We start from the raw sequence: 254,262 nt of genomic DNA, 5'->3' as shown, positions 1-254,262 counted from the left end.
CTGGTCTCTGAGCCTCACCCAGTGGCCCTTCGGGAGACAGGAGTTCAATGCCCAGCCAGAGCCGTCCTGATTCCCTGGCAGAAGGGCAGCTTCTCCTGCTTCTGGGAGATCCTCTCTGGACTCCTCAGCTGCCCAATAGGATGCAGTGGCCCAAGAGTGGGGAGACCCCTGACGGATGGGAAAGATGTCCCCCATATTACAGAAAGTCTTCAACTTACAACCACAATTGACCCTAAAATTTATTGAGTTTTACCCCATTTTACGACCATTTTTGCCACAGTTGTTAAGTTAATAATACAGTTATCGAGTCTGGCTTCCCCATTGACTTTGTTTGTCAAAAGGGGACCACATGACCCTGGGACTCTGCAACCGTCATAAATATGAGGCAGTTGCCAAGCGTCCGAATGTAAGTCACGTGAGCCATGAAGATGCTGAAACGGTCATAAGTGTGAACAATGGTCATATCTCCTTTTTTCAATACCGTAAGTTTGAAAGGTCAATAAATGAACTGTTGTAAGTTGAGGACTACCTTATAGTGGATGCTTTCTGGAAGAGGAGTGAAAAGGGGGGGTCTTTCACCCTAATTCCTTCTGGGCTCCTCAGATGCCCTCAAGAGCTCCCATCTTTGACAGCCTAAAAAGGGGAGAGTTTCCACCTGCAACACAAGAGTCGCATTCAGCCTTGGGTAGTTAATAATGTAGCCCACAAAACTTTTAATGTTATAATAAACAATGTAAAAAAACAATAGAAGGGTTTACTGACTATATTCTATAATTTATCTGCAGTCCATGACAATCCCTTTTCACTCAGTGCTGCCCAGGGAAGCCAGAAGGTTGGAGACGGCTGCTTTAAAGCATTTGGTGAGAATTCAATCCCTATTTGAGCATATCAGTTCAAAGGTTTTAGAAACGTTCCCCTTACTTCTAGGTTGCATCTCTCTTTAAGAAGCTTCCACCCATTTATTTTCTTTTCTCCTGCCCTCTGCAGCTTTGGAGAAGAAGCCGATCCCCTCTTCTTTGTGGCAGCCCCCCCAAGTACTGGAAGGCAGTTATCATGGCCCCCCCCCCCCGATTCTTCTCTGCCAGAGGCTCGAGATCCCTCCCTCCCTCCCTCAGTCTCTTCCCCATATAAGATTTGGCCTCAGGATCCTTTATGATCTTTTGTTGCTCTTCTCTGCACACTTTCTAGGGTCTCAGCGTCTGTTTTGTATCGTGGTCCCCAGAGTTGTACCCAGCATTCCAAGGGTGGCTTCACTTGTGCAATATAAACCGACATTATGGCTTCTCCTGATCTTGATCTTCTCCCTCTGTTGATGCAGCCCAAGATGGCCTTGGCTTTTTTGGCAGCTCCCCCTGATCCCTGGCTGGGAGGGGCTGTGCGTAGTCTCCCCTCCCCCTTGCCTGCGCCCCTCCCCCCAGGCCCAGAAACACCTCCCACTTTTCCCAGCCCCACAGTTCCACCCCTCCCCCAAGAGGCAGAATCCCTGGAAGGGGATTTCCTGATGGAACTTTCCTTTTCTTCTCCACGCCTCTCTCTCGCCGGTTGCGCCTGGACCTCTGCCTAGCAACAATGACGAACATGGGGTTATTTTTTTTTCTACTGGTTGAGTTCGCCCAATCGCCAGCGGGCTCTGGATTGTTGCGCTGTTGACCACCCGGAGCCCCTCTCGGTTTCCTTGAGACTTCAGGAGAGCAGAGCGCAGGTTGAGGATCGCGGCCAGGATGGCTCTGCGCTCTGCGCCCTTCCTGCTCCTGGTGTTGGTGGCGGTCGCCCTACGAGAGAGCTGCTTCGGTGAGTCCCTTTGGGGGCCTTGGGGGGTTTCTCCCTTTTTATCTGCCAGGGAATCTCTCTCTCCTCCCCTCCCCTCCCAAAAAGTTTATTCCCAAAAGTGGAATCCTCTGGGATTAGGCTCCGACATTGCCCCCCCTCCAGGAGAGCCCCTTTGGGAACAGGACAAGGGTGGACCCTCCAGATGTCACTCAAGTCTACCTGGGCGCCCCGAAGCTCAATTTTTTCCCTCCCTTCCAAAATGAAGATTGTTGGAAAGCGGCGTTTGCACGTGATCAGGTCAGTTCACAAACTTCCTGGCTGCCTCCGCCCAACTCCCTCCGCCTGGATCCTCTTTCCTGCCTTTGGCGGTGATCTGTGGCTCTTTGTGGCTTCTGGTGCTGGGAGGACCCGCTTGATTCTCGGTTCCCTGCATTGGCAGAGGCGGAGACTGGTGCAAAGGAGCGACCGGGATAAGGCTGCCCTGTGAATGCAGCAGGATGAGAGTCTGGAGAGAGAAAGTCTCCTTCAATAACCTTCCCCAAGATTCATCCTCTTTCTTTCTTTCTTTCTTTCTTTCTTTCTTTCTTTCTTTCTTTCTTTCTTTCTTTCTTTCTTTCTTTCTTTCTTTCTTTCTTTCTTTCTTTCTTTCTTTCTTTCTTTCTTTCTTTCTCTCTCTCTCTCTCTTTCTTTCTTTCTCTCTTTCTTTCTTTCTTTCTTAAATAAATTTTATTAATTTTTTCAGATTAAAATCGACACAAGACAAAGACATTATTTATACATAAAAACAAAAACCATACATTCCCCTCCCTCCCTCCCCCATTCATAACACTAAACAGAAATACAAACACGTCTATCCCAGCAGGTCCTATTCCTGCCCTCATTGGTAAATAATTATGCCCACAACACAGAATAAGCTAAGCAATCCCCAAATGTGATTTTCATACAATTATCTTTCAATCTAAATAAGTATATCTCTCCTCATATTAACATAGACCTTCACTTCGTCTCAATTCTTTTATTCAACCACCGATACCAACAGTCCCAGCTTTGAAAAAATTCAGAATCCTCTTTTTCTTTCAACATATACGTCATTCTATCCGTCTCAGCACATATACTTTGTTTATAATTTGGGCACCAGCTGGTATCTCTTTTTCTTTCCACTGCTGGGCGAACACTATTCTCCTGGAACCTCCCCCTCCCACCGCATCCTAAACCCCAAGACCCCCAAAATTTTCTTTTCTGGGACAGGCAGGGATTTGCCTCCTCAGGTGTTCCTTCTTCCTTTCCAGAAGCCACCAAAGTGGGAAAATTTGCGGAATTAAAAATATTTCAAATGTAATATTATGATATATATTATATTTATTTATTTATTTATTTATTTATTTATTTATTTATTTATTTATTTATTTATTCATTCATTCATTCATTCATTCATTCATTCATTCATTCATTCATTGGTTCGATTTATATATGCCACCCTTCTCCGAAGACTCAGGGCGGCTTACAATGCATTAAGCAATAGCCTTCATACTTTTGTATATACCTGCTTAGTAGGGCTTTCGCCCCCCCCTCCCCAAGCGGTGTTCTTTTTATACAAAGTCAGCTTATTGCCCCCACAATCCGCGTCCTCATTTTACCTACCTCGGAACGATGGAAGGCTGAGTCAACCTTGAGCCTGGTGAGATTTGAACTCACAGTAATTGCAGGCAGCTGGCAGCTAAGTGCTACTTTAACAGCACTTAGTCCACTGCACCACCAGACTCTTAGTAGTCCGGAAGGGGCCTTCGGAAGTTCCTAGCTGATTGCTGAGAGAAACTAGCACTGAAGGCAGAAAGAAAAACCGTCAGGATCTTAACCATTAAATAGGCTGGGTTGGAGGCAGAAGAAGAGAAGCAACTCTGGATGCTGACCATGAAATGAACGGCTTGCTTGGACACAGACAGTCCTGACTTGAGGAGGATTCATGACTGTGAGGACACCCAACCTGTGTTACATTCACACATTTCTCCTCTCAGGCAGACTTCAGACTTCCTCATTGCTCAGCCCCAGAAGGGAAAGAAGCGGATTCTGGATCATGGAGAGTCCGATCCCCCCCCTCCTTCTGTTGGAGAAAAGCTTTGATCCCTTTGGATTCTGAAATCTCCCAAGAGCAGGAAGTGGATCTGGGGCTCCCTCTCCCCAAAAGCTCTGAGAAGCCCCTGGGATTGTGGGGAGGAGCAGGAAGAAGGAGGCCCAGGCCTTTGCCTTGGACTGGGAAGGACTGGGAGACCATACTGGAGGGAATGGGCAGTAGGACCACAGGTAGTCCTCGACTTACAACAGTTCATTTAGTGACCATTCAAAGTTGCAATGTCATTGAAAAAAGTGACAGTATGACCATTTTTGACACTTATGACCATTTTACCATCCTCATGGTTACGTGACCGAGATTTGGATGCTTGGCAAGTGATTCCTATTTATGACGGTTGCAGTGTCCCCGTATCACCTGATCCCCTTTTGCAACTTTCTGACAAGCAAAGTCAATGGAGAAGCCAGTTTCAGTTAACAACCCAGTTATTAACTTAACAACTGCAACCATTCATTTAACAACTGTGGCAATAAAATTTGTAAAATGGAATAAAACTCACTTCATGAATGTCTCACTTAGCAACAAAAAATGTGGGCTCAATTATGGTCATAAGTCGAGGACTACCTGTACTTATTTCTCTGGGCTTTGGAGGTTCTGCCCTTTTGTATGCAGACCCAGGTTCTGCCCAAATAAGTCCCATGAACGATCCTGAAAATGATCGTCAAAATCTTTGGCGCCCTGAAATAATTTCTGATCTGAAGAGCTTTCAGAATGGACACCAGAAAGGGGTCATGGAGATTTTTCAGCTTAATCGATTTCCCAGCAGCATTTTATTCATTTTATTTTCTTTTGATTCTTTTATCCTGCTTAGAAACGGTTGTTTTTCTGTTCATTGGGCAGCCTTAGAGTCTCTTCTGTGTTTGTATTTTGACGATAAAAACTAAACAGTGACTTAATGTGATTATTTGTTCATTGTTAGTAAAGTTTAGCATAGTTTTCTGTCTCGTGAATTGAGCCTGTCCTCCAAAGAAGGGCTGAAAAAACTTTGATGCTCCTCATTCAGGAGTTTGCATGATAGAAACTGACATAATTTTGTATCTTTATCTTGGATTCCCCAGAGGGGCTTTAAAGATGACAGGACCCTCCAGACAGAGACTGAATTTAGGGAGAGGATCCCAGCTGAGCCCCCCACCCCAAATATGGGCGATGGCAGCAGAAGCTCCCACCATCCTCCTTGGGGGCAGGGGGTGGGGCCAGGGTGGAGGGGCCAATGGTTTTCTGGGGGTGAGGAGAATTCTGGGGGTTGAAGTCCAAGTGTCGGAGTCTGAGAAACTCTTAATTTAGGCCTTTACGTTGAGAGTCACTGATCATGTGAAGAGTTGGGTAGCCAGGATCTCAATCCCCTCCAAGGTGGCTGAGGGGCATTTCTGCCTTTCTTTGTGCTGACCAAGTGCAGGATCAGCCCCAGAGGAGGAGAAGAGTCAGAGCAGCTTCTGGGGAAAGTGAAGGGGGAGATTCAGAGGGAATCTGGTGCATTGCAAAGGTCCTTGAAGGAGAGTTTGAGGGCCCTAATTGGGTTGCTGAAAGGAAGAAATCTTGGTTTAATCAGACTGAGATTTTCTGTGGAAGGAGGAGGAGCCCCTCTGAGTCCTGGGTTCAAAATCCGATTCTTGCTCAGATGGCTGAACTCTGGGAGGGGAGGGGGGATTTTCCAGCCAGGAAGGGGGGGGGACAGGGATGAGGAGGAAGATCTGGGGGGCTAAGTCACTTCATTGCTCCTTCCTTCCCTCCCCCGTTTGCCCTTCCCCCTTTGGGTTTCCCCCTAAGGATCCCATGGCCTCTGGTCTCACCCGGATTCCCCCTCCCCCATTTTATAAAATCCCTCCCCAAATCTGCACCTATTAACAGTCCAGGTTGGCCTTCAGTGAAGTCAGGATGGGGTTTTTTTTCCCCTGTGAATGGAAAGGAGGGGGGACCAGGGGGGGGTTTCCTGCTGCTTTTGAGCTTCTGGGAGGGTGGAATCCCCCCTTTTACCTGTGCAGCCATTGCAGCTTCCTTGGGGCAGAGGCTGAGCAACCCAGAAGGGGGTTTGAGGGAGGCCTTGCTGGAAGGGGGGAGGGCACAATTGGGGCAGGTAAAGTTTGGGGGACCCTCCCCTCCCCTCCTCTCTCACCCCCCACCTTCCCTTCCCTCCAACCCTTCAGTCCCTCCAGAAGCTCCTTTTTTCCCCTTTCAATCACTCCCTCATTTCCATCTCCTGCCTCTTCTTCCACCATCTCCCCCTTCCTTCCTTCCTTCCCCCCTTCCTCCTCTGCCCCCCAACTCTCCTCTTCCTTCCTCCTCCCCAGAGCCTCAGATGGGAGCCTCCATGGGATCAGGGTCCTTGGCTGAAGCCCCCTAACTTTTCCCCTCTGCCTCCCTTCCAGGCGCCTCCTCCCACTCCCTGAAGTATTTCTACACCGGCATCTCGGAGCCCACTCAGGGGCAGCCCCACTTTGTCACTGTGGGGTACGTGGACGATCAACTCTTCAGTTACTACGACAGCAAAAGCCGCAGGGAGCAACCTCGAGTCTCCTGGATGGAGAAGGTGGGGAAGGAGGAACCCCAATACTGGGACAGAAACACCCAGATATCACGTGACTCTGAGGAGGTGTCCAGAAGAGACCTGGAGATTCTGAGGACTCTCTACTGTAGGAAGTTAGCACCCACCCCTTTCCTGGAAGAGTGAAATATTTTAGGAAATATGAAAAAGGCAGAATATTATATTTCCCTGGGAGAAGCATATTTTACAGACAAAGCAGCTCCCACCTTCCTGCCCCCCACCCTTTGTCAATGGGCCATTAAGGCCTGGGCCAGTCTATTCTACATAACAAAGATCTGCCTCCTTCAGGCAGAGCCATAGTAGGAATTGCCAAAGATGGGATTAGCCCTCTACACAATAGCAGCAGAAACTCACCACATGTGACCTGGGAAGCACATGTGACCATCAGCCAGCAAGGCCCCCACCCCCTGGGAGTCTGACAACCAATCAGGATACTCTTTTGGGGCCCCAAGAAATGCAGAGCCAGAGAGAGCATAAAAACCCGAGGATTTACTGTATCTGCCCCTTTTCTGTTCAGGAACTCAAGCCATGTGATCCTGTCCACCATTAAACCATCTTTCCAAGCAGTCTCCATGTTTCCAGTGTCTGTTTCCCCACTTGGAGCAGAACCTAGAAGGATGTTTCTTCCAACAATTGGCGACCACGAAGGGACTCCAAGCTAACCTAACCAATGGACCAGGCCCGGGTAAGCCTCCCTTGCTAGCAGCAGACCCATTGAGTCTGTGGGTATGTTTTCCTGGACCTTGGCCATTTGGAACTAGGTTTTAAAGGGGTTTTGAGTTTGAGCTCAAAGGCTGCTTGGAAAGAAGGTGAGTACCTCTAAATTTTAATTTTAAAGTATGGAAAAGCATGGGAAATTTGTGTATGCCTGCATGTGTGTGAGTGAAGGCCCTTCTCCCAATCACAGTTGGATCTTGCTTCCTCTGTGCATTTCCTAGCCGCAGAAAGACTAACAGTCTGGAGAGCATGGGGGTTTTGCCAGAGCACAGGACCTTCTGTAAGGGAAGGAGGAAGTGTGTGTGTGGGATTCCACCTGGAAAACAGTCTGATTTCACCTCTTTGAGCGACCTCTAGCCGCACCTCTGCCTACTGCTAGCTCCACTGAGCCATGACCGGTAGGATAGAGAAAGCAAGGGGGGGTCGCCAAATGTGGAACTTTGTGTTTAAAAGGAATGGAAGCTGAGCGAAAGCCAAGCGTGTGAAAAAGGGGGGGTTAATAAATTGTGAAAGGGAAACCCGGTTTTGTCCAGCCCAGACACGGGGCGAGCGTGTGTGTGTGAGAGGAGGTGCCAGTACCACCTGCTGGGGTCAGCAGGTCCTCCCGGATCCCCTTTTTGGATCCGAAAAACTACGGCGATTCCCTAAGAGGAAGGGGCCCATACTTCGTAAGGGAATCGAAGTCCTTCCCAGAGCTTTTTCTCTGAAAACTGACGGCGTGCCACCCGGCTAAGTCGAAGTGATCCTTCTGGAGAAAAGGAAAGGGTCATGGGTAGCAATAGTTCGCGGGTGGCGGGGACCCCTGTGGAAGAAGTGCTCGCGGCCTGGGACGCCAGGCGGGTGCCCATATTGAGGGGCATGGATAAAAGGAAATTAGGAAAATTGTGTCAAAAATGGGCTTTGCTAAGAGATAACACCGGGAAGACAAATTTGGCTAAATAAAGGTACTTAAAAGAAAAGGGAAATATATAAATAGGAATGTTGGGTTTTTGTTTGTTTGTTTTGTTTGTTTGTTTTGTTTGTTTGTTTGTCTCTCTGTCTTCTGTGCAACCACGTGGTATGTTTAAGATTTGTGCCTTCCCTAATTTAACTGAGATTTATGTGGGAATGATCAGTGTGTGTGAAATCTCAGAGTTCTGTTTTCTTCTCTTCATCTTCTTTGTTTTATGTGTGTGTGTCTTTGGGCGCCCTCGAGGTAATTGTAACTGTAAAATGTATCTGATCTCTAGAGACAAGAATTTTAAATTGTTAGAAAAGAAAAGAAAAAAAGGTTGAAACAATGAAAAATGGGAGAGAGAGAAAAAAGAAAGAAAGAAAGAGCCTTTGCCCTGTGTTTGTCTGGCCAACAAACACAGATTAAAGAGAGCATTTCATTTCATTTCTGGTTTTTTTTTCTCCTTCCCTCTCTGTATCTTAAAGTAACAACTCAAGTTTATGAGGAAACGTTTTAAGTTTGTTTACAAGGAAAAAAATCAGTCTTGCATTTACTGTATGTGTTTAAATGGGTTTACCTGTTCATCTCTTTCCTGAAGCATGTGAATCCAGTTTTTTTCTTATCTGTTGTGTCTCCATTTTGTTGAAACTGCATTATCTGTTTAGTAACTGCAATACTGTTGTGTTGTTTCTTTTCAAACTCTGCCTGCAAGCTATCTAAACCCCCCCATCTCTAATCCTGTTACAATGCCTTTCCTGTGAAGATTACCCACAAAGGGGGGAGGGGACCCTGTTCTCATGTCTTTCAGCCCTGCACAGATGACTCTGCAACTGTGGAAGCAGAGCACATGGATCCAGATGCTGCCTCCAGAGGAGACCTTCCATCTGATTGAACCAGAAATTGGGTTTGAATCCAGTCTCCACTGAAAGTCATCACAGCAACCAGAGTGGAGCAGACCTTCCCAAACCTGACTGACCAGCCTTACCACCAAGCATGCCACCCAGCAGACATGAAAGAAATGACTTTGAGATGTATAAGTAAAGACCAAAAGACTCTTTTCAATTCCCAGAAGACAGCTGCAAAGACTATGGGGAGGGTGGAAATTCATTGTAAGGTTTTCTTTCTTGTTCTCATTTATATTGTAATCAGTTTATTGTAAGAATTGTATTTGGGAGTGATTGCCACAGCAAGTTATGTACACTCTAGATTTCTGTCTGGTGGAGAGGAGAAATATGTCCAAAATGTTTGTATTGCCTGTATTGTAAAAGTAGCTGCATACACATGCACACACAGAGAGACACACACTATTCAGAATTAGATTGAAACTATTTCCTTCACTTACCTCCACACAAAGCTTCTCCTAGGTTGATTTTTGCTCTGTGGCACTAAAAGCCCAAGGAGTCATATCTCCCTGCTAATTCCATGGGGAGGGGGCAATCCCCCTCAGGCAATTCCCTCACTTGAAGAGATAGCAGAAAAGTGATCTCCAAAACCCAAGCCCTGACTGTGACTTACAAATGATGCTGCCCAGTTGCCCAGTAAAGGAAGATATATTGCACTGGTGGTCTCATGAGTAGAAATCCCAGGGCTCATTATGTGTAACACCAAAAAAAAAAAAAGAAAAAAAAAAGGAATGGATATTGTACACTGGCTAACCTCAATTTGGACTCACAAATCCTGGATGCACTAAACTAAGAGCTAGGACAGGTTCAGTAACCAACCCTTGGAAATGGGCAGCCTGCAATTTAAAGGAAAATTATGGCTGTGAAAAATTTTGGGACATGTGTTTGCTTGAAACCTGACTGGAAGCTCACAGAAAGTAATATCTGAAGTCTGAAATTAATTGGCATGGAAAATTGGATACTGTAAAATTCTTACCAGAAATTTTTTCCTGGCTGCTAGACCTTCATGGTTGAAAGCTTTTGGAAGCCACTGAAGGAATCCTTTTCTGTTGCCTCTATCAATGCCTCCCCTTTGCATTAGAAAATTAAAAGCACCCATTAAGGCTCCCTGATATGATCAATTTTAATCTTTTGCCAAGAACTTGTTTCAAAACTCACGTTTTGAAAAAAAAAAGAGTAGGGATTGTAGGAAGTTAGCACCCACCCCTTTCCTGGAAGAGTGAAATATTTTAGGAAATATGAAAAAGGCAGAATATTATATTTCCCTGGGAGAAGCATATTTTACAGACAAAGCAGCTCCCACCTTCCTGCCCCCCACCCTTTGTCAATGGGCCATTAAGGCCTGGGCCAGTCTATTCTACATAACAAAGATCTGCCTCCTTCAGGCAGAGCCATAGTAGGAATTGCCAAAGATGGGATTAGCCCTCTACACAATAGCAGCAGAAACTCACCACATGTGACCTGGGAAGCACATGTGACCATCAGCCAGCAAGGCCCCCACCCCCTGGGAGTCTGACAACCAATCAGGATACTCTTTTGGGGCCCCAAGAAATGCAGAGCCAGAGAGAGCATAAAAACCCGAGGATTTACTGTATCTGCCCCTTTTCTGTTCAGGAACTCAAGCCATGTGATCCTGTCCACCATTAAACCATCTTTCCAAGCAGTCTCCATGTTTCCAGTGTCTGTTTCCCCACTTGGAGCAGAACCTAGAAGGATGTTTCTTCCAACACTACAATCAGAGCGAAGGTGAGTGATGGGTCTGTTGGCTCCTCCGGCCCCATAATCCCCTCCCCAGGAACCAGAGGGGGGAGAAAGAAATGGGTCCCTTCAAAGGGAAAGGCTGCCTCCACACCTTTTAAAAAGTCTTTTTTTATATGTTTATTCTTTTTTTAAAATCAATATAAGCTTCTCCTTCCCTCCATAGCTGACATTTTCTGCCAATTGCAGTTAATAAAAAGATGTTTAAATTTATCCTTCTGTCTTTCTGAATGTTGATATGGATATTGATATAAACTGAGGTAAAAAGAGACCGAAATCTCCCCTCCCCCCATGAAAGATGGAGGTTCTGGCCTTAATGGATCCCCTGCTGTGGGGGAGGAAGGGAATCACAGATCCCCCCCCCAAAAAAAAAAAAACAGGCAGGTGGATCCTAATTAGATCCTGGGGGAAGCAGGTCCTCGTCCTTCTGTCTGTTTCCACCCCAGAGAAATGAGGGATCGAGTGCAGATCCACCTGGGGAGACTAGATCCCTTTCCTTCTCCCCCTTTTTGGAGGGGTGAGTGGGGCCCAAATGCCAGGAGCTTCTTCTCACCCTCCAGTTGGAAGGAGAGGCCGGGAGGACCAAATGGGGGGCTGTGGGGCTTTTGTGGGGGGGGGGGATCTCAGGGCCAGGATCCTCCCAATCTTCATGGGGAAGAGACGGAAAAGAAAGAAACCTCCATTTGGGGCCCTTCCAGAGTCTCTCAGAGCCTTCATGGCTTCCCATCCTTGGTCCCTCAGGCTGAACTCCTGCACGGCCCTCTTGGTGGGGCTGCCCTGGAGGGAGGGAGACTCTTTCTTCTGCAGCCCCCCCCTTCTGCCATCTTTGGGGGACAAGATTCACCTTCAAGGAACCTTATTTGGGGAGGGTCTGCAAGGAAATGTGTGTGTAAAGAGAGGCTGCTTTTGGCTGAAGAAAAGCTTCTCCACAAACAGGAGCCATTTTCCCTCCTTTCATCCCAAGGAGCTGCAGCCCCCCCAATTCTTCCACCCTTTCCTTGCCCCTCCCCCTCTACAGGTGACCCCCAGAGCTCTGCCAGTTCTGCCCCTGATCCCTGAGGGTCTCCCCAGATCCCTCTAGGCCCCCTGCTGGCCTCTCAGGGGAGCAGAGCTGGACCCAGAGGGCTCCCCCTGGTGGAGGAAGGAGGAAGGAGACCGGCCAGAGTGGAGGGGAGCCTCCTTTCCAGGCTCAACAGCCCCAAATGTCCCAACCTTTCCTCAAAGGGAGGCTGCTTCCACCCTCCCATCACCTCAGTCGCCTCCTCTGGACCTTCCCCGGCTTCCTCCTCTCCTTTTGGAGGTCTTTGACCAGAAACTGCACACAATATTCCAGATGTGGCTGCAGCCTTGATTTTTTTTTTTTTTAATTTGATTTATATGCCGCCCTTCTCCGGAGACTCAGGGCGGCTTACAATGCGTTAAGCAATAGCCTTCATACTTTTGTATATTTATACAAAGTCAGCTTATTGCCCCCACAAACTGGGTCCTCAATTTAACTACCTTAGAAAGGATGGAAGGCTGAGTCAACCTTGAGCCTGGTGAGATTCGAACTTACAGTAATTGCAGACAGCTGGTGTTAATCACAATGCTATCAGTCTGCTGAGCCACCAGGCCCGTTTGCTCTAAGGCTTTGTGATATTAGCCTGTGTTTTCAATACCATTTTAATGATCGCTGACATCCTGTGGGTCTTTTTAATTTTTTAATATCATTTGTATTAAACCTTTTAAACAGAAGATAAAAACTAATAGAAGGTAACATAAAGAAAAGGTGATTAAGAAATCAAAGAAAAATAAAAAAAGTACAAGAAAAGAAAACAATTGAAGAAAATAAAGAAAAAAGACATAAAGAAGTGGCTTCTGATATTCTTCACAGCGGTTCTAAATATTACTACCTTTTAGCCCCTCTAAAGCAGCTTTTCTTAATCTTTTGGCCCTGAAGGAATCCTTGAACTATTTTTCAGATCTCAGGAAACCCCTGAAGATCCAGGCTCAGAGATAGGCTGAAATTGTTTCATGCATAGACCTTTGAGGTGCATTAATAGTGTTCTTACACTAACAATAAAAAAATGAAACTTGCCTTTTCAACATGATCCCTGTGCTTTCTTTTTACTGCACAAATATTCAGTTCTGTGCCAAACTTGAAATAAGAACACATTTCATCTTCAAGTGAAATAAGACAATTTCTGTCTTAGCTTTTGATGCTTCTGAAGTACGACAGAGCTTGTTCTCAAAAGTTGAAAACTGCTGCCACATGTTCAGGGCCTTCCTGTGAATGGCAGGAGATTAATCTTGGGCAGAAATCCACAACTATTTTTCCCACAGGGAGATCAGGGAATCTCCTCTCGAGGGCAGGATCAGATTGCAGCTCATGAGGTTCTTCCTCTTCCTCCAAAGGGAAGTTTTCTGGCTGAGCAGAAGATGCAGAGAAAGGATCCTTCACCCGTCATTCCTGGGTGTGGAAAGGGAGGGAAAGGACTGGTCAGTTTAGTTCAACTCTACTTACAGGAGGTTTTCCATTAGATTTGAGAATTCCTGGCATCCTTCCTCCCTCTCAAGCCCAGACAGGAGTAGAAACATTTCAGGATTTCCTTTTGTTTTTTTCAAACATTCCGTTTTCGTTTAAATCCAAGAATCTGTTCACTTGAAGTTGAAATATCTTCTCCAGGGCCTTGTAGAGACTCTGAACTTCAAACTTCATTTCAAAGGTCAATAACCCTTTGGGTCTCCAGATCAGACTGGGCCACTTGCTGCTGTTGCTAAGGAAAATATTCCTTTGTGGCCCTTTGAGGCTTCATTCCCACATTGCACTAAACCATGGTTTGTTTCTGGTTAGCCCAAAGTGGGAACCAGCCTTTGTGACTTGGTGCTATTTCTGAATATAGACCAAGATTTATGGTCACAGGGATCCCTGCAAGCTTTTGTGTAGATCAACCAGATCCTCTTTGAGGCCATGAGATTCTCAGTCCCTCTTTGCAGCCGCAGATTCAGGCAATTGTTCCCTCTCTGGGATCCCTTCCTCCGCCCCCCCCCCCCCCGAGTCTCCCCAACAGAGAAATGCTAGAAGGAAAGATGGAAGGGATTTCCGTCCCTCCGTTTCTTCTGTGACTCCTCCTTCTCTCGGTCTCCCTTGGGATCCTCTGCTGGCTTTTCCAGCTTTGCTTTTTCCTGGGGAGTTTCCAGGGCTCCATCCTGGGAGGGAAAATGTAGGGAGGCGGGTTGAGGGAGGGGAGAAGGGCGGTTAGTGATGGGGGCTTTCTTTCCCTTGATTGTTAGGGAGGAAATGGGGGAATCAGTGCCTCCCTCCAGTGTCAAAAGTCCCTGCAGGGAGGGGGATCTCTCTTTATCTTGAGGACTCCCCAAACCATCATCTTGTCCCTATTTCAGGACTTCACATAATACAGGTGATGTATGGCTGTGAGCTCCGGAGAGACGGGAGCAAAGGAGGGTTTATGCAGTTTGGCTATGAAGGGAGGACCTTCCTCACCTTTGACAAGGAGATCCCCACCTGGGTGGCTCCCGATCCCCTGGCCCAGATCACCCAGAGGAAATGGGATGCTATTCCAGGAGAGAATCAGGGACGGAAGACCTACCTGGAGGAAATCTGCATTGAGTGGCTGGAGAAGTACTTGTCCTATGGGAATGAGACGCTGCTGAGGAGAGGTGAGCATCTGAATGCAGACTGGACTTTCCTCCTTTATGGCCGGATCTCTTGTGCACATTCAGCCCCTTTGGGTCCCTGGTCTGGAGCTTGTTTGCCCTGGTGGGAATCCTCCCCCTTTCAGCCTCTCTCCAAGACATGGGAAGCCCTGTTTGGTTCTCATTGCCAGGCAGCCATTCAATGGACCAGGAAATGCAGCCTCTGCCTGGCAGTTGTCTGGGTGGATCAGGCAGGACAATCTCTTAGTGGTGTCCTGTTCACTGCCCACAATAAGGCAACCATTTGGGGCTATTCAGTGAAACCTCCACTAGCCAAACTGTAGTCAAGTGTGGTGGGCACCTTTAATTTCCCCCCATTAACTCTGCTTCTCCCCACATCCCCATAGGGGGTTCCCTCCCTGCCTTGTACCTGATGGTGCATCTCCCACCCCCACCGCTAGAGGGCTCCACTTCTACCATTAATAAGACATTATCAGTGCCCCCACTTGGGCAAAGAAGGCCATGGATGAGGGGTTCTTTTCTTTCCTTTCCAGGACGGTGAGGGGAACAAAGTTTCTGTCAAACCTCACATTATAATCGTTTCCTAGAATTTTTTATTAGTTTACCATATAGACCCATGATGGCGAACCTATGGCACGCGTGTCACAGGTGGCACGCAGAGCCCTTTCTGCGGGCATGCCAGTCGTCGCCCCAGCCCAGCTCCAAAGCACATGCGTGCACCTCCCACCTGCCAGTTGGTCTCTGCCACGTATGTGCACGGGGGCGGGCCTTCCCCGATTTCTGCAGGTTCCCCCCTCTGCAGGTGCCTCTCCGTGGCAGGAAGGCAGGAGAAAGCTAGGACGCGATGGGGGGAGAAACTGCAAAGATTGGAGGAGGCACGGAAGGCAGAAGGCAGCTAGGATTCGATGGGGGAGAAACTGCAAAGGTTGGAGAAGGCAGGAAGGCAGGAGAAAGCTAGGATTTGATCTCCATGTCAACTTGCAAAGCTTTCAAGTTGCCATGAGCAGGAGGGAGGGGGAACTGAAGTGAATTCCATACATTTTTCTGACCGCAATCAGAAGGAGGGTGTTAGGTTTCACAGCCAGGCAAAGTGGTTAATTGGAGAATGTGATAATGACATGGCCAGGGGGGAGGGGAGAGACAGGGTCATAGGGGAACATAAATCGACGTGGGATCAGTCCTGACTGCATCCGAGTATTGCCTGAATGGTGCTCCCAATAAATCACTATATTGCCTTTGAAGTTTGGATCATGGCTCATGAATTAATTAGGGCATCTTTCAGAAACTTGACACTCCACAGTTTCTCCCTCATCGAGTCCTAGTTGCCTCCCCCCCACACCCCATTTTGGGCCTGAAAAGCCTCCTGCACCAACCTGGAAGTCAAAACGGGGCCCAGGGCGCATGCGCAGGGAGCACTCACATTGCATTTTGGGGGTCTGTCACAGGGGCACCAAAAAGGTTAACCATCACTGATATAGACCATTCCTCTCCCCTAGGTCTACCGATTCCCCCCTGGGGTCCTTAATCCCTCCAGGATCAGTTGGATGAAATTAGGATCAATGGGGGAATCCATCCCCCCCCCCCCCCGATGATTGCCAGCAGCCCATCCCAACCAGGGGAGGACCTTCTCTCTCTTCCACTGGCATCAATCTCTCTCTGCCCCCCCCCCTTTCAGAGACAAAATCTCTTTTCCAAACTGAAACTTCTATGTTGTTGTCGTCTTTAAAGGGAACTTAAAAGAGCATCTGTGCTATCTGTTAAGTTGGGTGAATGAGGACACAGCAAGCCAGAGTAGTTAGTGACAACAGCTCTTTATTCTATAGTGAGACTCCAGCAACTGACCCAGGGAGCCAGCTCCCTTTATATACCTTGCAGCTGTGGTGGTCAGCCAATCAGCTGAGGGTCAGTTAATTCGAACTTCCCGCCAAACAAACCTATTTACATAACACTCCTCCCCTCCCAGAAGTCACTTGGGGTGTTATTTACATACAATGTCTCTCAGGTGACTAGGGCGTGTGCGAGTCCTGGTTGACCTGCGCAGTTCAGTCGGAGGGGCGGCGTCGAGCAGGTCGGAGGGACTTTCTGTTTCTCCCTGCTCCGCCAATGAGGCCTCCGGGACCTCCTCGTGGGCGGTGACTTCTCCGGCTGTTTGGACTACCTCGATGGGGCGGCGCTGGATACCAGAATCCTCAGCTAAGTCCTCCGCTCCACTCGGGCTTGTATTTTGTGTTTCTGGTTGGTAGTCGTGGTCAGAGATGGGGTCGTCTAATTTGTCGTCGGTGTCTGCGGTTACTCGTTTTCTTAGTTGGTCAATATGTCTGCGCCAAACTCTCCCGTCCCCCATGTCTACCCTGTATGATTTGGGCCCCGTGATTTCTGTGATTGTCCCGGCCTCCCAGAGTGGGCCCTGTCCATAGTTCCTAGCATGTACCGGTGTTCCTATGGTGAACTCTCTAAGCTTCCTCTCCCCCCCCCTTGAAGACCTCTGGGGAGTAATTGGGGTTGAGCCTATCTAGTATTCCTCGGAGTTTCCGCCCCATTAATAGTTCTGCTGGACTTCGGCCTGTGGCTGTACAGGGTGTGGAGTGCTGAGCTATTAGAAACCTGTCTATCCTTTCCTGCCAGTCTCTGGGGCTTAAGCGTGAAAGGGCCTCCTTTGCTGACCTCACAAATCTCTCAGCCTGCCCGTTACTAGCCGGATGAAACGGGGCCGAAAGGACATGTCTGATCCCAAGTCCTGCTAAGTAACCCTCGAACTGTGTTGCGGTGAATTGTGGCCCGTTATCTGACACTAGGATGTCCGGTAACCCATGGGTGGCGAATAACTGTCTTAGCTCCCTGATGGTTGTGTCGGTGGTAGTGGCCTTCATTAGCTTGATCTCCAACCATTTGGTTGGACGACCATGAAGGTCTGTCCGTGAAATGGGCCTGCAAAGTCAATGTGTATCCTGGACCAGGGTCCCTGGGGCCTTTCCCACTCCCTCACGGGTGCCGTTGGTGGATCTGATCTGGACTCTTGGCAGGGCTGGCATCTCCCCACCCACTCGGTGATGTCTCTATCCATGCTGGGCCACCAGACGTAGCTCCTGGCTAGCCCCTTCATTCTTACAATCCCAGGGTGCCCCTCATGCAACAATGTTAAGACTTTTTCCCGTAAACGTAAAGGAATAACAACCCGATCGCCCCATAGCAAACAACCCCCTTGCATTGTCAATTCGTCCCGTTTTCCCGCGAACGGTTTAAATTCCCCGCTCCCAATCTTTTCCGGCCACCCCCTCATGACCCAACTTGCGACTGTCCGGATCACGTGGTCTTTGGTTGAGGCTCTTGCAACCTCGGCTGATGTTATGGGCCCAGAGTCCAAAACGTCTATCAGCAGGATGGGGATGCCGGGTGTGGGGTCTTCTAGGCTGTCGGGTAGTGGGCATCGGCTGAGTGCGTCCGCGTTGCCCATGTCCGCCCTGGTCGATGTACCAGGCGATAGGAGTATGCTGCGAGGAAAATGGCCCAGCGTGGCATCCTGGGCGATAGTGCTGCCGGGGTTAGTCGATCTCCCGCGAGGAGACCCAGGAGCGGTCGATGGTCGGTGATTAGTTCAAAATCCCTCCCGAACAAGTACTCGTGGAATTTCTTTACTCCCGAAACGGCGGCGAGGGCCTCCTTGTCGAGCTGGCTATAATTTCGCTCGGCGCTTGATAGAGTTCAGGAGTAGTATGCGATGGGCGCTTCTAGGCCATTCGGGAGTCTATGGCTCAGGACGGCTCCCACCCCGAACGGGGACGCGTCACATGCTAGCACAAGGGGAAGCGTTGCGTTGTACTGTATTAAAAAACTTTCAGCTGATAGCAGTTTTTTAATGCCGGCGAATGCCCTGTCTTCAGCCTTCCCCCATTTCCAAATGGCTTTCTTGGTTAACAGTCTATGTAGGGGTTCTGCCACTGTTGCCTTGTCTTTAAGGAAAATGGCGTAAAAGTTTAATAGCCCCAGGAAAGCCTGTAGTTCTGCCTTGTCTTTGGGGGTGGGTGCTTCTTTGATTGTCCTGATCTTGCTCTCTGTGGGGTGTATGCCAGTGCCATCTACCCTGTATCCTAGGAATTCGACTGAGGGGACTGCGATCATACATTTGTTTCGTTTTAGTCTGAGTCCTGCGTCCCTGAATTTCCTTAGGACCTCCCTCAGCCTCTCTCTTAGCTGCTGCTCATTGTCGGCGGTAATGAGCACGTCATAAAATAGGGCACCACCCCGGGGATTCCCTGCAGTAGCCGCTCCATGGTACTTTGGAAAAGTCCGGGGGCTACACTTACTCCGAATTGCGAGCAGGTGCACTTGAAGGCCCCTCTGTGGGTTACGATAGTCTGTGCCTCTGCGGTAGCGCCATCTACCGGCAGTTGCTGGTACGCCTGCGCAAGATCGAGTTTTGCGAAGATCTTGCCGGGGCCCAGGGAATGCAACAAATGGTGAACGATGGGCACTGGATAGGCGCTCTGCTGCAGGGCCTTATTAATTGTGCATTTATAATCAGCGCATATGCGCACTGATCCGTCCGGCTTTACCGGTGTCACAATTGGGGTCTCCCATTTGGCGTGGTCGACTGGAACGAGCACCCTTTGTTTGATTAATTTGTCCAGTTCAATGTCAATTTTGGGCTTCAGGGTGAACGGTACCCGCCTAGGCTTTAAACGGATGGGTGCAATATTGGGGTTGAGATTAAACGAAATCAGGGTTCCCACACATTTGCCAAGCCTTTCGTCGAACACGTCCTGGAACTCTTGCATCAGGTCCTCTTTCAGGGTGCTTCGAACGTTCCTTACTCCGGTGAATCCCATGCCTAGGGCTCTAAACCAGTCCATGCCCAGGAGGCTTGGGAGGTTGTCGCTGACGATGGTGAGGGGCAGTTTCTCGGTAAACTCCCCGTACTGTACTTGGAACTCGCCTCTTCCTTCGACGGGTATGCGGTTCCCCTGGTAGTCCTTCAGTCTGCGTTGCTGTGGCTGGAGCTGTCGCTTGTGTGCGCTGGGGATGACTTTCTTTAGGTTCTCCCAAGACATGATGGATATCGGCGATCCCGTGTCGATCTCCATCTGGCACTCCCGTCCCTCGATCTCGACCGTGGTGTAGGTCTTTTCTCCGGGCGAGGTGCAGGTCTGTGCGATGTGTATGGTGTAGGCCCCAGCGTCTTCAAATTTCGCACCCTTCCGGTTTCCGCCATTTCTGTTGGGCCTTCGGTGTGGCGCCGGCTCGGATTGGAAGGTTTGGCCACGTGGTTTGTAGCTCTGGTGTGTCTTGGATCTGCAAACCCGAGCGATGTGGCCCCTCTTCTCACAGGAACGGCAAACGGCGTCCCTGAACTTACAGTTTTGCCTCCGCAGCTGGCGCATCCGTCTCTGGGCTCCCTCCGGGCAGTGCGGGACTGCTCGGTGCGGTAGACCTCTTCTTCAGACTCCCCCTCGCTCGCGGTGCTTACGGCCTCTCGGTGCCCTGGCGCCGTCTTCTGCGTTGTTTTGGTTAGATGGGAGCTCTTTAGTTTCTCTGCAGCCTTTACTGACGACTCTTGTGCTCGTGCCTCGTCCAGGGCGATGTGAAGGGTCAGGTTTGACCTCGCGAGCAGTCTTCTCTGGAGCCGGCTATCTCTCACTCCGCAAATTAGTTGCTCTAGGAGCATCTCATCCAGGTCTCAGTACTCACATTGGGTTGCGGCCTTACGCAGGGCAGCGACGTACTCGCTGATCGATTCGCCCTCCTGCTGGAGCCGTTGCCGGAAATCGTAGCGCTGGACGTACTTCGATGGCGTTGGTGCATAGTGGTCTTTCAGCAGGGTCTGTAGCGTCGACCAGGAAATGTTGTGGACCGAATTCGGCTCCGACAATGCCTCGGCTGTGTCGAAGACCCTTGGCCCGCAGTGACTCAGGAACAGGGCTTTCTTCTGAACGTCCGGTAGCCCTTGCCTGTCGTTTGCCACCATGAAGCACTCGAACCGAGACATGTAGGATCCCCACTTCTCTTCCTTGGGGTCAAAAGGCGCTGGCGGGGTGTAGGCAGACATCGTTTCAGGATTCTCCTGTGCTCCGCTCGCTCGCCTGGCTGGATTCGGATGCGGTCTCCGGTCCCCTTCTCCGAACATGGCTTCAGCTCTTTTTCTCGAGTGTGGCTTCAGCTCTCCTCTGCTTCTGGCCTCAAAATCCCACCTTCGTCGCCAATGTTAAGTTGGGTGAATGAGGACACAGCAAGCCAGAGTAGTTAGTGACAACAGCTCTTTATTCTATAGTGAGACTCCAGCAACTGACCCAGGGAGCCAGCTCCCTTTATATACCTTGCAGCTGTGGTGGTCAGCCAATCAGCTGAGGGTCAGTTAATTCGAACTTCCCGCCAAACAAACCTATTTACATAACACTATCTCTCCCCTGAAGGGAGCAGCCCAAGATCAGTCAGAGTTCAAAGCAATCAGAGAGGAACTTTCTTGGACCTTCAATTTGCTTCTGGAGGTTTTTCAGGTTGAGTCCCTGGGAACAGTGGTGGGTTTCAAAAATTTTTACTACCAGTTCTGTGGGTGTGGCTTGGTGGGTGTGGCAGGGGAAGGATACTGTAAAATCTCCATTCCCATCCCATTCCAGGGGAAGGATACTGTAAAATCTCCATTCCCACCCCACTCCAGGGGAAGGTTACTGCAAAATCCCCATTTCCTCCCAATCAGCTGGGACTTGGCAACAATTGTAATTGAGTAAAATATATTTGAATTTAATTAATTGTATAAGACAAGAAACGACCAATACTCTGTTCAAAAAAGATGTGGGGAAATGGGGGGGGGGACCAATAAAACTTGTAAATGTGCAAGTTTCTCATCCACTTTCCAGGCTCTGGAGGGGCTCAGAGTTAATTCTGGGGGTGCCGTTTCTGCAGAGACCCCTAAGGTGACGGTGAGCAGCAGGACAGAGGTGGAGGATGGGATGGAGACGCACATCTGCCAGGTCCACGGCTTCTACCCCAGGGAGATCGATGCCTCCTGGACGAGGGACGGGGAGGTCTGGGAGGAGGACACCCTCCGTGAGTCTGTGGCCCCCAATGCTGATGGGACCTACCACTACTGGCTCAGTGTCAAGATCGATCCCAAAGAGAGAGACCGCTATCAATGCCACGTGGATCATGACAGCCTGCAGGAGCCTCTGGACTTGGAACTGAAGGGTGAGAGGCTGCAGGGAGGGGAAGGCTGGGCTCTTTGGCAGGCTGGAGGGTTGTGGGAGAGAAATCTGACCCCAATTGTGTCCAGGTGTGAACATACCTGAGCTTTAATCCATTGGTTTTTCCAGTGTTTGAGGTTGGTGAAGCTGCAGGGACCAGACCATAGAACTGACTTCAGGTGATGGAAACTACAGAATCCCATCACAATACTTGGCCGATCCTGATGAAATGCCCTTAGATCCTCTCTGAGGCCTTCCCTGTTTCTTGCCCACAGCAGAAAAGCAGCAGTTATGCTGAGCACCAGAAAGAGATTTCCTTTTGTTTACAATTCCTAAAGTAGAAGAATCAGGAGGAGTCTGGCAGCCCCTTTTCTGAAGGCAAATTCTGATTAAACCGGATGAACTGCAGCTGAGTTCGGGAAATGCAGAGAGTAGCTGGACTGAGGCTTCAGGAGTCAGAAAAGAAAGTACCAAAGTCTGAGTTTTTTTCCCATTAGAGACTAACAGGCTCAGCATAAAACCCAAGGAAAAGATCCCTCTCTCATAAGCGTCCCTAATGTTTTTTACATTGGATGTCCAAATTTGCAAAATTCAAATTCTAATTTTTTTATTGATGCTTGTCACCACGATACAAGAAAATTCAAATGTAATTGTTATGCTGATATCCCAGGGAAAATAAAATATTTGTTTTATTTTTCTGGTTGTTTATAGCAAGCATCAATTCACAAGTGGCATGATTGCTATTCAATGGGAATTCTGAATTTTGTGCAAGAGAAATTTAAATTTGAAGTTCCCTCCTCAAACCTGCCCCCCACTCCCCCAAGCAATACCAATTTATGATGCTTTGCTAAGACCATACTTGGAATTCTTCATCCAGTTTTGGTCGCCACAATATAGAAAAGATGTGGAGACTCTGGAAAGAGTGCAGAGAAGAGCAAGAAAGAGGATTAGGAGCCTGGAGGCTAAAATATATGAAGAGCAGTTGCAGGAATTGGGCATTTCTAGTTTAATGAAAAGAAGGACTAGGGGAGACATGATACGTTCCAATATCTCAGGGGCTGCCCCAAAGAAGAGGGAGTCAAGCTATTCTCCAAAGCACCTGAGGGCAGGACAAGAAGCAATGGGTGGAAACTAAACAAGGAGAGAAGCAACCTAGAACTGAGGAGAAATTTCCTGACAGGGAGAACAATTCATCAGTGGAATGGCTTTCCTTCAGAAGTTGTGGCTGCTCCATCACCTGAAACGTTTCAGAAGAGACTGGAGAGCCACTTGTCTGGAAGGGTATAGGGCCTCTGGAATGAGCAGGGGGTTGGACTGGAAGACCTCCAAGGTCCCTTCCAACTCTGTGACTCCGTTATTCTATTTCTGCCATTTGTGGGACCATCCAGAAGCTGCTTATAACCATATTCCATTTTTCATGCTAACGTTCTGGAAGCACAAATTATAATTTTTTGTTATTCCTGGACTGGCCAAGGAAAATGAAAGTGTACATTTAAAAAAAAAGTCTAGGAGATATGAACTATTTTACTTTAAATAATAAAATGCAAACACTCAAACTGAAGAAAAAAGCATACAGAGCTGCCCATTTCCACTCAGAATCATGGCTTATTGGAGCAGCCTATAAAAACAACAAAAATGTTTTTGTTTTAACAAATTTTGTTTATATTATTGTGTTGGTGAAGTTTTTGTTTTGTAACCTGCAAAGAGTCACAAGGTGGCAAATGGCTGTTTTTGAGTGGAAAAGCCAAAGATGAATTCAGTTGCCTTCATGCTGGGCTGGGGTGAGAAGGAGGCAGCGTCATGAGGACACGTCCTCTAACAACGGTTAGCAAGGCGCCTTCATCTTACCTTGAGAAGGACAGAAAAATGAGCCCATGGAGTTTTTAATTTGGGGAAATTCCAGCTTTCACTTCTTTAGGTCTCTTAGGTCTGATTGGGAGGATTGTTTGGGGTTCTCCGTCAACGATCTGCTCTTTCTCCCAATTTAGAACCAACCAATTCAAAATCCAATCTCGGGCTCATCATTGGCTGCGTTGTGGCTGCTCTTGTCCTGGTGGGTGTGATTGCTGGGATCCTCCTGGTATTCTTCAGTAAGTATCTTTTGGGGGGGGAGGGGTGATGGAAGGAAGATGGGGAGATTCCCCCCTAAATCTCTCCCTTTGGGGCGCTTCTTCTGGGCTTCCTTCTGTTTTCTCAGCCCTCTTGGGGAGCATCTGAGATCTCAGCCTCTTGCTGGGACTCCAGTCATTTGTATTTTGAAGATCTTTCTCTTTTTATAAATGGGAAAAAAGTGTCTGTGAAATATCTCCTGGGGTTCTTCCTCCTACGGAGGGAGAAATTGGGTGATCTCTCGTGGATTCTGTTGAACTTTCACTGATTTTTATCTTTGCAGAAAGACGTCAAGATGACTACAATGCAGCACCAAGTGAGTGAATTGTCCTCTTTCCATGTAATTTCCAACTTAGAACAGGCTTCAGAGGCATCATCACTTGAGGATTGTTTGTTTGTGTGTGTGTGTGTGTGTGTGTGTGTGTGTGTGTGTGTGTGTGTGTATTTAAAAACAAAAGAAACTCATGAAGCTGCAGAGTTGTGCTATTTCCTCCTAAGAACTAAGCTGGGGAAGGAGGCCCCCTTTTCATAACAGCCAGGCTGTTCTTGGGAGTGAAGATCTAGGAGAAGAAACCCTCAAGGAGATGAGAAGATCCATGTGGGTGAAATATTTCCTCTGAGTGAGAAGCTGCTCTGTTTTCCAAGTAGGAGGAACTTACAAAATTCAATTTACTTGCACTGGTTTGTTCCTGCAGAGGAGAAGGGAAACTCTCCCTGTTGGATTTCCAGGCACTTTCATTCAGGCAGGGAAGGCAGCCCACAGTCTGCGTGGTGGAGCCTGGCCCCCTTTGGAGGAAAGAGCCCTTCACTCCTTAGGGAAATAGGAAAACCTCCACAATGCCGTGATCCCCAGTGGTTGGAGACTCTTCTGGTGGGATAGCTGAGACCTGGCTGAATCTGGAAAGGAGGATGTTCTCCTCTCAGAGACATGTCCAGCTGGGTTTAGGTTTGGCACCAGCTGATACCCCAGGACGCAGCCCAGTTGGGATAGCAAGTGGTCCTCTGAGAATCTTCTTTGGCTTTCAAGGGGCCTTGTGCCCCAAATTTTTGGTTGTTACTCCCTGTTTTGGAGCTAGGTTCATGAAATCAGTTGGGCTTGTTCCTACTGTACCAGCCTCCCTACCTGAGTGCTGTAGATTATTTGGGGTTGGCAGTGGAGTTCCCCAGGATTATGGTCTTGCGAGAGGGGTCCTTGGTGCTCTCTGAGCTTGCTTGACTAGCACTGAGGATGTTACCTAGTTATGGTAATGAAACATCTGCAAGAAAACAAACAAGCTCACAGAACATCAAGGACCCCTCATTTCAACCCTGAGCTACAAATATTCTCCTTTATTGGTCTTGGGAAACTGCAATCTGCCATCCTTGGTTTTGGCCTCGGAAGCGGCCCAGGATTTCATGGCCGCCCTGGTGACCATGGGCCTCCCCCAGATCATCTTGGACCCGACCCAAGGCAATAGTCAATAAACACCGGATATGATCTTCTTTTTTTCAAGTTTTAAAAAGTTTTTATTAAATATAAAAAAATCCATTTCTACATAAATAGTGTGTTGTCTAAGTACAATTAATTTTGAGAAATAGTAATAATAATAACAATAATATTCATAATATTGATCACATATTTGCTTATCCATTTTGATAAACCTTCCTTATGTAATTAATCGTTCTCTTATGCTTCCAAATTTCTAAATTCTGTTTCTGCTAGTTAGCCATTAATAAAATAAGTCCCATGTTAAAAAGTATTCAGTTTTTCCTTCTCCTTAATTTTAAGGGTTAATCTATCCACTTTTGCGCATTCTAGTATTTTTTTCATTACATTTTCCACTGCAGGGATCTCTTCACTTTTCCACTGTTGTGCAAACACGATTCTAGCTGCAGTTAAGACATGTAAAATTAAGTATGTGTTCCCTTTATTGTATTTTTCCGGTAAAATGCCCAAGAAGAATATTTCTGGTTTTAGATCTATATGTTGCTTTACCATTTTTTCTAACCATGTATGTATTTCTGTCCAATATTTTTTTGCCTTTGGGCATGTCCACCACATTTGATAATACGAACCCGGTGCCTGATTTTTACATGGCATTTTATGGTAAGCTTCCTAGGGTCACCTTGAACAGAGGGATGGCATAGAGGTTTAATAATAAACTAAATAAATAGGCTGGTATCCTTTGAGAGATTGATGAAGCTGCAGAGGTTTAATGGTGAAGAGAGAGAGGATCAGGACAAAGCTATTCCTGTCCCTATCCTATCCTATCCTATCCTATCCTATCCTCTCACTCTGTGTCTGTCTCTCCAATGCAGGGAGGAACCAGGCCATATAGCAGCCTCCTCGCAGGTGAGTGGCCCCACTGGGGTCTGTGTGGGGAGGAGGGAGGCAGGGAAAGGAGGGCTTTGAGGTCCAAGGGCCAACGGATGGTGAAGATGCTTTGGGAAATCCCTCTTCTCTCTCCTATTCATCTCAAAGGCTGGAAGGGAGGGAATTTGGGGGAGATCCAGAGGGGCTCTGGGAAGGGGGGCTCTGCCTGCCCCCAAACTCTTCTCCTGCAAGGCCAGACTGTGGCTCCTTTTGGGGTCTGACTGTCTTGGATCAGGAGGCTCAGAGAGCTGCAGAGAGGAGATTTGTCAAGGAAGGACGTAGCAGCTGTCCAGCTGAAGTCAAAAGACACTGAGACAAACTTGTAGGTTAGATATATAAATGTATTTAACATTTATAGTTGCAGCAGACAAGATAGTCAGGAAGACAGGAATATCTTGAGGTAAAACAAAAGGCACATGGAACACACAGACGAAAAAGGCGGGAAAAAGGGAAACTCCCCCTTTAAACCCACAGCAACCAATCACAGCGTGGATTGCCTCATGCAGAAGCCAGCTCAACCAATCAACTACTGCCTATTGTACATTTTCCTGTTCCAGCTACCAAATTTAATATCCTAACAAGCCTGGGGGGTCCCCTGTGCATGAGGGAAAGAGGGGCAGATGAGGGGCTTCTTGTGGGTCTTGCAGTCATGGATGGAGAAGTGGAAAGGGCCACTCCTTGGAGTCCTCTGGGGATCCCTACCTCCAGATGCTGAAGGAAGACATAGGGGGGAGATAGGGATCCATAGGTCTCCGGAAGCAACATAGACTAGTATTGGATTCCTGTATTTGAGGGGGACATTGATTTTATGTAACTTGTGGGGCAGCTTCTCAGCCGCCTCAGGAGCCAGTCCCAGCCCTGCCTCTCCCTTCTTTCTACCTTGGAAAATCCCACCCAGCAGATCCCTCTCTTGAGGAAGCAGCAGTTCTCAGGAGTGGGATCAGCTGAGTAGATTGGTGCTGATCCCTCAGCCTGGGCGGTGGGATTCCTCATCTGGGCTCCCTCCCAGACTGACCCTGCCTGCTTCTTCCCTCTCTTTGCAGCACGAGTGGACAGTCCCAGCATGAGGAGAGGAGAGAAGATGGGACCAACCTTCTCCTGAATTAGGCCGGACTCTCAGGCCCATCCTGCATCCTTGGAACCAGGATGCATTTGGGGTCTTTCACCATCGCTTTTATCATTGGATCAGTAACCTTTTGTATTACGATTGAGGAACGGAGGAGAAAAGAACATTTTAGGTGTTTATAATTATCTAATCAAAAGGATTCAAACTGGGATTAGTAGATATTATTTTATTTTTTATTTATTTGTATCCTGCTGAAGACATGGAAGATATCTAACACCTTCTCCTCCTATTTCCCCCACAACAACCACCCTGGGAAGTGGGTTGAGGTCAGAGAGAATGACTGGCCCACCCAAGCCGTCTTTCGTGGCTAAGGTGGGACTTGACCTCACAGTCGCTTTCTAGCCTGGTGCCTTAACCACTACACAAACTGCCTTGTACAGCTTGTAATAGTGTTGTAATATAACTTGTAGCAAGTATGTTGTTATTTCTGATGTCCTTTAATGGGTTTCTGCTGATTAACAGGTTTTAGAGAAAGGCCCATAGCGAATGGGGCGAGGAATAGGATGAAGAGTTGCTGGTTTCACTTTAAGGGAGAGTGGATTGGAAGTAGAGGTTTTTTTCCCTCTCATTTTTCTTTATATAAGTTGTATAATGAATAGTATGTACCATATACTGCCATTTATGGATTTTTACAGTTTTGAAAAATGTAACAGGAACCTTCTCCCATCATGCCGTGCTAAATGGACATAATTTTTTTTTGCTGCCAATGAACAGCTGATTTTGCCACAAAGTTGGTTATTTGGTGGCTTTGCTCCCTGTTTTTTAAAGGGGAGACTAGGAACAACCCAAGATGACCTTCGGACAATCATGCACAGACAGAGAAAAGAGGGGGCTGGATCTCTTGCCATCCTTTCCCTTCAGCTGCTCAGCTTTCTTAAGCACACCTGGGTTTTAATTGCACTCCTGAAGCTTTACAATCTCTTGATTTATGTCTAGCTCACTTCTGACCTATTTTATAACCTGGACTTTTACAACTTTTTTTTCCCTCCTCTTTCATTGTTTACCATTAAATTTAAATTATTTTTTTAATCGTAAGAAAGTTGCAATGGATTTTATGTTTATATGTACACAGGATTATACTATAAATCTTGCTCTTTCAATCTTTTTTCTTTCTTTTTTTAAGTGTCTCGATATTAAACTCTTAATTTTTATGGAAAAAAATCCCCTTTTTTAACGCTGGCAGAAAAAATCCTTTCCCCCTGTGGAAGCTGTTGCTTATCTGCTTCTCTTGACTTTGAGTAGAAAACAAAAAGTATTTTTCATGTCTTCGCAAGGCGATAAATTATTTTGGGAGATAACCGAAAAAAGAATGCTCTCCAACTTACAGGATCTACGACAGGTCTGTTAGGCTGCAAATAGATCTACAGGATTATAAATTTTGGACTTCTTTTGCAAGGGGGAAATAGATTTCTCAGTGTTCAACTGGGGAGGGCATAATATGTCTTTTCCTGTTTTTTCATTAATTTTTTTTCCATGTTTTTGTTTAGTTTTGTTCTGTCTCTGTTCAATCCTTTTCTTTTGGATATAAAACTTTTACATAAAATACAATAAAATGGTCAATTCTAAGAAAAGTGGAACAGGAGATCCACAGTTTGGCCAGGCTCCTTTCCCCCTAACTGTTGCACACATACCATAAGAATACGAAAATAGTTTGCTGAAAATAAATGGTTTTGCCGCCTTCTTACCTGAGTTGCTTCCTATTATTGGAAGTTGGGAATAACAAGGATTTTCCCCTCCTGGCTGTTCAGAGACCCTGAGTTCCCTTTGAGTGGCAGGAAGGGGAGGAACCAAGGCAAAAACTGGGGGGCTCCTTGGGGAGGAGGCAGCCATTTTGCTCCTGTGTCCAGATGTTTCTCTTGCCTCAGGCTGTTGGCCAAGTGGCTGGTCTCTGAGCCTCACCCAGTGGCCCTTCGGGAGACAGGAGTTCAATGCCCAGCCAGAGCCGTCCTGATTCCCTGGCAGAAGGGCAGCTTCTCCTGCTTCTGGGAGATCCTCTCTGGACTCCTCAGCTGCCCAATAGGATGCAGTGGCCCAAGAGTGGGGAGACCCCTGATGGATGGGAAAGATGTCCCCCATATTACAGAAAGTCTTCAACTTACGACCACAATTGACCCTAAAATTTATTGAGTTTTACCCCATTTTACGACCATTTTTGCCACAGTTGTTAAGTTAATAATACAGTTATCGAGTCTGGCTTCCCCATTGACTTTGTTTGTCAAAAGGGGACCACATGACTCTGGGACTCTGCAACCGTCATAAATATGAGGCAGTTGCCAAGCGTCCGAATGTAAGTCACGTGAGCCATGAAGATGCTGAAACGGTCATAAGTGTGAACAATGGTCATATCTCCTTTTTTCAATACCGTAAGTTTGAAAGGTCAATAAATGAACTGTTGTAAGTTGAGGACTACCTTATAGTGGATGCTTTCTGGGAGAGGAGTGAAAAGGGGGGGTCTTTCACCCTAATTCCTTCTGGGCTCCTCAGATGCCCTCAAGAGCTCCCATCTTTGACAGCCTAAAAAGTGGACAGTTTCCACCTGCAACACAAGAGTCACATTCAGCCTTGGGTAGTTAATAATGTAGCCCACGGGACTTCCGGTTGGTGAATCCCAGCGAAATGGCGCTGTGACAGCGATCGCTGCTTGCAGTGCCACTTTTTTGTTGCGTTTTGGGGTCCCTTCGAGGCGTGGGAGCTTGGAGAGCTCCGCGGACGATAGCGGGGTGTCAGCAGGCAGAGCGGTGAGGAGCAAGCACTCTCTGCTGGACCGACTACCGCTGTCAAACTAACGCGGCGCGTCTGCTTTAAATGGCAGACTTGAAGCTGTGATAGCCAACAAAAGGCAGGAAGCAAGAAGATTTCGGTGAAGTTGGTGCCTATGATCATTCGTACTACTATCCCTTAAACACGCTCGGAGTGAGTTCAATTGGATTGTGCTGGCTGCGTCTGATAAGAAGGATCCTGGAAGGAATTGGCGGCGATTGTGAGGTTGGAGGAGATTGGTGGGAGATGAAATCGCAGACGTGCTGGTGAGACTGAGGACATTTTTAGAAAGGGAGACGGAGCCTTCAGTGGATTGGATTGATACTTTGTTTCGAGCAAACAAACTTTGGAAAGTTAAGAGTGTGGAATAGACTAATTGAATAAAGGAACTGGATTTTGGAAGTGCGGTAGCTGTCAGGACTAACAATAAGATTGTCTCGAGCTGAGAGACTGAGGAGCATTTGGGGAAGATAACGTGGCTGATGAAATCTGAATGACAATGCAAATGGAGAGTGATTGAACTTAAGAGCAACGCGAAGCAGATCATACAGCAAAGCGTGCCTGCTGCATCATTGTAAAAGAATTTTTTTTTATATTTTTTTTGGTTGCTTTTCCCTTCTGCTCTTTTATGACTGAGAGAAGTTATTGAGCAATTAATCAACTAATCAATTAATTAATCAACGAGTTGGGCAAATAACAACAACAAGAAAAAAAAACATTAGAAAATTTATATATCTTTAAGTATATATCTATATTAATATTATATATATTACATATTCCATTTTAGATAATCTTAATTAATTGTGAACTTATTTAAAATTTATTAAGTACTTTTTAGATTTTTTATTAAGGAATTTATATACGCTATAATCTTTTATATTCTATAATTGGATTTTTCCCTTTCTTCTCCTCCTTTCTTCTTTCAATTATTGATTCTTAATTTTGATTAGCTCTTTATAACTTAAAATATTGAATATTGAGATTGCATAATTAATGATTTATATGTGTACTTAGATTGCTCAAGAGATATTAGAAAGTCACCAGTGCTTAAGTGTTAAATAAGAGTAGGTAAAGATAATTTGCTTAAGTAGTGGTAGCAGGTGAGAGGGTTATCTTAGTTCAAATTAGTTTAACTATTAATTGATCAATAAGTGACTTATTACAAGATAGGTTTGTGCAATAGATAAAAATTTGAATTATTGATTTATTGTATTACTAAACAATATTGAATAGTGGAACGGAAGGGAACGATTTAATATAAATTCATTTGATAGAGGCAGTTAAATATTGGTGGATGACAATTTGGAAAAACATTGAAAATATAACAAGAAAACAGAAAAAGATATTAAAAGAGATGAGCTTCTCATCCACGGTGACAAAAACAGGAAAGAAAACATCCTCAAATCCCACGATCACAACGACATCACCTGCTACACAGAAATTGACTGAAGGTTTCTCAAAAATGGAGAAATCAGGAATGCTACCCACAATGCAAGCAATGCAATCAACATTGACAGCAATACAGGACACGATGATTATGTTACAAGAAAAAATGTCTAGTAATCATACTGAATTGAAGACAGATATTAGGGCATTAGATCAAAAAATGATTGGTATACAGGAATCGATACAAACTAATACACAGAAGATTAAAAAGATGGAAGTTAAAATGGAACAACAGGAAAAAAATTTAGATACGGTTGACCAAAAACTGATGGAACAGAACAGGGAATTGGCAGACTCAATTACCCAATTGGAAATGGATCGAGCCTCCTTCTATCTCCGTTTCCAAAACATTGCGGAAGATAAGGAAGAAGATCTGTGCCAGGTGATGGCAGAATTAATTGCTGGGGTGTTGCAACAAGATAAATTGGATATTATAAAGGAAATTGACGAGGCGTACAGGGTCCAGACAAATTATGCACGAAGAAACAAATTGCCAAGGGAGGTGCATATAAGATTCGCAAGGAAGAAGGTAAAGGATATCCTCTATAGTGTGGCAAGAGATGAGCCAATCATGTATAAGGGAAAGGAGGTGATCATACTTAAACAAATCCCAAGGAGGGTAAGGGAGATAAGGAGAGATTATAGGTTTTTGGCTACTCAATTAAACAAAAGGAATATTCTCTTCAGGTGGATTTTACCAGAAGGCATGTGGATCACATGGCAAGGGAATAAAGTTAAGATAGATAGCTTAGTAGCAGCTCAAGAGTTCCTGGATCAATTACGAGCGTCTGAAGAGGATCAAAGTAGTAAGGAGGAGTTAGAGGCAGAAACATCGAAAGAAGAAGTAACCCAGCAGATAAGAGAGAAAGAAGGGATATCGAAGGAAAAGGAGGAGGAAGATAAGGATAGTAAGGAGACAAAGAAAGACCAAAGTCCACAAAGAGTCACACGTGCCAAGAAGTATTAGGATAGTATACAAAAATTAAGAGATGGATGATTGGAAATTGATATCGGTTAACGTAAATGGCCTAAACGATAACAAAAAGAGGAAAATTTTTTTTACAAAATTAGCTAAACAAAATATGGATATAGTGTGCCTTCAAGAGGTCCATATTAAAAAGGAAAATCAAAAATATTTGGAATATAAGAAATTGGGGAATCTTTATGCATCCCTAGCTGATAAAAAGAAAAGGGGAGTAGCATTGTACATCAAGAAGGAAATAAAAGCCGAACTAAAATATGCAGACCCGAAGGGAAGGGTATTAATGGTGGAAGTTAAAAGAGGCAACTGTCCAATCTTATTAACAGCAATTTATGCCCCGAATGAAAACCTAGGAGACTTTTATAAAAAATTAGGAGAGAGATTAAGCATGATGGATAAGAGCAAGATTTGCATAATTGGCGATTTTAATGGGGTAATAGATTCAAATAGAGATTATAAGGGGACCAAAGGTAAAAAGAAAAAGAGGAAAAATTTACCAAAACCATTCTTTGATATGGTAGAAGAATTCAATCTAGTGGATATTTGGCGGGTTCTGCACCCATATCAGAGGCAGTATACATATTATTCTAATCCTAAGAAATCTTGGTCTAGGATTGATATGATGTGGATAAGCAGAGATATAGGGTTAGATATTAAGTCAACAGAAATCATGCCCAACATTTGGGCAGACCATAATCCATTAGAGGTTAAATGGGAATGTACGCACAAGAGAAGAAATACAAGATGGAGATTAAATAATCAATTTCTAAAGGACAAGCAAAATGTTGAGAAAGTAAAAAAAGAATTAAATTTATTTTTTGAAGTAAATGAAAAGGAGGCAACATCTCGAGGTATCATATGGGATACAATGAAAGCGTACGTAAGAGGACTAGCAATATCGTATAGTGCACACAGGAATAAGGAAAGAAGAGAGAGGCAGAAGGCACTGATAGAAGAATTAGGGAAAGCCGAGAGGGAACTACAACATAAACCAGATAATAAGGATGTTAAAGAAAATTGGATGGTTATACGGCACAAATTAAACGTAATAGATCAAGAGGAATTGGCGTACAAAATGAAACGAACCAAACAATATTATTTTGAAAATGCAAACAAACCGGGCAGGTGGCTGTCCTATAGGTTAAAAAAAGAAAAAGAGAAAGGCATAATTCATCAATTGGAAGACCCGGAAGGCCACCTCAACAATAAACAGGAAGATAAATTGGAGATTGCCCGAGAGTATTATGCGGCTCTGTATGCGGAAGAACAAATTCCTAATGAAAAGGTGGTCCAATACTTGTCAAAAGAAAGTCTTCCAAAAATCGGGGAAGAGGATAAAGAAATACTTAATAAAGAAATAACGATGACAGAATTAAGAATGGTAATATCAAAACTTAAAAAGAACAAATCCCCAGGCCCAGATGGACTTCCAGGGGAATTTTATAAAAATTCGGATTTGGGAGAAATTTTGTTACCAAAGTTGTTAGAAATTTATAATGAGGCCCTAACAGAATCCAAAATTCCAGAATCATGGAGAGAGGCGTATATTACTCTCCTCCAAAAAGAAGGAGAAGACCCAAAATTAATTAAAAATTACAGACCGATATCCCTCCTGAATACGGACTACAAAATCTATATGGGTATTTTAGCAGGAAGGCTAAAAATAATTTTGAATAAATTAATACACAGCGACCAAAATGGATTCCTCCCTGGGAGGCAAATCAGGAATAATACAAGGATGATAATAGACATATTGGAATACTATGAGGAACACCCAAACAAAGAAATGGCATTGGTCTTTGTCGACGCCCAAAAGGCATTTGACAATCTTAATTGGCAATTTATGAAACAACAAATTATCCAAATGGAATTCGGATCAAATTTTGTCAATACGATATCCACAATCTATCAAAAACAAAAGGCTAATATATTACTGAATGGAGAACTAACTAAGGCTTTTCAAATTAGAAAAGGGGTCCGACAAGGGTGCCCTCTATCCCCACTTCTATTTATCTTAGCACTAGAAGTATTCTTGAGAAAGATTAGGAACAATAATGAAATAAAGGGTCTGACAATTAGAAAAGAGATATATAAGACACAGGCATTTGCAGATGATGTGGTATTAATCATGGAAGAACCATTAGAATCAGGCACTAAAATTCTGGAAGAATTGGGCAATTACGGGGAGGTAGCAGGCCTTAAATTAAATAAATCCAAAACTAAATTATTAACAAAAAATATGACGGAGGCAAGGAAAAAAGTACTGGAAGAATCAATGGAGATCCAAATCGCCAAGAAGGTAAAATACCTGGGGGTCTGGATTTCATCAAGGTGCTCGGCCCTTAGAGAGGATAATTATTTACCATTGATTAGAAATATTAAACAGGATCTGGAAAAGTGGGGAAGACTACAGATATCATTATTAGGCAGAATCGCGGCAATAAAAATGAGCATATTACCCAAGTTATTGTATCTATTCCGAACGGTCCCTGTTAAATTAGATAAAAAATTCTTTCTGGAGCTCAATAGCATCATCAGGAAATTTATTTGGGAGGGAAAGAAACCAAGGATAGCAATTAGGAATTTACAGGACAAGAAGGAAAGAGGGGGTTTCGGATTACCTAAATGGGAGTTATATCAAAAAGCTGCAAACCTAGTATGGCTGAAAGAATGGGCAACCCTAAGAAATAAAAGACTGTTAACTCTAGAAGGGTATGATCTCCAGAAGGGTTGGCATGCATATCTCTGGGATACTGGGAAGAAGATAAAAACTTACTTCCATAGACATAAAATAAGGGAGATCTTGATACAAATATGGGGAGAGATGAGACAGAAGCACTATAGGAAAATTCCGAGATGGCTTTCCACCATGGAGGCTATAATATATCCAAATGTATTAGAAATGGGTAAAACGTTCAGATACAATGAATTATTAGATGGGGGAGGGAACCTTAAAACAAGGGAAGAATTGATGGAACAAGGTATTTCTATAGACTGGTGGCCATATAACCAAATTAAATCCAGATATAAAAAAGATAAGGAGGAATTCGGCATTGAAATGAGCATAAATGGATTTGATAAGATATGGATGGGTACGGACGACAAAATTTTAGCTAAATTATATAATTATTTATTGGAGTATGATATGGCAGAGGAAGTAGTTAAAGAACCGATGTTAGCATGGGCCAAAAATATAGGACAGAATATAAATTTGAACGAATGGGATTCAATATGGAATAATAACCTTAAAATGACAAAGGCGACGGCTTATAAGGAAAACCAATACAAGCTGTTTTATAGATGGCATATGGCCCCAGCCAGGATAGCGAAGATCTACCCCAATTCGAGCCCTAAATGTTGGAAATGTGACCATCAGCAGGGTACTTTTTATCATTGCTGGTGGACATGTAATCAGGCACAAAAATTCTGGAGGATGATATGGGTGTGGATTAGAGAAATAATAAAAGAAAATTTTGATTTTGACCCAAAAGCTTTTCTCCTGGGAATTTTGAAAACTGAATATGCAAAAAAGAAAAAGTATTTAATTATACATATTCTGACAGCCGCTAGAATTTCCTTTGCCCAGTATTGGAAAGAAAAACAAATACCACCTCAAGAACATGTTATTGGAAAAATATTGGAGTGCGCCGAAATGAACAAATTGACTTCAGAAATTAATGACAGAGAAGATTCAGAATTTTATAGCGTGTGGGACATGTGGTACGAATGGATGGGGGAAAGAAATAAAGAAGGTAATAGAGATTAAATTTTAACTAATTAACAAAATCTATATGAATAGTATTAGATTTAGTCTGAGGGAGCTGAGCACTATTATTTTTAAGTGTTTGAAATTAAATCTAGCTCCAAGAAACAATATCAACAAAAGACAAGCAATAATGTATGCAGATGTATATATGTATATAACTGCACCAATGAACCGAAAATGTACCGATTGTATTACTATATGTTATAATAAAATCTAATTAAAAAAAAAAAAAAAAATAATGTAGCCCACAAAACTTTTAATGTTATAATAAACAATGTAAAAAAACAATAGAAGGATTTACGGACTATATTCTATAATTTATCTGCAGTCCATGACAATCCCTTTTCACTCAGTGCTGCCCAGGGAAGCCAGAAGGTTGGAGACGGCTGCTTTAAAGCATTTGGTGAGAATTCAATCCCTATTTGAGCATATCAGTTCAAAGGTTTTAGAAACGTTCCCCTTACTTCTAGGTTGCATCTCTCTTTAAGAAGCTTCCACCCGTTTTTCTTTTCTCCTGCCCTCTGCAGCTTTGGAGAAGAAGCCGATCCCCTCTTCTTTGTGGCAGCCCCCCCAAGTACTGGAAGGCAGTTATCATGGGTCCCCCCCCCCCCCGATTCTTCTCTGCCAGAGGCTAGAGATCCCTCCCTCCCTCAGTCTCTTCCCCATATAAGATTTGGCCTCAGGATCCTTTATGATCTTTTGTTGCTCTTCTCTGCACACTTTGTAGGGTCTCAGTGTCTGTTTTGTATCGTGGTCCCCAGAGTTGTACCCAGCATTCCAAGGGTGGCTTCACTTGTGCAATATAAACCGACATTATGGCTTCTCCTGATCTTGATCTTCTCCCTCTGTTGATGCAGCCCAAGATGGCCTTGGCTTTTTTGGCAGCTCCCCCTGATCCCTGGCTGGGAGGGGCTGTGCGGAGTCTCCCCTCCCCCTTGCCTGCGCCCCTCCCCCCAGGCCCAGAAACACCTCCCACTTTTCCCAGCCCCACAGTTCCACCCCTCCCCCAAGAGGCGGAATCCCTGGAAGGGGATTTCCTGATGGAACTTTCACTTTCCTCTCCACGCCTCTCTCTCGCCGGTTGCGCTTGGACCTCTGCCTAGCAACAATGACGAACATGGGGTTATTTTTTTTCTACTGGTTGAGTTCGCCCAATCGCCAGCGGCCTCTGGATTGTTGCGCTGTAGACCACCCGGAGCCCCTCTCGGTTTCCTTGAGACTTCAGGAGAGCAGAGCGCAGGTTGAGGATCGCGGCCAGGATGGCTCTGCGCTCTGCGCCCTTCCTGCTCCTGATGTTGGTGGCGGTCGCCCTACGAGAGAGCTGCTTCGGTGAGTCCCTTTGGGGGCCTTGGGGGGTTTCTCCCTTTTTATCTGCCAGGGAATCTCTCTCTCTCCTCCCCTCCCCTCCCAAAAGTTTATTCCCAAAAGTGGAATCCTCTGGGATTAGGCTCTGACGTTGCCTCCCTCCAGGAGAGCCCCTTTGGGAACAGGACAAGAGTGGACCCTCCAGATGTCACTCAAGTCTACCTGGGCGCCCCGAAGCTCAATTCTTTCTCTCCCTTCCAAAATGAAGATTGTTGGAAAGCGGCGTTTGCACGTGATCAGGTCAGTTCACAAACTTCCTGGCTGCCTCCGCCCAACTCCCTCCGCCTGGATCCTCTTTCCTGCCTTTGGCGGTGATCTGTGGCTCTTTGTAGCTTCTGGTGCTGGGAGGACCCAGCTTGATTCTCGGTTCCCTGCATTGGCAGAGGCGGAGACTGGTGCAAAGGAGCGACCGGGATAAGGCTGCCCTGTGAATGCAGCAGGATGAGAGTCTCAGGTGTTCCTTCTTCCATTCCAGAAACCACCAAAGTGGGAAAATTTGCGGAATTAAAATTTTTTAAAATGTAATATTATGATGTTATTATTCCTTAGTAATCCGGAAGGGGCCTTTGGAAGTTCCTAGTTGATTGCTGAGAGAAACTATCACTGAAGCAGCTTTTCCAAAGGCAGAAAGAAAAACCGTCAGGATCTTAACCATTAAATAGGCTGGGTTGGAGGCAGAAGAAGAGAAGCAACTCTGGATGCTGACCATGAAATGAACGGCTTGCTTGGACACAGACAGTCCTGACTTGAGGAGGATTCATGACTGTGAGGATGTCCCACCTGCCTTAGATTCACACATTTCTCCTCAGCCCCACAAGGGAAAGAAGCGGGTTCTGGATCATGGAGAGTCCGATCCCCCCCTCCTTCTGTTGGAGAAAAGCTTTGATCCCTTTGGATTCTGAAATCTCCCGAGTTAGAATTGGATCTGGGGCTCCCTCTCCCCAAAAACTCTGAGAAGCCCCTGGGATTGTGGGGAGGAGCAGGAAGAAGGAGGCCCAGGCCTTTGCCTTGGACTGGGAAGGACTGGGAGACCATACTGGAGGGAATGGGCAGTAGGACCACAGGTAGTCCTCGACTTACAACAGTTCATTTAGTGACCATTCAAAGTTTCAATGTCTTTGAAAGTAGTGACAGCATGACCATTTTTCACACTTATGACCATTTTAGCATCCTCATGGTCACGTGACCGAGATTTGGATGCTTGGCAACTGATTCATATTTATTTATTATTTTTTAAACAAGTTATATTGGTTTTTTCTCCTCACCCACATTCACCCCAATTTTTTTTTTGAACAGAGTGTTGACCATTTCTTATCTTATACAATTAATCAAATTCAAATACATTTTACTCAATTACAATTTTTGCCAAAATTGTTTTTCCCCCAAGCTGCAATGTCATTGAAAAAAGTGACAGTATGACCATTTTTGACACTTATGACCATTTTAGCGTCCTCCTGGTTACGTGACCGAGATTTGGATGCTTGGCAAGTGATTCCTATTTATGACGGTTGCAGTGTCCCCGTACCACCTGATCCCCTTTTGCAACTTTCTGACAAGCAAAGTCAATGGAGAAGCCAGATTCACTTAACAACCGGGTTATTAACTTAACAACTGCAACCATTCATTTAACAACTGTGGCAATAAAATTTGTAAAATGGAACAAAACTCACGTCACGAATGTCTCACTTAGCAACAAAAATGTGGGTTCAATTATGGTCATAAGTCGAGGACTCCCTGTATTTATTTCTCTGGGCTTTGGAGGTTCTGCCCTTTTGTATGCAGACCCAGGTTCTGCCCAAATAAGTCCCATGAACGATCCTGAAAATGATCTTCAAAATCTTTGGTGCCCTGAAATAATTTCTGATCTGAAGAGCTTTCAGAATGGACACCAGAAAGGGGACTTGGGGATTTTCCAGCCTAATCGATTTCCCAGCAGCATTTTATTCATTTTATTTTCTTTTGATTCTTTTATCCTGCTTAGAAACGGTTGTTTTTCTGTTCATTGGGCAGCCTTAGAGTCTCTTCCGTGTTTCTATTTTGACGATAAAAACTATAAACAGTGAATTAATGTGATTTTTTTTTGGTCATTGTTAGTAAAGTTTAGCATAGTTTTATGTCTTGTGAATTGAGCCTGTCCTTCAAAGAAGGGCTGAAAAAACTTTGATGCTCCTCATTCCGGAGTTTGCATGATAGAAACTGACATAATTTTGTATCTTTATCTTGGATTCCCCAGAGGGGCTTTAAAGATGACAGGACCCTCCAGACAGAGACTGAATTTAGGGAGAGGATCCCAGCTGAGCCCCCCACCCCAAATATGGGCGATGGCAGCAGAAGCTCCCACCATCCTCCTTGAGGGCAGGGGGTGGGGCCAGGGTGGAGGGGCCAATGGTTTTCTGGGGGTGAGGAGAATTCTGGGAGTTGAAGTCCAAGTGTCGGAGTCTGAGAAACTCTTAATTTAGGCCTTTACGTTGAGAGCCACTGATCATGTGAAGAGTTGGGTAGCCAGGATCTCAATCCCCTCCAAGGTGGCTGAGGGGCATTTCTGCCTTTCTTTGTGCTGACCAAGTGCAGGATCAGCCCCAGAGGAGGAGAAGGGTCAGAGCAGCTTCTGGGGAAAGTGAAGGGGGAGATTCAGAGGAAATCTGGTGCATTGCAAAGGGCTTTGAAGGAGAGTTTGAGGGCCCTAATTGGGTTGCTGAAAGGAAGAAATCTTGGTTTAATCAGACTGAGATTTTCTGTGGAAGGAGGAGGAGCCCCTCTGAGTCCTGGGTTCAAAATCGGAGTCTTGCTTAGATGGCTGAACTCTGGGAGGGGAGGGGGGATTTTCCAGCGGGGGTGGACAGGAGGAAGATCTGGGGGGCTAAGTCACTCCATTGCTGCTCCCTTCCCTCCCCCCTTTGCCCTTCCCCATTTGGGTTTCCCCCAAAGGATCCCATGGCCTCTGGTCTCACCCGGATTCCCCCTCCCCCATTTTATAAAACCCCTCCCCAAATCTGCACCTATTAACAGTCCAGGTTGGCCTTCAGTGAAGTCAGGATGGTGTTTTTTTTGTTCTGTGAATGGAAAGGAGGGGGGACAAGGGGGGGTTTCCTGCTGCTTTTGAGCTTCTGGGAGGGTGGAATCCCCCCTTTTACCTGTGCAGCCATTGCAGCTTCCTTGGGGCAGAGGCTGAGCAACCCAGAAGGGGGTTTGAGGGAGGCCTTGCTGGAAGGGGGGAGGGCACATTTGGGGCAGGTAAAGTTTGGGGGACCCTCCCCTCCCCTCCTCTCTCACCCTCCACCTTCCCTTCCCTCCAACCCTCCAGTACCTCCAGAAGCTCCTTTTTTCCCCTCTCAGTCACTCCCTTGTTAGATTCCTCAACATCCCTCATTTCCATCTCCTGCCTCTTCTTCCACCATCTCCCCCTTCCTTCCTTCCCTCCTTCCTCCTCTTCTTCTTCCTTCTTCCTCCCCAGAGCCTCAGATGGGAGCCTCCATGGGATCAGGGTCCTTGGCTGAAGCCCCCTAACTCTTCCCCTCTGGCTCCCTTCCAGGCGCCTCCTCCCACTCCCTGAAGTATTTCTACACTGGCAACTCGGAACCCAGTCAGGGGCTGCCCCACTTTGTCTCTGTGGGGTACGTGGATGATCAAATCTTAGATCAGTACAACAGCCACACCCGGAAAGTGCAGCCTCGAGTCTCCTGGATGGAGGAGGTGGGGAAGGAGGATCCCCAGTATTGGGACAGTCAGACCCAGATAGCACGTGGCAATGAGGAGTGGTTCAGAGAAGACCTGGAGACTCTGAGGAATCGCTACAATAAGAGCGAAGGTGAGTGATGGGTCGGATGGCTCCTCCGGCCCCATAATCCCCTCCCCAGGAACCAGAGGGGGGAGAAAGCGAAAGTTCAAAGCAAAAGACAGCCTCCACATCTTTTAAAAAGTCTTTTTTATATGTTTATTCTTTTTTTAAAAAATCAATATAAGATTGTCCTTCCCTCCATAGCTGACATTTTCTGCCAAGTGCAGTTAATAAAAAGATGTTTAAATTTATCCATCTGTCTTTCTGAATGTTGATATGGATCCTGATATAAACTGAGGTAAAAAGAGACCGAAATCTCCCCTCCCCCCCCCCCATGAAAGATGGAGGATCTGGCCTTGGTGGATCTCCTGCTGTGGGGGAGGAAGGGAATCACAGATCCCCCTCCCCCAAAAAAACAGTCAGGTGGATCCTAATTAGATCCTGGGGGAAGCAGGTCCTCGTCCTTCTGTATGTTTCCACCCCAGAGAAATGAGGGATCAAGTGCAGATCCACCTGGGGAGACTAGATCCCTTTCCTTCTCCCCCTTTTTGGAGGGGCGAGTGGGGCCCAAATGCCAGGAGCTTCTTCTCACCCTCCAGTTGGAAGGAGAGGCTGGGAGGACCAAATGTGGGGCTGGGGGGCTCTTGGAGGGGGGGATCTCAGGACCAGGATCCTCCCAATCTTCATGGGGAAGAGACGGAAAAGAAAGAAACCTCCATTTGGGGCCCTTCCAGAGTCTCTCAGAGCCTTCATGACTTCCCATCCTTGGTCCCTCAGGCTGAACTCCTGCATTGCCCTCTTGGTGGGGCTGCCCTGGAGGGAGGGAGACTCTTTCTTCAGCAGCCCCCCCCCCTTCTGCCATCTTTGGGGGACAAGATTCACCTTCAAGGAACTTCAAGGGGCTGCCTGATATAAACCTTCTCCTCAAACAGGAGCCATTTTCCCTCCTTTCTTCACAAGGAGGTGTAGCCCCCCCAATTCTTCTGCCCTTTCCTTGCACCTCCCCCCCTCCAGGCAGATCCCAGAGCCCTGCCAGTTCTGCCCCTGATCCCCCAGGATCTTCCCAGATCCCTCCAGGCCCCCTGCTGGCCTCTCAGGGGAGCAGAGCTGGACCCAGAGGGCTCCCCCTGGTGGAGAAAGGAGGAAGGAGACTGGCCAGAGTGGAGGGGAGCCTCCTTTCCAGGCTCAACAGCCCCAAATGTCCCAACCTTTCCTCAAAGGGAGGCTGCTTCAACTCTTCCATTGCCTGAGTCGCCTTCTCTGGACCTTCTCGGGCTCCCTCCTCTCCTTTTGGAGGTCTGGTGACCAGAAACTGCACACAATATTCCAGATGTGGCTGCACCCTTGATTTAAGCAATAGCCTTCATACTTTTGTATATTTATACAAAGTCAGCTTATTGCCCCCACAAACTGGGTCCTCAATTTACCTACCTTAGAAAGGATGGAAGGCTGAGTCAACCTTGAGCCTGGTGAGATTCGAACTTACAGTAATTGCAGGCAGCTGGTGTTAATCACAATGCTATCAGTCTGCTGAGCCACCAGGCCCGTTTGCTCTAAGGCTTTGTGATATTAGCCTGTGTTTTCAATACCATTTTAATGATCGCTGACATCCTGTTGGTCTTTTTAATTTTTTAATATAATTTGTATTAAACCTTTTAAACAAAAGAAAAAAACTAATAGAAGGTAACATAAAGAAAAGGTGATAAAGAAATCAAAGAAAAATAAAAAAGTACAGGAAAAGAAAACAATTGAAGAAAATAAAGAAAAAAGACATAAAGAAGTGGCTTCTGATATTCTTCACAGCGTTTCTAAATATTACTACATTTTAGCCCCTCTAAAGCAGCTTTTCTTAATCTTTTGGCCCTGAAGGAACCCTTGAACTATTTTTCAGACCTCAGGAAACCCCTGAAGATCCAGGCTCAGAGATAGGCTGAAATTGTTTCATGCATAGACCTTTGAGGTGCATTAATAGTGTTCTTACACTAACAATATAAAAATGAAACTTGCCTTTTCAACGTGATCCCTGTGCTTTCTTTTTACTACACAAATATTCAGTTCTATGCCAAACTTGAAATAAGAACACATTTCATCTTCAAGTGAAATAAGACAATTTCTGTCTTAGCTTTTGATGCTTCTGAAGTACGACAGAGCTTGTTCCCAGAAGTTGAAAATGCTGCTACATGTTCAGGGCCTTCCTGTGAATGGCAGGAGATTAATCTTGGGCAGAAATCCACAGCTATTTTTCCCATGGGGAGATCAGGGAATCGCCTTGCAGGATCAGATTGCAGCTCACGAGGTTCTTCCTCTTCCTCCAAAGGGAAGTTCTCTGGCTGAGCAGAAGATGCAGAGAAAGGATCCTTCACCCGTCATTCCTGGGTGTGGAAAGGGAGGGAAAGGACTGGTCAGTTTAGTTCAACTGTACTTACAGGAGGTTTTCCATTAGATTTGAGAATTCCTGGCAGCCTTCCTCCCTCTCAAGCCCAGACAGGAGTAAAAACATTTCAGAAGGAATGTTAATATCGTGGCAAGGGAGGAAAATCAGAATCGATTGTGTAAGTGATGCCCAAGATTTCCTAGAACAACTAAGGGGAGGTGAAGAGGAACAAACCAGTAAGGAGGAAAATGAAGTACTAAATACGGAAGAAGAGACATCGCAAGAACAAATCACAAGAGAAGACATAGAAGAGGAGAAGAAAAAGGAAGACACAGAAGAAAGGGAAAAAATCTAGACCAGTGAGAGCAGTAACACTAAAAGGTAAATAAAAACCAGAGACTAGAGGACAGCTACAGGAATGAACGATACCAAGATCTTATCGCTCAATGTGAACGGCTTAAATGATTACAAAAAAAGGAGGATAATATTGTCGAAACTGACGAAACAAAATCCTGATATAATCTGTATCCAAGAGGTCCATATAAAAAAGGATGAAGCCAACTATTTAAATTTTACTAAATTTGGTAAAGTATTCTTCTCATTAGCCGAGAAAAGAAAAAGGGGGGTGGCTATCTATGTTAAGAAAGGAATAGAGGCAGAATGTAAATATAAAGATGAAAAAGGGAGAATACTGATAGTAGAGATAACGAGAGGCAATTCTAAGGTGTTAGTGGTGGGGGTTTATGCCCTGAATAAAAAACAAGGGAAATTTTATCGGAAATTGCATGAACAGCTGGCAAAATGGGCAAACAATGAAATTTGTATGGTTGGGGATTTTAATGGAATTATAGACCCTAAATATGATTATAAATGTGATATAACTAAAAAGAATAAAAGATCTCCCTTACCAAAGACTTTTTTTGATTTAGTGGACGAGATTAACCTAATTGATATGTGGCGCACTTTACACCCCCATGATAGACAATTTACCTTCTATTCAATGCCACATAACTCCTGGTCCAGAATAGATATGGTCTGGGCTACCAGAAAACTGGGCCTAGAAATTAAAAAGGTTAACATGTGCACAAATGTTTGGGCAGACCATAAGTTCCTCGAAATTAGCTGGCACCACGATACAAAGAAAATACAACAGAGATGGTGTCTAAGGACTAAGTTGCTATACGAAGAAGAGTTTATACGGAAATTGAATGAAGAAGTCAAACGCTTCTTCACAGAAAATGGAAATCGAGAGACAGCCAAAGAAATCGTGTGGGATACTATGAAGGCCTACGTGAGAGGGGTAGCCATATCATATACTGCCTTCAAAAACAAGGAAAAAAGAAAGACCACAGAAGTGCTCACTAATAAGTTATTGCAAGCAGAAGATAAACTCCAGCAATGCCCGGGAGATGAGGCGTCCAAACAACAATGGTTGATGACGAGACATAGATTGAACTTATTGGACCAGGAGGAAATGGCACAGAAAATAAAAAGATCCAAGCACTATTGTTTTGAAAACGCTAACAAATCGGGGAGATGGCTGGCGTATAAACTAAAAAAAGAGAAGGAAAAAAACCAAATACTAGTATTAGAAGACTCTCAGGGCAACTTGCTGATGAAGGAAGAAGATAAATTAGAGAGTATAAGAAAGTTTTATGAAGATCTATACAAAAATGAAGGAATAGCGACAAGCAAGGTAGAACAGTATTTGTGGGAAGCTAAACTACCGCTAATTTCTGAAGAAGAAAAGGAAATGTTAAATGAAAAGATTACTATAGAGGAACTAAAAACGGCCCTTTCTAAAATAAAGAAGAATAAAACTCCAGGCCCAGATGGTCTCCCCGGGGAAATATACCAAAAATTTGATGATACCTTAAAATTAGAGTTGTTAGAAATATTAAACGAGGCCCTGGCGGGTATCACAATCCCAGATTCGTGGAGGGAAGCGTATTTGACGCTTATACTGAAAGAAGGTGCCAATCCGAAACAGATATCCAACTACAGACCTATCTCATTGCTGAACGCAGATTATAAACTGTTCATGAATATAATTGCGGAGAGGTTCAAAAAAATTTTAAATCAGTGGATTCATAAAGACCAAAATGGCTTTCTCCCAGGGAGACAGATCAGAGACAACTTGAGGATAGTTTTAAACACCTTTGAATATTACGAACAACATCCCGAAAAACAGCTGGCTTTAATGTTTGTCGATGCCCAAAAGGCATTCGACAACTTGAATTGGACCTTTATGATAAATCAAATTGATCTAATGGGATTCGGTACAACTTTAGGAAGATGATTGAGAACATATATAAAAACCAGAGGGCAAACATACTAGTGAATGGAGATAGAACCCAGCTGTTTCAGATCCAAAAAGGAGTGAGGCAGGGATGCCCTTTATCTCCCTTACTATATATCTTGGCGCTAGAGGTGCTACTTAGAAAGATAAGAGCCAACAAAGAGATTAAAGATTAGGAACGAAACCTTTAAAACCCAAGCTTTCGCGGACGACGTAGCCCTCATAATGGAAGACCCACTAGAATCCGGTGTAAAATTATTGCAGGAAATCCAGGAGTATGGAGAGGTGGCGGGCCTAAAACTTAATAAGAACAAAACCAAAATGATAGTGAAAAACATGACAGATCTACAAAAGGAAGAATTGGAAGAATCATTAGGCCTCCAGACAGTTAGGAAAATAAAATACCTGGGAATATGGATTACCGCGAGATTCTCCTCACTAAAAGAGGATAATTATATTCCCCTTCTACAGAAAACACACCAAGACCTTGAAAGATGGAAAAAGCTCAAATTGTCTCTGATTGGTAAAATTGCAGCGATCAAAATGAACATCTTACCAAAAATTCTGTTCCTATTCCAAAATATTCCGCTATCACTAGACAAAAAATTCTTTTTGGACCTGAACAAATACATCAGGAACTTTTTGTGGGAGGGTAAGAAATCGAGGATTTCTTTTAAGATTCTCCAAGGGAAAAGGAATTTGGGAGGCTTTGGGCTCCCTGACTGGGAACTATATCAAAAGGCCGCAAAATTAATTTGGATCAAGGAGTGGATCAAGTTACAGGATAGGAGAACCCTGATCTTGGAAGGACATGACCTCTTAGAAGGATGGCACTCCCATCTCTGGGATATAAAGAATAAGAAAAAATCCTATTTCCATAAGCACAAAATCAGGGAGACCCTCATTCGTACGTGGGACGAAATTAGACAGAAGATCTATACTAAGGTACCCATTTGGCTTTCTATTATGGAATCGTTGGCGGCTCCAAACAGGAGAGATGATTATAAATGGGGTACATATAAGGACATCCTCGATGAAGAAGGGAAACTTAAATCGCTGGAGCTATTGAGGGATCAGGGCTTTAGTTTGGATTGGTGGAACTATATTCGGATCAACTCAAGATTCCAAAAAGATAGAGATAAATTCGGAATAGCAGCGAAACATGGAAACTTTGACAAAATTATTTGGGGACCAGAAAAAAAAATGTTAACCAAAATTTATCACTTTTTATTAGATGAAGATAAGGCAGAGTCCATAGCAAAAAGATAATTGAACATCTGGGAAAAAAATCTAGGACATAGACTAAATTTCAATGACTGGGAGATAGCTTGGAATAGAAACTACAAAATAACTAAATCGACAATGTTTAGGGAAAATCACTATAAATTGCTACATAGGTGGTATCTAGCCCCAGCGAGGCTAGCTAAGATGTTCCCAAATCTCTCTCCCATATGTTGGAAATGTGGAAAATCGGTCGGCACCTTTTATCACCTATGGTGGACCTGCCCTGAGACTAAAAAGTACTGGTCCAAAATCCAACACTGGCTCTGTGAAATAACAGGACAGGAGGTAGCCCTAGTTCCGGAACTTTTCCTCCTAGGCATAACTGAAGAGGGCTTAAACAATAACAAAACCCAACTGATAATCCAGATTATAACTGCGGCTAGATTAGCCTTCGCAAAATGGTGGAAAAACAAACTTATACCCTCAGAAGAAACTCTAATAAATAAGATCTTAGAGTGCACAGAAATGGCGAAACTGACAAGCGAGTTAAAAAACGAGGACAACTCAAGGTATTATGATGTATGGGGTATTTGGTACCACTGGCTTAAAAATAAGGCGAAAACATGACTTTAGAATTTTGACCTGGCACATCCACTATAGTCATATTGTATAGTATCATGTATAGTTAAGATTGAAGCCTTATTTTTCCCAATTTTTGTTTTATTATATTGTAAATACACTGTACCACCGAAAGCAGAGATGGATTGTACATTCTCTTTTTTGTTTTGGAAAAATCAATAAAAAAAATCAATAAAAAAATAAAAAAATAAAAATAAAAACATTTCAAGATTTCCTTTTGGTTTTTTCAAACATTCAGTTTTCGTTTAAATCCAAGAATCTGTTCACTCAAAGTTGAAATATCTTCTCCAGGGCCTTGTAGAGACTGTGAACTTCAAACTTCATTTCCAAGGTTAATAACCCTTTGGGTCTCCAGATCAGACTGGGCCACTTGCTGCTGTTGCTAAGGAAAATATTCCTTTGTGGCCCTTCAAGGCTTCATTCCCACATTGCACTAAACCATGGTTTGTTTCTGGTTAGCCCAAAGTGGGAACCAGCCTTTGTGACTTGGTGCTATTTCTGAACATAGACCAAGATTTATGGTCACACAGGGATCCCTGCAAGCTTTTATGTATAGATCAAGCAGATCCTCTTTGAGGCCATGGGATTCTCAGTCCCTCTTTGCAGCCGTAGATTCAGGCAACTGTTCCCTCTCTGGGATCCCTTCCTTTCCGCCCCCTCCCCCCAGAGAAATGGTAGAAGGAAAGATGGAAGGGATTTCCATCCCTCCGTTTCTTCTGTGACTCCTTCTTTTTTCAGTCTCCCTTGGGATCCTCTGCTGGCTTTTCCAGCTTTGCTTTTTCCTGGGGAGGTTCAGGGGCTCCATCCTGGGAGGGAAAATGTAGGGAGGCAGGTTGAGGGAGGGGAGAAGGGTGGTTAGTGATGGGGGCTTTCTTTCCCTTCATTGTTAGGGAGGAAATGGGGGAATCAGTGCCTCCCTCCAGTGTCAAAAGTCCCTGCAGGGAGGGGGATCTCTGTTTATCTTGAGGACTCCCTAAACCATCATCTTGTCCCTATTTCAGGACTTCACACATGGCAGTGGATGTATGGCTGTGAGCTCCGGAGAGACGGGAGCAAAGGAGGGTTTATGCAGTATGGCTACGAAGGGAGGACTTTCATCACCTTCGACAAGGAGATCCTCACCTGGGTGGCTCCCGATCCCCAGGCCCAGATCACCCAGAGGAAATGGGATGCTATTCCAGGATGGAATCATGGATGGAAGACCTACCTGGAGGAGGAATGCATTGAGTCGCTGGAGAAGTACCTGTCCTATGGGAATGAGACTCTACTGAGGAGAGGTGAGCATCTGAATGCAGACTGGACTTTCCTCCTTTATGGCCGGATCTCTTGTACACATTCAGCCCCTTTGGGTCCCTGGTCTGGAGCTTGTTTGCCCTGGTGGGAATCCTCCCCCTTTCAGCCTCTCTCCAAGACATGGGAAGCCCTGTTTGGTTCTCATTGCCAGGCAGCCATTCAATGGACCAGGAAATGCAGCCTCTGCCTGGCAGCTGTCTGGGTGGATCAGGCAGGACAATCTCTTAGTGGTGTCCTGTTCAATGCCCACAATGAGGCAACCATTTGGGGCTATTCAATGAAACCTCCACTAGCCAAACTGTAGTCAAGGGTGGTGGGCACCTTTAATTTCCCCCCATTAACTCTGCTTCTCCCCACATCCCCAGAGGGGGTTCCCTCCCTGCCTTGTACCTGATGGTGCATCTCCCACCCCCACCGCTAGAGGGCTCCACTTCTACCATTAATAAGACATTATCAGTGCCCCCACTTGGGCAAAGAAGGCCATGGATGAGGGGTTCTTTCCTTTTCTTTCCAGGACGGTGGAGGGAGCAAAGTTTCTGTCAAACCTCAAACAGGTTCCCACAATTCTCAGTGAGCCTTTCTCAAAACAACCCCCTCCCCACCTCCCCAGTTTGGAAACTCATTTATTTTGAGATAGCATCGAAACCTGACATCAAAATCAGGAGTTCTTGTGGTTGAGCGTTTTCCAGATTTGGAGCATTTCCTGAAACTCTTGGAGACGCTACAAGTGTGGAATTTAAATCTTTGGGTTAAAACGAAGTGGTGGGAGATTTCCTGCCCCTCTAAGTTTCTCATCCACGGAAGGAAGGGAAGGGAAATTAGAGGAGGAGAGAGGGGAAGAGAGGAAGAGAAGGAGAAGGGGAGGGGAAGTAGATAAGAGAAGAGGAGGAGGAGAGAAAGTAGGAAAGAAAGAAAAGAGGGAGATGGTAGGTTGGAGGAGAAAGATTGCTGTACAATAAAAAAGAGGAAATGGAAGAAAGACAACCCCGAACAAATACAAATTTATTAAGATAAAGAATGAATTGTTAAAGAATAAAAGGGAATAAACATGAATAAATAGTAAAATCAGAATGTAAGGGCAAATGAAGATATCGTGTATGTAACTAAGCATAGAAATAGTGAGATATGATAAAAAAAAGTGGGGGGAGAAGATTTTGGCAAGAATTGTAATTGAGTAAAATATATTTGAATTTAATTAATTGTATAAGATAAGAAACAGCCAATACTCTGTTCAAAAAAGATGTGGGAAAGTGGGGGGGGGAGAATCAATAAAACTTGTAAATGTGCAAGTTTCTCATCCACCTTCCAGGCTCTGGAGGGGCTCAGAGTTAATTCTGGGGGTGCCGTTTCTGCAGAGACCCCAAAGGTGACGTTGAGCAGCAGGACAGAGGTGGAGGATGGGATAGAGACGCACATCTGCCGAGTCCATGGCTTCTACCCCAGGGAGATCGATGCCTCCTGGACGAGGGACGGGGAGGTCTGGCTTCATGACACCCTCCATGAGCCTGTGGCCCCCAATGCTGATGGGACCTACCACTACTGGATCAGTATCCAGATCGATCCCAAAGAGAGAGACCGCTATCGATGCCATGTGGAACATGACAGCCTGCAGGAGCCTCTGGACTTGGAACTGAAGGGTGAGAGGCTGCAGGGAGGAGAAGGCTGGGCTCTTTGGCAGCCTGGAGGGTTGTGGGAGAGAAATCTGACCCCAATTGTGTCCAGGTGTGAACCTACCTGGAATGTATGTTCATACCTGGAAGAGGGCGATTCTATCAGGACCATGGTTGGGAGGGGCAGATACGGCGGGAGCAGGGGACCATATCGTGTTAGGGGGGCACGCACCCGCTGTCTTCAAGCGGTGGCATGCCTCGGTCCCCAAGGCTCCTCTTGTTTCCCGGGTTGTCCAGAGCTTCAGAGCCCAGGCCTTAGGCTGATGTTGTGCAACGCCAGGTCCATGGTTAATAAGGCCCCCCTCATCTGTGAGTTAATTCAGGAGGGGGAAGCGGACCTGGTGGGTATTACAGAGACCTGGCTGGGCCAAGAGGGGGGGGTCCCCCTCGTAGAAATGTGCCCACCAGGTTTCCGAGCATTTCATCAGCCGAGGGCCCAGGGCAAGGGTGGGGGGGGTGGCGGTTGTCATTAAGGAAAGTCTTGATCCGAGGGAGACCACTGTACCACAGATAGCTGGATGTGAGTCTCTCCTGATGAAGTGGGGCCATGGGATGCAGATGGGCCTGCTGATCACATACCTGGCTCCCTGCCACGTGACAGCGGCCCTGCCCGAGCTTCTCAACGTTATTGCCGGAGTGGCGGTTGATACCCCCAGACTGGTAGTCATGGGGAATTTCAACCTGCCGTCGGCCGGTGAGGCATCTGAGGTGGCCCGGGAGTTCATGGCTTCCATGACGGCCTTGGACCTGACACAACTAATTCATGGCTCTACTCACACGGGAGGACACACTCTGCACTTAGTTTTTGTCTCTGGTCAGTGGTTAAATGGCCAGGTTATAGGGGATATAGCTATTGAGCCCCTGTCTGACCATTCTCTCCTGAGGCTGGACTTTCTGACCGCTGCACCCCACCGCAGGGAGGTGGAACCGATTAGGTGGTTCCGCCCCAGGCGCCTGATGGATCTGGAGAGATTCCAGAGGGAGCTTGGGCCATTTCCTGAGGCTTTGGCTCACGACTCGACTGAAGATCTGGTGGCCGCCTGGGATAGGACGGCTGCTGGGACTTTGGATCGTGTCGTGCCTTTGCGGCCTCTGACCCGGCGTCGCACCTGCCCAGCTCCTTGGTTCACTGAGGAGCTGAGGGGGATGAAACGTCAGAAAAGACGCCTAGAGAGTGGTTAGAGGGCCAGTCGCTCCGAATCTGATCGAACACTAATTAGGTCTCATATTAAGACCTATTTAGTGGCAATAAAAACGGCAAAGTGTGATTACTTTTCCGCTCTTATTGCATCGGCAGATAATTGCCCAGCCGCCTTTTTTAGAGTGACCCGCTCCCTCCTACATCAGGGAGCGCGGGAGGACCCCTTGCAAGGGAAGGCTGAGGATTTTGCACAGTATCTGCACGATAAAATCACTCAGATTCGGGAAGGCTTGGACTCTGACTGGGTAGATTCCGGCGAGGTGACTGAGGCGGATCTTGAGAATGTTATCTGGGACGAGTTCGATCCTGTGACTCCTGAGGACGTGAACAGGATTCTGGGGAGGTTAAACACAACCACATGTTTACTGGACCCGTATCCCTCCTGGCTGGTACTGGCTACCCGGGAGGTTACGCGAGGCTGGCTCCAGAGGATTATAAATGCTTCTTTGGGCGAGGGTTTCCTGCTGCCTGTTTGAAAGAGGCGGTGGTGAGGCCCATCCTTAAGAAGCCTTCTCTGGATCCGGCTGTTATGGCTAACTACTGTCCTGTTTCCAACCTTCGCTTTATTGTGAAGGTTGTTGAGAGTGTGGTTGCGTGACAGCTCCCGCAGTACCTGGATGAAACCGTCTATCTAGAGCCGTGCCAGTCCGGCTTCAGGCCTGGGTACAGCACGGAAACGGCATTGGTCGCGTTGGTTGCTGATCTCTGGAGGGCTCGGGACAGGGGTTGCTCCTCTGTTCTGATCCTATTAGATCTCTCAGCGGCTTTTGATACCATCGACCATGGTATCATGCTGCACTGGCTGGAAGGATTGGGGGTGGGAGGCACCGTGTTGCGGTGGTCCTCCTCCTATCTCCGACCGGTCGCAGTCTGTGTTGGCAGGGGGGCAGAGGTCGACCTCGAGGCGCCTTGTTTGTGGGGTGCCACAAGGGTCGGTCCTCTCGCCACTCCTGTTCAACATTTATGTGAAGCCGCTGGGTGAGATCATCTGTGGATTTGGGGTGCGATGCCATCTGTACGCTGATGACACTCAGCTGTACATCTCCACCCCAAACCACCCCAACGATGTCCTTCAAGTGATGTCCCAGTGTCTGGAGGCCGTGCGGGTCTGGATGGGGAGGAACAGGCTTCGACTCAACCCTTCCAAGACCGAGTGGCTGTGGATGCCGGCATCCCAATATAGCCAGCTGGCGCCATCGCTGGCTATTGGGGGCGAGTCATTGACCCCCACAGAGGGGGCTCGCAACTTGGGCGTCCTCCTGGACACACAGCTGTCTTTAGAAGAGCATATGACAGCCGTGGCCAGGGGGGCTTTTTATCAGGTTCGCCTGATAAGCCAGTTGCGCCCCTTTCTGAGTCGGGATTCCTTATGCACAGTCACTCATGCTCTCGTCACTTCTCGCCTGGACTACGCTAATGCTCTCTACATGGGGCTCCCCTTGAGGAGCACCCAGAGGCTCCAACTGGTCCAGAATGCGGCCGCGCGGGTGATCACGGGAGCAACATGGCGCTCCCATATAACACCTCTCCTGTGCGAGCTGCACTGGCTCCCGGTGGTCTTCTAGGTGCGCTTCAAGGTGTTGGTTCTCACCTTTAAAGCGCTCCATGGCTTAGGGCCAGGGTATTTACGAGACCGCCTTCTGCTACCGATAACCTCCCACCGGCCAATACGCTCTCACAGAGAGGGCCTCCTCAGGGTGCCGTCGGTCAGGCAATGTCGGCTGGCGGCCCCCAGGGGGAGACCCTTCTCTGTGGGAGCACCTGCTCTCTGGAACGAGCTACCTCCTGGAATACGGCTGATTCCGGATCTCCGCACTTTCCGTAAGGCCCTGAAGACGTTTTTATTTCAGCAAGCCGGCCTGGCCTGAATAGGTTTTATGGGTTAGTTTTTTAATTGTATTGCTAGGGGTTTTAAATTGGGGAGGCCGTTTAATTTACTTTATTTTTAATTATTTTAACTTTTATATTGTATGTTATTTTAATTCTCGGCTGTTCACCGCCTGAGTCCCTTCGGGGAGAAGGGCGGGATATAAATTTAATTAATAATAATAATAATAATAATAATAATAATAATAATAATAATAATAATAATAATACCTGAGCTTTAAGCCATTGGTTTTTCCAGTGTTTGAGGTTGGTGAAGCTGCAGGGAGCAGACCATAGAACTGGCTTCAGGTGATGGAAGCTACAGAATCCCATCACAATACTTGGCCGATCCTGATGAAATGCCCTTAGATCCTCTCTGAGGCCTTCCCTGTTTCTTGCCCCCAGCAGAAAAGCAGCAGTTATGCTGAGCACCAGAAAGAGATTTCCTTTTGTTTACAGTTCTTAAAGTAGAGGAATCAGGAGGAGTCTGGTAGCCCCTTTTCTGAAGGCAAATTCTGATTAAACCGGATGAACTGCAGCTGAGTTCAGGAAATGCAGAGAGTAGCTGGACTGATGCTTCAGGAGTCAGAAAAGAAAGTACCAAAGTCTGAGTTTTTTCTCATTAGAGACTAACAGGATTTCCTGCTTTAAAGGTCAAAAGGTCACTCTGTGTTGCTGCTCTAAGAAAGAAGTTGCACATTATTTTATGATACGATACATGAATTCCCGAGGCTCAGCATAAAACCCAAGGAAAAGATCCCTCTCTCATAAGCGTCCCTAATGTTTTTTACACTGGACGTCCAAATTTGCAGAATTCAAATTCTATTTTTTTTATTAATGATTGTCACCACGATACAAGAAATATTCAAATGTAATTGTTATGCTGATATCCCAGGGAAAATAAAATATTTGTTTTATTTTTCTGGTTGTTTATAGCAAGCATCAATTCACAAGTGGCATGATTGCTATTCAATGGGAATCCTGAATTTTGTGCAAGAGAAATTTAAATTTGAAGTTCCCTCCTCAAACCTGCCCCCCCTCCCCCAAGCAATACCAATTTATGATGCTTTGCTAAGACCATACTTGGAATTCTTCATCCAGTTTAGGTTGCCACAATATAGAAAAGATGTTGAGACTCTGGAAAGAGTGCAGAGAAGAGCAAGAAAGAGGATTAGGAGCCTGGAGGCTAAAATATATGAAGAGCAGGTGCAGGAATTGGGCATTTCTAGTTTAATGAAAAGAAGGACTAGGGGAGACATGATAGGTTCCAATATCTCAGGGGCTGCCCCAAAGAAGAGGGAGTCAAGCTATTCTCCAAAGCACCTGAGGGCAGGACAAGAAGCAGTGGGTGGAAACTAAACAAGGAGAGAAGCAACCTAGAACTGAGGAGAAATTTCCTGACAGGGAGAACAATTCATCAGTGGAATGGCTTCCCTTCAGAAGTTGTGGCTGCTCCATCACCAGAAACGTTTCAGAAGAGACTGGAGAGCCACTTGTCTGGAAGGGTAGAGGGCCTCTGGAATGAGCAGGGGGTTGGACTGGAAGACCTCCAAGGTCCCTTCCAACTCTGTGACTCCGTTATTCTATTTCTGCCATTTGTGGGACCATCCAGAAGTCGGATATCACCATATTCCATTTTTCATGCTGAAGTTCTGGAAGCACAAATTATAATTTTTTGCTATTCCTGGACTGGCCAAGGAAAATGAAAGTGTATATTTAAAAAAAAAGTCTAGGAGATATGAACTATTTTACCTTAAATAATAAAATGCAAACACTCAAACTGAAGAAAAAAGCGTACAGATCTGCCCATTTCCACTCAGAGTCATGGCTTATTGGAGCAGCCTATAAAAACAACAAAAATGTTTTTGTTTTAACAAATTTTGTTTATATTATTGTGTTGGTGAAGTTTTTGTTTTGCAAGTTGCTATGAGTCAGAAGGTGGCAAACGGCTGTTTTTGAGTGGAAAAGCCAAAGATGAATTCAGTTGCCTTCATGCTGGGCTGGGGTGAGAAGGAGGCAGCGTCATGAGGACACGTCCTCTAACTAAACGGTTAGCAAGGCGCCCTCAGTTAGCAAGGACACAAAAATGAGCCCATGGAGTTTTTAATTTTGGGTATTTCCAGCATTCACTTCTTTAGGTCTCTTCCCTGATTGGGAGGATTGTTTGGGGTTCTCCGTCAATGATCTGCTCTTTCTCTGTGGGAGCCCCTGCCCTTTGGAATGAACTGCCCCCGGACATACGCAAGATCTCTGACCTCCGAGTTTTCCGCTGTGCTGTTAAGACCCTGCTCTTCCGATAGGTAGGGCTAGCTTCATAAATTGAGTTTTAAATTTGGAGTTCTTAAATTCTTGGGTTTTTTAGTTAATTGGTCTTAAATGTAATACTTTTAATAATTTTTAAATTTAAATTGTGATATTTGTATTGTGTTTTTACCTGGCTGTACACCGCCCTGAGTCCTTCGGGAGAGGGGCGGTATAGAAATAAAATTATCTATCTATCTATCTATCTTTCTCCCAATTCGGAACCAACAGATTCAAAATCCAACCCGTGGCTCATCATCGGCTACGTTGCGGCTGCTCTTGTCCCGGTGGGTGTGATTGCTGGGATCCTCCTGGTATTCCTCAGTAAGTATCTTTTCTGGGGGGGGGGGGTGATGGAAGGAAGATGGGGAGATTCCCCCCAAGTCTCTCCCTTTGGGAAACTTATCGGCTTCAGAAGTCCTGTTTTCCCAGCCCTCTTGGGGAGCATCTGAGATCTCAGGCTCACGCTGGGACTCCAGTCTCAATTCAGCTGAGTCTGAGACTCAGGCAGTCCTGTCTTCTTCTGAGCTGGGAAGGGGCATCGCAGTTCCGTCCTTTTCAAAGGCTTGGTCAAAGAGCACCAGAGAAGGATTTCCATGGAAACCTTCCTCCCCTCCCAGTTGCTGCTGCTGCTGCTGCTTCCCCCAGTTCCCCTCCATCCATCTCAGAGGGAGCAGGTCTCTCTTGGGGCAAATCAGGAGATACATTTGTATTTTGAAGATCTTTCTGTCTTTGTTCATGGGACAAAGTGACTGTGAAGTATCTCCTGGGGTTCTTCCTCCTACGGAGGGGGAGTTTGGATGATCTCTGGTGGCTTCTTTTGAGCTTTCATTGATTTTTATCCTTGCAGAGAGACGTCAAGATGTCTACAGAGTAGCACCAAATGAGTGACTTGTCCTCTTTACATGTAATCTCCGATTTAGAGCAGGGACCAGAGGCACCATTAATTGAGAGGGGTGTGTGTATGTAGGTTTGTGTGTGCTATCTTCCTCTTCCTTCGAAGAGGCCGGGGAAGATGGGCCCCCTTTTCATTACAGCTAGGCCAGGGATGGGTTACACTTACTTTTATTATTGTTTTACATTGGAAGCGCGTACAGTCCTTCTGTATGCGTGCAGCGCTTCTGCACATGCACTGAATGTCTGTGATGACGGGTGGGCGGAGCCTCCCACCGCCACTACTACCGGTTCGCAAGATCCGGAGCAAACCGGTAGGAACCCACCACTGAGCTAGGGTGTTAGTGGGAGTGGAGTCCTCCAGGAGAAACATCTGGGAGAAGGAACCTTCCAGACGATGAGAAGACCCGGCTGGTGGAAGGTCCCTCTGACTGAGAACATGCTCTGCTTCCCAAGTAGGCAGCCAGGGAAGGCTTGGCCAAAGGAGAGTCAGAAGCTCCATAAAATGAGGGGTCAAAGGGGGGCATTTTGAGAGAAAAGGAGCTTTGGGGGATGCCACCTGATCTCCTCTTGGTCTCCCATCACAAGGCTCACTAAGTACGAACTGGTAAGAAAAAGAAACTTTGGATCCATCTGCATCTTTTTAAGTCAGCCCTGCCTTCTGGCTTTGTGTGATCTACACACACATTTTAAGAATTCTTTCCGACGCCTTTTAGCCAAAGCTGTTTGATCCAAACTCTCTCCATGTGTTTGTGAGTCTTTGATTGTGTGTGTGTGTGTGTGTGTGTGAGAGAGAGAGAGAGAGAGAGGGGGGGGGGAGGGAGGGAGGGAGGGAGCTGGAGCCAGAAAAAGTTGAGCTTCTCCACCTATAAGCCAAGAGAGCAACTTTCTCACCCTCTTTATCTTTCTTTCTTTTCCAGCAAGTGACAAAGGATCCAACAGTTCAGGCCAGGGTAAGTCAGAGGGAGCTGCTGCTGCTCCTACATGAGCCATTCTCTCCCTTTGCAAGACTCTGGGTGGATGTGGGGATGAAAAGAGGGAGAGGCCTCCCTTTTTAAAGCCCCCCCCCAATTCATCCTCCCTGGGTTCCCTCTATGTCCAGTTCTAGTGAAATAATTAAAAGAGTCAGTTTGGTTTAGTGTTGAGGGCACCAAGTGAGTCTAACTGGGTTGACGGTGAGTTCTAGTCCTGCCATAGGCATGAAAGCCGGCCGGCTGTCACAAAATTCACTTTCCTTGCACTGGTTCATCCTGCAGAGGAGAAGGGAAACTCTCCCTGTTGGATTCAGGCAGAGGAGGCAGCCCACAGACTGCATGGTGGAGCCTTGGCCCCCATTGGAGGAAAGAGCCCTCAATTCTTTGAGGAGAAATGGGGAAACCACTTGCGATGCCATGATCCCCAGTGGTTAGAGACTCTTCTGGTGGCATAGCTGAGACGTGACTGACTGTGGAAGGGTTGGGGGGGGGATTCCCTCTTTCAGAGATGTGCCCAGCTGGGTTTAGGGTTTGGCCCCAACCAAGATCCCAGCCAAGATTGGTGGGTTTACAGTGGTCCTCTGAGAATCTCTTCTGGCACTCAGGATGCTCCCACTCCACGATTCTGGTTGTGACTCCCTGTTTCTGAAGCTGGGCTCACTGGACCAGTTGGGCTTGTTGCTACCTTACCAGCCTCCCTGATGCATGGCCACCTCCCTGCCTCAATTGCTGGGGGCCACCTCAGGGTGGGCATGGACTTGCCCAGGATTATGGTCCTGGGAGACTTCAATCTGCCACATCTGGGTTTGGCCTCGGAAGCAGCCCAGGGGTTCATGGCCTCCATGGTGGACATGGGCCTCTCCCAGACCATCCTGGACCCATCTCAAGACAGTGGTCAATAAACTCCGGATATGATCTTCTTGTCAGACAAAGGCGACATGATCTGATGGGGGAATCTGGTTTTTATTTACTGTTTTAAATATTCTACATGGCATTTTATTGAATTTTACTGTAAACTTCCTAGAGTTACCTGGGCGAGATGGGTGACACAGATATTTAATAATAAATAAATAAATAAAAAGTCAGACGTCCTCTGAGAAGTTCATGAACCTGCAGAGGTTGAATGGTGAAGAGAGAGATTTGTCCTCCTCAGAGGATCCAGACAAGGCAGAGACTCACTCGGCGTCTTTCTCTCCAATGCAGGAAGCAACCAGGTCATTTAGCTGCCCCCTCGCAGGTGAGTTTCCCCCTCTGGAGGCTGCATGGGGGGAGAGGGAGGGGGGGGGGCTTGACCTCAAATGACCAGTGGATGAGGAACATAGATTGGGAAATCCCTCTTCTCTCTCCTGTTCATCTCAACCACTGCAAGGGGAGGAATTGGGGGGGGGGGGGAATTGGGACTATGGGGAAGGGTCTGCCTGCCCCCAAACTCTTATCCAGCAAGGCCAGACTGTGGCCAGACCCCTCTCACGATCTGACTATCTTGGGTCAGGAGGCTGAGAGACCTGCAAAGAGGAGATCAGAGGGTTCCCACTGCAAGGAGGGAAAGAGGGGAGAGGAGGGACTTCCTGAGGGTCCTGCAGTCATGGATGGAGAGGGGCTTCTCTCCCCTCCTTGTTCCCATCTGGGAATCCCTCCCTCCAGATGCTGAAGGGAAGACCTGGACTCTCTGGAGGCCATGAATCCATTTCCACTTGTATTTGAGGGGGGATATTGATACGTGTTGTATAACTTGTGGGGCAGGTTCTCACCCCCCTCAGGAGCCAGTCCCAGCCCTGCCCCTCCCCTCCTGCAATTCTGAAAATCCCACCCGGCTGTTCCCTCTCTTGAGGCTTCTGCTCCTTCACTGGGCTGATCTTTGCTGATCCCTCAGCCTGGGCGGTGGGATTCCTCCTCTGGGCTCCCTCCCAGACTGACCCTGCTCCCTCCCTGACTCACCCTTGGCAGCATGAGTGGACACTCCCAGCATGAGGAGAGGAGAGAAAATGGGATCAGCCTTCTTCTAAATTAGGCCGGACTCTCAGGAGGAGCTTTTCAGGACCTTCCAACATGCTGGAACCAGGATATATTTTGGGTGTTTTGTGATGGCTTTTATCATCAAATCAGTAACCATTGCTTTTTTAATTGAGGAACAGAGGAAGAAAGAAAATCTTATATTTTTATAATTCTGGGATCAAAAGGACTCAACTCTGGGTTTAGTAGATATTTATTTAATTATATATATCCTGCTGAAGGTATCAAAGATACCCAACACACCTTCATCCTCCTATTTTCCCCACAACAAGGACAACCCTGTGAGGTGAGCTGGGCTGAGAGGGAGGGACTGGCCCAAGGTCACCCAGCTGCCTTTCATGGCTGACGCAGGACTTGAACTCACAGTCACTTTCTAGCCTGCTGCCTTCACCACTAGACCAAACTGGCTTGTGGGGCTCGTAATATCTTTGTAACATAGCTTGTAGCAGCTATGTTGGGATTTCAGATGACCTTTAATGGGCTCCTGCTGAGTAACAGGTTTTAGAGAAGGATTCAGAGGAAATGGGGGGAGGGGAGTAATAGGATGAAGAGTTGCTGGTTTTACTTTAAGGGTGATTGAGAAACTGTTAATCTCCATCATACTTGCTTGGGTTGAAAGGGGACTTTTTTTCCCATCTATTTTTTCTATTAGTTGTATAATAGATAGTATGTATAACACAGGCCTGTCAAACTGGCGGCCCATGGGCCGGATGCGTCACACACAGGCCACGCCCACCCCGGCTCTGCAAAGGCAAAAAACGTCATAATCCGTCATGAGCCGACCCACAACGCGATCACGTTTAACATATCTGATATAATGTATAATAGAACCTTCCAAAAAATTATTTCTTTTAAAAAAGAAGCGTGCGTTTTGAGATTTATGCATTGAAGTAGTTAATGTATTTCAATGTTTTTAAAGATTAAAGTTGACCATTTGTTTGATCCTCCAAAGTTTGATAAATAATTAATATACCAAGTATAGCTTTCAAACACTAAATTTTTCAAGATTGTCATTTATGGATTTTCATGCTGTAGAAAAAGGGAACAAGAGATATGTTAAGGAATTCACAGAGTAACCCTTGAGTAGCAAGGGTGTGCACATGAAAGCGATTGAGAGTAGTTACGAATAAACACAGCCAACACACAGATACACTGAGTTGTGTTTCCTTTCAGGAAATAGTAAGGCACAGTCCAATAAACAGTCCAGGTCATACATGTATAAAGCAGGAGATAGCAAAACGACAGTCCAGGGATAATCCAATAACAAAGTCTTCTTACCAGTCGTCGTAGTCATTCACAATAAACAGTTCTTCTGGATTTGCAAACAGTAGCATACAGAGATATCAGAGCAAGAACAACAAAGAGAAAACAAACCATGTTTCTAGCTTCCTCTCAAGGAGATTGGCTACAGAGCTAACCAATCAGGACACAGTATGATGCAATACAGCAGTCTTAAAGCTATATTGAGGGTTTATATATTGCCAACCCAAGAAGTCAGGTAATAATTATTTCCTAACAAGATCGATTTCATAGCCAGGCTGCCACTTCCTTAACAACTGTACATATATTGTAAAGATTGACAAAACTGTTTACTGAAAATAAATGCTTTTGCCTGGGATTTTAAGCTTCATTATTAGCATTTTAAAAGGAGATATTTGTGCTTTTTACGTGGCAGGCTGGATCTCTCTCTCTCTTTTTTTTTTACGTTAAGGAAGCATAATGTCTATGGAGATTCTCAGTCATCCAGGTCATGGTTGTCCCAAAGGCGCTTTTTCAAGAGGCAACTGGACTTTCCAGTTTTCCTTTGAAGATGTTTTGCTTCTCATCCAAGAAGCTTCTTCAACTCTGACTGGATGGTGGGGAATGGAAGGATTTGGAAGGAGAAAATGGAAGGAGGGTTACGACATCAGCTATCTCCAATCTACAACACAGTCCTTTCAACAGTTCCAAGAAGGCTCCACACCCATTTGCATCACTCAGGTGACCCTGATGATAAATTTCCAGGTGACCTTAACAACTTGCTAAAAGAACACAAACATCCAACTGTCTGCAAGGTGTATAAATCCTTCCATTCCTCCTCATCCAGTCAGAGCTGAAGAAGCTTCTTGGATGAGAAGCAAAATGCCTTGAAAACAAAACAAAACCAGAAAGTCTAATTTAAGGAAGCATGTTTTTGTCTCCTTAGCCAAGGCCGTTTCTTTTGGTATCAGAACTTTCTTCCTCAGTAACTACACAACAGAAAATGTCTTCTGGAAGACCTTGGATATACAGTACTTGCAAGCATTAAGCAAGATACAAATTGATCTAGAAAAGGGAATATGTAGACCATACGGTTTGCCACAGTGATGAAATCTAAAATTTGATACTACCAGTTCTGTGGGTGTGGGGGGGTAAAGTGACTGGGTGGGTGTGGCCAATTTTTTTTTAAAACTTTTAAAACCATTTTTTCTACAACCTCTTCGGTGAAGAGGTTGTAAAAAAAATGCTTTCAAAAGGCGCTGACGATCCCAGCTGAGTTGCCTGATCAGCAGAGGCTTTTTTTCTTTTAAAAGCCTTTGATGATCGCAGCTGAGCCGTGCGATCATCAGAAGCTTTTTTTTTTACTTTTAAAAACATTTTTTCTGCCGAAGAGGTGGTAGAAAATATGCTTTTTAAAGTAAAAAAAAAAAAAGCCTCTGATGATTGTGTGGCTCAGCTAGGCATGGGGGTGGGGGCAGGGATTTTTGCTACTGGGTCTCTGAACCACCCGCCTCCAGCGCTACCGGATCGGGTGATCCGGTCCGAACCGGGAGCATTTCACCCCTGGTTTGCCACTTGTTGAATGCCCTCTAGAATCGTCGTTTTCTATTGTTCAAGTTTTGCATTTAATCCATCTCTTTTATTGTTTTATCTCTTGCTTTCTGACATATCACATATACCAAAGGTTTGGATTTGTTTCTGTAACTGATAAAAAGATTTCGGCCCGTCACAGGTTCTTTTAACTATATACCCAATTTGGTGGACTCGCGACATATAAGTGGTCTAGGGTTTCCTGCCTGAGTAGGGGGTTGGACTGGATGATCTCCAAGGTCCTGTTATTCTGTAAGAGCCAACAATAACACAGGTCCCTAGACAACACACACACACACACACTCCTCACACTTTTCCACAGCTACTCCAACCTGCATTCCTCACTGTGAGTTCTGCTACAGAAAAACACCCCTTTCTAACCGCTTTACTTCCACACAAAAATACACACCTTCTTTCCCCACACCCTCAGTCCTTTCACAGCACAACTTTTACTGGCCATTTTGTTGTACTCTTCCTGGGGAGAGGCCTTGAAGAGACAGGACAAAAACAGCACAGCTGGTAGCAACGTTCTGGACAGACGGCTCTCTCTCACACACAGCCCTTAATGAAGGTTTTATGTTTTGCCTGAATTTCTTGGTGTTTCCTATTTCCTGGTGGGCAAAGAAGCTCCTTTGCAAAGGGAAAAGCATCTCTCTCATATTCAGGGATCAAGTTCTTATCAGCTCCAGGCCAAAGTTGGGGTGCCGGAGTTTGGAGGCCACAGCAGTGCCTGCCTAAAGAATCTCTCTTTAATGGACGATACAGAGTTACAAATGGGCTGCCTGCAGTCCCTAAAATGGTGGAAGGCTCCCTGCAGTCAACTTAAAATGGCTGATGGTGACTGCCAAAAGGGTCCGACTCAACATGGCAGATGGTGCTTCCCCCCACCACTTGAAGTTGACAAAAAACCCCAGTCCCTCAGTGCCTCCAGGCGTGTCAAAAAGATATGCCTGCATTTGCAGCCTGTTTTCAGCAGTTTGTGAAAGCCTTGTGCAGCTTCAACAGCTCCTCGGCTCAAAAAAGGAGAAAGCAATTCAGCATGTTGAGTCCCATCGTGCTCCCATTGTTCTCTATTTACGTTGCCTCCAAAGGGAAAACTCAGAAAAAGGAAAAAAATCTTATCTTAAAATCAACGACATCCCCCTTAATCAGTGGTGGTCTTTGGAAGGTGGGAGGAAGATGGCAGCATTTGGTTTCTTCTTAGCTGAAACGGTAAATGTGGGGTGGGAGATAATAAACCTTCTTAGCTATGAAAGCAGTGGCAGTTCTTTATTACCTCTCAAGTAATAATATTGTGTGTTCTCTTCCATACACTTGAATAAAAATAATAACATTAGAACCTCAACCTTTTACTTTTGCAAACTTAATATGTATTAGCCATTTCTATAAGAAGAAAATTTTTCTAATCAACAAAATCCAAACTCAATGTATCATATTTTTCTACCCCAACCACAGAATCCAGAAGTGGTTTCCAAGTAGAAAGAAAATTGGATGTATTTTTTTTCTTTGATTAAAGCACTTAATCTGGCCCATTCTCACTGCTGTCGACATGGATAACAATGAAGTTATCTTTGTTTTATAAAGTTATCGCTGTTAAAAGAAAGCTATTTTTGCAAGTTCTTTGTCCATTACTCCTAAAAGAAAAGTCTCTGGTTTAATTTTTATATTCATTTTGAGAATCTTTATTAAAAGAATTCTTTATTAAAATATGAATGTTATCCCAATAGTTTAAAAACATTGTGCAATTTTTATTGAGTCATTTTATTATTAATTGGCTAGAATGAAGGATTTGATGTGATCAGCAATGCAGCCAGTTCCTTGAGATCCCTAATCCCATTCCCAAAACCATATTTTAAGAGACTCCTGGAAGGATATCAAGGATGGCTACCACAGCAGAAAAGGCCCATCTCCTGGGCCCCATTACATGTGGCGCCTTAACAGCCAAGACCCACAACATACCTCTTCTGTTAGAGCTGGTGGGGTGGCAGATGTAATCGGAAGAGGGGGTCTCATTCCATGAAGGGCTTCAAAGGTCAAAAACAGCACCCTCTATTGGACCCAGAAGGAAACTGGCAATGAACGCATCTTGTGGAGCAAAGATGTAATGTGTGCCGTTCTTGGGGTGCATATATTATAACTGCCCTGTGCTGTTACAGATAGTGAGTTGCGGTAAGTAGTTACCTTAAGAATTAAGAGCTGTCTCCTTAAGAGATTGCATTGTGGGAGATGTAGTGAGAGATCGCATTATGGGAAATGTAGTCCATGACATGTGACCTTATCTGTGTGTCTGATTGGCCACTGAGGCTCTCTGCCGGGATTTTAGAACAAAGACCTGGCCATATGTTGAATTACCTCAGAGGAGAGAACATGCTTTCTGAACAGGGAGTCAGAACTACCATCCTTTTACACTAGGAAATGGGACAGATTATGAAATATGGATGCACCTCACCTGGACTCACTATGATTGTAAGTCTTATGTGTTCAAGGATTCCCAAATAAATATAATCTGCATGAAAACCTGTTTGCTAGAGTTTATCTGCCTGTTCCCAGTGGAGCCAGATGCCTGGGGAACAGAACAGTAAAAGGATGTAGATGCCTGGACCCCTCCCTTTCTTTTGGAGTATTGATGGACATTCTGTTTGAGTGAAAATGCATCTCTTCTCTGTGCACAACTTATAAAAGGACTTTGTTTGCATCTAATTGAGACCTTTGCTTAGCCATGAAAGTGACAAAACTTGCTTTCCTTCTCTTTGCCTGAGTGAAGTATTCTGCTCAGCGGTAAAAGGCAGAAGAAGAAAGACAGTTCTTGTGCTAGCTAAGAAGATTGCCCTGCCATAAAGAGGCCCAGGGGCTGCATGTTTGAATCACCTTTGGCAGTAAAAGGACAGAAAGAGAAAGACAATTCTTGGGCTAGCTAAGAAGACTGCCCTGCCATAAAGGGGCCCAGGGCTGCATGTTTCAATCACCTTTGCAAAGTTTGTGTGTATGTTGTTTAGAAGTTTACTTCGTCAGTAAAACGAAAAGCCTTATTTTAACACGAAGTAATCCGAGCCACCTAGGCTCTTTGGAGATTGAATTTGCATGATACAAGTTGCTTCCCAGCCTGACCACTCAATGTGCATTTGAAAAGAAACAATCCAGCCACAGTGCATGCTGTTGCTTTGAATCTTGCTTGAATAAAATACTGGAAAGCTAAATCCCCTTTACAGGGCAAGCAACTAAAGCCCAAAGGAACCCAAGTCGAGGAAAGCCTCTTAGGGTCTTCAAATAGGACAGTTGCTTTGCAGCTCTATACAAAGGAACACGCTGAAACCAGTTTAACCCAAGCATTAGTTAGGTAACAGCACCCTAGTGGCCAAAGGTGTACTGCACCCCCAGTGGTCAACAGGCAAACTGCAACAACGTCTCCTAAAGTTTGCAATGCACCCCAGTGGACAACAGGCAAACTGCAACGACGTCTCCTAGAGTTTGCAACGCACCCCAGCGGTCAACAGGCAAACTGCAACAATGTCTCCTAAAGTTTGCAACGCACCCCAGTGGACAACAGGCAAACTGCAACGACGTCTCCTAGAGTTTGCAACGCACCCCAGCGGTCAACAGGCAAACTGCAACAACGTCTCCTAGAGTTTGCAACGCACCCCAGCAGTCAACAGGTGAACTGCATCGACATCCCCTAGAGTTTACAGCGCACCCCAGAGGTCAACAGGCGAACTGCAACAACGTCTCCTAAAGTTTGCAACGCACCCCAGTGGACAACAGGCAAACTGCAACGACGTCTCCTAGAGTTTGCAACGCACCCCAGCGGTCAACAGGCAAACTGCAACAACGTCTCCTAGAGTTTGCAACGCATCCCAGCAGTCAACAGGCGAACTGCATCAACATCTCCTAGAGTTTGCAGCGCACCCCAGAGGTCAACAGGCGAACTGCAACAACATCTCCTAAAGTTTGCAGGAAGTTCCCCAAGTTTCCCAGTCATGGCTGAGACCTCTAATAAGTCAGCAGAGTTGAACCTCCCAGCTAATCTTGACACACCTGAAGCATCGGAGGCCGTGGAGTCTTATCCAATCATGGCAGAAGCATATGATTCATCAGGAATGATGACCCTTCCATCACCCAACCTCGACACAATTCCAGAAGTGAATGTCCAAAATTCCAAAGAGGCTGAAGCTCATCAGAGAACCTATGACCTCAGGCAGCACAGGAAGCTCACTGGTATTATGCAGTCAAGCCTGAAGGAAGATTGGGACAAGCATTATCGTCGCAACAAAAGGTATTGGGAGAAGTTGCAACAGATCTGCAACAGGCCCGTGGATGAGCTTTCACAGGGCTGCATCCGTACGTTGGTGAATGAAATGGATGAGCTTTATAAGCAATGGAAGACTTCTGAAAGCCATCTTGTCAACATCCAGCAGCAGCTAGAAGACCCAGAACTCGTGGGGGACATGCAACGCTTAGAGATGTTGAGTGCGGAACGTAGGAAAATATTTCAAAGTTGTAAGGACTCCTTCCACACGGCGCTCCAGGCGAAAGGCACATCAAGGAAGAAAGCCTCCTCACCCCAACGCTCACATGCATCTATCGCTCATTCTTTCAAGAAAGCTGCGAGTGAGAAGGCCCAATCCAAAGCAACCCATCGCTCACACGCATAATCCCATCGGTCACAAGTGGTCCCCTCTTACAAGTCATCCCGGTCTCGGCAGGGTAGCAGTGTTTCACAACAATCTTCTGCCTCAGGTTCCTTCCATCCTTCCAAAGCATCTTCCCATCACAGCCATTCATCCAGAGCCTCCACAGCGAGGAGTTTCGCTGCCCGGGCCGCAGAGGCACGAGCCGAAGCTGCAGTGGCCAAAGCAACCTTGAGAGTGGCAAAGGAAGAACAATTGCTGAAGGAAGAAATGGCCAAAGTTCAGGCCAGAAAACAGGAAGAAATGGCCAAAGTTCAGGCCAGACTAGACTATTTGAAGTATGAAAAAGAGACACTGGGAAAAGTAACACTGGCTGAAGCTTTAGAGGCGGCGGCTGAACACGCTTCACTCAACTTCAATCCTGGACAGTTAGAGGAGGAGGACTCGGATGAGCGTGTCAAAGCCTATGTTGAGGACCAGAACTCCCCACAGCAGGGACAAAGAGGAGAACCTCACCCACCGGCTCTACGAATTACTCAGACAGCAGATATCGTAAGATCTAGACCACGAAACTCCTCCTTTGAAAATGCACGACCTACCCCGGCAAATGAAGACATTCGGGGCAACCAGAGTACTCCTTCAGCAGCAATGAAGGCATCTCTGGAGCCAAGCACGCAAACAACCATGAGACACCACCTCACAGTGGAGGCTAAGGAGTTCCAGCCAAACCTGCCAGGCGTTCCGAGTGCCGACGTCCAGCCCAATGGAGGTACTCCACTTGCCTGCCAGAAAAAGGACCTATCATCACCTGTGGCATGGAAAGATGAAATTGGCCATAAACACTCTGTAGGGAACTACCAGCCAGCGTTGGCACTTAATCCTGCCCTAGCCAACGCAGTAGGGCGAACCTTGCCACCACCCCCATCGTATAACTCTTCTGAAGTCCAAAAGGATACTGCAACATCCTGGAGAAGGATGGACCTGGCACATAGGGGAGTACACAAGTTCTCCGACAAATCAGGCATAGATTACATGCTATGGAAGCTTCTGTTTGTAAATGCCATTAAAGGCGAACGACTGGAACCAGTCGAGGAACTCGGTCATATGTTCACATGGCTAGGCCCACAATCAGTACAAGCAGTAAAGGGGGTCTACGCAGCAAAAATGTACGAGCCAGTCGAAGCCCTCAAGCTATCATGGGAAATACTTGATGAGCGGTATGGGGCAGCTACGATGACAGAATCCTCATTCCTAGAGCGGGTCGACAACTTCCCTGCCATGGATCTCAGTAACCCTGAAGAACTATGGAACTTCTCTGATCTCCTTACACAGCTACGATCAGCACAAATGGATCCCACCTTGCCGGGACTTAGCTGTCTCGACCTGTATAAGACACAAAGGTCTATCGTTGAAAAACTGCCAATGAAACTGATTGATGCATGGATCGAGCTAGCTAATAATTACAGGGCAAAGAACCTTGGCAGAGAACCACCCTTCGCCGCCCTTCAAGAATTTGTTGCCCACATGTCGAAGAGGTACAATGATCCACGAAATAAAGGTTTTACAATACGAAGAACCTATGCCAGCAGAAAAACCAATCAAAGCCTTGGTCCGATCAAGAGCCCAGTGCAGGCCGCAAGAGGAACAGCCGCTGTGTCAGTGCATAGCACAGAGGTCATTCCCCTGTCAACAAGGAACTCCGATGTAAAGCCGTCTAAGAGTGCTCTACATCAACCTCAGAAAGCGAAGGAAGAACCCGTTTGTCCACTGCACAAGACCTCGCATTCTCTGAATAAGTGCAGAGAATTCCGAAAGAAGCCCTTGGGTGAAAGGAAGGCACTGATCAGGGAGTACAAAGTCTGCTTCAAATGCTGTGAGTCTGCAGACCACATGGCCAAAACTTGCACAGTTAAGGTGCTATGTTATCTATGCAAAAGTGACCAGCACCCAACCGCCTTGCATCTAGAGCATGAGTCGACACCACAGCCGATTCCCACTCCACGGTCGACCTCTACCTCTCCTACGACTAATGAGTCTCAGAATGACAATGAAACGCACCCAGAAGTGACAAGTGTCAACTGCACTTCAGTATGCGGAGACTCACCGTCACCTCGTTCATGCCACCCGATCTGCCTAGCTAAAGTCTATGCAGCTGGACACCCAGAAGAAGCAGTGAAAATGTATGTGGTAGTGGACGCGCAGAGCAACCAATCGTTGGCCAAACCAGCTTTCTTTGACCGCTTTAACATTCAATCCAAAGAAACGCACTTCACAATGTCGACATGTATGGGGGTACAGCGCACGGCGGGGAGGAGAGCTACCGGATTCTGCATAGAATCAATAGATGGGAGTGCTAAATTCACATTGCCACCACTGCTAGAATGTGACGCTTTACCAGACAACCGCAGTCAAATCGCAACACCAGAGGTAGTAAGCAATATACCTCACCTGAGACACATAGCCAATCTCTTCCCCTCCCTAGACCCTGAAGCCGAAATCCTGCTCTTGTTGGGTGCAGACGCCCCCGAAGCCTTCCCTCCCCAGGAAGCGGTCAGAGGCCCAGCAGGCTCTCCGTGTGCCCTCAAGACAGACCTTGGATGGGCCATCATAGGACCTGTTTGTATCGACCGGCTACGAGACCCCCCCTGACTTCTACCAAGTAGTTCTAGACCAGTCACCAACATGGAAGAAGACCTTGAAGATTGAACCTCAAGCTTTGCATGAATCGTGTCCACTTCACTGTTTGCATTGTTTGATGCTATTACCTTGTTTACTTTAGTCACTTAGATAGCCACATTGCATTGTTTCTGCTATGCCTTTGGTTATCTCAGTCAGGTACTTAGTTAATTAGTTACGTAGATAGTTACATTGCATTATTTTCTGCTATGACTATGTTTATCTCAATTAAGTAGTTAGTTAGTAGTGGAATTTATAATTCCAGGCGGGGAGTGTGCTGTTACAGATAGTGAGTTGCGGTAAGTAGTTACCTTAAGAATTAAGAGCTGTCTCCTTAAGAGATTGCATTGTGGGAGATGTAGTGAGAGATCGCATTATGGGAAATGTAGTCCATGACATGTGACCTTATCTGTGTGTCTGATTGGCCACTGAGGCTCTCTGCCGGGATTTTAGAACAAAGACCTGGCCATATGTTGAATTACCTCAGAGGAGAGAACATGCTTTCTGAACAGGGAGTCAGAACTACCATCCTTTTACACTAGGAAATGGGACAGATTATGAAATATGGATGCACCTCACCTGGACTCACTATGATTGTAAGTCTTATGTGTTCAAGGATTCCCAAATAAATATAATCTGCATGAAAACCTGTTTGCTAGAGTTTATCTGCCTGTTCCCAGTGGAGCCAGATGCCTGGGGAACAGAACATGCCCACATCACCACATTTTGTACCAGCTGAAACTTTCCAGATGCTCTTCTAGGGCAGCCCCATGTAGAGTACATTAGCGTAGTGCATCCAGGATGGCGATATACATTTGACTAATAAATCAATAAATCCTGGGCATCCCTAAGGAAGCAGTCCGGAGAGGCTGTGCGTGGGGAGTGTCTGGGTAGATAAGGGTCCTCCCCAAATGGGGCATGTGGAGGGCTGTGCCTGGAGAAAGGGGACCGAGAATGTTTGGGCAAAGCAGCTGCCTCTCCTTCCTCTGATTTCCACAGGCAAAGGCTGTTCTGAGGGGCTTTGGCCTGTCTTATGTTTGGCTCCTTTCAAAAATCCGGCCTCAGGAAGCAGCCCAGCCTCTCATTTGCCAGGGATTTTCCAGACCTGTAAAGGCCAGATTCACACAGCGGATGTAACTGATACAAGAGATACATTTCCATAATCTTCTCACATTGGGTTACCTGCAACCTTGGTAAATTTTCCCTTCAGGAACTTGTAATGTGTCAGGATTCCATTTGCACAAGATGCATAAACCAACCAGCCAGTTAAAACCGACGAAGGTTACGCCTGCTGTGGACCCAGAGGGAAAAGAGAGGATCTGACGGGGAGGCTCATCCTGCAGAGTCCGGTTTCCAGGGACTCCCCAGGAATTGGAAGGTCCCTCTAATGGCCTCGGCCTTCTTCCTCGATAGACGGGTGAAAGGGAGCCTCCGTTGGGTTCTGTTTTCCCTGCAAGGCTGGCCAGGAAGTCAGGCTGGAATGAGGGAGGCGACTTTCAGCTGTTTATTCCTGCAGAAATGGAGAGCCGGACCTTTTGAACAGAGGTCCAAATCAAGGTGCTGTGTAAAATGCATCTCAGATATTCACACAGAAAGTTTGTTATTTACAAGCAATCGATGTGAATTCTTTCACAGGATTAGTGTTCACATCTGATCAATTACATTTGTCCTTTTGGATACAAGGTTACATTTGCTGTACTTAATACGAGAGCAAAATCTTCCTATTCTGTCATTGTCAGGAATTGCCTGTCGCAGGTCTGTACTTTGTCTGTCTGTCTGTCTGTCTGTCTGACAAAGAAGCCGGCAAAGAGAAAGGGAGCTTACACAATCCAGCAGCTAATTTGATCAGTTCCATCTTTCGCTGGCTTGTTTCTACGTAATTTGATTAATTTCTGGCTGGCTTGGTGCTTAAAACAGTATTTGAGACTTTTCTTCAGATGGGATGGTTTTTTCTTTCCCCCTTTGCTAATTGAAAGGAGAAACTGCTAAGCCTCAAGCCAGCAGGGGGCGCCATTCTCCACCTCATCCCTGTTTCCGGAAATTCTTAGGGCCCGCCTTGCTGAGACTCTCTGGATTTGAAAGATTTTTCAAAGATTTATATTCTGTTATGTTCTATATTTTATATTCCTGAACTAGCAAGCTATCCCCTCCTCTTTCCCACAGACAGGGCCAAATTTCCACTCTGTACATGCTCAGTGGAAAGGTGACTGCAGAAGAAAGGAGATGATTCAAGCCCTGAAAGGACCATTGGAAGTTTCTCATAATTTGTTCATCGTAGGAAATGTAAAATCAGCTGACTCTGGGGATCATAATAACAAAAGTAATCGGAAGAGGGATTTATTATTTTAGTCCAAGGAGTCTCCAGAAGAACTGCCAAAGGAGAGAGCAGCCATCTTACTTTATTGTGGGAAAAGAGAAGAGTTTGAAGCTTCCTAAAGATTCATGGCTTCACCAGAGAAGAAAAAGAAACAGGGAATTTATATACTGTGTTTGATACCTCTGGCATTTTCCCTAGAAAGAAATATCTTCACCCTGAAGATGACACAAAAAAGCCTTTGAACATGTTTATCCAGAGCAAAGATTATTTGGGGTGTCTGACATAAAACACAGAATCATAGGACTGGAAAGAACCCCAAGTCCAGGCAGGAGATCTAATACCTTGGGCCTTGGATCGAGTGGTGCCTTTGCGGCCTCTGACCCGGTGTCAATCCCTCGCAGCTCCTTGGCTCACCGAGGAGCTGAGGGAGATGAAACGCCGGAAAAGACGCCTAGAAAGCGGTTGGAGGGCCAGTCTCGCTGAATCTGACCGAACACTGGTAAGGTCGCATATTAAGACCTACTTAGTGGCGATAAAAGCGGCAAAGTTTAATTACTTTTCTGCTCTTATTGCATCATCAGAGAATCAGAGAATCGTCCGGACGCCCTGTTCAGGGTGACCCGCTCCCTGCGTGGGAGGACTCCCTGGAAGGCAGGGCCGAGGATTTCGGACAATATCTGTATGACAAAATTGCTCAGATCCGGGGGGATTTGGACTCTGACTGGATAGATTTGGGCAGGGTGGCGAGGAATAGTCTTGAGAACGTTATCTGGGAAGAGTTTGACTCTGTGACCCCTGATGACGTGGACAGGATTCTGGGGAGACTTAGTGCAGCCACATGTTTACTGGATCTGTGTCCCTCCTGGTTAGTACTGGCTTCTCAGGAGGTTACACGAGGCTGGCTCCAGGGAATTATTAACGCTTCGTTGAGTGAGGGTTACTTCCCCACAGCCTTGAAAGAGGCGGTGGTGAGGCCTCTCCTCAAGAAGCCTTCCCTGGACCCGGCAGTATTAGCCAACTATCGTCCTGGCTCCAACCTTCGCTTTGTGGCAAAGGTTGTCGAGAGTGTGGTCGCATGACAGTTTCCGCAGTACCTGGAGGAAACATCTTATCTAGATCCGTTCCAGTCGGGTTTCAGGCCCGGGCACAGCATGGAAATGGCATTGGTCGCGTTGGTAGATGATCTCTGGATGGCTCGGGACAGGGGTTGCTCCTCTGTTCTGGCCCTGTTAGACCTCTCAGCAGCTTTTGATACCATCGACCATGGTATCATGCTGCACCGGTTGGAAGAGTTGGGGATGGGGGGTATCGTGTTACGGTGGTTCTCCTCCTTTCTCTCAGACCGGTCGCAGTTCGTGTTGGCAGGGGGGCAAAGGTCGACCTCGAGGCCTCTTATATGTGGAGTGCCTCAGGGGTTGGTCCTCTCGCCGCTTCTGTTCAACATTTATGTGAAGCCGCTGGGCGAGATCATCCGTGGCTTTGGGGTGAAGTACCACCAGTACACTGATGACACCCAGCTGTACATCTCCACCCCAGGCCACCCCAACGATGCCCTTGAAGTGATGTCCCGGTGCCTGGAGGCTGTGCGGATCTGGATGGGGAGACACAGGCTCAGGCTCAACCCTTCCAAGACTGAGTGGCTGTGGTACCTGGCACCCCGATATAGTCAGTTGACTCCATCACTGACTAATGGGGGCGAGTCTTTGGCCCCCTCGGAGAGGGCTTGCAATCTGGGAGTCCTCCTCGATACGCAGCTGTCCTTGGAGGAACATTTGACGGCTGTTGCCAGGGGGACTTTTGGTCAGATTCGCCTAATCTGCAAGTTGCGGCCATTTCTTGATCGGGATTCCCTGTGCACAGTCACTCATGCCCTCGTCACCTCTCGCCTGGACTACTGCAACGCTCTCTACATGGGGCTCCCCTTGAAGAGCACCCAGAGGCTCCAACTGGTCCAGAATGCGGCCACGCGGGTAGTCACGGGAGCCGCATGGCGCTCCCATACAACACCTCTCCTGCGTGAGCTGCACTGGCTCCCAGCGGTCTTCTGGGTGCGCTTCAAGGTGTTGGTTATCACCTTTAAAGCGCTCCATGGCATAGGACCTAGTTATCTTTGAGACCTCCTGCTGCTACCGACGGCCTCCCATCGACCTGTGCGCTCCCACAGAGAGGGCCTCCTCGGGGTGCCATCAGCCAAACAATGTAGGCTGGTGACCGCCAGAGGGAGGGTCTTCTTTGTGGGGGCACCTACCCTCTGGAATCAGCTGCCCCCAGAGATAAGGAGAATCCAAGACCTCGGTGCCTTCCGCCGTGCCCTTAAAACCTTCTTTTTTCCAGCAAGCCGGGCTGGCCTAACACTTTTTAAAATTAAAAACACTTTATATATATATATATAATTTATATATATCTTTTTAATTGTATTTTAATGTTTGTAGTTTATGCTTTTACTTGGCTGTTCACCGCCCTGAGTCCTCAGGGAGAAGGGTGGTATACAAATTTAAATAAATAAATAAATAAATAAATAATACCATCCAAGCCTAACGGTTCTCTAGTCTATGTTTGAAAACTTCCAGTGATGGAGCTCTCACAATTCCAAGATGTCAGTTATTCCACTGATTAATTGTTCTCATTTAAAAAAAAATTATCTTTCTAGATTGGATCTCTGTTTAACAAGCTTCGAACCCAATGACTTCTTGTCCTGCCCTCTGGGGCTTTGGAAAAGAGGTCAATCCCTTCTTCTCTGGGATAGTCCCTCAAGTGCTGGAAGACAGTTATCCTGACACATACACCTGTTCGATAGGCTGGGCATCCCTCTGTTTATGCAGCCCAGGACTGCCTTGGCTTTTTTGACAGCTCCACCTGATCCCCTCCCCCTCGCCTGCGCCCCTCCCCCCAGGATTAGAGAACCCCCCCTCTTTTTCGACTCCGCAGCTCTGCCCCTCCCCCAAGAGGCGGAATGCCTGAAAGGGGATTTCCTAATGGAACTTTCGCTTTCCTTTCCCCTCCTCTCTGGCCAGTTGCGCCTGGACATCCGCCTAGCAACAATGACGACATGGGGATATATTTTTTCTACTGGTTGAGCTTGCCCAATCACCGGCTTGCTCTGGGTTGTTCCTTGTCGGTGACCCGGGGCGCGTCTTTCTCTGCCCGCGACTTCAAAAGCTCTGAGCGCAGGCTGAGGATCGCGGCCTGGATGGCTCTGCGCTTGCTGTCTCTTCTGGTGGTGGGGGTCGCTCTGCTGGAGAGCTGCTTCGGTGAGTCCCTTTGGGGGCGTCGGAATTTTGTATCTTTATGTTGGATTCCCCAGAGGGGCTTTAAAGATGACAGGACCCTCCAGACAGAGACTGAATTTAGGGAGAGGATCCCAGCTGAGCCCCCTCCCCCAAATATGGGCGATGGCAGCAGAAGCTCCCAACATCCTCCTTGGGGGCAGGGGGTGGGGCCAGGGTGGAGGGGCCAATGGTTTTCTGGGGGTGAGGAGAATTCTGGGAGTTGAAGTCCAAGTGTCGGGGTCTGAGAAACTCTTAATTTAGGCCTTTACGTTGAGAGTAACACTGATCATGTGAAGAGTTGTGTAGCCAGGATCTCAATCCCCTCCAAGGTGGCTGAGGGGCATTTCTGCCTTTCTTTGTGCTGACCAAGTGCAGGATCAGCCCCAGAGGAGGAGAAGGGTCAGAGCAGCTTCTGGGGAAAGTGAAGGGGGAGATTCAGAGGGAATCTGGTGCATTGCAAAGGTCCTTGAAGGAGAGTTTGAGGGCCCTAATTGGGTTGCTGAAAGGAAGAAATCTTGGTTTAATCAGACTGAGATTTTCTGTGGAAGGAGGAGGAGCCCCTCTGAGTCCTGGGTTCAAAATCTGATTCTTGCTCAGATGGCTGAACTCTGGGAGGGGAGGGGGGATTTTCCAGCCGGGAGGGGGGGGACAGGGGGAAGATCTGGGGGTCTAAGTCACTTCATTGCTGCTCCCTTCCCTCCCCCCTTTCCCTTCCCCATTTGGGTTCCCCCCAAAGGATCCCATGGCCTCTGGTCTCACCCGGATTCCCCCTCCCCCGTTTTATAAAACCCCTCCCCAAATCTGCACCTATTAACAGTCCAGGTTGGCCTTCAGTGAAGTCAGGATGGGGTTTTTTTTGTTCTGTGAATGGAAAGGAGGGGGGACCAGGGGGGGTTTCCTGCTGCTTTTGAGCTTCTGGGAGGGTGGAATCCCCCCTTTTACCTGTGCAGCCATTGCAGCTTCCTTGGGGCAGAGGCTGAGCAACCCAGAAGGGGGTTTGAGGGAGGCCTTGCTGGAAGGGGGGAGGGCACATTTGGGGCAGGTAAAGTTTGGGGGATCCTCCCCTCTTCTCTCACCCTCCCACCTTCCCTTCCCTCCAACCCTTCAGTCCCTCCAGAAGCTGCTTTTTTTCCCTCTCAGTCGCTCCCTCAGTTCACCTCCTGCCTCTTCTTCCACCATCTCCCCCTTCCTTCCTCCCTTCCTCCTCTGCCCCCCAACTCTCCTCCTCTTCTTCTTCCTTCTTTCTCCCAGAGCCTCAGATGGGAGCCTCCATGGGATCAGGGTCCTTGGCTGAAGCCCCCTAACTCTTCCCCTCTGGCTCCCTTCCAGGCGCCTCTTCCCACTCCCTGAAGTATTTCTATACCGCCATCTCGGAGCCCAGTCAGGGGCTGCCCCACTTTGTCACTCTGGGGTTTGTGGATGATCAACTCTTCAGTTACTACGACAGCAACAGCCAGAAGGAGCAGCCTCGAGTCTCCTGGATGGAGAAGTTTAGGAAGGAGGATCCCCAGTACTGGGACAGAAGCACCCAGGGAGCACATAGGGAAGAGGAGGCGTTCAGAAAAAATCTGGAGATTCTGAGGAATCGCTACAATCAGAGTGAAGGTGAGTGATGGGTTGGGTGGGTCCTCCTGCCCCATAATCCCCTCCCCAGGAACCAGAGCGGGGAGAAAGCAAAAGTTCAAAGCGAAAGGCGGCTTCCACATCTTTTAAAAAGTCTTTTTTTATATGTTTATTCTTTTTTTTAATAATATAAGATTGTCCTTACCACCATAACTGACATTTTCTGCCAACTAGAGTTAATAAAAAAATGTTTAAATTTATCCTTCTCTCTTTCTGAATATTGATATGGATATTGATATAAACTGAGGTAAAAAGAGACTGAAATTTCCCCTCCCCCCATGAAAGATGGAGGTTCTGGCCTTGGTGGATCTCTTGCTGTGGGGGAGGAAGGGAATCACAGATCCCCCCCCCCCATAAAAGCAGGCAGGTGGATCCTAAAGAGATCCTGGGGGAAGCAGGTCCTTCTCCTTCTGTCTGTTTCCACCCCAGAGAAATGAGGGATCGAGTGCAGATCCACCTGGGGAGACTAGATCCCTTTCCTTCTCCCCCTTTTTGGAGGGGCGAGTGGGGCCCAAATGCCAGGAGCTTCTTCTCACCCTCCAGTTGGAAGGAGAGGCCGGGAGGACCAAATGGGGGGTGGGGGCTTTTGTGGGGGGGGATCTCAGGGCCAGGATCCTCCCAATCTTCATGGGGAAGAGACGGAAAAGAAAGAAACCTCCATTTGGGGCCCTTCCAGAGTCTCTCAGAGCCTTCATGGCTTCCCATCCTTGGTCCCTCAAGCTTAACTCCTGCACGGCCCTCTTGGTGGGGCTGCCCTGGAGGGAGGGAGACTCTTTCTTCAGCAGCCCCCCCTTCTGCCATCTTTGGGGGACAAGATTCACCTTCAAGGAATCTTATTTAGGGAGGGGCTGCAAGGAAATGTGTGTGCAACAATAGGCTGCTTTGGGCTGAGATCAACCTTCTCCACAAACAGGAGCCATTTTCTCTCCTTTCATCCCAAGGAGCTGCAGCCTCTCCCCCTTCTTCCACCCTTTCCTTGCCCCTCCCCCCTCCAGGCAGACCCCAGAGCTCTGCCAGTCCTGCCCCTGATTTCCGAGGGTCTCCCACCCCCATCCCTCCAGGCCCCCTGCTGGCCTCTCAGGGGAGCAGAGCTGGACCCAGAGGGCTCCCCCTGGTGGAGAAAGGAGGAAGGAGACCAGCCAGAGTGGAGGGGAGCCTCCTTTCCAGGCTCAACAGCCCCAAATGTCCCAACCTTCCCTCAAAGGGAGGCTGCTTCCACCCTCCCATCACCTCAGTCGCCTCCTCTGGACCTTCTCCGGCTCCCTCCTCTCCTTTTGGAGGTCTTTGACCAGAACTGCATACAATATTCTAGACGTGGTGGCATCCTTGATTTACTCTAAGGCTTTGTGACAATAGCCTCTCTGAGTTTTCAATACTATGTCATGATCCCTGTCATCCTGTTCGCCTTTTAAATTTTTTAATATAATTTGTATTAAATCTTTTCAATGAGAACATAAAAACCAATGTAAAATAATGCAAAGTAAAGATGACAAAGGAAAGAAATCAAAGAAAAATAAAACAAGAAAACAAGTTGAAGAAAAGGACTAAAGAAAGAAAAACATAAAGTGGCTTCTGATATTCTTCACAGCAGTTATAAATATAAATATATTTTAGCCTCTCTAAAGCAGCCTTTCTTAATCTTTTCACCCTGCAGGAACCCTTGAACTATTTTTCAGGCCTCAGGAAACCTCAGAATATCCAGGCTCAGAGATAGCCCAGAATTGTTTCATGCGTAGACCAGTAGAGATGCATTAACAGAATTCCTACACTAAACATTAAAAAATAAAACTTGCCTTTTCAGTGTCATCCCTCTGCTTACATTTTGCTGCACAAATATTCAATTATGTCCAGTGGTGGGATTCAGCGAGTTCGCACCACTTCGGGAGAAACGGTTGTTAACTTTCTGAGCAGTTTGGCAAACTGGTTGTTGGAAGAAATCATTTGGGCAGAGAACCGGTTGTTAAATTACTTGAATCCCACCAATGATTATGTCCCAGATATTTCATCTTCAACTGAAATAAGACAATTTCTGTCTTAGCTTATGATGCTTCTGAAATGAGACAGAATTTGTTCTCAGAAGTTGAAAACTGCTGCCAGATGTTCAGTGCTTTCCGGTGAATGGCAGGAGATTCTTCTTGGGCAGAAATCCAGAACTCTTTTTCCCATGGGGAGATCAGGGAATCTCCTTGTTAGATTGGCGCAGGGAAAGGAAGACGCGACCAGCGTTGGTCCATTCAGTACCTTTATTTCAGCTCTGAATGAGGGCAGACGGCTGTGCTGCCGGAGCTCTTTTATACGCTTCGGCAGACTCAGCCGTCCAATGACAGTTGTTTGAATTTCCCGCCGGTGGATTAGCCAATCCCCGGCGGATGTCCTTATAAGGACATAACACCCCTCCCCTCCTAGTTCGAAGTCTGTCTATCAACACTAATGAATGTCCCATAGTCCCGCAGGTAGGAGGGAAGCTTGTTGGTCCTGGCTGACCTGCGCAGTTCCATTTGAGTTTCGCCGCCGGCCGGAGCAGGCAGAGCTCCTGTCCCCTCCGGCTCCCGACCCGGGATGGTCCGGAATTCGGCCGTTGAGTGTGCGGGCCCTGACCCAGCACCTCCGGCCGCATCGTCTGGATTTACCCGCTGGTGGCACTGGTCCTTTCCCTGACCGGGATCCCTGGAACCTCGCGGCTGGGCATCACTGTCGACCCGGGGGTGACGTCTGATGTCCGGTAAGTCCATTACCATTACCATTACCATTACCCTTGCGGCTTCTGTTGGTGGCTCTGTTGTTGTTGTTGTTGTTGTTGTTGTTGTTGTTGTTGTTGTCTTTGTGTGTTGGCTTGTCGTGGCGGGTGGCCGACCCCGCCGGGGGATCGCCCGTCTATCGTGTCGGGCTGGTGCAGTTCGACCTTGCTGGGGTGGTGTTGGTCGACCCTGCCGGCGTGGTGATGGTGGTCTCCCTCACTGGGGTGTCGCTGGCTGGCTCTGCTGGGGCGTTGTGGGCCTCCCTCCCTGGGTTGTCCCTGGTCTACTACCTTGCATCGGTGGAGGTCTCCCTCGCCGGGGTGTGGTAGGTCGCCCTCGCCGGGGGGTTGCGGATCTCCCTCTGTGTGTTGTCCCCGGTCTACTTCGTCGTGGAGGTGGAGGTCTCTCTCGCTGGGGTGGCGAATGGCCTCCTCACCGGCGTGGTGCTGACTCCCCTCGGGCTGCGGGTACCGGTCTACTCCCCTGGATCGGTGATGACTCGACTTGCTGTGGAGGTGTGGGTCTACCTCGCCGGGATGGGGCAGGCCTACCTCGCCGGGGTGTTGCAGGCCTACCTCGCTGGGGTGTGGCAGGCCTACCTCATCGGGGTGTTGCAGGCCTACCTCATCGGGGCATTGTAAGCCTACCTCGTAAGGGTGTTGGAGTCCTACCTTGTCAGGCTGGTTTCCTTCCGCTTCCCTCCACCTTTTCCAGAGCTGGTCGATGTGACGTCTACAGACCTGTCCATCTTCCAGCTCCACTCTATAAGACTTCGGGCCGGTTGTGCTCTCAATTCTTCCTTTAAGCCATTTTGGAAACCCGTGGAAATTGAGCACGAAGACCAGGTCTCCTATGGCAAAGGCGCGGGGCAGGCGTCTGGCATCTGATGGCACCTCCGGATTGTACAGGGGGTGCAGCCGGTCCAGATGTGACCTCAGTCTTCTGCCCATCAGCAGTTCGGCCGGGCTCTTGTGCGTTGTTGAGTGCGGCGTGATGTGTTGGGTGAGGAGGAACTGGTCGATCCTCTCTTGCCAGTCGCCGGTGCCCATCTTGGTGAGAGCTTCCTTGGTGAGCCTCACCATCCTTTCAGCTTGCCCATTTCCGGCCGGTCTGTAGGGGGCAACCAGGGCATGGCAGATGCCCAGTCCTGCCAGGAACGTTTCCATGGGCTTGGATGTGAGCTGTGGCCCATTGTCGGAAACGAGGACATCCAGTAGCCCGTGCGTGGTGAATAGTGTCCGGAGCGCCTTGGTGGTGGCTTCTGTTGTTGTGGATGCCATGGGCACGACCTCCAGCCACTTCGAGAAGGCATCCACGACGATGAGGAGGTATCTTCCACTCATTGGACCTGTGAAGTCTATGTGGATTCTCGACCATGGACTGCTGGGAGCCTCCCACTCTGTAGACTGGGCATGAGGTGGCGCTGGGCGGACTTCCTGGCACGGGTCACATCTGGCTACCCAGGTTTCTATATCCTTGTCCAGGGTTGGCCACCACACGTAGCTTCGTGCCAACCCCTTCATGCGAACGATGCCTGAGTGCCCCCTATGCAGAGTCTCTAGTGTCTTATGTTGGAGTGATCTGGGAATCATGACCTTGTCGCCCCACAGGAGGCAGTCTTTCATGGTGGCTAGCTCTTGCTGCTTCCTGACAAATGGGGTGAATTCTTCTGCCATCTTCCCCGTGGGCCACCCGCGCAGAACCCAAGACAGTACATGTTTGAGTGTTTGGTCCTTCTGGGTCTGCGCTGCCACATCTGCGGAGGTGACTGGGCAAGCGAGGTCATTGTCAATATGGAATAGTCCAAGTGTGGGGGCTGGGTCTTCCACCGGCTCCTGGGATGGGCATCTACTCAGGGCATCGGCGTTTCCGATGGTCTTGCCGGGTCTGTGGGTTAGGATATATGAGTACCCAGCAAGGAAAATTGCCCAGCGTGTCATCCTGGGAGACATGTAGCTTGGTGTGGGTTTGTCGCCCGCGAACAGTCCCAACAATGGCTTATGGTCCGTGATAACTGTAAAGCTCCTGCCATACAGGTACTCATGGAAGCGCTTGATGCCCGCGACGATGGCCAAGGCTTCCTTATCCAGCTGACTGTAGTTCCTTTCGGTGCTGGACATCGTTTTTGAAAAATATGCGATGGGCACCTCTGTTCCATTTGGGAGTTGGTGACTGAGGACTGCTCCAATCCCGTATGGTGACGCGTCGCAGGTCAGCAGGAGGGGTAGCGTCTCGTGGTATTGCATGAGGACGCTGTCTGAAGAGAGCAATCCTTTGATGTTTTGAAAGGCTGTTTCCTCCTCTGTCCCCCATTTCCACGTACCGCTTTCCCCAACAGGCGATGGAGTGGTTCAGCAGCTGTGGCTTTCTGTTTTAAAAAGACACTGTAAAAATTCAGTAGTTCCAAGCCTGAAGCTCCGCTTTGTTTTTGGGGGCTGGAGCTTTGTGAATAGCCTTAACTTTAGATTTGGTGGGGTGGATGCCAGTTCCATCAATGAGATAGCCCAGGAACTCGACCTCCTGGACCCCAATGATGCACTTATCTCTCCTGACTCTTTTTTTTTTTTATTGAAAAAGTTTTCAAATACAAATTTCCCCCCCTTTTTTTCCCCCTCCCCCTCCCCCTCCCTAACCCCCCCTCCCCACCCATCCCCCCCTGTGACTTCTTCGTAACCAAAAAAGAAAAACCCTAATTCATAACAGATTACTTACTCCCTCCTCTAAATATTGACCTTTACTTACTAAAAATATTATTAATATTATAACATCCCCCTTTATCCATACATTTCAGAAAAGAAAAAAAAAAAGACATTATACTATAACATTATAAAATAACTTCTAATTTAGCATAATAGTATTATAACTCCCAATTTGGCAATAATCTGCCCTTTTTCTCCTCTCACAAACTTAAATCTATATATTATTACAACAATTCAAAACCACCTTCCACTTTAAGACTATACGATAAATCCTACTTTAACATTTAATCTTCTACGTATATTACTATAACCTTACAAAGCGGCCTTCCCGATAAAATCTAATTTAACATTTATTCCACTCTATCCATTTCCTCCACTCCCCTAAATATATCACTTAAAAATCCCTTTTCTTAAACTAATCAGTCTAATAACTAGCTTATTCACCCACTATCCTGCAAAATTACCATACACAACAATTCTTAATATCTTTGATTCACTGCCCACACTACTTAAATATATATATATATATATATATATATATATATATATATATATATATATATATATATATATATATATATATATATATATTCCTTTATATCTAAATAAAAAAGAAAAGACAATGACTTTAAATTTATAGTCCAAACAATATCTTCTTTGAAGTCTTTCCACTGGATTGGTAGAACCAACATCCATAATAGGGTAACATAGCTTGCTGGTGCAACAGTTTATTCAGAATCTTCAATCATATCTACCCCCATCAGTAGCAAATATCTTCTTATATGTATAAAAGTAAAAACAACCACCCGAGTGACATTAAAATTATATTCCATATAGTAATAATTGTGGGTTTCATCAGGATTATTGATTCCCATCATCGTAGTGGGTAACAAACCGATCTTCTGCATGCCCCAGCATAATTCTCTTGCCTTATGATTCAAAATAATTATAATATATTTATCAACACAAAAATAAATTCCAAAGTGGATAATTCAGATCCATCAGTTTAAGGCTCTTTTCACGTCCCAAGATTACGGCCATGCAGAGATCTGCCCCTATCCTCAGGATGATATTGACCAATACGTCGCCTCCTCTATGTTTTCACATAATCATTCATATTTTGAAGTCACTGGCTTCACTGTTGCTTGATTTAGAAATTTCTATTTTTATGCAACCTATTTCTTTTTTTCTTTTCTTTTTGTGGGTTTAATTTCCATCCTGGTTTCCTTTCTACAAATTGTGTATCATCTGGTCGGTTTTCATTCTGCTTTGTAGATTGGTCTTGTTGGTTTTGTTTTTGTGTCTCATATTTCTTTTCCCCTAATTGGTTTCCATACTTGTCTTTGCCTTGATGAGTCATCACATTAAAGTTTTCTACTTTACCAGACTTTTGATCAGCATCCATTTTAGGTTTTTCTTCTGAGCCATTATCCTGAGTGTTTGTCAGATCATTTTCAATTTTTTGAATTCTATTGTCCAATTTATCTTGACTTTCTTCCATTTTAGACTCTAGTAAATTAATATTTGTAGCCAACTGTATCATAAATTCTGAAAAACCATTAGCCACTTTTAAAAATTTTTGCTCCAAAAAATCAAACTTAGATTTCACCAATTCTTTAATTTCCTGCTTAAATTTTTCAAGTTGCTGATTCACAATCTCATCCCTTCTTTCAATCTCCTCTAAAAGAAATTCTATTATATTAAAATCAGGTTTCTGAGACTGAAGAGTTAAAACTTGTTCCTTTAAATTGTTAGTGGGGGAATCCCCCCCCCTACTTGTTTATCTGACTTTGCAAGTCTCAGTGCCATGTTTCCGCCCAGGCAGGCTTTGTTAAAAGAAAAAAAAAAACAAGAAAAAAGACTTCTTTCCAGTCAGCAACAATATCAAGTCTCCAGGGGAAAAAGAGAGAAAGAAACACAGGAGCGGAGTTTTGTCTACAAATGTAGCCAGTGGTATTTATTCCGCTACATTGTAATAATAGAAAACGGAAGGACTTTCCCTTTCAGACTCTTCTCCAGTCGCGGCAGACGCCATTTTAAAAAACTTTTTTCCTCTTTCTCTTCCTCTTTTCTCTTAAGTAATTTTTAAAAGATAAGTAAAATACTTGCGCTTCAGTATTACAGGTCCAGCTCACATTTTCTTTGAGTAATCTGTCAAATTCGCAGGCTTGCTTTTGACGCCTGGCTCTGCATTAGCAGAGGTCTCCCAAAGCCCGGAGCAGCGGCTGGGGATACGGGGCATCTCATCCGCTCCGTCCCAAAAGTAAAAGAAAAACTTTTGGGACTCTGCAGAGAGTTCTACCCACCCCTGCCGGCTCTATCTCTGTTTCCTCATGGAAACGGAGTTTTTTCGAGCCGCCATTCCGTTGTGAAGGCGGCTCTGACAGGCAATGGAAGCTGACGATCCCGAAGGAGCATCTGGCGGCGGCCAGCAGCAAACCGGAAGCCTTCTCTCCTGACTCTTAAACCCTTCTCCTTAAAGCACTGCAGAACTCGCTTCAGTCGCTCAAGTAGCTGGGTTTTAGAGTGGCCAGAGATTAAGACATCGTCGAAATATGGCACCACCCCTGGAATGCCTTGAAGAAGGCGTTCCATCATAGATTGAAATATTCCTGGGGCTGCGCTGACTCCAAATTGGAGGCGGTTACATTTAAATGTGCCCCTGTGGGTGACAATTGTTTGTGCCTCTGCTGTTTTTTCATCTACTGGCAGTTGCTGGTAAGCCTGGGCCAGGTCCAGTTTGGCAAATATTGACCCACTCCCCAGTGAATGCAGCAGATGTTGCACCACTGGAACTGGGTATGCACTCTGTTGCAAGGCCTTGTTGATTGAACATTTATAGTCAGCACAGATGCGCACAGATCCATCATGTTTCATGGGGGTCACAATGGGGATCTCCCATGCCGCATGATCAATTGGCTCCAATACGCCCTGGGCGATCAGCTTATCCAGCTGCTCGTCTACTTTCGGCCGCAGGGCAAAAGGAACCCAGCGGGGCTTTAGCCTAATTGGGGTGATTGCCTTATCTAAATTGAAGGAAATGGGCTTTCCCACAAATTTCCCCAGCTTACCATCGAAGACTTCCTTGAACTCTTCGAGGAGGGTGTCGAGTTCATCCTGCCGGATTTGGTGAATCCCTCTGATCTCGAGCCCTAGTGGCTTGAACCATTCCATGCCTAATAGGTTCGGGCAGCTGTTCTGAACAATGGTGATGGGGAGATCGCCCTGGAAGTTGTGGTAGGAAATCCGAAGTGACGTTCTTCCCAGGACTCCAATCGGGTTTCCTCCAAAGTCGACCAGCCTTGACCGTAAGGGCTTCAAGTCTCTCTTGCAGACTCCAGGCTTGAGACGCTTCAGCTGCTGCCAGTCCATGATGGAGTAGATCGATCCCGAGTCTACTTCCATGGAACATGGAGTCCCTTCCACGTGCACCGTCACGTGGCACTTGGTGGTGCTGTTGTCGTCTGAGTGGTCTATGGTCGTCTGATGGACTGCTTTCCTCCGGGCGCCGTCACTTTCTCCCCATCTGGGCTGGTAGGAGGACCGTCTAGATGATCTCGCGTAGTCGTCATGATTTTCGCGCGGCTGGTGGCTGGACGGTTCTGGGGCTGGATCCTCGGCTCTGCAGGCTTCAGCGATGTGACCCCTCTTGTTGCAGCGTCTGCAGGTCACATCTCTCCACCTGCACTTGGCCCTGGCATGGTCTCCTCAGCAGCTGGCACAACGCTCCCCCCGGTCGCCATTTTGAGTGGTTTCCCACCTTGGGGGTCTGCAGACCTTGTGAACGGCCATTTCTTCCTCCAAGTCTGATCCGGCAGCTGACTCTTCCGTGGATGATTGGGGTGCCCTATGGATCTTGTGGATCCCCTTGGCTCTTAGCATTGCGGCTGCTGCTTTCTGGCTCTTCTGCGGTCGTCGTCCAGGTCTCGGATGTTGTTGCCCCTCAGGAACTGGCGAAACCGAATCATGTAGGACTTCCATTTCTCCTTTCCTGGTCGGAAAGGGGCTAGCATCAGCAAAGCGGTTTCTGGTGCTGCCATGCTTCAGGTGGCCTCTAATCAGTGACTCCAGCTCAGTGACTAGCTCTTTTGCGTTGTTGGCAGAGTGCCACGAGGTTCGTCGCTGTGGTCCTTGGTACCTTCGTCGCCAGTGTTAGATCAGCGCAGGGAAAGGAAGACACGACCAGCGTTGGTCCATTCAGTACCTTTATTTCAGCTCTGAATGAGGGCAGACGGCTGTGCTGCCGGAGCTCTTTTAAACGCTTCGGCAGACTCAGCCGTCCAATGACAGTTGTTTGAATTTCCCGCCGGTGGATTAGCCAATCCCCGGCGGATGTCCTTATAAGGACATAACACTCCACTCGAGGGCAGGATCAGACTGCAGCTCCCAAGGATCTTCCTCTTCCTCCAAAGGGAAGTTCTCTGACTGAGCAGGAGATGCAGGGAAAGGATCCCTGCAGGCCTTCCAGGTGATTTTCCATTAGATTTGAGACTTCCTGGCATCTTTCCTCACTCTCAAGCCCAAGCAGATGTAGAAAGGTTTCAGAATTTCCTTTTCTTTCCTTTTTAAATCCAAGAATCTGGTCACTTGAAGTTGAAATATCTTCTCCAGGGCCTTGCAAAGACTGTGAACTTCAAGCTCCTTTCAAAGGTAAATAACCCTTTGGGTGTCCAGATCAGACTGGGCCACTTGCTGCTGTTGCTGAGGAAAAGATTCCTTTGTGGCCCTTCGAGGCTTCATTCCCTCTTTGCACTAAGCCCTGGTTTGTTTCTGGTTAGCCCAAAGTGGGAAGCATCCCTTCTGACTTGGTGCTATTGGTGAATGCAGAGCATGATTTACAGCCACAGGGATCCCTGAAAGGTTCTCAGATCGTCTGGATCCTCTTTGAGGCCACAAGATTCTTAGTCCCTCTTGGATGTTGTTGATTCAGGCAACTGTTTCCTCTGGGATCCTTTTCTTCCCCCCCCCCCCCGAGCCCCCTCCCAGCATAGGAGAGAGAGAGAAAAAGACAGAGGAAGCTCTGCCCCTCTGTTCCTTCTGCGCCCCCTTCTTGGTCCTCCTCAGAATCCCCACAGTTTTTTATTGATCCTGGGAAGCTGAAAGGGGGATTCGCCAGCTGCCCATTTCCTGATGAGGTTCAGGGGCTCCATCAGGGGAGATGCAGGAACCCAGGCCGACCTGTAGGGGGTGCTGAAATGGGACAGTTGGGGGGAATTGCTATGGAGGAAATGGAGGTGTCAGTGCCTCCTTCCAGTCTCAAATCCCTGTAGGGAGGGGGGGCTCTGTGTCCCCTGATGACTCCCCAAACCATCCTCCTGTCCCTCTTTCAGGCCTTCACACATGGCAGAGGATGTATGGCTGTGAACTCCAGGGAAACAGGAGCAAAAGAGGGTTTATGCAGTATGGCTACGAAGGGAGGCCCTTCATCGCCTTCGACAAGGAGACCCTCACCTGGGTGGCTCCTGAACCCCTGGCCCAGCTCACTCAAAGGAAATGGGATGCTCTTTCATTACGCAATCAGTACTTTAAGTTCTACCTGGAGGAGAAATGCATTGTGTCCCTGAAGAAGTACCTGTCCTACGGGAATGAGACGCTGCTGAGGACAGGTGAGGATCTGGACCCAGGCTGGACTTTCTTCCTTTATGAACAGATTTTTGGACACATTCTGCCCCTTTGAGTTCTGGTTTTCAGCTTGGATGCCAGGGTAAGAATCCTCTTCTTAAGCCTGTTTGGGATCCATTAGAGACCCCTCCCCACAATTGCCAACAGCTCCTCTCTCTTCCATTGGCCTCACCTCGCTCTGCTCCCCTTTGAGAGAGAGAATCTCTTTTCCAAATTAACCAGGGAGAGATTCCTAAAGCCCTGAATTCCTTGCTTTGGTTCCCATTCTACTCCTCTTGGAAAGTGTTGCCCTATGCTAAATAAAATAAATAATCCTGAAATTGTGGTTGTGTCTCTTAAAAGAGCCCTAGAACAGCCTCAGATTTGGAGAAATGGATCCCAAGAGTAGGGAGAAATATCTGCATTGTTATATTTTTATGGGAACCCTTAAAGAGCATCTCCACTATCCCTCCCCTGAAGGGAGCAGGCCAAGATCACTCAGAGTTCAAAGCAGTCAGAGAGGAATTTCCTTGGACCCTCAATTCACTGCTGGAGGTTTTTCAGGCTGAGTCCCTGGGAAGGACTCAAAATCAGGAGTTCTTGTGGTTGAGCATTTTCCAGATTTGGAGCATTTCCTGAAACTCTTGGAGACGCTGCAAGTGTGGAATGTAAATCTTTGGGTAAAAGCTAAGTGACGGGAGATTTCCTGCCCCTCCAAGTTTCTCATCCACCTTCCAGGCTCTGGAGGGGCTCAAAGTTAATTCCGGGGGTGCCGTTTCTGCAGAGACCCCAGTGGTGACGGTGACCAGAAGGACGGAAGTGGAGGATGGGATGGAGACGCACGTCTGCCGCATAGATGGCTTCTACCCCAGGGACATCGATGCCTCCTGGAAGAGGGATGGGGAGGTCTGGGAGGAAGAAACCTTCCATGGGTCTGTGGCCCCCAACGCAGATGGGACCTACCACTACTGGATCAGCATCCGGATTGATCCCAAAGAGAGGGACCGCTATCGGTGCCACGTGGAGCACGACGGCCTGCAGGAGCCTCTGGACGTGGTCATAAAGGGTGAGAGGCTGCGGGGAGGGAAAGGCTGGGCTCTTCAGCAGATTATAGGATTATGGGAGAGAAATCTGGCCTCAGCTGTGTCCAGATGTGAGCATACCTGAGCCTTAATCCGTTGGTTTTTCCCATGTTTCAAATTAATGGACCTGCAGGGACCAGTCCATGTAATTGGCTTCAGGGGACTTTAGAGAAGCAACAGAGCCCATCATAAGATTTGGTGAATCCAGATGAAATGCATTTAGATCCTTCTCTTGGCCTCTGTCCCTCCCCTGTGTATTGCCTCTAGCAGAGGAGCAGCAATCATGCTGAGCATCCCCAAAAGATGTTGTTTTCTTGAGAATCCCCAAAGTCAGGAGGAGTCTTGTAGTCCAGTGGTGGGTTCTACTTACCTTTACTACTGGTTCGCAACAGGGTCACTTCTGTGCATGTGCAGATCGTCATTTATGACATCTGGGCGGATGGGTGGAGCCTCCCACCGATTTTACTACTGGTTCTATAGAACCGGACAGAACCGGGAGCAACTCACCACTGTCGTAGTCCCTTTTCTCAAGGCCAACTTTCATTAAAATGGATGAAGTGCAGCTGACTCCAGGAAATGCACAGAGTGGCTGGCGTGATAAAGGGGTTATCGGTCTGAACTTTTGAGCTGAGCAGCTAAAGAGGAATGTCAGCTGCCTTCATGAGCTTGGCTGTTATGAAATGAAGACAGTGTCATAAGAACATGTGAAGGTGTCTTCAACCTACCATTAGAGGGAGCCCCTTAGACTGTTTAATTTGGGAACTTTCCAGTCATTTAGCTGCACATAAAACCCTGGTGGCTCAGTGGTTGAAAAGCAGCATTGCGGGCTAATTCTGCCCACTGCCTGGAGTTCGATCCTGATGGGCTCAAGGTTGACAGCCTTCCATCCTTCCGAGGTTGATAAAATGAGGACCCAGATTGTTGGGGGCAAGATGCTGGCTGTATAAATTGCTTAGAGATGGCTGCACAGCACTGTGAAGCAGTATATAAGCCTAAATGCTATTGCAATTCCACAGAAAATCTGGGATTATCCAAAGAGTTCTTCATTTCAGCAACCCAATTAGGGCCTGAATCCATAATTTCTGGGTGCTAGAAAGGTTGTTGTTATTAGGTCTCTTCCTTGATTGGGAGGATCGTTTGGGGTCCTCCTTCAATTATCTGCTCTTTCTCCCAATTCAGAACCAACCAATTCAAAATCCAACCTGGGGCTCATCATCGGCTGCGTTGTGCCTGCTCTTGTCGTGATTGTTGGGATTTTGGCTTTTTGTTACTTTCGCAGTAAGTATTCTCTTTTGGATGATTGGGAGAAGATGGGGAGAGTCCTCCCAAGTCTCTCCCTTTGGGGAGCTTCTTCTGGGTCTCCTTCTGTCCTGTTTTCCCAGCCCTCTTGGGGAGCATCTGAGATCTCAGCCTCTGACTGGGACTCCAGTCTCGATTCCGCTGAGTCTGGTCAAAGAGCAGCAGAGAAGGATTTCCATGGAAACCTTCCTCCCCTCCCAGTTGCTGTTGCTTCCTTCCCCCATTTCCCCTCCATCCATCTCAGAGGCAGCAGGTCTCTCTTGGGACAAGTCAGGAGATACATTTGTATTTTGAAGGTCTTTCTGTCTTTGTTTTTTTTTTTTTTTTTTTTTTTTATTGCAAAAGTTTTACAATTACATTTTCACCCCTTTTTTCACCCCCCCACCACCCTCCCACCCTCCCCAAACTTCCCATCCTCCCTAACCCTCCCCAACCCTCCCCCCCAGACTTCCCTATTACATACTCATAACTAATAACACTAATAAATAAACCTGAACCCATCCCTCCCCCTATATAATTTTTCCTCTTTGTCTCTTTACATTAAAATATTTCTAATACATTATTTTCAAATAAAAGCTATTTGATACTTTCTAGTTTGGTATTTGTTCTGAACATATTCTATCCACCTTTTCCATTCCCATTCATAAGTCTCTTGTGAACAATCTTTTAAATACGCTGAAATCTTCGCCATCTCTGCAAAACTGGCCATCTTCAAAGTCCATTCCTCGATAGTAGGCAAAGCTTCATTCTTCCAGTATTTACCTATCAACAATCTTGCTGCTGTTATCATATACAATATTAGTTTTATTTCACCCCGTGTAAAACCCTTAACTATACCCAATAAAAACAATTGTGGAGAAAATTGAATTTTTTTCTTCAAAACATTCTGCATGACCCACCAAATTTTTATCCAAAAAGCCTTAACTTTCCTACAGGTCCACCATACATGATAATACGTAGCATCCAAACATTCGCATCTCCAACATTTTGGCTGAACATTAGGGTACATACATGACAACTTTTTAGGATCTAAATGCCATCTATAAAACATTTTATAAAAATTTTCTCTCAGGTTTTGCGACTGTGTAAATTTAACATTCTGAACCCAAATTTTTTCCCAAGTTTCCAGCATCACTGGTTCTTCAAAATTCTGTGCCCACTTAATCATACAATCTTTAACTAATTCCGTTTCTGAATCTCTTTCTAACAAAACATTATAAAGCCTTTTAATATGCATTGGACCTTTCTCTCTTATATGTCTAACCAATTCTTCCTCATGCAACATAATACCAGTTTTTTGGTCCTCTTTCCATCTCATTTGTAATTGATTATATTGTAACCAGGTTAAATTAATCCCTTCATCCAACAGTGTCTGCAATGTCTTCAGCTGCCATCTGCCCGCATCTGTAAAAAGAACCTCTTTATATAAAAACCCCCCGAGTGACATTATATTTGTATTCCACAAGGTATGACCAAGATCCAGCCATAGCGGTATTTTATAATCCCATTTGAGTCGGTGCTTCTTCCAAACTTTCATCAAGGAGTCTCTAAGTATATGACTTTTAAATACTTTATCCACTTTATTTTCATAGAATAAGTAAGCATGCCATCCAAATTCAAGATCAAAACTTTCTGCATTCAATATTCCAGCCTTTTTATTTCCAAACCAGTCACTTGTTAAAGTTAAAGCTGCTGCATCATAATATAACTGTAGGTTTGGGAGTTTAAGGCCTCCTCTTTCTGGAACATCTTGCATAATTTTCAATTTCACTCTCGGCTTTTTCTCGTTCCAGACAAACTTATTCACACCAGACTGCCAGACTTTCAGTTGTTTGTCACTTTTAAGCACCGGAATCATTTGGAACAAAAACAGAAATCTTGGCAAAATATTCATCTTAACTGCTGCTATTCTTCCAAGTAAAGACAGTTGCAGCTTTTTCCAAGTCTCCATGTCTTTCTGAACCTCTCGCCACAACACCTCATAATTATTTTGAAACAATTTCATATTTGATTCTGCAACCTGAATTCCAAGATATTTTACCTTAGGTACAATTTCAAAACCTGCCCTCCTTTCAAGCTCGTGTTTACGATCTTGTGTCATATTCTTAACTATCATTTTAGTCTTTTTTGAGTTCAGTTTAAAACCTGAAACTCTACCATAGTCTTGTATAATGTCGTTCATCAGGATTATTGATTCCATTGGTTGTGATAGGGTAACAACCAGATCATCTGCAAATGCCTTTATTCTATAATCCTCTTGCCTTATCACTATACCTTTCAAAATTTTTGAGTCCCGTATTGTATTTAGCAAGACTTCCAATGTTAATATAAATAAAAGTGGGGACAACGGACATCCCTGTCTTGTTCCTTTTTCAATTTTAAACTCTGTCGTCAAACTTCCATTAATAATAATCTGTGCTTTTTGCTCTTGATAAATTGCTGAGATCGACTGTATAAATTGGTCCCCAAAGCCCATCTTTTTTAAAGTCTTTAGTAGAAAGTTCCAATCCACTCTATCAAAGGCTTTCTCCGCATCCAAAAAAACCAGCACTGCAGAAATCTGTTTATTCTTATCAAGATATTCCAATAAGTCTATTACTTGCCTTACATTATCCTTCATATATCTGCCCTCAATAAATCCCGCTTGGTCCTCATGAATTACTTTTTGGATTACTGGCATCAACCTGTTGGCTAATACCTTCGCATAAATTTTATAGTCTGTGTTCAAAAGAGATATTGGTCTGTAGTTCTCTGGTTTTTTAGGACCAACTTGTTCCTTTGGTATCAGAGATATATAAGCAGTTGTCCAAGATGGGGGTATTTTACCCCCTTGTTGAATATTGCAAAATAAGTCTCTAAGTTGTTCCACCATTTCAGCTTGTAAAGTTTTGTAATACACTGCAGTCAAACCATCCGTGCCAGGAGCTTTGGCTGTTTTTAGCTGCTTAATTGCTGCTATTATCTCCTCCTCTGTTATAGGATAATTCATTCTTTCCTTTTGTTGATCAGTAATTTTTGTAACTCTCTTATCCTTTAAATATTTTTCTATAAGTCCATTCTGCACCTCTTCTTTGGCATATAATTTAGTATAATAATCCACAAAAGCTTCTTTAATTAATTTTTGTTGAAAAATTTCTTTCCCTCCAATGTTAATACTATCAATAGTCCGTATACTTTGTTTTTTCCTCAGTGTGTAAGCCAACCATCTGCCCGGTTTATTGGCATTGCAAAATGTATTATGCTTCGCGTATTGTAAACTTGTTGCAACTTGTTCCGCCATAAGCATTTGAAATTGGTCTTTCAAAAGTTTTATAGCACTTCGTATTCTTTCATCTGTTGGGTTTTTAATAAGTAATTGTTCCTTATTCTTTATTTCCATTTCCAACTCAGATCTTTTCTTTTGTCGGAACAGTCTATGTTTAGAATTCATGTAGATAAGTACCCCTCTCATATAAGCTTTACTAGCGTCCCAAACAATTTCAATTGGGGTACCTTTATTCAAATTTATCTCAAAAAATTCTTTCAAATGCTTTTTAAGTTCTATTGTATTTTTTTCATATCTAAACAAATTCTCATTTAATCTCCAAGAACGTCTCTCAACCTTATCCATCTCAATTTCTATCCATACAGGGCTATGGTCAGTCAAAGTTCTTGGAAAAATCTTTGTTCTTTTTGTCTTAATAAGTAGATCATTTGACAACAGGATAAAATCAATCCTAGAAAAAGATCTATGTCTATCGGAAAAGAAAGTGTAATCCAATTCATTTGGATTATGTATTCTCCAAACATCTTTTAGTTCCATATCTTCTTTCAAATCAAAAAAAGTCTGCGGTAGTCTAATTCTAGACTTTGCCAAGCTCTTTTTGTCTAATTTAGAATCAATTACTCCATTCCAATCTCCCATAAATAAAATAGATCTATAGTCCCATTGCACTATTTTAGTATGTAACATCTTGTAAAAACAATCCTGTTGTTGGTTGGGAGCATAAATTCCAATCAAAAGAATTTGACCATTTGCTGTAAGCAATTCAATTGCTACAAACCTACCATCTTGATCTACTTCTATAACTTTTGCTGTTAATTTTTTATTTACATAAATAACCACACCATTCTTTTTCTGCGAAGTTGAAGATATATAATGTACTCCTAATTTTGAATTTATCAGATATTTCTGATCTTGAGTTGTAATATGCGTTTCTTGTAAACATATTATATCATTATTAAATTGTTTCAAATATGTAAATAGTTTCTTCCTTTTCTGTGCTGAATTCAACCCATTAACATTCCAAGATAAACACTTAAGGGTCATCGGCCTGTTTCTGGAGCGCAGAGCAAAATATTTGAAGTTCATCCAAGAGCTTCGATCTTGCTCCTCCCATAGCTCCACTCTCTTGTGGGGTACTCTTTGCTGCCTTCTTGTCTTGTCTTTCCTGTTGTTGTTGTTGCTTTTGTTTAAGTAATTTGGATTGAGCTCTAGTTATACGTTGATCTTTAACTTCAGTCAACTGAATCAAATCCAAAATTGGAGAAGAATCCAGCAAGGGCTCACTCAGAAAACCTCCTTCTGCACCTTGCACATTTTCTAATTCCTGCTTAGGCTGTTCTTCCAATTGCCTCTCTTCACTCTCCTTAATCTCCAAAACTGTAGATGTACGTGGAGATGGTGTTCTTTCCTTAAGAATAGTACTATAAAAATGTTGTGCCTTCTCCACAGTATTCAATCGATATCCTTCTCCCTTATATCTAAAAATTATCCCAGCTGGCGCGTCCCACCGGAAGGGTATCTGTTAAGTCTTTCAATTCCTTAACAAGAAAACCAAATTCTTTTCTAGCTTTCAGCATTTTAGGAGGTAATTCTTTAAAAATTACAAGTCGTGAGCCCCCCACTTGTACAGAGGTGTGAAAAGATTTTTGGAGGATTTCATTTCTAATTTCTCTCTCAGTAAAATATATGACCACATCTCTAGGCAGTTGTCTTTGTCTGGCCACCCAAGAGTTCACTCTGTAAATTTTATCTATTTTGTGAAATACCAGATCAGGGTTAACTTGTAAGATCTTAGCCAAGGCTTCAGAGCAAACTTGTCTCAAGTCCTGTCTCTCCTCCTCTCGAATTCCCCGAAGCCGTATGGCAAATTCCATCGCCCGGAATTGTATCATGACAATCTCATCTTCAATTCTCTGCATTTTATTATCAGCTTCTTCAATTTTATAGTCATTATCTTTCATCCTAACATTAACTTCTAATTTGAGTTCTTCAACTTTAAAATCAACTTTCCCAATAAAATTTGCCAGGCCAGACGCCACTTCTGATATTTTTTTGGTCACCATATTTTGATTCTGCTTCACCATATCTTTAACTTCATTAATTTCCTGCAGAAATTCCTCATGTGATTTTTGAAGTTTATGATCTATTTCCTGTTGAGATTCTTGAAATTTTTCATCCAAAGTTTTAGAAATAAAGTCTTTTAAATCTCCCACATCAATTTCTTTTTTCTGAGTTTGTAACTGTTGAGCAGGGGGAAGTTGCGTTTGATGTTTATGTGTGGGGGATCCCCCCCCTGATGCCTTCCCTTCCTGCTTCTTTGAAGCCATTGTGCCACGTAAGCTAATTTTTCTAAAGAGGGAAGTTCTTTTTCCTTTCCCTCTTCCACAAAAGCTTCTAAAAAAGTCCCCCAGATTTAATCAAGTGAAGCTGAAGTAAAACAAAGTCAAATTTTAGAAAAAGAATTTTTTTCTTTAGATAGAGCAACTTTGTAGCAGCTTTATAACTTTGTAACAAAGCAGGAAGGCTTCACAAATCCACTTTCATTAGCTCGTTAACTCAAATGCTGGGCGCCATTTTTTTTCAAATCACTTTCACTCACTCACTTTCTCTTTTAAATTAGAAAGTCAACAAAGCACTGATACTTGCAGTTTTCAAGTTTCTGGATTCAAGTTGATATTTCCGTTGATTGTTAAAATTAGTTCCTTTCGCTTTAAGAGTTTGCTGCTGCCGGCTTGTTCTGCTAATTAGCAGAAACGTCCCACGCCGCCCGGAGTTTCAGCAGGTTGGAAGGGAGCCACGCCTGTTTCCTCCCCAGAAACAGTTCCCTGGGGGGTTACAGGGGCTCAACCTGTACCCTGCTATCTCTTCTCCTTCAATCTTCAAGATTTTGGAGTTTTCGAGCCGCTCCTCGATCGCGGGGCGGCTCTACAGGCGGCGGGGCTGGCGGTCTTTAAAGAAACACCGCCGTCGCCGAGGCTCGCAAACCGGAAGTCCTCGTCTTTCTGTCTTTGTTGATAGGACAAACTGTCCGTGAAATACCTCCTGGGGTTCTTCCTCCTACAGAGGGAGTGATTGGGTGATCTCTGGTGGATTCTTTTGAACTTTCACTGATTTTTATCCTTGCAGAGCGACGTCAAAAGCAACGTCAAAATGACTGCAATGCAGCACCAAGTGAGTGATTTGTCCTCTTTACATGTAATCTCCAACTTAGAGCAGGGATCAGAAAGACCATCAGTTGAGGTGTGTGTGTGTGTGTGTGTGTTTAAACACAAAAGAATCTCATGCAGCTACAGAGTTGTTCTGTCTTCCACTTCCTCCTAAGACTTAGACAGGGGAAAATGGGCCCCTTTTCATTACAGCCAGGCTGTTCTTAGGAGTGGAGACACCAGAGGTCGCCATGGGCAAATAGGTGGCAATATAAAACAAACAAACAAACCAATAAATACAAATAAGCAAGCAAACTTTGGTGGATCTCCTCTTGGTCTCCCATCACAAGATTCTCTAACTACGAACTGGTTGATAAAAGAGATTTTGGCTCCATCTGTATCCTCATGCCGGCCCTGCCCTCTGGCTGAAGAATTGCTGAATTATTGTTCTGTATGGACATACCTGTATATATAAATTTTAAGAATTCTTTCTGATGCCTTCTAGCCAAAGCAGTTTGGTTCAAACTCTCTCCATGTTATTTGTGGGTCTTTGATGGTGTGGGAGAGAGAAAGGGAGGGAGGGAGCTGGAGTCAGAAAGAGTTGAGTTTCTCCACCTATAAGCCAAAAGAGAGAGAGGGAGGGAGGGAGGGAGAGAGACCTCCTCACGCTCTTTTCTTTCCTTCTTTTTCCAGCACCTGAGGAAGGATCCAACTGTTCAGACCAGGGTAAGTCAGAGGGAGCTGCTGCCTGAGCCATTCTGTCCCTTTGCAAGACTTTGGGTGGATGGGGAGATGAAAAGAGGGAGAGGCCCCCATTTTTTAGAGCCCCCCCCAATTTCATCCTCCCTGTGTTCCCTCTGTGTCGGCTTCTGGTGAAATAATTATAATTAGAGTCAGTTTCATTTAGTGGTGAGGGCACCCGGCGAGACCATGAGTTCTAGTCCCGCCTTAGGCATGAAAGCCGGCTGGGTGTCACACACTTCACTTTCCCTGCACTGGTTCATTCTGCAGAGGAGAAGGGAAACTCTCCCTGTTGGATTCAGGCAGCCTAGAGTCTGGCCCCCTTTGGAGCAAAGAGCCCCCAATTATTTGAGGGGAAATAGGGAAACCACCGTCGATGCCATGATCCCCAGTGGTTAGAGACTCTTCTGCTGGCATAGCTGAGACCTGGCTGGCTCTGGAAGGGGAGGGGGGGCTCCCCTCTCAGAGATGTGCCCAACTGGGTTTAGGGTTTGGCCCCAAGGAGACTCCGGGGCAGGGGAGGTGGGGTGGCAGTAGTCCTCTGAGAATCTCTTTTGGCTTTCAGGGGCCTGGCTCCCCAGGTCACTGGTTGTGAAACCCCATTTCTGAATCTGGTGTTTATTTATTGTTTTAAATATTCTACATGACATTTTATTGAATTTTATTGGCGAGATGGGTGAGATAGAAATTTAATAGCAAATGAAGAAAACATCTGATATCCTCTGAGAAGTTCATGAAGCTGTGGACTCTCAGAGAAAAGAATGTTATTTTGACTGCCTATCTCCCCAGCTCCATACTATCCCCCCTCCCAGTTATCAACAGCACTAAATGTGGCAGGCCTGAAGATCCAAGTACCAAGAGCCTTGGTACTACAGTGGTTTAAAGCACCCTGTTATTAACACAGCTGCCTGCAATTTACTGCTGGTTCGAATCTCTCCAAGGCTCAAGGTTGACTCAGCCTTCCATCCTTTCTAAGGTAGGTTAAATGAGGACCCAGTTTGTGGGGGCAATAAGCTGACTTTGTATAAAATATACAAAAGTATGAAGGCTATTGCTTAACGCACTGTAAGCCGCCCTGAGTCTCCGGAGAAGGGCGGCATATAAATCAAATTTAAAAAAAAAAAAAAAAAATGGCTTCCAGGCCTGACATAAAGACTCACTCTTTGTGAGTCGCATTGTGAGTCACGGAAACGGCATTGGTCGCATTGGTAGATGATCTCTGGAGGGCTCGGGACAGAGGTTGCTCCTCTGTTCTGGTCCTATTAGACCTCTCAGCGGCTTTTGATACCATCGACCATGGTATCATGCTGCGCCGGTTGGAGGGACTGGGAATGGGAGACACTTTCTTACGGTGGTTCTCCTCCTATCTCTCCGACCGGTCGCAATCCGTGTTGGCTGGAGGGCAGAGGTCGACCTCATTTGTGGGATGCCACAAGGGTCGGTCCTCTCGCCTCTCCTGTTCAACATTTATGTGAAGCCGCTGGGCGAGATCATCCGTGGTTTTGGAGTGCAGTGCCATCTGTACACTGATGACACCCAGCTGTACATCTCCACCCCGGACCACCCCAACGATGCCTTTGAAGTGATGTCCCGCCTGGAGGCCGTGCAGGTCTGGATGGGGAGGAACAGGCTCCGACTCAAACCCTCCAAGACTGAGTGGCTGTGGCTGCGTGCCATCGCTGACTATTGGGGGTGAGACATTGGCCCCCACGGAGAGGGCGCGCAACTTGGGTGTCCTCCTGGATGCACTTTAGAAGAGCATATGACGGCCGTGGCCAGGGGGGCTTTCTATCAGGTTCGCCTGATACGCCAGTTGTGCCCCTTTCTGGATTGGGACACCCTATGCATGGTCACTCATGCCCTTGTTACTTCCCGCCTGGACTACTGCAATGCTCTCTACCTGGGGCTCCCCTTGAGGAGCACTCGGAGGCTCCAACTGGTGCAGAATGCGGCCGCGCAGGTGCTTATGGGGGCGACATGGCGCTCCCACGTGACACCTCTCCTGCGCGAGCTGCATTGGCTTCCAGTGGTCTTCCGGGTGCGCTTCAAGGTATTGGTTCTCATCTTCAAAGCGCTCCATGGCTTAGGGCCCGGTTATCTACGAGACCACCTTCTGCCACCGATAACCTCCCACCGGTCAATACGCTCCCACAGAGAGGGCCTCCTCAGGGTGCCGTCTGTCAGGCAATGTCGGCTGGCGACCCCCTGGGGAAGAGCCTTCTCTGTGGGGGCACCCGCCCTCTGGAATGAGCTACCCCCAGGGATACGACTGATCCCGGACCTCCGTACTTTCCGCCGGGCCCTGAAGACTTTTTTATTTCAGCAAGCCAGGCTGGGTTAAAATCTTTTAATTGGGGAATTTTATGGGTAAGGGGTTTTAAATTGGGGAAGCCATCGATTTAATTTCGTTTTAAAGTATTTTAATATTTGTATTGTGTGTTTTTAATCTTGGCTGTTCACCGCCCCGAGTCCTTCGGGAGAGGGGGCGGTATAAAAATTTAATAAATAAATAAATAAATAAAATAAATACTCTTTGTCTGTCTCTCCAATACAGGAAGCAACCAGGTGCTCTTGCAGCCCTCTTGCAGGTGAGTGGCCCCATTGGCCGCTGTATGGGGGGAGAGGGAGTAAGGGAGGGGAGAGCTTTGAAGTCCAAGGACCAATTGATAGTGAAGATAATTTGGGAAACCCCTCTTCTCTCTCCTGTTTATGTCAAACACTGCAGGATAAGGAATTTGGGGCTCTGAGGAAGGGTCTGCCTGCCCCCAACCTCTTATCCTGAATGGCCAAAAGGTGGCCCCTCTCAGGATCCGACTGTCTTGGATCAGGAGGCTCAGAGTCCTGCAAAGAGAGATCTGAGTGTTCTTATTGCAGGGGGGGGGAGACAAGGGGGAGACAAGGGACGTCTTGAGGGTCATGGATGGAGAGGGGGCTTCTCTCCCCTCCTTGAGTCCATCTAGGAATCTCTCCCTCCAGATGTTGAAGGAACATCTGGACTCTCTGGAGGCCATGAATCCATTTGCACTTGTCTCTGAGGGCAAAATGGAGTAGAATCGAATTTGTGCGTTTGCGGGGCAGGTGGGGCAGGTTCTCACCTATTTTAGCAGCCAGTCCCAGCCCTGCCCCTCCCCTCTTGTAAATCCCACCCAGCTGATCCCTCTCTTGAGGTTGCTGCTTCTGCTCCTTCACTGGGCAGATCGGTGCTGATCCCTCAGCCTGGACTGTGTGATTCCTCCACTTGGCTCCCTCCCAGACTGACCCTGCCTGCTTTTTCCCTCCTTTTTGCAGTGCGAGTGGACACTCCCACCATGAGGAGAGAGAAGAGAAGATGGAATTGACCACATTGAGAAGGGACTGAAGGGCTCCTTCTGAATTAGGCCGGATTCTCAGGAGGAGCCCTTCAGTCCCTTCCAGCATGCTGGAACCAGGATATATTTGGGGTCTTACTCCTCAGGTGCTTAATTTTATGCAATTTTATGCCCAAGAGTGCAGAGACCCTTGATAAATGGGGAAGAAGTCCCCATATTACAATGGATGCTTTCTAAGCAAAGAAGTGAAAATAGTGAAAGTGAAAAGTGAAATTGAAAAGAATGGGGTCTTTCACCCAAACTCCTTTTGGGCTTCCCAGATGCCTTCAAGAGCTGGCCATCTTTGAGAGGCTATAAATTAGACTATTTAAAGCAGGCACTTCCAGCCTGGGATCCGTGGACCACCTGCAGCCTTGGACAGCTACAGGCCCACAAAACTTTTAATGTTATAGTAAAAATATAAAGGAAGTTATTTATATACGTTAACTATATTATATATTTTATTTGCGGTCCAAGACAATTTCTCCTCACTCAGTACAGGCCAGGCAAATCCAAAAGTTGGACACGGCTGCTTTAAAGCATTTTGTGAGGATTCAATCAGTATTTGAGCATTTTCTACCGATTCAAAAGTTTTAGAAATGTATTTATTTCTTAAGACACCTAAACAACTTTAGGCAGCTCATAAAAATAGTCAAACTATGAAGAACATAAAAGCTGTACGACAAAAACTAAAAACTTGGGACCTCCACCTTCCTTTCCAGAGCCCCCACATCCTTCTGCAGGATGGTACAAGGTGCTACATATGCAGATTCAGTGGCCACCGCATCAAACATGGTTGCTCTCCCAAGTCCCTCCTCGGCCAGCAACGATATTCTTTAGCCAAGAGCTGGGAAAGTCCCCCCTCTCAATTATCACCTCCACATCTTGCCTACTGGATCATGGCATTGACCATCTTTCCTGAAGTCGGGACATGGATACAAAGCCAGGTTTTGATGCCCTTCTGGAAGGCTAAGAGGAGGGGAGATCTGCTCGTGGGTCTTCCAAAATGTAGGGGCAGCCATGAGAAAGGGAGACTTCCAAGGCTTTAGGAGATGGCCTTATTTCAAGAAGGGAAGGTGTCCACCCTATCCGGTCTAGTGGCAGATACCCTCGGTGAGAAACGATACCGCAAACAGCTTGATCTGATGCCATGCCATGTATTTCATTCAATGTAATGAGGAACTGGAGAAGCAATCACAGGGAAAAATTTTTGAACAGAGACAGAATGGCTGAAAATTACACAGCAACTACTTTTATACTCTCACAAACACATTCCATGCTTCTTTATCCCTTCAAGAGTTGCTGCCAGGGAGACATTTTTCACTGAGGTAGTTTTTCTCAGACAACGTGGAGCCCTCCAGATAGGTTAGACTTCAACTCCCATCATGCCCTGCTGCCAGGCTGCTCTCTGGAGACAATTGACCTAAGCTGGTTGCAAATAAAGCAAATTCTCTGAAAGAATTTGGTAATCCAGGAGCGAGATTCTCCCTTTCAGGGAAATGGGGCGTGGGGAAATCATCTTGTCTTTTTTCAGATTAAACAAGAATTTGCAATGGCCTTTTGATGGTTTTAGCGCTGTAGGGGAAGGAGTGGCAGAGCCTGCAGGTGGCGTTAAAAGAGGGATCAGCCTAGAATCCCTACATAGCCACAAGCAAGCTAAATCCAATCCTTCAATTCTGTTAACTTTTCTTTAACTCCTATGAGGTGCTAACTGTTAGCTGAGAAGATTCCTGTGCATAGGCATGGGTAACAATAAATCAGTTTAATTCGACCTTCGTGTGTGGACTTGCTCTTTCATCCCTGACAGGAGCCTTGCCAATAAACACATTGTCCGGCTGCCCTTAGACTTCCCTTCGAAGATGACTACCCAGAAACATCTGGGTTTCAAAGTTTCCTTGGTTATCTTGACTGTCACAAGGGAGGCTCAGATTGAGGGGAGGAGACCGAAAATGAGCAGCCAGCTCCAGAATTATTGTCAGGGAATTGCGCAAGTGGTGTCCAAATGGAGTCAGACGCGACCTTGTAGTTTTAAATAAATGAATATATTTACAGTAAATAAGATAGGCAAACCGGAGCATTGCCAGGTAAATCAATACAGGAGGTACATCATGAGGTACAGTCAGGTCCAGAAATATTGGGACATCGACACAATTCTAACATCTTTGGCTCTATACACCACCACAATGGAGTTGGAATGAAACAAACACAATGTGCGTTATCTGCAGACTGTCAGCTTTAATTTGAGGGTATGTACATCCAACTCAGATGAACGGTGTAGGACTTACAGCAGTTTGTATATGTGCCTCCCACTTGTTAAGGGACCAAAAGTAATGGGACAATTGGCTTCTCAGCTGTTCCATGGCCAGGTGTGTGATATTCCCTCATTACCCCAATTACAATGTGCAGATAAAAGGCCCAGAGTTCATTTCAAGTGTGCTATTTGCATTTGGAATCTGTTGCTGTCAACTCTCAAGATGAGATCCAAAGAGCTGTCACTATCAGTGAAGCAAGCCATCATTAGGCTGAAGAAACAAAACAAACCCATCAGAGAGATAGCAAGAACATTAGGCATGGCCAAAAGAACTGTTTGAAACATTCTCAAAAAGAAGGAATGCACCGGTGAGCTCAGCAACACCAAAAGTCCTGGGAGACCATGGAAAACAAGTGTGGTGGATGACCGAAGAATTCTTTCCCTGGTGAAGAAAACACCCTTCACAACAGTTGGCCAGATCAAGAACACTCTCCAGGAGGTAGGTGTATGTGTGTCGAAGTCAACAATCAAGAGAAGACTTCACCAGAGTGAATACAGAGGGTTAACCACAAGATGTAAACCATTGGTGAGCTTCAAAAACAGGAAGGCCAGATTAGAGTTTGCCAAACAACATCTAACAAAGCCTTCACAGTTCTGGAACAAGATCCTATGGACAGATGAGACCAAGATCAACTTGCACCAGAGTGATGGGAAGAGAAGAGTATGGAGAAGGAAAGGAATTGCTCATGATCCTAAGCATACCACCTCATCAGTGAAGCATGGTGGTGGTAGTGTCATGGCGTGGGCATGTATGGCTACCAATGGAACTGGTTCTCTTGTATTTATTGATGATGTGACTGCTGACAAAAGCAGCAGGATGAATTCTGAAGTGTTTTGGGCAATATTATCTGCTCACATTCAGCCAAATGCTGCCGAACTCATTGGACAGCACTTCACAGTGCAGATGGACAATGACCCAAAGCATACTGCAAAAGCAACCAAAGAGTTTTTGAAGGGACAGAAGTGGAATGTTATGCAATGGCCAAGTCAATCACCTGACCTGAATCCCATTGAGCATGCATTTCACTTGCTGTAGACAAAACTGAAGGGAAAATGCCCCAAGAACAAGCAGGAACTGAAGACAGTTGCAGTAGAGGCCTGGCAGAGCATCACCAGGGATGAAACCCAGCATCTGGTGATGTCTATGCGTTCCAGACTTCAGGCTGTGATTGACTGCAAAGGATTTGCAACCAAGTATTAAGAAGGAAAAGTTTGATTTATGATTATTATTCTGTCCCATTACTTTTGGTCCCTTAACAAGTGGGAGGCACATATGCAAACTGCTGTAAGTCCTACACCGTTCACCTGAGTTGGATGTACATACCCTCAAATTAAAGCTGACAGTCTGCAGTTAACGCACATTGTGTTTGTTTCATTCCAACTCCATTGTGGTGGTGTATAGAGCCAAAGATGTTAGAATTGTGTCGATGTCCCAATATTTCTGGACCTGACTGTAAATCACAGAGAACCCACACAGCCCACAGGAAAAGAAAAGGCGGGAAACAAGGAAATTCCCCTTTCACAGCAACCAATCACAGCTCAGATTCCCTCATGCAGTGGCCAGCTCTCTAACCAGTTAGCTATAACTCTCTGTTCTTACTAATTGCCCAACCCTGCACTACTGCAGCTATTAAACTTTAAATATCTTAACAATTATTGACAGATAATGAACTAAAGGCCCTGGATAGGAAGACAAGATGGGTGGGTGGGTGGGTGGGTGGATGGATGGATAGAGTGATGTGGCAACCAGGGAGGTGACTGGAGACTGGATCCAGGCAACTATCAACGCTTCTTTGAGGGATGGGGTCTTCCCCGCTGTACTTAAGGAGGCGGTGGTTCGTCCCCTTCTCAAGAAGCCTGCTCTGGATCCGGCCTCCCTGAACAACTTTTGTCCTGTCTCCAATCTTTGCTTTATAGCAAAGGTTGTTGAGTCTGTGGTGGCGTACCAACTTCCACAATTCCTGGAGGAAACAGATTACCTGGACCCATACTAATCAGGCTTCAGGCACGGACCCAGCACGGAAATGGCATTGGTCACCCTGGTGAATGATCTCTGGCGGGCCCGGGATGGGGGTTATTCCTCCATCCTGGTGCTACTTGACCTTTCAGCGGCTTTCGATACCATAGACCATGGTATCCTACTGTGAAGGCTCCGGGGGCTGGGGGTGGGAGGCACTGTTTTACAGTGGTTCTCCTCCTATCTCTCGGGCCGTACGCAGTTTGTTTGGGCGGGGAGTCAGAGATCCTGCCCGAGGCCCCTCACTTTTGGGGTGCTGGAGGAGTCAGTTCTCTCCCCCCTGCTCTTTAACATATATATGAAGCTGCTGGGTGAGATTATTCATAGTTTCGGAGTGAGGTATCATCAGTATGCTGATGATACCCAGCTCTACATCTCCACCCCGGACCAACCCAGTGTTGCCCTTTCAGTGATGTCCCAGTGCCTGGAGGCGGTACGGGTCTGGATGTGTAGGAACAGGCTCAGACTCAACCCCTCCAAGACTGAGTGTCTGTGGATGCCGGCGTCTCCTGATCTAGTACCCCCACCACTTCAGATGGGAGGGTTTCGTAATCTAGGCGTCCTCCTTGATCTTCGGCTGTCCCTGGTGGATCATCTGACGGCTGTGACAAGGGGGGCTTTTGCACAGGTTCGCCTAGTGCGCCAGTTGCGCCCTTTCCTAGACAGGGATGCCCTTTGTACAGTCATCACGCTCTCATTATTTCTCGGCTGGATTACTGCAATGCCCTCTACATGGGGCTGCCCTTGGGGTGCACCCGGAGGCTTCAACTGGTCCAGAATGCGGCCGCGCGGGTCATTATGGGAGCCTCCCATTACTCCCATGTAACACCTCTCCTGTGCGAGCTGCACTGGTTACCAGTGGCCCTTCAGATCCACTTCAAGGTGCTGGTCTTGACCTATAAAGCCCTACATGGCATGGGCCCGGGGTACTTGCAGGACCATCTCCTACTGGTCTCCCACCGCCCAGTGCGGTCACATAGGACTGCCCTCCTCCAGGTGCCATCGGCCAGACAATGTTGGCTGGTGGCCCCCAGGATGAGGGCATTCTCGGTGGCCACACCGACCCTCTGGAATGAATTACCCACCGGGCTTTGGACGGCCCCAGACCTCTGCGCTTTCTGTGCCCAACGGAAGACATGGCTTTTTCAGCAAATTCCCTGATCTGTTATGAGATTTTAGTTGTTGGGGTTTTTACATTTGGATGTTTTTAGTTTTATTTATTGTTATATGTCTTTTATTCTGTGAGCCGCCCCGAGTCCTACGGGAGAAGGGCGGCATAGAAATCTAAGAAATAAAATAAATAAATAAATAAAATAGGTGATAGATAGATAGATAGATAGATAGATAGATAGATAGATAGATAGATAGATAGACAGACAGACAGACAGACAGACAGACAGACAGACAGACAGATACTGATAGATAACAGTAATAGATAGATGGACGGACGGACAGACACTGGTAGATACCATCAGATAGATAGATAGATAGATAGATAGATAGATAGATAGATAGATAGATAGATAGATAGATAGATAGAAAAATAACAATGAATCAGGCCCTTCATCCTGATTGACAGACTACTTCAGGGGTGAAATGCTCCCAGTTCAGACTGGATCACACGATCCGGTAGCGATGGCAGTGGATGGTTCGGAGAACTGGTAGCAAAAATTCCTGCTCCCTCTTCCCATGCCCAGCTGAGCCATACAATCATCAGAGGCTTTTTTTTTTACTTTTAAAAGCATTTTTTCTAAAACCTCTTCGGCCGAAGAGGCTGTAGAAAAAATGCTTTTAAAAGTAAAAAAAAAAAGTTGGCCACGCTCACCCAGTCACATTAACCCCCCCACCAAGCCACGCCCACAGAACCGGTAGTAACAAATTTTACATTTCACCACTGCTCTACTTACTAAGAAAAATAGGTAGGCAGGGAATGTTGCAAGTACATCAGATGTTGAAGAAGAAAAAAGGGCATTGGAAGTCCGCAACCTATGATCCCAACTGAGCCCAAAATTTCAGTGCTAAGTAAGACAATTGTTAAATGAAATTGGCTCCATTTTACCACCTTTCTTGCCACAATTGTTGAGTGACTCACGGTAGGTGTTAAGTTAGTAACACAGTTGGTAAGTGAATCTGGTTTCCCCATTAATTTTACTTGTCAGAAGGTTGCAAAAGGTGATCACATGATCCTGGGACAATGCACCATTATAAATACATGCCAGTTGCCAAGTGTCCAAATTTTGATCACATGGATGCTGCAACGGTCATTAAGTGTGAAGAATGGTCATAAGTCATTTTTGTAGTGCCACTGTAACTTCAAGTGGTCAGTAAATGAATGGTTGTAAGTCGAGGGCTATATGTATCTGAAGGACAGTGAAGAAGATGCACTGAAGCTAGTACACCAGGAAGACTTACTGACTAGGGAGGCCAAACTGGCCTACAAGAAAGAACAGATGAGAAACAGAAAAGAGGCACGGGAAGACAAAGTATTACATGGACAGTACCAGGGGTGAAATGCTCCCGGTTCGGACCGGATCGCCCGATCCCATAGTGATGGCAGTGCGTGGTTCAGAGAACTGGTAGCAAAAATCCCTGCGCCTCCCCCACCATGCCAGCTGAGCCACACAATCATCAGAGGCTTTTTTTTTTTACTTTTAAAAGCATTTTTTCTACAACCTCTTCTGCCGAAAAAATGCTTCTAAAAGTTTAAAAAAAAAAGCCTCTGATGATCCCGCAGCTCAGCTGGGATTGTCAGAGGCTTTTCAAAGCATTTTTTCCTGCAACCTCTTCAGCCAAAGAGGTGGTAAAAAAAATGCTTTGAAAAGCCTCTGATGATCCCAGCTGAGTTGCCTGATCAGGAGAGGCTTTTCAAAGCATTTTTTTGCAACCTCTTTAGCAAAAGAGGTGGTAGAAAAAATGCATTGAAAAGTTAAATAAAAAAAAAAGTTGGCCACACCCATCCAGTCACATTACCCCACCACCACCAAGCCACATCCACGGAACCAGTAGTAACAAATTTTACATTTCACCCCTGCCCTGATCTTAACCACAGCAGAGATTTATTATTTTAGTCCCAGGATTCCCCAGAAGAACTGCCAAAGGAGAGAATAGCCATCTTAGTTTCTTTTGGGAAAACTGAAGAGTTTGCAGCTTCCTAAAGCTTCATGGCTTCACCAGAGAAGAAAAGGAAACAGGGAATTTACATACTCTATTGGATACTTCTGACCTTCTCCCCTAGGAAGACGGCTCTGCACTTTGAAGATGCAACAAAAGCTTTTCATCCACAGTGAAGATCACTTGGGGTTTTTCACCTACAACATAGGTTCATCGGGCTGGAAGGGACCTCAGAGGTCTTCTAGTCCAACCCTCAGCTCAAAGCTAGAGAGCTTACTCCATCCCAGTCAAAACGGTTGTCTTGTCCATTTTTGAAAACCTCCAGTGACCCACAACTCCAGGAGGCAATCTATTCCATCGATTAATTATTCTCAATATCAGAAAATTTCCCCTAAAATTGGATCTCTCTTTAACAAGCTTCCAGCAGAGATGGTATTCAGCAGGTTCTGGCCAGTTCTGGAGAGCCGGTAGCGGAAATTTTGAGTAGTTCGGAGAACTGGTAAATACCACCTCTGACTGGCCCCGCCCCCATCTTTTCTCTGCCTCCTGAGTCCCAGCTGATCAGGAGGAAATGGGGATTCTGCAGTAACCTTCCCCTGGAGTGGGGTGGGAATGGATATTTTACAGTACCCTTCCCCTGCCATTTATTTATTATTTATTTATTAGTCATATTTCTATGCCGCCCACTCTCCGAGGTCTCTGGGCGGCTATGCCATGACCAAGCCACGCCCACCAATCTATGCCATGCCCACCAATCTATGCCACACCCACCAAGCCACACCCTTAGAACCGGTATTAAAAAAATTTGAATCCCACCACCGGCTTTCAGCTTTTGTTTCTTGTCCTGCCCTCTGGGGTTTAAAGAATAAATCAATCCTCTCTTCTCTATGACAGCTCCCCATGTACTGGGAGCCTGTTCTCATGTCCCCCCTCAACCTTCCCTTGGATAGGCTGGACATATTTAGGTCCCTCAGACATTCCCCAGGCAACTTTATCATCTTCCTTGATCTTCTCTGCACCTGTTGTGGCCCCGCCCTCTGAGCCTATCTCATCGGAGGAAGAAGGCTCCAAACATGAGGGAGAGGAGTCAGCCAGGCCTCCCTCTCCAGGCCCCTCCCCTCTGGCACTGCCTCAGGTGCCGGCCGAGGAAGGGGAGATTGGCCAGGAGCCAGGTGTCTCTGATGAGGGCGAGGAAGGAGAGCCGTCATTCCTGGATGCACGCCAACGAAGGCGTGATAAACGGTTGCAGCAGTTAAGGAGGCGTGCTAGGGATTATAGCTGAGTCACTGGACCACACCCCAGAGACTATATAAGAGAGGGTGGTGGCTGGTAAAAATCTGTGACGAACAAAAACTAACTCTGGCTAGTCACTTGAACAACGTCTGAAGCTGCCGAAGGGATATTGTTTTGCTGGACTATTTGCAATGCGTATGTAATTTTATGTTATCTGTTGCAGTAAAAGCCCTTGGCAGACGGTGCTTATATTGTTGCCAAGTTTGAGATAACGACCTGTGTGCATGCCAAGTACTTTCTTAACCTCGCCTGGCTGTGTTTGTGTGTGTGTGTAGACGGGGACAGATCAGCACCCTTTCTAGGGTCTCTGCATCTTTTTTTTGTATCCTGGTGACCAGAATTGTTACCCAGTATCCCAAATGTGGCCTCACTAGTGCAGGATAAAGCAGTGCTATCACTTCTCCTGATCTTGATATTATCCCTCCGTTGATGCGGTGCACGGCTACACTGGCTTTTTTGGCAGCTCTCCCTGACCTGTGGCTGCAAGGGGCTCTGAGGGGGGTCCCCCCTCCCTCTTGCCTGAGCCCCTCCCCTCAGACCCAGAGAGCCCTCCCCCTTTCCCCAATCCTGCAGTTCTGACCCTCCCCAAAAGAGGCGGAGTCCCTGGAAGGGGATTTCCTGATGGCCCTTTCACTTTCCTTTCCCCTCCTCTCTCGCCTGGACGTCTGCCTAGCAATAATGACGACATGGGAAAAGCTTTTTTTTTTTTGATTGGTTGAGCTCAGCCAATCGCCAGCTTGCTCTGAGTTGTTCCGTTGTTGATGACCCGGAGGGGGGTCTTTCTCTGCTTGCGAATGCTGAAAAGCGGAGCACAGTTTAGGATCACAGCCAGGATGGCTCTGCGCTCTGTGGCTCAGTCGCTTCTCCTGTTGGTGGCGGTCGATTTACAGGAGAGGTGCTTCGGTGAGTCCCTTTGGGGACTTCGGGGGCTCCTGGCTCTTTTTCTCCTGGCGGGAATCCATCCAGGGAATCTCTCTCTTTCTCCTCCCTCCCAAAGTTTATTTCCAGAAAGAGAATCCTGATTCGGTCCTCTTTCCAGTCCGCTCCCACTCTCAGAAGAGGACCCCAAAGCGTGGGTGGGGCTCTGCTGCCACCCCGTCCCCCTCCCCGGAGAGCCCCTCTGGGAACAGGACAAGGGTGGCCCCTCCAGATGTCAGTCAAATCTGCCTGGGCACCCCTAAATGCAATTCTTTCCCTCCCCCAAAGTGGAGGTTGCTGGAAAGCAGCGTTTGCACGTGATCAGGTCAATTCACGAACTTCGCCCAACTCCCTCCGCCTGGGTCGCCTCTCCTGCCTTTGATGGGGCTTTTTTGGCTCATTGTGGCTTCTGCTGCTGGGACCCCGGCTTGTTTCTGGAATCGGTTCCGTGTATTGGAAGATGCGGGGACTGCTGGAATCTAGCGATCGGGTTAAGACTGCCATTCGAACGTAGCAGGCTAAGAATCCGGAGAGAAAGGCTCCTTGAATAATAACCTTTCTAATGATCCCCCATTCTTGACTGTCACTTTCTCCTCGATCCTCATACCCCCCTCCCAACCCCCGTCCTAAACCCCGATATCCTCGAGGCCTTTTTCTAGAACAGGCAGGAATTTTTCCACCTAAAATCCTCCTTTTTCCATTTCAGGAGCATGGGACAGTTTGCAGAATTAAACATATTTAAAATTTACTATTAGTAAATTAGTAATCAGATAGGAGCCTTGGGGTGTTCCTAGTTGTTTGCTCTGAGAAACTATTAATGGAGCAGCTTTTCTAAAGGCATTTTAAAAAATGTCAGGATATTAATCATTGAATAGGTGGGTTGGAGGCAGAAGAAGAGAAGCAGCTCTGAATAGTGAGCTTGATTGGACAGAGACAGGCCCAAACTCTCCAATCATTCCTGACTTGAGGAGGGTTCATGATTGTGAGGACGCCCAACCTGCATTACAGTCACACGTTTCTCCTCCCAGGCAGACTTCAGACTTCCTCATTGCTCAGCCCCACAAGGGAAAGAAACGAGTTCTGGATCATGGAGAGTCCGATCCCCCCTCCTTCTGTTGGAGAAAAGCTCTGATCCCTTTGGATTCTGAAATCTCCCCAGAGCTAGAATTGGATCCCTCTCCCCAAAAGCTCTGAGAAGCCCCTGGGATTGTGGGAGGAGCAGGAAGAAGGAGGCCCAGGCCTTTGCCTTGGGACTGGGAAAGAAAAAGAGAGGAGAGGAGAGGAGAGGAGAGGAGAGGAGAGGAGAGGAGAGGAGAGGGGAGAAGGGAAGGGAAGAGAAGGGAAGAGAAGAGAAGAGAAGAGAAGAGAAGAGAAGAGAAGAGAAGAGAAGAGAAGAGAAGAGAAGAGAAGAGAAGAATATTCTTGACTGAAACCCCCTAACTCTGCCCCTCTGGCTCCCTTCCAGGCACCTCCTCCCACTCTCTGAAGTATTTTTCCGCCACCATCTTGGAGCCTTTGTCATTGTGGGGTACGTGGATGGTCAGGTCTTTGTTCACTATGACAGCCACAGCCCGAAGATGCAGCCTCAAGTCTCCTGGATGGAGAAGTTTGGGAAGGAGGACCCCCAGTACTGGGATAGAGAGACCCAGCTATGACGTAAACCCCTGTGTATTGTAGCTGGTGGCCAACCCTTTAATTGTAGAATTGCCCAAGAGTTCTGGAAACACAGTGATCTGGGTTGCCACAGACCTTTTCTCAAAGCAGGTTCACTTCATCCCATGCCAAAAGATCCCTACGACCAAAACCTTAGCTAAGCTGTTTTTGGTCCACATATACCGCTTGCATGGCACCCCCACAATGTATTATTTCAACAGAGGGGTCAGTTCACATCCAAGTTCTGGAAAGCCTTTTTGGACCTACTCGGAACCGAACAGGGACTTACATTAGTTCTAGTTATCATCTGTGAACGAATGGGGCCACGGAACGAATGAACTCAGTTCAGGAAAAGTACCTGCGTTTTATTAACTATTAGCAGGACAACTGAACCGAGTTATTGCCTTTTGCAGCCTATAATAATGCAGTTCACACTAGCACAGGGTTTACCCCATTCAGAGTGGCCACAGGGCAAGAATTTAATGCTATGCCTGTGTTACCCTCACATGAACCAGATATACCCTCCTTGAAACAGTGGATCAGTCATTTGCAAACCATTTGGCCGGTGGTCCGCAAAGCCTTGGATGAAGCCATGGCTGCCTATAAAGCACAAGCAGATAACAAACGAATAGAACCTAAACCTTACAAAGTGGGGAACAAAGTTTCCACCAAGTTTCTAAAATCTTTGCAGCAGTTTAAAAAGCTGAGCCCTAAATACATTGGGCTTTTCCCTATTGTTCGTATTATTAACCCTGTCATCGTGTAATTGCAACTCCCAAAGTCATTACAGGAAGTCCACCCCATTTTGCCTTGTAGCTTGCCGAAACCTGAAGTCACCTCTGACCTTTGCTGGCTACTACCCCTCTTCCACTCCCTATTATGGTAGAGGGAGAACAAGATTTTGAAGTTCAAGAAATTCTAGACTCTAGGAAATTCCATGGAGTCACTCAGTACCTGGTAGCTCGGAAACACCTCCCCTTCTCACACAATGAATGGGTTCACAAAAAACATGGGCATGTCCCTAAATTAACATGGATATTTCATCAATTGTACCCTGATAAACCTCACTGATTTTATGCTTCCTTTGTCTCCCCTTCCCTTTTTTTGTTTTCTTTCAGGTGGACTTCCCATTTTTCTAGGGGGGTGACATGTCAGGTCTCATATATTTCTATAAGGACTGGCATTCTGGTGGGAGGGGGGAGGATCGGCGAGATCTCTATATGAAGTTTCTGTTTCTGTTTCCTGCATTGCTGTGCTGTGGCTTTCTGTTTCCTGCATTGCTGTGCTGTGGGAGGAGTTGTGTTTGCACTGCTTTAAATTACTGTTTTTTAAGTGGGAAAATTCCTGCCTAGACCTCTTGCTATCACAAGCCTTTCAATAAAAACTTCTTTTGGAACAACTTCTGTTTCAAGAGTCCTGCTTTCTTGGGAAGATTGGAGAGGCAAGACCTTACAGTGTTTCTTAGTTGCGGTTGATCAGAATCAAATAGAAAACAGATCAAGGGATCTTTAAAAGATGACAATATCATCTGGATGTTCTGGATGTCAGTGTACCAGCACTGACTTTTGGGGGCGAGTCGCTGGCCCCCACAGAGAGGGCTCGCAACTTGGGCGTCCTCCTGGATTCACGGCTGTCCTTAGAAGAACATATGATGGCTGTGGCCAGGGGGGCCTTCTATCAGGTTCGCCTGATTCGCCAGTTGCGGCCCTTTCTGGATCAGGATGCCTTACGCACAGTCACTCATGCCCTCGTCACGTCCCGCCTGGACTACTGTAATGCTCTCTACATGGGGCTCCCCTTGAGGAGCACCCGGAGGCTCCAACTGGTCCAGAATGCGGCCGCGCGGGTGGTTATGGGGGCGACTCGGCGCTCCCATGTAACACCTCTCCTGTGTGAGCTGCACTGGCTCCCGGTGGTCTTCCGGGTGTGCTTCAAGGTACTGGTTACCACCTTTAGAGCGCTCCATGGCTTAGGACCCGGGTACTTACAAGACCGTCTTCTGCCACCGGTAGCCTCCCACCAACCAGTACGCTCCCACAGAGAGGGCCTCCTCAGGGTGCCGTCGGCCAGACAATGCCAGCTGGCGGCCCCCAGGGGGAGAGCATTCTCCATGGGGGCACCTACCCTCTGAAACGAGTTGCCCCCAGAGATACGGCGGATCCCTGACCTTCGCGCTTTCCGAACTGCCCTAAAGACATTTTTGTTTCATCAAGCCGGGCTGGCCTGACCTACTCTTTATAAAAGGAATTGTTTTAAAAAATTAGGGGTTTTAATATAGGGTTTTTAACTATGGGCCAATTGATTTAATTGGATTTTGTTTTAAATTTTGTATTTGTGTATTTTATTTGCTGGCTATTCACCGCTCCGAGGGAAAAAATATAGAAAGAAAGGAAGATTAATTTTCTTTGGTTTAATAATTGATGTATTAATGACTAATTACAATGATTAAGTAAATGAATTAAGAATTCAATTAATGATTAATTAAGGTTTAAGAAAAAATATCTGAATTTTGAGAATAAAAGTAGGAGGGAGAGTAAACTTCTTACAGATGTATTATGAGAATTCTAGGCTCTGAATGATCTATTAGTGTTTGTTAATGTTTTTAAAAACTCTTAGGCCTAAAGGATTATATGTTATTTTGAGTCTAAAGGGAGGTTGATGAATAATTTGTAGAAGGGGAGTTAAGGGGTCTAGGGAGTTATAGTCTTGCATTAACTTAGCATATTTTAGCGTATGTTTGATAAAACTTATACCCTGTTTTTCTTCTGGGAAGTTGGGGGAGGGGGGTGGGAAGGTGGGGTGGAAGGGTGGGTTTATAAATGTTTAAATATACAAGTGAAAATGTTATTTGTTTGATTATAAAAAATAATAAAAACTTTTTTTCAAAAAAATAAATAAATAAAAACCCCATTTCCTCTCCGTCCCTCTCAGAGGCAAGTCAGGTGGTCTGTTTGTAGTTTGCAGATCTTCCTGTTTTTCTTAATAGGAGCAGCCTGGAGTGGTTGTGGTTAAACAAGTGTGAAAACCTCTCCTGGGGCTCCTACAGAGGGGGAAATTTGATGATCTCTGGTGGATTCTTTTGAGCTTTGACTGATTTTTCTTTTTGCAGAGAAACATCAAAATAGACGCAGAGCAGCATCAAGTGAGTGATTTGTCCTCTTTACAGGTGAGCTCCAATTCAGAGCGAGAATCAGAGGCAGCCTCAGCTGAGATGTGTTTGTGTTTGGAATTTATCTGGAAAACAGAATTTGCACCTCACGAGTTTGCCACTAAAATTCACTAAAAAAAGAGAAAAAGAATGTCATCTAAAATCATTGTTTTCTCTTATTCAAGGTTCGCTACTTGTCCATCTCTGATTGTTTGATCTCTTGCTGTTTGACATATCAGATATGCCAATTTTGTATTTGTTTCTGTAACCTATAAAAAGACTTGATCCCCCCCCCCCACACACACACACACCGCCCATCACAGGTTATTTTACCTATATCAGGCTTGGTGGACTCAAGACACACAAGTGCCAACAACAACACAGGTCTCTAGACAACACACAAACACACACACACAGACATACTTCCGTACTGTTACTATTAACACTTTTCCACAGCTACTCCCACCTGTATTACTCATTGTGAGTACTGTTAGAGAAAAACATCCCTTTCTAAGAGTGGTGAAATCCAAATTTTTTCACTACCGGTTCTGTGGGCATGGCTTGGTGGGCATGGCATGGCATGGCTTGGTGGGCGTATCAGGGGAAGGATACTGTAAAATCTCCATTCCCCCCCCCCACTCCAGGGGAAGGTTACTGCAAAATCCCCATTCCCTCCCGATCAACTGGGACTCGGGAGCAGAGAATAGATGGGGGCGGGGCCAGTCAGAGGTGTTCTGTTCTCCGACCTACTCAACATTTCCGCTACTGATTCTCCACAACTGGTCAGAACCTGCTGAAACCACAGAGACAGGATGAAAACAGCACAAGAGGTTGCAAGTTTCTGGGCAGCTTCCTGTCTCTCTCTCTCTCTCTCTCTCTCTCTCTCTCTCTCTCCCTCCCTCCCTCCCTCCCTCCCTCTCTCTCTCTCTCTCTCTCACACACACACACACACACACACAGACAGCCCTTAATGAAGGCTCTTTGCTTTGCCTGAATTACTGATGCAATTGCCGTGATTCACATTTTCAGGAGGGCAAAGAAGCCCCACTTTCGCTTTCCTTTTCCCAACTGTCTCGTCGGTTGCACCTGGACGTCTGCCCAGCAACAATGACGACATGGCAATATCTTTTTTCTACTGGTTGAGATTAGCCAATCACCAGCTTTTGCTCTTGGATTGTTGCATTGTCGATCATCCAGAGCGCGTTTCTCTGCCTGCGAATTCAGAAGAGGGGAGCGCAGGTTGAGGATGGCGGCCAGGATGGCTGTGCGCTCTGTATCGCTCCTGATATTGGTGGCGGTCGCCCTACGGGAGAGCTGCTTCAGTAAGTCATTTTTGGGGATGTTGGGGGTTCCGGCCTCTTTTTCTGCTGTTGGGAATCCATCCAGGGAATCTTCCTCTTTCTCCTCCCCCCCAAAAGATTATTCCCAGAAGAGAATCCAGATTCGGTCCTCTTTCTAGTCCGCTCTCCCTCCCCCTCTGGCCACTCTCAGAAGGGACCCCAAAGCACGGATGGGACTCTGCTCCCTCCCCCGTCTCAGGAGAGCTCCTCTGGGAATAGGACAAGGGTGGCCCCTCCAGATGTTAATCAAGTCTACCTGCAGACTCCCAAGTCCAATGCTTTCCCTCCCCCAAAGTGGAGGTTGTTGGAAAGCATCCTTTGCAGGTAACCAGGTCAGTTCACAAACACCTGGCTGCCTTCACCCAACCCCTCCGCCTGGCTGGTCTCTCCTTCCTTTGGACAACTGCGTGGGTCTTTCTGGCTTCTGGTGCTGGGAGGACCAGCTTGTTTCTCCACTCGGTTCCGTGTATTGTCCGACATGGAGGCTGCTGCAATTGAGCCATTGGGTTAAGGTGAATGCAGCAGGAAAAGAGCCTAGAGAGAAACGCTCCTTTGAATAATTTTCTTAAAGATCTGTCTTTGTTGAGTGTCACTGTCTCCTCAACACCGCCCACCCCCACCCCCCCAAGCCCCAATGTCCCCAGGGCTTTTTTCTAGGACAGGCAGGATTTTTTCCACCCAAAATCCTCCTTTTTCCATTTCAGGAGAACTCGGCATGGGTCAGTTTGCAGAATCAGAAATATTTGAAATGTACTATTGTTCCTTAGGAATCAGATAGGGGGGCTTGGGGTGTTCCTGCTTCTTTGCTCCGAGAAACTATCAATGCACCAGCTTTTCAAAAGGCATCGAAATAGTTGGCAGGATCTTAACGATAAATAGGTGGATTGGAGGTAGAAGAAGAAGGGAAGCACCTCTGGGTGATGACCGTGAAATGAACGACTCGCTTGGACACAGACAGGCTCAAACTCAGCAGCTGTTCCTGACTTGAGGAGGATTCACGATTGTCAGGATGCCCAACCTGCGTTACATTCACACATTTCTCCTCTCAGGCAGACTTCAGACTTCCTCATTACTCAGCCCCACAAGATCCCATCCCCCCTCCTTCTGTTGGAGAAAAGCTCTGATCCCTTTGGATCAGGGGTGAAATGTAAAATTTGTTACTACCGCTTCTGTGGGCATGGCTTGGCGGGGGTGGGGTAATGTGACTGGGTGGGCGTGGCCATTTTTTTAACTTTTTTTTTTATTAAAAAGTTTTATCAAAGATACAAACATTTTCTCCCCCCCCTCCCAACCCCCCTCCCTCATCCATTCCCACCCCCTTCGCCCACCCACCCACCCATTCCCCCTCCCCCTTTCCCCCACCCCCCCTCCCTGGACTTCCCAGAACAAGTACCGGGTATAGCATTTTACAAATATAAAACTAAAATATGCTAACATTTTATAGACTTCAAATTCTCCCTAGGTCTTTAACTCCACATAGTTCAGAAAACTATAAACATAAACTAAAAATTAGATTAAATATTTCATTCATAAGCTATTTGAAACTTCTTAGTCTGATACTTGTTTTGAATATAGTCAATCCATCTTCTCCACTCCAATATATATATCTTTCATTTGAATGATCTTTCAGGTATGCTGAAATTTTTGCCATCTCTGCCAGGTTCGCTACTTTTAATATCCATTCCTCAATAGTAGGTAAATCTTCCTTCTTCCAGTACTGCGCCATCAGAAGTCTGGCTGCTGTTATTAAGTTTAAAATCAACTTAGTCTCTATAACCGTACAGTCTGTGATTATACCCAACAAAAAGAACTGTGGGGTAAATTTTATCTTCTTCTTTAAAATATTTTGAATAATCCACCATATTTTTTATCCAAAAAGCCTTAATTTTTTTTACATGTTCACCATATATGATAATACGTAGTATCTTCGCATTCACATTTTTTTAAACTTTTCAAAGCATTTTTTTCTAATGCTTTGAAAAGCCTCCGCCAATCAGGCAACTCAGGTGGGATCGTCAGAGACTTTTCAAAGCATTTTTTTTTAACCACCTCTTCGGTCAAGAGGTTGCAGAAAAAAATGCTTTGAAAAGCCTCTGACTATCCCAGCTGAGCCGCGCGATCATCAAAGGCTTTTTTTTTTTACTTTTAAAAGCATTTTTTCGTCGGAAGAGGTTGTAGAAAAAATGCTTTTAAGAGTAAAAAAAAAAGCCTTTGATGATCGTGCGGCTCAGCTGGGCATAGTGGGGGGGGGTGGTGCAGGGATTTTTGCTACCGGTTCTCCGAACCACCCGCCATCCGAACCAGGAGCATTTCAACCTTGCTTTGGATTCTGAAATCTCCCCAGAGCAGGAAGTGGATCTGGGGCTCCCTCTCCCCAAAAGCTCTGAGAAGCCCCTGGGATTGTGGGGAGGAGCAGGAAGAAGGAGGCCCAGGCCTTTGCCTTCCACTGGGAAGGACTGGGAGACCATACTGGAGGGAATGGGCAGTAGGACTTTATTTTTCTGGTCTCTGCAAGTCTTTCCTTTTTCTGTGCTGACCCAGGTTTTGCCCAAATAAGTCCCGTAAATTATCTTTAAAATCTTTGGTGCTCTGGAAGAATTTCTGATCTGAAGAGCTTTCAGAATAGACACCAAAAAGGGGCCTTGGAGATTTTCCAGCTTATTCAATTTCCCAGGAGTATTTTAGTTTCTTTTGATTCTTTTAACCCACTTACAAGCTGTTGTTTTTCTGTTAATTGGGCAGCCTTAGAGTCTCTTCCATATTTGTATTCTGACAATTAAAAATAAACAGTGATTTTATGTGATTTTTTTGGTCATATTTTCCATAGTTTATGTCTTGAGCATTTAGTCTATCCTCCGAGGAAAGGCTGAAAAAACTCTGATGCTTCTTAGTCAGGACTTTGCATGATAGTAACTCAAACATGGGTGTTGGCAGCAGGGATTCCCAAAGCAGCTTCAGTGTGGGCAGGGGGTGGGGGCAGGGTGGAGAGGCCCCATGCATTTCTGGGGATGAGGGGGGATTCTGGGAGTTGAAGTCCAAGTGTCGGAGTCTGAGAAACACTAATTTAGGCCTTTACATTGAGAGTCACTGATCATATAAAGAGTTGGGTAGCCGCGATCACAATCCCTTCCCAAGCTGGCAGAGAGGCATTTCGGCCTTTCTTTGTTCAGCATCAAAAAGGAAAACTTTCAGAGAAAGTGAGATTCAGAATAAATCTGGTGCCTTTCAGGCACTTGGGAATTATGGTTTCAGACTCTAATTGGGTGGCTGAAATTCTTTATTTATTCTCTCTTGGGATAATCACAGATTTTCTGTGGAATAGCAATAGCACCAGCGCCAAAGGAGCACAAGTTTCAGAACAGCTTCTATAGAAAGGGAAGGGTGTGTCAGAAACAGTACGAGTTCGCATATGGAACTACAGTGGGATTCAAATAATTTAATAACCGGGTCTCTGCCCGGTTGCTGGATGGGTGTGGCCATGGTGGGCGTGGCCTCGTCGGCCTCCCTGCACCCCTCCAGGAGCAAAAATGGGCTGGGGGGGCATGCTGCACCCCCATGCCCCATTTTCAATCTAGTAGGCCTCCCTGCAGCCCCCGGGAGGAAAATGGGCCATGGGGGGGGCGCACCACACCCCCCGTGCCCCGTTTTCAACTTAGTAGGCCTCCCTGCACTTACCTGGGAGCCAAAACGGGCTACACGGGGACTCCTGGGAGGGGCGAGGCAGGGTGGTGTGGGGCCAGCCAGTCGTGGGAACTACCGGTTCGTCGAACTGGACATAAAATTAATATCCGGTTCACCCGAACCAGTGCGAACAGACTGAAGCCCACCTCTGGTATCAGAGACAATAACTTGGAAGCAGCAAATATTTTATTCACATATTTGCAAACAGGGGTGCAGACAAGGGGAACCCAGAATGAGGTGTTTAGTAGCATTACCCCCTCCCCTCACCCCTTGGCACAACATCCTATCGAAAATATCTATCTTATATGATACGTACTTCCCCCCAAAAAAAACCTCACTTTCGTTTTAGCAATTTAACCGTAACCTAGTTTTTGCTAGCATAACCTCTATTTTTGTTTTTGTACTTCCTCAACTGGCATTTAGCCACGGAAACAGTCTAGAATTTTCCATTTAGCATAGATGTTAAGGAACAATAATAATTCTATTTTCTTGATAAATGACAGGTGGGATTCAGAGTAAATGTGGTGCATTGCAAGCGCCTGGGAATGATGGTTCCAGTGCCCTAATTGGGTTGCTGAAATGCAGAACTCTTGGGATAATCGCAGTGAAATTTTCTGTGGGATGAGGAGGAGCCCCTCTGAGTCCGGGGTTCAAAGCTGATTCCTGCTCAGATGGCTGAACTTTGGGGGGGGAGGGATCTCTGAGCTTTGGGGGGTGGTGAGGAGAAGATGCCGGGGGGTGGGCTGCATTGCTACTCCTTTTTCTTCCTCCCTTTGCCTCCCCATATCTCCCTGTCAGTTGCTTTGACTTTCCCCTTGGGCCTCTGGTCTCTCCTGGATTCCCCCTTTTCCTACTCTGTTTTACAAAATCTCCCCTAAAGTCTGCAGCTATTAATCATCCATGCTGCTAACAGTGAAGGGAGATTTTTTTTTTTTACTGTGAATGGAAAGTTGGGGTAACCGGGTGGGGTTTCCTGCCGCTTTTGAGATTCTGAGTGTAGGGCAACTGCAGCCTCCTTGGGGCAGAGAGTGAGCAATCCAGAAGGGGGTTTGAGGGAGGCCTTGCTGGAAGGGGGGAGGGCACAATTGGGGCAGGTAAAGTTTGGGGGACCCTCCCCTCCCCTCCTCTCTCACCCCCCCCACCTTCCCTTCCCTCCAACCCTTCAGGCCCTCCAGAAGCTGCTTTTTTCCCTCTCAGTCGCTCCCTCATTCCACATCCTGCCTCCTCTTCCACCATCTCCCCCTTCCTTCCTTCCCCCCTTCCTCCTCTGCCCCCCAACTCTCCTCTTCCTTCTTCCTCCCCAGAGCCTCAGATTGGAGCCTCCATGGGATCAGAGTCCCTCAGCTGAAGCCCCCTAACTTTGCCCCTTCCAGGCGCCTCCTCCCACTCCCTGAAGTATTTCTACATTGCCATCTCGGACCCCAGTCAGGGGCTGCCTCACTTTGTCACTGTGGGGTACGTGGACGGTCAGGTCTTTGTTCACTACGACAGCCACAGCCGGAGGATGAAGCCTCGAGTCTCCTGGATGGAGAAGGTGGGGAAGGAGGATCCCCAGTACTGGGACAGAAACACCCGGATGGCACGTGGCACTGAGGAGGCGTTCAGAGAAAACCTGGAGATTCTGAGGAGTCGCTACAACCAGAACGAAGGTGAGTGATGGGTCGGGTGGCTCCTCCAGCCCCATAATCCCCTCCCCAGGAACCAGAGGGGGGTAGAAAGGGGGGACCCTTCGAAGGGAAAAGCTGCTTCCACACCTTTTAATAAATCTTTTTAATGCATTGATTCTTTTTAAAAAATCAGTACGATTGTCTGTGCCTCGTTAGCCCGCCTTATCTGCCAATTGCAGTTCTAAGAAAAACATTTTTAAAGTTATCCATCTATCTGTCCGAATGGTGACAGGATATAGATGTTGATATAAACTGAGGCAAAAAGTGACCGAAAGAGACGCCAGGAGCTTCTTCCTATCCTCCGCTTGGAAAGAGTGGCCAGGGAGGCCCAAATGGGGGGGAGGGGCTCTTGGATGGGGGGGAGGGGTGATACACAGGACCATTCACAGTATCATTTCCATCTTGGGGACAGGACAAAACAGAAAAGGAAACACCCTCCCCCAATTTGGGGCTTTTCCTGAGTCGGTCAGAGCCCTCATGGCTTCCCATTCTTGGTCCCTCAGGCTGAACTCCTGCCCTGCCCTCTTGGTGGGGCTGTCCTGGAGGGGGGGGGAGGTCTTCTTCAGCAACCCCCCCCCCTTCTGCCATCTTTGCGGACAAGATTCACCTTCAATGAACCTTATTTGGGGGGCTGCAAGGAAATGTGTGTGTCACAATAGGCTGCTTTTGGTGGAGGTATACCTTCTCCACAAACATTTTCCCTTCCTTCCTCACAAGGACATGCAGCCAGGGCCGGATTTTCCTATAGGCTAACTAGACTTCAGCCTAGGGCCTCAAGATCCAGAGGGGCCTACACAGTGGTGGGATTCTGGGGGTTCTAGGGGGTTCGGCCGAGCCCTTTGTTAAATTGCTGGCTCGCCCGCCCCTCGCCTCCCACCTGCGTGGCGCCAGCCTACCGTAGCCAGGGGTGGGCAATTGTGGCTCTTTTACAACCTGTGGACTTCAACTTCCAGAATTCCTGAGACAGCTTGGCTGTAAAAGAGCCACAATTGCCCACCCCTTCCCTAGCCTGAGTTCCGCTGCCTGGGATCCACGTGGGCTGCCACGTGGTTCCCCACCGGCTCCGGATGGAGAAAGCAGCTTCCAGCCTTCACTCACCCTCACTCTCTGCTCTGTTGGATCGCCCCGCCCACTCCCCATCTATTGCTGCCTCCGATGGCTAGAGGAAAAAAAAACTTCAAATTCTTGCCGCGGGGCTTCAAAGGGCCGCCCTAGAGCCAGTGGTGCAGCCGAACCGTTTGTTAAATTGCTGGCTTGCCCCACCCCTCCGCACCACTATTTATTGCCAATAAATAGTGGTGGGCGAGGGGCGGGGGAGCCAGCAATTTAACAAAGGGTTCGGTGTTTTTTTTTTGTAATTTTATTGGCCCCCGGAGCTTCAGCATAGGCTAATTGGCCTCCCAGCTCTCAGCTGATTTGTCTCGGCTGTTTTGCTCAGGGCTCTTCTGCTTCCTTGCAAAGAAACGAAACTGAAACTGCTTTGCTGTTGCTGCAAGGTTGGAAAATTAGGCAGGCAGAATTCTTTTCTTTTTCCTCACCAAAAAAGGTAGGTGCAAACAATGGGAAATTTAGGGAAAAAGAGGAGAGTTCAGAATTTTAAAACACAAAAGAAAAAAAGCTCTATTTAACTAGGGAATTGTAATAATTGAGATACTATTTATTGTATATTTCTGAAAGCAGAAATGGTTAACTTGTGGTTTGGAGGAATATATGGGGGAAATTATTTGGTTTATTATTATTGGTAAATATAATTAATTGATTTGTAAGAAATTGGATTGCATGGAAATAATTGGAATATTCATGTTCATATTGATTAATATACAAAAAAGGTAGTTATATAACTAATTGATTTATATTAAAATGTTGAATTTATATTAAACAACTAATATTACATAATTAACCAATGTGAGGATGGATATAAAAATAGATGACAATGGGAAGGGGTATAATATAGAATAGAAGGGAAAAATTGAATTTGATTAAGATTAGAGATGAGGATGAAGGGTAATATTGGTTTTTTACAAAAATAGATGAGGAATAAATATGGCAAAAAGGAAATATAGAAATTGTAAATTTAATTGAAATGACTAAACACTGTTTAAATTTGTGAACCAGCCAAATACTCTGTTCAAAGAAAATACATTGTATGTTTGTATGTGTGTTTCTAATTATTATTTATTCATATTTGTTCTCTTTTATTCTTTAAAGTTTAACAATTCATTCTTTATCTTAATATCTTTATATTTGTTTGGGGTTGGCTTTCTTCCCTTTCATCTTTTTTATTGTACAGCAATCTTTCTCCTCAAACCTACCACCTCTCTCTTTTCTTTCCTTCTTACTTTCTTTTCCTCCCCCTCTTCTTCTCCTCCCTACTTCCTCTTCCTTTCTCCTTCTCCTCTCTTCCTCCCTCTCTTACCCTCACTCCTACTCTAATTTCCCTTCCCTTCCTTCATCCCTCTCTTTTGCTGTATCCTTTTATGCATATGGACTACTCAGAGGGCTGAAAAAGTTATTTCTGACTGGTCCTCGCACTTTTGACCAGTCCTCGAACTTACGACTGTCCTCACATTTTACGTTTTTGCCTTATCTTGTCACCATGGTGAAGAGAAGCAGTTGTGAAATGAGTGATACGGTTGTTAAGAATGCTACAATGGGCATAAATGATGACCAGTCATAAGTGCGAAGACCGGTCAAAAGTGCGAGGACCTGTCAGAAATCACATTTTTCAGCCCTCTGGGTAGTCCTTTTGTGCATATGGACTACTCAGAGGGCTGAAAAAGTTATTTTTGACTGGTCCTCGCACTTTTGACCAGTCCTCTAACTTACGACTGTCCTCACATTTTACATTTTTGCCCTATCTTGTCACCATGGTGAAGAGAAGCAGTTGTGAAATGAGTGACATGGTTGTTAAGAAAGCTGCACGGGCATAAATGTGAGGATGGTCATAAGTGTGAGGACTGGTCAAAAGTGCGAGGCCCAGTCAGAAATGACTTTTTTCAGCCCTCTGAGTAGTCCCTATGCACATAGCCATGCCCACCCGGTCACATGATGAGCTACCCATGCCTACACAGTCACGTGACCAGCTAGCCACGCCCACCCAGTCACATGATTGCCAAGCCACACACCCCAACTAAGCCACGCCCACAGAACTTGTTGTTAAAAAAATTGAATCCCACCCCTGGTGAAAGGGCCTCATAAGTGGAATAGCCTAGAGCCTCTTTTCATCTAAATCCGGCCCTGCATGCAGCCCCCAATTCTTCTGCCCTTTCCTAGCCTATCCCCCTCCAGGTAGATCCCAGAGCTCTGCCAGTTCTGCCCTGATCCCTGAGGGTCTCCCCAGATCCCTCCAGGCCCCCTGCTGGCCCCTCAGGGGAGCAGAGCTGGACCCAGAGGGCTCCCCCTGGTGGAGAAAGGAGGAAGGAGACTGGCCAGAGTGGAGGGGAGCCTCCTTTCCACCTTTGATTTATGTAAAGGCTTTGTGATATTAGCCTCTCTGTGTTTTTTGCAATACCATTTCAATGATCCCTGACATCCTGTTGGCCTTTTTCATTTTATACATATAATTTTTATTAAAACATTTCAACCAGAAGATAAAATTCTCTTTTTAAGTAAAGGAGAGAATGGAAACCAATTAAAGAAAAGTAAAAAATAATAAATAAAAAAAAAACAAGTGGAAGAAAATTAGTAAAGAAAGACGTCATGAAGCAATGATTTCTGATATTCTTCACGGCAGTTCTAAACTTAAATATATTTTAGCCCCTCTAAAGCAGCTTTTCTGAACCTTTTGACCCTGCAGGAACCCTTGAACTATTTTTCAGACCTCAGGAAACCCCCTGAACATCCAGGCTCAGAGATAGGCTGAAATTGTTTCATCCATAGACCTGTAGAGATGCATTAACAATAATAACTAATAATAAAAGATGAAACTTGCCTTTTAGATGGGATCCCTGTGGTTGCTTTTTTTTTTTTTTTTGCACAAATATTCAGTTCTGTGCCAAACTTGAAATAAGAACACATTTCATCTTCAAGTGAAATAAGACAATTTCTGTCTTAGCTTTTGATGCTTCTGAAGTACGACAGAGCTTGTTCCCAGAGGTTGAAAACTGCTGCCACATGTTCAGGGCCTTCCTGTGAATGGCAGGAGATTAATCTTGGGCAGAAATCCAGAACTATTTTTCCCATGGGGAGATCAGGGAATCTCCTCTCGAGGGCAGGATCAGATTGCAGCTCCCGAGGTTCTTCCTCTTCCTCCAAAGGGAAGTTTTCTGGCTGAGCAGAAGATGCAGAGAAAGGATCCTTCACCCGTCATTCCTGGGTGTGGAAAGGGAGGGAAAGGACTGGTCAGTTTAGTTCAACTGTCCTTACAGGAGGTTTTCCATTAGATTTGAGAATTCCTGACCTCCTTCCTCCCTCTCAAGCCCAGACAGGAGTAGAAACATTTCAAGATTTCCTTTTGGTTTTTTCAAACATTCAGTTTTCGTTTAAATCCAAGAATCTGTTCACTCGAAGTTGAAATATCTTCTCCAGGGCCTTGCAGAGTTTATGAACTTCAAACCCATCTCAAAGGTCAATAACCCTTTGGGTCTCCAGATCAGACTGGGGCCACTTGTTGCTGTTGTTAAGGAAAATATTCCCTTTGAGGCTTCATTCCACATTGCACGGAGCCATCATTTGCTTCTGCTTAGCTCAAAAAGGGAACCAGCCCTTGCAGTTTGGTGCTATTTCTGACTGAAGACCCAAGATTTATGATTATAGGGATCCCTGCAAGCTTTTATGTAGATCAACTAGATCCTCTTTGAGGCCACGAGATTCTCAGTGACTCCTTCTTTTCTCGGTCTCCCTTGGGATCCTCTGCTGGCTTTTCCAGATTCCCTTTTCCTGGGGAGCTTCAGGGACTCCGTCCTGGGAAGAGGGGGGAAATGCAGGGAGGCAGGTAGAGGGAGGGGAGAAGGGCGGTTAGTGATGGGGGCTTTCTTTCCCTTGATTGTTAGGGAGGAAATGGGGGAATCAGTGCCTCCCTCCAGTGTCAAAAGTCCCTGCAGGGAGGGGGATCTCTCTTTATCTTGAGGACTCCCCAAACCATCATCTTGTCCCTATTTCAGGACTTCACATAATACAGGTGATGTATGGCTGTGAGCTCTGGAGAGACGGGAGCAAAGGAGGGTTTATGCAGTTTGGCTACGAAGGGAGGACCTTCCTCACCTTTGACAAGGAGACCCTCACCTGGGTGGCTCCCGATCCCCAGGCCCAGATCACCCAGAGGAAATGGGATGCTATTCCAGGATGGAATCAGAGAAACGAGGTCTACTTGGAGAAAATCTGCACTGAGTGGCTGGAGAAGTACTTGTCCTACGGGAATGAGACGCTACTGAGGAGAGGTGAGCATCTGGATCCAGGTTTCTTGCACGCATTCTTTCCCTTTGGGTCCCTGGTCTGATAGGCCCCTTGTTTGCCCTGGAGGGAATCCTCCTCCTCCTCCCCTTCCAGCCCCTCTTGCAGGACACGGGAAGCCCTGTTTGGTTCGCATTGCCAGGCAGCCATTCAATGGACCAGGAAATGCAGACTCTGCCTGGCAGCTGTCTGGGTGGTTCAGGCAGGACAATCACTGTTCACTGCCCACAATGAGGCAACGGGGCCACTTGGGGCTCTTTGGTAAAAAACCCACTAGTCCAGTGTGAGAGGCACCCCTAATTTCCCCCATTAACTCTCCTTCCCCCTGTATCCCACAGGGGGCTCCCTCCCTGCCTTGTACCTGATGGTGTACCTCTTTACTTTACTTTACTTTTATTTGATTTATATACCGCCCTACTCCCGAAGGACTCAGGGCGGTGAACAGCCAACAATAAAATACATACATACAAAATTTAAAAAGCAGAGATAAAATCAAATTAAATAGTTTGGCCCAGACAGATTTAAAACCCAATCAATTTAAAACAAATTTAAACTTTGAATATTAAAAATACTAAAAAATATTTTAAATGTTTAAAAAGAGGGAGAAAGTTAGGCCAGGCTCGCCTAGTGAAATAAAAAGGTCCTTAGAGCGCGGCGGAAGGTGCGCAGATCCGGGATCCTCTGTATCTCCGGGGGGAGCTCGTTCCAGATAGTAGGTGCCCCCACAGAGAAGGCTCTCCCCCTGGGAGCTGCCAGTTGACATTGTTTGGCCAACGGCACCCGGAGGAGCCCCTGTCTATGAGAGCGTACCAGCCGATGGGAGGCTATTGGTGGTAGTAGGTGGTCCCGCAAGTACCCAGGTCCTGAGCCATGGAGCGCTTTAAAGGTGGTAACCAAAACCTTGAAGCGCACCCAGAAGACCACCGGAAGCCAGTGCAGCTCACACAGGTGGGGTGTTACATGGGAACGCCATGTCGCTCCCATTATCACCCGCGCGGCTCCCTCCCACCCCCACCATTAGAGGGCTCCACTTCTACCATCCATAAGACATTATCAGTGTCCCCACTTGGGCAAAAAAGATCATGGATGAAGGGTTCTTTTCTTCCCGGGGGAGGGAAGGGGAAGCAAAGTTTCTGTCAATCTTTCTCTTAGACCTCAAACAGGTTCCCCCAATTCTGACTTAGTGACTCTTTCTTTGGAACAACCCCCTCCCCACCTTCAGGAACACCCCTCGCCCCACAGCGGGATTCACATTATTACCATCTTTCCCTGTGCTTTTCCCATCTAGACCTCCGGGATCAGATGGGTGAGATTAGGTGCCATTGGGGAATCCCCCTCCCCACAATTGCCAGCAGCCCCTCCCTGCCTGGGTAGACCCTTTCTCGCTTCCATTGGCATCCCTTCTCTCTGCCTCTTTTTGAAAGGCTGAATCTCTTTTCCAAATTAACCAGTGAGACATTCCGGAAGTCCTGAGCCCCTTTTTGCTTTGATTCTGATTCTTTGCTCTTCTTGAAATTGTAATTGTGTCCCTTGGAAAGAGGCCTGGGGCAGCCTCAGATTCAGGGGATCAGAAGAGGACATGAAAAGTAGGGAAAACCTCAGAGTTGTTGTTGTTGTCTTGAAAGGGAACTTAAAAGAGCATCTCCACTATCCCTCCCCTGAAGGGAGCAGCCCAGGATCAGTCAGAGTTCAAAACAGTCAGAGAGGAATTTCCTTGGACCCTCAATTTGCTGCCGGAGGTTTTTCAGGCTGAGTCCCTGGGAAAGACTCAAAATCAGGAGTCCTTGTGGTTGAGCATTTTCCAGATTTCGAGCATTTTCTAAAATTCCTGGGGACGCTGCTGGTGTGGAGGGGGAAATAGTGGGAGATATTCCTGCCCCTTCAGTTTTCCCATCCACCTTCCAGGCTCTGGAGGGGCTCAGATTGTATTCTGAGGGTGCCTTTTCTACAGAGCCCCCAGTGGTGACGCTGAGCAACAGGACGGAAGCTGAGGATGGAACGGAGACGTACATCTGCCGAGTCCATGGCTTCTACCCCAGGGAGATCGATGCCTCCTGGACGAAGGACGGGGAGGTCTGGCTGCAGGACACCTTCCATGGGTTTCTGGCCCCCAATGCTGATGGTACCTACCACTACTGGATCAGTGTCCAGATCAACTCCAAAGAGAGGGGCCGCTATCGGTGCCACGTGGAGCACGATAGCCTGCAGGAGCCTCTGGATATGGTCCTGAATGGTGAGAGGCTGTAGGGAGGGAAAGGCTGGGCCTTTGGCAGGCAGGAGGATTGTGGAAGAGAAATCTGACCCCGGCTGTGTCCAGATGTGACCCTACCTGAGATTTAATCCATTGGTTTTTCCATTGTAGAAGTTGGTGGACCTGCAGGAATCAGTCCACAGAATTGGCTTCAGATGACGTAAAGCAAGCAACAGACCCCATCACAAGAGTTGGCCAGTCCTGATGAAATGCCTTTAGAGTCTAACTTAGCCTTTCTTCTTCCCCTGTCTCCTGCCTCCAAGAAAGGAATTATGCTGAGCACAGATATACTCTTGTTTAATTTTAGATTTGTTACAAAAATCAGGAGGTGTCTGGTAGCCCCTATTTTGAGTACCAAATCTTATTAAGATTTGTGAACTGCAACAGACTTCCTGAAATGCATAAAGTGGCTGGACCCATGCATCAGTAGCTGTCTAAGGGGCTGCTGGTCTCACTGTTTTCCCCAGCAGAAAGTAGCACCGCTTCCTCGCTTTAGATTGTGACCACTTAGGAAACAAAAGTGAAGCAAGTCTTGGGTGGAGGAAACGTGGCTTGCTAAAAATGTTATGTAATAGCGGTTGAAAGGAGACTGGATAAGAGTCAGAAGCATAAAGTATATAGATGTATGTGTATCTATATCCAACGTTGAAGGTAATTTTCTCCCTGTGTTCTGCCCTGATCTTCAAGGGGAATGTCCAGCTCTGGACAAGCCCCATTAATAAGAATAAGCTCCAGTTGAGGTTGATCTGGGACTGGAAATGGAATCCTCTGGACATGAATAGCGTTCTGTCCCCGTCTCCACACACACACAAACACAGCCAGCCGAGGGTTAAGAAAGCACTTGGCACGCACACAGGTTGTTATCTAAAACTTGGCAGCTATACGAGCATCGACTGCCAAGGGCTTTACTTCATCAGATAAACAGAAAATACATACAAATTGCAAATAGTCCAGTTCAAAACAAGGAACCTTCGGCAGATTTAGGCGTTGTTCAAGTGACTAGCCAGAGTTAGTTTTTGTCCGTCACAGAGTCTTAAATGGCCACCACACTCTCTTATATAGTCTCTGGGGTGTGGTCCAGTAACTCAGTTATAATCCCTGGCATGCCTCCTTAACTGCTGCAACGGTTTATCACGCCTTCGTTGGCGTGGATCCAGGAACGACAGATCACCTCCCTCGCTCTCATCGGAGACACCTGGCTCCTGGCTAATCTCCTCTTCCTCGGCCGGCACTTGAGGCAGTGCCAGAGGGGAGGGGCCTGGAGAGGGAGGCCTGGCCGACTCCTCTTCTTCATGTTTGGAGCCTTCTTCCTCTGATGAGATAGGCTCGGAGGGTGGGGCCACAACAAATAGAAGGAGGCTTAGCCTGTTTAGTCTTGAGGAAAGAGTGATGGAGATGGGCGGTAGGATAGGTGATGGGCCTTTCCTGGAGTCTTGCTCCTAATCCCGGTATCATTGCTCCGAGTAATGATCCCAATCAGTTCAAGACTCTGAGGCTGTAGCTTTTCTCAAAGACCTCGCTTATTGGATACATTATATCAGCACGTTCAAATGCGAAGCCAACTCTGAATAATTCCCGTGCTTTGGTATAATTGAAAGAATAGATACTATCCATCCCACTAGCGTCACATGTCATGTTAACCAACCAGGCAGGAAGGGGGGAACTTCCCGGCACTCCCTCCAGCCCTTGTGAGGGCATCTTGGTTCTCATGAGCCATATTGCTGTTATGTCTGGCACTTTGGAGGAAAACATTCTACACTCCATAGGCTCCCCTACCCTCCCCACCCCCCACCCCCCATGCATGGCAATTAAGAAACGAAGCAAAGAAAATATGGCTTCATGTTAAAGTCATTTTGAGAATTGACATCTGGTGTGTGTGTGTGTCACAAGAGGACCCCCACATGCTGGGCTGTGTTCCTGGCAAGTTAAAAGCTTCATATGGAAAGGCTGACACGATTTCTATCCTGGCCAGATGACTGAGGGGGTTTAAAGGAAGAATTAGTTCCTTTCTTCTCCTCTAGGGGGACAGATCAATCTTACAAGGGATGAAGCAAATGAAACTCTGTACTTAACTCACTGTTAGGCGATACCAATCCTTAAAAAATAAGAGGCAAATATTCAAGGTAAAAGATACCATTAAGAAGGCAGTATTGCCAGCTAAATCACTGCTCACTCCAAGAGTTCGAACCTGACCGGGTCACGATTGACTCAGCCTTCCATCTTTCTGAGATTGATAAAATGAGGACCCAGATTGTTTGGGGCAATATGCTGACTCTGTAAACCGCTTAGAGAGGGCTGTAAAGCAATGTGAAGCCGTATATAAGTCTAAGGGCTATTGCTATCCCTCCCCTAAAGGGAAGGACCTAAGATCTTGGAGACGCTGCAGCTGTGGAGTGGGAAGTAGTGAGAGATTTTCCTGCCCCTCCAAGTTTCCCATCCACCTTCCAGGCTCTGGAGGGGATCAGACTGAATTCTGGGGGTGCCTTTTCTGCAGAGCCTCCCGTGGTGACAACGAGCAGGACGAAGATAAAGGATGGGATGGAGACACATGTCTGCCGCATGGATGGCTTCTATCCCAGGGAGATCGGTGCCTCCTGGAGGAAGGACGGGGAGATCTGGCTGCAGGATACCTCCCATGGGTCTGTGACCCCCAACGCAGATGGGACCTATCGCTACTGGCTCAGCATCCGGATTGATCCCAAAGAGAGGGGCCGCTATCAGTGCCACGTGGAGCACGTCGGCCTGCAGGAGCCTCTGGATGTGGCCCTGAAAGGTGAGAGGCTGCAGGGAGGGAAAGGTTGGGCTCTTTTTAACTGAAGGATTGTGGTAAACTAATTTCTTGCAGAAATCTGACTGGGTCCAGATATGAACATACCTGAGCTTTAATCCCTTGGTTTTTCCATAGTAGAAGTTGGTGAAAGGCGAAAGTTTTATATGATCAGAGCTCTCTTGAATGTAAATTTAGACACGTCACTGAGAAGTGCGTTACTGTTGCTGGTGGAAAACCAGGATATATATGAAACAAAAAAGGAACTGATTGTAAATTTGATAATGGCAGTTAGATTAGTGATGGCTAAATATTGGGGACGAAATTGGGATAGTCAAAGAAATGAGTGGTATAATGAAATTTGGAGTACGGCAACAAATGATAAATTAACAATGGAAATTAAATTTAAAAAAGGGATCATAAAAGCAAACAATTATAATGAAATATGGTGGGATTTTACAAAATCAATGTTGGTGGAAGGCAAAGGGAATAAACCTACTCAAGAATGTATGTTATTTTGGAAGGGATAAGGGGACAATTGGAATATATTGTATATCTTTTAGTTGTTATATAGTTGAAAAAATACAAGAGGGGGGGAAACAGGGTCTCTGTGGGTGCACTGTACTGTAATATTAGGGGGGTTTTCTTTATTTTCTTTCTTTCTTTCTTTCTTTCTTTCTTTCTTTCTTTCTTTCTTTCTTTCTTTTTTCTATTTAGATGTATATGTACTATGTTTGTATTATTTGCATTTTAAAAATTACAAAATATAATTTTAAAAAACTTAGTAGAAGTTGGTGAATCTGCAGGGACCAGTCCAAAGAACTGGCTTCTGATGATGTAAAAGTCCATCACAATATTTGGCCAATCCTGATGAAATGCTCTTAGATCCTCTCTTAGCTTCTGTTCCTCCCGTTTCCTGCCTCCAGCAGAGAAGCACCAGTTATGCTGGGCACAGATTTACTCTTCTTTCATTTGTTAACAAAAATCAGGAAGTGTCTGGTATTTTGGGTAGCAAATTTTATTAAGATTTGTGAACTGCAGAAGACTTCATGAAATGCATAAAGTTGCTGAGTGATCTTGGAGATGCTGCAGGTGTGGAATGGGAAGTAGTGAGAGATTTTCCTGCCCCTCCAAGTTTCTCATCCACCTTCCAGGCTCTGGAGGGGCTCAGACTGAATTCTGGGGGTGCCGTTTCTGCAGAGACCCTCATGGTGACAATGAGCAGGACGAAGATGAAGGATGGGATGGAGACACATGTCTGCCACATGGATGGCTTCTATCCCAGGGAGATCGATGCCTCCTGGACCAAGGACGGGGAGGACTGGCTGCAGGATACCTCCCATGGGTCTGTGGCCCCCAACACGGTTAGGACCTACCGCTACTGGCTCAGCATTCAGACTGATCCCAAAGAGAGGGACCGCTATCAATGCCACATGGAGCACGAAAGCCTGCTGGAGCCTCTTGATGTGGCCCCGAAAGGTGAGATTTATTTATTTATTTATTTAGTCAAGCATATATAAGATAACAGGTAAAAGTATAAACATAATTTGAATACATGAAAAGAGTAAGTAAAAGGGAATATTAGGACAGGGATGGTAGGCACGCTGGTGCACGATTTATGCACGCCCCTTACAGACCTCTTAGGAATGGGGTGAAGTCAACAGTAGACAGTTTAAGGTTAAAGTTTTGGGGGTTTGGGGAAGAAACCACAGAGTCAGGTAGTGCATTCCAGGCATTGACCACTCTGTTACTGAAGTCATATTTTCTGCAATCGAGTTTGGAGCAGTTTACCTTGACTTTGTATCTATTATTTGCTTGTGTATTGTTGTGATTGAAGCTGAAGTAGTCATTGACAGGTAGGACATTGTGGCAGATAATATTATGTACTACACTTAGGTCAGGCTGAAGGCATAGTTCTGAGTTGTCTAAGCCCAAAATTTGGAATCTGTTGGTATAAGGTATTTTATTGTGGGTAGAGGAATGGAGGACTCTTCTTGTAAAATATCTCTGGACTCTCTTTATTGTATTTGATCTGTCCCCGTCCCCACACACACACACACAGCCAGTCGAGGGTTAAGGAAACACTTTGGAACGCACCCAGTTCTTATCTCCGACTTGGCAGCGATAGACACACCGTCTGCCAAGTTACTTTATTTTCACAAACAGACAGATAAGATACGAACGTTCAAGAAAGTCCAAACAGAAATAATATTCCTCCCAGCAATTCCGGACGAGGCTTTAGTGACTGTCCAAGGTTTTGCTTTGTTCGTCACAAAAGATCCTTGACCACCACTCTCTATTATATAGTCTCTGGGGTGTGGTCTCTGGGGTGTGGTCCAGTGACTCAGTTCTAATCCCTAGCACGCCTCCCAAGCTGCTGCAAACGTTTATCACGCCTTCGGAGGCGTGCGTCCAGGAATGATGTGTCATTATCACTTTGACTCGAATCAGCTGTCTCCTCTCCCTCGGCCGGCACTTGAGACAATGCCAGAGGGGAGGGGCCTGGAGAGGGAGGCCTGGCTGACTCCTCTTCCTCATGCTCGGAGCTTTCTTCCTCCGATGGGACAGGCTCAGAGGGCGGGGCCACAACACTATCCCCCACCGCAGGGCCCTTCCCCCGGGTCTGACGGTCGGGATGGGGTCGGGACGGGAACTGTTCGTGGAAAGCCCGCACCAGGTCAGGGGCCTGAACGGCAGACGCGTCCACCCAGGTGAAATCCTCGGGCCCGTACCCCTTCCAGGCGATGAGGTATTGGAAGCGCCCCTTCAGCCAACGGGAGTCCCGGATACTGTCCACCTCGTACGTCGAGGCGTCGTCCTCGTCGGCTGCGGCTGGGGGGGCAGGCGGCGGCGGGCGGCGGAGATGGCTCGCGGGGGCCTCAGGGATCAGGAGGGACCGATGAAAAACAGGGTGGAGCCGCATGGAGCGGGGTAGAGTCAACCGGTAGGCCACCGGATTGATGACCGCCTCGATAGGGAAGGGACCGATAAAGCGTTGGGCCAGTTTCCGTACCGGCCGGTCCGTGGGGAGGTGTTTCGTGGACAACCACACCCGATCTCCTACTTCCAGCGGTGGCGTCGCCCGGCGGGCGCGATCGGCGAACCGTTTATAATCCTCTTTCGCCCGGATCAGCTGCCGCCGCACCAGTTGCTGCACCACCTGCAGCTCTGAGAGGAAGTCCCGGGTCTCGGGAACAGGGGAGTCCATGATGGTCAACGGGAAAAGCCGTGGATGGTATCCGACATTGGCATGGAACGGGGTCATCTGGGTGGAGGTGTGTTGGGAGTTATTAAAGCGAACTCCGCCAGGGGAAGGTACTCGGCCCAGTTGTCCTGCTGCTGGTTGACAAAACAGCGGAGGTACTGCTCCAGTATGCCGATGACCTTCTCCGTGCCCCCGTCAGTCTCCGGATGGTGCGACGACGACAGGCACACCTGCACCTCCAGCGCGGCCATCAGGCTTTTCCAGAAGCGGGCCGTGAACTGGGCCCCGCGGTCCGAAACCACCCGGTCCGGCAGGCCGTGGAGGCGGAAGATATGTTGCAGGAACAGGCGAGCCGTGGTGCGGGCCGAGGGCAGGCCGCGGCACGGGATGAAATGTGCCATCTTCGTGAGTGCATCCACCACCACGAGGACGGTCGTGTACGTAGCGGACAGGGGCAGGTCTGTCAGGAAGTCCATGGAGATGGCTCCCCACGGTCTCTCCGGTGTCGGCAGCGGCTGGAGGAGTCCAGGAGGGGGGCCGGACGCGGCTTTGGCCTGTCGGCACGTCACACAGGACGTCACGTAGGCGTGCACGTCGTGCCGTACCCGAGGCCACCAAAAAGTCCGTGTCACCAGGTTCAAAGTCTTAAAGAAGCCGAAGTGCCCCGCCGCGGGGTTGTCATGACACTGGTTCATGACGAGGGCTTGGAGCGGACTCGTGGGCACGTACAGCCGACCCCGATGTCTGAGCAAGCCCTCCTCCACAGTCCATGGGGACGCGGGGCCGACGTCCGCTCTCCGCTGCTGCGACCAGTCGTCCCGTCGCTGCGCTTCCAGCACCTGAGCCCGCAGGTCCACCGGTTCCTGGACCGCGGCCAAGGAGTCCGCTGGCAGCACCGTCCGGGGGGGAAGGGAGTCCTTGGGGCAAAAGTATTCCGGCTTATGGGATAGCGCGTCCGCCCTCTGGTTGAGGTTGCTCGGAATGTAGGTGACGTGGAAGTTGAACCGGGCGAAAAACAACGACCACCGGATCTGCCGCTGGTTCAACTTCCGTGCCGTGGTGAGGTGCTCCAGGTTCCGATGGTCCGTCCGCACCTCCACCTGGTGTCGGGCCCGCTCGAGGTGATGTCGCCAAGCCTCGAACGCGGCCTTGATGGCCAGCAACTCCTTTTCCCAGATGGTGTAGTTGCGCTCAGAAGGGTTGAGTTTCCGGGAGTAGTATGCACAGGGAAAAAGAGTGCCGCCATCTACCGGAGCCTGTAGCAGCACCGCCCCAATCGCCACGTTGGACGCGTCCGTCTCCACCACGAACGGACGGTGTGGATTGGGGTGCCTCAGGACTGGCTCCGTGAGGAAGGCCTGCTTGAGGACCTCGAAGGCCTGCTGCTGCGGGGGCCCCCACTGGAACGGGACCTTCTTCCGAAGGAGCTGGGTCAACGGCAAGGTCAGGGTGGCGAAGCCCGGGATGAAGGTCCGATAGTAGTTGGCGAATCCCAACAGACGCTGGACGTCCTTCACCCGACGCGGGGGTTCCCAACTGCGCAAGGCCTCCACCTTGTGCGGGTCCATCGCGATGCCCTCGGGGGTGATGATGTGCCCAAGGAACTCTATGGAAGTCTGGAAGAAGTAGCATTTCTCCAACTTCGCATAGAGCTGGTGCTCCCGCAGGCGCTGCAGGACCTGGCGGACATGCTGGAGGTGACTTTCCGGGGTCCGGGAATAGATCAAAATGTCATCCAAGTAGATCACCACGAACCGATCCAGCATGTCCCGGAACACATCGTTCATCAAGTGCTGGAAGACTGCGGGGGCGTTGGTCAACCCGAACGGCATGACGGTATACTCGAAGTGTCCGTACCGCGTGCCGAACGCCGTCTTCCACTCGTCCCCCTCTCTCACGCGCACCAGGTTGTAAGCCCCTCGGAGATCGAGCTTAGTGAAGATCGAGGCCTCCCGCAACCTCTCCATCAGCTCCGGGATCAGCGGCAGGGGGTAGCGATTTCGCACTGTGATGGCATTCAAACGCCGGTAGTCGCAACACAGGCGCAAGTCCCCCGTCTTCTTTTTAACGAAGAGGACCGGGGCCGAGAGCGGGGAGGTCGAAGGCCGGATGAACCCACGGGCCAGGTTCTTTTCCAGGAAGTCCCGCAAGGCGGCCAGCTCGGGCTCCGAAATGGAGTACAGGCGTCCCGATGGCAGGGGCGCGTTGGGCATTAGGTCCACCGCACAGTCGTAGGGTCGGTGCGGGGGCAAGCGGTCCGCCTCCTTCTCGCTGAACACGTCAGCGAAGGGCGTCAGCTCCGGAGGCAAGGAGACGTTTGGGGCAGAGACGTCCTGGCCGGCGCAGGTGTGGCGAAGGTGGTCGACACACTGCAGGCTTGGGAACGAGATGGCGTTTCTCGACCACGCCACCTGAGGGTCGTGCGCCCGAAGCCAGGCCATCCCCAGGACCAAGGGAAAGTGCAGATCCGCCGTTACGTAAAACTGGATCGCCTCCTCGTGGTTTCCAATGGTGAGGCGCAAGGGCTGGGTAGCGGTTTTGATGGGCCCCGCCACGAGTTCCCGCCCATCTATAGTTTCAACCCTCAACGGAGGGTCCACTGGAACCAAGGGGACTTTGTAATGGGCCACAAAGGCCTGGTCCATAAAGTTCGTGGTGGCCCCCGAGTCCACCAGCGCGTGCGCTTGGAGCCCCTCCGACCGGTTAGCCAACAACACCCGGGTGTTCAAAATCAGGTGCCGAGGGGGCTCACAGTCCACAGCCGCCGACTCCGGCGGGGCATGGTCACGTGCCTGACCCAGAGTTTCCCCTAGGCCAGGCCTGGCCCGTTTCCCGGCAGGTCACGCCGAGACTCCGGAACAGGCCTGAGCGGTCCACTCCGCTTCTGGGGACACGAGGCGGCAAAATGTCCCGCCTCGCCGCAATAGAGGCACAACCCCCCTTGACGTCTCCGCATCCGCTCCTGGGCCGTCAGTTGAGGTCTGGCTGCTCCGAGCTCCATAGGCTCCTCAGCCGTCGCCACAAAACGCTGTGCGGTCCGGAGCGCTGTCGGTGCGAAACGCGGGGGTGCCGACGCTGTCGATGGTTCCGGAAGAGCCCGACGGGGCCGTCGCCATTGCAAGCGGGCGTCGATACGCAGGCATTGGGTCACCAGCGCGTCGAGGGTCGGTGACGCCTCCACACGAACCAGCTCGTCCTGCATCTCGTCGGAAAGGCCGTCCTGGAAGGCGTCCATCAGCGCCACCTCATTCCAAGCCGAATCCTGGCCTAGCAGTCGGAACTCTGCAATATAGTCCTGCAGGGGGCGCTTGCCTTGGCGGAGGTCCTTGATGCGCCTCGCTGCCGTCTGCACCCGGAGGGGGTCCTCAAACATGGTGCGCAGGTGTTGTAAAAAGCCCTGAAAGTCCAGGAGCAAGGGGCTATCTTGCAACAACAGGGGCGTGGCCCATCGGGCGGCAGTGCCCGAGAGGGAGCTGATAACAAATGCCACCCGAGCCCGGTCATCCGGAAAATCCTCCGGCCTCATTGCCATAAACAGTTGGCATTGTCCCAAGAAGGCCGGAAACATCTCCTGCTGCCCAGAAAACCTATCTGGCACGTTCACTGGGCATCTCGGACGGGGAGGGGGAGGAGGTGGAGCTGCAGGAGCATTTCCCAAAGCAAGTTGGGCAGTTAGCTGTGCTACTTGCTGTTGCAGAAGCTGATTGGCCTGCAGTATCTGCTGTAACTGCTGCTGCAGCTGTTGGTCCATCGTGGGTTAACGATGGAGTATGGGGTGACGAACAAGATGATCTGTCCCCGTCCCCACACACACACACACAGCCAGTCGAGGGTTAAGGAAACACTTTGGAACGCACCCAGTTCTTATCTCCGACTTGGCAGCGATAGACACACCATCTGCCAAGTTACTTTATTTTCACAAACAGACAGATAAGATACGAACGTTCAAGAAAGTCCAAACAGAAATAATATTCCTCCCAGCAGTTCCGGACGAGGCTTTAGTGACTGTCCAAGGTTTTGCTTTGTTCGTCACAAAAGATCCTTGACCACCACTCTCTATTATATAGTCTCTGGGGTGTGGTCTCTGGGGTGTGGTCCAGTGACTCAGTTCTAATCCCTAGCACGCCTCCCAAGCTGCTGCAAACGTTTATCACGCCTTCGGAGGCGTGCGTCCAGGAATGATGTGTCATTATCACTTTGACTCGAATCAGCTGTCTCCTCTCCCTCGGCCGGCACTTGAGACAATGCCAGAGGGGAGGGGCCTGGAGAGGGAGGCCTGGCTGACTCCTCTTCCTCATGCTCGGAGCTTTCTTCCTCCGATGGGACAGGCTCAGAGGGCGGGGCCACAACAGTATTTATGTCCGATATGCAGTGCGGGTTCCAGACAGATGAGCTGTATTCAAGAATTGGTCTAGCAAATGTTTTGTATGCTCTAGTTAGTACTACAATATTACCAGAGAAGAAGCTACGCAAGATTAGGTTAACAACTCTTAGTGCCTTTTTGGCAATGTTGTTACAGTGGGCTCTGGCACTTAGATCTTTAGAAATGAGTACTCCAAGATCCTTGACAGAGTGAGGGTCATCTACAAGGTCATGTCCCTCTAATTTGTATTTTTTGTTATGATTTTTTTTTTGCCAATGTTTAAGACAGAGCATTTGTTGGTTGAGATTTGAAGTTGCCACTTGTTAGACCAATCTGACGCATAGTCAAGGTCTTTTTGAAGGGTAGTTGCATTGTCAGTGGTGTTGAATAGTTTAACATCATCAGCGAAGAGAACACAGTTGCTTTTAATATGATCGCAAAGGTCATTTATGTAAAGTATGAAGAGTGTTGGACTTAAAACTGCCTTGGGGAACACCACTATTAACAGGTACAGGATTTGATAGAGCACTTCCTATTTTGACCACTTGTTGTCTATTTGACAGGAAGGCAGCTATCCATTTATGTAGGGGTATAGAATTGCCATAGCATTTTAGTTTTAGAAGTAATTTGTCATGTACCACTGAATCAAAGGCTTTACAGAAGTCTACATAGATTGCGTCTATTGCTTTGCCCTGATCGAGATGTATAGTCCATATGTTTTTGCAATGTAGTACCGTATTTTCCGGCGTATAAGACGACTGGGCGTATAAGATGACCCCCTAATTTTCTTGTTAAAATATAGGGTTTGGGCTATACTCGCCGTATAAGACTACCCCTCTTCCAACGCACACCAAACAAAAATTAAAAAACATCAACTGGCTCACCCACAATGTAAAAGCAGCTATGCTAGACCCAAAATGGCCCCTGCAACAAGCAGGAACCTCACACAGCCACAAAAAGCCCAAAAAAACAACTTTCACACTTTACACACACACAACACAACACAACACAACTGGCTCACCCACAATGTAAAAGCAGCTGTGCTAGACCCAAAATGGCCCCTGAAACAAGCAGGAACCTCACACAGCCACTAAAAGCCCAAAAACCCAACGTTCACACTTTACACACACAAAATTCCACATACAGCTTTGTGAGATTTTATGTGTTTGTGTAGTTAGAGTGAAACACTACAAAAACATACTAAATCTCAGAAAGCTGCACAAATATTATTTTATTTTTATTTTTATATGAAAGCTAAATTTAAAACTTCCTAAACTTTAAATGGCTAGGTCTAAAAAAGAACAACTAAAAAAAACCCCAATTAACTATTTTTTTTAAAGATCCCAAACGGGAAAAAAACTTACCCAATAGAACAGGGGTCTCCAACCTTGGCAACTTTAAGACTTGTAGACTTCAACTCCCAGAATTCCTCAGCCAGCTTTGTTTTGCTGGCTGAGGAATTCTGGGAGTTGAAGTCCACAACTCCCTGCCTGCTTGATTGCAGGCAGGGAGTTGCTTGCTGATAGAATGGATTCAGGCAAGCGAAGTAAGGCAAGCGAAGCAAGGCAAGCAGCTAAGGTAAGCAAGCTGGAGGGGAAAAACTTTTTTCCTTCTCCATGGCTCTGGCGATCCCAGTTGAGTTGCCTGATTAGCAGATCGTCAGGGCTTGGATCGTCAGAGCCAGTTAAGGCTTGTCAGAGCCTTTCGGGCTGGTCTGCCTGGTTACAGGAGAACGACACCCGGCGTATAAGACGACCCCCAACTTGAGAAGATTTTCATGTGTTAAAAAGTCGTCTTATACGCCGGAAAATACGGTAGTTGTCGATTACAGGATAATTTTTTTCTGAAACCAAATTGTTTGTTAGAAAATAGGTTGTTTGTCTCTAGCTGGAGGGTAATAGATTGGTTAATGATTGATTCCATGACTGTGCAGGTGACGCAACATAAAGAGATTGGTCTATAATTTTCAACTAGGCTAGGGTCTCCCTTTTTGAAGATAGGGATGACCTTGGCTTGTGACCATCGGTAGGACAAGGTGCTGGTACTGAAAGATTTTTCAAAAATTATGCTCAGAGGTTCTGCAATTGCAATGGAAAGCTTTTTTAAGAAGTATGCACATAGTCTATCAGGTCCAATAGATAGAGATGGTTTTAGATTGCGTAGTGCCTTTTCAACATTGTCTTCTGTAAAATCAATATGTATAAGAGCACCGTAATCGTTGTAATTGTCTGTAGTACGACTGGGAAATATTGGGCATATGTTGTTGATGTTTACAAAGACTGAGCCGAAGAACGTGTTAAAGGGTTTTCTCAATACAGTCTTTGTTGTTTGGTCCTTTTAGGGGTGGGATCGAGTCTTTAAGTTTGTTGTTTACAAAATTATAGAAGGCACGGGTGGATTTTGTGCATAGAAGGTTTCTTCTTGCTTGATGTGATAATTGGTGCATTCAGTCTTTATTTGTTGGCATAAGTTTTTGTAGCGGGTTTTGAAGTTAGCTACGTAGTTAGTTTTGTTTTTTCGCCAAAGAGAGTTTTTCTGGATTGTAATTTCCTTATTGTTATTGGTAGTTTATTTTTTGTGGTATATTAGTGGTACGTAAAGTTTAATGATTCTTTTGACTTTGCACACGAAAATGTTACAATGGTCGTCAGCAGTATTACAGCCAGAGAATAGAATTTGCCAATCAAGATATGAGAGTTCACAGTCTATGAGATCATAATTTTCTTGCAGAAATCTGACTGGGTCCAGTTGTGAGCAAACCTGAGCTTTAATCCATTGGTTTTTCCATAGTAGAAGTTGGTGAATCTGCAGGGACCAGTCCAAAGAACTGGCTTCTGATGATGTAAAAGCCCATCGCAATACTTGACCAATCCTGATGAAATGCTCTTAGATCCTCCCTTAGCTTCTGTTCCTCCCGTTTCCTGCCTCCAGCAGAGAAGCATCAGTTATGCCGAGCACAGATTCTTTCATTTTAAATTTGTTACAAAAATCAGGAAGTATCCGGTAGCCCCTATTTTGAGTAGTACATTTTATTAAGATTGGTGAATTGCAGCAAACTTCGTGAAATGCTTAAAAGTGGCTGGACTGATGCATCAATAGTTAGACAAGGACCTGCTGGTCTCATTTGTTTTCCTATCAGAAACTAGCACAGCTCCCTCCCTTTACAGCACAATGTCCTTCACTTAGGCAACAAAGGCAAGCCAATGTCATCTTGCTGTGCCCCAGGGGTAGGGCGTTCTCTGTGGGTGCTCCCACCCTCTGGAATGAATTACCTTCTGAGTTCCGGATGGCTCCTGATCTCCGTTCCTTCCGTCGGGACCTGAAGACTTGGCTGTTCAAACAAATAGGCTGACTCTGATTCCGGGTTTTATTATTTACCCGGTGGTCTTCCGGGTGCGCTTCAAGGTGTTGGTTATCACCTTTAAAGCGCTCCATGGCATAGGGCCTAGCTATCTTCGAGACCGACGACCTCCCATCGACCCGTGCGCTCCCACAGAGAGGGCCTCCTCGGGGTGCCATCAGCCAAACAATGCAGGCAGGTGGCCCCCAGGGGGAGGGCCTTCTCTGTGGGGGCACCCACCCTCTGGAATCAGTTGCCCCCAGAGATAAGGAGAATCCATGACCTCAGTGCCTTCCGCCGTGCCCTTAAAACCTTCTTTTTCCAACAAGCCGGGCTGGCCTAATTCTTTTTAAGTGTTTTTAATTGTTTTGTTTATTAATGGGGCCAAATCTATATATATATTTTTAACTGTATTTTAATATTTGTATTTGATGTTTTTATTTGGCTGTTCACCACCCTGAGTCCTCAGGGAGAAGGGCGGTATACAAATTCAAAATAAAATAAAAAATAAAATAAAATAAATTAGTTATTTGGTTTAAAATGGGATTTTATTGTACTTGTTTCTTAACCTGTGTTCGCTGCCCTGAGCCCTTCGGGAGAATGGTGGCATATAAATACATGTAATAAATAAATAAATAAATAAACAAAAATGAAAGACTCAAGTATTGCATGGGAGATACTTGGGTTTTGACAGAAGACCGGATATGAGTCAGAAGCATAAAGTATATATAAATACACACACATACGCACGCACACTATACTTATATATATACATGTGTGTGTTTGTGTGTATCCCAAATGTTGCAGACAATTTTCTCCCTGTCTTCTGCCCTGATCCTCAAGGAGAACATCCAGTTCTGGACAAACCCCATCAATGCACTTTCAGAATCATTGAAAAAGCTCCAACTGAGGTTGATCTGGGACTGGTAATTGAGTCTTCTGCCCCTGAACATAAGGAGGATTACTCTGTTTATTCTTCAGGAAAGAGTGAGAGTGGACGGTGGGATATGTGATAGGCCTTCCCTGGACTCTTCCTCCTAATCCCGGTGTGTGTGTCACAAGAGGATCCCCACATGCTGGGTTGTTTTCCTGGCAAGCTAAAAGCTTCATATACGAAGGCTGTAACAATTTCTATCCAGAGGACTGAGAGCATTTGAAGGAAGGATTTGTTCCTTTCTTCTCCTGTAGGGGAACATGGGCCAATCTTACAAGGGATGAAGAAAATGAAACTCTATACTTAAAACACAGATAGGTGGTATGAATCCTTTCATTTTCTAATAGTAAAATGCAAATATTCAGGCTTAAAGATAATCTACAGAGCTGTCTGATTCCAGTCAGAGTCGTGAAATATTGTGACAAACGATAAAAAGAACAAAACTGAAAACATTTTTAATGTTTCACAAATTTTGTTTATATTATTCTGTTATGGAAGTTTTTATTTCTATAAACTGCTGAGACTTACAAGATTTCAAACAGCTGCTTTTTTTTTTTGCTGACCAGGTAAAGATGAATGTCAGCTGCTGGGCTGACATGCTGGACTGGGGTGAGACAAAGGCAACAAGCCAACATCGTGTCCTCTAACAATGGTTGTCAAAGTGTCTTCCTTCTACCATTAAAGGGACATGAAGATGAGATCTAAGACTTTTTTATTGGAGGAATTCCCAGTCCTTTGGCTGCATTAGATCTCTCCTCTAATTGGGATGATTTTGGGGGAGGGGGCTCCTTCAATGATCTGCTCTTTTTCTCAATTTTGTTCCAGAATCCAACCGGGGAGTTATCATCGGCTGCGTCGTGGTTGTTGTTTTACTGGTGATTGTTGGGACTCTGATATTCTACAGTAAGTATCTTTTTCTGGGTGATTGCAGGAATATGGGGTGATTCCTCTCCAATCTTTCCTATGGGGAGCTCCTTCAGGGCTTCCTTACTCCTTCCCTGTTTTCCCAGCCCTCTTGGGGAGCCGCTGAGATCTCAGCCTCTTCATACAATCCTGTCTTCTTCTGAGTTGGGAAGAGGCATCCCAGTTCTGTCCCTCTCAAAGGCTTTGGTCAAAAAGCAGCAGAGAAGGATTTCCATGGAAACCTTCCTCCCCTCCCAGCTGCTGCTGCTTATGCTTCCCCCAATTCCCCTCCATCCATCTCGGAGGCAGCAGAGTTCTCTCTTGGAATAAATCAGTTGGCTTCCTTGTAGTCTGAACGTCTTCCTGCGTCTGATAATGAGAGTGGCCAGGAGACGTGGCTAAACAAGTGTAAAAACCTCTCCTGGGGCTCTTCCTCTTACAAGGAGAGAAATTGGGTGATCTCTGGTGGATTCTTTGGAGCTTTCACTGATTCTTCTCTTTGCAGAGAAACGTCGGAATGGCTACAATGCAGCATCAAGTGAGTGATTTGTCCTCTTTTCATGTAATCTCCATCTCAGAGCAGCCACCAGAGGTAGCATCAGTTGAAGGCCATACGTGTGCATTTGGGCGTCTTGTCTTTCAAAACACAAAAGCAGCTCATGAAACGGCAGGGGGTTTCTGGGTTCCTCTTCCTCCCAAGAAGTTGTCTGGGGAAGATGGGCTCCCTTTTCTTTACAGCCAAACTGTTCTTGGGAAGGAAGTGAGACCCCAAGGAGAAGCATCTGATACAAGGAATCCTCAAGAAGAATGAGAAGACCCGGCTGGGTGGACGATCCCTCTGATGAGAAGCTGTTCCATTTTCCAAGTGGCTGGAAATCAACGGCTTGGCCATAACATGGTTAGGGAAGTCTGTGAAAATAGGGAACAGTAGTGAGCATTTTGAGAGGAAAGGAGCTTTGGTGATGCCAGCTGGATCTCCTCTTGGTCTCCCATCCCAAGGCTCTCTACCTCTGAACTGGTTGAAAAAGGAGACTTTGGAGCCATCTGTATCAGGGGTGAAATCTAAAATTTGTTACTACCAGTTCTGTGGACGTGACTTGGTGGTGGGGGGTAATGTGACTGGGTGGGCGTGGCCAATTTTTTTTTTTTTTACTTTTAAAACCATTTTTTACATGTAAAACCATGTAAAAAAATGCTTTCAAAAGGCTCTGACAATCCCAGCTGAGTTGCCTGATTGACAGGCAACTCAGCTGGGATCGTCAGAGCTTGGATCGTCAGAGCCATTTAAAAGAAAAAACTTTGGCTCTGACGATCCTAGCTGAGTTGCCTGATTAGCAGGCAACTCAGCTGGGATCGTCAGAGCTTGGCTCGTCAGCCATTTAAAAGAAAAAAAAGGCTCTGATGATCGTGCGGCTCAGCTGGGCATGGGGGGCTGGGGGCAGGGATTTTTGCTACCGGTTCTCCGAACTGCCCGCCACCATCGCTACCTACTCGCCCGAGCCGGTCCGAACCAGAAGGATTTCACCCCTGATCTGTATCTTCCTGTCTGCCATGACCTCTGGCTGAAGAACTGCCGAACTACTTGCTGTATGTGGAGAGAGATCCAAGTGTTAAGAATTCTTTCCTATGTTTCTTAGCTAAAAGAGTTTGGGTCAAACTGTTTGGGTGTATCTTGTTTGCGTTTGTGTGTGTGTTTGTGTGCCTGTGTTTGAAGGAACTGATGTACAAGTACAGAACAGGGTGGTTTCTGGCTCAATGGTAGTATCTGTGAGAGGGATCTAGGAGTCCTAATAGATCACCACTGAACCTATGAGCCAGCAGTCTGCTGCAGCTGCCGAAAAAGCTAATGCAGTCCTAGGTTCCATCAACAGAGGGAATTTCACATAATAGTAGTGCTTTATATTGCATTTGTGAGGCCACATTTGGAATATTGCTTCCAGTCTTGGTCAACACGATACAAAAAAGATGTTGAGAGACTCTAGAAAGAGTGTCGAGAAGAGCAACGAAGACGGTTACGGGCCTGGAGGCTGAACCGTACAATGAACGGTTGAGGGAAACTCGATACGTCTAGTCTAATGAAGAGAAGGACTGGGGGTGATATGAGAACAGCCTTCCAGTATTTGGGGGGGCTGTCACAGAGGGGAGGGGGCCGATCTCTTCTCTAAAGCACCAGAGGGCAGGAGGAGAAGTCACCAGTGGAAGATAGTTGAAGAGCGCTCCAACCTTGAGCTAAGGAGAAATCTCCTGACATGTTAGAACAATTAATCATCGGAAGGGCTCGCCTTCAGAAGTTGTCAGTGCCCAGTCACTGGAGGTTTTCAAGAAGAGATTGGACAGCCATTTATCCGGAACGATAGAGGGTCTCCTGCTTGAGCAGGAGGTTGGACTAGAAGACCTCAAGGTCCCCTCCAACCTTATTGGTCTATGCTCTGTCTTCTCCGTCTCTTCCCCTCCAGCCAAGAGACTGACTGACCTCCCCATCTTCTTTTCTTTCTACTCCAGAAAGCGACAAAAGTACCTAAAGGAGAATATTTGTAGTTCAGGGTTGACATGAGGGGTCCTTGGTGCTCTCTGAGCTGGCTTGTTTTTTGTTTTGTTTTTTATTTTTTATTTTTTTATTTGATTTATATGCCGCCCTTCTCCGGAGACTCAGGGCGGCTTACAGTGCGTTAAGCAATAGCCTTCATACTTTTGTATATTTATACAAAGTCAGCTTATTGCCCCCACAAACTGGGTCCTCATTTAACCTACCTTAGAAAGGATGGAAGGCTGAGTCAACCTTGAGCCTTGGAGAGATTCGAACCAGCAGTAAATTGCAGGCAGCTGTGTTAATAACAGGGTGCTTTAAACCACTGTAGTACCAAGGCTCTTTGTTTCATTGCAGACGTTTTATTGCCCAACTAGGTAACATCATCAGTGCTAGTCTGTAAGCACCAGGTACTACAACATCCGCAAGAAAACAGGCAAGCTCACAAAGCACCAAGGACCGCAGAAATGACAACGGAGCTGGCAAGTCAGAGGGAGCAGCTGCTCAGTGAGGAAGGGCCACCCTGACTCTTAGCAAGACTTTTGGGGGGATGGGAGGGGTGAAAAAAGGGAGAGACCCCCCCCACACCTGTTTTTAAAGGGCTTCCTAACGCACACAGACACCCACCCACCATGTGTTCCCTCTGTGTCTGGTTCCGCTGAATACAGAATAGATTTGGCACCGTTTGGCCTCGTCGTGAAGGCACCTGAGAGAAACCAGGGGACCGTGAGTTCTAGTCCCGCCTTATCTTTGAAGAACCGGCTGGGTGATTTTGAGAGCCCATCGTTCTCAACCCAACACACCTCACAGGGTTGTTGTTAAGGATGAAAATAGGGGGAGGAAGGACTATTAGTTAAGTTTACCACCTTGAAGTGATTGATAAAAATAATAGAAAGGTTAGGAAAAAAATAAATAAATTTACTTGGAGGGAACTCGGATAAAGAATAGAAAAATCTATTGAGATTGCGCCTTCAATTGAAATTGTCTATCCTTTTATGGCTGTTTTTCCATCTTTGGAGCAAAAAGCCCATCAGCTCTGGGGAGGGAAATTAGAAAATCCACAGTGAAGCCATGAGCCCCAGTGGTTAGAGACTCTTCTGGTGACACAGCCTGGTCTCCTGTGAGAAGGTCTTGAACCTGCAGAGGTTGATTGGTAAAGAAAGAGACATGTCCTCCTCAGAGGACCCGGACAAGGCAGAGACTCACTCGGTGTCTTTCTCTCCAATGCAGGAAGCAACCAGATCAATTAGCAGCCCCCTCCCAGGTGAGTTTCCCCCTCTGGAGGCTGTATGGTGGGGGGGGAGGGCTTTGAGATCCAAGGAACAACTGATGTTGAAGATACTTTGGGAAACTCTCTTCCCTCTCCTGTTCATCTCAAGCACTGAAAAGCAAAAAGTTTGGGGGAGGGGCATTGGGGCTGTGGGGGAGGGTCTGCCTGTTCTCCACACTCTTGTTCTTCAAGGCCAGATTGTGGCCCCTCTTAGGATCTGAATGTCTTGGATCAGGAGGTCAGAGACCTGCATAGAGGAGATCCAGTGCAAGGGGGAGGAGAGGGAGGGGGCAGAGGAGGGACTTCCTGGGGCCCCAGAGTCAATGGATGGAGAGGGGGCTTCTCTCCCCTCCTTGAGCCCAGCTGGGCATCCCTCCAGATGCTGAAGGAAGACCTGGGCTCTCTGGAGGCCACGAATCCATGGGCACCTGTCTCTGGAGGCAACATGGAGTAGAATTGGACTTACGTATTTGAGGGGAGGCATCCATACACGTGGGCCAGTCCCAGCCTTGCCTTTCCCCTCTTGTAGCTCTGGAAATCTCACTCTTGAGGCTGCTCCTCCTGCTCCTTCCCTGGGTTGATCTTTACAGATCCCTCAGCCTGGATTGTGTGATTCTTCCTCTTGGCTTCCTCCCAGACTGACCCTGCCTGCTTTTTCCCTCCTCTTTGCAGCACGAATGAACCATCCAGCTTGAGGAGAGAAGATGGGATCGACCTTCTTCTGCATTAGTCAGGGGGAGCCCTTCAGACCCTTCCAGCATGCTGAGATCCAGGATCTACGTTGGGATGAACGATGAAAGACCCAAAATATACCCTGGTTCCACATGCTGGAAGGGCCTGAAGGGCTCCTGTCTCATTTGCTATCTCTTATTTTATGGCTTTATGACAATCTCCTATTTTATAACGCATAACTGGACTTTTTACAAGTTTTTTTTCTGTTCTTTTTCACTATGATATTCAGAATTATTTTTTTAACTAAGAAACTTGTGGTGGATTTACAGTTACATTTACACAGCAGTATACTATCAATCTTGCTTTTTCTAGCTTCTTCCTCTTTTTTAAAAAAGAGCCTCAATATTTATCCCTTAATTTTTCAATGGGAAAATTTCCCTTTCTTTAATCCTGGGGGGGGGAACAACCTCTTTCCCTGTAGAAGCTGTTGCTTATCTGCTTTTCTTGTCCATGAGGAGAGAACAAAAAGTGTTTTTTGTGTCTTTGAAAGGAGATCAATTATTTTGGGAGGTAATTGAAAGAAGAATGCTCTCCAACGTACAGGTTTTACTTGAAAATATAAACAAAAAAATTGGTGGCTCAGGAACGGTTCTGGAAAATCAAGATGATCTCCCAAAGCAGGAAATAACAGTCGGACCTGATTTGCAATTTGAGGAATTGAGGAATTGGATTTGTGGCTGTCAGATACGAAGAAGAAAGTAGTTGGTTTGTCAGAGAAGATGGAAAAGAATACGGACACAAGGAACTCTGAGATTATTCAACATGGATGCAGAGACATTGCAGAGATATTTACAGCAGAGACTCCTGAACTGTGGAAATGAGATGCAATTGTTGGTAAAGTTCCTACTTAAAATCCTAAGGAAAGGTTTTACTACAGTGTTAAGAACCAAACAAAGAGTATTTGATCTGATCGGAGTGATTTGTGCTAAAATAAGGAACCGTGGAGACTTTCTATGAATAAATTATAATAAGAGACTGTTAACAGTTACTTTGCATTTTAACTTTGCTGTTTTTCAACCTATTAACTATTTTTCCTTTCACATATGTAATCTATGACAGGTCAATTAGGTTGCAAATAGATGTACAAGATTATAAATTTTAAACCTCTTTTGCAAGGCAGGAAGCTATTATTGTTCCCATAGGTTTCTTAGTGTTCAACTAGGGAGACGTAATATGTGTTTTCCTTTTTTTAAATTAATTTTTTCCCCAATAATTTTGTTTAGTTTTGTTCTGTCTCTGCTCAATTCTTTTGAATAATCTTTTGAATAAAATAAAATGATTAATTCTAAGCAAAATGGAACAGGAGATCCACAGTTTGGCCTGGCTCCTTTCCCCTTAACCGTTCCCCACCTACTGTAAGAATACGAAAATAGTTTGCTGAAAATAAATGCTTTTGCTTTCTTCTCACCTGACAGTTTCTGCCTGTTATGGGAAGTTGGGAATAGCACAGAATTTCCCCTCCTTGTTGATTAGAGACCCCGATTTCTCTTTGAGTGGGAGGAAGGGGAGGAACGAAGGCAAAACCTGGAAGGAGCAAGAACTGGGGAGGGTTCCTGTGTGCTCCTTTGGGGAGAAGGCAGCCATTTTGTTCCTATGTCCAGATGTTTCTCTAGCATCACCAGCTCATCTTCCGTAAAATGGCCATTGGTCTTGGCTTGGTGGTGGCAGCAACATATCCACCTTTTCCCTCATATATCATATCCGCCTTTTCCTCAGCTGCTGGCCAAATGGTGGTCTCTGAGCCTCACCCAGTGGCCCTTTGGGAGACAGGAGTTCAGTGACCGGCCATAGCTATCCTGGTCCTCTTCAGAAGCACAGCTTCTCCTCTTCTGGGAGATCCTCTCTGGGCTCCTCAGCTGCCCATATGATGCAGTGGCCCAAGAGTGGGGAGACCCCTGATTGATGGGAAAGATGTCCCCCATATTACAGAAAGTCTTCAACCTACGACCACAATTGAGCCCAAAATTTATGTTGCTATGCGAGAAATTTATTAAGCGAGTTTTACCCCATTTTACAACCATTCTTGCCACAGTTGTTAAGTTAATAACACAGCTATTAATTGAAACTGGCTTCCCCACTGACTTTGTCAAAAGGTCGCAAAAGGGGACCACATGACTGGGACTCTGCAACCGTCATAAATATGAGGCAGGTGCCAAGCGTCCGAATGTAAATCACATGAGCCATGAAGATGCTGAAACGGTCATAAGTGTGAAAAATGGTCACATCTCCCTTTTTCAGTACCGTAACTTTGAAAGGTCAATAAATGAACTGTTGTAAGTTGAGGACTACCTGTATAGCGGATGCTTTCTGGGAGAGGAGTGAAAAGGAGTGGGGGTTGTCTTTCATCCCAATTCCTTTTGGGCTTCCCAGATGCCCTCAAGAGCTCCCATCTTTGACAGCCTAAAAAGTGGACAGTTTCCACCTCCAACACAAGAGTCGCATTCAGCCTTGGGCAGCTAATAATGTAGACCCAGAAAACTCTTAATATTATAATAAACTATGTAAAAAAACAATAGAAGGGTTTACGGACCATATTATATAATTTATATGCAGCTCAAGGCAATCCCTTTTCACTCAGTGCTGCCCAGGGAAGCCAAAAGGTTGGAGACACCTGATTTAAAGCATTTGGTGAGAATTCAATCTGTATTTGAGCACCTCCTTCTGAATCAAAGCTTCTAGAAATATATTTATTTATTAGACACTTCTGGCGACAGCTCTGTCTTGAAAATGCCACAAGAGCCTTTGAGCATTTTCATCCAGAGCAAAGATCAGTCGGAGTTTCTGACCTGGAACATAGAATCGTAGGGCCGGGAGGGACCTCAGAGGTCTTCCAGTCCAACCTCCGGCTTAAGGCAGGAGAGCTTATGGCATCCTGGTCCAAAGGTTGTCCTGTTGTCCTGTTTTGAAAACCTCCAGTGATGGAGCAGCCACAACTCCAGGAGGAGAACTATTCCACTGAGTAAATGTTCTCATTGTTAGAAATTTTCTCCTTACTTCTAGGTTGGATCTCTCTTTAAGAAGCTTCCACCCATTTTTCTTTTCTCCTGCCCTCTGCAGCTTTGGGGAAGAGGCCGATCCCCTCTTCTTTGTGGCAACCCCCTTAAGTACTGGAAGGCAGTTATCATGGGTCCCCCCCCATTCTTCTCTGCCAGAGACCCTCCCTCCTTCAGTCTCTTCACCATATAAGATTTGGCCTCAGGATCCTTTATGATCTTTTGTTGCTCTTCTCTGCACACTTTCTAGGGTCTCAGCGACTTTTTTGTATCGTGGTCACCAGAGTTCTCCTGATCTTGATCTTCTCCCTCTGTTGATGCAGCCCAAGACTTCCTTGGCTTTTTTGGCAGCTCCCCCTGATCCCCGGCTGGGAGGGGCTGGGAGGGGTCTCCCCTCCCCCTCGCCTGCGCCCCTCCCCCCAGGCCCAGAAACACCTCCCACTTTTCCCAGCCCCACAGTTCCGCCCCTCCCCCAAGAGGCAGAATCCCTGGAAGGGGATTTCCTGATGGAACTTTCCTTTTCTTCTCCACGCCTCTCTCGCCGGTTGCGCCTGGACCTCTGCCTAGCAACAATGACGAACATGGGGTTATTTTTTTTCTACTGGTTGAGTTCACCCAATCAGCAGCGGCCTCTGGATTGTTGCGCTGTTGACCACCCGGAGCCCCTCTCGGTTTGCTTGAGACTTCAGGAGAGCGGAGCGCAGGTTGAGGATCGCGGCCAGGATGGCTCTGCGCTCTGCGCCCTTCCTGCTCCTGGTGTTGGTGGCGGTCGCCCTACGAGAGAGCTGCTTCGGTGAGTCCCTTTGGGGGCCTTGGGGGGTTTCTCCCTTTTTATCTGCCAGGGAATCTCTCTCTCTCCTCCCCTCCCAAAAGTTTATTCCCAAAAGGAGAATCCTCTGGGATTAGGCTCCGACGTTGCCCCCCTCCAGGTGAGCCCCTTTGGGAACAGGACAAGGGTGGACCCTCCAGATGTCAGTCAAGTCTACCTGGGCGCCCCGAAGCTCAATTCTTTCTCTCCCTTCCAAAATGAAGATTGTTGGAAAGCGGCGTTTGCACGTGATCAGGTCAGTTCACAAACTTCCTGGCTGCCTCCGCCCAACTCCCTCCGCCTGGATCCTCTTTCCTGCCTTTGGCGGTGATCTGTGGCTCTTTGTGGCTTCTGGTGCTGGGAGGACCCGGCTTGATTCTCGGTTCCCTGCATTGGCAGAGGCGGAGACTGGTGCAAAGGAGCGACTGACCGGGATAAGGCTGCCCTGTGAATGCAGCAGGATGAGAGTCTGGAGAGAGAAAGGCTCCTTCAATAACCTTCCTCAAGATTCATCCTCTTTCTTTCTTTCTTCCTTCCTTCCTTCCTTCCTTCCTTCCTTCCTTCCTTCCTTCCTTCCTTCCTTCCTTCCTTCCTTCCTTCCTTCCTTCCTTCCTTCTTTCTTTTTAAAATAAATTTTATTAATTTTTTCAGATTAAAATCGACACAAGACAAAGACGTTATTTATACATAAAAACAAAAACCATACATTCCCCTCCCTCCCTCCCCCATTCATAACACTAAACAGAAATACAAACACGTCTATCCCAGCAGGTCCTATTCCTGCCCTCATTGGTAAATAATTATGCCCACAACACAGAATAAGCTAAGCAATCCCCAAATGCGATTTTCATACAATTATCTTTCAATCTAAATAAGTATATCTCTCCTCATATTAACATAGACCTTCACTTCGTCTCAATTCTTTTATTCAACCACCGATACCAACAGTCTCAGCTTTGAAAAAATTCAGAATCCTCTTTTTCTTTCAACATATACGTCATTCTATCCGCCTCAGCACACTCTAATACTTTGTTTATAATTTGGGCACCAGCTGGTATCTCTTTTTCTTTCCACTGCTGGGCGAACACTATTCTCCTGGAACCTCCCCCTCCCACCGCATCCTAAACCCCAAGATCCCCAACATTTTCTTTTCTGGGACAGGCAGCGATTTGCCTCCTCAGGTGTTCCTTCTTCCATTCCAGAAGCCACCAAAGTGGGAAAATTTGCGCAATTAAAAATATTTCAAATGTAATATTATGATGTTATTATTCCTTATTTATTTATTTATTAGTTTGATTTATATGCCGCCCTTCTCCGAAGACTCAGGGCGGCTTACAATGCATTAAGCAACAGCCTTCATACTTTTGTATATACCTGCTTAGTAAGGCTTTCGCCCCCCCCCTCCCCAAGCAGTGTTCTTTTTTATACAAAGTCAGCTTATTGCCCCCACAATCCGGGTCCTCATTTTACCTACCTCAGAACGATGGAAGGCTGAGTCAACCTTGAGCCTGGTGAGATTTGAACTCGCAGTAATTGCAGACAGCTGGCAGCTAAGTGCTACTTTAACAGCACTTAGTCCACTGCGCCACCAGACTCTTAGTAGTCCGGAAGGGGCCTTCGGAAGTTCCTAGTTGATTGCTGAGAGAAACTATCACTGAAGCAGCTTTTCCAAAGGCAGAAAGAAAAACCGTCAGGATCTTAACCATTAAATAGGCTGGGTTGGAGGCAGAAGAAGAGAAGCAACTCTGGATGCTGACCATGAAATGAACGGCTTGCTTGGACACAGACAGTCCTGACTTGAGGAGGATTCATGACTGTGAGGATGTCCCACCTGCCTTAGATTCACACATTTCTCCTCAGCCCCACAAGGGAAAGAAGCGGGTTCTGGATCATGGAGCGTCCGATCCCCCCCTCCTTCTGTTGGAGAAAAGCTTTGATCCCTTTGGAATCTGAAATCTCCCCAGAGCTAAAATGGGGTCTGGGGCTCCCTCTCCCCAAAAACTCTGAGAAGCCCCTGGGATTGTGGGGAGGAGCAGGAAGAAGGAGGCCCAGGCCTTTGCCTTGGACTGGGAAGGCCTGGGAGACCATACTGGAGGGAATGGGCAGTAGGAGCACAGGTAGTCCTCGACTTACAACAGGTAGTCCTCGACTTACGGCTTACAATGGTCATTTAGTGACCATTCAAAGTTGCAATGTCATTGAAAAAAGTGACAGTATGACCATTTTTGACACTTATGACCATTTTAGCGTCCTCATGGTTACGTGACCGAGATTTGGATGCTTGGCAAGTGATTCCTATTTATGACGGTTGCAGTGTCCCCGTACCACCTGATCCCCTTTTGCAACTTTCTGACAAGCAAAGTCAATGGAGAAGCCAGATTCACTTAACAACCCGGTTATTAACTTAACAACTGCAACCATTCATTTAACAACTGTGGCAATAAAATTTGTAAAATGGAACAAAACTCACTTCACGAATGTCTCACTTAGCAACAAAAATGTGGGTTCAATTATGGTCATAAGTCGAGGACTCCCTGTATTTATTTCTCTGGGCTTTGGAGGTTCTGCCCTTTTGTATGCAGACCCAGGTTCTGCCCAAATAAGTCCCGTGAACGATCCTGAAAATGATCTTCAAAATCTTTGGTGCCCTGAAATAATTTCTGATCTGAAGAGCTTTCAGAATTGACACCAGAAAGGGGTCATGGAGATTTTCCAGCTTAATCGATTTCCCAGCAGCATTTTATTCATTTTATTTTCTTTTGATTCTTTTATCCTGCTTAGAAACGGTTGTTTTTCTGTTCATTGGGCAGCCTTAGAGTCTCTTCTGTGTTTGTATTTTGATGATAAGAACTAAACAGTGACTTAATGTGATTTTTTTTTTTGTCATTCTTAATAAAGTTTAGCATAATTTTATGTCTTGTGAATTGAGCCTGTCCTTCAAAGAAGGGCTGAAAAAACTTTGATGTTCCTCATTCCGGAGTTTGCATGATAGAAACTGACATAATTTTGTATCTTTATGTTGGATTCCCCAGAGGGGCTTTAAAGATGACAGGACCCTCCAGACAGAGACTGAATTTAGGGAGAGGACCCCAGCTGAGCCCCCCACCCCAAATATGGGCGATGGCAGCAGAAACTCCCAACATCCTCCTTGGGGGCAGGGGGTGGGGCCAGGGTGGAGGGGCCAATGGTTTTCTGGGGGTGAGGAGAATTCTGGGAATTGAAGTCCAAGTGTCGGAGTCTGAGAAACTCTTAATTTAGGCCTTTACGTTGAGAGTCACTGATCATGTGAAGAGTTGGATAGCCAGGATCTCAATCCCCTCCAAGGTGGCTGAGGGGCATTTCTGCCTTTCTTTGTGCTGACCAAGTGCAGGATCAGCCCCAGAGGAGGAGAAGGGTCAGAGCAGCTTCTGGGGAAAGTGAAGGGGGAGATTCAGAGGAAATCTGGTGCATTGCAAAGGTCTTTGAAGGAGAGTTTGAGTGCCCTAATTGGGTTGCTGAAAGGAAGAAATCTTGGTTTAATCAGACTGAGATTTTCTGTGGAAGGAGGAGGAGCCCCTCTGAGTCCTGGGTTCAAAATCCGATTCTTGCTCAGATGGCTGAACTCTGGGAGGGGAGGGGGGATTTTCCAGCTGGGAGGGGGGGACAGGGGGAAGATCTGGGGGGCTAAGTCACTTCATTGCTCCTCCCTTCCCTCCCCCCTTTGCCCTTCCCAATTTGGGTTTCCCCCAAAGGATCCCATGGCCTCTGGTCTCACCGGATTCCCCCTCCCCCATTTTATAAAACCCCTCCCCAAATCTGCGCCTATTAATAGTCCAGGTTGGCCTTCAGTAAAGTCAGAATGGGGTTTTTTTTGTTCTGTGAATGGAAAGGAGGGGGGACCGGGGGGGTTTCCTGCTGCTTTTGAGCTTCTGGGAGGGTGGAATCTCCCCTTTTACCTGTGCAGCCATTGCAGCTTCCTTGGGGCAGAGGCTGAGCAACCCAGAAGGGGGTTTGAGGGAGGCCTTGCTGGAAGGGGGGAGAGCAGGTAAAGTTTGGGGGACCCTCCTCTCTCACCCCCACCTTCCCTTCCCTCCAACCCTTCAGTCCCTCCAGAAGCTCCTTTTTTTCCCTCTCAGTTGCTCCCTCAGTTCACCTCCTGCCTCCTCTTCCACCATCTCCCCCTTCCTTCCTTCCCCCCTTCCTCCTCTGCTCCCCAACTCTCCTCTTCCTCTTCCTCTTCTTCCTTCTTTCTCCCAGAGCCTCAGATGGGAGCCTCCATGGGATCAGGGTCCTTGGCTGAAGCCCCCTAACTCTTCCCCCCGGCTCCCTTCCAGGCGCCTCCTCCCACTCCCTGAAGTATTTCTCCACCGCCATCTCGGAGCCCAGTCAGGGGCTGCCCCACTTTGTCTCTATGGGGTACGTGGATGGTCAGGTCTTTGTTCACTACGACAGCCACAGCCGGAGGATGAAGCCTCGAGTCTCCTGGATGGAGAAGGTGGGGAAGGAGGATCCCCAGTACTGGGACAGAGAGACCCAGAGAGAACGTGGCAATGAGGAGCAGTTCAGAGAACACCTGGAGACTGCAAGGAGTCGCTACAATCAGAGCGAAGGTGAGTGATGGGTCGGGTGGCTCCTCCAGCCCCATAATCCCCTCCCCAGGAATCAGAGGGGGGAGAAATGGGTCCCTTCAAAGGGAAAGGCTGCCTCCACACCTTTTAAAAAGTCTTTTTTTATATGTTTATTCTTTTTTAAAAAATCAATATAAGTTTCTCCTTCCCTCCATAGCTGACATTTTCTGCCAATTGCAGTTAATAAAAAGATGTTTAAATTTATCCTTCTGTCTTTCTGAATGTTTATTTTTATTTATTTTATTTTATTTTATATTGGATTTCTATACCGCCCTTCTCCCTGAGGACTCAGGGCGGTGTACAGCCAGATTAAAAAACATGCAGAACAAATATTAAAAACAATTAAAAGATATATAAATTTGGCCCAATTAAAACTCATTACCAATTAAAAACGTTTAAAACATTTAAAAAACAGTTAAAAATTTCATCTTAAGCCAGCCCGGCTTGTTTAAATAAATGGGTTTTAAGGGCGCGACGGAAGGCACTGAGGTCTTGGATTCTCCGTATCTCTGGGGGGAGCTGATTCCAGAGGGTAGGTGCCCCCACAGAGAAGGCTCTCCCCCTGGGGGTCACCAGCCTACATTGTCTGGCTGATGGCACCCCGAGGAGGCCCTCTCTGTGGGAGCGCACGGGTCGATGGGAGGTCGTTGGTAGCAGCAGGCGGTCTCGAAGATAGCTAGGCCCTATGCCATGGAGCGCTTTAAAGGTGATAACCAACACCTTGAAGCGCACCCGGAAGACAACTGGGAGCCAGTGCAGCTCGCGCAGGAGCGGTGTTACATGGGAGCGCCATGCTGCTCCCGTCACTACCCGCGCTGCTGCGTTCTGGACCAGCTGGAGCCTTGATATGGATAAGGATATAAACTGAGGTAAAAAGAGACCAAAATCTCCCCTCCCCCCATGAAAGATGGAGGATCTGGCCTTGGTGGATCTCCTGCTGTGGGGGAGGAAGGGAATCACAGATCCCCCCCAAAAAAAACAGGCAGGTGGATCCTAATTAGATCCTGGGGGAAGCAGGTCCTTGTCCTTCTGTCTGTTCCCACCCCAGAGAAATGAGGGATCGAGTGCAGATCCACCTGGGGAGACTAGATCCCTTTCCTTCTCCCCCTTTTTGGAGGGGCGAGTGGGGCCCAAATGCCAGGAGCTTCTTCTCACCCTCCAGTTGGAAGGAGAGGCCGGGAGGACCAAATGGGGGGTTGGGGGCTTTTGTGGGGGGGGGATCTCAGGGCCAGGATCCTCCCAATCTTCATGGGGAAGAGACGGAAAAGAAAGAAACCTCCATTTGGGGCCCTTCCAGAGTCTCTCGGAGCCTTCATGGCTTCCCATCCTTGGTCCCTCAGGCTGAACTGCTGCACGGCCCTCTTGGTGGGGCTGCCCTGGAGGGGGGGAGACTCTCTCTTCTGCAGCCCCCCCCTTCTGCCATCTTTGGGGGGCAAGATACATCTTCAAGGAACCTTATTTGGGGAGGGTCTGCAAGCAAATGTGTGTGTAAAGAGAGGCTGCTTTTGGCTGAGATAAAACTTCTCCACAAACATCAGCCATTTCCCCTCCTTTCATCCCAAGAACATGCAGCCTCCTTTCCAGGCTCAACAGCCCCAAATGTCCCAACCTTTCCTCAAAGGGAGGCTGCTTCCACCCTCCCATCACCTGAGTCGCCTCCTCTGGACCTTCTCCAGCTGTCTCCTGGCCTTTTGGAGGTCTTTGACCACAACTACACACAATATTCCAGATGTGGTTGCTCTACCTTGATTAATATAAAGGCTTTATGTAAAGCCTGTGTGTTTTCAATACAATTTTAATGATCCCTGACATCCTGTTGGTCTTTATAATTTTTACAAATAATTTTTACTAAAACTTTTCAGCAGGAAGATAAAAACGAATAGAAAGTAATAAAAAGTAAAGGAGAGAAAAAAAATCAATCAAAAATAAAAAATGCAAGAAAGGAAAACCAGTGGAGGAAAATTAGTTAAGAAAAAAGACAAAGAAGTGACTTCTGATATTCTTCACAGCAGTTCTACATATAAATATCTTTTAGCCTTTCTTAACCTTTTCACCCTGGAGGAACTATTTTTCAGACCTCAGGGAACCCCTGAACATCCAGGCCCAGAGATAGGCCACAATTGTTTCATGCGTAGACCTCTATAGATGCATTAACAGTGTTCTTACACTAAACATAAACAATGAAAGTTGCCTTTTCAATGTGATCCCTGTGCTTTCTTTTTGCTCCACAAATCCTCAGTTCTGTTCCAAACTTGAGATGACCTCCCACAGACTTCACCTTCAACTGAAATAAGACAATTTCTGTCTTAGCTTTTGATGCTTGTGAAATAAGACAGAGCTCGTTCCAGTGGTGAAATCCTGCCAGGTCTGTCCAGCTCGCGCAAGCCGGTAGCCCCAGTGGCACGTGGTTCAGTGAACCAGTAGTGGCGGCAGCACAAGGCTCCCCCACCCACCCGGACGTCGTTACTTCCTAATTTTTAACCCTCTGTGCATGTGCAAAGCCTTCTGCACATGCGCAGAGCAGGGGTGAAAGCTACCAGTTCAGTCCGGTTCATCCGAACCGGTAATAAAAATGCTACCGGTTCACCGAACCGGTAGTAAAAAATGTAAAAAAAAAAAGTTTCAACAATCAGCTGAGCGACACGCGATCATCAGAACTTTTTTTTTAACTTTTTTAGCATTTTTTTACTACCGGTTCGGGTAAATAGGTAGTAAAAAAATGCATTTAAAAGGTAAAAAAAGGCTCCGACTATCACAGCTGTGGCACGCGATCGTTGGAGCCTTTTGTTTAATCTTTTAAATGCATTTTATTTTACTACCAGCTTGGGCAAATAGGTAGTAAAAAAATGCTTTAAAAAAGTAAAAAAAAAAAAGGCTCCGACAATCACACGCCACAGCTGATCACACACACCCCGCGCGCTGTTCTACTTACCTTCCCAAGCCTCCTTTTGGCGTGCACTGCGCATGCGCACACCTCGCATTTGGTGCATGGTGCACATGCGCAGCCAGCGAGCCGGTAGTAAACCGGTTCAGATTTCACCACTGGCGCAGAGGGTCAAAAATCCAACGATGTCAGAAGGTAGGGAAGCTAAGTAGATTTCACCCCTGGCTTGATCTCATATATCAGAGGTTGAAAACCGCAGCCAAATGTTCAGGGCTTTTCTGTGAATGGCAGGAGATTAATCTTGGGCAGAAATCCAGAACTATTTTTCCCATGGGCAGATCAGGGAATCTCCTCTCGAGGGTAGGATCAGACTGCAGCTCACGAGGATCTTCCTCTTCCTCCAAAGGAAAGTTCTCAGGCTGAGCAGGAGATGCAGGGAAAGGATCCCTGCAGGCCTTCCAGGTGGTTTTCCATTAGATTTGAGACTTCCTGGCATTCTTCCTCACTCTCCAGCCCAAGCAGATGTAGAAACATTTCAGGATCTCCTTTTGTTTCTTTTCTAAACATTCACTTTTATTTTAAATCCAAGAATCTGTTCACTTGAAGTTGAAACATCTTCTCCAGGGCCTTGCAGAGCCTGTAAAGCTCAAGCTCCTGTCAAAGGTCAATAACCCTTTGGGTCTCCAGATCAGATTAGGCCACTGGCTGCTGATGCGAAGGAAAATATTTTTTTGTGGCCCTTGAAGGCTTCATTCCCTCTTTGCACTAAACCATGGTTTGTTTCTGGTTAGCCCAAAGTGGGAAGCATTCCATATGATGCTTGGTGCTGTTGGTAAACACAGGATCCCTGAAAGATTCTCAGATCATCTGGATCCTCTTTGAGGCCACAAGATTCCTAGTCCCTCTTGGATGTTGTTGATCCAGGCAACTGTTCCCACTGGGATCCCTTCCTCCCCTTCCCCCCAAGCCACTTCCTGAGCAGAGAAGAGACAGAAAGACTGAGGAAGCTCTGCCTCTCTGTTCCTTCTGGGCCCCCTTCTTTTCTTGGTCCTCCTTGGAATCCCCCACTGTTTTTTTTCTGATCCTGAGAAGCTGAAAGGGGGATTCGCCAGCTGCCCATTTCCTGGCGAGGTTCAGGGGCTCCATCGGGGGGTATGCAGGAACCTAGGCCGACCTGTAGGGGGTGCTGAAATGGGACAGTTGGGGGGAATTGCTATGGAGGAAATGGAGGTGTCAGTGCCTCCTTTCAGTCTCAAATCCCCAGAGGGAGGGGGGCTCTGTGTCTCCTTTGGACTCCCCAAACCATCCTCCTGTCCCCCTTTCAGGCCTTCACACGTTGCAGTCGATGTATGGCTGTGAACTCCAGGGAAACAGGAGCAAAGGAGGGTTTATGCAGTATGGCTACGAAGGGAGGCCCTTCATCGCCTTCGACAAGAAGACCCTCACCTGGGTGGCTTCTGAACCCCTGGCCCAGATCACTCAAAGGAAATGGGATGCTCTTCCAGCACGAAATCAGTACTTTAAGTCCTACCTGGAGAAGGAATGCATTGACTGGATAAAGAAGTACCTGTCCTACGGGAAGGAGACGCTGCTGAGGACAGGTGAGTATCTGGACCCAGGCTGGACTTTCCTCCTTTATGGACAGATTTTTGGACACATTCTGCCCCTTTGGGTTCTGATCTGCAGCCTGGATGCCAGGGACAGCATCCTCTTCTTCCCCTTCCAGCATCTCTCCAGAATGTGGGAGGCCTGTTTGGTTCCCCTTGCCAGAGAGGCATTTTAAAACATTCCTCCCAGCAACTCTCCTTCCCCCCACATCCCACAGGGGGCTCCCTCCTTACATCTGACGATACATCTCCCACCTCCACCACTAGGGGGCACCTACCATTAATAGGACATTATCAGTGCCTCCACATAGTAATGGCCAAGGTTAAGGGGGGGGGGAACCCACAGATTCTGTGGGTCTTTCTCTTAAACCTCAAACAGCTTCCTTATCTTTGACTTGAGTGACTTCCCAGAAAGCAACCCCTTCCCCACTTTCACGAACACTCCCTCACCCCACAGGGCTTCCTGCTCACTTTGTAATATTTCCCCCTTTTTCTTTCCTGTACAATCCTTTTCCTTCTGGCCCTACATGCTCCTCTCTGGGCTCCTTGATCCCTCCAGGATCAGTTGGGTGAGATCAGGATCCATTAGAGACCCCTCCCCACAATTGCCAACAGCTGCTCTCTCTTCCATTGGCCTCACCTCTCCCTGCTCCCCTTTGACAGAGAGAACCTCTTTCCCAAATTAACCTGGGTGAGATTCCTAAAGCCCTGAATTCCTTGCTTTGGTTCCCATTCTCTCCCTCTTGAAAGGGTTGCCCTATGCCAAATAAAATAAATAATGGTGAGATTGTGGTTGTGTCTCTTGAAAGAGCCCTAAAACAGCCTGAGATCTAGAGAAGTGGACTTCAAAAGCAGGGAGAAATATCTGTGTTGTTATTTCTTAAAAGGAAGCCCTAAAGAGCAGCTCCAATATCCCTCCCCGGAAGGGAGCAGCCCAAGGTCACTCAGAGTTCAAAGTGGTCAGAGAGGAATTTACTTGGGCCACAATTTGCTGCTGTAGGTTTTTCAGACTGAGAAGGACTCAAAATCAGGAATCCTTCTAGTTGAAAATTTTCCAGGTTTGGAACATTTCCTAAAACTCTTGGAGACACTGCAGGTGTGGAATATAAATCTTTTGGTTGAAACTAAGCAGTGGGAGATTTCCCTGCCCCTCTAAGTTTCTCATCCACCTTCCAGGCTCTGGAGGGGCTCAGAGTTCATTCTGGGGATGTTATTTCTGCAGAGCCTCCAGTGGTGACCGTGAGCAGCAAGACGGACGTGGAGGATGGGATGGAGACGCATGTCTGCCGCGTGGATGGCTTCTACCCCAGGGAGATCGATGTCTCCTGGAAGAGAAATGGGGAGGTCTGGGAGGAGGAAACCTTCCATGGGTCTGTGGCCCCCAACGCAGATGGGACCTACCACTACTGGCTCAGCATCCGGATCGATCCCAAAGAGAGGGACCGTTATCAGTGCCACGTGGAGCACGATGGGCTGCAGGACCCTCTGGACGTGGCCATAAAAGGTCAGAGGCTGCAGGGAGGGAAAGGCTGGGCTCTTTGCAGGCTGGAGGGTTGTGGGAGGGAAATCTGGCCCCAGCTGTGTCCAGATGTGAGTATACCTGAGCTTTAATCCACTGGTTTTTCCATTGTTGAGGTTTGTGGCCCTGCATCAGGGATGAAATCCAGCAGGTTCTGACAGGTTCTGGAGAACCAGTAGCAGAAATTTTGAGCAGTTCGGAGAACCGGAAAATACCACCTCTGGCTGGCCCCAGATTGGGGAGGGAATGGAGATTTTGCAATATCCTTCCCGCACTTACACGACTTACACGGCTTTCCTATTGTAAAGAACGAAATGCCACTCTGTGTTGCTGCTGTAAGAAAGAAAACTACACACTATTTTATGACCAGGCATTGATAGGAATTCCTGAGGCTCAGCATAAAACCAAAGGGAAATAATCCTCTGGGAAAGAACTCTTCTCCTTAATTTTAAGTGTTAATCTATCCACTTTTGCGCATTCTAGTATTTTTTTAATTACATTTTCCACTGCAGGGATCTCTTCACTTTTCCATTGTTGTGCAAACACGATTCTAGCTGCAGTTAAGACATGTAAAATTAAGTATGTGTTCCCTTTATTGTATTTTTCCGGTAAAATGCCCAAGAAGAATATTTCTGGTTTTAGATCTATATGTTGCTTTACCATTTTTTCTAACCATGTATGTATTTCTGTCCAATATTTTTTTGCCTTTGGGCATGTCCACCACATTTGATAATACGAACCCGGTACCTGATTTTTACATGGCATTTTATGGTAAGCTTCCTAGGGTCACCTTGAACAGATGGATGGCATAGAGGTTTAATAATAAACTAAATAAATAGGCTGGTATCCTTTGAGAGATTGATGAAGCTGCAGAGGTTTAATGGTGAAGAGAGAGAGGATCAGGACAAAGCTATTCCTGTCCCTATCCTATCCTATCGTATGCTATCCTATCCTCTCACTCTGTGTCTGTCTCTCCAATGCAGGGAGGAACCAGGCCATTTAGTAGCTCCCTCGCAGGTGAGTGGCCCCACTGGGGTCTGTGTGGGGAGGAGGGAGGGAGGGAAAGGAGGGCTTTGAGGTGAATGGTGAAGATGCTTTGGGAAATCCCTCTTCTCTCTCCTATTCATCTCAAAGGCTGGAAGGGAAGGAATTTGGGGGAGATCCAGAGGGGCTCTGGGAAGGGGGGGGGCTCTGCCTGCCCCCAAACTCTTCTCCTGCAAGGCCAGACTGTGGCTCCTTTGGGGATCTGACTGTCTTGGATCAGGAGGCTCAGAGAGCTGCAGAGAGGAGATTTGTCAAGGAAGGACGTAGCAGCTGTCCAGCTGAAGTCAAAAGACACTGAGACAAACTTGTAGGTTAGATATATAAATGTATTTAACATTTATAGTTGCAGCAGACAAGATAGTCAGGAAGACAGGAATATCTTGAGGTAAATCAAAAGGCACACGGAACACACAGACGAAAAAGGCGGGAAAAAGAGAAACTCCCACTTTATACCCACAGCAACCAATCACAGCGTGGATTGCCTCATGCAGAAGCCAGCTCAACCAATCAACTACTGCCTATTGTACATTTTCCTGTTCCAGCTACCAAATTTAATATCCTAACAAGCCTGGGGGGTCTCCAGTGCAGGAGGGAAAGAGGGGCAGATGAGGGGCTTCTTGTGGGTCTTGCAGTCATGGATGGAGAAGGGGCTTCTCTCCACTCCTTGGAGTCCTCTGGGGATCCCTCCCTCCAGATGCTGAAGGAAGACATAGGGGGGAGATAGGGATCCATAGGTCTCCGGAAGCAACACAGACTAGTATTGGATTCCTGTATTTGAGGGGGACATTGATTTTATGTAACTTGTGGGGCAGGTTCTCAGCCGCCTCAGGAGCCAGTCCCAGCCCTGCCTCTCCCTTCTTTCTACCTTGGAAAATCCCACCCAGCAGATCCCTCTTGAGGAAGCAGCAGTTCTCAGGAGTGGGATCAGCTGAGTAGATTGGTGCTGATCCCTCAGCCTGGGTGGTGGGATTCCTCCTCTGGGCTCCCTCCCAGACTGACCCTGCCTGCTTCTTCCCTCTCTTTGCAGCACGAGTGGACAGTCCCAGCATGAGGAGAGAGGAGAGAAGATGGGACCGACCTTCTCCTGAATTAGGCCGGACTATCAGGCCCGTCCTGCATGCTTGGAACCAGGATGCATTTGGGGTCTTTCACCATCGCTTCTATCATTGGATCAGTAACCTTTTGTATTACGATTGAGGAACGGAGGAGAAAAGAACATCTTAGGTGTTTATAATTATCTAATCAAAAGGATTCAAACTGGGATTAGTAGATATTATTTTATTTTTTATTTATTTGTATCCTGCTGAAGACATGGAAGATATCTAACACCTTCTCCTCCTATTTCCCCGACAACAACCACCCTGGGAAGTGGGTTGGGGTCAGAGAGAATGACTGGCCCACCCAAGCCGTCTTTCGTGGCTAAGGCGGGACTTGAACTCACAGTCGCTTTCTAGCCTGGTGCCTTAACCACTACACAAACTGCCTCGTACAGCTTGTAATAGTGTTGTAATATAACTTGTAGCAAGTATGTTGTTATTTCTGATGTCCTTTAATGGGTTTCTGCTGATTAACAGGTTTTAGAGAAAGGCCCATAGCGAATGGGGCGAGGAATAGGATGAAGAGTTGCTGGTTTCACTTTAAGGGAGAGTGGATTGGAAGTAGAGGCTTTTTTCTCTCTCATTTTTCTTTGTATAAGTTGTATAATGAATAGTATGTACCATATACTGCCATTTATGGATTTTTACAGTTTAGAAAAATGTAATAGGAACCTTCTCCCATCATGCCGTGCTAAATGGACATAATTTTTTTCTGCTGCCAATGAACAGCTGATTTTGCCACAAAGTTGGTTATTTGGCGGCTTTGCTCCCTGTTTTTTAAAGGGGAGACTAGGAACAACCCAAGATGACCTTCGGACAATCATGCACAGACAGAGAAGATAGGGGACTGGATCTCTTGCCATCCTTTCCCTTCAGCTGCTCAGCTTTCTTAAGCACACCTGGGTTTTAATTGCACTCCTGAAGCTTTACAATCTCTTGATTTATGTCTAGTTCACTTCTGACCTATTTTATAACCTGGACTTTTACAACTTTTTTTCCCTCCTCTTTCATTGTTTACCATTAAATTTAAATTATTATTTTTTTAATTGTAAGAAAGTTGCAATGGATTTTATGTTTATATGTACACAGGATTATACTATAAATCTTGCTCTTTCTAGCTTTTTACCTTCTTTTTATTAGAGTCTTGATATTTAACTCTTAATTTTTATGGAAAAATTTCCCCTTTTTTAACACTAGCGGAAAAAATCCTTTCCCCCTGTGGAAGCTGTTGCTTATCTGCTTCTCTTGACTTTGAGTAGAAAACAAAAAGTATTTTTCATGTCTTCGAAAGGCGATAAATTATTTTGGAGATAACCGAAAAAAGAATGCTCTCCAAAGTACAGGATCTACGACAGGTCTGTTAGGCTGCAAATAGAACTACAAGATTATAAATTTTGGACCTCTTTTGCAAAGGGGAAATAGATTTCTCAGCGTTCAACTGGGGAGGGCCTAATATGTCTTTTCTTGTTTTTTCATTAATTTTTTTCCATGTTTTTGTTTAGTTTTGTTCTGTCTCTGTTCAATTCTTTTGGATTTTAAACTTTTACATAAAATACAATAAAATGGTCAATTCTAAGAAAAGTGGAACAGGAGATCCACAGTTTGGCCAGGCTCCTTTCCCCCTAACTGTTGCACACATACCATAAGAATACGAAAATAGTTTGCTGAAAATAAATGGTTTTGCCTTCTTCTTACCTGAGTTGCTTCCTATTATTGGAAGTTGGGAATAACAAGGATTTTCCCCTCCTGGCTGTTCAGAGACCCTGAGTTCCCTTTGAGTGGCAGGAAGGGGAGGAACCAAGGCAAAAACTGGGGGGCTCCTTGGGGAGGAGGCAGCCATTTTGCTCCTGTGTCCAGATGTTTCTCTTGCCTCAGGCTGTTGGCCAAGTGGCTGGTCTCTGAGCCTCACCCAGTGGCCCTTCGGGAGACAGGAGTTCAATGCCCAGCCAGAGCCGTCCTGATTCCCTGGCAGAAGGGCAGCTTCTCCTGCTTCTGGGAGATCCTCTCTGGACTCCTCAGCTGCCCAATATGATGCAGTAGCCCAAGAGTGGGGAGACCCCTGATGGATGGGAAAGATGTCCCCCATATTACAGAAAGTCTTCAACTTACGACCACAATTGACCCTAAAATTTATTGAGTTTTACCCCATTTTACGACCATTTTTCCCATAGTTGTTAGGTTAATAACACAGTTATCGAGTCTGGCTTCCCCATTGACTTTGTTTGTCAAAAGGGGACCACATGACCCTGGGACTTTGCAACTGTTGTAAGTATGAGGCAGTTGCCAAGCGTCCGAATGTAAATCACATGAGCCATGCAGATGCTGAAACGGTCATAAGTGTGAACAATGGTCGTATCTCCCTTTTCCAGTACCGTAACTTTGAAAGATCAATAAATGAACTGTTGTAAGTCGAGGACTTCCTGTATAGTGGATGCTTTCTGGGAGAGGAGTGAAAAGGGGGGGGTCTTTCACCCCAATTCCTTTTGGGCTCCCCAGATGCCCTCAAGAGCTCCCATCTTTGACAGCCTAAAAAGTGGAGAGTTTCCACCTGCAACACAAGAGTCACATTCAGCCTTGGGCAGCTGATAATGTAGCTCCACTAAACTTTTAATGTTATAATAAACTATGTAAAAAAATAATAGAAGGGTTTACGGATTATATTATCTAATTTATATGCAGCCCAAAGCAATTCCTTTTCACTCAGTGCTGCCCAGGGAAGGCAGAAGGTTGGAGACGGCTGCTTTAAAGCATTTGGTGAGAATTCAATCCCTATTTGAGCATATCAATTCAAAGGTTTTAGAAACGTTCTCCTTACTTCTAGGTTGCATCTCTCTTTAAGAAGCTTCCACCCGTTTTTCTTTTCTCCTGCCCTCTGCAGCTTTGGGGAAGAAGCCGATCCCCTCTTCTTTGTGGCAGCCCCCCCTAAGTACTGGAAGGCAGTTATCATGGGTCCCCCCCCCCCGATTCTTCTCTGCCAGAGGCTAGAGATCCCTCCCTCCCTCCCTCAGTCTCTTCCCCATATAAGATTTGGCCTCAGGATCCTTTATGATCTTTTGTTGCTCTTCTCTGCACACTTTCTAGGGTCTCAGCGTCTGTTTTGTATCGTGGTCCCCAGAGTTGTACCCAGCATTCCAAGGGTGGCTTCACTTGTGCAATATAAACCGACATTATCGCTTCTCCTGATCTTGATCTTCTCCCTCTGTTGATGCAGCCCAAGACGGCCTTGGCTTTTTTGGCAGCTCCCCCTGATCCCCGGCTGGGAGGGGCTGTGCGGGGTCTCCCCTCCCCCTCGCCTGCGCCCCTCCCCCCAGGCCCAGAAACACCTCCCACTTTTCCCAGCCCCACAGTTCCGCCCCTCCCCCAAGAGGCAGAATCCCTGGAAGGGGATTTCCTGATGGAACTTTCCTTTTCTTCTCCACGCCTCTCTCGCCGGTTGCGCCTGGACCTCTGCCTAGCAACAATGACAAACATGGGGTTATTTTTTTTCTACTGGTTGAGTTCGCCCAATCGCCAGCGGGCTCTGGATTGTTGCTCTGTTGACCACCCGGAGCCCCTCTCGGTTTGCTTGAGACTTCAGGAGAGCGGAGCGCAGGTTGAGGATCGCGGCCAGGATGGCTCTGCGCTCTGCGCCCTTCCTGCTCCTGGTGTTGGTGGCGGTCGCCCTACGAGAGAGCTGCTTCGGTGAGTCCCTTTGGGGGCCTTGGGGGGTTTCTCCCTTTTTATCTGCCAGGGAATCTCTCTCTCTCCTCCCCTCCCAAAAGTTTATTCCCAAAAGGAGAATCCTCTGGGATTAGGCTCCGACGTTGCCCCCCTCCAGGTGAGCCCCTTTGGGAACAGGACAAGGGTGGACCCTCCAGATGTCACTCAAGTCTACCTGGGCGCCCCGAAGCTCAATTCTTTCCCTCCCTTCCAAAATGAAGATTGTTGGAAAGCGGCGTTTGCACGTGATCAGGTCAGTTCACAAACTTCCTGGCTGCCTCCGCCCAACTCCCTCCGCCTGGATCCTCTTTCCTGCCTTTGGCGGTGATCTGTGGCTCTTTGTGGCTTCTGGTGCTGGGAGGACCCGCTTGATTCTCGGTTCCCTGCATTGGCAGAGGCGGAGACTGGTGCAAAGGAGCGACCGGGATAAGGCTGCCGTGTGAATGCAGCAGGATGAGAGTCTGGAGAGAGAAAGGCTCCTTCAATAACCTTCCTCAAGATTCATCCTCTTTCTTTCTTTCTTTCTTTCTTTCTTTCTTTCTTTCTTTCTTTCTTTCTTTCTTTCTTTCTTTAATAAATTTTATTAATTTTTTCAGATTAAAATCGACACAAGACAAAGACGTTATTTATACATAAAAACAAAAACCATACATTCCCCTCCCTCCCTCCCCCATTCATAACACTAAACAGAAATACAAACACGTCTATCCCAGCAGGTCCTATTCCTGCCTTCATTGGTAAATAATTATGCCCACAACACAGAATAAGCTAAGCAATCCCCAAATGTGATTTTCATACAATTATCTTTCAATCTAAATAAGTATATCTCTCCTCATATTAACATAGACCTTCACTTCGTCTCAATTCTTTGATTCAACCACCGATACCAACAGTCCCAGCTTTGAAAAAATTCAGAATCCTCTTTTTCTTTCAACATATACGTCATTCTATCCGTCTCAGCACACTCTAATACTTTGTTTATAATTTGGGCACCAGCTGGTATCTCTTTTTCTTTCCACTGCTGGGCGAACACTATTCTCCTGGAACCTCCCCCTCCCACCGCATCCTAAACCCCAAGACCCCCAAAATTTTCTTTTCTGGGACAGGCAGGGATTTGCCTCCTCAGGTGTTCCTTCTTCCTTTCCAGAAGCCACCAAAGTGGGAAAATTTGCAGAATTAAAAATATTTCAAATGTAATATTATGATGTTACGATTCCTTATTTATTTATTTATTTATTTATTTATTCATTCATTCATTCATTCATTCATTCATTCATTGGTTCGATTTATATATGCCACCCTTCTCCGAAGACTCAGGGCGGCTTACAATGCATTAAGCAATAGCCTTCATACTTTTGTATATACCTGCTTAGTAGGGCTTTCGCCCCCCCCTCCCCAAGCGGTGTTCTTTTTATACAAAGTCAGCTTATTGCCCCCACAATCCGCGTCCTCATTTTACCTACCTCGGAACGATGGAAGGCTGAGTCAACCTTGAGCCTGGTGAGATTTGAACTCACAGTAATTGCAGGCAGCTGGCAGCTAAGTGCTACTTGAACAGCACTTAGTCCACTGCACCACCAGACTCTTAGTAGTCCGGAAGGGGCCTTCGGAAGTTTCTAGCTGATTGCTGAGAGAAACTATCACTGAAGCAGCTTTTCCAAAGGCAGAAAGAAAAACTGTCAGGATCTTAACCATTAAATAGGCTGGGTTGGAGGCAGAAGAAGAGAAGCAACTCTGGATGCTGACCATGAAATGAACGGCTTGCTTGGACACAGACAGTCCAGACTTGAGGAGGATTCATGACTGTGAGGATGTCCCACCTGCCTTAGATTCACACATTTCTCCTCAGCCCCACCAGGGAAAGAAGCGGGTTCTGGATCATGGAGAGTCTGATCCCCCCCTCCTTCTGGTGGAGAAAAGCTTTGATCCCTTTGGAATCTGAAATCTCCCCAGAGTTAGAATGGGGTCTGAGGCTCCCTCTCCCCAAAAACTCTGAGAAGCCCCTGGGATTGTGGGGAGGAGCAGGAAGAAGGAGGCCCAGGCCTTTGCCTTGGACTGGGAAGGCCTGGGAGACCATACTGGAGGGAATGGGCAGTAGGACCACAGGTAGTCCTCAACTTACAACAGTTTATTTAGTGACCATTCAAAGTTTCAATGTCATTGAAAAAAGTGACAGCATGACCATTTTTCACACTTATGACCATTTTACCGTCCTCATGGTTACGTGACCGAGATTTGGATGCTTTTGGCAACTGATTCATATTTATTTATTATTTTTTAAACAAGTTATATTGGTTTTTTCTCCTCACCCACATTCACCCCAATTTTTTTTTTGAACAGAGTGTTGACGGTTTCTTATCTTATACAATTAATCAAATTCAAATACATTTTACTCAATTACAATTTTTGCCAAAATTGTTTTTCCCCCTTTTCTTTTTTTTTAAACATATCTCAATATTTCTATATTTGCGTACATAAACACCATCTTCATTTGTCCCTAGATTCTAACTTTACTATTTATTCATATTTATTCTCTTTTATTCTTAAACAGTTCATTCTTTATCTTCATATATTTATATTTGTTTGTCGGAGTTGCCTTTCTTCCACTTCATCTTTTTTATTGCACAGCAATCTTTCTCCTCAAACCTACCCTCTCCCTCTTCCCTATCTCTTCCTACTTTCTTTCCCCACCTCCTTCTCTTCTCTACTTCCCCTTCCCTTCGCCTTCTCTCTTCCCACGTCTTACCTTTTCTCCTACTCTAATTTCCCTTCCCTTCCTTCATCCCTACTCTTCCATCCCCCTCTCTCCTTCCTCCTCCCTTCCAACTCTCTTCCCCTCCTTCATCTCTCTCTATTGCTGTATTCATTTTCAATTTAATATTTTCCACCGTGGAGTCCAGGCAGCCCCGATCCCTTGTCCTTTTAATTATTAACAGTATATTTCATCTTATTCCTTTTTTTCTTTCACATCTTTACTCAATCTTCTAATCCTTTATCTTTTTTACTTTTACCAATGTATTTTTTCTGCTTTACTTCTTGCAAGTATAACATTTAAATCATTTTTATAATTTCAATTTCATTCAATTTTACATTCAATCTTCCTATCTTAACAATATATTTCCACTTATTCAAATATATATTTATAAAGCGCATCTTAATAATTTCTCATTTTACCCAATCCAATTAGTTCTTAAAATATTCTTAATTTGCCTTCTTTTCTCTTTTTGATTGTTTCGGATATATAGTTTGAAACATTCCAATTATTACATTTCCCCCAGCAAGTTTATTCATATTATTAAAATCTATCTTTCTATAGACCTCCAATATTATTAAGCATATGATATTTATTACAGTTTCTCCAGTTTTCAGTAGAGCATATTTAAAACTTAAAATATAGAGTATAAGTCCCATTCCCTTTATTTCATACCGCTCTATATTCCCCTTATTTTAAAATCACTTAATTAATATCACTGTTTTATCTTTTTTTCTGACATTAAACTCATCTATTAAATTTTACAGTTCTGAATATATTTTCATTTCTTTTTGTCTTTCTGTCTTTTTCCTTTTCTGCCTGCCGGGGTAAGTTTAATAGTTTAAAATATTTATAATTTTCTTTTTATTGTCTATGGGTTGGCCAATCACTCACCCAACACCAACACTCTGTCCAAATCTTCCTTCCTGCACATCGCTTGCTCCAGAGGCTCCAGCTTCATGGCGATTCGCCCTGATCACCGCCTCCCCTCACCGACTCGGAGAGTTTCTCGAGCTATCCAAGGGACTTGCCTGTCCCTCTTTAGACACCGAGCTGCCTCTCCTTCTTCACTGTCCTACAGGACAGTTTCGGTCCGAAGACCCCCCGGTGTCAGTTCGTCTAGCTGGTTTTTAACAGGCTCGTCGGAGCCCTGCATATTCCTAGCCAGTCACACTGCGCCGCTTCTGGATTCTCAGCTGATTCCTATTTATAACGGTTGCAGTGTCCCCTTATCACCTGATCCCCTTTTGCAACTTTCTGACAAGCAAAGTCAATGGAGAAGCCAGGTTCACTTAACAACCCAGTTATTAATTTAACAACTGCAACAATTCATTTAACAACTGTGACAAGAAAAGTTGTAAAATGGAACAAAACTCACTTCACGAATGTCTCACTTAGCAACAAAAAATGTGGGCTCAATTATGGTCATAAGTCGAGGACTACCTGTATTTATTTCTCTGGGCTTTGGAGGTTCTGCCCTTTTGTATGCAGACCCAGGTTCTGCCCAAATACGTCCCATGAACGATCCTGAAAATGATCTTCAAAATCTTTGGTGCCCTGAAATAATTTCTGATCTGAAGAGCTTTCAGAATGGACACCAAAAAGGGGCCTTGGAGATTTTCCAGTTTAATCTTATTTTCTTTTAATTCTTCTAATCCACTTACAAGCTGTTGTTTTTCTGTTCATTGGGCAGCCTTAGAGTCTCTTCTGTGTTTGTATTTTGACGATAAAAACTAAACAGTGACTTAATGTGATTTTTTTTTGTCATTCTTAATAAAGTTTAGCATAGTTTTCTGTCTCGTGAATTGAGCCTGTCCTCCAAAGAAGGGCTGAAAAAACTTTGATGCTCCTCATTCAAGAGTTTGCATGATAGAAACTGACATAATTTTGTATGTTTATGTTGGATTCCCCAGAGGGGCTTTAAAGATGACAGGAGCCTCCAGACAGAGACTGAATTTAGGGAGAGGACCCCAGCTGAGCCCCCCACCCAAAATATGGGCGATGGCAGCAGAAACTCCCAACATCCTCCTTGAGGGCAGGGGGTGGGGCCAGGGTGGAGGGGCCAATGGTTTTCTGGGGGTGAAGAGAATTCTGGGAGTTGAAGTCCAAGTGTCGGAGTCTGAGAAACTCTTAATTTAGGCCTTTACGTTGAGAGTCACTGATCATGTGAAGAGTTGGGTAGCCAGGATCTCAATCCCCTCCAAGGTGGCTGAGGGGCATTTCTGCCTTTCTTTGTGCTGACCAAGTGCAGGATCAGCCCCAGAGGAGGAGAAGGGTCAGAGCAGCTTCTGGGGAAAGTGAAGGGGGAGATTCAGAGGAAACCTGGTGCATTGCAAAGGGCTTTGAAGGAGAGTTTGGGTGCCCTAATTGGGTTGCTGAAAGGAAGAAATCTTGGTTTAATCAGACTGAGATTTTCTGTGGAAGGAGGAGGAGCCCCTCTGAGTCCTGGGTTCAAAAGCCGATTCTTGCTCAGATGGCTGAACTCTGGGAGAGGAGGGGGGATTTTCCAGCAAAGGGGAGGGGGGGACAGGGGGAAGATCTGGGGGGCTAAGTCACTTCATTGCTGCTCCTTTCCCTCCCCCCTTTGCCCTTCCCCATTTGGGTTTCCCCCAAAGGATCCCATGGCCTCTGCTCTCACCCGGATTCCCCCTCCCCCATTTTATAAAATCCCTCCGCAAATCTGCACCTATTAACAGTCCAGGTTGGCCTTCAGTGAAGTCAGAAATGGTGTTTTTTTTGTTCTGTGAATGGAAAGGAGGGGGGACCAGGGGGGGTTTCCTGCTGCTTTTGAGCTTCTGGGAGGGTGGAATCCCCCCTTTTACCTGTGGGGCAATTGCAGCTTCCTTGGGGCAGAGGCTGAGCAACCCAGAAGGGGGTTTGAAGGAGGCCTTGCTGGAAGGGGGGAGGGCACAATTGGGGCAGGTAAAGTTTGGGGGACCCTCCCCTCCCCTCCTCTCTCACCCCCGTCCTTCCCTTCCCTCCAACCCTTCAGTCCCTCCAGAAGCTCCTTTTTTTCCCTCTCAGTCGCTCCCTCATTTCCATCTCCTGCCTCTTCTTCCACCATCTCCCCCTTCCTTCCTTCCCCCCTTCCCTCCTCTGCCCCCCAACTCTCCTCTTCCTTCTTCCTCCCCAGAGCCTCAGATGGGAGCCTCCATGGGATCAGGGTCCTTGGCTGAAGCCCCCTAACTCTTCCCCTCTGGCTCCCTTCCAGGCGCCTCCTCCCACTCCCTGAAGTTTTTCTCCACTGGCATCTCGGAGCCCAGTCAGGGGCTGCACCACTTTGTCATTGTGGGGTATGTGGACGATCAACTCTTTGGTTCCTATGACAGCCACAGCCAGAGGATGAAGCCTCGAGTCTCCTGGATGGAGAAGGTAAGGAAGGAGGCTCCCGAGTACTGGGACAGCTACACCGGGATATTTCGTAGCCAGGAGAAGCAGTTCATAATAAGCATAGAGACTGTGAGGATTCGCTACAATCAGAGCGAAGGTGAGTGATGGGTCGGGTGGCTCCTCCGGCCCCATAATCCCCTCCCCAGGAACCAGAGCGGGGAGAAAGCGAAAGTTCAAAGCGAAAGGCGGCCTCCACATCTTTTAAAAAGTCTTTTTTATACGTTTATTCTTTTTTTTTTAATAATATAAGATTGTCCTTACCTCCATAACTGACATTTTCTGCCAATTGCAGAAAGTTTTAAATTTGGCCCGTGATCTAATTATTTTAATATGTTTTTTAAATTTCTATTTTGTTTATTGTTTTATTGTGGCTGTTCACTGCCCTGAGTCCCTAGGGAGAAGGGCGGTATATAAATATAAACAAACCAACAAACCAACAAATAAATAAATAGATGTTTAGAGTTATCCTTCTGTCTTTCTGAATGTTGATATGGATATGGATATAAACTGAGGTAAAAAGAGACCAAAATCTCCCCTCCCCCCATGAAAGACGGAGGTTCTGGTCTTGGTGGATCTCCTGCTGTGGGGGAGGAAGGGAATCACAGATCCCCTCCCCCCCCAAAAACAGGCAGGTGGATCCTAAAGAGATCCTGGGGGAAGCAAGTCCTCGTCCTTCTGTCTGTTTCTACCTCAGAGAAATGAGAGATCGAGTGCAGATCCACCTGGGGAGACTAGATCCCTTTCCTTCTCCCCCTTTTTGGAGGGGCGAGTGGGGCCCAAATGCCAGGAGCTTCTTCTCACCCTCCAGTTGGAAGGAGAGGCCGGGAGGACCAAATGGGGGGCTGGGGGCTTTTGTGGGGGGGGGATCTCAGGGCCAGGATCCTCCCAATCTTCATGGGGAAGAGACGGAAAAGAAAGAAACCTCCATTTGGGGCCCTTCCAGAGTCTCTCAGAGCCTTCATGGCTTCCCATCCTTGGTCCCTCAGGCTGAACTCCTGCACGGCCCTCTTGGTGGGGCTGCCCTGGAGGGGGGAGACTCTTTCTTCTGCAGCCCCCACCCCCAATCTTGGAGGGGGACAAGATTCACCTTTAAGGAACCTTATTTGGGGAGGGTCTGCAAGAAAATGTGTGTGAAACGATTGGCTGCTTTTGGCTGAAATAAACCTTCACCACAAACATCAGCCATTTTCCCTCCTTTCATCACAAGAAAATGCAGCCCCCCCCCAATTCTTCCCCCCTTCCCTTCCCCGCATCCCTTCCCAGGTAGATCCCAGAGCTCTGCCAGTTCTGCCCCTGATCCCCCAGGGTCTCCCCAGATGATCCCTCCAGGCCCCCTGCTGGCCTCTCAGGGGAGCAGAGCTGGACCCAGAGGGCTCCCCCTGGTGGAGGAAGGAGGAAGGAGACCGGCCAGAGTGGAGGGGAGCCTCCTTTCCAGGCTCAACAGCCCCAAATGTCCCAACCTTTCCTCAAAGGGAAGCTGCTTCCACCCTCCCATCGCCTGAGTCGCCTTCTCTGGACCTTCTCCGGCTCCCTCCTGGCCTTTTGGAGATCTGGTGACCAGAAACTGCACACAATATTCCAGATGTGGTTGCTCTACCTTGATTTATATAAAGGCTTTGCGACATTAGCCTCTCTGCGTTTTCAATACCATTTTAATGATCCCTGACATCCTGTTGATCTTTTTAATTTTTTAATATAATTTGTATTAAACCTTTTAAACAAACTAATAGAAGGTAACATGAAGTAAAGGAGGTAAAAGAAAGAAATCAAAGAAAAATAAAAAAGTACAAGAAAATAAAACAATTGAAGAAAATAAAGAGAAAATACAAAGAAGTACTTCTGATATTCCTCACAGCAGTTCTAATTGTAAATATATTTTAGCCTCTCTAAAGCAGCTTTTCTTAACCTTTTGACCCTGGAGGAACCCTTGAACTATTTTTCAGGCCTCAGGAAACCCCTGAACATCCAGCCTCAGAGATAGGCCGGAATTGTTTCATGGATAGACCTGTAGAGATGCATTAATAATGTTCTTACACTAATAATAAAAAATGAAACTTGCCTTTTCAATGTGATCCCTGGTTCTTTTTGCTGCAAAAATATTCAATTCTGTGCCAAACTTGAGATGAGCATACACAGATTTCATCTTCAACTGAAATAAGACAATTTCTGTCTTAGCTTTTGATGCTTCTGAAATAAGACTTGTATGAGAAGCTGAAAAACTGCACCCAAATATTTAGTGTCTTCCTGTGAATGGCAGGAGATTCTTCTTGGGCAGAAATCCACAACTATTTTTCCCATGGGGAGATCACGGAACCGCCTCTCGAGGGCAGGATCAGACTTCAGATCAGTAGGATCTTCCTCTTACTCGAAAGGGAAGTTCTCTGGCTGAGCAGAAGATGCAGAGAAAGGATCCTTCACCCGTCATTCCTGGGTGTGGAAAGGGCGGGAAAGGACTGGTCAGTTTCGTTCAACTGTACTTCCAGGAGGTTTTCCCTTAGATATGAGAGTTCCTGGTGTTCTTCCTCCCTCTCCAGCCCAAACAGAAATTTCCTTTTGGTTTTTTCAAATATTCCGTTTTCGTTTAAATCCAAGAATCTGTTCACTCAAAGTTGAAATATCTTCTCCAGGGCCTTGCAGAGACTGTGAACTTCAAGCTCATTTCAAAGGTCAATAACCCTTTGGGTCTCCAGATCAGATTGGGCCATTTGCTGCTGTCGCTAAGGAAAATATTCCTTTGCGGCGCTTCGAGGCTTCATTCCCACATTGCACTAAACCATGGTTTGTTTCTGCTTAGCCCCTGACTTGGTGCTATTTGTGAACGTAGACCAAGATTTATGGTCACAGGGATCCCTGCAAGCTTTTATGTAGATCAACCAGATTCTCTTTGAGACCACGAGATTCTTAGTCCCTTTTTGCAGCAGCAGATTCAGGCAACTATTCTCTCTCTGGGATCCCTTCCTCCCCCCCCCCCCAGAGGAACAGCAGAAAGAAAGATGGAAGGATCTCTGTCCCTCCGTTTCTTTTACGACTCCTTCTTTTCTCAATCTCTCTTGGGATCCTCTGCTGGCTTTTCCAGATTCCCATTTCCTGGGGAGCTTCAGGGACTCTGTCCTGGGGGGAGGGGGGTGGAATGCAGAGAGGCAGGTGGAGAGAGGGGAGAAGGGCAGTTAGTGATGGGGGTTTCTTTTCCTTGAATGCTAGGGAGGGAATGGGGGTTTCAGTGCCTCTGTCAAAGTCCCTGCAGGGAGGGAGGCAGTTCCATCTATCTTTAGGACTCCTGAAACCATCCTCCTGTCTGACTTTTAGGCCTGCACACATGGCAGAACACGTATGGCTGTGAGCTCCGGAGAGACGGGAGCAAAGGAGGGTTTGAACAATATGGCTACGAAGGGAGGACCTTCATCACCTTTGACAAGGAGACCCTCACCTGGGTGGCTCCTGTCCCCCAGGCCCAGATCACCCAGAGAAAATGGGATGCTATTCCAGGATGGAATCAGAGAAACAAGGACTACCTGGAGGAAATCTGCATAGAATGCCTGAAGAAGTACTTGTCCTATGGGAAGGAGACGCTACTGAGGAGAGGTGAGCATCTGAATGCAGACTGGACTTTCCTCCTTTAGGCTGGATCTCTTGTACACATTCAGCCCCTTTGGGTCCCTGGTCTGGAGCCTGTTTGCTCTAGTGGAAATCCTCCCCCCACCCAACTTTCAGCCCCTCTCCAAGACATGGGAAGCCCTGTTTGGTTCCCATTGCCAGGCAGTCATTCATTGGACCAGGAAATGCAGCCTCTGCCTGGTGTCTGGATGGGTCAGACGGGACAATCTTAGTGGTGTCCTGTTCACTGCCCACAATGAGGCAACCATTTGGGGCTATTCAGTGAAACCTCCACTAGCCAAAACCTTCACCACTAGTCGAGAGTGGTGGGCACCCTTAATTTCCCCCATTAACTCTGCTTCTCCCCACATCCAGTGGTGGGATTCAGCCAGTTTGCACCACTTCGGGAGAACCGGTTGTTAACTTTCTGAGCAGTTTGGCAAACTGGTTGTTGAAAGAAATCATTAGGGCAGAGAACCGGTTGTTAAATTACTTGAATCCCACCACTGCCCACATCCCATAGGGGCTCCTTCCCTGCCTTGCACCTGATGGTGCACCTCCCACCCCCACCACTAGAGGGCTCCACTTCTACCATTAGTAAGACATCAGTGCCCCCACTTGGGCAAGGAGGGCTGTGGATGAGGGGTTCTTTTCTTTCCAGGATGGGGGGGGGGAGCAAAGTTTATGTGAATCTTTCTTAAACCTCAAACAGGTTCCCACAATTCTCAGTGAGCCTTTCTCAGAACAACCCCCCTCCCCACCCTCAAGTACACCCCCTCATGCCCCAGAGGGGCTCACATTATAATCTTTTCCTAGAATTTTTTATTAATTTACCATGTAGACCACCCTTCTCCCCTAGGTCTACCCCTTCCCCCTTGGAGTCCTTGATCCCTCCAGGATCAGATGGGTCAGATTAGGATCAATTAAGGAATTCCCCCCTCCCCCACTGATGATTGCCAACGGCCCCTCCCTGCCTGGGGAGGACCCATTCTCTTCCATTGGCATCAATATCTCTCTGCCTGCCCCCTTTTCAGAGACAAAATCTCTTTTCCAAATTGATCAGTGTGAGATTCCCTTTGATCTCTCTTCCTCTTAAAATTGTGGTTGTATTCCTTGGAAAGAGGCCTGGAGGAGCCTCAGGTTCAGGGGAGCAGAAGAGGATGCAAAAAGTAGGGAGAATCTTCTACGTTGTTGTTTTGAAAGGGAAATTAAAAGAGCATCTCCACTATCCCTCCCCTGAAGGGAGTAGCTCAAGATCAGTCAGAGTTCAAAACAGTCAGAGAGGAATTTCCTTGGACCCTCAATCAGGAGTTCTTGTGGTTGAGCATTTTGCAGATTCGAAGCATTTCCCAAAACTCTTGGAGACGCTGCAAATGTGGAATTTGGGTTAAAACTAAGTGGTGGGAGATTTCCTGCCTCTCCAACTTTTTCATTCACCCTTCCAGTGGAGGCGCTCAGAGTTAATTCTGGGGGTGTCGTTTCTGCAGAGACCCCAAAGGTGACGGTGAGCAGCAGGATGGAGGTGGAGGATGGGATGGAGACACACGTCTGCCGAGTCCATGGCTTCTACCCCAGGGAGATTGATGCCTCCTGGACGAGGGACGGGGAGGTCTGGGAGGAGGACACCCTCCATGAGTCTGTGGCCCCCAATGCTGATGGGACCTACCACTACTGGATCAGTGTCAAGATTGATCCCAAAGAGAGAGACCGCTATCGATGCCACGTGGAACATGACAGCCTGCAGGAGCCTCTGGACTTGGAACTGAAGGGTGAGAGGCTGCAGGGAGGGGAAAGCTGGGCTCTTTGGCAGGCTGGAGGGTTGTGGGAGAGAAATCTGACCCCAATTGTGTCCAGGTGTGAACATACCTGAGCTTTAAGCCATTGGTTTTTCCAGTGTTTGAGGTTGGTGAAGCTACAGAGACCCAATCATAGAACTGACTTCAGGTGATGGAAACTACAGAATCCCATCACAAGTGTTGGCTGATCCTGATGAAATGCCCTTAGATCCTCTCTGAGGCCTTCCCTGTTTCTTGCCCCCAGCAGAAAAGCAGCAGTTCCTCTGAGCATCAGGAAGAGATTTCCTTTTGTTTAAAATTCCTAAGGTTCAAACATCAGGAGGCGTCTGGTAGCCCCTTTTCTGAAGGCAAATTCAGATAAAAAATGATGAACTGCAGCTGACTTCAGGAAATGCGGAAAGTGGCTGGACTGATGCTTCAGGAGTCAGAAAAGAAGCTACCAAGTCTGAGTTTTTTCCTATTAGAGACTAACAGGATTTCCTGCTTTAAAGGTCAAAAGGTCACTCTGTGTTGCTGCTCTAAGAAAGCAGTTGCACATTATTTTATGATATGATACATGAATTCCTGAGGCTCAGCATAAAACCCAAGGAAAAAATCCCTCTCTCAAAGAGTTCTGCATATCCTCATAAATGTCCCTAATGTTTTTTACACTGGACTTCCAAAGTTGCAAACTTCTAATTCTAATTTTTTATTGATGATTGTCAGCACGATACAATATTCAAATGCAATTGTTATGCTGATATCCCAGGAAAACTAAAATATTTGTTTTATTTTTCTGGTTGTTTATAGCAAACAGCAATTCACAAGTGGCATGATTGCTATTCAATGGGAATCCTGAATTTTGTGCAAGAGAAATTTAAATCTGAAGTTCCCTCCTCAAACCTGTCCCCCTCTCCCCCCTCCCCAAGCAATACCAATTTATGATGCTTTGCTAAGACCATACTTGGAATTCTTCATCCAGTTTTGGTTGCCACGATATAGAAAAGATGTGGAGACTCTGGAAAGAGTGCAGAGAAGAGCAAGAAAGAGGATTAGGAGCCTGGAGGCTAAAATATATGAAGAGCAGTTGCAGGAATTGGGCATTTCTAGTTTAATGAAAAGAAGGACTAGGGGAGACATGATACCTTCCAATATCTCAGGGGCTGCCCCAAAGAAGAGGGAGTCAAGCTATTCTCCAAAGCCCCTGAGGGCAGGACAAGAAGCAATGGATGGAAACTAAACAAGGAGAGAAGCAACCTAGAACTAAATTTCCTGACAGGGAGAAGAATTAATCACTGGAAGGACTTTCCTTCAGAAGTTGTGGCTGCTCCATCACTGGAAGCATTTCAGAAGAGACTGGAGAGCCACTTGTCTGGAAGGGTAGAGGGCCTCTGGAATGAGCAGGGGGTTGGACTGGAAGACCTCCAAGGTCCCTTCCAACTCTGTTATTCCGTTATTCTATTTCTGCCATTTGTGGGACCATCCAGAAGTTGGATATCACCATATTCCATTTTTCATGCATTCCATGCTGAAGTTCTGGAAGCACAAAATACACAAAAGTTCAAAATGCTATTTTTGAACTGGCCAAAGAAATGAAAGTGTGTACTTTAAAAAAAGATGATCAGTGATATGAACTATTTTACCTTAAATAATAAAATGCAAACACTCAAACTGAAGAAAAAAGCATACAGATCTCCCCAATTCCACTCAGGGTCATGGCTTATTGGGACAGCTTGTAAAAAGAACAAAAATGTTTTTGTTTAGCAAATTTTGTTTATATTATTGTGTTCGTGAATTTTTTGTTTTGTAAGCTGCTATGAGTCACAAGGTGGCAAACGGCTGTTTTTGAGTGGAAAAGCCAAAGATGAATTCAGTTTCCTTCATGCTGGGCTGGGGTGAGAAGGAGGCAGCGTCATGAGGTCACATCCTCTAACAACGGTTAGCAAGGCGCCTTTGTGTTACCTTGAGAAGGACAGAAAAATGAGCCCATGGAGTTTTTAATTTGGGGTATTTCCAGCTTTCACTTCTTTAGGTCTCTTCCCTGATTGGGAGGATTGTTTGGGGTTCTCTGTCAATGATCTGCTCTTTCTCCCAATTCAGAACCAACCGATTCAAAATCCAACCTGGGGCTCATCATCGGCTGCGTTGTGGCTGCTCTTGTCCTGGTGGGTGTGATTGCTGGGATCCTCCTGGTATTCCTCAGTAAGTATCTTTTCTAGGGGGGGGGTGATGGAAGGAAGATGGGAAGACTCCCCCCTAAGTCTCTCCCTTTGGGAAGCTTATTGGCTTCAGAAGTCCTGTTTTCCCAGCCCTCTTGGGGAGCATCTGAGATCTCAGCCTCACGTTGGGACTCCAGTCTCGATTCAGCTGAGTCTGAGATTCAGGCAGTCCTGTCTTCTTCTGAGCTGGGAAGAGGCATCCCAGTTCTCTCCCTCTCAAAGGCTTTGGTCAAAGAGCAGCAGAGAAGGATTTCCATGGAAACCTTCCTCCCCTCCCAGCTGCTGCTGCTGCTGCTTCCCCCAATTCCCCTCCATCCATCTCAGAGGCAGCAGGTCTCTCTTGGGGCATATCAGGAGATAGATTTGTATTTTGAAGGTCTTTCTGTCTTTGTTCATGGGACAAAGTGACTGTGAAATATCTCCTGGGGTTCTTCCTCCTACGAAGGGGGAGTTTGGATGATCTCTGGTGGCTTCTTTTGAGCTTTCACTGATTTTTATCTTTGCAGAGAGACGTCAGGATGGCTACAAAGCAATGCCAAGTGAGTGACTTGTCCTCTTTACATGTAATCTCCGATTTAGAGCTGGGACCAGAGGCACCATTAATTGAGAGGGGTGTGTGCATGTATGTTTGGGTGTGCTATCTTCCTCTTCCTTCGAAGATCCAGGCTGGGGAAGATGGGGCCCCTTTTCATTACAGCTAGGCCAGGGGTGGGTTCCACTTACCTTTGCTAATGGTTTGCATTGGAAGCACATGTAGTGTTCTGCACGCCCGCAGCGGTTCTGCATGTGTGCTGAGTGTCCGTGATGACGTCTGGGTGGGTGGGCGGAGCCTCCCAGCGCCGCTACTACCAGTTCGCAAGATCCGGAGCGAACTGGTAGGAACCCACCGCTGAGCTAGGGTGTTAGTGGGAGTGGAGTCCTCCAGGAGAAACATCTGGGAGAAGGAACCTTCAAGACGATGAGAAGACCCAGCTGGTGGAAGGTCCCTCTGACTGAGAACATGCTCTGCTTCCCAAGTAGGCAGCAAGGGAAGGCTTGGCCAAAGGAGAGTCAGAAGCTCCATAAAATGAGGGGTTAAAGGGGGGCATTTTGAGAGAAAAAGGAGCTTTGGGGGAATGCCGCCTGATCTCCTCTTGGTCTCCCATCACAAGGCACGAACTGGTAAGAAAAAGAGACTTTGGGTCCATCTGCATCTTTTTAAGTCAGCCCTGCCTTCTGGCTTTGTGCGATCTACACATACATTTTAAGAATTCTTTCCGATGCCTTTTAGCCAAAGCTATTTGATCCAAACTCTCTCCATGTGTTTGTGAGTCTTTGATTGTGTGCAAGAAAGGGACGGAGGGAGGGAGGAAGGGAGGGAGGGAGCTTCTCCACCTATAAGCCAAGAGAGCAACTTTCTCACCCTCTTTTCTTTCTTTCTTTTCCAGCAAGTGACAAAGGATCCAACAGTTCAGGCCAGGGTAAGTCGGAGGGAGCTGCTACTGCTCCTACATGAGCCATTCTCTCCCTTTGCAAGACTTTGGGTGGATGAAGGGATGAAAAGAGGGAGAGGCCCCCCTTTTTAAAGCCCCCCCCCCCAATTCATCCTCCCTGGGTTCCCTCTATGTCCAGTTCTAGTGAAATAATTAAAAGAGTCAGTTTGGTTTAGTGTTGAGGGCACCAAGTGAGTCTAACTGGGTTGACGGTGAGTTCTAGTCCCGCCTTAGGCATGAAAGCCGGCCGGCTGTCACAAAATTCACTTTCCTTGCACTGGTTCATCCTGCAGAGGAGAAGGGAAACTCTCCCTGTTGGATTCAGGCAGGGGAGGCAGCCCAGAGTGTGGATGGTGGAGCCTTGGCCCCCATTGGAGGAAAGAGCCCTCAATTCTTTGAGGGGAAATAGGGAAACCACTAGCGATGCCATGATCCCCAGTGGTTAGAGACTTTTCTGGTGGCATAGCTGAGACGTGACTGATTGTGGAAAGGGCGGGGGGAGATTCCCTCTTTCAGAGATGTGCCCAGCCTGGTTTAGGGTTTGACCCCAACCAAGATCCCAGGCAAGATTGGTGGGTTTACAGAGGTCATCTCAGAATCTCTTCTGGCACTCAGGATGCTCCCACCCCACAATTCTGGTTGTGACTCCCTGTTTCTGAAGCTGGGCTCACTCGACCAGTTGGGCTTGTTGCTACCTTACCAGCCTCCCTGCTGCATGGCCACCTCCCTTCCTGAGCTGCTGGGGGCCATCTCAGAGTTGGCATGGACGTGCCCAGGATTATGGTCCTGGGAGACTTCAATCTGCCATCCCTGGGTTTGGCCTCCAGGAGTTCATGGCCTCCATGGCATCCGTGGGTCTCTCCCAGATCATCCTGGGTCCGACTCGAAACAGCGGTCATCCAGTGGACATGATCTTCTTGTTGGAGCAATGGCAACATGATCTGATGGGGGAATCTGGTTTTTATTTATTGTTTTAAATATTCTACGTGGCATTTTATTGAATTTTACTGTGAGCTGCCTAGAGTCACCTTAATGAGATATTTGGGATGGAAGCTTAATTAATAAATTAATAAAATCTTTATGTCTTTGTGAGAAGTTTGTGAAGCTGAAGAGGTTTAATGGTGAAGAGAGAGATTTGTCCTCCTCACAGGACAAGACATTGATGCATTCCGTGTCTTTTTCTCCAATCCAGGGAGCATCCAGACCGTTTAGCAGCCCCCTTGCAGGTGAGTGGACTGGAGGGGGGGCATATGGGGTGAGAGGGAAGGAGGGAGGGGGGGCTTTGGGGTCCAAGGAACAAGTGAGGGTGAAGTTACTTTGGAAATCCCTCTTCTCTTTCCTATTCATCTCAAACACTGGAAGGTAAGGAATTTGGGGGAGAGGGCTCAGGGGAGGGGTCTTCCTGCCCCCAAACTCTGATCCTGTGGCATCTCTCAGGCTCCGACTGTCTTGATCTAACTAACCCTTGGATACTTTTTCCCTTCCTCTTTGCAGTGGACGCTCCCAGCATAAAGATAAGAGGAATGAAGAGGGATCAGCCTTCTTCTGCATGCTGGAACCAGGATGGATTTTGGGTCTTTCATTATTTTTTTTTATTATTATTATTTTTTAATTTGATTTATATGCTGCCCTTCTCCGGAGACTCAGGGCGGCTTACAATGCGTTAAGCAACAGCCTTCATACTTTTGTATATTTATACAAAGTCAGCTTATTGCCCCCACAAACTGGGTACTTATTGCTTTTATCATTGAATCAGTAACCTTTTTTTATTGTGATTGAGAAGCAGGGGAGAAAAGAATATGATATGTGTTACTAATTGTGGAATCAAAAGATTTCAAATTGGGTTTTGTAGATACAGGTAATGGTTTCTAATAGGTAGGTTGCATAACAGCCTTAATGGGCTTTTGCTGATTAATCTGAGTGGATGGAGATTAGATACATCCCCAATGTGCTGGTAATGCAAGTCACAAAAGGGGTCATATTATCATTTCTGGTGGTCTTGTAGAAGGGCGCAACATTCCTGGCAAGAAATCAAGATAATGATTGAAGAAATAACGAAACAGAAGGTCGAAATGAAACTGGAATTTTTCTTATTTGGAATGACCACACCACAATATACTAAAGAGATCAAATATCTTACTATTCATATCTTAACAGCGGCATGCATAGTGTATGCTCAAAATTGGCTAAAATTTCAGCATATTTAAAGGATCATACACAAGAAAGATATATACAGGACTGGAGAAGATGGATTGATTATATTCAAAATAAGTATCAGACTAAAAAATATCAAATAGCTTATGAATGATTTTTTAACTGTATAAGCCCTATATGAGTTATATTAGAAGTATTATGTCTAAGAAGTAGGATTTTATCTATGGGGGGGGGGGTTAAGAATTATTTTTTAGAGGGTGTTAGTTTAATGGATAGTTAAGCAATTTAGTTTATTGTTAAAAGTTAACTGAAATACCTTGTGTTCTGCTCTGGGAAGTCTGGGAGGGGGAGGGGGGGTTGGGTGGGAGGGTTGTGGGAAAACTGTGTTTTTTTTTCATCAATAAAACTTTTTCAATTAAAAAAAAAAAGAAAGATTTATAAATTGTTAATTTTCATTATAGGTAAAGGTGGAGGTTTTTTCTTTTTTTCCTTGTGTTAGTTTTATCTGTTTAATCTTCAATGAAAGTATTGCTAAGGGAACTGTGCCTTTTGAAATTTTTTTCATTAAAATAGTTGATGCAGTTTTAATTGATTATTGCAGTTATTGGACCATATATTTGATAACACAAAGTTTGACAAATAATATACCATTGTAACAATCGACACTGATTTTTAATAGATTGTCATTTATGGATTTTCATGATTTAGAAAAATGGATCATGAAATCAATTCTCAGGCTGCTATCTCCTTAACAATTGCACATCTTTTGTAAATTTGCCAAAATTGGTGAAAATAAATGATTTTGTTTTCCTCTTACCTGAGTTGCTGCATGTTTGGGGAGTTGGAATTCAGAAAGATTTTACCCTCCTTGTTGATCAGAGACCCCGATTCAGTGGTGAAAGCTGAACTGGTTTGCTACCAGTTCGCTGGGCACACATGCGCACTACACACCAAAAGGAGGCTGGGAAAGGTAAGTAGAACAGGCAGGGGGCATGCAAACTTGGGAACCTTTCTAAAAAAAAAAATTAAAGCATTTTTTACTACCGGTTTGGGCGAATAGGTAGTAAAAAAATGCTTTAAAAAAAAAGGTTTCAACGATTGCGTGGCACAGCTGTGATCTTGGGAACCTTTTTTTTTAACCTTTGTAAAGCATTTTTTTACTACCAGTAAACCAGTGAACCAGTAGCATTTTCCCCCTGGCCTGATTTCACTTTGAGTGGGAGGAAGGGGAGGAACGAAGGCAAAGCCAGAGGGGGGAGGGGGGCTCCTGTGTGCTCCTTTGGGGAGGAGGCAGCCATTTTGCTCCTGTCTCCAGATGTTTCTCTAGCATCTCCAGTTGCTCTTGTGTAAAATGGCTGCTTGGTTTTGGCTTGGTGGTGGCAGCAACAGAGGCTGCTTTTCCTCAAATCCCCCTTTGCCTCAGGCTGTTGGCCAAGTGGCTGGTCTCTGAGCCTCATCCAGGGGCCCTTCGGGAGACAGGAGTTCAGTGCTCGGCCAGAGCCATCCTGGTCCCCTTGCAGAAGGGCAGCTTCTCCTCCTTCTCAGAGATCCTCTCTGGGCTCTTCAGGTGCCCACTATGATGCGGTGGTCCAAGAGTGGACCGGTAGTAAAACCAGCGGGAGGCTCCGCCCACTGACCCTGACCTCACCAGAAGTGATATGCGCAGAAGCTTCTGCATGTGCAATTACTTTGCTCGCGCCCGCACGCAATCCCATTGCAAACCGGTAGTAAAGGTAAGTAGAACCCACCCCTGGGGGAGACCCTTGATTGATGGGAAAGATGTCCCCCCCATATTACAATGGATGCTTTGGGGGCACGGAGGAATGAAAAGGGTAGGGTCTGTCCTCCTCCCCTTCTCTCTGGACTAGCCATCTTTGAAAGCTTAACAAGTAAACTTGAAAGCATTTTGCAAGAATTCAGTGCATATTTCAGCCTCTTCCACTGATTCAAAAGTTTTAGAAATTTATTTCTTAATTAGAATACATGACCACCCAGCTCACATAAGAGGCTCTGGTCAGCCAACACGATAAAAATATCAATACAAGAACAAAAGACAATAAATATAATGCATGAAAGAAAAAGGAGCACCAAGGGTAAACTAGTCAGCACAAATTCATTCAGTTTAGTCTACAGGGAGTCCTCGACTTACAACAGTTCATTTAGTGACTGCTCGAAGTTACAACGGGATTGGAAAAAGTGACTTATGACAGTTTTTCACATTTATGCTCGTTGCAGCATTCCTATGATCAAAATCTGGACACTTGACAACTGGTTCATATTTATGACAGTTGCAGTGTCCTGGAGTCACGTGATCCCCAATTGAGAAGCCAGTTTCACTTAACAACTGTGTTACTAACTTAATAATTTCAGTGATTCACTTAACAACCGTGGGGAAAAAAGTCGTAAAATAGGGCAAAACTCATTGAACAAATGTTTCACTTAACAATAGAAATGTTGGGCTTAATTCTGGTCGTAAGTTGAGGACTACCTGTGGTGCTTAAGGCACCAGGCTAGAAACCAGGAGGCAGTGAGTTCAAGTCCCACCTCAGGCACGAGAGTCAGCTGTGTGATTTTGGGCCAGTTATCGTGTCTCCACAGGGTTGTTGTGAGGAAAATAGGACAAGGAAAGAGCGTTATTTATGTCCTCAGCCTTGAGTTCTTTATGAAAATGATAAAGGTGGGATATGAACAAAGAAACTCATGGGCTTAACTCTCGCCCGATCTCAAGCACATCTGAAAGAAAAACAAAAGGCCATCGTGGTTCAGCCTGATCTAAAGTCCAAAGGAAATAATGTCCCCGTGGGTTGGCGGTGGAGCCTTAGTCATGTCCTTCCTTGATAACTTTAAGGATTGCGGTTCAAGAATCAGAAAATTATAAGCAAACAACTAAAGAACAGATATATAAATCAATTGTGTGAAAGTCTTCCTTGTCTCCTTCCTGGGTTGTGGTTTCATTTAATGACTGTGTCAAGATTGAAGCACTTTATTGCCTTCTAGCTTCTATCACTATTAACCTTGCCAATGAAAAGGGGGAGGGGTGGAATCTGTAGAGAGAAAACGAGATGCTAAGAAGCCGTCCGTGGGCCGTGAGAACTTGCAAAACGCCAAGGTCACTACTGCAGGTGTTTGCTGGAGAAGGGGCCTGTTCCCATAACAAAAAGAAGTTTTACAATTGGACAACATGAACACCCGAGGGGTGGGAAAAGAGAATCTGAGCAAGGTTTTGCGTTGGAAAAACCAGAGCTGGTTTTGCTTCTTCAGTTCCGAGATGGTGAATTCAATAAAGTTTTACTTTTGGGGAGTTCCTTTTTTGGAGTTCACTAGTCGGACCATTGACAGACTGCTTCGTTTAATAACCGAGTTGCCAGTTCCAATTGTGGTTGTTAAGTGAGATTACCTATACCTCCTTTTAGTGGTATGTAAATATTCTTGCAGTAAATGTCCATGACCGATAGGTTCAGGATTTGATGTCTTGATAAATTCCAAATACCAGGGATGACTAAGATGGCATATGTTTCTTTAACACACTCAGTCAAGAACAAAAAAACCCAAAAACTTTACAGCATACAAAGAGCAGTGTATTTAATCATTCAGACTTTGAAAGATCACAGTACATGTTATCAGATTCCTTAAAATCTTTCCAGTTTAGCAGACTGCCAGAGACGGCGATGGTGGTGGTGGGGATCAGCCTGCCCCCAAACTCTTCTCCTGCAAGGCCAGACTGGCTCCTTTTGGGATCTGATTGTCTTGGATCAGAGAGCGGCAAAGAGGAGATTTGTCAAACAATTACGTAGCAGCTGTCCAGCTGAAGTCAAAAGACACTGAGACAAATTTGTAGTTTAGATATATAAATATATTTAATATTTATAGTTGCAGCAGACAAGATAGTCAGAAAGACAGGAACATCTTGAAGTAAATCAAAAGGCACACAGAACACACAGACGAAAAAGGCGGGAAAAAGGGAAACTCCCCCTTTATACCCACAGCAACCAATCACAGCGTAGATTGCTTCATGCAGAAGCCAGCTCAACCAATCAACTACTGCCCATTGTACACTTTCCTGTTCCAGCTCCTAAATTTAATATCCTAACAAGCCTGGGGGGTCCCCAGTGCAGGAGGGAAAGAGGGGCAGATGAGGGGCTTCCTGAGAGTCTTGCAGTCATGGATGGAGAAGGGGCTTCTCTCCACTCCTTCGAGCCCTCTGGGGATTCCTCCCTCCAGATGCTGAAGGAAGACATGGGGGGAGATAGGGATCCATAGGTATCCAGAAGCAACACAGACTAGTATTGGATTCCTATATTTGAGGGGGGACATTGATTTTATGTAACTTGTGGGGCAGGTTCTCAGCCGCCTCAGGACCCAGTCCCAGCCCTGCCTCTCCCTTCTTTCTACCTTGGAAAATCCCACCCAGCTGACCGCTCTCTTGAGGAAGCAGCAGTTCTCATGAGTGGGATCAGCTGGGCAGATTGGTGCTGATCCCTCAGCCTGGACGGTGGGATTCCTCCTCTGGGCTCCCTCCCAGACTGACCCTGCCTGCTTCTTCCCTCCTTTTTGCAGCGCGAGTGGACAGTCCCAGCATGAGGAGAGAGGAGAGAAGATGGGACCGACCTTCTCCTGAATTAGGCCGGACTCTCAAGCCCATCCTGCATGCTTGGAACCAGGATGCATTTGGGGTCTTTCACCATCGCTTTTATCATTGGATCAGTAACCTTTTGTATTAGGATTGAGGAACGGAGGAGAAAAGAACATCTTACGTGTTTATAATTGTGGAATCCAAAAGATTCAAACTGGAATTAGTAGATATTATTTTATTTTTTATTTATTTGTATCCTGCTGAAGACATGGAAGATATCTAACACACCTTCTCCTCCTATTTCCCCCACAACAACCACCCTGGGAAGTGGGTTGGGGTCAGAGAGAATGACTGACCGACCCAAGCCGTCTTTCGTGGCTAAGGCGGGACTTGAACTCACAGTCGCTTTCTAGCCCGGTGCCTTAACCACTACACCAAACTGCCTTGTACAGCTTGTAATAGTGTTGTAATATAACTTGTAGCAACTATGTTATTTCTGATGTCCTTTAATGGGTTTCTGCTGATTAACAGGTTTTAGAGAAAGGCCCATAGCGAATGGGGCGAGGAATAGGATGAAGAGTTGCTGGTTTCACTTTAAAGGAGAGTTTTTTCTCTCTCATTTTTCTTTGTATAAGTTGTATAATGAATAGTATGTACCATATACTGCCATTTATGGATTTTTACAGTTTAAAAAAATGAAATAGGAATCTTCTCCCATCATGCCGTGCTAAATGGACATAATTTTTTTCTGCTGCCGATGAACAGCTGATTTTGCCACAAAGTTGGTTATTTGGTGGCTTTGCTCCCTGTTTTTTAAAGGGGAGACTAGGAACAACCCAAGATGACCTTCGGACAATCATGCACAGACAGAGAAAAGAGGGGGCTGGATCTCTTGCCATCCTTTCCCTTCAGCTGCTCAGCTTTCTTAAGCACACCTGGGTTTTAATTGCACTCCTGAAGCTTTACAATCTCTTGATTTATGACTAGTTCACTTCTGACCTATTTTATAACCTGGACTTTTACAACTTTTTTCCCCTCCTCTTTCATTGTTTACCATTAAATTTAAATTATTATTTTTTTAATCGTAAGAAAGTTGCAATGGATTTTATGTTTATATGTACACAGGATTATACTATAAATCTTGCTCTTTCTAGCTTTTTTCTTTCTTTTTTTAAGTGTCTCAATATTTAACTCCCCTTTTCCCCTTTTTTAACTCTGGAGGAAAAAATCCTTTCCCTCTGTGGAAGCTGTTGCTTATCTGCTTCTCTTGACTTTGAGTAGAAAACCAAAAGTGTTTTTCATGTCTTCGAAAGGCGATAAATTATTTTGGGAGATAACTGAAAAAAGAATGTTCTCCAATTTAAAGGATCTACGACAGGTCTGTTAGGCTGCAAATAGATCTACAAGATTATAAATTTTGGACCTCTTTTGCAAGGGGGAAATTGATTTCTCAGCGTTCAACTGGGGAGGGCATAATATGTCTTTTCTTGTTTTTTCATTAATTTTTTTCAATGTGTTTGTTTAGTTTTGTTCTGTCTCTGTTCAATCCTTTTCTTTTGGATTTTAATCTTTTACATAAAATAAAATAAAATGGTCAATTCTAAGAAAAGTGGAACAGGAGATCCACAGTTTGGCCAGGCTCCTTTCCCCCTAACTGTTGCACACATACCATAAGAATACGAAAATAGTTTGCTGAAAATAAATGGTTTTGCTTTCTTCTTACCTGAGTTGCTTCCTATTATTGGAAGTTGGGAATAACAAGGATTTCCCCCTCCTGGCTGTTCAGAGACCCTGAGTTCCCTTTGAGTGGCAGGAAGGGGAGGAACCAAGGCAAAAACTGGGGGGGGGGTCCTGTGTGCTCCTTGGGGAGGAGGCAGCCATTTTGCTCCTGTGTCCAGATGTTTCTCTTGCCTCAGGCTGTTGGCCAAGTGGCTGGTCTCTGAGCCTCACCCAGTGGCCCTTCGGGAGACAGGAGTTCAATGCCCAGCCAGAGCCGTCCTGATTCCCTGGCAGAAGGGCAGCTTCTCCTGCTTCTGGGAGATCCTCTCTGGACTCCTCAGCTGCCCAATAGGATGCAGTGGCCCAAGAGTGGGGAGACCCCTGACGGATGGGAAAGATGTCCCCCATATTACAGAAAGTCTTCAACTTACGACCACAATTGACCCTAAAATTTATTGAGTTTTACCCCGTTTTACGACCATTTTTGCCACAGTTGTTAAGTTAAAAATACAGTTATCGAGTCTGGCTTCCCCATTGACTTTGTTTGTCAAAAGGGGACCACGTGACCCTGGGACTCTGCAACCGTCATTAATATGAGGCAGGTGCCAAGCATCCGAATGTAAATCACATGAGCCATGAAGATGCTGAAATGGTCATAAGTGTGAACAATGGTCGTATCTCCTTTTTTCACTACCGTAACTTTGAAAGGTCAATAAATGAACTGCTGTAAATCGAGGACTACCTGTATAGCGGATGCTTTCTGGGAGAGGAGTGAAAAGGGGGGGTCTTTCACCCCAATTCCTTTTGGGCTCCCCAGATGCCCTCAAGAGCTCCCATCTTTGACAACTTAAAAAGTGGAGAGTTTCCACCTGCAACACAAGAGTCACATTCAGCCTTGGGCAGCTAATAATGTAGCTCCACAAAACTTTTAATGTTATAATAAACAATGTACAAAAACAATAGAAGGGTTTACTGACTATATTCTATAATTTATCTGCAGTCCATGACAATCCCTTTTCACTCAGTGCTGCCCAGGGAAGCTAAAAGGTTGGACATGGCTGATTTAAAGCATTTGGTGAGAATTCAATCCCTATTTGAGCATATCAATTCAAAGGTTTTAGAAATTTTCTCCTTACTTCTAGGTTGCATCTCTCTTTAAGAAGCTTCCACCCCTTTTTCTTTTCTCCTTCCCTCTGGAGCTTTGGAGAAGAAGCCGATCCCCTCTTCTTTGTGGCAGCCCCCCCTAAGTACTATAAGGCAGTTATCATATGTCCCCCCCTCCCCGATTCTTCTCTGCCAGAGGCTCGAGATCCCTCCCTCCCTCAGTCTCTTCCCCATATAAGATTTGGCCTCAGGATCCTTTATGATCTTTTGTTGCTCTTCTCTGCACACTTTCTAGGGTCTCAGCGTCTGTTTTGTATCGTGGTCCCCAGAGTTGTACCCAGCATTCCAAGGGTGGCTTCACTTGTGCAATATAAACCGACATTATCGCTTCTCCTGATCTTGATCTTCTCCCTCTGTTGATGCAGCCCAAGACGGCCTTGGCTTTTTTGGCAGCTCCCCCTGATCCCCGGCTAGGAGGGGCTGTGCAAGATCTCCCCTCCCCCTTGCCTGCGCCCCTCCCCCCAGGCCCTGAAACACCTCCCACTTTTCCCAGCCCCACAGTTCCACCCCTCCCCCAAGAGGCAGAATCCCTGGAAGGGGATTTCCTGATGGAACTTTCCTTTTCTTCTCCACGCCTCTCTCGCCGGTTGCGCCTGGACATCTGCCTAGCAACAATGACGAACATGGGGTTACTTTTTTTTCTACTGGTTGAGTTCGCCCAATCGCCAGCGGCCTCTGGATTGTTGCTCTGTTGACCACCCGGAGCCCCTCTCGGTTTGCTTGCGACTTCAGGAGAGCGGAGCGCAGGTTGAGGATCGCGGCCAGGATGGCTCTGCGCTCTGCGCCCTTCCTGCTCCTGGTGTTGGTGGCGGTCGCCCTACGAGAGAGCTGCTTCGGTGAGTCCCTTTGGGGGCCTTGGGGGGAGTTTCTCCCTTTTTATCTGCCAGGGAATCTCTCTCTCTCCTCCCCTCCCCTCCCAAAAGTTTATTCCCAAAAGGAGAATCCTCTGAGATTAGGCTCCGACGTTGCCCCCCTCCAGGAGAGCCCCTCTGGGAACAGGACAAGGGTGGACCCTCCAGATGTCAGTCAAGTCTACCTGGGCGCCCCGAAGCTCAATTCTTTCTCTCCCTTCCAAAATGAAGATTGTTGGAAAGCGGCGTTTGCACGTGATCAGGTCAGTTCACAAACTTCCTGGCTGCCTCCGCCCAACTCCCTCCGCCTGGATCCTCTTTCCTGCCTTTGGCGGTGATCTGTGGCTCTTTGTAGCTTCTGGTGCTGGGAGGACCCGGCTTGATTCTCGGTTCCCTGCATTGGCAGAGGCGGAGACTGGTGCAAAGGAGCGACCGGGATAAGGCTGCCCTGTGAATGCAGCAGGATGAGAGTCTGGAGAGAGAAAGTCTCCTTCAATAACCTTCCTCAAGATTCATCCTTTCTTTCTTTTCACTTTCTCCTGGATCCTCCTCCCCCTCCCACCACATCCTAAACCCCAAGATCCCCAAAATTTTCTTTTCTGGGACAGGCAGGGATTTGCCTCCTCAGGTGTTCCTTCTTCCATTCCAGAAGCCACCAAAGTGGGAAAATTTGCGAAATTAAAAATATTTAAAATGTAATATTATGATGTTATTATTCCTTAGTAATCAGGAAGAGGCCTTCGGAAGTTCCTAGCTGATTGCTGAGAGAAACTATCACTGAAGCAGCTTTTCCAAAGGCAGAAAGAAAAACCGTCAGGATCTTAACCATTAAATAGGCTGGGTTGGAGGCAGAAGAAGAGAAGCAACTCTGGATGCTGACCATGAAATGAACGGCTTGCTTGGACACAGACAGTCCTGACTTGAGGAGGATTCATGACTGTGAGGATGTCCCACCTGCCTTAGATTCACACATTTCTCCTCAGCCCCACAAGGGAAAGAAGCGGGTTCTGGATCATGGAGAGTCTGATCCCCCGCTCCTTCTGTTGGAGAAAAGCTTTGATCCTTTTGGATCAGATGTGATCTCCCCAGAGCAGGAAGTGGATCTGGGGCTCCCTCTGCCCAAAAACTCTGAGAAGCCCCTGGGATTGTGGGGAGGAGCAAGAAGAAGGAGGCCCAGGCCTTTGCCTTGGACTGGTCAGGCCTGGGAGACCATACTGGAGAGAATGGCCAGTAGGACCACAGGTAGTCCTCAATTTACAACAGTTAATTTAGTGACCGTTCAAAGTTTGAATGTCTTTGAAAGTAGTGACAGTATGACCATTTTTCACACTTATGACCATTTTAGCATCCTCATGGTCACGTGACCGAGATTTGGATACTTGGCAACTGGTTCATATTTATGACGGTTGCAGTGTCCCCTGATCATGTGACCCCCTTTTGCAACGTTCTGACAAGCAAAGTTAATGGAGAAGCCAGATTCACTTAACAACTGCAATGATTCATTTAACAACTGTGGCAAGAAAAGTTGTAAAATGGAAAAAAACTCACTTCACGAATGTGTCACTTAGCAACAAAAAATGTGGGCTCATTTATGGTCATAAGTCGAGGACTGCCTGTATTTATTTCTCTGGGCTTTGGAGGTTCTGCCCTTTTGTATGCAGACCCAGGTTCTGCCCAAATAAGTCCCGTGAACGATCCTGAAAATGATCTTCAAAATCTTTGGTGCCCTGAAATAATTTCTGATCTGAAGAGCTTTCAGAATGGACACCAGAAAGGGGTCATGGAGATTTTCCAGCTTAATCGATTTTCCAGCAGCATTTTATTCATTTTATTTTCTTTTGATTCTTTTATCCTGCTTAGAAACGGTTGTTTTTCTGTTCATTGGGCAGCCTTAGAGTCTCTTCCGTGTTTCTATTTTGACGATAAAAACTATAAACAGTGACTTAATGTGATTTTTTTTTGGTCATTGTTAGTAAAGTTTAGCATAGTTTTCTGTCTTGTGAATTGAGCCTGTCCTCCAAAGAAGGGCTGAAAAAACTTTGATGCTCCTCATTCCAGAGTTTGCATGATAGATCCCAGCTGACCTCTCCTCCCCGAAATATGGGAGCTGGTAGGAGAAACTCCCAACCTCCTCCTTGGGGGCAGGGGGTGGGGCCAGGGTGGAGGGGCCAATGGTTTTCTGGGGGTGAGGAGAATTCTGGGAGTTGAAGTCCAAGTGTCGGAGTCTGAGAAACTCTTAATTTAGGCCTTTACGTTGAGAGTCCCTGATCATGAGAAGAGTTGGGTAGCCAGGATCTCAATCCCCTCCAAGGTGGCTGAGGGGCATTTCCGCCTTTCTTTGTGCTGACCAAGTGCAGGATCAGCCCCAGAGGAGGAGAAGGGTCAGAGCAGCTTCTGGGGAAAGTGAAGGGGGAGATTCAGAGGAAATCTGGTGCATTGCAAAGGTCTTTGAAGGAGAGTTTGAGAGCCCTAATTGGGTTGCTGAAAGGAAGAAATCTTGGTTTAATCAGACTGAGATTTTCTGTGGAAGGAGGAGGAGCCCCTCTGAGTCCTGGGTTCAAAATCCGATTCTTGCTCAGATGGCTGAACTCTGGGAGGGGAGGGGGGATTTTCCAGCCAGAAAGGGGGGGGGGGAACAGGGATGAGGAGGAAGATTTGGGGGGCTAAGTCACTTCATTGCTCCTTCCTTCCCTCCCCCCTTTGCCCTTCCCCATTTGGGTTTCCCCCTAAGGATCCCATGGCCTCTGGTCTCACCCGGATTCCCCCTCCCCCATTTTATAAAACCCCTCCTCAAATCTGCACCTATTAACAGTCCAGGTTGACCCTCAGTGAAGTCAGAATGGGGTTTTTTTTTTGTTCTGTGAATGGAAAGGAGGGGGGACCAGGGGGGGTTTCCTGCTGCTTTTGAGCTTCTGGGAGGGTGGAATCCCCCCTTTTACCTGTGCAGCCATTGCAGCTTCCTTGGGGCAGAGGCTGAGCAATCCAGAAGGGGGTTTGAGGGAGGCCTTGCTGGAAGGGGGGAGGGCAGAATTGGGGCAGGTAAAGTTTGGGGACTCGACCTTCCCCTCCTTTCTCACCCCCCCCCCACCTTCCCTTCCCTCCAACCCTTCAGTCCCTCCTGAAGCTCCTTTTTTTCCCACTCAGTCACTCCCTCATTTCCATCTCCTGACTCTTCTTCCACCATCTCCCCCTTCCTTCCTTCCCCCCTTCCTCCTCTGCCCCCCAACTCTCCTCTTCCTTCTTTCTCCCAGAGCCTCAGATGGGAGCCTCCATGGGATCAGGGTCCTTGGCTGAAGCCCCCTAACTCTTCCCCTCTGGCTCCCTTCCAGGTGCCTCCTCCCACTCCCTGAAGTATTTCTACACTGGCATCTCGGAGCCCAGTCAGGGGCAGCCCCACTTTGTCGCTGTGGGGTACCTGGATGATCAACTCTTCAGTTACTACGACAGCCACAGCCAGAAGATGAAGCCTCGAGTCTCCTGGATAGAGAAGGTGGGGAAGGAGGATCCCAAGTACTGGGACAGAGAGACCCAGAGAGAACGTAACACTGAGGAGTCGTTCAGAGAACACCTGGAGACTCTGAGGAGTCGCTACAATCAGAGTGAAGGTGAGTGATGGGTTGGGTGGCTCCTCCAGCCCCATAATCCCCTCCCCAGGAACCAGAGGGGGGAGAAATGGGTCCCTTCAAAGGGAAAAGCTGCCTCCAAACCTTTTAAAAAGTCTTTTTTTATATGTTTATTCTTTTTTTTAATAATATAAGGTTGTCCTTCCCTCCATAGCTGACATTTTCTGCCAATTGCGGTTAATAAAAATGTTATGTCCTTATAAGGACATCCGCCCGGATTGGCTGCCAGCCATCGGGCGGGAAAGTTTGAATCCCTGTCAGGGGCGGTGCGACTGCCGGAGCGAATATAAGGAGAGCTCCGGCAGCGGCGGCCAGTCTTGTCTTGTCTTGTTACTGTAGCTAATAAAGTTACTAAATGTATCGAGCTGGTCACGTCTTCATTTCCTGCGCCTGATCTAACACTGGCGACGAAGGACTAGAGAAGAGAACCTGAGCAAGACTCGTGGCAGGATCGCCCAACCGAGCTGAAGTCACTCAACCACAGCGACCTTCAGAATGGCAAACCCGCAAGCACCACCGATTGCCTCGCTGAACCCATTCGACCCGGCACAAGAGAAATGGAGGTCGTACATGGTCAGATTTCGGCAATTCCTGCGAGGGAATGGATACCAGAACCTCGACGACGAGCGAAAAAGAGCCCTATTCCTGGCTCACTGCGGGTCCAATGTCCTGGAAATGGCAATTGACCTCGTGGCGCCCAGGGACATTGAGGAGATGTCCTGGAATGATCTGCAGGAAGTCCTACAGGAGCACTACGCACCCACAGGCACCCCGATCACCAACAGGTTCACTTTCCAACAGAGAAACCAACGGGAAGGTGAATCCATCAAAGAATTCGTGGCAGCGCTTCGCCAAATCGCTGCCAATTGCGAATTCGACAACGTGGATAATGCCATCCGGGACCGCGTTGTTTTCGGAATGCGGGATGTGGGTCTTCAGAAGAAGTTCCTGAGCCGCAAGAGGATCCCACTCAAGGAAGTCCTCGATGAAGCCACAGCTGCCGAGACGTCCGAAAAAGCAGCCGCCGCGATGGTGAAGGCAAGAGGGATCCACAAGATCCACAAGTCCGGCCTGAACTCATCAGATGATTCGACCATGCCATCAGAGTCTGATGAGGAAATGGCCGTCCACAAGGTTTCCCGCCCTCCCAGGCAGGAAAACCCTCAGCATGGTGACCGGGGGGAACGTTGCGGCAGCTGCAAAGGCGACCACCCCAGGGCAACCTGCAGATGGAGAGACGCAACCTGCCGCCGCTGTCTGAAGAGGGGACACATCGCCGAGGCCTGCAGAGCAGCAGATCCAGCCCCGGAACCACCCAGGCCAAGATTCCGCGAGAAGCACAGAGAAACCCAGAGGACATCCAAACGGTCCTCGAACCAGTCCCGGCGCGGAGAGGAGGAATATCCACACAGCAGAGCAGTGCACCAGACCACCATCGCCCACACGAACGACGAGGGTGCCACCAAGTTCCACGTGACACTGTTGGCAGAGGGGTCACCGTGCAAAATGGAAGTAGACTCCGGGTCCGCCTACTCCATCATGGACTGGCAGCATCTGAAGCACCTTAAACCATCCTGCAAAAAGACCCAGCTGAAACCCCTGAAGTCGAGGCTCGTGGACTTCAGCGGAAACCCCATCGGAGTCCTGGGCAGAACCACCATCCACATCACATTCAAGGACTTCCAAGGCGAGCTTCCCATCACAGTCGTGGAGAACAGCCGACCGAACCTGTTAGGAGTGGAGTGGTTTAAGCCGCTGGGGCTATCCATCGGAGGCATCCACCAAATTCACAGGGATGAACTCGACAACCTCATCGAAGAGTTCAAAGAAGTCTTCGATGGTAAGCTGGGGAAATTTGTGGGAAGGCCAATCTCCTTTAATCTGGACAAGGGAATCACCCCAATTAGGCTAAAGCCCCGCTGGGTTCCTTTTGCCCTGCGGCCGAAAGTAGACGAGGAGCTGGATAAGCTGATCGCCCAGGGCGTCCTGGAACCGATCGATCATGCTTCATGGGAGACCCCCATTGTGACCCGACTGAAGCATGATGGGTCTGTGCGCATCTGCGCCGACTACCGTTGTACCATCAACAAGGCGTTGGCACAGAGCGCATACCCAGTCCCAGTAGTGCAACATCTGCTGCATTCCCTGGGATCTGGCTCAATTTTTGCGAAACTGGACCTGGCCCAGGCTTACCAGCAACTGCCAGTGGACGAAAAAACGGCGGAGGCACAAACAATTGTCACGCACAGGGGGGCATTCAAATGCAACCACCTCCAATTTGGAGTCAGCGCTGCCCCCGGCATTTTCCAATCTATGATGGAACGCCTTCTCCAAGGCGTTCCAGGGGTGGTGCCCTACTTTGACGATGTGCTAATCTCCGGAGACTCACAAGCACAACTCCTTGAAAGGCTCAGGCTTGTCCTGCAGCGATTCAAGGCCAAGGGCTTGAGGGTCAGGCGTGATAAGTGCATCCTAGGAGTACAGGAAGTCGAGTTCCTGGGCTATCTCATAGATAGTACTGGCATCCACCCCACCAAATCAAAAGTGAAAGCAATCCATGAAGCTCCAAGCCCAAAAAATAAAACGGAACTTTAGGCATTCCTTGGGTTGCTTAACTTCTATGCCATCTTTCTCAAACAGAAAGCCACAGTTGCTGAGCCACTCCACCGCCTGCTGGGGAAAGCGGCTTCCTGGAAGTGGGGCCAAGAAGAGGAAGCAGCATTCCGAGCCATAAAAGGACTTTTAACTTCCAAAAGCGTCCTCATACAGTACAACGAGATGCTCCCCATTAAGCTGACTTGCGATGCGTCGCCATACGGGGTGGGGGCAGTCCTCAGCCACGAACTGCCCAACGGCGCTGAAGCCCCAATCGCATATTTTTCTAAAACCATGTCCGGCGCAGAACGCAACTACAGTCAGCTGGACAAAGAAGCCCTGGCCATCGTTGCAGGAGTGAAACGATTCCACGAGTATCTCTACGGGAGGAGTTTCATTATAGTCACCGGTCACAAGCCACTCCTGGGGCTCCTCGCAGGCGACCAACCCACCCCAACCTTCATGTCCCCACGGATGACGAGATGGGCCATCTTCCTAGCCGGCTACTCCTACAGGCTCGTGCACCAGCCAGGCACAGCCATAGGAAACGCTGACGCGCTGAGCAGATGCCCATTGAAGGATCCTGTAGAACAGTGGTCCCCAACCTTTTTATCGCCGCGGACCAATCAGCCTTTGATAATTTTACCGTGGCCCGCTGAGCGCGCGCAGGGGTGGGGGCTTTGGGCCACACGTGCGTACCTGCGCGGGGCTCTCTTCCCTGGAGCCTTTGCGCACGGCCCAGGAGCTTTTGCGCACGGCCCAGGAGCTTTTGCGCACGGCCCAGGAGCTTTTGCGCACGGCCCAGGAGCTTTTGCGCATGGCCCAGGAGCCTTTGCGCTGCAGCGTTCATGTCCCCCGGCCGCTGCGCGGCCCGGTGCCAGGTACTCCACGGCCCGGCACCGGTCCGCGGACCAGTTGGGGACCACTGCTGTAGAAGACCCAGCCCCCACGCTCCACCTATTCCACATAGACGACGACGCCAGCTGTCCAGTCTCATCTGCAGATGTGGCCGTCCACACCCAAAAGGATCCCACACTCCGCCAAGTGAAGTCCTGGATCCTCAGGGGGTGGCCATCGGAGAAAACGGAGGAGAGGTTCAGCCCGTTCGCCAGGAAGCAGAAGGAGCTGTCCACCATGAAGGGCTGTTTGCTATGGGGAGACAGGGTGCTGATCCCAAGCACTCTGCAACGGCGGACGCTAGAGACTTTACACAAAGGGCATCCGGGCATCGTCCGCATGAAGGCCCTGGCACGGAGTTATGTCTGGTGGCCCTCACTGGACAGAGACATCGAAGAGTGGGTCTCCAGATGTGACCCGTGCCAAGAAGTACGCCCAGCGCCACCACAAACCGAGACAGCAAAGTGGGAGACCCCCAGCAACCCCTGGTCACGGATCCACATCGACTTCGCGGGTCCGATGCAAGGGCGACACCTCCTCATCGTGGTAGATGCCTTCTCCAAGTGGCTCGAGGTGGTACCCATGGCATCTACCACAACAGAAGCAACGATCCGGGCCCTGCGCCGCCTTTTCACCACCCATGGCCTACCGGATGTGCTGGTCTCTGACAACGGCCCCCAACTCACATGCCTGGCCATGGAATCATTCCTGGCAGGACTGGGCATCCACCATGCCCTGTCTGCCCCATACAGGCCGGCTGGGAACGGACAAGCGGAACGGATGGTGAGACTCACCAAGGAGGCACTCACCAAGATGGGCACGGGAGACTGGCAGGAACAGATAGACAACTTCCTCCTCACCCAGCACATCACGCCGCATGCCACCACCCACAAGAGCCCGGCCGAACTGCTGACGGGCAGAAGGTTGAGGTCACCCTTGGACCGGCTGCACCCCCAATACAGCCCAGAAGTGACCGCAACAGCCAGCCGCCCGCTTCGCGCCTTCAGCAAGGGAGATTCAGTTTTCGCGCTGAATTTCAACGGCTCTCCTAAGTGGCTGAAGGGGAAGATAGACAGCACAACCGGCCCGAAGTCCTACACCGTGGAGCTGGAAGATGGACAGGTCTGTAGACGTCACATCGACCAGCTCCGGAAAAGGTGGGGGGGAACGCACGAAAACCAGCCTGACGAGGGAGGCCTACAACACCCCGACGAGGTAGGCCTGCAATGCCCTGGCGAGGTAGACCTACAACACCCAGACGAGGTAGGCCTACAAGACCCTGGCGAGGTAGGCCTACAACACCCCGACAAGGCAGGCCTACCACACCCCTGCGAAGCAGACCACCGCCATCCCGACGAGGCCGGCCAAGCACACTACCAGGCACTGTCACGTCGACAGTCCAGCGAGGTAGACCGGGGCCAGCCGCATGGGGGATGGCAACACCAACCCAGCGAGGTGGGCACCCGGCACGACAGGGCAAGGGACTACCAACCCAGCCCCTGAGTAGACCGGGACCTGCCCAGAGGGGAAGCATCGCACCCCGCCAGTGAAGGCAGCCGACGCCAGCCCGGCCAGGGAGACCTCCGCTCCAGGAGAGTAGACCGGGACCTCCGCTCCAGGAGAGTAGACCGGGACACCATGGGTGAGGGTGGCACACGACTCCCCGGCGAGGGGGACCCCCGCCCAACACAGAAGACAGCCCGGCAACAACAACCCGACCCAGATGACCCCAGTCACCAACCGGTGGTAGACAAGGGACTAGGGCAAAGGGAAAGCCAACAACAACCCGGCCAGGGAGACCTGCACCACCCCGGCAGGGGAGACCTCCGCCGATCCGCAGAGGTAGCCCCTCAACAACATCCCGACCAGGTCGACCACCGCCGACCCGACGGGGTAGGCCAACGCCAGCCCAACCAAGGGGACCTGCGCCACCCTTGCGAGGTCGGACAGCACGACACGAGCCAACACCACCCACAGCTGGCAGACCAGACCCGAGGGCACTGATCCGAACCACCCCCCAGACGACAACAAGCCGAACCGCAGCCGAACCGCAGCGCCCGGGAGACCGGGGAGGAGCAAGTGACAGCCTGGGACTTACCGAGACTCAGACGCTCTTCCCGGGTCGGAACCGAGCAACCGCGACGAGACGATAGATCCACAGGCCAGGAGGAAGACCACCAGAACCAGCCATCCAAGGTCTGCGATCTGGCCGGAGGCGCTGAGGGTGACCCCGCACACTCGCCAGCCGAACCGAGCCCGGTTCCGGGGAGGGAACCAGGAGACACAGGAGCCCCGACCTCGGGTCAGAACCGAGCAACCGCGACGAGACGATAGATCCACAGGCCAGGAGGAAGACCACCAGAACCAGCCATCCAAGGTCTGCGGTCCGGCCGGAGGCGCTGAGGGTGACCCCGCACACTCGCCAGCCGAACCGAGCCCGGTTCCGGGGAGGGAACCAGGAGACACAGGAGCCCCGTCCGTCCAGGTCGGGGACGAGGAAGAAGTGAGACTGCGCAGGTCAACTAGGGTGCCGAGGCATCCTACGTACCTGCGTGATTACGTGACTTTCATTAATGAGAATTGACAGTTCCCGGACTAAGAGGGGAGGAGTGTTATGTCCTTATAAGGACATCCGCCCGGATTGGCTGCCAGCCATCGGGCGGGAAAGTTTGAATCCCTGTCAGGGGCGGTGCGACTGCCGGAGCGAATATAAGGAGAGCTCCGGCAGCGCGCGGCCAGTCTTGCCTTGTCTTGTTACTGTAGCTAATAAAGTTACTAAATGTATCGAGCTGGTCACGTCTTCATTTCCTGCGCCTGATCTAACAAAAAAGATGTTTAAATTTATCCATCTGTCTTTCTGAATGTTGATATGGATATGGATATAAACTGAGGTAAAAAGAGACTGAAATCTCCCCTCCCCCCCATGAAAGATGGAGGTTCTGGCCTTGGTGGATCTCCTGCTGTGGGGGAGGAAGGGAATCACAGATCCCTCCCCCCCCAAAAAAGGCAGGTAGATCCTAATTAGATCCTGGGGGAAGCAGGTCCTCGTCCTTCTGTCTGTTTCCACCAAAGAGAAATGAGGGATCGAGTGCAGATCCACCTGGGGAGACTAGATCCCTTTCCTTCTCCCCCTTTTTGGAGGGGCGAGTGGGGCCCAAATGCCAGGAGCTTCTTCTCACCCTCCAGTTGGAAGGAGAGGCCGGGAGGATCAAATGGGGGGCTGGGGGCTTTTGTGTGTGGGGGGGATCTCAGGGCCAGGATCCTCCCAATCTTCATGGAGAAGAGACGGAAAAGAAAGAAACCTCCATTTGGGGCCCTTCCAGAGTCTCTCAGAGCCTTCATGGCTTCCCATCCTTGGTCCCTCAGGCTGAACTCCTGCACGGCCCTCTTGGTGGGGCTGCCCTGGAGGGACGGAGACTCTTTCTTCTGCAGCCCCCCCTTCTGCCATCTTTGGGGGACAAGATTCACCTCCAAGGAACCTTATTTGGGGAGGGTCTGCAAGGAAATGTGTGTGTAAAGAGAGGCTGCTTTTGGCTGAAGAAAAGCTTCTCCACAAACAGGAGCCATTTTCCCTCCTTTCATCCCTAGGAGCTGCAGCCCCCCCAATTCTTCTACCCTTTCCTTGCCCCTCCCCCTCTACCGGTGACCCCCAGAGCTCTGCCAGTTCTGCCCCTGATCCCTGAGGGTCTCCCCAGATCCCTCCAGGCCCCCTGCTGGCCTCTCAGGGGAGCAGAGCTGGACCCAGAGGGCTCCCCCTGGTGGAGGAAGGAGGAAGGAGACCGGCCAGAGTGGAGGGGAGCCTCCTTTCCAGGCTCAACAGCCCCAAATGTCCCAACCTTCCCTCAAAGGGAGGCTGCTTCAACTCTTCCATTGCCTGAGTCGCCTTCTCTGGACCTTCTCGGGCTCCCTCCTCTCCTTTTGGAGGTCTGGTGACCAGAAACAGCTCACAATATTCCAGATGTGGCTGCACCCTTGATTTTTTTTTTTAATTTGATTTATATGCCGTCCTTCTCCGGAGACTCAGGGCGGCTTACAATGCGTTAAGCAATAGCCTTCTTACTTTTGTATATTTATACAAAGTCAACTTATTGCCCCCACAAACTGGGTCCTCAATTTACCTACCTTACAAAGGATGGAAGGCTGAGTCAACCTTGAGCCTGGTGAGATTTGAACTTACAGTAATTGCAGACAGCTGGTGTTAATCACAATGCTATCAGTCTGTTGAGCCACCAGGCCCGTTTGCTCTAAGGCTTTGTGATATTAGCCTGTGTTTTCAATGCCATTTTAATGATCGCTGACATCCTGTTGGTCTTTTTAATTTTTTAATATAATTTGTATTAAACCTTTTAAACAGAAGATAAAAACTAATAGAAGGTAACATAAAGAAAAGGTGATAAAGAAATCAAAGAAAAATAAAAAAAGTACAAGAAAAGAAAACAATTGAAGAAAATAAAGAAAAAAGACATAAAGAAGTAGCTTCTGATATTCTTCACAGCGGTCCTAAATATTACTACATTTTAGCCCCTCTAAAGCAGCTTTTCTTAATCTTTTGGTCCTGAAGGAACCCTTGAACTATTTTTCAGATCTCAGGAAGATCCTGAAGATCCAGGCTCAGAGAAAGGCCGAAATTGTTTCATGCATAGACCTGTAGAGATGCATTAATAGTGTTTTTACACTAATAATAAAAAAAATGAAACTTGCCTTTTCAACGTGATCCCTGTGCTTTCTTTTTACTGCACAAATATTCAGTTCTGTGCCAAACTTGAAATAAGAACACATTTCATCTTCAAGTGAAATAAGACAATTTCTGTCTTAGCTTTTGATGCTTCTGAAGTACGACAGAGCTTGTTCCCAGAAATTGAAAACTGCTGCCACATGTTCAGGGCCTTCCTGTGAATGGCAGGAGATTAATCTTGGGCAGAAATCCAGAACTATTTTTCCCATGGGGAGATCAGGGAATCTCCTCTCTAGAGCAGGATCAGATTGCAGCTCCCGAGGTTCTTTCTCTTCCTCCAAAGGGAAGTTTTCTGGCTGAGCAGAAGATGCAGAGAAAGGATCCTTCACCTGTCATTCCTGGGTGTGGAAAGGGAGGGAAAGGACTGGTCAGTTTAGTTCCACTGTCCTTACAGGAGGTTTTCCATTAGATTTGAGAATTCCTGGCCTCCTTCCTCCCTCAAGCCCAGACAGGAGTAGAAACATTTCAAGATTTCCTTTTGGTTTTTTCAAACATTCAGTTTTCGTTTAAATCCAAGAATCTGTTCACTCGAAGTTGAAATATCTTTTTCAGGGCCTTGCAGAGACTCTGAACTTCAAACTTCATTTCAAAGGTTAATAACCCTTTGGATTTCCAGATCAGACTGGGCCACTTGCTGCTGTTGCTAAGGAAAATATTCCTTTGTGGCCCTTTGAGGCTTCATTCCCGCATTGCACTAAACCATGGTTTGTTTCTGGTTAGCCCAAAGTGGGAACCAGCCTTTGTGACTTGGTGTTATTTGTGAACGTACACCAAGATTTATGGTCACAGGGATCCCTGCAAGCTTTTGTGTAGATCAACCAGATCCTCTTTGAGGCCATGGGATTCTCAGTCCCTCTTTGCAGCCGCAGATTCAGGCAATTGTTCCCTCTCTGGCATCCCTTCCTTCCCCCCACCCCCACCCCCGAGTCTCCCCAACAGAGAAATGGTAGGAGGAAAGATGGAAGGGATTTCCATCCCTCCGTTTCTTCTGTGACTCCTTCTTTTCTCCGTTTCCCTTGGGATCCTCTGCTGGCTTTTCCAGCTTTGCTTTTTCCTGGGGAGGTTCAGGGGCTCCATCCTGGGAGGGAAAATGTAGGGAGGCGGGTTGAGGGAGGGGAGAAGGGCGGTTAGTGATGGGGGCTTTCTTTCCCTTGATTGTTAGGGAGGAAATGGGGGAAATCAGTGCCTCCCTCCAGTGTCAAAGTCCCTGCAGGGAGCGGGATCTCTGTTTATCTTGAGGACTCCCCAAACCATCATCTTGTCCCTATTTCAGGACTTCACACATGGCAGTTGATGTGTGGCTGTAAGCTCCGGAGAGACGGGAGCAAAGGAGGGTTTATGCAGTATGGCTATGAAGGGAGGACCTTCATCACCTTTGACAAGGAGATCCTCACCTGGGTGGCTCTCGATCCCCAGGCCCAGATCACCCAGAGGAAATGGGATGCTATTCCAGGATGGAATCATGGACGGAAGACCTACCTGGAGGAAATCTGCATTGAGTGGCTGGAGAAGTACTTGTCCTATGGGAATGAGACATTGCTGAGGAGAGGTGAGCATCTGAATGCAGACTGGACTTTCCTCCTTTATGGCCGGATCTCTTGTGCACATTCAGCCCCTTTGGGTCCCTGGTCTGGAGCTTGTTTGCCCTGGTAGGATTCCTCCCCCTTTCAGCCTCTCTCCAAGACATGGGAAGCCCAGTTTGGTTCTCATTGCCAGGCAGCCATTCAATGGACCAGGAAATGCAGCCTCTGCCTGGCAGCTGTCTGGGTGGATCAGGCAAGACAATCACTTAGTGGTGTCCTGTTCACTGCCCACAATGAGGCAACCATTTGGGGCTATTCAATGAAACCTCCACTAGCCAAACTGTAGTCAAGTGTGGTGGGCACCTTTAATTTCCCCCCATTAACTCTGCTTCTCCCCACATCCCCATAGGGGGTTCCCTCCCTGCCTTGCACCTGATGGTGCACCTCCCACCCCCACCGCTAGAGGGCTCCACTTCTACCATTAATAAGACATTATCAGTGCCCCCACTTGGGCAAAGAAGGCCATGGATGAGGGGTTCTTTCCTTTTCTTTCCAGGACGGTGGGGGGAGCAAAGTTTCTGTCAAACCTCAAACAGGTTCCCACAATTCTCAGTGAGCCTTTCTCAAAACAACCCCCTCCCCACCTTCAGGAACACCCCCTCACCCCACAGGGCGGCTCACGTTACAATCTTTCCCTAGAATTTTTTATTAGTTTACCATATAGACCCATGATGGCGAACCTATGGCACGCGTGTCACAGGTGGCACGCAGAGCCCTTTCTGTGGGCATGCCAGCCGTCGCCCCAGCCCAGCTCCAAAGCACATGCGTGCACCTCCCACCTGCCAGTTGGTCTTCGGGTCTCTGCCACGTATGTGCACGGGGGCGGGGCCTTCCCCGATCTCTGCAGGTTCCACCCTCTGCAGGTGCCTCTCCGTGGCAGGAAGGCAGGAGAAAGCTAGGACGCGATGTGGGGAGAAACTGTAAAGATTGGAGGAGGCACGGAAGGCAGGAGGCAGCTAGGATTTGATGGGGGAAACTTTGGAGATCGTGGAAGGCAGGAGGCAGCTAGGATTTGATGGGGGAGAAACTGCAAAGATTGGAGAAGGCAGGAGAAAGCTAGGATGTGATCTCCCTCATCGAGTCCTAGCTGCCTTCCCCCCCACCCCATTTTGGGCCTGAAAAGCACTCACATTGCATTTTGGGGGTCTATCATGGGGGCACCAAAAAGGTTAACTATCTCTGATATAGACCATTCCTCTCCCCTAGGTCTACCGTTTCCCCCCTGGGGTCCTTAATCCCTCCAGGATCAGTTGGATGAAATTAGGATCAATGGGGGAATCCACTCCCCCCCCCACTGATGATTGCCAACAGCCCATCCCAGCCTGGGGAGGACCTTCCCTCTCTTCCATTGGCATCAATCCCTCTCTCCTCCCCCCCCCTTTCAGAGACAAACTCTCTTTTCCAAATTGATCTGTGTGAGATTCCTTTTGATCTCTATTCCCTTGGAAAGAGGCTTGGAGGAGCCTCAGGTTCAGGGGAGCAGAAGAGGATGGAAAAAGTAGGGAGAAACTTCTATGTTGTTGTAGTCTTTAAAGGGAACTTATTTATTTATTTATTTATTTATTTAATTAATTAATTAATTAATTAATTAATTAATATACCGCCCTATTCCCGAGGGACTCAGGGCGGTGAACAGCGAAAGATAAAAATACATGTAATACAAGCGTTAAAAAACCAATTAAAATATACTAAACACTCTGGTCCTAGATAATTCAAGACATCCCAGTTTAAATCAAAATCAAAAGCAATATAAATGGAAAGTTAGGCCAGGCTGGCCTTCTGAAACAGGAATGTTTTGAGGGCACGGCAGAAAGTGCGCAGGTCCGGGATCTTCTGTATCTCTGGGGGGAGCTCATTCCAGATGATGGGTGCCCTCACAGAAAAGGCTCTCCCCCTGGGGGCCGCCAGTCGACACTGTTTGGCTGATGGCACCCTGAGAAGCCCCTCTCTATGGGAGCGTACTGGGCGGTGAGAGGCTATTGGTGGCAGAAGGCAGTCTCGTAAGTACCCCGGTCCTAAGCCATGGAGCGCTCTAAAGGTGGTAACCAAGACCTTGAAGCGCACCCGGAAGACCACCGGGAGCCAGTGCAGCTCACGCAGGAGGGGAGCCACATGGGAGCGCCATGCTGCTCCCATAACTACCCGCGCGGCCACATTCTGGACCAGCTGGAGCCTCCGGGTGCTCCTCAAGGGGAGCCCCATGTAGACAGCATTACAGTAGTCCAGGCGTGAAGTGACGAGGGCATGAGTGACCGTATTTAACGAGTCCCGATCCAGAAAGGGACGCAACTAGTGAATCAGGCGAACCTGATAAAAAGACGTCCCGGCCACAGCCGTCAAGTGCTCTTCTAAAGTCAGCCGTGAGTCCAAGAGGACGCCTAAGTTGTGAACCCTCTCCGTGGGGGGCAATGACTCGTCCCCAGTAGTCAGTGATGGCACCAACTGACTATATCGGGACGTCGGAAACCACAGCCACTCGGTCTTGGATGGGTTGAGCCTGAGTCTGTTCCTCCCCATCCAGATCCGTACAGCCTCCAGGCACCGGGACATCACTTCAAGGGCATCATTGGGGTGGTCCGGGGTGGAGATGTATAGCTGAGTATCATCAGCATACTGATGATACTTCACCCCAAAACCACAGATGATTTCACCCAGCGGCTTCACATAACTGTTGAACAGAAGGGGCGAGAGAACCGATCCCTGTGGCACCCCACATACAAGGGGCCTCGGGGTCGACCTCTGCCCCCCTGTCAACACGGACTGCAACCGATCAGAGAGAAAGGAGGAGAACCACCACAACACGGTGCCCCCCACCCCTAGCTCTTCCAACCGGTGCAGCATGATACCATGGTCGATGGTATCAAAAGCCGCTGAGAGGTCTAATAGGACCAGGATAGAAGAGCAACCCCTGTCCTGGGCCCTCCAGAGATCATCTACCAATGCGACCAATGCCATTTCCGTGCTATATCCAGGCCTGAAGCCCGACTGGAACGGACCTAGATAAGCCGATTCATCCAAATACTGAGGAAGCTGTCGCGCTACCACACTCTCAACAACCTTCGCAACGAAGCGAAGGTTGAAGACTGGACGGTAATTAGCAAACACTTCTGGGTCCAGGGAAGGCTTCTTGAGGAGAGGCTTCACCACCGCCTCTTTCAAGGCAGCGGGGAAGGCACCCTCCCTCAAGGAAGCATTTATAATCCCCTGGAGCCAGCCTCGTGTAACCTCCCGAGAGGCCAGCACCAGCCAGGAGGGACTTAAAAGAGCATCTGCGCTATCCCTCCCCTGAAGGGAGCAGCCCAAGATCAGTCAGAGTTCAAAGCAATCAGAAAGGAATTTTCTTGGACCTTCAATTTGCTTCTGGAGGTTTTTCAGGTTGAGTCCCTGGGAACAGTGGTGGGTTTCAAAAATTTTTACTACCAGTTCTGTGGGTGTGGCTTGGTGGGCATGGCAGGGGAAGGATACTGTAAAATCTCCATTCCCACCCCACTCCAGGGGAAGGTTACTGCAAAATCCCCATTTCCTCCCAATTAGCTGGGACTTGGGAGGCAGAGAACAGGTGGGGGCAGGGCCAGTCAGAATTTTTACTACTGGTTCTCCGAACTACTCAAAATTTCCGCTACCGGACTTCCTGTGGCGCCACGAACACTGATGGCAGCTCCTTTTGGAGCTCCAGCCCCGAGATTTCGTTAGCCGCTAGAACAGCGAAAAACAGCTGTCTAGCGGCTCAAAACTCTCCCCCTGGGGAAAAGGGGGGAGGGAAGAGCAGAAGGGTTTGGGTAGAGCTCCCCTAGATCCCCAGGCTTTCTTTTTTTTTAAGCCTGGGGGTTGCAGGGTGAGAGCTCCCTGGAAGCCCTTCAGTGCTCTGGATCCGGGACGTATCTGCCTCAGGCAGAACGGGGCATCGCGACCACACCAGCAGCAAAAGATTAAAGATTTAAAGATTTATTTCTTGAGACTTAAAGACACTTTAATTCTGGATGCTGGCAGAGCAGAATCAGGAGAGCAGAACATGCAAGTATAAAAGCTTTAACTCCATTCAAAAAGGGGGGAAAATGGCATTGAAGAAAATGGAACTTATCAGTGAAAGTGCTTGTTAACGCCTGCAACATTGTTAAAGGTATTGGATTATATAGAGAAGAAAAAGAAAAAGATTTAAAGTGGAAGTGGAATGGAAAAGACTATGGTATGGACCTCAATTAATGTACATTGTTAAAGTGTGTGGAAAAGAATTGGACTTACCTATTTGATAGCTGAATAAATATAAAGTTAAAACTGAAATATGGCTGCCATTAAGGAAGGAGGATATGAGTCAGCAAATTCACAAGTTCTGACTGTAAAGGTTTCACAAGAACTTTTAAATGATTTTACTTCTGATATACTGGATTCAGCTAAAATGATTATTCAAGATTGTAAATTGGAGTATTACAATGATTTGCTGGCTGGAAAAGAGGAAGAAATCAAGCAGGTTAATGTGATTTTGGAGGATAAAGGAGAGGCTGACAGGATTAAGATGGAGTTTAGCACACTGCAAACCAAGGTTTTGGTGGAGGCTTCCACACAATTAACTGGAAAGTATCAAGGAGACTTATCACTGCAGATTGGAAAATATTTTGACAATTTTTGGCTTTACAGACAGAGTCAATACTTAAATTATGAAGTGACTGATTATACAAGCAGGAAGAGCAGAGATGGGGGCTCCAAAGTGAAAGAAATAATTTTGAAAGGAGAACGAATTTCTAAGACACATCAACTACAAATCCAATTTCAAAAATTTTTGAAAATAAAAGCAGGGGGATGAGCAACACCGAAGAAGAAAGTGTTAATGAAGAAGAACGACTGGAAAAAATACAGAATGAAAGGAAGAATGCGAGGTTAACTTTTTGAAGGAATATTTGGAAGACTATTGATGCCTAATTAAAATGTTTAACTAAAAATGGATAGCTCTTTAAGAGTTACTGAGGTATTAAAAGGTCAATCAAAAATTTAAGGGGTAGCTTTTTGAAAGTTTTGGAATCTATGTAATACTTTTAGGGTCATCTTTGAACAATGTTTTATTGAAACAAAAGGTTTAATTAAAGTTGGATAGCTTTTTGAAATGTATTGCAGTTTTAAAGTGGTTAACCTAAAATTTAATGGATAGTTTTTTCTTTTTCAAAAGTCTGGAAATTTAGATCATGAAGAATGTCTTACTGAAACATGAAGAAGTATTAAAATATTTTAAAATGTTTAACTTGAGATTATAGAACTCTTAAAAGGCATATATAATTAAATGTTTATGTTTGATGTTACTTAATTTAAAGATTAAAAATGTTACTCTAAAGATATGTTTTAAAGAAAGTTCTACAATGTTTAATTGTTTAATTAAGTTAGTATATGTTAGTTTAGGATTGCTAAATGATATATCCTGTTTTTGCCCTGGAAAGTCGGGGGGGAGGGGGGGTTGAGGGGTGCTGGGAATAAAATTGTTTTATGATTTTTAATAAAGTAAAAAGAAAGGCAAATGTATTAAAAGAGAAGTAAGAAGAAGATATAAAAGATGTATTAGATGATATATTCAATGATTGATTATGTATTGTTTGTATGTTTGATTATAAAAATAAAAAACTTTTGTATTAAAAAAAAAATTCTGCTACCGGTTCTCCAAAACTGCTCAGAACCTGCTGAAACCCACCTCTGCCTGGGAAGGACTCAAATGTCAGCGTCCCAGCACTGACATATATAAAGAGAGGAGAAGCTTGAACTTTTGTCTACTAAATCCCTTTGAAGATTCTGTCTCCTCGGAGATGGGAGGGGGGAGACATTCCTGTGATCTGACGAAGAAGGGATGAGGAAAGTGGCTTGGAAGATAGCCAATGAGAAGCAGAGAATTGGGGATCGGAAAGGGAAGAATTGGGGGTAAAGGTCAGTACTGACCGCAAAAGAGCCAGGATCAGATCGCTATGCCCAATAAAGAGAAAATTTCTTCAAAGATCGGCAGTTTGGAAATTCATTTATTTTGAGATAGCATCGAAACCTGACATTAAAATCAGGAGTTCTTGTGGTTGAGCGTTTTCCAGATTTGGAGCATTTCCTGAAACACTTGGAGATGCTGCAAGTGTGGAATTTAAATCTTTGGATTAAAACTAAGTGATGGGAGATTTCCTGCCCCTCTAAGTTTCTCATCCACGGAAGGAAGGGAAGGGAAATTAGAGTAGGAGAGGGGAAGAGAGGAGGAGAAGGAGAAGGGGAGGGGAAGTAGATAAGAGAAGAGGAGGAGGAGAGAAAGTAGGAAAGAAAGAAAAAAGGGAGATGGTAGGTTGGAGGAGAAAGATTGCTGTACAATAAAAAAGAGGAAATGGAAGAAAGACAACCCCAAACAAATACAAATATATTAAGATAAAGAATGAATGTTAGGGAATGGGGTTGAGGGGTACCCCGGACCGTGAACCAGCTCATGAGCAAACACACTGGGACTGAAATAATCTGACAGAGTGGTCTTGTGTAAAAATATAATTTACTTTAAAATGTTTAAAAAGCACTATGTCTTTAAGAAAGCCCATTAAAAACAAAGTCTTATCTTGGTTATGTGAAGCAAGGCTATCTCCCTAGATTCCTCTCCACAATACCGAAACAGTTCACAAGAGAATAAAGCTAACATGAAGATAAGCAGCTTCGGTGTCGATACATCATCGAGGTAGTAGAAGGGCGGCAGCACAAACTTCACAGCTAAAAGTCACCTGAAATAAAAACAGTTCAAACAGCAAACGTAGCTTGAAGTTTGTGGGAGGAAGAATGTCCAGCAACAGCAGTCCCAATGATAGCTTGCGTGCTTCAAAACAGCAAAAGGCAAGCATCCGTAGGAGTTTCTCTGCAACAGTGTCTGGAGTCCTTATCTGTGCTTCTCCCATCTGCGACGTTGCACTGACCTCTGCTTGCAGCTTCCAGCAAGGGCTCTTGCATCTAAGCCTAAAACAGCATTTAGGCCCAAATAGCAAGTGAAAAGGTCCTTGCTTATATGGGGAGTTAACCTGCAATTAACTAGGGTGGGGAAGGCTTGCAGGTAATTACATACAGGAGATGGCTTGATTAAAACCATACTGTTTGTGAGTAGGCAAGTAGCCACAGCAATCCTGGAAACACTCGTGACAATCCCCTTCTCTGCGGCTATTTGACTCGTTAACAAACATACATTCTACATTGGGTACATGTACATATCAATGGTAAGTACATTCACATAGCCATCGACATTTTACTCAGAAGATAGAGGTGTTGGTCATGGGGCAGCGGTTTGGTAAACACATCCGCTACCTGTTCCTTAGTTTCACAATACACAGTTTTAATGAAACCTGTTTTCACCAATTGCCTCACATGTTTGTTTTGTATATCAATATGGCGCGATCTCTGGCCTACAGCATCGGCTTCCGATATGTTAATGGCAGCCATGTTGTCCTCATAGACTTTTATAGGTTGCATGGGCTGCCTCCATAAGCTTACCAGAAGATCGTCAAACCAAACTAGGTTATTGGAAGCTTTGGACAAACTCACATACTCAGCTTCCGCTGTGGAGGTTGCAATTAGCTCCTGCTTCCCAGAGTACCAATACACGGGGCTACTATTTAGGTATACAATGTACCCCGAGGTACTTTTTCTAGATCTAACATCCCCTGCCCAATCGGCATCTGAAAAACAACTCAATCTTAATTCTCTAGTTGCTTCTGGTTCCAATAATAATGAATAGTTCACAGTACCTTTTAAATATCTCAGGAGTCGTTTGATTCCGCTCCAATGGTACTGTGTGGGATGTTCAGAATGTCTAGATAACACATTTACACTTAGACTGATGTCCGGACTAGTCCAATTTGCAATGTACAACAACGACCCAATCACGGACTTGTAAAGGGTCTTATCTTCAAACTCCGTGCTCTGAGTGTACATACTCTTAAGGAAGTCTGTTGCCATAGGGGTATTGCATGGCTTCGCCTCTACCATGCTACACTTTTTAAGCAATTCCTGAATTTTATCTTCCTGAGAGAGCCGAAACCCCTTCTCGGTTTTTACGAATTGCACCCCTAAAAATTTGCTAATGTGACCTAATGGTTTTAAGGCGAAACTCTTACTTAGGTCCTCAGAGAACTTCTTATGCCTGTTCTCTGATCTGCAAATATATAGGATGTCATCAACGTACAACAGTACCGTTTTCCTAATGCCCTGATCTTCCTTGACAAAAAAACACTCGTCAGTCGACAATGGTAAAAAGCCCATCTCTCTCAGGCTTTTAGTGAGACACTCGTTCCATCGCTTACCAGATTGTTTCAAGCCATATAGGCTCTTGTTCAACAACCACACATCGTCTTCCCGATGGCTTACTCCCTGAGGAATCCTCACTTACAGCTCTTTGTCTAACTGGGCGTGCAGGTACGCGGTCTGAATGTCAAACTGATATACATGTTTGCCTCGCATGGTAGCGATAGTGAGAGCTGTTCTCACGCTCTCAGGGCGCACCGTGGGCGAGAAGGTGTCCTCATAATCGTCAGGGAATCTCTGCAAGAATCCCTGCGCTACTAGTCTCGCATTATAGACAAAGCCCCCATCTTCAATGGGCTTTTTCTTGAAAAGCCACCTGGTGCCGATCACCCTCTTGTCTTTGGGCAATCTTGTTGGCGTGAATACGTCCAGCCTTTTCAGGCTGTCTAATTCCGTATTCATGGCGGCAAGCCACTTCTGTCATTCATGGTCAGGTAAGGCCAACACATCCTCATATCTCTGAGGGGTGGCCAAAACCTGGTCGACTGAGGTAACAAAGTCGTCGTACCTCTTAGGCTTATTGCCTCTGGTAGCCCTAACTGGTCTGCCTTTTGGAGTGTCACTCACATCAGAGTCATCTGATGAGTCATCTACCTCGTGACTATCACTATGCTTCTCAGAAGCTGGGTGCCTATCCTTTCTGGCTACCCCCATCTTACGCTTCAATACCCCTTTCAAGGGTGCCTGGGATGCACGCTTCCCAGAACCAGATGTATCCCTATCCTCGGGTAGGTTCTCCGATATATCCTCCGCTCGTCTACAACAACTACGGGAAGGGTTCCGAGTAAGAATCTCATTGGCATGGTGTGATGAAATGGGGTTGAGGGGTACCCCGGACCGTGAACCAGCTCATGAGTAAACACACTGAGACTGAAATGATTCTGACAGAGGCGTCTTGTGTAAAAATATAATTTACTTTAAAACATTTAAAAGGCACTATGTCTTTAAGAAAACACATTAAAAACAAAGTCTTATCTGGGTATGTGAAGCAAGGCTATCTCCCTAGATCCCTCTCCACAATACCGAAACAGTTCACAAAAGAATAAAGCTAGCATGAAGGTAAGCAGCTTCGGCGTCGATACATCATCAAGGCCATCATGGTGGGAGCAGCACGAGCTTCACAGCTGAAAGTCACCTGAAATAAAATCAGTTCAAACAGCAAACATTGCTTGAAGCTTGTGGGAGGAAGAAGATCCAGCAACAGCAGTCCCGATGATAGCTTGCGTGCTATAAAACAGCAAAAGGCAAGCATCCGTGGGAGTCTCTCTGTAACATCTGGAGTCCTTATCTGCATTCTTCTCCCATCTGCGGCATAGCACCAAGCTTCCTGCAGGAACTGTGCTTTTAGGCCTAGAAGACTAGGCCCGAGTAGCAAGCAAAAGGTCCTTGCTTATATAGGGAGTTAACCTGCAATTAACTAGGGTGGGGAAGGCTTGCAGGTAATTGCCAACAGCAGATGGCTTGATTAAAACCATACTGTTTGTGAGTAGGCAGATAGCCACAGCAATCCTGGAAACACTCGTGACACATGGATTTTACTCCAGTTGGCCCCTTCGTGAAAGGTGGCAGACCTTGAAATCATCAGTTTTCCGTTAGGGTAGGCAAACCTAAATGCCTTGGAGCCCTGCTCGTAACCAACAAATCTCAGCTTAACTGAGATTTGGTCTCCCTTTCTCCTGAGCTCCTTCGGGACATGAACATCGGCCATCACTCCGAAAACGTGGAGGTGTGCCAAGCTAGGCTTATGGCCGTATAGCACCTTGCATGGGGTCTTCTGCACCACGCTAGACCACACTCGGTTCAAGGTGTAATTCACGTATCTAACTGCTTCTACCCAGTACGCGAAGTTTAATCCGGAATCCTCTAGGGCACACCGCATCATTGTTTGTAATACGTCGCTGCGCTGTTTTGCGACGCCATTTTGAAACTTAGAGTAAGGCACGGTGCGTAAGTGGACTATGCTCTTACTCCTCAACCAGCTAGAGAACTGACCCGAATTAAATTCAGTTCCTCTGTCAGTTAAGATCTTCTTAACTCTGACCTTGTGCTGGTTCTGGACTAAGTTACAAAATTCTTTGAACCTAGTCAACGTTTCACTCTTGGACATTAGGGGAAAAACGAATCCAAATCTGCTATGGTCGTCTACTATGGTAAGGAGGTACCGTCTCTTACCCACGGAAGGTGCGAATGGACCCACCAAATCCATGTGGACGAGCTGAAACGGGTGTTCGGAGTACCTCTGAGACCTCTTGGGCGCAGATTTCACCTTCAACTTTGCACTCCTACAAATTGAACAATCTAGGAATGTGTTACAGTCATTGATCTTGGTTCCCCTTGAGTGATCGGTTACCTTTTTCACTATAGGAAAACTCACATGACCTAACCTGCAATGCATCAAGTGAGCACATTCATTGTGCAACGGCTCTCCTATAGAAATTGCATTAGCATTTTCAGGTTCCCTATTATCTGACTCTAGATTAAAATTTAAAAACTTTTTATTAACTTTACATTCATTATTGCAAGACTTCCTCTGATGAAAGTCTTGATCCTCATCACCTAGTTCTAACTGTGATTTATTGTTACTACCAAATGAGATAGTATAATTGCTAGCACCAAATGTTTCAGCATCCGTATTCGGGGAATAATAAGGTAAACCACCTATCTTCAAAACCTCCCCAATCACACATTCGTTATTCTTGATCACAGCTGTTCCTCCTGAGAACAGAATCTCCATTCTGGGGTTCTCACATATCCTCATTAGGCTTAGCAAATTATGATCTATCTCAGGTACATACAATGCTCCATGAATCTCTCCCATCCCAGGTATATAAACATCTCGAATGCCAACAACATTCACCTTTTTAACGTTTGCAACTTTGACCATGGATTGATGCCTTCTCATATTAACAAACAACCTTCGGTCACTGACAACATGGTTACTGGCTCCACTGTCCATTAACCATAGTTGTTCTCGCTGTTCCCTTGTAAGCTCTGACTCAGTAGTTTCCACTATACCTACAGAACTATCATTAAACCTGGGATTGTTCCCTTTGTTGCCTCTATTTGGCTTTTTACCCCTTCTGTGGTTGGGAACATCTCCACTTGGCTTTCTGCCGGGAGGAAATGATCTCCTTTTACATTTATTATCAGAAGGTGTCCTTGAGCATGCCCTAGCATTCACATTTTGTGGGCAATCCCTTCTATAATGTTCTCGTGAACCACAATTGAAGCATTCTCCGATAGCATATGCTCTATCTGAACTATCGGGCCTTCTTAAAGGTTTTTCCTTTTTTGAAAAGCCGCCCTGCATTTTCGCAAGTTATCTTCTGCAATCAATCTGCCAGATAACACTTCTAAAGATAAGTTATTACAACTAACATTATCCAGTTGCGATATAAAATTATCCCAGCTAGGATCAAGAGAATTGAGTATAACAGTAATGAGGGTTTGTTCAGACACTGTTTCCCCCCTCAACATCAATTCCTGCCTTAACCTGTTTAACTCACATAAGTGTTCATTAATATCTACTCCCGCCTTCAACCTTGCGGAATAGAACTCCCTATAAACCACTTCTGTCGTTCCTGGTCAGGTAAGGCCAACACATACTCATATCTCTGAGGGATGGCCAAAACCTGGTCAACTGAGGTAACAAAGTCGTCATACCTCTTAGAATTATTGCCTCTGGTAGCCCTAACTGGTCTGCCTTTTGGAGTGTCACTCACATCAGAGTCATCTGATGAGTCATCTACCTCGAGGAGGAGGAGAGAAAGTAGGAAAGAAAGAAAAGAGGGAGATGGTAGGTTGGAAGAGAAAGATTGCTGTACAATAAAAAAGAGGAAATGGAAGAAAGACAACCCCGAACAAATACAAATATATTAAGATAAAGAATGAATTGTTAAAGAATAAAAGGGAATAAACATGAATAAATAGTAAAATTAGAATGTAAGGGCAAATGAAGATATCGTGTATGTAAGTAAGCATAGAAATAGTGAGATATGATAAAAAAAGGCGGGGGAGAAGATTTTGGCAAGAATTGTAATTGAGTAAAATATATTTGAATTTAATTAATTGTATAAGACAAGAAACGGCCAATACTCTGTTCAAAAAAGATGTGGGGAAAAGTGTGGGGGGGGGGCAATCAATAAAACTTGTAAATGTGCAAGTTTCTCATCCACCTTCCAGGCTCTGGAGGGGCTCAGAGTTAATTCTGGGGGTGCCGTTTCTGCAGAGACCCCAAAGGTGACGGTGAGCAGCAGGACAGAGGTGGAGGATGGGATGGAGATGCACATCTGCCGAGTCCATGGCTTCTACCCCAGGGAGATCGATGCCTCCTGGACGAGGGACAGGGAGGTCTGGCTACAGGACACCCTCCATGAGTCTGTGGCCCCCAATGCTGATGGGACCTACCACTACTGGCTCAGTGTCAAGATCGATCCCAAAGAGAGAGACCGCTATCGATGCCACGTGGAACATGACAGCCTGCAGGAGCCTCTGGACTTGGAACTGAAGGGTGAGAGGCTGCAGGGAGGGGAAGGCTGGGCTCTTTGGCAGGCTGGAGGGTTGTGGGAGAGGAATCTGACCCCAATTGTGACCAGGTGTGAACATACCTGAGCTTTAAGCCATTGGTTTTTCCAGTGTTTGAGGTTGGTGAAGCGGCAAGGACCAGACCATAGAACTGGCTTCAGGTGATGGAAACTACAGAATCCCATCACAATACTTGGCTGATCCTGATGAAATGCCCTTAGATCCTCTCTGAGGCCTTCCCTGTTTCTTGCCCCCAGCAGAAAAGCAGCAGTTATGGTGAACACCAGAAAGAGATTTGGTTTTTAAAGTAGAAGAATCAGGAGGAGTCTGGCTGCCCCTTTTCTGAAGGCAAATTCTGATTAAACCGAATGAACTGCAGCTGAGTTCAGGAAATGCAGAGAGTAGCTGGACTGATGCTTCAGGAGTCAGAAAAGAAAGTACCAAAGTCTGAGTTTTTTCCCATTAGAGACTAACTTTCCTGCTTTAAAGGTCAAAAGGTCACTCTGTGTTGCTGCTCTAAGAAAGAAGCTCCACATTATTTTATGATACGATACATGAATTCCCGAGGCTCAGCATAAAACCCAAGGAAAAGATCCCTCTCTCATAAGCGTCCCTAATGTTTTTTACACTGGACGTCCACATTTGCAAAATTCAAATTCTAATTTTTTTATTGATGATTGTCACCACGATTCAAGAAATATTCAAATGTAATTGTTATGCTGATATCCCAGGGAAAATTTATTACATGTATTTAAATATTTGTTTTATTTTTCTGGTTGTTTATAGCAAGCATCAATTCACAAGTGACATGATTGCTATTCAATGGGAATCCTGAATTTTGTGCAAGAGAAATTTAAATTTGAAGTTCCCTCCTCAAACCTGCCTCCCCTCCCCCAAGCAATACCAATTTATGATGCTTTGCTAAGACCATACTTGGAATTCTTCATCCAGTTTTGGTCACCACAATATAGAAAAGATGTGGAGACTCTGGAAAGAGTGCAGAGAAGAGCAAGAAAGATGATCAGGAGCCTGGAGGCTAAAATATATGAAGAGCAGTTGCAGGAATTGGGCATTTCTAGTTTAATGAAAAGAAGGACTAGGGGAGACATGATAGGTTCCAATATCTCAGGGGCTGCCCCAAAGAAGAGGGAGTCAAGCTATTCTCCAAAGCACCTGAGGGCAGGACAAGAAGCAGTGGGTGGAAACTAAACAAGGAGAGAAGCAACCTAGAACTGAGGAGAAATTTCCTGACAGGGAGAACAATTAATCAGTGGAATGGCTTTCCTTCAGAAGTTGTGGCTGCTCCATCACCAGAAACGTTTCAGAAGAGGCTGGAGAGCCACTTGTCTGGAAGGGTAGAGGGCCTCTGGAATGAGCAGGGGGTTGGACTGGAAGACCTCCAAGGTCCCTTCCAACTCTGTGACTCCGTTATTCTATTTCTGCCATTTGTGGGACCATCCAGAAGCTGCTTATAACCATATTCCATTTTTCATGCTGAAGTTCTGGAAGCACAAATTATAATTTTTTGTTATTCCTGGACTGGCCAAGGAAAATGAAAGTGTACATTTTAAAAAAAAGTCTAGGAGATATGAACTATTTTACTTTAAATAATAAAATGCAAACACTCAAACTGAAGAAAAAAGCATACAGAGCTGCCCATTTCCACTCAGAATCATGGCTTATTGGAGCAGCCTATAAAAACAACAAAAATGTTTTTGTTTTAACAAATTTTGTTTATATTATTGTGTTGGTGAAGTTTTTGTTTTGTAACCTGCAAAGAGTCACAAGGTGGCAAATGGCTGTTTTTGAGTGGAAAAGCCAAAGATGAATTCAGTTGCCTTCATGCTGGGCTGGGGTGAGAAGGAGGCAGCGTCATGAGGACACGTCCTCTAACAACGGTTAGCAAGGCGCCTTCATCTTACCTTGAGAAGGACAGAAAAATGAGCCCATGGAGTTTTTAATTTGGGGAAATTCCAGCTTTCACTTCTTTAGGTCTCTTAGGTCTGATTGGGAGGATTGTTTGGGGTTCTCCGTCAACGATCTGCTCTTTCTCCCAATTTAGAACCAACCAATTCAAAATCCAATCTCGGGCTCATCATTGGCTGCGTTGTGGCTGCTCTTGTCCTGGTGGGTGTGATTGCTGGGATCCTCCTGGTATTCTTCAGTAAGTATCTTTTGGGGGGGAGGGGTGATGGAAGGAAGATGGGGAGATTCCCCCCTAAATCTCTCCCTTTGGGGCGCTTCTTCTGGGCTTCCTTCTGTTTTCTCAGCCCTCTTGGGGAGCATCTGAGATCTCAGCCTCTTGCTGGGACTCCAGTCATTTGTATTTTGAAGATCTTTCTCTTTTTATAAATGGGAAAAAAGTGTCTGTGAAATATCTCCTGGGGTTCTTCCTCCTACGGAGGGAGAAATTGGGTGATCTCTCGTGGATTCTGTTGAACTTTCACTGATTTTTATCTTTGCAGAAAGACGTCAAGATGACTACAATGCAGCACCAAGTGAGTGAATTGTCCTCTTTCCATGTAATTTCCAACTTAGAACAGGCTTCAGAGGCATCATCACTTGAGGATTGTTTGTTTGTGTGTGTGTGTGTGTGTGTGTGTGTGTGTGTGTGTGTATTTAAAAACAAAAGAAACTCATGAAGCTGCAGAGTTGTGCTATTTCCTCCTAAGAACTAAGCTGGGGAAGGAGGCCCCCTTTTCATAACAGCCAGGCTGTTCTTGGGAGTGAAGATCTAGGAGAAGAAACCCTCAAGGAGATGAGAAGATCCATGTGGGTGAAATATTTCCTCTGAGTGAGAAGCTGCTCTGTTTTCCAAGTAGGAGGAACTTACAAAATTCAATTTACTTGCACTGGTTTGTTCCTGCAGAGGAGAAGGGAAACTCTCCCTGTTGGATTTCCAGGCACTTTCATTCAGGCAGGGAAGGCAGCCCACAGTCTGCGTGGTGGAGCCTGGCCCCCTTTGGAGGAAAGAGCCCTTCACTCCTTAGGGAAATAGGAAAACCTCCACAATGCCGTGATCCCCAGTGGTTGGAGACTCTTCTGGTGGGATAGCTGAGACCTGGCTGAATCTGGAAAGGAGGATGTTCTCCTCTCAGAGACATGTCCAGCTGGGTTTAGGTTTGGCACCAGCTGATACCCCAGGACGCAGCCCAGTTGGGATAGCAAGTGGTCCTCTGAGAATCTTCTTTGGCTTTCAAGGGGCCTTGTGCCCCAAATTTTTGGTTGTTACTCCCTGTTTTGGAGCTAGGTTCATGAAATCAGTTGGGCTTGTTCCTACTGTACCAGCCTCCCTACCTGAGTGCTGTAGATTATTTGGGGTTGGCAGTGGAGTTCCCCAGGATTATGGTCTTGCGAGAGGGGTCCTTGGTGCTCTCTGAGCTTGCTTGACTAGCACTGAGGATGTTACCTAGTTATGGTAATGAAACATCTGCAAGAAAACAAACAAGCTCACAGAACATCAAGGACCCCTCATTTCAACCCTGAGCTACAAATATTCTCCTTTATTGGTCTTGGGAAACTGCAATCTGCCATCCTTGGTTTTGGCCTCGGAAGCGGCCCAGGATTTCATGGCCGCCCTGGTGACCATGGGCCTCCCCCAGATCATCTTGGACCCGACCCAAGGCAATAGTCAATAAACACCGGATATGATCTTCTTTTTTTCAAGTTTTAAAAAGTTTTTATTAAATATAAAAAAATCCATTTCTACATAAATAGTGTGTTGTCTAAGTACAATTAATTTTGAGAAATAGTAATAATAATAACAATAATATTCATAATATTGATCACATATTTGCTTATCCATTTTGATAAACCTTCCTTATGTAATTAATCGTTCTCTTATGCTTCCAAATTTCTAAATTCTGTTTCTGCTAGTTAGCCATTAATAAAATAAGTCCCATGTTAAAAAGTATTCAGTTTTTCCTTCTCCTTAATTTTAAGGGTTAATCTATCCACTTTTGCGCATTCTAGTATTTTTTTCATTACATTTTCCACTGCAGGGATCTCTTCACTTTTCCACTGTTGTGCAAACACGATTCTAGCTGCAGTTAAGACATGTAAAATTAAGTATGTGTTCCCTTTATTGTATTTTTCCGGTAAAATGCCCAAGAAGAATATTTCTGGTTTTAGATCTATATGTTGCTTTACCATTTTTTCTAACCATGTATGTATTTCTGTCCAATATTTTTTTGCCTTTGGGCATGTCCACCACATTTGATAATACGAACCCGGTGCCTGATTTTTACATGGCATTTTATGGTAAGCTTCCTAGGGTCACCTTGAACAGATGGATGGCATAGAGGTTTAATAATAAACTAAATAAATAGGCTGGTATCCTTTGAGAGATTGATGAAGCTGCAGAGGTTTAATGGTGAAGAGAGAGAGGATCAGGACAAAGCTATTCCTGTCCCTATCCTATCCTATCCTATCCTATCCTATCCTCTCACTCTGTGTCTGTCTCTCCAATGCAGGGAGGAACCAGGCCATTTAGCAGCCTCCTCGCAGGTGAGTGGCCCCACGGGGGCCTGTGTGGGGAGGAGGGAGGCAGGGAAAGGAGGGCTTTGAGGTCCAAGGGCCAACGGATGGTGAAGATGCTTTGGGAAATCCCTCTTCTCTCTCCTATTCATCTCAAAGGCTGGAAGGGAAGGAATTTGGGGGAGATCCAGAGGGGCTCTGGGAAGGGGGGCTCTGCCTGCCCCCAAACTCTTCTCCTGCAAGGCCAGACTGTGGCTCCTTTTGGGGTCTGACTGTCTTGGATCAGGAGGCTCAGAGAGCTGCAGAGAGGAGATTTCTCAAGGAAGGACGTAGCAGCTGTCCAGCTGAAGTCAAAAGACACTGAGACAAACTTGTAGGTTAGATATATAAATGTATTTAACATTTATAGTTGCAGCAGACAAGATAGTCAGGAAGACAGGAATATCTTGAGGTAAATCAAACGGCACACGGAACACACAGACGAAAAAGGCGGGAAAAAGGGAAACTCCCCCTTTAAACCCACAGCAACCAATCACAGCGTGGATTGCCTCATGCAGAAGCCAGCTCAACCAATCAACTACTGCCTATTGTACATTTTCCTGTTCCAGCTACCAAATTTAATATCCTAACAAGCCTGGGGGGTCCCCTGTGCAGGAGGGAAAGAGGGGCAGATGAGGGGCTTCTTGTGGGTCTTGCAGTCATGGATGGAGAAGTGGAAAGGGCCACTCCTTGGAGTCCTCTGGGGATCCCTACCTCCAGATGCTGAAGGAAGACATAGGGGGGAGATAGGGATCCATAGGTCTCCGGGAGCAACATAGACTAGTATTGGATTCCTGTATTTGAGGGGGACATTGATTTTATGTAACTTGTGGGGCAGCTTCTCAGCCGCCTCAGGAGCCAGTCCCAGCCCTGCCTCTCCCTTCTTTCTACCTTGGAAAATCCCACCCAGCAGATCCCTCTCTTGAGGAAGCAGCAGTTCTCAGGAGTGGGATCAGCTGGGTAGATTGGTGCTGATCCCTCAGCCTGGGTGGTGGGATTCCTCCTCTGGGCTCCCTCCCAGACTGACCCTGCCTGCTTCTTCCCTCTCTTTGCAGCACGAGTGGACAGTCCCAGCATGAGGAGAGGAGAGAAGATGGGACCAACCTTCTCCTGAATTAGGCCGGACTCTCAGGCCCATCCTGCATCCTTGGAACCAGGATGCATTTGGGGTCTTTCACCATCGCTTTTATCATTGGATCAGTAACCTTTTGTATTACGATTGAGGAACGGAGGAGAAAAGAACATTTTAGGTGTTTATAATTATCTAATCAAAAGGATTCAAACTGGGATTAGTAGATATTATTTTATTTTTTATTTATTTGTATCCTGCTGAAGACATGGAAGATATCTAACACCTTCTCCTCCTATTTCCCCCACAACAACCACCCTGGGAAGTGGGTTGAGGTCAGAGAGAATGACTGGCCCACCCAAGCCGTCTTTCGTGGCTAAGGCGGGACTTGACCTCACAGTCGCTTTCTAGCCTGGTGCCTTAACCACTACACAAACTGCCTTGTACAGCTTGTAATAGTGTTGTAATATAACTTGTAGCAAGTATGTTGTTATTTCTGATGTCCTTTAATGGGTTTCTGCTGATTAACAGGTTTTAGAGAAAGGCCCATAGCGAATGGGGCGAGGAATAGGATGAAGAGTTGCTGGTTTCACTTTAAGGGAGAGTGGATTGGAAGTAGAGGTTTTTTTCCCTCTCATTTTTCTTTATATAAGTTGTATAATGAATAGTATGTACCATATACTGCCATTTATGGATTTTTACAGTTTTGAAAAATGTAACAGGAACCTTCTCCCATCATGCCGTGCTAAATGGACATAATTTTTTTTTGCTGCCAATGAACAGCTGATTTTGCCACAAAGTTGGTTATTTGGTGGCTTTGCTCCCTGTTTTTTAAAGGGGAGACTAGGAACAACCCAAGATGACCTTCGGACAATCATGCACAGACAGAGAAAAGAGGGGGCTGGATCTCTTGCCATCCTTTCCCTTCAGCTGCTCAGCTTTCTTAAGCACACCTGGGTTTTAATTGCACTCCTGAAGCTTTACAATCTCTTGATTTATGTCTAGCTCACTTCTGACCTATTTTATAACCTGGACTTTTACAACTTTTTTTTCCCTCCTCTTTCATTGTTTACCATTAAATTTAAATTATTATTTTTTTAATCGTAAGAAAGTTGCAATGGATTTTATGTTTATATGTACACAGGATTATACTATAAATCTTGCTCTTTCAATCTTTTTTCTTTCTTTTTTTAAGTGTCTCGATATTAAACTCTTAATTTTTATGGAAAAAAATCCCCTTTTTTAACGCTGGCAGAAAAAATCCTTTCCCCCTGTGGAAGCTGTTGCTTATCTGCTTCTCTTGACTTTGAGTAGAAAACAAAAAGTATTTTTCATGTCTTCGAAAGGCGATAAATTATTTTGGGAGATAACAAAAAAGAATGCTCTCCAACTTACAGGATCTACGACAGGTCTGTTAGGCTGCAAATAGATCTACAGGATTATAAATTTTGGACTTCTTTTGCAAGGGGGAAATAGATTTCTCAGTGTTCAACTGGGGAGGGCATAATATGTCTTTTCCTGTTTTTTCATTAATTTTTTTTCCATGTTTTTGTTTAGTTTTGTTCTGTCTCTGTTCAATCCTTTTCTTTTGGATATAAAACTTTTACATAAAATACAATAAAATGGTCAATTCTAAGAAAAGTGGAACAGGAGATCCACAGTTTGGCCAGGCTCCTTTCCCCCTAACTGTTGCACACATACCATAAGAATACGAAAATAGTTTGCTGAAAATAAATGGTTTTGCCGCCTTCTTACCTGAGTTGCTTCCTATTATTGGAAGTTGGGAATAACAAGGATTTTCCCCTCCTGGCTGTTCAGAGACCCTGAGTTCCCTTTGAGTGGCAGGAAGGGGAGGAACCAAGGCAAAAACTGGGGGGCTCCTTGGGGAGGAGGCAGCCATTTTGCTCCTGTGTCCAGATGTTTCTCTTGCCTCAGGCTGTTGGCCAAGTGGCTGGTCTCTGAGCCTCACCCAGTGGCCCTTCGGGAGACAGGAGTTCAATGCCCAGCCAGAGCCGTCCTGATTCCCTGGCAGAAGGGCAGCTTCTCCTGCTTCTGGGAGATCCTCTCTGGACTCCTCAGCTGCCCAATAGGATGCAGTGGCCCAAGAGTGGGGAGACCCCTGACGGATGGGAAAGATGTCCCCCATATTACAGAAAGTCTTCAACTTACAACCACAATTGACCCTAAAATTTATTGAGTTTTACCCCATTTTACGACCATTTTTGCCACAGTTGTTAAGTTAATAATACAGTTATCGAGTCTGGCTTCCCCATTGACTTTGTTTGTCAAAAGGGGACCACATGACCCTGGGACTCTGCAACCGTCATAAATATGAGGCAGTTGCCAAGCGTCCGAATGTAAGTCACGTGAGCCATGAAGATGCTGAAACGGTCATAAGTGTGAACAATGGTCATATCTCCTTTTTTCAATACCGTAAGTTTGAAAGGTCAATAAATGAACTGTTGTAAGTTGAGGACTACCTTATAGTGGATGCTTTCTGGAAGAGGAGTGAAAAGGGGGGGTCTTTCACCCTAATTCCTTCTGGGCTCCTCAGATGCCCTCAAGAGCTCCCATCTTTGACAGCCTAAAAAGGGGAGAGTTTCCACCTGCAACACAAGAGTCGCATTCAGCCTTGGGTAGTTAATAATGTAGCCCACAAAACTTTTAATGTTATAATAAACAATGTAAAAAAACAATAGAAGGGTTTACTGACTATATTCTATAATTTATCTGCAGTCCATGACAATCCCTTTTCACTCAGTGCTGCCCAGGGAAGCCAGAAGGTTGGAGACGGCTGCTTTAAAGCATTTGGTGAGAATTCAATCCCTATTTGAGCATATCAGTTCAAAGGTTTTAGAAACGTTCCCCTTACTTCTAGGTTGCATCTCTCTTTAAGAAGCTTCCACCCATTTATTTTCTTTTCTCCTGCCCTCTGCAGCTTTGGAGAAGAAGCCGATCCCCTCTTCTTTGTGGCAGCCCCCCCAAGTACTGGAAGGCAGTTATCATGGCCCCCCCCCCCCGATTCTTCTCTGCCAGAGGCTCGAGATCCCTCCCTCCCTCCCTCAGTCTCTTCCCCATATAAGATTTGGCCTCAGGATCCTTTATGATCTTTTGTTGCTCTTCTCTGCACACTTTCTAGGGTCTCAGCGTCTGTTTTGTATCGTGGTCCCCAGAGTTGTACCCAGCATTCCAAGGGTGGCTTCACTTGTGCAATATAAACCGACATTATGGCTTCTCCTGATCTTGATCTTCTCCCTCTGTTGATGCAGCCCAAGATGGCCTTGGCTTTTTTGGCAGCTCCCCCTGATCCCTGGCTGGGAGGGGCTGTGCGTAGTCTCCCCTCCCCCTTGCCTGCGCCCCTCCCCCCAGGCCCAGAAACACCTCCCACTTTTCCCAGCCCCACAGTTCCACCCCTCCCCCAAGAGGCAGAATCCCTGGAAGGGGATTTCCTGATGGAACTTTCCTTTTCTTCTCCACGCCTCTCTCTCGCCGGTTGCGCCTGGACCTCTGCCTAGCAACAATGACGAACATGGGGTTATTTTTTTTTCTACTGGTTGAGTTCGCCCAATCGCCAGCGGGCTCTGGATTGTTGCGCTGTTGACCACCCGGAGCCCCTCTCGGTTTCCTTGAGACTTCAGGAGAGCAGAGCGCAGGTTGAGGATCGCGGCCAGGATGGCTCTGCGCTCTGCGCCCTTCCTGCTCCTGGTGTTGGTGGCGGTCGCCCTACGAGAGAGCTGCTTCGGTGAGTCCCTTTGGGGGCCTTGGGGGGTTTCTCCCTTTTTATCTGCCAGGGAATCTCTCTCTCCTCCCCTCCCCTCCCAAAAAGTTTATTCCCAAAAGTGGAATCCTCTGGGATTAGGCTCCGACATTGCCCCCCCTCCAGGAGAGCCCCTTTGGGAACAGGACAAGGGTGGACCCTCCAGATGTCACTCAAGTCTACCTGGGCGCCCCGAAGCTCAATTTTTTCCCTCCCTTCCAAAATGAAGATTGTTGGAAAGCGGCGTTTGCACGTGATCAGGTCAGTTCACAAACTTCCTGGCTGCCTCCGCCCAACTCCCTCCGCCTGGATCCTCTTTCCTGCCTTTGGCGGTGATCTGTGGCTCTTTGTGGCTTCTGGTGCTGGGAGGACCCGCTTGATTCTCGGTTCCCTGCATTGGCAGAGGCGGAGACTGGTGCAAAGGAGCGACCGGGATAAGGCTGCCCTGTGAATGCAGCAGGATGAGAGTCTGGAGAGAGAAAGTCTCCTTCAATAACCTTCCCCAAGATTCATCCTCTTTCTTTCTTTCTTTCTTTCTTTCTTTCTTTCTTTCTTTCTTTCTTTCTTTCTTTCTTTCTTTCTTTCTTTCTTTCTTTCTTTCTTTCTTTCTTTCTTTCTTTCTCTCTCTCTCTCTCTTTCTTTCTTTCTCTCTTTCTTTCTTTCTTTCTTAAATAAATTTTATTAATTTTTTCAGATTAAAATCGACACAAGACAAAGACATTATTTATACATAAAAACAAAAACCATACATTCCCCTCCCTCCCTCCCCCATTCATAACACTAAACAGAAATACAAACACGTCTATCCCAGCAGGTCCTATTCCTGCCCTCATTGGTAAATAATTATGCCCACAACACAGAATAAGCTAAGCAATCCCCAAATGTGATTTTCATACAATTATCTTTCAATCTAAATAAGTATATCTCTCCTCATATTAACATAGACCTTCACTTCGTCTCAATTCTTTTATTCAACCACCGATACCAACAGTCCCAGCTTTGAAAAAATTCAGAATCCTCTTTTTCTTTCAACATATACGTCATTCTATCCGTCTCAGCACATATACTTTGTTTATAATTTGGGCACCAGCTGGTATCTCTTTTTCTTTCCACTGCTGGGCGAACACTATTCTCCTGGAACCTCCCCCTCCCACCGCATCCTAAACCCCAAGACCCCCAAAATTTTCTTTTCTGGGACAGGCAGGGATTTGCCTCCTCAGGTGTTCCTTCTTCCTTTCCAGAAGCCACCAAAGTGGGAAAATTTGCGGAATTAAAAATATTTCAAATGTAATATTATGATATATATTATATTTATTTATTTATTTATTTATTTATTTATTTATTTATTTATTCATTCATTCATTCATTCATTCATTCATTCATTCATTCATTGGTTCGATTTATATATGCCACCCTTCTCCGAAGACTCAGGGCGGCTTACAATGCATTAAGCAATAGCCTTCATACTTTTGTATATACCTGCTTAGTAGGGCTTTCGCCCCCCCCTCCCCAAGCGGTGTTCTTTTTATACAAAGTCAGCTTATTGCCCCCACAATCCGCGTCCTCATTTTACCTACCTCGGAACGATGGAAGGCTGAGTCAACCTTGAGCCTGGTGAGATTTGAACTCACAGTAATTGCAGGCAGCTGGCAGCTAAGTGCTACTTTAACAGCACTTAGTCCACTGCACCACCAGACTCTTAGTAGTCCGGAAGGGGCCTTCGGAAGTTCCTAGCTGATTGCTGAGAGAAACTAGCACTGAAGGCAGAAAGAAAAACCGTCAGGATCTTAACCATTAAATAGGCTGGGTTGGAGGCAGAAGAAGAGAAGCAACTCTGGATGCTGACCATGAAATGAACGGCTTGCTTGGACACAGACAGTCCTGACTTGAGGAGGATTCATGACTGTGAGGACACCCAACCTGTGTTACATTCACACATTTCTCCTCTCAGGCAGACTTCAGACTTCCTCATTGCTCAGCCCCAGAAGGGAAAGAAGCGGATTCTGGATCATGGAGAGTCCGATCCCCCCCCTCCTTCTGTTGGAGAAAAGCTTTGATCCCTTTGGATTCTGAAATCTCCCAAGAGCAGGAAGTGGATCTGGGGCTCCCTCTCCCCAAAAGCTCTGAGAAGCCCCTGGGATTGTGGGGAGGAGCAGGAAGAAGGAGGCCCAGGCCTTTGCCTTGGACTGGGAAGGACTGGGAGACCATACTGGAGGGAATGGGCAGTAGGACCACAGGTAGTCCTCGACTTACAACAGTTCATTTAGTGACCATTCAAAGTTGCAATGTCATTGAAAAAAGTGACAGTATGACCATTTTTGACACTTATGACCATTTTACCATCCTCATGGTTACGTGACCGAGATTTGGATGCTTGGCAAGTGATTCCTATTTATGACGGTTGCAGTGTCCCCGTATCACCTGATCCCCTTTTGCAACTTTCTGACAAGCAAAGTCAATGGAGAAGCCAGTTTCAGTTAACAACCCAGTTATTAACTTAACAACTGCAACCATTCATTTAACAACTGTGGCAATAAAATTTGTAAAATGGAATAAAACTCACTTCATGAATGTCTCACTTAGCAACAAAAAATGTGGGCTCAATTATGGTCATAAGTCGAGGACTACCTGTACTTATTTCTCTGGGCTTTGGAGGTTCTGCCCTTTTGTATGCAGACCCAGGTTCTGCCCAAATAAGTCCCATGAACGATCCTGAAAATGATCGTCAAAATCTTTGGCGCCCTGAAATAATTTCTGATCTGAAGAGCTTTCAGAATGGACACCAGAAAGGGGTCATGGAGATTTTTCAGCTTAATCGATTTCCCAGCAGCATTTTATTCATTTTATTTTCTTTTGATTCTTTTATCCTGCTTAGAAACGGTTGTTTTTCTGTTCATTGGGCAGCCTTAGAGTCTCTTCTGTGTTTGTATTTTGACGATAAAAACTAAACAGTGACTTAATGTGATTATTTGTTCATTGTTAGTAAAGTTTAGCATAGTTTTCTGTCTTGTGAATTGAGCCTGTCCTCCAAAGAAGGGCTGAAAAAACTTTGATGCTCCTCATTCAGGAGTTTGCATGATAGAAACTGACATAATTTTGTATCTTTATCTTGGATTCCCCAGAGGGGCTTTAAAGATGACAGGACCCTCCAGACAGAGACTGAATTTAGGGAGAGGACCCCAGCTGAGCCCCCCACCCCAAATATGGGCGATGGCAGCAGAAGCTCCCACCATCCTCCTTGGGGGCAGGGGGTGGGGCCAGGGTGGAGGGGCCAATGGTTTTCTGGGGGTGAGGAGAATTCTGGGGGTTGAAGTCCAAGTGTCGGAGTCTGAGAAACTCTTAATTTAGGCCTTTACGTTGAGAGTCACTGATCATGTGAAGAGTTGGGTAGCCAGGATCTCAATCCCCTCCAAGGTGGCTGAGGGGCATTTCTGCCTTTCTTTGTGCTGACCAAGTGCAGGATCAGCCCCAGAGGAGGAGAAGGGTCAGAGCAGCTTCTGGGGAAAGTGAAGGGGGAGATTCAGAGGAAACCTGGTGCATTGCAAAGGTCTTTGAAGGAGAGTTTGAGAGCCCTAATTGGGTTGCTGAAAGGAAGAAATCTGGGTTTAATCAGACTGAGATTTTCTGTGGAAGGAGGAGGAGCCCCTCTGAGTCCTGGGTTCAAAATCCGATTCTTGCTCAGATGGCTGAACTCTGGGAGGGGAGGGGGGATTTTCCAGCCAGGAAGGGGGGGGGACAGGGATGAGGAGGAAGATCTGGGGGGCTAAGTCACTTCATTGCTCCTTCCTTCCCTCCCCCCTTTGCCCTTCCCCATTTGGGTTTCCCCCTAAGGATCCCATGGCCTCTGGTCTCACCCGGATTCCCCCTCCCCCATTTTATGAAATCCCTCCTCAAATCTGCACCTATTAACAGTCCAGGTTGGCCTTCAGTGAAGTCAGAATGGGGTTTTTTTTCCCCTGTGAATGGAAAGGAGGGGGGACCAGGGGGGGGTTTCCTGCTGCTTTTGAGCTTCTGGGAGGGTGGAATCCCCCCTTTTACCTGTGCAGCCATTGCAGCTTCCTTGGGGCAGAGGCTGAGCAACCCAGAAGGGGGTTTGAGGGAGGCCTTGCTGGAAGGGGGGAGGGCACAATTGGGGCAGGTAAAGTTTGGGGGACCCTCCCCTCCTCTCTCACCCCCCCCACCTTCCCTGCCCTCCAACCCTTCAGTCCCTCCAGAAGGTCCTTTTTTTCCCTCTCAGTTGCTCCCCCATTTCCATCTCCTGCCTCTTCTTCCACCATCTCCCCCTTCCTTCCCTCCTTCCTCCTCTTCCTCTTCTTCCTTCTTTCTCCCCAGAGCCTCAGATGGGAGCCTCCATGGGATCAGGGTCCTTGACTGAAGCCCCCAAACTTTTCCCCTCTGCCTCCCTTCCAGGCGCCTCCTCCCACTCCCTGAAGTATTTCTACACCGGCATCTCGGAGCCCAGTCAGGGGCAGCCCCACTTTGTCTCTCTGGGGTTTGTGGACGATCAACTCTTCAGTTCCTATGACAGCAACAGCCAGAAGGAGCAGCCTCGAGTCTCCTGGATGGAGAAGGTGGGGAAGGAGGATCCCCAGTACTGGGACAGAAACACCAAGATGGTGCGTGGCCAAGAAGAGGTGTTCAGAAATGACCTGGAGACTCTGAGGCGTCGCTACAATCAGAGTGAAGGTGAGTGATGGGTCTGGTGGCTCCTCCGGCCCCATAATCCCCTCCCCAGGAACCAGAGGGGGGGAGAAAGAAATGGGTCCCTTCAAAGGGAAAGGCTGCTTCCACACCTTTTAAAAAGTCTTTTTTTATATGTTTATTCTTTTTTTAAAAAATCAATATAAGCTTCTCCTTCCCTCCATAGCTGACATTTTCTGCCAAGTGCAGTTAATAAAAAGATGTTTAAATTTATCCATCTGTCTTTCTGAATGTTGATATGGATCCTGATATAAACTGAGGTAAAAAGAGACCGAAATCTCCCCTCCCCCCCCCATGAAAGATGGAGGATCTGGCCTTGGTGGATCTCCTGCTGTGGGGGAGGAAGGGAATCACATATCTCCCCCCCCCAAAAAACAGGCAGGTGGATCCTAATTAGATCCTGGGGGAAGCAGGTCCTTCTCCTTCTGTCTGTTTCCACCCCAGAGAAATGAGGGATCGAGTGCAGATCCACCTGGGGAGACTAGATCCCTTTCCTTCTCCCCCTTTTTGGAGGGTCGAGAGGGGCCCAAATGCCAGGAGCTTCTTCTCACCCTCCAGTTGGAAGGAGAGGCTGGGAGGACCAAATGTGGGGCTGGGGGGCTCTTGGAGGGGGGATCTCAGGACCAGGATCCTCCCAATCTTCATGGGGAAGAGACGGAAAAGAAAGAAACCTCCATTTGGGGCCCTTCCAGAGTCTCTCAGAGCCTTCATGGCTTCCCATCCTTGGTCCCTCAGGCTGAACTCCTGCATGGCCCTCTTGGTGGGGCTGCCCTGGAGGGAGGGAGACTCTTTCTTCTGCAGCCCCCCCCCCTTCTGCCATCTTTGGGGGACAAGATTCACCTTCAAGGAACCTTATTTAGGGAGGGTCTGCAAAGAAATGTGTTTGCAATGATTGGCTGGTTTTGGCTGAGATAAACCTTCTCCACAAACAGGAGCCATTTTCCCTCCTTTCATCCCAAGGAGCTGCAGCCCCCCCCAATTCTTCCACCCTTTCCTTGCCCCTCCCCCTCTACAGGTGACCCCAGAGCTCTGCCAGTTCTGCCCCTGATCCCTAAGGGTCTCCCCAGATCCCTCCAGGCCCCCTGCTGGCCTCTCAGGGGAGCAGAGCTGGACCCAGAGGGCTCCCCCTGGTGGAGGAAGGAGGAAGGAGACCGGCCAGAGTGGAGGGGAGCCTCCTTTCCAGGCTCAACAGCCCCAAATGTCCCAACCTTTCCTCAAAGGGAGGCTGCTTCCACCCTCCCATCGCCTGAGTCGCCTCCTCTGGACCTTCCCCAGCTCCCTCCTCTCCTTTTGTAGGTCTGGTGACCAGAAACTGCTCACAATATTCCAGATGTGGTGGCATCCTTGATTTACTCTAAGGCTTTGTGACAATAGCCTCTCTGTGTTTTCAGTACTATGTCAATGATCCCTGTCATCCTGTTCGCCTTTTAAATTTTTTAATCTAATTTGTATTAAATCTTTTCAATGAGAACATAAAAACTAATATAAAGTAAAGATGACAAAAGAAAGAAATCAAAGAAAAATAAAACAAGAAAACAAGTTGAAGAAAAGGACTAAAGAAAGAAAAACATAAAGTGGCTTCTGATATTCTTCATAGCAGTTATAAATATAAATACATTTTAGCCTCTCTAAATCAGCCTTTCTTAATCTTTTGACCCTGCAGGAACCCTTGAACTATTTTTCAGGCTTCAGGAAACCTCAGAATATCCAGGCTCAGAGATAGCCCAGAATTGTTTCATGCGTAGACCAGTAGAGATGCATTAACAGAATTCCTACACTAAACATTAAACAATGAAACTTGCCTTTTCAGTGGGATCCCTCTGCTTACATTTTGCTGCACAAATATTCAATTATGTCCAGTGGTGGCAGTGGTGGGATTCAATTTTTTTAGAAACCAGTTCTGCGGATGTGGCTTAGTTGGGGGTGTGGCTTGGTGGTCATGTAACTTGGTGGTCATGTCTAACTGGTCATGTGACTGGGTAGGCGTGGCTAGCTGGTCATGTGACCGGGTGGGCGTGGCTATGTGCATAGGGACTACTCGGGGCTAAAAAAAGTCATTTCTGCCTGGTCCTCGCACTTTTGACCGGTCCTCACACTTATGACCATCCTCACATTTATGCCCGTTGAGGCATTCTTAACAACCATGTCAGTCATTTCACCACTACTTCTCTTCACCACGGTGACAAGATAGGGTGCAAAACGTAAAATGTGAGGACAGTCGTAAGTTCAAGGACTGGTCAAAAGTGCGAGGACCGGTCAAAAATACCGTATTTTCCGGCGTATAAGACGACTGGGTGTATAAGACGACCCCTGACTTTTCCTGTTAAAATATAGGGTTTGGGCTATACTCGCCCTATAAGACTACCCCTCTTCCAACGCACACCAAATAAAAATTAAAAAACATCAACTGGCTCACCCACAATGTAAAAGCAGCTGTGCTAGACCCAAAATGGCCCCTGCAACAAGTAGAACCTCACACAGCCACAAAAAGCCACAAAAAACAACTTTCACACTTTACACACACACAACACAACACAACTGGCTCACCCACAATGTAAAAGCAGCTGTGCTAGACCCATAATGGCCCCTGTAACAAGCAGGAACCTCACACAGCCACAAAAAGCCCAAAAAAAAACAACTTTCACACTTTACACATACACAACACAACACAACTGGCTCACCCACAATGTAAAAGCAGCTGTGTTGGACCCAAAATGGCCCCTGCAACAAGCAGGAACCTCACACAGCCACAAAAAGCCCAAAAAACAACTTTCACACTTTACACACACAAAATTCCACATACAGCTTTGTGAGATTTTTTGTGTTTGTGTAGTTAGAGTGAAACACTACAGAAACACTAAATCTCAGGAAGCTGCACAAATATTATTTTATTTTATTTTTATTTTTATATGAAAACTAAATTTAAAACTTCCTAAACTTTATATGGCTAGGTCTAAAACAGAACAACTAAAAAAAACCCCAATTAACTATTTTTTTAAAGCTCCCAAAGGGGAAAAAAACTTACCCAGTAGAACAGGGGTCTCCAACCTTGGCAACTTTAAGACTTGTAGACTTCAACTCCCAGAATTCCTCAGCCAGCTTTGTTCTGGGAGTTGAAGTCCACAACTCCCTGCCTGCTTGATTGCAGGCAGGGAGAGGCTTGCTGATGGAATGGATTCAGGCAAGTGAAGTAAGGCAAGCGTTGCGACTAGCAGCTAAGGTAAGCAAGCTGGAGGGGGAAAACTTTTTTCCTTTTACATGGCTCTGGCAATCCCAGCTGAGTTGCCTGATTAGCAGGCAAAGCTGGGATCGTCAGAGCTTGGATCGCCAGAGCCATTTAAGGCTCGTCAGATTACAGGAGAACGACACCCGGCGTATAAGATGACCCCTGACTTTTGAGAAGATTTTCATGTGTTAAAAAGTCATCTTATACGCCAGAAAATACAGTAACTTTTTCAGCCCTCTGAGTAGTCCATATGCACATAGGGACTACCCAGAGGGCTGAAGAAAGTGATTTCTACAGGTCCTCGCACTTTTGACCGGTCATCATTTATGCCCATTGCAGCATTCTTAATTAATTAAATAAAAATGACCTGGTGGAGCAGTCGGAGGCAGTCCAAGGTGGGCGTTCGGGCCAGCTGCAGGGCAAGGTGATACAACCGGGGTAGGTAGGCCGCTGCTGCCCAGGTGGGAGGCGGGCGCAGGCCTACAGGGCTGGCTGCAAGGTGAAGCGATCGGATGGGGTAGGTCAGGGGTCTGCAACTTTAAACACTCAACCTTAAACACATGTAAACACTTAAACACAACCTCTAAACCTGGGTGGACATTGCCAACTCCATATCACTTACTCGCACCCAGGTTTTGTGGCTCCCAGTATATTCTTTTAAACAGGTATCTCTGTGTATCTCTTTCTTTCTCCCCTTCATCTCTCTTTCTCCCCCTTCTCTCCTTCATCTCTCTTTCTCCCCCCTTCTCTCCTTCATTTCTCTTTCTCTCCATCTCTTTCTCCCTCCCCCTTTCTCTCCTTCATTTCTTTCTCTCCATCTCTTTCTCCCTCCCCCTTTCTCTCCTTCATCTCTTTCCCCCCTTCTCTCCTTCATCTCTTTCTCCCCCCTTTCTCTCCTTCATTTCTCTTTCTCTCCATCTCTTTCTCCCTCCCCTTTCTCCCCTTCATCTCTTTCCCCTTCTTCACCTCTTTCTCCCCCTTTCTCTCCTTCATTTCTCTTTCTCCCTCCCCCTTTCTCCTCTTCATCTCTTTCCCCCCTTCTCTCCTTCATCTCTCTTTCTCCCCCCCTTTCTCTCCTTCATTTCTCTTTCTCTCCATCTCTTTCTCCCTCCCCTTCTCTCCTTCATCTCTCTTTCCCCCCTTCTCTCCTTCATCTCTCTTTCTCCCCCCCTTTCTCTCCTTCATTTCTCTTTCTCTCCATCTCTTTCTCCCTCCCCTTTCTCCCCTTCATCTCTTTCCCCTTCTTCACCTCTTTCTCCCCCTTTCTCTCCTTCATTTCTCTTTCTCCCTCCCCTTTCTCCTCTTCATCTCTTTCCCTTCTCTCTTTCATCTCTCTTTCTCCCCCCTTTCTCTCCTTCATTTCTCTTTCTCTCCATCTCTTTCTCCCTCCCCCTTTCTCCCCTTCATCTCTTTCCCCCCTTCTTCATTTCTCTTTCTCTACATCTCTTTCTCCTGTTCTGTCTGGGAAGCGGCAGCAGCAAACCTACCGCACCATCGGGTCGCCCCTCGGCTTGGAGGCAGCACCTTAAGCCTGCGCCCCACTGCGCGTGCGCCCGCCCGGCTGCACCTGCAGCCAGCTCTTGTTGCTTTTACTGAGCTTCGCAATGGGGCAGACGGCGCCCCTCCTCCTCCTGGAGCCCATTATGATGCGGAGCTTCGGCTGCAGCCTGGGCAGCCAGTGTTCCAGGGCGGAGAAAAGTTGCGCGTCTCCCCCAGCGACTGGATGGGCTAGGGCAGGGGTGGGCAATTGTGGCTCTTTTACAACCTGTGGACAGCCAAGCTGTCTCAGGAATTCTGGGAGTTGAAGTCCACAGGTTGTAAAAGAGCCACAATTGCCCACCCCTGGGCTAGGGTAGGCTAGCGCCACGCGGGTGGGAGGCAGGGCGGGGCGAGGGGCGGGCGAGCCAGAAATTTAACAAATGGTTCGGTGTGCTGCGAGGCCAATAAATTACAAAAAACCATTGGCAATAAATAGTGGTGCCAAGGGGTGGGGCGAGCCAGCAATTTAACAATCGGTTCAGCCAAACCGCCTAGAACCGGCAGAATCCCACCACTGAGTGGTGGGATTCAGCCAGTTTGCACCACTTCGGGAGAACCGGTTGTTAACTTTCTGAGCAGTTTGGCAAACTGGTTGTTGGAAGAAATCATTAGGGTAGAGAACCGGTTAAATTACTTGAATCCCACCACTGATTATGTCCCAGAGATTTCATCTTCAACTGAAAGAAGACAATTTCTGTCTTAGCTTTTGGTGCTTCTGAAATAAGACAGAGCTTGTTCTCAGAAGTCGAAAACTGCTGCCAGATGTTCAGTGCTTTCCTGTGAATGGCAGGAGATTCTTCTTGGGCATGTAGGAAGTTAGCACCCACCCCTTTCCTAGAAGAATGAAATATTTTAGGAAATTTTAAAAAGGCAGAATATTATGTTCCCCTGGTTGAGAAATGGAGAAACATGTTTTAAAGACAAAGCAGCTCCCACCTTTCTGCCTCCCCCCCTTTTGTCAATGGGCCAGAGGCAGAAACTCAATCTTTGTCAATAGACTATCATCTGCAACACAATAGGACCCATCTAGCAACAGAAACTCACCACATGGCACCTGGGAAGATTACATCAGCCAGCAAGGCTAGCTAAGACCCCCACCCCCCGTGAGTCTGACAACCAATCAGGATACTCTTTCGGGGCCCCAGGAAACTCAAAGCCAGAGAGGGCATAAAACCCAGGGACTCAACAGCATCTCTGCCCCTTTTTCTGTTCAGGAACTCAAACCATGTGATCCTGTCCACCATTAAACCATCTTTCCAAGCAGTCTCCATGTTTCCAGTGTCTTTTTCCCCACTTGGAGCTGAACCCAGAAGGATATTTCTTCCTACAGGCAGAAATCCAGAATTATTTTTCCCATGGGGAGATCAGGGAATCTCCTCTCGAGGGCAGGATCAGACTGCAGCTCACGAGGATCTTCCTCTTCCTCCAAAGGGAAGTTCTCTGGCTGAGCAGGAGATGCGGAGAAAGGATCCCTGCAGGCCTTCCAGGTGGTTTTCCATTAGATTTGAGACTCCCTGGCATCCTTCCTCACTCTCCAGCCCAAGCACACATAGAAAGATTTCAGAATTTCCTTTTCTTTCCTTTTTAAATCCAAGAATCTGTTCACTTGAAGTTGAAATATCTTCTCCAGGGCCTTGCAAAGACTGTGACCTTCAAGCTCCTTTCAAAGGTCAATAACCCTTTGGGTCTCCAGATGAGACTGGGCCACTTGCTGCTGTTGCTGAGGAAAAGATTCCTTTGTGGCCCTTTGAGGCTTCATTCCCTCTTTGCACTAAGCCCTGGTTTGTTTCTGGTTAGCCCAAAGTGGGAAGCATCCCTTCTGACTTGGTGCTATTGGTGAATGCAGAGCATGATTTACAGCCACAGGGATCCCTGAAAGATTCTCAGATCGTCTGGATCCTCTTTGAGGCCACAAGATTCTTAGTCCCTCTTGGATGTTGTTGATTCAGGCAACTGTTTCCTCTGGGATCCTTTTCTTCCGCCCACCCCTCCGAGCCCCCTCCCAGTAGAGGAGAGAGAGAGAAAAAGACAGAGGAAGCTCTGCCCCTCTGTTCCTTCTGCGCCCCCTTCTTGGTCCTCCTCAGAATCCCCCACAGTTTTTTATTGATCCTGGGAAGCTGAAAGGGGGATTCGCCAGCTGCCCATTTCCTGGCGAGGTTCAGGGGCTCCATCAGGGGAGATGCAGGAAGCCAGGCCGACCTGTAGGGGGTGCTGAAATGGGACAGTTGGTAGGAATTGCTATGGAGGAAATGGAGGCGTCAGTGCCTCCTTCCAGTCTCAAATCCCTGTAGGCGGGGGGCTCTGTGTCACCTGAGGACTCCCCAAACCATCCTCCTGTCCCTCTTTCAGGCCTTCACACATGGCAGTGGATGGTCAGCTGTGAACTCCAGGAAAACGAGAGCAAAGGAGGGTTTTGGCAGTTTGGCTACGAAGGAAAGACCTTCATCACCTTCGACAAGGAGACCCTCACTTGGGTGGCTTCCGACCCCCAGGCCCAGATCACTAAAAGGAAATGGGATGCTCTTCAAACACAAAATCAATACACTAAGTCCTACCTGGAGGAGAAATGCATTGTGTCCCTGGAGAAGTACCTGTCCTACGGGAAGGAGACGCTGCTGAGGACAGGTGAGCATCTGGATCCAGGCTGGCCTTTCCTCCTTTACAGATAGATATTTTTGGACACATTCAGCCCCTTTGGGTTCTGGTCTGCAGCCTGGATGCCAGGGAAAGAATCCTCCTCCTCCCCTTCCAGCATCTCTCCAGAATGTGGGAACCCCTGTTTGGTTCCTATTCCCAGGGAGCCATTCAATGAACCAGGAAAGGCAGCATCTACTTGCCAGGTGTCTGGCAAAAGCTGTTAGGGCTGTCCTGTTCACAGCTCATGAAGAGGCAACAGGGCCACTTTGAGTTCTTCAGTGAATCCACCATTATCCAAAAGAGATCCTAGTGTGATGTCTGGCCTTAATTTCCTCCCAGCAACTCTCCTTCCCCCCACATCCCACAGGGGGCTCCATCCCTCCCTTGCGTCTGATGATGCACCTCCCACCCCCACCACTAGGGGGCTCCTACCATGAATAGAACATTATCAGTGCCTCCACATAATGGCCAAGTGTGAGGGGGAGGGGAACCCACAGATTTTGTGGGTCTTTCTCTGAAACCTCAAACAGCTTCCTTATCTTTGACTTTAGTGGCTTCCCCAGAAAGCAACCCCTTCCCCACCTTTACGAACGCTCCCTCACCCCACAGGGCTCCCTTCCCCCTTTTTTCTTTCCTGTGAGGTTATTATTTTCCCATCAAGACCATCCCTCCCCTTCTAGGCCTGCCCCTTCCTCTCTGGGCTCCTTGATCCCTGCAGGATCAGCTGGGTGAGATCAGGATCTGTTAGAGACCCCTCCCCACAATTGCCAACAGCTGCTCTCTCTTCCATTGGCCTCACCTCGCTCTGCTCCCCTTTGAGAGAGAGAATCTGTTTCCCAAATTAACCAGAGCAAGATTCCTAAATTCCTTGCTTTGGTTCCCATTCTCCCCCTCTTGGAAAGGGTTGCCCTATGCTAAATAAAATAAATAATCCTGAGATTGTGGTTGTGTCTCTTGAAAGAGCCCTAAAACAGCCTGAGATCTAGAGAAGTGGACTTCAAAAGCAGGGAGAAATACCTGTGTTGTTATTTCTTAAAAGGAACCCTAAAGAGCAGCTCCAATATCCCTCCCCGGAAGGGAGCAGCCCAAGGTCCCTCAGAGTTCAAAGCAGTCAGAGAGGAATTTACTTGGGCCACAATTTGCTGCTGGAGGTTTTTCAGACTGAGAAGGACTCAAAATCAGGAATCCTTCTGGTTGAAAATTTTCCAGATTTGGAGCATTTCCTAAAACTCTTGGAGACACTGCAGGTGTGGAATGTAAATCTTTTGGTTAAAACTAAGCAGTGGGAGATTTCCCTGCCCCTCGAAGTTTCTCATCCACCTTCCAGGCTCTGGAGGGGCTCAGAGTTCATTCTGGTATATATGCAGATCCCCCAGTGGTGACGGTGAGCAGCAAGATGGAAATGGAGGATGGGATGGAGATGCACGTCTGCCGCGTGGATGGCTTCTACCCCAGGGAGATCGATGCCTCCTGGAAGAGAAAAGGGGAGGTCTGGGAGGAGGAAACCTTCCATGGGTCTGTGGCCCCCAACGCAGATGGGACCTACCACTACTGGCTCAGCATCCGGATCGATCCCAAAGAGAGGGACCGCTATCAGTGCCACGTGGAGCACGATGGGCTGCAGGACCCTCTGGATGTGGCCATAAAAGGTCAGAGACTGCAGGGAGGGAAAGGCTGGGCTCTTTGCAGGCTGGAGGGTTGTGGGAGGGAAATCTGGCCCCAGCTGTGTCCAGATGTGAGTATTCCTGAGCTTTAATCCACTGGTTTTTTCCATTGTTGAGGTTTGTGGCCCTGCATCAGGGATGAAATCCAGCAGGTTCTGACAGGTTCTGGAGAACCAGTAGCAGAAATTTTGAGTAGTTTGGAGAACCTGAAAATACCACCTCTGGCTGGACCCAGTTTGGGGAGGGAATGGAGATTTTGCAATATCCTTCCTGCACTTACACGGCTTACACGGCTTTCCTATTGTAAAGAGCGAAATGTCACTCTGTGTTGCTGCTGTAAGAAAGAAAACTACACACTATTTTATGACCAGGCATTGATAGGAATTCCTGAGGCTCAGCATAAAACCAAAGGGAAATAATCCTCTGGGAAAGAACTCTGCAAATGCTCCAGTGGATGTTTGTGTGTGTCAGAGGTGAAATTTGACTGGTTCGGACTGGTTGGTGGCGGCGACTTTAAATGGTTTGCCAAACCGGTAAAAACCACCTCTGGTTGGCCTCGCCTGCTGCCCGTTCTCCCTTTGCAACGCGACCCGTCCTTACCTTCCTTCCGCGGCTGGCTTCCAGGGAAGGCAAGCCTGCAGCCGTCGCCTTTTTTTCAGTGCGGCTGGACGCTTCTTGCGCCGAAAAAGAGACGGCGGCTGCGCTGCAAGCTTCTTGCAGTGAAAATTACAGCAGCCGCTCCGTGCCGCCTTCCTGCTCCGCTTGGACTTGCCTGGGCAACTCCTTCCAGCACAGCAGCAGCAGGCAACAATGTGCATGTGTGCAGCCAGTGCATGGAACAGGGCGACGGCGGCGTGTTCAAGAAGTGGAGCCGCTCTGGTAATTTTCCTTGCAGTGTGCCTGTGTAGGCATGGCCATGAGTGATGTTGAGTTGACCACACCCACTCAGTCACAGGACCCCCCCAACCAAGCCACGCCCACAGAACTGGTAGGGAACATTTTTGAATTTCATCCCTGGTGTGTGGGTGTGTATGGGGGGGCGGAGAACGAGAGAGAGAGATTATTTACTTACTTATTTTCTGGATGTGGCCCAATGTCACTTAGCTGGCTTTCATGGTTAAGTCAGAACTTGAAGTCACAATCAACCTTGAGACGAAGGCAGCGTCACAAGAAAACGTCAAGGTGTCTTCCTGCTACCATTAGAGGGACATGAAGAGGAACCCTTAGACTGTTTAGTTGGGGGGCTTTCCAGTCCTTCGGCTGCATATAGAGCCCTGGTGGATCAGTGGTTGGAATGCAGCATTGCAGGCTAACTCTGCCCGCTGAATGGAGTTCGATCCTAACTGGCTCAAGGTTGACTCAGCCTCCCACCCATCCTTCTGAGGTTGGTAAAATGAGGACCGAGATTGTTGGGGGCAAGATGCTGACTGTGTAAACCACTGAGAGAATGGTATAAAGCACTATGGGGCAGTATACGAGTGTAGGTGCTATTGCTGTTGCTTTTAAGTCTCTCCCCTAATTGGGATGATTGTTTGGGGTTCTCATTCAATGATCTCCTCTTTCTCCCAATTCAGTTCCAGAATCCAACCTGGGGCTCATCATCGGATGCGTTGTGGGTGGTCTTGTCCTGGTGTGTCTGATTGTTGGGATCTTCGTATTCTTCAGTAAGTATCATTTTTGGGGTGATTTAACGAAGACGCAGAGATTCCTCCCAAATCTCTCCCTTTGGGGAGCTTCTTCTGGGCTTCCTTCTGTTTTCCCAGCCCTCTTGTGGAGCATCTGAGATCTCAGCCTCTTGCTGGGACTCCAGTCTCAATTCAGCTGAATCTGAGATTCGGGCAATCCTGTTTTCTGCTGAGCTGGGAAGAGGCATCCCCGTTCTGTCCCTTTCAAAGGCTTTGATCAAAGAACAGCAGAGAAGGATTTCCATGAAAACCTTCCTCCCCTCCCAGCTGCTGCTGCTTCTGCTTCCCCCAATTCCCCTCCATCCATCTTGGAGGCAGCAGGTCTCTCTTGGGGCAAATCAGGAGATACATTTGTATTTTGAAGATCTTTCTCTTTTTTATAAATGGGAAAAAAGTGTGAAATATCTCCTGGGGTTCTTCCTCCTACAGAGGGAGAAATTGGGTGATCTCCCATGGATTCTTTTGACCTTTCACTGATTTTTATCTTTGCAGAAAGACATAAAGATGACTACAATGCAGTACCAAGTGAGTGAATTGTCCTCTTTCCATGTAATTTCCAACTTAGAACAGGCCTCAGAGGCACCATCACTTGAGGATTGTTTGTGTATGTGTGTGTGTGTGTGTTTAAAAACAAAAGAAACTCATGAAGCTGCAGAGTTGTGCTATTTCCTCCTCAGAACTAAGCTGGGGAAGGAGGCCCCCTTTTCATAACAGCCAGGCTGATATTGGGAGTGAAGATCTAGGACAAGAAACCCTCAAGAGGATGAGAAGATCCACGTGGGTGAAATATTTCCTCTGAGTGAGAAGTTGCTGTTTTCCAAGTAGGAGGAACTTACAAAATTCAATTTACTTGCACTGGTTTGTTCCTGCAGAGGAGAAGGAAAACTCTCCCTGTTGGATTTCCAGGCACTTTCATTCAGGCAGGGAAGGCAGCCCACAGTCTGCGTGGTGGAGCCTGGCCCCCTTTGGAGGAAAGAGCCCTTCACTCCTTAGGGAAATAGGAAAACCTCCACAATGCCGTGATCCCCAGTGGTTGGAGACTCTTCTGGTGGGATAGCTGAGACCTGGCTGAATCTGGAAAGGAGGATGTTCTCCTCTCAGAGACGTTTCCAGCTGGGTTTAGGTTTGGCACCAGCTGATACCCCAGGACGCAGCCCAGGTGGGATAGCAAGTGGTCCTCTGAGAATCTCCTTTGGCTTTCAAGGGGCCTTGTGCCCCAAATTTCTGGTTGTTACTCCCTGTTTTGGAGCTAGGTTCATGAAATCAGTTGGGCTTGTTCCTACTGTACCAGCCTCCCTACCTGAGTGCTGTAGATTATTTGGGGTTGGCAGTGGAGTTCCCCAGGATCATGGTCTTGCGAGAGGGGTCCTTGGTGCTCTCTGAGCTTGCTTGACTAGCACTGAGGATGTTACCTAGTTATGGTAATGAAACATCTGCAAGAAAACAAACAAGCTCACAGAACATCAAGGACCCCTCATTTCAACCCTGAGCTACAAATATTCTCCTTTATTGGTCTTGGGAAACTGCAATCTGCCATCCTTGGTTTTGGCCTCGGAAGCAGCCCAGGATTTCATGGCCGCCCTGGTGGCCATGGGCCTCCCCCAGATCATCTTGGACCCTACCCAAGGCAACGGTCAATAACACCGGATATGATCTTCTTTTTTTCAAGTTTTAAAAAGTTTTTATTAAATATAAAAAAATCCATTTCTACATAAATAGTGTGTTGTCTAAGTACAATTAATTTTGAGAAATAGTAATACTAATAACAATAATATTCATAATATTGATCACATATTTGCTTATCCATTTTGATAAACCTTCCTTATGTAATTAATCGTTCTCTTATGCTTCCAAATTTCTAAATTCTGTTTCTGCCAGTTAGCCATTAATAAAATAAGTCCCATGTTAAAAAGTATTCAGTTTTTCCTTCTCCTTAATTTTAAGTGTTAATCTATCCACTTTTGCGCATTCTAGTATTTTTTTAATTACATTTTCCACTGCAGGGATCTCTTCACTTTTCCATTGTTGTGCAAACACGATTCTAGCTGCTGTTAAGACATGTAAAATTAAGTATGTGTTCCCTTTATTGTATTTTTCCGGTAAAATGCCCAAGAAGAATATTTCTGATTTTAGATCTATATGTTGCTTTACCATTTTTTCTAACCATGTATGTATTTCTGTCCAATATTTTTTTGCCTTTGGGCATGTCCACCACATTTGATAATACGAACCCGGTGCCTTATTTTTACATGGCATTTTATGGTAAGCTTCCTAGGGTCACCTTGAACAGAGGGATGGCATAGAGGTTTAATAATGAACTAAATAAATAGGCTGGTATCCTTTGAGAGATTGATGAAGCTGCAGAGGTTTAATGGTGAAGAGAGAGAGGATCAGGACAAAGCTATTCCTGTCCCTATCCTATCCTATCGTATGCTATCCTATCCTCTCACTCTGTGTCTGTCTCTCCAATGCAGGGAGGAACCAGGCCATATAGCAGCCCCCTCGCAGGTGAGTGGCCCCACTGGGGTCTGTGTGGGGAGGAGGAAGGGAGGGAAAGGAGGGCTTTGAGGTCCAAGGGCCAACGGATGGTGAAGATGCTTTGGGAAATCCCTCTTCTCTCTCCTATTCATCTCAAAGGCTGGAAGGGAAGGAATTTGGGGGAGATCCAGAGGGGCTCTGGGAAGGGGGGGGCTCTGCCTGCCCCCAAACTCTTCTCCTGCAAGGCCAGACTGGGGCTCCTTTTGGGATCTGACTGTCTTGGATCAGGAGGCTCAGAGAGCTGCAAAGAGGAGATTTGTCAAGGAAGGACGTAGCAGCTGTCCAGATGAAGTCAAAAGACACTGAGACAAACTTGTAGGTTAGATATATAAAAGTATTTAACATTTATAGTTGCAGCAGACAAGATTGGAATATCGTGAGGTAAATCAAAAGGCACACGGAACACACAGACGAAAAAGGCGGGAAAAAGAGAAACTCCCACTTTATACCCACAGCAACCAATCACAGCGTGGATTGCTTCATGCAGAAGCCAGCTCAACCAATCAACTACTGCCTATTGTACATTTTCCTGTTCCAGCTACCAAATGTAATATCCTAACAAGCCTGGGGGGTCCCCAGTGCAGGAGGGAAAGAGGGGCAGATGAGGGGCTTCCTGAGGGTCTTGCAGTCATGGATGGAGAAGGGGCTTCTCTCCACTCCTTGGAGTCCTCTGGGGATCCCTCCCTCCAGATGCTAAAGGAAGACATAGGGGGGAGATAGGGATCCATAGGTCTCCGGAAGCAACACAGACTAGTATTGGATTCCTGTATTTGAGGGGGACATTGATTTTATGTAACTTGTGGGGCAGGTTCTCAGCCGCCTCAGGAGTCAGTCCCAGCCCTGCCTCTCCCTTCTTTCTACCTTGGAAAATCCCACCCAGTTGATCCCTCTCTTGAGGAAGCAGCAGCTCTCAGGAGTGGGATCAGCTGAGTAGATTGGTGCTGATCCCTCAGCCTGGGTGGTGGGATTCCTCCTCTGGGCTCCCTCCCAGACTGACCCTGCCTGCTTCTTCCCTCTCTTTGCAGCACGAGTGGACAGTCCCAGCATGAGGAGAGAGGAGAGAAGATGGGACCGACCTTCTCCTGAATTAGGCCGGACTATCAGGCCCGTCCTGCATGCTTGGAACCAGGATGCATTTGGGGTCTTTCACCATCGCTTTTATCATTGGATCAGTAACCTTTTGTATTACGATTGAGGAACGGAGGAGAAAAGAACATTTTAGGTGTTTATAATTATCTAATCAAAAGGATTCAAACTGGGATTAGTAGATATTATTTTATTTTTTATTTATTTGTATCCTGCTGAAGACATGGAAGATATCTAACACCTTCTCCTCCTATTTCCCCCACAACAACCACCCTGGGAAGTGGGTTGGGGTCAGAGAGAATGACTGGCCCACCCAAGCCGTCTTTCGAGGCTAAGGCGGGACTTGAACTCACAGTCGCTTTCTAGCCTGGTGCCTTAACCACTACACCAAACTGCCTTGTACAGCTTGTAATAGTGTTGTAATATAACTTGTAGCAAGTATGTTGTTATTTCTGATGTCCTTTAATGGGTTTCTGCTGATTAACAGGTTTTAGAGAAAGGCCCATAGCGAATGGGGCGAGGAATAGGATGAAGAGTTGCTGGTTTCACTTTAAGGGAGAGTGGATTGGAAGTAGAGGTTTTTTTCCCTCTCATTTTTCTTTGTATAAGTTGTATAATGAATAGTATGTACCATATACTGCCATTTATGGATTTTTACAGTTTAGAAAAATGTAATAGGAACCTTCTCCCATCATGCCGTGCTAAATGGACATAATTTTTTACTGCTGCCAACGAACAGCTGACTTTGCCACCAAAGCTGGTTATTTGGTGGCTTTGCTCCTGTTTTTTAAAGGGGAGACTAGGAACAACCCAAGATGACCTTCGGACAATTATGCACAGACAGAGAAGAGAGGGGGCTGGATGCCTGCAGTTCTTGGTAAGGATTGATCAGAAGGTCTAATCTCTTGCCATCATTTCCCTTTAGCTGCTCGGCTTTCTTAAGCGCACCTGGGTTTTAATTGCATTCCTGAAGCTTTACAATCTCTTGATTTATGACTAGTTCACTTCTGACCCTTTCTTACAACCTGGACTTTTACAACTTTTTTTTTCTCCTCTTTCATTGTTTACCATTAAATTCAAATTATTATTTTTTTAATAGTAAGAAAGTTGCAATGGACTTTAGGCTTACATTTACACAGTATTATACTATAAATCTTGCTCTTTCTAGCTTTTTTCTTTCTTTTTAAGAGCTCGATATTTAACTCTTAATGTTTTATGGAAAAATTCCCTCTTTTTTAACCCTGGGGGGGTGGGAATCCTTTTCCCCTGTGGAAGCTGTTTTAAAAACCTAAGGAAAAGTTTCACAATTAAGAACCAAAACACTTTAACACTGGACTCAGAGATAACGATGGAAGCGGTTTGTGAGAAATAAGAAATTGGGTAGACTTTCTATGAATAAATTATAATAACAGACTGTTAACAGAGTGCTTTGAATTTTAACTTTGCTGTTGTTCAACTGTTAACTATTTTTCCTTTCACATATATAATCTACAACAGGTCAGTTAGGTTGCAAATAAATCTACAAGATTATAAATTTTGGACCTCTTTTGCAAGGGGGGGGAAGCTAATATTGTTGCAATAGATTTCTCAGTGTTCAACTGGGGGGGCATAAAATGTCTTCCTGTTTTTTCATTAATTTTTTCCATGTTTTTGTTTAGTTTTGTTCTGTCTCTGTTCAATCCTTTTCTTTTGGATTTTAATCTTTTACATAAAATACAATAAAATAAAATGGTCAATTCTAAGAGAAATGGAACAGGAGATTCACAATTTGGCCTGGCTCCTTTCCTCCTAACTGTTGCACATACCATAAGAATACGAAAATAGTTTGTTGAAAATAAATAGTTTTACTTTCTTCTTACCTGAGTTGCTGCCTGTTATTGGAAGTTGGAAATAACAAGGATTTTCCCCTCCTAGCTGTTCAGAGACCCTGAGTTCACTTTGAGTGGCAGGAAGGGGAGGAACCAAGGGAAAAACTGGGGGGCTCCTGGGGGCTCCTTGGGGAGGAGGCAGCCATTTTGCTCCTGTGTCCAGATGTTTCTCTTCCCTCAGGCTGTTGGCCAAGTGGCTGGTCTCTGAGCCTCATCTATGTCTGCCCTTTTTTTTAAAAAAAATAATCTTTATTTACATTTCAGTTAAAAAGAAAAAACAACACAACATAAAATGACACACAAAAAACAATACAACAACAACAACAACAACAACATAATAATAATAATAATAATAATAATAATAGTAATAATAATAATAATAGTAATAATAATAATAATAGTAATAATTTTATTTCTATACCACCCTTCTCCCGAAGGACTCAGGGTGGTGTACAGCCAATTTAAAAACACAAGACACAACAATAATTAAAAATTAAAATAATTAAATAGATTTGGCCGATTTAAAACCCCAAAAATTAAAATACCCCAATTTAAAATTATTATATTGACAATAAACATACGTACTTCCATATAGTACCTTAATGAACAAATATTCAGTACTATAGCTCTAAATTATATTCCGGAGAAGACAGAACAGCTTATATTTCTTAATGCATCACTTAGGTCTATCCTACCACACTTATCCTATATAATATAAGTTTCTCATTAAATACCATTCCTCATCTAATGTGGGTTATAATTTCCTCTTTTCTAACCATTTATAGAATTTGTCCCAAGCCAAACCTATTTGTGTTTGCTCTCTATCCTGTAATTTTTTAGTTAGCGTATCTGCTTCCACACATTCTAAAAAATTTTTTATAATAGCCTCCTCTGTTGGGATATTTTGATTTTTCCAAAGTTGAGCGTACGTCAGTCTCGCTGCTGTAATGATATGTAATGCCAAATACCATAATTCCCTTTTTATATTTTCCGGCTTAGAGCTGAGCAGGCATGTCGCCAATCGATTTTTAATATTAAGATCTCATTGAGCCATTTTTTTTATTTTCCCCCAAAATATCACTGCTTTCGGACACGACCACCATTGATGATAATAGGTGCTATGCTCCCATCCGCATTTCCAACAATCCGCCAACTGCCCAGAGAACATTTTAGCTAGTCTATCGGGAGGCAGGTGCCACCTATATATCATTTTATAGATATTTTCTTTGTAGGCTGTAGATACTACTAATTTCATATTATCCCACCAAATCTCTTGCCATTTATCTAGGTGTATTGGATACCCAAAATTCTTCTCCCAAGCGATCATGGAATCTTTAAGTATTTCCTCACCTATCTCTAATTTCATAAGCTGTTTATAAGATTTTGAAATCATGCCTTTTTCTTGGCCCATCAAGATTTTATCTAGTTCTTGTAGTTCGCCATCAATACCTCTTCCATCCCTATCCTTTTGGTATTTAGACTGAATCTGCAGATAACTCCACCAATCCATTTGCACTCCTTGAGAGGTTAATTCCTGTTTAGACTTTAATCTCCCTTGTACGTTCAGCAAGTCTTTATATGTTAATTTTTTAGCCACGTTGTAAAGATTGGGATATGTCACTGCTTCTAAAGGTGCTAACCAACAAGGCGTTTTAATGTAATATTTTTTACTGACTTTTCCCCAATTTCGGATTAAAATCTTTCTTATATAATGTCGG

The 254,262-nt window shown here is 46.7% G+C and overlaps 6 protein-coding genes and 1 pseudogene across 8 annotated transcripts; all 7 read left to right on the top strand.

Annotated features, from left to right (window-relative positions):
* The first annotated feature begins 1,670 nt into the window (after positions 1-1,670).
* On the top strand, positions 1,671-27,152 carry LOC139309893 (BOLA class I histocompatibility antigen, alpha chain BL3-7-like; annotated as a pseudogene).
* A 10,232-nt stretch (positions 27,153-37,384) lies between these two features.
* LOC139311803 (class I histocompatibility antigen, F10 alpha chain-like) lies at positions 37,385-60,025 on the top strand. Its single transcript, XM_070936321.1, has 9 exons — positions 37,385-37,454; positions 41,023-41,298; positions 48,806-49,081; positions 50,453-50,732; positions 56,356-56,459; positions 56,986-57,022; positions 57,954-57,982; positions 59,157-59,240; positions 59,951-60,025. The coding sequence occupies exons 1-9, from the start codon at positions 37,385-37,387 to the stop codon at positions 59,953-59,955; spliced, it is 1,161 nt and encodes a 386-aa protein (XP_070792422.1). The 3' UTR covers positions 59,956-60,025.
* A 15,609-nt stretch (positions 60,026-75,634) lies between these two features.
* LOC139311799 (major histocompatibility complex class I-related gene protein-like) lies at positions 75,635-97,937 on the top strand. Its single transcript, XM_070936316.1, has 7 exons — positions 75,635-75,714; positions 77,062-77,337; positions 88,123-88,398; positions 89,178-89,459; positions 90,655-90,753; positions 97,166-97,210; positions 97,879-97,937. Exons 1-7 carry the CDS (start codon positions 75,654-75,656, stop codon positions 97,935-97,937), a joined length of 1,098 nt encoding a protein of 365 aa, XP_070792417.1. The 5' UTR covers positions 75,635-75,653.
* A 19,033-nt stretch (positions 97,938-116,970) lies between these two features.
* LOC139309892 (class I histocompatibility antigen, F10 alpha chain-like) lies at positions 116,971-151,876 on the top strand. The gene is made up of 11 exons (XM_070934080.1): positions 116,971-117,046; positions 122,119-122,394; positions 127,515-127,790; positions 129,755-130,036; positions 134,525-134,539; positions 145,489-145,566; positions 146,072-146,104; positions 146,147-146,167; positions 149,259-149,380; positions 150,054-150,180; positions 151,812-151,876. Exons 1-11 carry the CDS (start codon positions 116,971-116,973, stop codon positions 151,874-151,876), a joined length of 1,371 nt encoding a protein of 456 aa, XP_070790181.1.
* A 1,860-nt stretch (positions 151,877-153,736) lies between these two features.
* On the top strand, positions 153,737-187,917 carry LOC139311800 (major histocompatibility complex class I-related gene protein-like). Of its 2 annotated transcripts, XM_070936318.1 has the most exons (10): positions 153,737-153,881; positions 158,210-158,485; positions 176,317-176,592; positions 179,802-180,077; positions 181,577-181,858; positions 183,965-184,066; positions 184,590-184,622; positions 185,511-185,543; positions 186,748-186,781; positions 187,050-187,917. In XM_070936318.1, the coding sequence occupies exons 1-9, from the start codon at positions 153,812-153,814 to the stop codon at positions 186,765-186,767; spliced, it is 1,368 nt and encodes a 455-aa protein (XP_070792419.1). In that variant the 5' UTR covers positions 153,737-153,811; the 3' UTR covers positions 186,768-186,781; positions 187,050-187,917. The 2 variants fall into 2 exon arrangements, with proteins under 2 accessions (XP_070792419.1, XP_070792418.1); XM_070936317.1 differs by lacking the exons at positions 153,737-153,881; positions 158,210-158,485 and adding an exon at positions 170,198-170,335.
* Positions 187,918-195,826: 7,909 nt separating this feature from the next.
* On the top strand, positions 195,827-227,902 carry LOC139311814 (major histocompatibility complex class I-related gene protein-like). Its single transcript, XM_070936337.1, has 8 exons — positions 195,827-196,001; positions 199,346-199,621; positions 209,140-209,415; positions 221,964-222,245; positions 224,322-224,423; positions 224,725-224,757; positions 226,732-226,765; positions 227,830-227,902. The coding sequence occupies exons 1-7, from the start codon at positions 195,932-195,934 to the stop codon at positions 226,749-226,751; spliced, it is 1,059 nt and encodes a 352-aa protein (XP_070792438.1). The 5' UTR covers positions 195,827-195,931; the 3' UTR covers positions 226,752-226,765; positions 227,830-227,902.
* A 3,548-nt stretch (positions 227,903-231,450) lies between these two features.
* Positions 231,451-252,516, top strand: LOC139311806 (major histocompatibility complex class I-related gene protein-like). Of its 2 annotated transcripts, none has more exons than XM_070936325.1 (8): positions 231,451-231,585; positions 236,011-236,286; positions 243,416-243,691; positions 245,071-245,352; positions 246,942-247,031; positions 247,545-247,577; positions 249,527-249,560; positions 250,616-252,516. In XM_070936325.1, exons 1-7 carry the CDS (start codon positions 231,516-231,518, stop codon positions 249,544-249,546), a joined length of 1,047 nt encoding a protein of 348 aa, XP_070792426.1. In that variant the 5' UTR covers positions 231,451-231,515; the 3' UTR covers positions 249,547-249,560; positions 250,616-252,516. The 2 variants fall into 2 exon arrangements, with proteins under 2 accessions (XP_070792426.1, XP_070792427.1); XM_070936326.1 differs by lacking the exon at positions 250,616-252,516 and adding an exon at positions 249,942-250,587.
* Positions 252,517-254,262: the final 1,746 nt, after the last annotated feature.

This window comes from Pituophis catenifer, unplaced genomic scaffold, assembly GCF_029215685.1.
Source record: "Pituophis catenifer annectens isolate HBS135680 unplaced genomic scaffold, rPitCat1.0.hap2 SCAF_2, whole genome shotgun sequence".
Classification (NCBI taxonomy): domain Eukaryota; kingdom Metazoa; phylum Chordata; class Lepidosauria; order Squamata; family Colubridae; genus Pituophis; species Pituophis catenifer.
This window is presented reverse-complemented; position numbering and strand designations above follow the sequence as displayed.

What these genes read in the sequence shown, in the direction of transcription:
- LOC139311803 (XM_070936321.1), top strand. Translation starts at nt 37,385, where the DNA reads ATGGCTCTGCGCTCTGCGCCCTTCCTGCTCCTGATGTTGGTGGCGGTC. An exon ending in TCGCTACAATAAGAGCGAAG is followed by an intron (nt 41,299 to 48,805) that starts GTGAGTGATGGG and finishes TCCCTATTTCAG; the next exon opens with GACTTCACACATGGCAGTGG. An exon ending in TGAGACTCTACTGAGGAGAG is followed by an intron (nt 49,082 to 50,452) that starts GTGAGCATCTGA and finishes CCGTTTCTGCAG; the next exon opens with AGACCCCAAAGGTGACGTTG.
- LOC139311799 (XM_070936316.1), top strand. Translation starts at nt 75,654, where the DNA reads ATGGCTCTGCGCTTGCTGTCTCTTCTGGTGGTGGGGGTCGCTCTGCTG. An exon ending in TCTGGACGTGGTCATAAAGG is followed by an intron (nt 89,460 to 90,654) that starts GTGAGAGGCTGC and finishes CTCCCAATTCAG; the next exon opens with AACCAACCAATTCAAAATCC. An exon ending in GGCTTTTTGTTACTTTCGCA is followed by an intron (nt 90,754 to 97,165) that starts GTAAGTATTCTC and finishes TTATCCTTGCAG; the next exon opens with AGCGACGTCAAAAGCAACGT.
- LOC139309892 (XM_070934080.1), top strand. Translation starts at nt 116,971, where the DNA reads ATGGCGGCCAGGATGGCTGTGCGCTCTGTATCGCTCCTGATATTGGTG. An exon ending in TGGGACTCTGATATTCTACA is followed by an intron (nt 145,567 to 146,071) that starts GTAAGTATCTTT and finishes TTCTCTTTGCAG; the next exon opens with AGAAACGTCGGAATGGCTAC. An exon ending in AAGACCCAAAATATACCCTG is followed by an intron (nt 150,181 to 151,811) that starts GTTCCACATGCT and finishes CCTTTTCCTCAG; the next exon opens with CTGCTGGCCAAATGGTGGTC.
- LOC139311800 (XM_070936318.1), top strand. Translation starts at nt 153,812, where the DNA reads ATGGCTCTGCGCTCTGCGCCCTTCCTGCTCCTGGTGTTGGTGGCGGTC. An exon ending in TCGCTACAATCAGAGCGAAG is followed by an intron (nt 158,486 to 176,316) that starts GTGAGTGATGGG and finishes GCTCCCTTCCAG; the next exon opens with GCGCCTCCTCCCACTCCCTG. An exon ending in TCTGGACTTGGAACTGAAGG is followed by an intron (nt 181,859 to 183,964) that starts GTGAGAGGCTGC and finishes CTCCCAATTCAG; the next exon opens with AACCAACCGATTCAAAATCC.
- LOC139311814 (XM_070936337.1), top strand. Translation starts at nt 195,932, where the DNA reads ATGGCTCTGCGCTCTGCGCCCTTCCTGCTCCTGGTGTTGGTGGCGGTC. An exon ending in TGAGACATTGCTGAGGAGAG is followed by an intron (nt 209,416 to 221,963) that starts GTGAGCATCTGA and finishes CCGTTTCTGCAG; the next exon opens with AGACCCCAAAGGTGACGGTG. An exon ending in TCTGGACTTGGAACTGAAGG is followed by an intron (nt 222,246 to 224,321) that starts GTGAGAGGCTGC and finishes CTCCCAATTTAG; the next exon opens with AACCAACCAATTCAAAATCC.
- LOC139311806 (XM_070936325.1), top strand. Translation starts at nt 231,516, where the DNA reads ATGGCTCTGCGCTCTGCGCCCTTCCTGCTCCTGGTGTTGGTGGCGGTC. An exon ending in GGAGACGCTGCTGAGGACAG is followed by an intron (nt 243,692 to 245,070) that starts GTGAGCATCTGG and finishes GTATATATGCAG; the next exon opens with ATCCCCCAGTGGTGACGGTG. An exon ending in TGACTACAATGCAGTACCAA is followed by an intron (nt 247,578 to 249,526) that starts GTGAGTGAATTG and finishes TCTCCAATGCAG; the next exon opens with GGAGGAACCAGGCCATATAG.